The sequence below is a fragment of the Phascolarctos cinereus genome, unplaced genomic scaffold (genome assembly GCF_003287225.1).
Source record: "Phascolarctos cinereus isolate Bilbo 61053 unplaced genomic scaffold, phaCin_HiC Scaffold_726;HRSCAF=1367, whole genome shotgun sequence".
NCBI classification, from domain to species: Eukaryota; Metazoa; Chordata; class Mammalia; order Diprotodontia; family Phascolarctidae; genus Phascolarctos; species Phascolarctos cinereus.
This window is the reverse complement of record NW_027556098.1, coordinates 416,753,244-416,982,688: the sequence shown is the minus strand read 5'-3', so window position 1 is coordinate 416,982,688 and position 229,445 is coordinate 416,753,244. Positions and strand designations below refer to the sequence as shown.

At 41.1% G+C, this 229,445-nt stretch overlaps 5 protein-coding genes and 2 long non-coding RNA genes across 12 annotated transcripts; 3 read left to right on the top strand and 4 right to left on the bottom strand.

Moving 5' to 3' along the window:
- Window positions 1-13,757: 13,757 nt before the first annotated feature.
- LOC110219992 (uncharacterized) lies at window positions 13,758-70,105 on the bottom strand. 5 transcript variants are annotated; one of them, XM_078145932.1, is made up of 5 exons: window positions 69,388-69,465; window positions 38,108-38,184; window positions 32,539-32,665; window positions 32,148-32,243; window positions 13,758-18,309 (listed from the first exon to the last, which is right to left on the bottom strand). In XM_078145932.1, the coding sequence occupies exons 2-5, from the start codon at window positions 38,138-38,140 to the stop codon at window positions 16,439-16,441; spliced, it is 2,127 nt and encodes a 708-aa protein (XP_078002058.1). In that variant the 5' UTR covers window positions 38,141-38,184; window positions 69,388-69,465; the 3' UTR covers window positions 13,758-16,438. The 5 variants fall into 5 exon arrangements, 3 of the variants coding, with proteins under 3 accessions (XP_078002058.1, XP_078002059.1, XP_078002060.1); XM_078145933.1 differs by lacking the exon at window positions 69,388-69,465 and adding an exon at window positions 55,742-55,824; XM_078145934.1 differs by lacking the exons at window positions 13,758-18,309; window positions 32,148-32,243; window positions 32,539-32,665; window positions 38,108-38,184 and adding exons at window positions 40,400-46,150; window positions 55,742-55,837; window positions 56,137-56,263; window positions 69,859-70,105 and having other exon boundaries at window positions 69,388-69,462.
- Window positions 70,106-75,184: 5,079 nt separating this feature from the next.
- On the bottom strand, window positions 75,185-92,667 carry LOC110220005 (uncharacterized). Its single transcript, XM_078146260.1, is given in 7 exon segments — window positions 75,185-81,209; window positions 81,212-81,510; window positions 86,667-86,762; window positions 87,257-87,383; window positions 91,936-92,192; window positions 92,311-92,489; window positions 92,552-92,667. Coding segments are annotated over 7 exon segments (2,322 nt in total). The 3' UTR covers window positions 75,185-79,961.
- An 11,463-nt stretch (window positions 92,668-104,130) lies between these two features.
- Window positions 104,131-131,731, top strand: LOC110219989 (uncharacterized). The gene is given in 5 exon segments (XM_021003816.2): window positions 104,131-104,386; window positions 108,621-108,747; window positions 109,517-109,612; window positions 116,899-119,198; window positions 119,200-131,731. Coding segments are annotated over 5 exon segments (2,643 nt in total). The 5' UTR covers window positions 104,131-104,353; the 3' UTR covers window positions 119,287-131,731.
- Window positions 131,732-139,228: 7,497 nt separating this feature from the next.
- Window positions 139,229-160,337, top strand: LOC110219999 (uncharacterized). The gene is made up of 5 exons (XM_021003839.2): window positions 139,229-139,807; window positions 140,760-140,829; window positions 145,384-145,510; window positions 145,989-146,084; window positions 153,605-160,337. The coding sequence occupies exons 2-5, from the start codon at window positions 140,797-140,799 to the stop codon at window positions 154,813-154,815; spliced, it is 1,467 nt and encodes a 488-aa protein (XP_020859498.1). The 5' UTR covers window positions 139,229-139,807; window positions 140,760-140,796; the 3' UTR covers window positions 154,816-160,337.
- On the bottom strand, window positions 156,422-167,047 carry LOC110220006 (uncharacterized). The gene is made up of 3 exons (XR_002327763.2): window positions 164,501-167,047; window positions 162,635-162,788; window positions 156,422-158,928 (listed from the first exon to the last, which is right to left on the bottom strand). It is a non-coding gene; the product is annotated as an uncharacterized LOC110220006 (long non-coding RNA).
- Window positions 167,048-167,347: 300 nt separating this feature from the next.
- On the top strand, window positions 167,348-219,230 carry LOC110220020 (uncharacterized). Of its 2 annotated transcripts, XM_021003871.2 has the most exons (6): window positions 167,348-167,525; window positions 175,965-176,091; window positions 176,766-176,861; window positions 180,627-181,993; window positions 183,644-183,647; window positions 215,001-219,230. In XM_021003871.2, the coding sequence occupies exons 1-6, from the start codon at window positions 167,505-167,507 to the stop codon at window positions 216,872-216,874; spliced, it is 3,489 nt and encodes a 1,162-aa protein (XP_020859530.2). In that variant the 5' UTR covers window positions 167,348-167,504; the 3' UTR covers window positions 216,875-219,230. The 2 variants fall into 2 exon arrangements, with proteins under 2 accessions (XP_020859530.2, XP_078002056.1); XM_078145930.1 differs by lacking the exons at window positions 167,348-167,525; window positions 175,965-176,091; window positions 176,766-176,861; window positions 180,627-181,993; window positions 183,644-183,647 and adding exons at window positions 194,198-194,283; window positions 202,373-202,459; window positions 203,058-203,184; window positions 203,659-203,754 and having other exon boundaries at window positions 214,548-219,230.
- On the bottom strand, window positions 188,450-190,310 carry LOC110220008 (uncharacterized). Its single transcript, XR_002327767.2, has 3 exons — window positions 190,232-190,310; window positions 188,918-189,134; window positions 188,450-188,563 (listed from the first exon to the last, which is right to left on the bottom strand). It is a non-coding gene; the product is annotated as an uncharacterized LOC110220008 (long non-coding RNA).
- Window positions 219,231-229,445: the final 10,215 nt, after the last annotated feature.

The following is a 229,445-nucleotide window of genomic DNA, read 5'->3' as shown; positions in this document are numbered from 1 at the left end:
CCGGTGCCCAGGCTGAGCCCGCAGCTCGGTTCTCCGTCCCGCATCCGCCCTAAAGCCTGGCGCCCAGGCGTGCCCCGGAGGCCGCTGTGGTGGGGTGCGCTGGCCGTAGGGACGCCGAGCAGCCGGGTCCTGCAGTGTAGACGGGTTCGCCTTTTTGGGTGCCGTCGTATGGCGGGTTTCTAATGGCACCGACCTCACAGGGTGGTGGTGAGGACGGAATGAGATAATATTTGTGCAGCGCCGTGCAAACCTTAAAGCACTGTGTGAATGCGGACTGCTGCGACGCTGAGTTTGCAAGGCACTGAGACGCGCCCCAGTTCGTTCGTTCGTTTTATTTTTAAGAATTGCACATCACTCCCCTTCGTGCACTCCGCAGCCCAGCCAGACTGCCCGTCTGGCTGTTCCTCATCTGTGACCTTCCAACTCCAGCCACTTTGCATTTGCCCACTCTGGCCTTCAAAGTTCAGGTCAAGTGCTACCTCCTGCATGGAAGGAGTCTTTTCAGATCACCTCTCCTGCCCTCCTCCTTTCCTGACTCCCATTAATTTGAATTTACTTTGTACATCTTCATTATTTACTTGCACATATATGTTTTAGAGGGTGTGCTTAGGTGGGGGGGGTGCTGTTTTCGCCCATGTAGGTTATATATATCCGCGTGAGTCTGCCTAGATGTGGAAGACAGGGAAGCACCTGTATCTTCACCCCACTCCATTCTCCCAGGGAGGCTTTGGTTCCTATTGGGGGGGAAGCAGGAGATTGGGACCAGGCATTAGCCACTCTGCTCTCTTCAAAGAAAGGGGGACCTGGGCTAGAGTTATATCTATATTTTATGTGTGTGTGTGTTAACCTTGGGAAAGCAATATTTAGGTTCAAGCTAAGTTCCTGATCTCTATTTCTTAATGGGGAAATAGAGCCCCAAGTTTAATATGCAAGACTTTGCATGTTCCACCAAATAGCATTTCTGCAACGAAAAACAGCAGTTCGCAAAGAACCCCATTTATACAAGTTGATAGCAAAACAGACATCAGAGAAAGCATACATAAGAGAATACATAACCTGGCAATACACAATGAGGGAGCGTTCCCTTTCACCAAAAGAAAGTCTCAGATCTCACCCTGTGATATCCAGGGCCTTCTTCAGAAATGAAAGATGAACAATAACAGCTTAGGCTTTTGTGAGTTGTGTCCAGATCTTCATGAACCCGTTTGGGCAAAGATACTGGAGTGGTTTGCCATTTCCTTCTCCAGCTCATTTTATAGATGAGGAAACTGAGACAAACAGAGTTAAGTGACTTTCCCAGGGTCACACAGCTAGTAACTCTCTGAGACCAGATTTGAACTCAGGAAGATGACCAGGTCCACCACTGTATTCACTATGCCACCTAAAAATAGTCCTAACTGATCATAAACATTTAAGCAATGAAGGATAACCTGTACTTTTCTACTAATCTAATTCATTTTGACCTGATGTCAAACATTTAAACAATCACAGCTTCTGACTGAATGCAGTCCAGGTCAACTGCAGTGGCTGTGAGACAACCATTCTGGGGCTCTCTGATTACCAGCTCTCAACTGATTTCTGGTCTGATAAGAAAACTTCCTGTGAGGGGCAGCTAGGTGGCACAGTGGATAGAGCCCCGGCCTTGGAGTCAGGGGGACCTGAGTACAAATCTGGCCTCAGACAAATAACACTCACTAGCTGTGTGACCTTGGGCAAGTCACTTAACCCCGATTGCCTAAGCTAAAACAAAACAAAACCAAAAAAAAAGAAAGAAAATTTCCTTTGCCAGAGTCTGGCATTGATAAGTGATGGGGGAATTTCCGCACTGCATCTGAGTCTGATTATGAATGCCCCCTCCCACATCTGGCATGGATTAGATCTTTGCTGCCATACACATCTCTCTACACCCCCATCTCCCTCCCACCTGTGCTGGGTAAGTGACCTTCATTCTGTGGAGATGAATCTCCATCTGTCTGTATTGCCATATAATATGTGTGTATAATATGCATATATTATATATGTGTTTTTTTTTTTTTGCAGGGGAGGCTAAATATAGTAGGTACTCAAAGGTAAATTTGGTTGGTTGGTAATAAGGGGGATGGTTTCAGAAAAACATGGAAAGATCTGTATGAACTGATGCAAAGTGAAGTAAGCAGAACCAGGAGACTGTTCTGTACAATAACATCAATATTGTAATGATGATCAACTGTGAAGGACTTAGTTACTCTAATCAATAGAATGATCCAAGACAATTTCAAAGAATTCATGATGGGAAAAAAATGCTATACACCTCCAGAGAAAGCACTTACATGCTGTGAGTGCAAATTGAAGTGTCATTTTCTCTTTTTCGAGATATGTCTAATATGGAAGTGGTTTGCATGATTTCACATGTATAATTGATATCATATTGCTAGGCTTCTCAGTGGGGGAGGGTTGGGAAAGATGGAGAAAATTTGGAACTCAAAAGAATTTTTTAAAAAGAATGTTAGGCTGCACATGTACAACCTATATTGAGTTGCTTGCCTTTTCAATGAGGGTGGGTGGGGAGGGAGGAAGAGAGAAAATTTGAAACCTAAAGTTTTAAAAACGTGTTTAAAAAAAATGTTTTCACATGCTACTGGGAAATAAGAAATATAGGAAATGGGGTACAGAAGTCTGTCCTGCCCTACAGGAAAATAGAAGGGGAAGGGGATAAGAAAAGGGGAGAGAGAGAGAGAAGAGAGGACAGACTAGGGGAAGGGATATTCAGAATGCATGACATCTTGGGGTGGGGGAGGGGGGAGATGGGGTGAAAATTTGGAACTCAAAAACTTGTGGAAGTGAATGTTGAAAACTAAAAATAAACAAATTTATATTAAAAAAAATAAAAAGAATGTTAGGGGGCAGCTCGGTTGCACAGTGGATAGAGCTCTGGCCTTACAGTCAAGATGACCTGAGTTCAAATCCAGCTTCAGACACTTGACACTTGCTAGCTGTGTGACCCTGGGCAAGTCACTTAACCCTGACTGCCTCACCAGAAAGGGTGAAAAAAAAGAAGTTAAAATAAATAAATAATTAGAAAGTCTCAATTGAGCCTCACAACAACCATATGAGGTTAGGTTCTATTATTATCCCTATTTTACAGTTGAGAAAACTGAGGCTTGATTTATCACAGAGGCTTGATTTATAACAGAGGTTAAGCGATTTGCCCGAGACCACGCAGCTTGGAAATGTCTAAGGCTGGATTTGAACTTAGGTGTTCCTTATTCCAGCTGCCTCTGGGATGGGGGATGATGTGGGATGTTTTGCCATGAGTCTTTTGGAATTGTGGTTGGTAGTGTGTAGATCAGAATTCCTGAGTCTTTCAAAGGCATCTTTACAATGTTGTTCATTGTACAGATTATGCTCCGGGTTCTGCTCTCCTTATTTTGCAGCAGTTCATAAGTCTTCCTGGGCTTCTCTGTGATCCTCTCTATTTCTTTTAGTTATGAGCTCTTCCTCTGTTCGTATACCTGACAGGTGTTTTTTTCCTCATCTCTCTAATTTGTTTAGGGTGTCACCCTTTATGTCTGTCACATATCCCTTTGTAGTTTATCTTGGTATCTTGATATATTGCGTGAGACACTGGTCTGCATCTAGTTTCTGCCAGGCTACTTTCTAGTTTTGCCCAATTTTTTTTTTCTGGAATAGTGAGTTTTTGCCGAATAGTTGGGTATAGTTGGGCTTATCCAATGTTAAGCTACTGTTTGTTTCTGGATTTTTTTATAACTAATTTGTTCCATTAATCAATCTATTTCTTAATAAGCACCAAATTGTTTCAGTGATTGTTTTCTAGCGAAGTCTGAGATCTGGTACTGCTTAGGCTCTACTTCACACTTTTTTCGGTTCCCTTGGGATTCTTGAACTTCTGTGCCTTCAAATTAATTTTGCTATTACTTTTTTCAGTTCTCTAAGAATACTTTGGTAGTTCGACTGGCATGGCACTAAATAAATTAATTAGGTGGCATTGTCATTTTTATTATATTAGCTTAGTCTACCTATAGGCAGTGAATATTCTTTCATTAGTTAGACCTGTGTGTGTTTCTGTAGAGTGTTTTATAGCTGTGTTTCCATAATTCCTATGTGTATCCTGAGAGGCAGCCTCCCAAATATTTTATACTTTCTATAGTTATTTTACATGGAATTTTCCTTCCATCTCTTCCCGCTAGATTTTGTTGGTAATCTATAGAATTGTTGATGCTTTGTGTAGAGGTTTTTTATGTTCTGCAACTTTGCTGAAGTTAATTATTTCAATTAGATCTTAGCTGACTCTCTAGGTTTCTGTAAGTAAAGCATCATATCAGCTATAAAAGTGCTTTTTTTTTTTCCATCTTTGCTTACCCTTATATTCCCTCAATTTCTTTTTCTGGTCTTATTTGCTATTGCTAGCATTTCTAGAACTATGTGGAATAGCAATGATGATAGTGAGCATTCTTGCTTTACCTCGATTTTATTGGGAAGGCCTCTAGATTATCTCCATTGAAGTCAGTATTAGCTCTTGGTTTTAAGTAGAAAATACTTATATGAGGGAAATATCTTTTTATTACTATGTTTTCTAAGGTGTTTTTTTTAATAACAGAAATGGGTTTGGTATCTTGTCAAGAACTTTTAATGAATTTATTATTTTTATTATTTTTGTTTTTAAAATGGTCAGTTACGTTTATAGTTTCCCTAATATTGAACCAACCCTGCATTCCAGGCATAAATACAGTCTTACAGCACTGTATAATCTTTGATGTGTGTTGCTGATGTCTTTTTACTAGTATTATCTTTAAAGTTTTTGCATTGATATTCATTAGGGAGTTTATTGATGTATAATATTCTGACTCTCCCTACTTTAGGTATGAAGGCCATATTTAAATCATAGAAGCAATCTGGTAGGACCCCTACTTTTTCTGTTTTTTCACATAGTTTATATAATATTGGAAGTAATTGTTCTTTAAATATTTTATAGAATTTGCTTGTAGAACCATTTGATCTTGGGTTTTTTCCTTTGGGAATTCATTTATGGCCTGTTCAGTTTCCTTTTCTAGGATTGGGTTGTTTAAATCTTTTATTTCTTGTGCTGTTTATCTGGGAATTTTATATTTTTGTAAATATTCTTCCATTTCATTTAGACTGTCAGTTTTATTAGGATATAATTGAGTGAGATGGGTCCTATTAAGTTTTTTGTTTCTTTATTGATTGTGAATTCACCTTTTTCATTTTTGACACTGGCAATTTGGCTTTATTCTTTTTTTTTTAATCAAGTCAGCAAAAGGTTTATCTTTTTTTTTGTTGTTTAAAAAAACCATTCCTAGTTTGAGTAATTAAATGGTGTTTCTGCTTTCAATTTTGTTCATCTCTTTTTGATTTTTAGGATTTCCATTTTGGTGTTTAATTGAGGATTTTTAATGTGTTGGGTTTCTAATTTTTTTACTTGCATGCCCAATTTGTTGATCTTTGCTTTCTCTCTTTTATTGATGAAAATGTTCAAAGATATAAATTTTGCCTTAAGGATAGCTTTGGTTGCATCTTACAAATTTTGGTGTGTTGTCTCATCATTATACTTAATAAAAATTATTTTTATGATTGTTGTTTGACCTCATTCTTTAGGACTTTCTCTACTATGCCATAAAAATTTCATCAGTGTGGAAGTTTACTCTACTTCTGCACTACTTTTTGCATTGGAAGTATCCTCGACCACAAAGCTGCTCGCTCCAACCATGTCTTTATTCCTCTTCAGGTTGCACTTCTGACTCATCTCCAAAGGACTTTCTCTTTTTTTTTCTTTCCTTTTTTTTTGGGGGGGGTGAGGCAATCAGGGTTAAGTGACTTGGCCAGGGTCACACTGCTAGTAAGTGTCAAGTGTCTGAGGCCGGAGTTGAACTCAGGTCCTCCTGGCTCCAAGGCCAGAGCTCTGTTCACTGTGCCACGTAGCTGCTCCTCAAAGGACTTTCTCTACTGTGCCCTTGTGTGTACATACTCCATTTGACCAATTCTGCTTTTTAAGGAGTTCTCTTTAGTGGATTTTGTGCCTCTTTCACCATTTGGCCTATTCTGTTTTTTAAGGTGTTTTCTTCAGTATTTATTGTGCCTCCTTTAGCAAGCTGTTATTTCTCTCTTCATAATTTTCTTGTATCACTCTCATTTCTTTCCCCAGTTTACCCCCTACCTCTCTTCGTTGATTTTTAAAATTCCTTTTTAGCTCTTCCAGGAATTCTTTTTTGGGCCTGTGACCAATTCACACTTTTCTTTTGTATCTGCATGTATCTCTTTTGGATTCATTATCTTTTTCTGAGTTTGTGTCTTGATCTTCCCTGTCTCCGTAGTAACTTTCTAGGGTCAGGTTCTTTTTGTTTGTTCATTTGTTTTTTGCTCATTTTTGTAGCCTATTTCTTGACTTTGAATATTATGTTAAAGTTGGGCTCTGTTCCCAGAGTGGAGGGGGCACTGTCCCAAGCTCCAGGCCTTTCTTGCTGCTGTTTTCAGAACTAGCTCTGGGAGTCTTGAAGTTTCGGGTTCTCCCAAGGTGGTATAACCCAAGGAGAGTTGTGGTGATCAATGCTTTCCTGGTCTGTGCTTCATTTATGAATGACCACAAGCACTCTTCTCTGCCCTGAACTGTGACCTGGAACTGAGTAAGGGCAACGCAACAGAGTCCTGTACCCAGTGCCAGCAAAAGGTTCCCTGTATGAATCCAAACTTCACAGAACAATCCCCTTAAAAAAAAGAATTTGTTCTGTAAAACCTGGACTCAGTCAAAAAGCCACGCCCTAGGACCTGGCAGGTTCCCCACCCCTGCTCTAGATAATCGAAGGGTATGGACATTTTAGTCACTTTGTTTTCATAATTCCAAACTGCTTTCTAAAATGGTTGTACAACAGTGTATTAGTGTGCCTGTTCTTCCACAATTCGTATGTGTGTGTACACATATACATATCTATAATATACATACACATGTGTGGATTGTGTAGCTTTTTTTTTTTTTTTGGTGAGGCAGTTGCCCAGAGTCACACAGCTAGTGAGTGTTACGTGTTACTCTTGGATTATATAGTTTGGATGCCAAACCCTTATTAGAGAAATTTGACAGATTTTTTTTCCCATTTGACAGTTTTCCTTCTTCTCCTAGGTGCATTTTTGTTTTGTAATTGTTTTTGTAATTGCATCTCCTATTCATAGCTGTAAGAGGTATGTGATCTGTTCCTCTATTTTTTACAAAGTATGATCTTTAATATTAAGGTCCCATATGCATTTAGAATGTATTGTGGAAAGTGGTAGAAAGTGTTGTTCTATACCTGATTTCTGCCATACTGCTTTCCAGTTTTCCCAGCAGTTTTTTTTTCATCAAATAAGGAGTTTTTTCCTAGGTAGTTTGCTTTCTATTTTATCAAACATTTATTTGTTGAGTACCGTTGTTTCTGATTTTTGCTTGTCTAGTCTGTCTACTAGACCCTCTCATTTAAAAAAAAAAACAAATATAGACCCTTATTTTAAATATGTGTGCATCTTTCTGTTTTATGTTTCTTGTAACCATGTATAATTTAGATTCTTATTTCTAATCTGTCCTGCTACATTCTTCTGTTTTGTGCGTGAGGTCATTCCATTCATATTCAATTATGATTGTTAATTGTGTATTGCCTATCCATTCCCTTCTATTTCCTGCTCCCTCTTTGAGAGTTTGCTTGGTTTATGACTAATCCGTCCCTTAATCTATCCTCTTATTCCACTTCTTTCCCTTCTTTTCCCCTCTTGTTTCTTTGTTAAGCAAAATGTATCTCTGTACCCAGCTATGAATGTTTTCTTTTCTCCTTTGACTGGGTCAGAATGTGAGATTCAAGTGCAACCTACTTCCCTCTCCCACCACCTCCTTGTTTATTGTGACTTCTTTTTAAGTGCGATAATTTTCCCCGTCCTTGCTCTCCTTTCTAATTCTCTAGTGTAGTCCTCTTGCCCTGCTTTTCCATTCTTCTTTTAAGATCTTCAGAACATAACAGAACCCCTCCTAAGCCCTCCATGGATAGATTTCTGAGGGGATACATGTATCACCTCTTTATCTTTTAATGTAATCACCTTGTCTTTATTTAGTCTCATAATTACTCGCTCATGTTTACCTTTTTTTTTTTTTTTGCTTTTCTTGACTGGTGTTTGTGTTTCAAAGTTCTACTCAGCTCTTTCATCAGGAATAATTAAAAGTCTCCTATTTCATTAAAGGTTCATTCCCTCATCCCTTCCCCATAGGATTATACTAAGTTTTGCTGGATAATTATTTATTGTAAGCTTCTATCTTTTTCCTCTTTAGGAATACTGTATTCCTAAACATTGTTATATGTTACTTCTTTATGGTGTTGGCTGCTAAATCATGTGTGGGACTGTCTGTGGATCCTCAGTACTTGAATTCTTTCCGCTTATAGTATTTTTTTCTTCTTTGACCTAGGATCTCTGGATTGGGGATAATATTCTTTTTACTTCTACTTTTCCCTTTGGTTCTAAGATATCTGGACAGTTTTCTTTTATGATTTCTTGAAATATGTCTAGACTCTTTTTTTTTTTAACCATGGCTTTCAGGTAGACCAATTGATCTTAAATTATCTTTTCCTGATTTGTTTTCTAGGTCATATGTTTTTGTTATGAGTTACCCTTACATTTTCTTCTATTTTTTTCAGTCTTTTTATTTTAGTTTTAAAAAATATTTCTTGTTGTCTCATGAAGTCATTTCTAATTTTCAGGGAGATTTTTTTCCCCTTTGGGAAGTTTTGTGCCTCTTGTTCTAAGCTATTCTCTTTCTAAAGCTTTCTTCTTTAGTTCTCATTTCTTCCCCTTCCCCCTTTTTTTCTTTTAGTATATTAACCTGGATTTTTAGGTCTTTTGTAAATGCTTGCTTTCTCTTTTCTAGGAATTCTGATTGTGCCCAAGTGGTATTTTAATCTGAGGCTTTGCTTGAGCTATTTTAGAATCCTTTCTTCTTCTGTGTTTATATCTTGAGCTTCTCTGTCAATATTGTGAGATCTCTTTTGCTTTCTCATTCTTCTTGTTTACTTCCTGACTTTGGACTTTATGTTACAGCTGGACTCTGCGTGCTCATGATAAGAATGTTTTGACTTTTTTCTTCTTATGCTTTTTTGGAGTATTGCATGTTGTGTTGTTCTAGAATCTCGGGGCCATCTCAGGCTAGGGACCTGGAAGCTTTTAGTGCTCCCAAAATAATCTGATCCGGGGCAAATTCTGATCCTGGCCTCGGTCTGAGCTCCCTTTTAGAGGGCAGCTAGGTGGCACAATAGTTAGAGTGCCTGGTCTGGAGTCAGGAAGACCTGAGTTCACATTCTACCTTATAAGCTGTGTGACCCTGGGCAACCTCCATCTGCCTCAATTTTCTCATCTGTAAAATGGGGATAATAATATTACCTACCTCCCAGGGTTTTTATGAGAATCAAATAAGGCAAAATTTGTAATTTAAAAAAATCACTTAGCACAGTCCTGGGGAATTAATAGGTGCTATGTAAATATACAAATAATCTATTAACATTATTATTTTAATATTTAATAACTTCTTATTGTTATTATTATTATTCCTGCAAATTCTTGACCTGGGTTTGAGTCTGTGTAACATGCCTGTTGTTTTGCTCCTGGCTGGAGGTGCCAGTAAACTGTTGTTGGACTCTGCCATCATCAGCCAGCTGTAAATATCTGCAGTTAGAGTGAAAGACTGCAGACTCCTCTTTGGTCTGCAGTTCTCGTCCTGGTTATTCCGCTGTAGGTTTCAGACCGGCCTGGTGGCTTTAGCCGAGACCCTGCTTCATTCCTAGGGTTAGAGCCACACACCTGTCGTTTGCTTCTGAACTCATTCCCAGCTCAGTATTCAGCGTAGGGCCTGTAATTGCACCTCACCCTGGAATGTCACTCCTAGGCAGAGGTCCATTCTTGTCTGCCTTGGATTTGTGACCCGGAACTGGGTAGTGAGGGGCACAGCTGTCACTGGGCACATATTCCTGCCCTCCACACGAGGTCACAGTTACCCACTGTGAGTGTTCTTTGGGGACTCTTCTCGCCTCAGCTACAGCCCTAGTCCTCTTTCAGTCCTTATGCGTTGTCATAAGGAGTCAGCTAGGTAGCAGTGGGGAGGGAGTGCTTGGCCCACAGTCATGAAGACCCGAGTTCAAATCCAGCTTTAGACACCAGCTATGTGATGCTGGGCAAGTCAACCTGTCTGCCTCACTTTCCTTAGCTGTGAAATGGAAATAATAACAGTACCCACCTCATATGGCTGTTCTGAGAATCAAATGAGATATTATAAAGTGCTGTTTAGTCATTTCAGTTGTGTCTCACTTTTTGTGACCCCTTTTTGGGGTTTTCTTGACAGAGATATTGGGATGGTTTGCTATTTCCTTCTCCAGGTAATTTTAGAGATGATAAAACTGAGGCAAACAGGGTTAAGTGACTTGCCCAGGGTCATACAAGTATCTGAGGTTGGATTTGAATTCAGGTCTTTCTGACTCCAGGACCAGCGCTCTATCCAATTCACCACCCAGCTGCCCCTTAGCACATAGTAGGTGCTTACTAAATGCTTATTTCCTTACTTCCTAGTGCTTTATGGTTGACCTTCTGGCTAGATAGCATCTCCACTGTCCATAGACCTTCCTTATCTCTTTATACTGATTTGTGCTGGAAAAATGACTCACTCTGATATAGATATATATATATATATATCTATATATATATATATAGATATAGATATAGATATATATATATATATATATATTTTTAATTGGACTGCCCATTCAGGATTTAACCTGATGAATTTTCTAGATCTTTATGGAGGAGATGTGGGGAAGAGCCTGGCTGTTCTTCTTGCTTCCCCACAATACTGGATCCTATATTCATAAGAGTTCCTCTCTATTACAAACTATCTTGTTTCAGTAAGCTCTTTTCCCCACCTAAAGAATTTCTCACATCCCTTATATCAATCTATCAATCGATAAGCATTTATTAAGTGTGTACCTGGATGCCAGGAATTATTTTTAGCATTTAAGATGTCAAGACAAAAATTAAACAGTCCCTACCCTCTAGGAGATTACAATCTAGCTTTAAGGAGACAATCTGGATTCATGCAGGTATGTATGAAATAGAGATGATAAGACAGGAGACATTAGCAACTGCATGATCAGGAAATGCTAAATACAGAAGGTACTTCATCACTGCCCTCACTAGGAAGGTAACCAGCCTACGTGGAGCAACGAGGCCCCCTGAGGGAGAGTCAGAAGGCAGCATGTGTCGGATAAGTCAAACAGCCCTCTCTGCCATAACCATCATCTTCCCTCAGAGCCTGATGGAGATAGTCAAGGGCCTTGAACCCAAATGCATTGGGAAAAGCAGTGCTTTCTAAACCACCAGATCTGCTTCCAGGCCAGTCCTTGCAGGCATCACCGATGGTAGAAATCACTGTGGAGAAGAGCCTACCACCAACTGCTGACCAAACACCATTAATAAGCCTGTCAGCAGAAGAGCCCTGGAAGTGGCAGCACCTAGCTAACCACTGGTCCTGTTTCCAGACCAGTCCCTACAGCTGTCATCAGGAGAGACAACTCCTGTAGAGAAAGGGTCAGCCGTGCCCACCACCTACCGACAAACTACCACTCATAGGGCAGGCAAGCCAGCTTAGCTGAGGTGCCCTGAGAGACAGAGAGGAGGCAGCATGTGCCAGGCCGGTCAGATCAGCCAGCACCTTGACTTCATCTCCCATTAGATGCTACAGGAGCCAGCTCAGGACCCTGAACCAAAGGTCTTTGGGAATGGTAATGATTTCAGCTCACTGTCCTCAGCCATTATCCTGGGAAGCAATCCTCGTGGAGATGCAGCCTACAAATGCTCTAGCCACAACTATTAAAGATAGAGAAAAAGTTCTTGTCACCAAGGTCATAGTACTGTCAAATGGTTCAACATCAGAAACCAGTAAGATTTTATCAGTGGAAGTGACATTAAAGAAGAAGCATTTATCATCTGCTTTTCCTCTGAACCCTAAGAAACATGATTTGGCTTGCAGCTTAAACTTTCCATATGTGTTATCTGCCCCCATTAGAAACTGAGCTCCTTGAGAGCAGGGACTCTCTTACTTTTGCATTTGTATCTCCAGTGCTTTGCACATAGTAAGCGCTTAATAAATGCTTTATTCATTTGTTCATCTGAGCCTTGAAGAACACTAGGGATTCTGAAAGCACGTTGAGAAGAAAGTGTTCCAGGAATAAGAGAAAGTACAAAGAGGGAAAATGGGAATCCCACACACAATGTACAGTAAAATTAGTTTGGCTGGATCATTGTGTGTATGAAGAAGAGTAATGTTTAAAAAAGCTGTAAAAGTAGGATGGAGGCCAGAGTGCAAAGGGCTTTAAATGCTTACAGAGTTCACATCTGATCCTACAGGTAATAGGGAGATAACGGAGCTAATCAGATGAGGAGTGACACAGATCATCTTATTCACTTTCACAGTTATAATTACTAACTATATTTCCCTCCATCCTATTTCTCTCTCTCTCTCTCTCTCTCTCTCTCTCTCTCTCTCTCTCTCTCTCTCTCTCTCTCTCTCTCTCACTCCCTCTTCCTCTCATCCCTCCTCAAAAGTCTGTTTTGATTCTGACCACTGCCCCCCTTAATCTACCCTTCCTTTTAACACCCCTCTCTTATCTTATCGCCTTCCACTCCTATCTACCTGTTGGGTAAGATAGATTTCTATACTCAATTCTGTGTGTGTATATATGTATGTGAAAGATGAACTTACCCATAAAACAGAAGTGAACGGCAGAATGGATTAGAAACCAGAATCAAACAATATGCTGTTTAAAATAAGAAGTTGGAGCAGAATCTATTATGCTTCAGCTGAGGTGGAAAAAAAAAGCTGGGGTAGCAATCATGATCTCAGACAAAGCAAAAGCAAAAATAGACCTAATTAAAAGAGATAAGGAAGGAAACTACATTTTGCTAAAAAGGACCATAGCCAATGAAGTAATGTCAATACTAAACATATATGCACCAAATGGCTTAGCAACCAAATTCTAAAGTGATAATGAGTTACAGGATGAAACAGTAAAACTATACTAGTGGGGGACCTCAACTTCCTTCTCTCAGAATTAGATCAATCTAACCATAAAACAAATAAGAAAGAAGTTAAGGAGATGAACAGAATTATAGAAAAGTTAGATATGATAGACCTTTGGAGAATACTGAATGAGAATAGAAAGGAATATATCTTTTTCTCAACTTTTTCACATTCACAAAAACTGACCATGTATTTGGGCATAAAAAACTCACCACCAGATGCAGAAAAGCAGAAATATTAGATGCATCCTTTTCAGACCATAATGCAATAAAAATTACATTCAATAAATAGCCTTAGAAACATAATTAAAAATTAACTGGAAATAATCTAATCCAATAACCTAATCCTAAAGAATGAATGAGTCAAAGGACAAATCATAGAAATGATAATTTCACTAAAGATGACAACAAGAAGACAACATACTAAAATGTGTGCAATGCAGCCAAAGCAGTACTTGGGGGAAATTATATATTTCTAAATGTTTGCATCTATTGAAAAAGAGAAAGAGCAGATCAATGAGTTGGGCACATAATTAAAACCATTAGAAAAAAGGATAAATTAAAAATATTTAATTAAACACCAAAATGGAAATCCCAAAAATCAAAGAAGAGAAGAATAAAATTAAAAGTAAACATATTGAACCAATAAAACTATAAGTTGGTTTTATGGGGGAAAAAAAACATTGGTTAACTTGATTTTTAAAAAGGTAAGTGAAGTTTTAATATGAAGAGATGGGATATAGTAGAGAAGGTCCAGAGTACAGCTTGGAGATGAATATCTAAGAAAAGAATTGGTAAACAAGTGTCAAATGCTGTAGAGAGATAAAGAAGGTATTGAGAAAAAAATTCAGCAGTCAAGAGGTCATTGGTAACTTTAGAGAGAGCAATTTCACTTGAGTAATGAGGCTGGAATTCAGATAGAAAGAGTTGAGAACTGTGAATGACTTAGCTATTCTTAGCGATATAATAATCCAAGGCAATTCCAAAAGACTCATGATGAAAAATACTATGCACATCCAGAGGAAGGACTAATGCAGTCTGATTGCAGATGGAAGCATACTACTTTTTACTTTTTTATGTTTTTTTTTCTTTTGGTCCCCATTTCTTCTTTCACAACATGACTAATATGGAAATATTTTACATGATTGCACATATATAATCTACGTCAAATTGCTTGCCATCTTAAGGAGGGGGAAGGTAAAAGATAAAAATTGTAACAATTTTTTTAAATGTTAAAAATTGTCTTTACATGTAATTGGGGAAAATGCTCTTTAAAAAAGGTTGAGAAGTGAAAAGACAGGAAATGGAGGCACTGAGCATGAACAGTTTTGTTTACTAGTTTGGCTGAGAAAAAGAGGAGATATAGGATGATAGCCTGGAAGGACAGTAGGGTATGGAAAGGTTTGTTAAGGATGTAACGGACAAGAGCATTTGCAGCAGAGAAGGAAAGTTGGAAGATTAAGTTTTGATTGTGGGAATGGAGTGGGGTTTCTCTACAATATAATTCTCTTACACCTACCAAGTTTTCCAAGTCTAGAGAGGATATTTCACTCTCAATACATACAAAGGTTTTTCCACCAATATAAATTATCTGGCAGGACAAGAGGTAGTTTAGAATAGTAAATAAAGAGCTGGCCTTGAAGTCAAGAAGACATGAGCTCAAGTGCTGCCTCTGTTACACACCTGGCGGTGGCCCTAGTGGGCAAGTGATGTACCCTCTCTGCTCCAGGCTCTACTCTGGACATATCTTGTACACACATTTTCTGCAGGGAGGCCTTTCTCATCTCCTCCTGCTCTTTCCTTCCATCTGGGATTACTTTCCATTTACACTGTACATATTTTGCATGTACATTTTTTGCATATTATCTCCTCCATTAGAGTGTGAAGTCCATAAGGCAGGAATTAATTTTACCTTTCTTACTATCCCAGCAGTTACCACAGTGCCTGGCACATAATAAGGGCTTAATAAATGCTTACTGGCTAATACAGTTTTACACAGTCTCTCTTTTTTCCTTTCTTTACATTCCCGTTAGCACAGTACATGGCACATCGTAAGCACTTAATAAATGCTTGTTGACTGACTAGACATTCCCCAAGATTATATGGTGAAGAGAAGGTGCCAAACTGCATTAGCAGAAGTTCCTTTAACTAGCAGTTCACTGTACCAATGAAATCACAAATCTAGTCCCTGTCCCTATGTATTATCTTCTTGTAGTAACGGCTCTATCAAAAGGATACTCTCCCCTTTAAAAAAAAAGTGTTGATGCTTTTATTTCTCTCATCCTCCTTCCCAGTGACTTTCCCATTCTCCCCCAAAAAACCTCCCTTAGTATGAGCAAAACAAAACACTGGCTATATCTGAAAACATATGCCTCATTCTAGATCTTTCAGTCAAGAGGTGGGAGGGTATGCTTCCCCTTTGGTCTCCTGAAGTCATGACTGGTCGCTATGTCAATCAGAGCTCTGAAGTCTTTCAGTCATTTTTCCCTCCTTTAATTACTGTGGTCATTGTGCAGATTATTCTCCTGGTTTTGCTCCTTCACTATGCATCAGTTTATAGAAATCTTCCCATACTTCTGTGAATTCTTCACATCGGTGATTTCTTGTGGTACAGTAATATTTCAGCAATTCATGTGTCATAGTTATTCCTCAAACACTTTGTTTTTAATTCTTTGCTACTGGAAAAAAAAGTCCTAGTATAAGTATTTTCATATAAATGGCATCTTTCTGATTTTAAATTTTTTTTATTGATGTATTTTATTTTTACATCACCCATGTTTCCCGTTGTATTCTTTTCCTTCCCCTCCAAAAGATTGCTATATGATAAAGAATAACAAAAGGGGGGGAATAGTTCAGTAAAATTAACCAATATACCAAAAAAAGTCTGATATATGCACTGCTTTTTTTCTTTCTGATCTCCTACTAGTGGTATTACCAAATCAAAGGGTACTTACACTTACTGATTTTTAAAAATAGAATTCCAAATGTTTTTCCCAGAATGGTTGGACCAGTTCACAGCTCTGCTAACCACGTGTTAATGTACTTGTCTTCCTAAAGCCTTTCAAACATCTACTATTTTGTCTTTTGTCATCTCTGTCAATCTTAAAGGTATGAGATGAAATCATAATTGTTTTCTAGTGTTTCTCTTATTATTAGTGATCTGAAACATTCTTTCACATGTCTATTGTAGATTGCAAATCTTTTGCAAATTCTTTGTTCACATTTTTTAATCATTGTAAAAAGGGAATAGAATTTATTTTTACCTATAATTACCTATAAATCTTTTATATCAGATCTTTATCCAAGACATTCCTTTATAAGATTTCCTACAATCATCACATCCAAAAGGTTTCTATCCTGTATGAATTCTTTTATGTCTAGTAAGGGATACAATTCTTCTAAAGGTTTTCCCACATTCATTGCATTCATAAAGTTTTTCTCCAGTGTGTATTCTCTTATGTCCATCAAGGTCTTCACAATGGTGAAAAGACTTCTCGCATTCATTACATTTAAATGATTTCTCTTCAGTATGAAATCTCCTATGTTTAGTAAGGTCTCCACACTGACGAAAAGACTTTCCACATTCACTGCATTCAAAGGGCTTCTCTCCACTATGAATTCTCTTATGGCTGCTAAGGTTTCCATATTGTTTAAAGCACTTCCCACATTCATTACATTCAAAAGGTTTCTCTCCGGTATGAATTCTTTTATGTGTAGTAAGAGAGTCACTTCTTCTAAAGTATTTCCCACAGTCATCACATTTAAAAGGTTTCTCTCCAGTATGAATCCTCTTATGTTTAGTAAGGGATTCACTTCTTCTAAAGTATCTTCCACAATCTTTACATCTAAAGGGTTTCTCTCCAGTATGAATTCTATTATGTTTTGTAAGGTATTCATTCCTTCTAAAGGATTCTCCACATTGATTACATTTAAAGGGTTTTTCTCCAGTATGAATTCTCTTATGATTATTAAGGGATTCACTCCTTCTAAAGGATTCCCCACATTCATCACATTCAAAGGATTTCTCTCCAGTATGAATTACTTTATGTCTATTAAGGTGTCCACGCCCTCTAAAGGATTTCCCACATTCATTACATTTAAAGGGTTTCTCCCCAGTGTGAATTCTATAATGATGAGTAAGCAGAGTCCTATAGCTAAAGGATTTCTCACATTCACTACATTTAAAAGGTTTCTCTCCAGTATGAATTCTTTTATGTCTGTCAAGGTTTCTACAGTGACTAAAGTATTTTCCACACTCAATGCATTCAAAGGTTTTCTCTCTAGTATGAATTTTCTTGTGTCTGTGAAGGCTTCTGTAATAACTGAAGAATTTCCCACATTCACTACATTCAAAGGGTTTCTTTCCAGTATTAATTCTTTTATGTTTGTCAAGGCTTCTACAATGATTAAAGTATTTTCCACGCTCGGTACTTTCAAAGGTTTTCTCTCTAGTATGAATTCTCTTATGTTTGTCAAGGTTTCTGCAGTGACGGAAAGATTTTCCACATTCACTACATTCAAAGTGTTTCTCTTCAATAGGAAGTCTTTTAGGTTTAGTAAGGGATATATTCCTTCTACAGGATTTCACACATTCATTACATGCAAAGGATTCCTCTCCAGAATGAATTCGCTGATATAGAATATGACTAGATTTGCAGCTGAAGGCTTTTCCACATTCAGTACACTTAAAAAATTTCTCTGTAGCATGAATTGTCAGACAATTTGTAAAGGATGAAGTGTTGCTGAAGATTTTCCCATGCTCATATGCTTTTTCTTCAGTATGTTTTCTGTAATGCTGCATAAGATGTGAATGGTAATGGAATGACTTACTGAATTTATTATAGTTGCAGAGTTTCTTCTTAGAAAAGATTCTATCTTGTTTACTTTCATCTGAAAAATGTGTAAAGTTCTTTCCACGCTTATCATGTTTATGTCGACTTTTCTTTGTACGAATCCTTTGTTTTGGAATTGAGCTTGACCCCACATGGAATTCTTTCTCTAATATATTACATTCATTGGCAATAGACTTAGTAGATGTTTTCCTGTGGGTGACTGTCACTGGCTGGCGTTGTTTCTTACGGTTGCCCTTTTGCTGCTCTAATCTAACAGCACACTGCGAGGCTTCTACTAACTCGAATCTTTCATTGGATGACTCTTCCACAAAAATGGCCAGCTTTGGAATTGCCTCTGTTGTTTCACAGCTAATCTCCAGATTAAGGCATTCTAAAAGAAAGGGGAAAAAATATTACTGTGCATCATTCTCTGTGACTGAAGAAAGAAAACTGAGACTTATTCAATTCTGTCTCATCTGTCAAAGAGAATGATCAATAATCTAGAATACCTGAAAGGAAGAAGAGGAAGGAACTGATAGGAAAAAAGTAGAGGAAAAGAATTATACAGCAGATAAAATCAGGAGAGGAAAAAATGAACTAATCATCAAAACTCCAAAAGGGAAAGGGAATTCAGAATGGGAGGAGAGAATCAGAGATGAGGGTAAGAGAGCCAGTAAGAACAAGGCTACCTTAAAAAAAAAAAGATAAAGTAATTGAAGGAACATAATATTATGTTTGCAGCAAAAAAGAAAAAATCATAACTTGAAAGATTGTACAGGATTGGTTTAAAAAGGGGTAGAAGGAACACAGGACAGCATTGTATATTTAAAAGATAATCTTATGAGAGAAAACCCAGGAATGGAAGAAGGGAAAGTTGGCAGAAAAAATTTAGGTTAAGATCAATGGACAGAAAAACAGAAGGAATTAATAGACAAGGAATTGAATTCCTGCTCACATTTGCATTATTTTGTGCACATTAGCCCTTTTCATCTTTCTTTTTTTTTATTAATTTATTTTGACTTATCAACAATCACTTCATAAGCTTTTGAGTTTTAAATTTTTCTCCCCCTCCCTCCCCAACCCCCTCCCCAAGACAGTGCAAAATCTGAACATAGGCTTTACATATACATTCCTATTAAACATATTTTCACATTACTCATGTTGTAAGGAAGAATTAGAACCAATAGAAGGAACTACAAGAAAGAGGAAATGAAACAAAAGAGAAGAAAAAAAGAGAGCAAATAGCACGCTTCGATTTGCATTCAAACTCCATAGTTCTTTCTTTGGATGTGGATAGAATTTTCCATCATGAGACTTTTGGAGATGTCTTAGATCCTTGCATTGCTGAGAAGGGCTAAGTTCATCAAAGTTAGTCACTGCACAACATTGCTGTTACTGTGTACAATGTTCTCTTGGTTCTGCTTACTTCACTCAGCATCAGACCATACAAGTCTTTCCAGGTTTTTCCGAAGTCTGCCTGCTCATCATTTCTTATAGCACAGTAGCATTCTATTACATTCATATACCACAACCTGTTCAGCCATTCCCCAATGGATGGGCATGTCCTCAATTTCCAATTCTTTGCCACAACAAAAGGAGCTGCTATAAATATTTTTGTATATGTGGGTCCTTTTCCCATTTTTATGATCTCTTTGGGATACAACCCTAGAAGTGCTACTGCTGGGTTAAAGATATGCCCAATTTCCTTTCATCTTTCTTTGATCTCTCTGGGGTACAGGCTTACAAGTGATATCACTGTGTCAAAGGATAGGTACAGTTTAGTGACTTTTTGGATATAGTTCTTAATTATTTCCCAGAATGGTTAGACCAGTTTGCCCTACCAACAGAGCATCATTGTGCCTGTCTTCCTGTAATCCTTCCAACAACTGTCATTTTCCTTTTTTTTCCATCTTTTTTAATTTGACGGGTATGAAGTGGAACCATAGTTGTATCAATTTTCATTTCTCTATTAGTGATTTGGAGCATTTTTCTTCTGTTTGTTTATAGCATGAGTTTCTTCCTTTGAGAACTACCCATTCAAATGCTTTGACCATTTACTTATTTGGGCATGGCTGTCATTCTTATGTTTGAATCAGTTCTTTATATATCTTGGATATCAAACCTTTATCAGAGAAACTTGCTGCAAAGATTTTTTTCCCCCAGTTAACTACCTTCTCATTTTAATTGCATTTGTTTTTTGTGCAAAAACTTTTCAATTTTATATAACCAAAACTGTTCATTTTATTCTCTGTGATCATCTCTATCCCTTATTTGGTCATAAATTCTTCCCCTATCTATAGTTACAAAAAGTATTTTCTTCCTTTATTTCCTTGGGGCAGCTAGGTGATACAGTGAATGAAATGCCAGACCTGGAGTCTGGAAGACCTGAGTTAAAATCTAACCTCAGATACTAGCTGTAACTCTGGGCAAGCCTCTGTTTGCCCCATTATTCTCATCTGTAAAATGGGGACAATAGTAGCATGTGCCCCCCACGGTTGTTGTGAGAAGCAAATGAGATAAGGTAGTTTGTGAAGCACTTAGCACTGTACCTGGCACATAGTAAATACTGTGTAATAACAACAACAACTTAATGTGTTTTGGGGGTTGTTTGGGGTTTTTTTAATATTTAGGTCATTTACACATTTGTAGCTTTTTGTGATATATAGTATGAGAACTTAGTCTAAACTTAATATCTGCCAGACTGCTTTCCCATTTTGCCACCACTTTCTGACAAATAGTGAGTAATCATCCTATTATTTGGGGTCTCTGGGCTATTGAACACTGTTATCTTGTCTTTTGCTTCTGTATGTTGTTTACCTAATTTATTCTGCTGATAAGCTTTTCTACCTTTTAACCAGTACCAAGAGTTTGATGAAAACTGCTTTGCAGAATTCTCTGGGATCTGTCCTTGCTAAGCTTCCCACTCCCCCTGTCCCATTCTTTCCTTTGAGGATTTTGACCTTTTGTTCCTTCAGATGAGATTTGTTCCCTTTTTTTCTAGCTCTCTAAAAGAAATCCTTCAGGCTGTCCTGCTGAGGTGGCTGCCAAAACAAGACAGCTATAGTTCATCTAAATCCTTGTCACCCATCTAGCAAAACCCTGGTGTTTGCACCAGACAGAATATTGATCAGGAAATCCAAGTAGAAACTACAGTAAGTGACATCTACCACCTCAGAACAGCATGAAGACATCCAGAACAAGGGATAAAGTGCCCTCCTTGTGTGACCAGAGATGGCATGGGTATAGTCTGCAAGGCTCTGTGTCTAGAGTCAGCGAGAGCAGAGGATACCCCTGAGAAAGCCTATGGGTAGGGACCCTGGAAGCCTAGGGGAGCAGCACTGAGCAGCAACCGTCATGGCACTACAGCACGTAGAGAAGAGCAGCCAAGGTCCAAGGGTTCTGAGCTCCCTAACCCTGTGCCCCGAGATACCTGAAAAGGCCTTGAAGAACTGACACTCTCAACCTCTTAGCGGACAATCGTGTCTCAGATATTCCTGAAAAAAAATGAGGCCATTTGTTAAGATCTCCCTGTTCTCTCCTCCTCCTCGTCTCATATCACCTGGATGCCTTCAGCCACTCTCTTCTCCTTCGCCTCTGTCTCACAAACAGGCTGCCTTCCTCCTTACCAAGCAAACCTCTCTTCATGGATGAACGATCCCACTCTATCCCATCTCCTCCGGAAGACTGTCCCCTTCATCATCACCATCCTCTCACTTATCTCCAATCTCTCCATCTCTACTGCTTGTTTCCCAACTGCCTACAAACATGTCCATGTCTTCTCCCATCCTTTAAAAACCTCATTTGATCTGTTCATCCCCATTAGTTGTCATTCCATATTTCTTCTCCCTTTTGTGGCTAAACTCCTTAAGAAGGCCATCTGTAATCAATGTCTCCATGTCCTGTCCTCTCACTGTATTCTTTTTTTAAAAAATTATTTATTTTTAGTTTTCAACATTCACTTCCACAAGATTTGGAATTCCACATTTTCTCCCCATCTCGTCCCTCCCCCTACCCCAAGATGGCATGCATTCTGAACACCCCTTCCCCTAATCTGCCCTCCCTTCTATCTCTCCCCCTTCTCTTATCCCCTTCCCCTTCAATTTTCCTATAGGGCAGGATAGATTTCTATACCCCATTGCCTGTATTTCTTATTTCCCACTTGCATGTGAAAACAATTTTTTTAAACATTTGTTTTTAAAACTATGGGTTCCAAATTTTCTCCCTTCCTCCCTCCCCACCCACCCTCATTGAGAAGGCAAGCAACTCGATACAGGTTATACATGTGTAGTCATGCAAAACACTTCCATAGTAGTAATGCTATGGAAAATTAACTGTATTCCCCTTCATCCTATCCTGCCCCCCATTTATTCTATTCTTTTTTTTTTTTGACCCTGTCCCTCCTCAGAAGCGTTTGCTTCTGATTACCCCCTCCCCCAATCTGCCCTCCCCTCTATCATCCCCCTGCTCTCTTGTCCCCTTCCCCCCCATTTTTCTGTTGGGTAAGATAGATTTCCATACCCAATTGAGTGTGTATGTTATTCCCTCTTTAAGCCAAATCCGATGAGAATAAGATTCACTCATTTCCTCTCACCTTCCCCCATTTCCCCTCCACTATAAAAGCCTTTTCTTGTCTGTTTCATGCTCTCACTGTATTCTTAACTCTCTACAGTCTGGCTTTAGACATCATCATTTAACTAAAACTGCTCTCTCTTCGGAGTTACAAGTGATCTCTTATTTGCCAAATCTAATAGTCATTTTTAAAACCTCATACTTTTTGACTTTTCTGTAGCCTTTGACACCACTGATCACCCCATCCTCTTTGATACTCTCTTCTCTACACTATTCTCTCCTGGTTTTCCTCCTCGCTATCTGGCTATTCTTTCTCAGTCTCCTTTGCTGGATCTTCATCCAGTTCACACCCGCTAATGATGGGTGTCCCCCAGAACTCTGTCTTGGGCTCTCTTCTCTTTTCTCTTTATGCTATTTATTTTGTTTTTGTTTTTGGGGTTTTTTTTAGGCAATTGGGGTTAAGTGACTTGCCCAGGGTCACACAGCTAGTGTCAAGTGTTTGGTCTGAGGCCGGATTTGAACCCAGGTCCTCCTAACTTCAGGGCCGGTGCTCTGTCCCTGTGCCACCTACCTGCCCCCCTCTCCAGGCTATTTAAAGACACAACTCAGAAACTAAAGCTTAGTACAGTGTTAGGCACATAGTGGGCACTTAATGCTTGCTGAAAGCTAGAGAGATGATTAAATCAAAGAAATTACCAACAAGTAGAAAAAATTACTGCAAATCTGACTCCATAACAACTACAAAGGAAAGCACAAATTTCCCACAAGGATTAAATGAATACCTGGAAGAAATAAAACAAGAAATCAAAAAGGTAAACGAAAGCTGGAGAAAAGAATTAGAAAGTGTGTACTAGCTTTAAAAAGCAAATAGTAAATCTTACTGAAAAACAAAATCTCTGAAAATAGACCAAGTAGAAATCAATGACTCCATGAGGTAGCAAGAAATATCAGAACAAAATCAAAAGATTGAAAAAAACAGAAGAAAAAGTAAGATATCTGATATGAAAAAACAACAGGTTAAGGAGAGATCACTTGAGAATCATTAGACTTCTTGAAAAGCATGATTTAAAAAAACAACAGCTAAATATTATTTCAAGAAATAATAAATTAAATCTGTCTAGATCTGTTAGAACCAGAGGGCAAAGCAAAGACAGAATGTACCATCATCTCCTGAAAGGAACCCCAGAAATGTCACCAACAATATCCAGACCTCCCACATCAAAGAAAAAATACTGGAAGCATCCAGAAAGAGGCAATTCAGGTACCACAGAACTATAATCAGGTTCACATAAAACTTGGCAGCTTCTACTAAAAATGAGAGTAGATCTCAGAATACAATATTTCAAAAGGAGAGACAGGTTTACAAACAAGAATAACTTATCCCACAAAGCTGCATATGATCCTGCCATAGGCAAAATGAACCTTTAATGGAATAGTGGACTTTCAGGCATTTCTGATGAAAAAAAAATCAGAGCTAAGTAGGAACTGAGAAGTACAAATACTAGAGTCCAAAGAAAACTGGAAAAGTAAATTCATTTGAGTAACTGGAAAGAACTATATCATGATATAGTATAACATTTTAATAGGAGGAGAAGAAACAAAGTATCCCCTCCGAACTATAATGTCTTCAAAAAGTATTGAGAGGATTCAGTAAGAGAAAACAGAGATCTTGGAGGTGGATTGGTTCTGTCCTATGAGTTCTAAGAGGAGAAGAGAAGGGAGTGTAAAAGGAGTAATACACTAGTGTAGAAAGGAAGAAATGGATGGATCATGTTATAATTCAAACCTGGAAGTATATATAACTATGGAAGACAGGGTGAAGAGGAGAGTGGGCATCACATGAAGCTCACTCTTAGCTGAAATGGACAACGGAAGGTTGGTATCACAGGTATACAGTTTGGTGGAGAAACCCGTCAGATCCAACAGGGTAACCACTGGGAATAGGTAAGAGGAGAGTAAGAAAGAGGATAATACCAGGGAGGGAACAGTCTCAATGATCCTGAAGGGAAGGGTTAAAAAGGAACTAGAATTTATGGGGGTGCCTTAGATCGCCTCTTAGACAATTGAATAATTGCTGCTTGAAATGTTTTTAAAAGGCAGCTACACTTGGTGCCTGTTCTCCCTTTTCTCACCCTCTCTTCTAAACCTATTTTCCAACGGTGGTATATAATGTAATGAAATATCATTTTACCTTGAGCAATGATAAAAAGAGGATTTCAGAGAATCCTGGAGAGCAGGAATTGATGCAAAGGGAAATGAGCAAAACCAGGAGAACAGCTTCTACAAAGACAACATTGTAAAGAAAAACACCTTTGAAAGACATAAGAACTCAGATCAAAGCGATGACCAGCCATGTCTCCAGACCTATGATGAAGCATAACAACCAGTTCCTGACAGAGGAGATATAGGGTGCAGAGACGGTCACGCTGTGGATTCATTGGACTTGCTATGCTCATTTATTACAAAGGTTTTGTCTTTTCCTCCCCTTTTTTTCTCTGGGTTAATTGGGAGAGGGAGTTAGCAATAGTGCTGTCTCCTCCCACTCACCCCAAAAAGGTCACTGTCACAGCTTTTTAAATGTACACAAGAGTACAGAAGGAAGTTCGAAAGGAGGCAGAGTCAAGTGAGGCAGTTTGGAAAATAACATGCAGTGACTTACATGGAAATGTGTTTTGGATGACTACACATAACATGTCAAATTACCTTCTCAATGAAGGGAGGAGGGGAAGGAGGGAGAGAATTTGGAACTCAAAATTTGAAAAAAGAATTACATGTAATTGGGAAAATATTCAATTAAAAAAGAAAACAACATGTAGAATTATACACACACACACACACACATATATTAAAAAGCAGCGTAAAGTAGATATTCAGTCTCACAGAGTCCTCTTTTAATGTTCTGATGTGTTTGGAAATGCTCGTTATTGTTGTTTAAGTTGGTAATTTTTTTAAAAAAGTAATTCTTTGGTGGTTTCATTGGCATGGCACTGGATAAGTAAATTAATTTAGGGAGGATTATTTTATTATATTAGTGCCGCTCAACTACAAGCAATTTGTTCTGTAATTATATCCCTGTAGTCCAAAGATAGCTCAGTAGCTAAGACTCCCAAATATTTTATAAATTTTGTCGTTTATTTTGAAGAGAATTTTTCTACCTTGTCTTGCTGAGTGTCATTGGTGCTGCTGGTTGTTATAGCAAAGACCTAGAGCCCATGAGTTGGGAAATGGCTGAACATATGGTGGTTTATGATTATAATGGAATATTATTGTACCATAGGAAATGGAGAAAGGGAAAGTTTCAGAGAAATGGGAGTATTTGGATAAAATAATGCAAAGTGAAGAGAGCAGAGCCAGAATAACAATGTACTGCATACAGTAAAAATGTAAAGAAAAGAAAAAAGCGAGGGGGCCACTAGGCGGTGCAGTGGATAGAGCATTGGCCCTGGAGTCAGGAGGACCAGAGTTCAAATCCAGCCTCAGACACATAACACTCACCAGCTGTGTGACTTTGGGCAAGCAAGTCACTTAACCCCAATTGCCTCACAAAAAAAAAAAAAGCTTTGAAAACTTAATGACTAACCATGACTCCAAAGACCAAGAATGTAGCATACTACCCATCTCCTAACAGAGAAGTGATGGACCCAAGGTCCCAAATGAGACCTACATTGTTACAGATAGCAAATCTGTGGAACCCAACTATGTTTATTTGTTACAGGGACTGTTTTTCTTTTTTCTTTTTCCCCATGGTAGGGGTTTGGGGGCAGGGAGGGAGCTATCAACAGTGTTTCCAAAATAACAGAACAAAGAAGTTATTGAAGTCATTGGATCATTGAAACATTTTAAAATGCACAGAAGAGAGCAGGCAGTTCAGAAGAAAACAAAGACAAGCAAGACAGCCTGGAAAGTAGCATGTTGAATTTATTACGTATTTTTAAAAAGTAAACTATGTAATAAGGAATGTTTCACCTATAATCCTCTTTTTGTTCTACTTGGTAATTGGAAATATTCTTTTTTTTTAGAGAGTTTATGTTCAGAATTTAAAAAAAAATTTTAAAGAAAAAGGAATTTAGCCCTTGGAAGAAATAAAATGGAGGCACAGGGGTTTTCTCTGCTTTCTCTATGCTGTTGCTAGGTGACAGGGGATGTGTTTTATCTGAAGAATTTCACATTGCACTGTTTGAAGAAAGATGACTCAGAGAAATCCATTTTAATAAAGATGAAGGTTTGGAAACCCAGTGCACAAGTGAAGGGGAGAAAGAAGGCTGCTTGTCCCTGGTGCTACCTCTTCTTGCACTCTCTTCTAAACCCTGTTTTCTGACCTCCCTCACACGAAACCGGTGCCTTCAGAATCGCCACTGATCTGTCAGTGGACTTCTCTCAGTGCTCATCCTTCTTGGCACTGGCTGACCACTGACCCTGCTGGTCAGTGACTCCCTCCTCCTGGATACTCTCTAGTCTCCTGGTTCTCCTCTCATCTGTTCAAGTCTTCTGCCTCCTCTGCTGCATCTTCATCCCTCCTCTGCCCCCTTACTGTGTACACCCTAAGGCACCGTCCTAGGTCCTTTTTTCTCTCTTCTTAATGATCCTATCAGATTCCATGGGTTCAATTATTACCTTCATGCAGATAACTCCCAGATCTGTGGACACAGTTCTTAACTCTGGAGCTCTAGTCTCATCACAGACTTGTAGAATCATAGATCCAGAGTGGGAAGGGCCTTTGGAGGGTGGTTAGTTCAACCTTTCATTTTATAGAAAAGGAAACCAAGGTCCAGAATGCTTCAGTAGCTCTCAATTACAAAAGAAGGCTTGGCCTCCAAAGCTGCTCAGAATCTACTGCTAGTCTCTTTTTTTTCAGGCTGATTGCACATCATTTTCCCTCAGAGCCAGACACTCGGTCTTCCATCTCTGTGGCACCTGTTTTGTGTAGGCCACCTAGTCCTTGGAGGGGAGAGGAGGGCCATGTCGCTTCTTCCTGGCCTAAGATAAGAAATCACAGCCCGGGGGAGCTAGGGCCAGAGGCTTCACCTTGACTGTTGCTACTCTTTGAAGAACGCTCATCAGCCTCCTGATTCTGCAGGAGGAAGTGATTGTTATTTTATTTTAACCCTATGTCTTTTCTGATCATTTTTGATCCTATAGTAATCAAGTTGCTTTTAATTATGTTTTGTGCTCCCCAAGGATTTATTGTATCCTACACCTGGAACATGCTTTAGACTGGGCCTGTGATAATTCATGCCTGGTGTGCTCTCCCCCTTCATCTCTGCTTCTTGGAATACCTAGCTCCTTTCAAAGCTCAATTTTCTTTCAAGAAGTCTATATTATCAAAACAAAATGGTGCTGGCTAAGAAACAGAATGGTGGATCAGTGGAATAGATTAGGTATGCAATATATTGTACTAAATGACCATAGTAATCTAGTGTTTGATAACCCCAAGGATCCAAGCCTTTGGGACAAAAACTCATTATTTGACAAAAACTGCTGGGAAAACTGGAAAACAGTATGGCAGAAACTAGGTACAGACCAACATCTCACACTGTATACCAAGAAAAGCTCGAAATGGGTACATGAGCTAGACATAAAGGTGATACTATAAGCAAATTAGGAGAGCATGGAATAGTTTGCCAGTCAGATCTATGGATAAAGGAAGAATTTAGGACCAAACAAGATACAGAGAGCATTACAAAATGTAGAATGGATAATTTTGATTATATAAAATTAAAAAGATTTTGCACAATCAATGCAACCAAAATTAAAAGGAAAGCAGACAACTGAGGGTAAAGTTTTTACAGCAAGTGTCTCTGATAAAGGTCTCATTTCTCAAATATATAGAGAACTGAATCAAATTTATAAGAATACAAGTAATTCCCTAATTGATAAATGGTCACAGGATATGAACTGACAGTTTTCAAAGAAATCAAATACATCTACAGTCATATGAAAAAATGCTCTAAATCACTATTGATTAGAGAAAAGCAATTACCACCTCATACCTGTAAGATTGGCTAATTTGACAAAAAAGGAAAATTATAAATGTTGGAGGGGATGTGGAAAAACTAGGACACTGATGCACTGTTGGTGGAGTTCTGAACTGATCCAACCATTCTGGAGAGCAGTTTGGAACTATGCCCAAAGGGCTACAAAACTCGCATACTCTTTGACCCAGCCATAGCACTACTAGGTCAGTATCCCAAAGAGATTTAAAAAAAGGAAAGGAGCCTATTTCTACAAAAATATTTATAGCAGCTCCTTTAGTTGTGGCAAAGAATTGGAAATTGAGGGGATGCTATCCACTGGGGAATGGCTAAACAAGCCGTGGCATATGACTATCATGGAATATTATTGTGCTATAAGAAATGGCAAATAGGATGATTTCAGAAAAACCTGGAAAGACTTACATGAACTAATAAAAAGTGAGGTGAGCAGAATCAGAAGAACATTGTACACAGTTACAGCAACAGTGTAAGATGAAGAACTGTGAATGACTTGGCTATTCTCAGTGACATAATGATCCAAGACAATCCCAAAGGACATGTCGTGATGAAACATGCTACCTGCCTCCAGAGAAAGAACTGATATTGTCTGAATATAGACTGAAGCATACCATTTTGGACTTTAAAGATCAGAACAAAAATGTCTTATAAGTTTGTTTGTTTGAACTCTAAAGTGAATGCCAAATAAAATGAACATTTCAAATTATACTATAGAACAGAAGAAGGGGGTTGTATATGAAATGCTGATCGATTACGTACAGCTTGTTTTTCTTCTTAAGCACATAATAAACTTATGTAACTTTCAAAGCTGCCTTACTTGTTTATGAGGAGCTAATGGCCAAGGTAAGTAAGAAGACAGTTGAACAACAGGGCCAGATCAGCTAGACTTTTGATAACTGAGGAGAGTGGCAGGTGTCAATACTGAACCAACGTTGATAATGAATGAAAGATGGTCGTGCCTAGGTCAGACACTACCTCTCACACTTACTCTCTATCGCCACGCACAAGTCCCTTAGGTTCTCTGGGACTCAGTTTCCTCATGCCTAAAATGGAGACAATAATAATACCTGGAGTATCTTAATCCCAAAGTGCTGAAGCTCAAAGGGGATAACATATGTAATGTGCTCCACAGACTTTAAAACATGATATCAAAATTGGTTACTAATACTATCACCCCAGCACTGGAGAAAGGAAAATATCCTGATTCCCAAAAGAGGTAAGAATGGAATCTCAAACCCATATGCCCCTGATCTTGGTCTCCAGTCCTGGAAAATTCTAAAACCTATTATAAAGGTATGATTAGTGAAAATCACAGCAAGGAAGCAGTGATCACAAAAGGCTAGCCAGCATTGCTTCATCAAGAACAGGTGGGACTAAGATTTTTGTCTTTTTTTTAAAGAGTAACTAAACTGGTAAATCAGGCAAATGCTGTAGATAGCGTTTGCCTAGGTTTAGTGGAGTTTTTGACCAAGTTTCTCATTCTGTTCTTAGAGGAAATGTGAGGTGTGGATTAAGCGGTAACAAAACTAGGTAGATTTGGAACTAGTGGAATAACTAGAAAGAATGGTAGCTCCTTGAGAACAGGGACTTTTTCATTTTTGTCTCTATCCCCGACACCCACCACAGGGCTAGGCACACAGTAGGCATTTAATAAATGCTTGCCAGTTAACTGATAACCATTAAGGTTTATGTCACCTCTGGAATTTGTCACATAATTTTATCATATAATAATAGATTTTGAAGTGATACCTGAAGATTTCAGAGAAACATGGGAAACCTTTTATGAAATGCCACAGAGTGAAGAAAGTAGAACTAAAAGAACGATACATACAAAGAGTCAAAGGGAGAAGGGAGCACCTTCCTGCTACAGTGGCCAGACCCCACAAAAGCCAGTGACCGGGGATAGAACGTCCAGGTGAAGGAACAGCAAATGGCCAAGCCCACCAGAAGCCCGGACACAACCTGGCCCCTAAGGCCCATCTCTGACTGTGTCTAACACACTTCACTGCATTTTGTTTGCAGCCCTTCACATTCCAAGTTGACACAGCAAAAAATCTGAAGGGTTACTTTTGAAAACATTCCTTCAAACTTTAACTGTTTTACCTCCCTCCTCACCTCCAACACCTGAAATCCATGGCTTCAGGGCTCTGCTCAAACACCACCACAGTGTATCTACACAAAGCCTCTTCTTATCTCTCAACATTCTGCACCTCTGTATCAGGTGACAGGGATCTTTCCCTCCTGGAATCATCTCATTTTCACCTCTCTGCATAAATACTGCATCACACAGAAGAACTAAGGCTTCTTTGTATCCTCAGGGCTTAGCCCTGATCCCTAATAAATGTTTACCTAGGTGAGTTGAGAAAGAATAAAAAAAAATTAAGTACTTATTATTAGCTAAGAACCATGGGGATACAAACAGACAAATTAAGACAGCCTTTGCTCTCAGAGACCTTACACTATAAATACGGAAGAAAACGTGTAAAAGAAATGTCAGCTGCCAGGCATGGGCAAAGGCCCAGGATTCAGGAGACAGATGAGATCCATAAGTTACACAGGCAGGTTGGATGACAGTGCCCAGGGACTGCTAGGGATAGAGGCAGGGCAGAAGGGCAGGCCTGGAAGACCTCAGGAGTCGATGGCAGGCTACATGTCATCATAAGTAACAGTTGTTGACCCTCATCTCATCTAAGCCATGTGAGCAGTCAAGCAAGCAAGAGGGAGGGAAGCCTGGCCCAGGAAGGTCGCTCCTGAGATCCTGGACAGATTCTGGGATAACCATGGAAGAGGATGAAGGGGGAAGACAAGGTGGAAAGGGAAGCCTGACAATGACAGATACAGAAAGATAAACATCTTTCTCTGAAACTGCGTAGACCAACAAGCAGAAATGTCAAACTGAACACAGTGGAAAGAGTCAGAAGACCAAGCAAGTGTTATGCTGACGTGTAAAAGGCAAGGAAGGATACTGATAAGCCAGATAGTGCCAAGATGATGACAAGCAGGATGGCTCATGATGATTAACGGGAGAAGAGGAACCTCCCATAGGGAACATCAAAGCCATCTTCTAATAGTTAAAGGGCCGTCATGAAGAAGAGGGACTGGAGCTGCGATACTTGGCCCCACAGGGCAGAGCTTCAGGCAGAAGGTACAAAGAGCTGGTGAACACAGCCCCCACTGTGGGCTGTCTGGAAGGGGTGAATGGGCTGCCTTGAAGGTGGTGGGCTCCACCTCAGTGAAGATATGAAAGCAAAGGCTGGACCCTTGGCAGGTAGGACACAGAATGACCTCTGCTTCTCTAATTGTTCTATAAAAGCGTGGGTTAGATTAGACGGCCTCTGAAGGCCTTTCCAGGGCTGAGATCATGTGATTCTTTCTCATTTAAGGTCTCAGGGCTCCAGGGGCCCAATTTATAAAAGCAGATGGTGGAGATGACATCTAAGGGCCTTCCTAGATCTACTATTCAGTGATCCTGGGGAAACCAGCTGGTTGAAGTAAAGGTGAATGTATATGAGAACACTCCAGTTGGCTAAACGCAGGCTTTCTCCCTGAGCCCGGGAAACTTTGAGGCATGGACCTCAGCCAGTACTTCAAAGACACTGCCCCTGAACAACCAGAAGACTGCAGCTCTTCCTTGCAGTGACTCCCACCTGCCTGGTTTTCAATCACCCACCTGGAAAGGTGCCCCCTGAGACAGCTCTCTCTGGAATCCAAGGTGCTCTTCCTCTCTCCAAATGGGAGATAATACCTGGTTTGTTAACAGCCAGTCCTGCTCAGGGGGAAGAAATGAGAAAGGGTTTTGAATAGAGTTGCTCTGGGTCCCAGTTTTCTCATCCATAAAATAAGGGTCAGGAATTAGATAATTTCTAGGGTCATCCCTTCCAACTCTAAATTTGGGATCCTACAAGCCCCAATATCGCACATATTCTGGAATATCCCTGCCCACCACACCAGCTGAGCCCACGGAAGTGAGCTGAGCCCTGGAGACACCACACAGCCTCTAGCAAATGAGAATGTGAAGCCCAGTAAGCAAATATGGAGTCAAAAAGGAAATCTGCCTTTACCCAGGGAGACCAGGTTCCTGTAGTTCTCCAGCATCACATCCTTGAACAAGCTCCTCTGAGCAGGGTCCAGTTGCCTCCACTCCTCCTGGGTGAATTCCACAGCCACATCCTTGAACGTCACTGACTCCTGAAACATTCAACAAATTCCTGGTCATTCAGGGATCCTCTCTCATACGGACCTCTGGGGTGACTAGAAGTTAGCCAGCTGTACCAGAATTATCCATAACAGTTCAGGGTCTGAGTATTCCCCATTGCTGCCTTGTAGACTCTCTACCTTCCTTCAGGGTTCAGCCCAAGCAACACTTCCTGTATGAGACCAATCCTTATCCATTCCTGGCCCCTCATTTCTAAGGTCTATTTCCTGGAGAAGTTAGTTTTTCTTTACCATGTATATATCTGGTATTTACTTATCGGGGCTGACGACACCCTCCTACCTCCAACACATAAGCTAATAAAGGCCAGGGCCATAGTCAAACAATTAACAAGTGTTTATTAAGCACCTTCGTACCAGGCACTGTGCTAAACACCACAGATACAAAAAAGAGGCAAAAGATAGTCCCTGCCCTCAAGGAATTTACAGTCTAATAGTCACTGCTGTCTTTATGGCAAGGATTTAAGGAGCTATTCCTTAGTTTATGGAAGGTTTACATTCTTATCAGAGAGAATATACAAATATACCAAAATGTTTGGATGCAGCCAAAGCAGTCCTTAGGGGAAAATGTATATCTTTAAACACCTTTATCAACAAAACAGAGAAAGATAAATGAATTGGGCATATAAATTTTTAAAAAGAGGTGGTCAGCAAAGTCTTCATTCTGGAGGTGGTACTGGAGCTTAGATCCAAAGGAGGACAGGCATTCTAAGAGGGGCAGATGATGAGGAAGCGCCTTCTAGGCATGGAGGAGTCTGTGAAAAGGAATGGAATGGGAGATGGAATGTTGTATATGAGAAACATTAAGAAGGCCAGTTTGGCTGGACCAGAGAGTGGGTATAGGGGGACACCATCTACTAGGCCTTGGAGAAGTTGTCTGGAATAAGGAAGGGAAGGGTTTTTAATAAAAAGGAGCTGGTATTTGCTACTGGGGGCAATAGAGACACCAGACTCTACTGAACTGAGGAGGGACAGGTCACAGTGGTGGCTTTGGAGTATTAGCTTTGTGGAGAATGTATTGGGGAAGGGAGGCAGATCAATTATTAAGTTGTTGTTCAAAGCATTAACTGAGTATCATCTACGTATTTAATTTTGTATTCAACCCTGTCAAGTAAGAACCAGAACAATTTAAACAATAACAATATTACTAGGAAAAGTAACAACTTTGAATAATTTTAGAACTTTGATCAACCACAATTCCAGAGGACTGATGATGGAAGATGCTGTTCACCTCCTGACAGATGAATTCAAAGTATCATTTGAGACATAATTTTTTGGATATGGCCAATGAGGGAATTTGTTTTGCTTTGTTATAAGTGATTTTGTTTCTCTTTCTCAATGAAGGTGGAATGGTGGAGGTGGGAGGGAGACACAGCAGATTTTCATGAATAAAAAAAATTATAATGCTATTAAAAAAGTATCTTTAACTCTGCAGCACATTGAAAGAGCAGTGCTCTAGCATTTAATGTTCTTCACAACTGAGCATTTGAGTCACACACTTTCACTTAGTTTGAAACCTGTTATTCACATCTACACAAAAGTAGTTGGACTCTAGCTTGCTGTTTTGGAAAGATTAAATTGGGAAGTACTACATTTATAAAACCATAGGCACTAAGGAGGACCCCAAAAGCTTTCATAGCAACAGAAATCATAGACAGTGGGAATATCCAGAAGCTACCCAAGGTACAGGAAGAATTAAATCTGCATAGTTTAGGTGGCATACTTTATATAGTCTTTTAGAAGCTTCCTTGGAAAGATTCAGGACGATGAGCCAGTGACCTACATAATAAGTTACTGGGTCCTTCAGTGAGGCAATTAAAAGACCAAAGGGACCTCGTTTTACTTCTCCTTATCATCATTCTTTTAAAAAAAATTATTGAATTTGTTTTCATATCACTTTTATTTCCAAATAAATAGCTCCTCCTTCCCCAATTCAATGAGCCATTCCACGTAATTAAGAATAAACAAGAGAAAAAAACAGTTCAGCAAAACCAATTAACATATCAGCCAAGTCTGACAATGTTGAGGGCTGCTCTTAAGAGTCCGATATGGGTTTAAGATCCAGGACAGTTTGACCTTTGCCCAGGCTTTAACCCAAAGGGCTCTCCAAATCTCTCCCTGCTAGGAGGCTCCTGAGACATTCCTTCTCACTCTTTGAACCTTAGATTTACATATTCACTCCTCTGTACAGGCGCCAGGAAAAAGCCTTGGAATTTACAACCCTATCCAGGAACTCTGATAAGGAGGAAATATATGTTATCACATCCTTAGCAGATGTTTCAGGGAGTGTCTCACGGGAAGGACTCTTTGAAGTTAGGATGGATTTTCTCTACGTACCCTGTACCCTCAGAAGAATAAACTGAGTCAGTTCTACTGCTCCGCCTGGCCCATGTCTTCACGTTTTATTTTGCGCCTTTCCGTTCAGTGTACTATCTGGCTGCGGGCAACATGACAATATATGCAATATTGTACAAATAGTTCAAGGAAAAGGAGACTCAAGTCTGACCAGAGGTCAGAGGTCTTCTTTCAGATTCAGATCCTGAAGTTTCTTAGGTCAACAAAAAGTCTTCTTTGCCTCCCTGGAAAATAAAGTCCACTGTAATCCACCATGGTCCCTTTTCTTTTTCTTTTTTTCTTTTTTTTTGGTGAGGCAATCAGGGTTAAGTGACTTGCCCAGGGTCACACAGCTAGTAAGTGTCAAGTGTCTGAGGCTGGATTTGAACTCAGGTCCTCCTGACTCCAAGGCTGAAGCATGGTCCCTTTTCAATGCAAACACTTCTTAGGAAGGGCTAAAGACAAAACAGTGCTGAACTGTCTATGCACAACAGAATATTGAGAAATAAAAGCCCTCAGAAGAAATTCTCTATCAGAACAACTTGTCACTTAAAGAAATCCAGGGTAACAGGAGCCAATTATACCCTGCAAGGTGAGTGACAAGTTATAAACAGCATCATTCTCTTGATGGAATCAATATTCTGGAAAACTATCAGCCTTAACCCCATGTGTATAGGTTAGGACACTCTGTGTTAACACGAATTCTTGGGTATTCTGTAATCCCACACCATAAACAAAAATAGAGATAAAATAAAGAAGAAATGGAGGAGGGGTATAGGGAATCAGAAACAAGTCAGGGCCTGACATTCAGATAAACCCCGTCCAGGTCCCAGGCATTGGAGGAATATCCAAGCCTACTAGTTTAAGTGAAGCTAAATCAGAGTAATTAAAGAATTCTGTTGGTTGAAAGAAAGTTGTGCAAAATGTCTTCCCCTGAGTTTTTGCTAGGGAAGGAAGAGACAGCAGAACCTTTACAAACAGCATCACCTGATAAATAGGTGTCCAAATGGAGGTTATTGCTGGGGAAGAAACTGACACTAGAATATGGTGAGAATGACCCCCAGAAAATAAAAGGAGGCTGTTAGAGACATCTAGGCTCTTTGCACTTCTGGCACCAGCCACTCTGTGTCTCCTCATTCTAGGCTACTCTGGTCCCCTATTATACTGACCACCATGCTCCCTCTTCATCTTCCTCCATCATTGGCCACAAAGTGTTTCAAGCTATGCCTCATTCCCTACATCTCCCATCTACATCTTTCTTACTGGTTAGCCAACCCTGACCTTAAATGCAGTTGTGTCTTCAAGCTGTTTCCTAAACTCTCAGATACATCGAAAATGCATAAGATCATACAAAAGGGTAGCCTGATGTTCTATATTGCAGCTGGGGGATGGAACTTGTAGCACTGACTACAGAACTGATGCCAAGGCTTTGCTTCTTCCCTCTATCCACGCTACTGGGGGCTCCTAGAAATTACCAAGCTTCTGTGCTTTTATTTACCGGGTTGTCATTATTGTGATTTGTCTACAGCACTCCTCCCCACATCTTACAAATATATATTTAAACTACTGAGAAGACTCATAAATTCTCCATACCTGAAAGACTCACTTGAAGAATCTGGAACCCATTCTGGAGCAGAACCATTTAAAGAATAAGCTGTGAATGCTATCACCTTTACCTTCATATATCCATTCCCAAGTGCCACCCTTCACCCTGCTAGATAACTTCAGCACTTGGTTGTCATCTCCTGTGTCTGTCCTGCTCTTCTCTGTATCTTTGTTCACTTTGACATTCACAACGTGCCACTAAGAAGTCACATGGGTCACTGCCATTCCATTTACCCGCCCTCACTCCACAATGAGCTGCCAGAGAGCATGGTCATGGGCTGTGCATCACCGCTGCTGTTTCACGCCTAAACATCTCAAACTGGATGGTCCCATTTCTCACCCCAACTTCTTTTGTGACTAGCTCTCTCACTCTACAACATCCATTATATCTATCTTGCATCCTCACTGATACCTCAATTTCCCCATCAGCACCCACCATTCAGGAAAAATGCCTTCAGCTTCTCCCTAATTTTACCTCCTCTGTGATCTGGTGTCCTTGGTCAACTACTTTAAATATGCTTCAGGTATGTCCATCTTCTTCTTTTCAATACATTCCTTTAGCCCACTGGTACTTGGTTTCATCCATAATGTTGCAGAGATCTCTCTTTTATCAACAGACCACAGCTCCTACAACTTGCCCTCTCATACCTCCCCCTCTACAGAAGACATTCCTGCTTCCAATGCCCAAGTAATAATAATAAAGTGGAAAAGTTAATAAAAAATGTGGAAGTGCTATCATTGAGGAACTGAAGCAGACTTACTCAGGGTCACGCAGATATTAAGTGTCTGGGGCAGAATTCAAACTCTTATCTTCCTAACTCCAAGTCCAGCATCATATCCTTGGACCCATCTAGCTGCCTCTCATAAATCTGCTCTTTGAAGAGGTGGAAATTGAATACTGTGTTCTTTATGGTTGTCTATATTCTGAGCACAACTGAACTCATCTCCTACCACTGCCTAAAGTGAACTGCCTGCTACAAACAACCCAGACTTCATACTGATTCCAAAAGATGCTGTGCTATCACTCTTCCCCAGCTACCCAAAACCTAACTATGCCCAATGCCTAAGTCAGAGGAGTCTTCAACGATCTTTCCTTGCTCATCTGTATCTTTCTCCTAACTCATATAGTACTTAATCTCTTCATGAACTGATTTTAGCACTTCAACAGTAGACATTACTGGAAACAGCATGAGTAATGCATATTAAAGAGTTAGTCTTGATCTAGTCTCCATAATGAAACTCAAAGCTCTTTATTTGAAGGGGCAGCCACATATACTTATTTTTCACCCCTTACAGCATCTAGCTCAGTACCAAGTACTTAACAGGCATGATTGTCTTGACCAATGAATTGAGGACTGGAGGAAAAGAAAGCTAGAAAAGTATAAAGCAATAATTATCAGGTAGAGACTCTCTCTCTTGGTTTCCAATACATAAAATCAAGGTTTTAATTATTTTGGTCATGAAGAAACTCCAACTCACCTGAAAGCTGGTTGGGGGGCCAATAGGGACCATTTCCTTCTCCTTTTAGAAAACAACAGAGTTCTCAGAAGGCAGATCTGGGAAGGAGAGATCAAGCAGGAATAAGGCCAGCATTTTCTTATTACTCCCAGCACCAGGAAGAATTCATGGGACCATGGATTTTGGGCTAGAAGGCATTTGAGTGACCAGATCACCCTGTTCCACACCCCTCCCCACAATTTTCAAGTGACAAGACTGAGACTCAGAGGAGCTCCATTTGTCCAGGGTTAGACACGCAAGTAGTTCACAGAAAGCCCCTCTCCTGCTGCTTCCAGGACAAAGGAAGCTGAGACAGACCCACCCTGGCTCCGAGCAGCCAGCGCCCCATCCCCTCTTCTTTTTCCTCCCCCCTCCTCCCAGACTGAGGCTCAGGGGCAGGAAAAGGAGGAGGGCTTCTGGCCAGGTCAGGTCCTCCAAAGGCCGCCTGGGTGCCCCTGGTGCTAACCGGGTGACACTCACCAAGGAGGGGCAGATTGCTAAGTGCCTAAGGGAGAATAGATGAAAAGAACTGGAAGTCTCCGGAGATTCTTCCTTCCAGTTGCTCTCCAAGGTACCAGCTGTAGTTCCTACGTGTCCACAGCTGCAGACCTACGCAGAAAGACCCAGAGCTTTTCCTGGACTTGTGGGAAATGTGGTCCTAAGGCCAGGGAAAGCTTCTGCGCATGTTCCTAGACTGTGCCGCTTGGGAAGAGCAGTATTATCTCTCCCCGCTCCCTACTCCACCCCACCTATACCTGAGGTCCCAGCAAGGCCAGGGCTCCAAATATTTTCTGCGCTGTATTGTTATTTTACTTTATATTTTTCCCTTTTGTTTTGACCCAGCTTTTATTTCCCTTAATGCCCCTCCTCCTCATCTCCAACTCCCTCCTCTCCCCCCAGGATACAGAACAAAACAGGTAACTAACTCCATTTGACAGCATGGCCACAGCCAATATACACAAGTCTAGGACATCTGTGTTCCCCCACCTCCCAGTGTGAGGAGAACCATCTTTTATCTCCTTACAATTCCTTGGTAGCCAGTGGTATTTTAGCAGTATTCCTTACATTTTGGTGCTTATATATATGAATATACGTGCTTAATATACAATGATTGGATCTTTAGATCAAGACAAAAATATTTTTCAGAAAAGCCGGGGGACTATGTTCATCTCAAAACTTCTTCACCAAATATAAAACACCTTTGAAACCCCCCCTCCTCCCCCAAGAATAAGAATGGGAAAGGCAGGAAAAATAATACAGAGAAGCAAAATTAGATCCACCTGGGGAAGGGGAAGGACCACTGGACTGTAGCTTGAACTGCGAAGACCCAGGACTGGTGAGTTTTCTCCTCTCATCACCTTCACCCACACTCCCCTGTGGACACTATAGATGAAATGCCTTCGGGAGAATTAAACTGGATATCACACTTATTGAGGGAAACATTTCAATGAAAAACAATACAGCTAGCTAGTTAAAAACTAGGAAGTTGGTCCAAAATATCCCATGGGCAGGGGGGAAGGAGAATAAGCATTTCTGTAGCACCTGCTATGCGCCAGACACTGTAGCCGGCATTTTACAAATACTACTTCATTCGATCCTCACAACAAACCTGCTGGTAGGTGCTATTATCATCCCCATTTTACAGCTGAGCAAACTGAGTCAAACAGCAGTTCAGTGGTTGTCCAGGTTCATATAGCTTCTAAGTGTCTGGGGAAGAATTTGAATGCAGGTCTTTCCCCCCCAGGGCCCTACTCCAGGCCCAGAGCTCTGTCCCCCACACCACCTACTTACTGCCTCTACCATGCAACAGTAAGTGGGGAAAAAAGCAGGAGGAAGCTGATGGAAGGGGGAATAGCTAGTACTCTGGCCCAATTGTCTCCTGGATAAAGCCTCCTAGCTCTTCCTCTTAGTAGCCTTGAGAGGTTAAAGGTCCCCACACAATTCCCCTACTGCTAGCCACCAGTGACCACTGCCACAGTTCCACTTCACAAATTAACACCAACCGGCTTCTACAAAAGGGCAACTAGGTGGTTCCGTGGATAGAGCGTGGAGCCTGGGATCAGGAAGGTATGAGTTCAGACACCAGGTGTGTGACCTTGGGCCAGTCACTTAACCTCTTTTTGCCCCAGTTCTTCATTTGTAAAATAGGGACAGACTGGAGAAGGAAATTGCAAGTCATTTCAGTATCTTTGCCAAGAAAACCCCATGGACAAAGTCCATAGGGTCACGGAGTGTAGGACACAACCGAATGACTGAACAAAAACACGACAAAGCTTTTACAAAGGGATATTTACTTTAATGATATAGCAATAACTGAAACACAAACATTTCCCTGCACATACATCCTGAGAACATACTCTCTCCAACACCACCTTGGTTCCCACGGAGAGTGAATTCAGTTTTAACTGTTTCAACATATCACTGGTCCCACCCATCACAACCAAAAGGAAGCAGGGGTTGGGGTGGGGGGGATCACTACTGGCTAAGCCCTTGTCTCAGCTACTGCTGGGCTGGCTCTCAAAGGTTGCTCTTGAGGGCCTCAAAGCTGGACTGGCTGGCCACAAACCCTGACACAGACTACTGAATGGTTCATTCCCCTGGCCTTTCAACACTCAAAATCATAGCCTCCAATTGTACTTATTTCTAAGGAAATCACAAGCAAGGGCAGAGAACCAAGGCCATGTGTCTGTCTGTGTCAGATGAAGAAGGTCTGAGGTCTCTTTCCTCACAGTATCATCTCTCTCTTCCTACCCGAATGCCATCGGGTAGCAAGAAGTCACCAGAAGAGAAGGGGCAGACTGTAGATGACTAACGCCTTTTGGATTCCCCCCCAACCCCAAGGTCCAAGTATGAAACCAAAGTGGCTCCTGGTTACCTCATGGTCATCAGACTAGAACAAGTCACAGAACATTTACACATGCTCTAAAGCCCTTACCAATGACAGTGGGACAGAACTTGCAGAAGCTGTTGTTCCCTGGCCTTGGAGAACATGAAGAGGACAAAGAAAGGTGCCTTCCTGGTCTGCAGGGAGCAGGAAGGGATGTGGGGAAAGGAAGAAAAGGGGAATGGTCAGAACCAGAAATCCGACCGTCTAGCTCTTAGAACTGGGATGGCCATTCCGTTCATGAATGATGCTTCCTGTAGTGAAGGGTGTAATGGGGCAAGTCCTTTTAAAATGGCCAAATGGTATGAGAACAGGATGTCCCAGTAAGTATCCAGGTTCTTTTTATTTGTGTATTTTGTTGTTATACTGAATTTTATTCTTCCCTTTTGTTTTTCCACAGACTCATCTCTGCTTAATGCTCCACCCCCATGCAACACTGAAAAATACTTAAGGAAAGCCAATCAACCAAAGAGCGAAGACAGAAATCAAGTGGTTGTGTAGTGAAGAGACCTGAGCAGCTGTTCTTCTGCAATCAAGGGCCTGAACGAAGCTGTGGATATAGAAATGTGTGACATCTCTACAAATACAGAAATCTCCCGAAGTGCTGAACCTTATCACATCAGTGTTGAACATAATGGCTTATGGTTGTTCAGTCATTTCAGTTGTGTCTGACTCTTTGTGACCCTTTTGGGGCTTTTTTGGCAAAGATACTGGAGATATTTGCCATTTCGTTCTCCAACTTATTTTATAGATGAGGAAACTGAGGCAAATAATGTTAAATGACTTGCCCAGAGCCACACAGAGTCTGAGGCCAGATTTAAACTCGGACCTTCCTCTGATCCAAGCCTAGCACTCTATCCACTGTGCCACCTGAATATAATGGCAGATATGGTCCATTTTTTATAACCACGCTGTATGATTTACAACTCTTAAAGAATGCCCAAAAGGTCACCCACAATGAAGTTAGCCAGACTCCAAACCCAAGAAGAGGGTTAGTAAAGATGTACTTGTAAGACATTATGGGGATCTCCTGATCAACACAAAACTATAAACATATAAAAAAGCTGTCTGATGTTATACTATTAGATACTAATATTCACTCTCTCCATCTCAATAAATTTTATATGTCCTTATCATTCTGTTGGGGGCACTAGTATGGTCAGAGCATAGCCCTTACTTAAAGGGAGGCTATTATACTCCTGGTATGGGGACAGCTAAAGGTATCTCATCTTTTTTTTTTTCCCCTGGAAGCCCTAAAGAGTGGGTGAGTGGACCATGGGGTAAGTGACTGACTGAAGGTGGGGATGATACTTACATTCTCCACAAATCAAAGCAGGTTAGTTTTCCTAGGAACACATTCAGTTTCAGATGCCCATGGGAAAGATGACTCGTTGGACACAAGTCAATTTTCTGATTCTAACAGTGGTTTTAAGTTTATCTCAATTGCTATCAGTATTCTTTCAAAATATGCCTGGACAGAGGGTCTGAAGGTAGGACAGCTATGAAACTATTCCATACTCTCAATGTTTCACATGGATAGGATGCCACAGAAACTCCAGACAAACCATAGAAAATAATATTTGAATAAGCCCATGAAGAAACTTCTACTTCCAGGCTGGGGTGGACAATTCCTGGAGAAAAGCGAATGGGACAGAACCCAGGATGGTGGAAAGAAGCCACTTCTTATTCCCTGGGTTGAGAGAGAGGGGGAAGTAGCCAGAAGGAGCCCTAGAACAGGATGTCCCAGTAAGTATCCAGGTTCTTTTTATTTGTGTATTTTGTTGTTATACTGAATTTTATTCTTCCCTTTTGTTTTTCCACAGACTCATCTCTGCTTAATGCTCCACCCCCATGCAACACTGAAAAATACTTAAGGAAAGCCAATCAATCAAAGAGCGAAGACAGAAATCAAGTTTAGCCTAACAGTGGACACCACACCCCAAAATAAATTTCAAATACATACAATGAGTATACATAAAAGCTCATATTATAAACAAATTGCAACAGGGAAGGAAATACTTTTCACTACAAGAGACAAGGAGATTAGATAAGAGATCAATCAATGACTTGAAAAAAGACATAGTTGTTAATAAACTCTTCAAATCTGCAGACAAGAAAAATCTGAGATAGCTAACGTAGTGGATGAAAGTCAGAGTCCAAAAAAGGCTGAAAGGCTCAAGCAATGGGCTGAATATAATAAGATAAAATTCAATGAGGAAACTTTTAAAATGCTATGTTTGGATTAAAAAACCCAATCAACTTCACTAGTATAAGATAGGAGAGGAATAGATAGAAAGCAGCTGTGAAAAATAATTCAAGGGTCTTATTGGACTGCAAGCTTAGTGTGATGTGACACTCCAAAAAAGGTACCATGACTTTGGGCTACAGTAAGAGGGGAATAATTTCTGGGAGATAATAAGTCTAGTGTATTCTGCCCTTGAAAGACCTCATCTGGAGTACCAAATTCAGCTCTTGGCACCAAGATTTAAGAACACCGATAAGGTGGAGGGTAGCCAGAGGCAGGCAACTAGGGAACTGGGAAGTAAATACACAATTATTAAGCACTATGTGTCAGGCACTGTGCTAAATGCTTCACAAGCATTCACTCCTTTGATCCTCACAACAATCCTGGGAGGTAGGCGCTACTATTATTGCCACTTTACAATTGAGCAAACAGGCAGATAGCCATCACGTGACTTTCCCAGGGTCACAGAGCTAGCAGTGTCTGAGGCTGGATTTTAACTCAAGTCTTTCTGACTCCAGGCCCAGTGCTCTCTACTACCCCATCAGGTTGCATCAACTAGAAGAGTTATGAGCCACGTTAAGTTCATGACAAGAATCAAGGGACAGAGATGGGCATGGAAAAGACGCGGGAAGCATATGATCGTTGTTTTCAAGCATTTGAAGGCGTCTTCATGTGGAAGAGGAATTAGCCTCATTCTGGTTGGTCTCAGGGGGAAGAAATAGAGGAGACAAACTGAGGCCCAATGTAAGGAAAAGACTTTTGACAACTGGAGCTGCACAAAAGTGGTGATGGGTTCCCTCTACTTGGAGGGTGTATGTTAAAGTGGGGGTTTATCTCATTTATGGATTTGGTCTAGATGGCTGCTGAAGTCTCTTCTGACTCTCAAATTTTATGACTCTGTATAAAGGTGATCAATTGTAAAAAAGAGGCAATTTTGATTACATAAAATGGAAAAGGTTTTGCATAAGCAAAATCAATCCAGGTAGACTTAGAATAAAAACAGTCAATAGTGCAGGGAGGGGAACTGAAGCAAACTTCTCTGATAAAGGACAAGTATGCAAGATCTAGTCCAACCCCCTCATTTTGGAGGTGAGAGAACTAAGGCCCAGTGAGATCAGGTGACTTATCCAAGGTCATACAGGTTATAAGTTACATAGATGAACTTTGAACCTAGGTTCTCTGACTACAAAGGCCATTTCTCTCCAGTGTAAATGCTTTCGTGTTTAGTAACATCTCCAGACAACCTGAAAGATTTCCCTATATTCATCACAAATGGATTCTCTCTGGTATGAATTCCCTTTTGTGCAGAAAGACGACCATGCTGAGGAAATGCTCTCCCATACTAGTTACGTTCCAATGTTATCTCCAGTAGAAAATCTCATCTTTAATGAGTTTTCCATACACTCGTAAGATTGCCCACATTCATTACTTTCAAAAGGTTTCTCTCCAATATGAGCACTCTCATGGTCAGTAAGAGTTCTGAGCTGTTCCAAGGCTTTACTACAGTAATTAGATCCAAAGAATTTCTCTTTAGCATAAAATCTCTTATGCTCAGTAAGGTATCCACATCACCTAAAGGATTTCCCATGTACATTACATTACACAGGTTTTTCTACAGTATGACTTCTCTTATGGGTAGCAAGGTCTCCACTCCACCTAAAAGCTTTCCCACATTCACTACATTCAAAGGGTTTCTCTCCAGTATGAATTCTCTTATGTGCAGTAAGCTTTATACTCCTTCTAAAGCATTTCCCACATTCATTACATTCAAAAGGTTTCTCTCCGGTATGAATTCTCTTATGCACAGTAAGATTACCACTCTGTTGAAAGGATTTCCCACATTCATTACATTCAAAAGGTTTCTCACCTGTATGAATTCTCTTATGTTTAGTAAGGTATCCAGAACACCTAAAGGATTTCCCACATTCATTACATTCAAAAGGTTTTTCACTGGTATGAATAATCTTATGTTTAGTAAGGTATACAGAACACCTAAAGGATTTCCCACATTCATTACATTCAAAAGGTTTCTCTTCGGTATGAAGTCTCTTATGTCCAGTAAGGTGTCCAGGCTGTTTAAATGATTTCCCACATTCATTACATTCAAAGGGTTTCTCTCCAGTGTGAATTCTCGTATGTTTAGTAAGGTCTCCACGCCACCCAAAAGACTTCCCACATTCATTACATTCAAAGGGTTTCTCACTTGCTGGACCTCTCTTATGTTTAGTCAGGGCTCCACAGCACCCAACAGATTTCTCACATCCACTATATTCAAAGGGTTTTTTCCCAGTGTGATTTCTCTTATGTTCACTTAGGTCTCCAGACAAGCTAAAGGATTTTCCACATTCATTATACTGAAAGGGTTTCTGTGCAGTATGAATTACTGGATCATTCGTAAAGGATGAGCCGCTGCCAAACACTTTTCCACATCCATACAATTTTTCTTTAGTATTTTTCTTTTGATGTTGAATAAGGTCTGAATGGCAACTCCATGGCTTTCTACATTTATGATATTCATAACTCTTTTTCTCAGCTGAGATCCCATTCAGTTTATTTTTATTTAAGCACTGTTTGAAGCTTTTTCCATGTGTATCACATTTATGCAGACCTTTCCCCATAAGAACTTTGTGCTGTGGAACCAGGACTGACTCCAGACTAAAGCCTTTTCCAAAGGCATTATTTATCTTAGCATTAAACTTGGAAGCTTTCCTGCGGATGACTTTCACTTGCTGGGACTGTTTTTCATGCTTGCCATTCTGTTGCTCTAAGTTAATATCACACTCCCACACTTCTGCAAACTTGGAATCCCAGGGATTCTGGAGTGTCTCTCCCACAGAAATGGGGAGCTCTGGAGCTGCCTCTGTTGTTGCACACCTAATCTCTGAACTAAGGTGCTCTGAAAGAAAAAGTAAAAGTGTGAATATATGAAATATTTTCTGGGAGGAAAATGCTTTAAAATCGGCTCTAAATTGTTTTTTCTACCAAAAAATTACCAACAATCTAAAAATAGTAAACTATTTAATAAAGAGCATATGGTAGGCTAAGACATGTGGTCTCCATGTTTTAGGCTTCGTTCTGCTCTTTACTAAATCATTTCAACTATCCTAGACTAAATGAATTATTTTGGAGAACAGAAAAACTAATTGTATATTTCATAACAGAACCACTGATGATAATCTATAGAAAAATGTCTAAATTGTTTCATGTGCAATCATTTTTTATATATTATGATATGGAATCTTGTTTTATCCCATAAATTAAAAATAAAATAAAATTTCGAAAAAGAAAAATGTCTAAATTAGATAGGCTAACATCTGCTGAGCTGAATCTTGATCAAAAATGTATAATCTAAAAAATGATGTTTTCCAGGTTGTTAAGAAAGAAAATGTTGACCACTAATACCCATTATGAGTATATTAAGAACACTTTCAAAAAAAAACAACCTTGTACTTTTTATCTATCACATATTTCTCTAAATTGTCTAAATAATTACCTTGAGAGATTTTGTCAAATGCCTTGCTGAAATTTAGATTCCATCATTCAAAAATCAACCAGTCAAGGGACAGCTAGATGGTACAGTGGATAGAGCTCCAGCTTTGGAGTCAGGAGAACCCGAGTTCAAATCTGGCCTCAGACACATGACACTTACTAGCTATGTGACCCTGGGCAAATCAGACAAAAGGTTGTTCATTTGAGACTTCCCCTAACCAATAAAATCACAGGTCCTGACTCATGGAAGGCAGGCTGATCAACTCTACAGATGACACAAAGCTGTGTAGGATTGCTAATACTAATAGCTGACACCAGGCACTGTACTAACTGCTTTACAAACATTATCTCATTTGATGCTCACCAAATCCTAGGAGGTAGAAGTTATTATCCCCATTTACAGATGAGGAAACTGAAGCTAACAGATTTAAATGACTTGCTCACAGAATTAGTAAGTATCTGAGGTCAGATTTGAAGTCAGGTCTTCTTGCCTCCAGGCCCAGCGCTGGACTCACTGAGCCACTTAATTGCTAACACATTAGAAGACACTGAATTAAGATTTCAAAAATTCTCCACTACTCAAAAAACAGGCTATTTGAAAAAACTCATAAAATTCAACCAGAATCAATCCTGCAGTTAGGTTCAAAACATTATCTAAATTAGTACAAGATTGGAGAGCTGTGGTTGGATAGCAGGTTCTGTTCATAAGTTTAATCTGAATGAAACTAACATCATGTTCTGTGGACACATTAAAGATACCACACATATACGGAGAGAGACAGAGATAAAAAGACGGAGAAAGAGGAGACAGACACAAAGAGAAAGACACAGAAAGACACGGAGAGAGGATAGAGAGACAGAGAGAAAAAGAAAGACATCTTTCTATGTCTGTGTGCACATGCCAGAAATTAAAAAGATTACTGTACTCTGTCCTGGTTAGACTACATTTGGAGTTTAATGTTCAGCTCTGAGGACCACATTTTAAGAGGGATGGAAACTGATTGTTATGTGTCCAGGAGGACAGTAGCAAAATAGTGATTTAGTGTCTGGAGACCAAAGTAAACATATTTAGCTTGTAGAAGGTTTGGCAAGGGATAGGAAAGCTATATTGTCACATAGAAGAGAATGCGTTAACTCCCTGGAGTAGTAGAGGGCAATACCATGCTTTGGTTCTCATAGGTGTATTGACAGGTCTCTGTGTAAAGGAAAGAACACGTCCAAGAACAGGCAACAGAACCAGGATGGGCAGCATAGAGATGAAGCTACCAGAAAAGTGCAGAGACATTCCAGAAAGTGGCATCAAGTGACAAATGATGTTGTTGACCTCTACCACATGCCTCTGTGGTACGTCTATTACCCTGTCCCTTTGATGTGACAGACAATCACAGAACTTCAGAGCTGGAAAGGACATTGGCAGTCTTCTAGTCCAACGAAGACACAAAGACAATCCCCAGTACGGCTCACTGACAAGTGGTCACCTGGTCTTTGCTTAAAGTCATTCAGTGAGGGGACACCGCTCTCTCCTGAAGCAGCCCATCCTGTACTTGGGGAGCTCTAAATGATACAAGTCTTTGGGGTTTTGTTGCTTTTTCTCCCCCTGACACAAAGCCTCAATTTGTCCTCGACAACCTCCACTCTTGCTGCTCGTTCTACCTTGAGGCCCAATAGAACCAGTCTAGCTTTCCTGTGAGTACCACTCTGTACACCCTGACTGTTCTTTTTTCTAGGCTACACATCCCCGTTTGCTTCAGCTAATCCTCCGATGGCACGGACTCAAGATTCCTCAGTACTCTGACTGCTCTCTCCAGCTTTCCACCACCTCTGTCGTGTCCAGAAGTAGGCACAAGAATACAGGGGTCTGAAGAGGGAAGTGTGGCAAAGACCGTCAGCTTCTCACCAGCTCCTGAAGCCAGGCCCTCCCTGCTGCCTGAAACCACAGGAGGAAGACAAGGCAGCACAGTGGACAGAGCACCTGACCTGCAATCATTAAGACCCAAGGTCACCCCAGGCCAAGTAGCTTCAGCTCTGCTTGCCTCAGTTTTCTAACTCTAAAATGGGAATAATAATAGTACTTACCTCCTATGGTTGTTGTGAAGATCAAATGTGTAGACTTGATCGTGTGACTTCCTAATGCCTCCAGGATAAAACAGTAACTCTTCCATTAGCTTTGAAAGCCCTACACAACCTCACTCCAACCTATCTCTCCAGCCTCACTGGGCATTATTCCCCGTCTCACACCATTACTCATCCAGACTGGTTTTCTCTCTGTCACACATGAAACTTCACCTCTTGACTCTGTCTTTGCAATGGCCATTCCCTCATGCCCGTAATGCCCTCCCTATTTACCTCTGCCCCACAGAGTCCCTATTTATAATTCTATCTATCTATCTATCCCTCCAGATAGATATAGATATACATAAAGATGGATATCTATATGTATGCGCGCGTGTGTGTGTATGTATATATATATGTGTGTGTGTATATATATACACACACACACACATATACACATACGTACACTATATATACATATATGTAATGGAAACGTGTACATACACATATGTGTGCATGTGCACATGCAGATTTGTATCTAACTTCACGTCTGTGAGGTACATAATTTCATATATACTTGTCCTCATCTCCTTAGAACATAGACAGACTCACTGTAAGTAGGGATTTTCACCCTTCATGTTTGGATCTCCAGTGCCTGGCATATGGCAAGCATTAGTGAATACCTGTTGATTAACTGGCCATGCCAGAGGAAAAAACTAGGAAAAAAAATGAGAGCTATGGGAGAAAGAACTGGAAAGGGAACTAACAGCACGGCACAAGAGTGCAGAACCTTACCCAAGCAAAAGACTCCGTGAAAATCAGAAATGACCAAACAGAAGTTACTGATGCCATTAGACAAGAATTATTAAAAACAAAATAAAAAAAAAAGAAAGTGTAAGGCACGCTGCCTCAAAAATAACTAATCCAGAAAACAGATAGAGGAGAGATAAGTTAAGAATCACTGGACTACCTGGAAGCCATAAACAAAAAAAAGGGGAGGGGGCGCCTAGGTATCATATTTCAAGAAAACTGCCCAGTTATTTTAAATCAGAGGAAAAAGTAGAAATACAAAGAATCCACTAGTCACCTGCTGAAAGAAAAACAAAAACAAAAACTCCCAGGCACTGTGATAAGTCACAAGGACACAAAAAAGAAGCAAAAGACAGTCTCTGCCTTAAAGGAGCTCACAATCTAATGAGAGAGACAAAAAGCAAACAAATATGTACAAACAGGCTATATATGGGATAAAGAGAAAACAGTTAAGAAAGAGAAGGCATTAGATGTAGAAGCAGATGGGAAAGGCGTCCTGTAAAGATGGGATGTCAGTTGGAACTTAAAATAAAACCAGGGAAGCCAGAAGGTGTCAAAGAAAAAATACACAAACAGGCACAATGAAAGAATTCAAATACTGAGGAGCCACAGTTAGAATCACACAGCATCTAGCAACCTTCACTACACAGCTGAATACAATATTCTAGAAGGCAAAGGATACAGACTTACAAGCAAATATAACTTACCCCAAAAAACTGAGTGGGAATCCTTCAGGGGAAAAAAATGGGCCTTTAATGAAACAGAGAATTTCCAGCTATTACTGATGAAAAGACCAGAGATATATAAAAACCATGAAATACAAACAGGGAGGTCAAGAAAAAGAGGGGACAAAAAACTGATCAACACAACAACCATCCAGGATTCCAGAGGGTTCATGATGAAACATGCTACCCACCTTGGGACAGATGAATTTAGGCTATAGACTGACACATCTGGACATAGCTAATGTGGGAATTTTTAATGCCTGACTATATACATCTATTATAAGGATTTTGTTCTTCTTTCTTTTTCAATAGGGAAAGGAGAAGGAAAAGTTAAAGGAGGAAAGGAGAACTGAAAAGTTAAAATTAAGTTTATTAAAATAAAGGTAATTTGAATTAAGCTAAGACTAAGAGGGAAATAACCAGGAAAAAAAAAATCTTTGCAGCAAGTTTCTCTAATAAAGGTCTCATTTCCCAGACATATAGGGAAGTGATTCAAATATATAAGAATCAGAACCATCCCCAACTGATAAATGGTCAAAAGATATGAACAGTTTTCAAAGGAAGAAATTTGAGCTATCAATAGCTATATGACAAAAAGCTCCAAAACACTAATGATTTGAGAAGTGCAAATTAAAGCAACTCTGTGTTTCAAACTCATACCTCTTGGCTTGACAAAGTTTACAAGAAAAGGAAAGACAAACATTGGAGGAAAAAAGCACACTGATGCACTGTTGGTAGAGTTGTGAACTGGTCCAGTCATTTTGGAAAGCAATTTAGCACTATGAGATGGCTTTTGACCCAGCCATACAACTACTAGGTTTATACCCCAAAGAGACCAAGGCAGAGGGAAAGGACCCATATGTACAAAAATATTTATAGCAACTCTTCTTATAGTTGGCTAAGAACTGGAAACAAAGGAGGATTCGCCAGGGGAATGGCTAAACAAATTATATTATAAGCATGTAATGGAGTATCATTGAGCCATATGAAATGACAAAATGGATGGTTTCAGAGACACGTGGGAAGACGTAGTGAAGTAAGCAGAACCAGAACAATTTATATAATTATTACTATAAAGATAAACTTTGAAAGAATTCTGACCAATTATAATTCCAGAAGACTGATGATGAAGAGTGCTACCCATCTCCCAACAAAGTGGTGAGAAACTTGAGATGCAGAATAAAACATATATTTTTAAATAGCCAAAGTAGGAATTTGTTTTTGCTTAACTGTGCATATTTCTTATAAGAGTTTTCTCTTTTTTCTTTTCCAGTGAAGGAGAGGGTGAGGTAGGGAGAAAAAATAAATGACTTGAAAAAGAAAAATTGAAAAGAGACATTAAATAAAGAAAAAAAATTATGATAGAAAAAGGAGAAAAAAGCTGGCAACAGTTTGACACATATCCTGATTTGGGAAGAGCAAAATATAAAGAAGTCAAACAAAAAAACAGCTAAGAGCCTAGAGACTTCCTTTTGATAAGGAAGTAGGTCCAGTTGGGATGAGAAAATTTCAAAAGAATTAAGATTATAGAGATTTAAAGAAGAGTAATTGCAATGTATAAGACAAAGGGAGCTGTCTAAAAAGACTGATCATGATGCACGATGATAACCAAATTAGATTTTGAAGGAAAACTGAAACAGAATAAGTTAACGCAGGATGAATACAAAAACCTGGTACAATCTCATCCAGAGTATCAAGTATGCTGAAGCTCAGAAGGAACTAAGATTGGCAAAGAAAGCTATGGACAATAAAAATAGTTTTTTAAAAGCAATATACTGGAAAAAAGTAGAAGACCAAAAACAGAAAGGATGGTTGCTCAAGATGGAAAAATAATAAATGAAAAGGAGAGTGAAGGCAGAATTACTTTCTTTGGTAAAGATCTTTGTTTGAAAAGACCAGAACAAAAACCTTAAAATCTGATGACCAAGATAAGGAGACAGTAGAAGAGGAACTTAAAGAGTTAAATTCATCAAAAAAAAACCCTAAACCCTCAGTTACTGAAAAAGGTAGCAGATGTAATTGGTGGGTCACTATTGATGATGTCAGGAAAATGGTGGAACATTTCAGCCCACAACGATTCATCAAGATTGGATTTTTTTTCTTTTTTGCAAGCATCATTACATTGGTAAATCAAGTGAATATTATACATACTATTTGCTGATGTTTTGACAAAGTTTCTCAAGTTATTCTTATGGAAAAAATAAGATGTGGATTAGGTGGTAACATAAGTAGGGATACTTGGAATTAGTTGAATAGTTGGACTCAAACATGGGTCCATGGAGAGTGGAAAGTTTCACAGTGAAGTACTTGGGGATCTGTTCATGGTAACATGCTATCTACCACTTTTATCAATGATTTGAATAGGGACAAATGGAAGACAGACAAACTTGCCAATGAGAGAAAGCTAGCTTGAACAATGAGTGCCCTGGATACTCATCCAGACTGAAAAACAACTTGGAATGGTTAGAATTACACATTATTTTAATGAGATTAAATTTTGGGGAATATACTTGTGATTTCATTTCTTGGCAAGAAAATTCCCCCAAACAACACAGTTAGGTACCTGCTTTTACACTCTAAGAGAGCTGCTTGAAGCCCTGAGTAATTAAATGACTTGTCCAGGATGGGTTAAGGAATACATACAAGAAAGGAACTTGAGCCCAGCTCTTCCGGTCTACCAAGGCCAGCTTTATTTAGTGGACCATAAAGCCTACATAAGATGGGTTCCGCTTCCAGGAGCCAAGATGGCGGAGTAAGAAATAAGTCATTCTTATCATCCCTTTTTAACCTCTGAAAGCCCAGAAAATATTGCCCCAGGAAAAACCCTGGAACAGCTGAATCAGCAGAAAGATGGGGTGCAGAAATCCTGTAGTCCAAGAAGCTTGAAGGATTAATAGGAAAGGTCCCTCTTGCCCTGAGGAAGGGGGAGCAGTACAGAATGGGAGATGTCCCAGCAAGCTAGCAGAAAGCCCCACCTCAGCACACCAGGGGAGATCTTGAACCCCAGGTGGTGGAGCAGGCAAACAACCAACACCAGGGCCACTGAGTGACTCAGTGCAGGCAGGGGAACCAGTGGAAACTGGCTCAAAAAACCACCACGCGTCAAGGTATTCTCTGGCAGCCAAGTCTCCTGGTGCCTCAGCAAAACTCTGGGAAGCACAACTCCAAGAGGGAAAGCCCCAGGTGGAGAAGCATCCTGCAGCAGCGAAACAATCATCTGCAAGGAGCTGAAGAAAGTGCAAGGCCCGGGTGAGCAGGCAACCTCCAGAGGCCAGACTACCCACTCCTACCCCTAGAGCTCCAGCGTTGCTGATTCCAGCTCAATACCAGGGAAGTTGCCAGAACCCTACAGCCTCCAACTGCCAGCATCTGAGGCCCCAGTGCACAAAGCCAGTGACCAGGCCCCAGGCTCCTAGCACAAGAACCTTGGGTCACTGCCTTCTGCTCTCCAAGGAGAGCTCAATTTTTTTAAAGGCCAGAAAATAAACCAACACCATGAGGAAAAAGAAATGTACCACAGATTCTTATTATGGGGACAGTGAAGACCAAGGCAGAAATTCTGAAGAGGACAACATTGTCAACTAACCCACTTCTGAAACCTCAAAAGGGAATATAAACTGGTCTGAAGCCCAAAAAGCCTTCTTGGAAGACCTCAAGAAGGATTTTAAAATTCAACTAAGAGAGGTAGAAGAAAAATTGGGAAAAGAAATGAGAGGTATGCAAGAGAGAGTCAATAGCTTAGAAAAGGAAGGAAAAAAATTAACTGTAGAAAACAAGTCCTTAAAAAATACCATTGGTCAAATGGGAAAAAAAGTACACTGAAGAAAACAAGTCCCTAAAAAATACAATCGACCAACCGGAAAAAAAGTACACTGAAGAAAACAACTTCTTAAAAAGCAGAATCAGCCAAACGGAAAAGGAGGCACAAAAACTCACTGAGGAGAAGAACTCCTTAAAAAGTAAAATGAGCCAAATGGAGAAGGAGGTACAAAATCTTAACAGAAGAAAACAATTTGTTAAAAATTAGAATTGGGCAAATTAAGCCTACATAAGATGAAATTTCCTGGAGATAAATATAATCTTAGTCTTGGTTTTAAAAAGTGAACTTTATATTCCTAAGATGATTAAACAGCAGTTCATCCAAAAAAGATATGGGGATTTTCAATGAGATCAAATAAAGGAAAAGATTCATATGTACAAAAATATTTTAGTAGTCCTTTTTGTTGCAACCAATTACTGGAAACAAAGTGGTGGCCATCAATTATGGAATGACTGAACAAATTATGACATATAAATGTTCTAAATGGACACTTCTAATAAAAATTTGAAGGGTTGTTTCAGAAAAGGGCTCTTTTGAACTTCCATTATCTCCTTTATCACCTTCAACTCTTGGAATCCTGACCTCCTTCAAGATTCAGCTTAAGCCCCATCTTGGTATAGATGCAAAATCTTACCTCATCACTCAACTTTCTGTATCCACGGACCAGTTAATACAGTGCTCTCATATTCGGCTATCTACATAAATTATATATGCCACTAAAGAATATAATAAGCTCCTTTGTATGCCCAGAGCCTACATATAATATGTACTTAATAAAGACTTCTTGATATAAATTGAGTAGAAAATAAATGACTGTCTGAGCATGGATAGAAGGATGAGCAAAAATGTCAGGAACCATGATGTAGTGGAAAGAGCACAGGGCTTGTTGTAATCAAAAGGACAAACAAGAGCTGTGCTGGCTTCCAGGCTGTCAGGAAGGACAATGATAAATTAGACGGTTTCCTGAGGAGGACATTAAAGACAGGGAGAAAACCATCAACTCCTGCTGAATGAAGAATGGCTCAAGGAAAGGGAGAAATCAGACCCTCACATGAGGTCGTGCCAGAAGTCTAGCATTAGAAAGGCTGTCAGAGAGAAAAGGGCTATACCTATCATGCTCAGCCCCAAAGCTACAGGTGGGAGGTGCAAAGAAACAAATTTACACTTGATGTCAGGAAGAACATGACCAATAACTATGAGAACTGTCCAAAAGGAGGACGAATGGGCTGTCTTGGGAAGCGGTGGATTCTACCTCGCTGAAGGCATTTATGCAAAGACCTAACAACTGGCACTTATGATGCAGACTGGATTTTCCTTTAAATATTTCCTTCCAATTCTGAGATCACATTTTTAATTTCAGCTCCCAGGATCTGCTTTCCTATATATAAAAGATGTCGGAAATCATATCTAAGGTCCTGTCCAGAGCTAACATTCTATGATCCAGTGGAAACTAGTTTGTTGGTATAAAAATGAGCGTCCACCTCATCAGAGGTGAGCTTTCTCCTTGGGCCTGGAAAAACCTTAGGAGTGCACAGAAGACTGCAGCTATTCTTTGTAGTGACTCCCACCTGTCTGGTTTTCAATCACCCACCTGGAAAGGTGCCTCCTAGGACAGCTCTCTCTGGCATCCATGGTGTTCCTCCTCTTTCCAAAAGGAAGATAATACCTGGTTTGTTAACAGCAAGCCCTGCTCAGGGGAAAGAAATGGGAAAGTGCTTTGAATAGAGTCTCTCTGGGTCCCAGTTTCCTCATCTCTAAAGTAAGGACTTGGGATTAGATAATCTCTAGGGTCATTCCTTCCAATTCTAGATTTAGGATCCTGTGAGCCCCAATAACACACATATCTGGAACATTCCTGCTCATCAAGCCAGCTGAGCCAACAAAAATGAGCTAAGCACTGGAGAGCACCACAAAGGCTCTACTAAACAAGAATGTGAAGATCTCCCAATAAGCAAACTTGGAATTAAAAAGGAAAGCTGTCTTTACCCAGAGAGACAAGGTTCCTATAGTTCTCCAGCATCACATCCCTGAACAAGTTCCTCTGGGCAGAGTCCAGTTGCTTCCACTCCTCTGGAGTGAATTCCACAGCCACATCCTTGAAGGTCACTGATTCCTGAAACATCAATACATTCCTCTTCACCCAGAGATCCTCAAACATATGGGCACTGGGGGAAGCCAGAAACTGATAACCCCTTGCATATTCAGGGAGTATCTTTCACAACAGTTCAGGGTCTACAGTATATCTCACCTCTACTTTGTAACCTGCCTAGCTTCCTTCAAGGCTCAACCTAAGCAACACCTCTGGCAAAAAAATTATTCTGAACCAGCATCCCATCCCACCCCCAAGGAAAGTAGCTTTTCTTCACCTTGTACACATTTGGTGTTTACTGTGCTCATAAGCATAAACTAACAGAGAGCACAGCCACAATGGATCAGTCACCAGGCATTTACAAGTACCTATTACCCAGACAGCAGGAATAAAAGGAAAGCATCACTGCTCTCACTAACACAGGCATTTTAGGTGCTATCCTTGGATGTGAAGATGGAGTCCATCAGGGAGGACTACTTAGCTACAAAATTAATACAAGGAGGCACTAGCAGCTACAGATGACTGGAAAAGGCTACATGTTGGAGGTGGTGTTCGAGCTTAGTTCCAAAGGAGGAGAGGAATTCTATGAGGTGGAGGTGAGGAGGAAGTGCACTCCAGGTACAGGGAGGTGCCTGAAAAGAAACAGAAATGGGAGATGGAGGCCTGTACATGAGGAACATGAAGAAGGCTGGTTTGGACCAGACAGTACACACAGAGGAATAACATATAAATGTCCAAGAAACATAGTTTGGAGCACGTGGTAAAGGGATTTCAATGCACCACAGAGGAATCTGTATTTGATCCTAGGGGTAACAGAAGGCCAGAGTTCATAGGGCAGGGGCATAACACAGTCATAACTGTTCTTGAGGAAAACCACATTGGCAGCTGTGTGGAAGCTGGACTAGGGAGGGAGAGAGACAGCGCTTAACTTTGTATTATAATCCATAGCGTGAACATAGAGCAGGGCTCCACAAATCACAAATGTCATTTAATTTGGAACCTGAAAAATGCTCACACTTCTACAAAAGCAGCTGAACAATATGACTGGTTATGCCTTACCCTTTTAGAGAGAGTAAACTGTTAATTTAACTGTTGCTATATTTCCAAAACCATAGGCATCAATGGAAAACTCCAGATGCTGTCATGATGACAGAAATTTATAGAGACAAAAGTACCCAGAAGCTATTACTTAAAGTCAGAGTATAGAAAGAATCAAAGATGCACAGTGAAAGTTGGTAAACTTCAAAGAGGGCTTTGGAAGCCTACCTGGAAAGATCTCAGTGTAACAGTCCGGTGACATACTTTTGAAGTCATTGTGTCCATCAGTAACGGATTTGTATGGCCAAAGGAACCTCTATCTTAATTCTTAAGAAATCTAATTTCCAAATATATTACGACCCACTCCCCAACTCAGTGACTAATCCATGAACAATGAATAAACAAAAGAAAAAAAGCAACTCAGCAAAATCAATTGACAAAAAAAAAAACCAAACAAATCTAACAATATATTCAATATTCAATACCCATCGCTCAAGAAAAAGGAGACTTAAATCTGACCAGTGGTCAGACGTCATTTTCCAGATTCAGACGGCAATGCTTCCTGGGCCAATAAAAAGTCTTCCTTGTCTCTGTTGCAATAAAAATCTGCAATAAAGAGAAACTGAGGCAATAAAGTTCTGAGCATATTCAATTTATTAGCAAAACCAACAACTGCCAATAAATAGGATCCAAGACTCCTCAGTAGCCAAGGATGCATCTGACAGTCAAGGCAGCTCTTTTAGAGTCAGTATCAAGAAACTGATCAGCCTGTATAATCTTGGGCAACACAGGGTATCTTATTTCTGACTGCCTGGTGCTAAGGTCACTAGCCACAAATTACATCAGACCAGGCGGCCTAACATCTGGACCAGCACCCTCTGGAAAGTTCCACGGCTGCCACTTTCTAAGGGAGAACAGGAATCTTGTGGTCTGGTTGATGCTTTCTGAGGGGACATGCTATTTATTCCTGACTGAATTGAAATTTTGTGGGTGGAAAGTACCCAGGAAAAGAGAACTAACACTGAGGGTTGTTTTCTTGGTTACTAGGCAGACTGTAGGACGGGGTCAAGCTGCTTGTCCTTGTGGTTATTAAAATGCACATGAGGATACAGTAACAGGATGGCTTAGCCAGCAATGCATGATTACTTTGTAGGTAAGGGGTGACTTGTGTTAAAAATATGAAGCTTGCACCTTCAGGCTTAAGTTCAGAGAAAGCTCAAGTTCACATACTAATGGAGAGTAACTACTGCATAGCAACCTGATTATTAATCCAAAGTCAATTAATTAAGTCTTAATAAATAATATAAAATAAAGTGGAATATCAATTTCCAATTCCACAATTCCCTGCTTTGATTTCTGGGAGAAATGTCTCCCATGAATTACCATCTAAAAACTAGATCAATATAATTAGACACGACCAGCATCCCTTAGCAATAGGGAGACTGTATAGATATGCGAAATCAGGCTGAGAGAGAAGCTTCACATAAATATCATGACATACAGAAAGCAATAATTACAGGGAAAAAAACCCCCCAAAACCCTGGGTTACCTTTGTCTCTGCAAAGCCGCTCTGTGAGAACACTCTAGTAGTACATACAACATTTTAGAGAAGGCCAGGGATTAGTACACCCCCTTCTCCCAGTCAAAAAAATACCCAAGAAACCCAAGAATAAAGAATAGGGACCATCTCACAAGGAGTTAACAGCAAGTGAGAACAAGGGGACTTGGGGCAGAACAGGCACTCATGATTCCAAAGTGCTTTCATGGAGCTGCTGACAGATTCAATACCCATGGGCCCAATGAGCACTTGACAATGAGGTCCAATGACAGCATTATTCATTACCCATTTGTCATGAGACAGGGCTGTGGACAATAGTGCTGGACTGATGGTAGTGCTAGTTTTAGCACAAATCCTTTAAGACCAAAACGTGAAGTGGGCTGATCTAGAGCTTAAAGTCTTACTAAATTATGACCGGCGCGTTGACAAAACTCTTTGGGGGCAGTCCCCTTTGGTACAGAGGCAGTGGCGCATGAGAAAAGAGAAGTGAGGGTGTTGACAAAGTAGCTCTGCTGGATCACTGGAAATTCTTGATGCAGACAGAAAAGTCCAAAGGTCAAGTTGTATTGCAGTCCACACTTGTGGAGGGCTTTCAGCTTGGATGTAGGAGGCCACAGATGTTGCTCCTTCTTCCAGATCTGCTTCGCAGGTTCCAACAGCATGTAGGAAGGCTTAATACAAACTCAATACAATTTAGTACAACAGTAACTAGTTCACATGGTGAAAAACCTGCTCAAGTCTTACGGTTCTGATTTTATTAACAATAGAGCAATAAGAAGAACATCAAATTAAGAACTCTTAATTTCCCAAAACTTCAGAGAATTTCAGTTGTTGTTGTCCATCTTTACTGAAACCCTATACTCGATCCTACAAAGAATTCATGAAGGTCTGAATTGGAAAATGAGACTTTCTTTCTCTTAAAATTGTAAGATAAATATTTTAAATAGGAAAATAATTACACTCTTTTCACAATTATTGATACAATTTATCAATGCAATTTTATATGTTGGAAGTCCTTAATTTCGAAAACTATCTTTGTCATATATATTTGTCACAATTCCCTCTCACTCCCCTTATGACGATATTATTACTATAGCATATACATGAATATAATTACAAACCAGAAGAAAATCATGGGAAATCTCTCATATTTACATAACTCAGATATCTCCGTACTACTAACTGGTTACCTGCCATAAGCCTCTAGAAGGTGGTTCTATTTTACAAGCTGAAGTGTTTCATTCCAAGAGCTTATCATAGAACTTTGCTATGAAAGGAAAAGGAGGGACATGGTTATGATGATACTGAGTAGCTACAAGGGGAAAACACACTTGGCCAGAGCAAGAGTTGACAGTCAATCACTCGAAGCTCCACATTATTCATAGGGCACCAAAAAGTAGGTTCCAAATTATCCAGGTGGGAAAATTTCCTGTTTGGAAAGGAAGCAGCTCAACTGGAAACCAAGTCAAGAGGATCCTACCTTCACCTTCGCAAGGTTGTCCTCTCAACTTTCTCCCAAAGGCAAACATCCACCTGTAGCAGTCCTCAGACTGCAGAACAAGGCAGCCCTTTGAATGGTGGATTACTGGGTTTGTGATCTTAACAGAATACCTGAAACCAAAACTCAGAATCATACCAAATTAAAGTCCCAGTAGACTTCACCTTAAATAGCAAAACTTCATGAAGCATATGTTTGGGCAGGATATAAGTACTGTGTTTATGTGCCAATGGCATTGGTTACAAATCATACAGTATCCACTGATAAAGTTTCCTAAATTCAATACAGTTTCAGTAGGAAAAAAATTCATAATAATAAGTGACAGGTTTTAATATTTAGTATGTAACTTCCCAGTTAAATATGGAATTCCCATTTAAGTAAGGCTGACAAAATCTTAGGCTCTCACCATTCAAACACTAAGTTAGTATGATTATCTAGTTTAAAGGAAAATATAATCCATTTAATATTTAGCCATTTTAATAAATTTTACTACCTTTTAGTAGTCCAATTTATAAGATACAAAATCAATTTAATCAGATTACATCAATTCAGTCAATAAAAAGTTAACTAGTCACTATTTTACAAATGTACAACATTAAGTTCTTTCACAGGGTCTGCGTGATAGCATAACTTTACCTAAGCACAATTACAAATTCAATCCCAATTCTGGCCAATGGGCAGGCCATGGTGGTCTTCAAACTTCTCATTAAATTATAATAAGTCTACATTTTAGGGGAAAAGGTACCACATTATCACAATTTTCAAACACTGTTAATGCATTCATTTTAACAGTTCAATAAGGAAGTGGCTTCTCTAACAGCACTTCACAATATTTTAGAAAAATTTCACATAACAGTATATATTTAAAAGTAGAATCACTTAATTAAAAGAGAATTCACCTTTTAATTACATTTCTGATACCATACAAGAAATAATACATGATACAAGAAAAACCAGAAGCCTCAACAATATGAGTTCTTTTATCCCAAGTCAAATGACACCATGTTATGACCTCTGATGTTATTTAATCTAAAACCCAAGAGCAATAGACAACATATAGACAGCGCTTACTATGCCAAGCACTTTACCATTATTTTACTTTTCCAACAACCATGGGGATAGATGCTATTTATTCATAAAAAGAAAACTGAGGTGAAGTAATTCACCTAAAGTCACATAACTAATAAATTCCTGACACTTAATTTTAACTCATTTACTTGATGCAGTCATTTTTCTGGAGTACTGCCTTTAGCAAATTTATCTAGTATTAAGTTCTCTGATGTACCACAATTATAGTTTAGTTTCAGGACAAAATTTAGACCAGATCAAATCTAGATTTATAATACCTACTGACAATATTTATTTCTCAATTTTCCCCAAGAGCCCACTGTTTTCAGGCTTTAATTTTACAAAGTTAAATATAACCACACAAATCTAAAAATGATGGTGAGACTATAATTGCTAAGAATTAAAACAATTAAATGTAAATTAAACAGTACCTTTGATTGACATATACATTGATTGATGTTTAAAAAACTTATAACAATTTTACTAGCTCTTTGATAGTGAAGCAGATTGTTATGTCTGCTGAACCAATTTGCCTCATCATCAAATTTTCAACAATGATTTGCATTAGAAAAATTCTTTCATTATGAACTATCTGCCTTTACAATTTTGCCTTCAAGAATTAATCTGGGTCTGTTGAAGAACATAATTTTCCCAAAGGTAAAGATATAACCTTTTCCCTATTTCCTTTCAAATCACTCAAAAAGTCAAATCTATTCCTTTTCTTTTTTTTCAATCTAACCTACCCTATCAGAATACTAGGATTTGTCTCATAAATCTGTACTTCATAAAATATGTGAATACACTTCCAACTGATAACAATTTGTTTTAAATTGTAAGCTTCCTAATTTCATCTCATAAATGTCTATTTGTTTCAATATTGAAGACAAATGAGACAAGGAATATCCAAAATAATTCACAAATTTTGTTTTGTTTTCTCAAGATTTCAGTATTTTATACTACTATCTGTAAGCTATACACTCCTTTTAATTTGGTCTTTTGTAATCTGAGCACTCTGTTAACTCCTTTGTTTAATTCTACCCTCAGTAACTCTAGTTCAGAATAGTATTTCAGTATTATTATAGTTCTATCAATATAAGTTTCATGACATTTCTAATTAACCTAATATGTTTCTGTTGTGTTATTCACAGAAGAACATTAAATTTTACTTGTTCTTCACTTGCTTCCTGATTTTAAAACCAGCTTTCCTCTCTCCATGGTCCAATTGCAAGCTGTAAGCACTTTGGAATTCACTAGTTGTGGTTCTCTTTTCTCTAATCAGTAAACTGGTTACTCTCCAGGGAAAGAGTGATAAAAGCAAATTTTACACAAACACTCTAACTACAGTTTGAAGAATTATAATACAGGAAACAACTTTTGGTTTCTGCTTCGTTTATAATACTATAAATTCCTGCAGAGTGGGGACAAAGATTCCCACCTTCTTATTTGTGTCTCTTGTATGTTCTCCCCTTTCCCTGCCCCACCGCTCCCTTCCCCCCATTTCTCCAACCCCACCCACTCCCAGACTGGTCAGAGGCAGAAAGGAGGAGGAGGAGGAGGGAGAAAGAGAGAGGGGAGTGGAGGAGAGGGAGAAAGAGACAGACTGACTTTTCTTTTGAAGGCTTTTCAGAGTTCTGCAGGAAGTTTTTACCCTCTATAGTGTTTTCGTTTTGGTTGATCAGACTGTAGGAAAAGGGTTTGTTTAAATATCAAGACAGAAACACACATAAAGAAACAAATGTATTTGCCAGAAATGTTTTTCCCTCCTTTAGTTTAATCAAAGAGTCAGTATGCACAGTTATTGATTGTAATCTTAAAGCCTTTAATAAGTGAACATTTCCTTTCTAGAGCAGATCAGGGACCTATATGGATTTTAATGTATTTTAGACCAGTCTTTACACAATTTAAGAGCTCTATTTTTGGCCATTTTGAATTTACCGAACTGTAGAACCAATAATTACTTTGATAAGGATGAAGTTCTCCCATTCACAAGTTTAACTTATCTAGAAACAAAAACACAGATGACAAGACAGATGAGGTGTTTAATGACAGTCCTCTTGATTCCCCTAATGACCCTTGCTCTCTCTATACAACTGAGCTTACAGTGCCACACTTCCCCAGTATGGGTGCAGCTGAGCAAATTCCATTACTGAGAAACACCCAGTAAGACCAATAATTAAACCAGAAATTCATTTGATACCGGTGAGATCATTCAATGGCAAATGCTAATTTTCTGTAATATACAATAATCAAATGTGCCAGTTTTAGGCCAAACAGTGCCTCAGCTAAATGTCTAGCCATCTTGGACCAGAATTCACCCAGTTAACCGTGTGCACCTTAGTCATTTCTGGCTGTACCAATAACTTGTCTCGACCCCAGAATTTAAGTAGCTTCTGTAAGGAGATTCCCTTGGGAACACTACTACCTGCCCCCACTGTCACCCATCAAGGGATACTAAATGGGAATTTTGGCTGCAGCATTCACAAGGGAGCCCATAGTGGGGTGCCCATCACCTGAGGAGGACTGGTGGACTTCCATGGGGTGTCTCCCACCCATCCTAGTAAAGACAAGTCATGTGAGGATCCTTTGAACAGAAATTTGTCTCAAGCTGCTTCACTTTTTCCCCTTTGGGCAAGTGTTTGGAGATGTTTTAATAGTTCCTAATTAATTTTTGGAGCCCAATTTCTAATGAAAACATTTGTCTAATTGTATAGAGTTGCAGTTCCTGGGATCACCCTTCAGAACAGAGGAAAACCTCCGGCTAAGGACTTATCCCAAGGAGTCCCTGTCCAAGTGTCATGTGCTTCTGAGTCCCTGGGCCCTTGCTCTTTACAATGGCTCAGGCCCTCTGACCAAGCAGGTGCAGCTGCCCTTGGTCACAGACCTGGGCCTCAGCGCATGATTCTTTGGTGAGCCCAGAAATTCCTGACACGGAGTGCCTCCTGGACCTTCTAATTGGTAGCCCCTGCTATCAAGACAGCCAACACAGTGCCATGCTGAAGACAGTCTTGGGGCAGCTGCTACCAATCATAGCGCCAAGATGGGTAGCCAGTTTACACCTAGGGTCTACAGTATAAGGGGGACTTGAGAACTGTCTTTATTTGCAGCAATTAAATACAGACAGTTCTTGCTTTCCATAATTTGCATTACACAAATTTGACTTCACGTAAAGAATTCTGAAAAAAATGTCAGCCAACCACCAGTGATAAAGGCTAGGTGCAGTGGGTGGAGAAGAGGCAACATACTGCAAACCTATGTTTGCTTTATTGCACAGTACTGTGCATACTTCATCATTAACTTTACCTTTTATTTCATAATTGTTTATTATCATGGTACAGTATTTAATGTCTACATTTCAGTACATTTTATGACTTGCGTAAGTTATTATTTTGTGTATGCCTTGTTTATATAGGCTAAGTGAAGTGGGTGGATAAGAGTAAACTCTAACCCTAAAATCACCTTATTTGTATTACGTAAAAATCATTTTATGTTGAGGTCTGCAGAATGGTCCACTTGGATAAGTCCAAATCTGTCTGTGTGATGAATTTAAGCACAAAGAATTTTATCAGCTGAAAAGCTATTTCACTTTGACCAACTGGAACCAAAAAAGGAAGTCACTGATGTTACAAATTTTGCTTCTAACTTTCACTTCTTTTGCTTCTAACTTTCACTTCTGTTAGTTTCAAATAATGAAATCTTTATTCAAAGTTGGTATGCACAATTTTCTGGAAAGAAATCATTTCAATGCCAGACGTGCTACCAATTTAACTCTACTTGTATAATAATTGTCTAGGTGTCCCAGAGACCTTCCTAGGTGCAGAAGAAACTGCTCTATCTGTAAAAGAGATTCCTTTGCTTTTTGGAGAAGTAAATCTTCTTCCTCTTCACACAGGAGAGATTTTTCTATCCGTAACAGGGATTGTTCTACTTGCACCAAAGAATGCTCTACATAAGACAAAAAACTTCCATTCTTTTGATAAGGATCTCCCATTTAGGAGCTTACCTTGGCTCAGAAAAATTTGGTTAGGCCCGAGGGGGAGTCCGTCCTCCGGGGCAGTCTTTTGAGAAGAATTCTTCTGAGAAGCAGTCCCGGGGGCTGGAGGCCCTCACTCGGGTCCCATCTGGGTGGCCAACTGTGGTGATAACAATCTGCAATAAAGAGAAACTGAGGCAATAAAGTTCTGAGCATATTCAATTTATTAGCAAAACCAACAACTGCCAATAAATAGGATCCAAGACTCCTCAGTAGCCAAGGATGCATCTGACAGTCAAGGCAGCTCTTTTAGAGTCAGTATCAAGAAACTGATCAGCCTGTACAATCTCGGGCAACACAGGGTATCTTATTTCTGACTGCCTGGTGCTAAACTACATCAGACCAGGCGGCCTAACATCTGGACCAACACCCTCTGGAAAGTTCCACGGCTGTCACTTTCTAAGGGAGAACGGGAATCTTGTGGTCTGGTTGATGCTTTCTGAGGGGACACGCTATTTATTCCTGACTGAATTGAAATTTTGTGGGTGGAAAGTACCTAGGAAAAGAGAACTAACACTGAGAGTTGTTTTCTTGGTTACCAGGGAGATTGTAGGACAGGGTCAAGCTGCTTGTCCTTGTGGTTATTAAAGTGTACATGAGGAAACACTAACAGGATGGCTTAACTAGTGATACAAAATATGATTACTTTGTAGATGGAGGATGACTTGTGTTAAAAATAGGGAGCCTGCAGCTTCAGGCTTCAGTTCAGAGAGAGAGTTCAAGTTCGCATGCTAAGGGAGGGTAACTAATACATAACTTAATCATTAATACACAGTAAATTGATTAAATCTTAGTAAAATAATACAAAATAAAGTGGTGCATTAATTTTCAATTCCACACCTCCCTAGGATGCAAATGTCCATTGTAATCCACCAAGGTCCCTTGACAATACAAACACTTCCTGTAAAGGGACAGAGACAATTCCTGAACTACCTGCACACAACAGAATATTTGGGGACAGGAGTCTTCTGAAGAAATTCTCTATTAGAACAACTTGCTGCTTAAATCCAGGGTAGCAGGAGCCAGTGACACCCTGCAAGGTTTATGACAACTCACAAAGCACCATTTCATTGATGGAGTCAATATTTTAGAAAACTATCAGCCTGAACCTGAGTTGTCTGACACGGGGAAGTCATGTGACAGTTCAGAATGCTCTTAGTATTAATGAGTGCTCTTGGGTATTCTGTGATCCCACACTGTAAACATAAAATAATGATCAATAAAGAAGGGGGGAGCCCTAAGCAGCCAGAACAAGTTAGAGTCTGACACTCAGGTACATGCTAACCAGGGCCCAGACAGTGAGGGAATATCTGGGCCTACTGGTTTAGGTGGACCTAATAAGAGTAATTAGAGAATTCTGTTGGCTAAAGGAGGATCGAGCAACACGTCTTCCCCTGAGTTTCTGCTAGGGAAAGAAGTAACAGCAGAACTTTCACAAACAGCTAAATAATGACAATGACAATAAATATAATAAATAATGATAGATAGGTGTCCAAATGGAGGTTACTGCTGGGGAAGAAACTAACACTAAAATGGGGTGAGAATGGCCCCCCAGAAAATAAAGGGAGGCTGTTACAGAAATCTAGGCTCTTTGCTCTTCTGGCACCAGCCACTCTGTGGCTACTCCGGTTCCACTATTACATCGACCGCCACGCTCTCTCTTCATCTTCCTACACGCCTGGCCACAATGGGTTTAAGGCTGTGCTCTCTCCTTGCTTCCCCAGCCTCTAGCTTTCTTACTCCCAGTTAACCTGACTGAAGTTGTACCTTGAGGTTGCATTGCTAGAACTCTCATTCAGATACATATCAAATGCGCAAGATCACACAGAAAAGCGGACCTGATGTTCCACATTGCAGCTGGTGGATGACACTTGTAGCACTAGGCTTTGCTTCTTCCTCTACCCACGCTCCTGGAAATTATCAATTTCTCATAGATTTATTGATGGGATTATCCTATCTTACCACTTAAGCTCCAACTTACAAACACATACTTCAGTTTGCTGCAGAGGCAAAGGAGACAATCCTAAATTCTTCCCTGTACCCCAAAGGTATAGTTACTGGAGAATCATGAAATCTATATTTTGGACAGAATTCCTCAGCAGTCACACTGCAAATGGCATCACTTTTGCCATCCCCTACCCATTCCTAACAGTCACTCTTGCCCTCCTAGGTAGTTTTGGTACCTGAGTCTCATGTTATCTTGCCATTCTTGCTGGTTTCAACATTTACAATGCAGCAACACACACAAAAATAAATAAAATGGGTCCTTAACACCGCTGTCATTCAGTTCCCAATCCATAACCAACCATCAGACCGCCAGAGTCTGGCCCTCATCACATGCCACCTCTTCGCATCTACAGATCTCAAATTGTATAGCCCTACTTCCCACCCCAGCTTCTTTACTGATTGGATATTTCACTCTCAAACACCCAGTCTTTCTGTTCTGCATCCTTACTGATACCTTGATTCCCTTGACAGCACTCGCAATTCACAAGAAATATCATCATCTTCCTCCTAGCTGTACTTTATTTCCTCTCAGGCTCGATCTCCATTGTTAGTACTTTAGAGATACTACAGAAAACCTTAGTACACCTGTATTTCCACAATGCCTCTCTCATCTTCCCGCAACTTTGGATCTTTCTCTCTGTTTTAATAATAATGATGATGATGATAGCAGCTGGCATTTACATAGTACTTACTATATGCCAGGCACTGTGCTAAGTGCTTTACACTTATTATTTCATCTGATCCTCACAACAACCCTGGAAGATAGGTACTATTATAATGTCCATTTTATAGTGGAGGAAACAGCCAGGCAGTTGTCCAGAGTCACAGAACTGGGAAGTATCCAGGGCCAGATCTGAACTAAGGTGCTCTATCTGTTACCCATTCTGCTGTTGTATTCATTCCTGGTTCTTGAGAGAAAAAAAAAGTAAAAGAGGAAGACAGACCAAAAATACCTTGTCCCACTAAGAATTCAAGCTACTAACTTCCTTTTTTTATTGCCTATGCTACAGTAACTTTCATTTAAATCCTAGCATATGCCATACCTTAGCTACAGTAACTTTCATCTAAATCCTAGCATATGCCATACCTTAGCCGCTCCCTAATCCTCAAAGGCACAACCCAAACATTCTCCTGATGACCAGCATGTGCCATGTCCATATTTTTCTTCTCTATAATTCTTTTCTTAGTTTACTGAAGTTTGCTTTCTATCCACAGTATTTCAGAAAACTTTGTCTTTTTTCACCATAATACAGACTCTAAAATTTGCTCTCTATACTTTTTTCCAGATTAGGAATTTCTGCTTCCAGTGCCAAAGCAAACAGTCTGCTCTTTGCAGAGGTGCAAACTCAGTGTCTTCAGTGTCCTTTACGGTTGTCCACAACTTGAGATCATTTGAACTTACACTCTCCCACTCCCTAACAGGAAGTGTCTGCCATCACCTATCCACACAAGGTCCAAAAGACGACTCTAATACCCACCTTTCCAATCAGCCTAAACCTACCTCTCCCTAAGACCAACTCAATGAAACCTTCATGAATCTTCTTGTTCACGTGAGCCTCCACCCACGTCCTCCTCTAAACCGACACAGCATTAATGCCTCTGTCTGCTCATTTTAGCACTTCAAGAACAACACCGGGAAATGCACAAGTAACACCTGCTCTTGATCTAGTTTGCAAAACGCAATTTCAAATTTATAGGAAAGTACCGTCATCTATATTTCTTCTGCATCCCTCAGAGCAGCTAATTCTGTACTGAGCACTTGGAGGACGTGAACATCTTGGTTAATGAGTTAGTTGGGGATCAGAGAAAAAGGAAGCTTGATAACTGAAATGATTCCTTACGGAATGAACCACTTATCCCATGATCCAGTTTCCAAAATTCGGGAAAGAAGTCGGTCTATGCTCTTACAATCTAGGTTTTAATCATTTTGGCGATAAAGTCCAACTCACCTGAAAACCGGAGGGCTGGATGACGGGGACCATTCCCTTTCCCTTTCGGAAAACACGAGTTCTCGGAAGGCAGATCTGCGGAGGAGAGACGGGGCACCATGAGCAAAGCAGCATCTTCGGTGACTCCGGACACGAGCCACGGACTCTGGGCTGGCAGGCACCGGGGAGAGGCTGAGGCTCAGATGCGTTACGTGATGCACCAGAGGGCGGGGCGGCCAGGGCACGGAAAGGCCGTCGCCCTCTGCCCCCACGCCCTCCTCCTCCTCCTCCTCCTCCTCCTCCCGGCCGGGGCAGCGGCAGGGATGAAGGCGGGCCAAGGGTCAGCCCTCCCTGCCCCGACCCCGGAGGAGGAAGAGGGGGCAAGCCGGGGGCGGGGCCGAGCCGGAGGAACAAGGGCAAGACCTCCGACCCGAGTGGGGGCGGGGGCGGGGGCGGGGGCACGGCGCCGGAGACCCTTCAGGAAATACTCACCTCTCACAGACAGGGCCGGGTGACTGCGCGCCTCCGCCAGGGGGAAGTAAGGCGACGGAAGTCTCAGCAGGGCGCTTCCTGTTCCGGCGTTCTCCGGCTGCCTCGTCTGTCAGGTCTAGGGGACAAGACCTACGGCTTCGCCTAGACTCCTGGGAAACGTAGTTTTGAAATCAGCGGAGGCGTCTTCGGTGAATGCGCAGGCGCTGGGAAAGTACCTGCGAAAGGGCTCCCTCTGCTGGAGCTAGTAAGTACCCCTAGCCAACGGGATGGAGAGCGCGTGGATTGTCTGTTACATACATGACACCTTAGATGTCATGTATATGACGATAATGGCAATAACAACAAATTACTTTCATCATCAACTTTTGTTTTTCCCTTTCCCTGTTCGTTTTGCCCAGCTGTCATTTCTTTTTAACAACCCTCACCCCGAAATGAACACCCCTATGTTACAAGAACAACAAAAGAGCCAAGCGTCAGCTCTATCAAGAGGCGAATAAAAGACTTTTGTGTCAAAGGCTCCTTCCCCCGGACTCAGTTCCACTACACAGTGGTCACATCCTCGGCACTCACAGGGTTCATGGGAGATGAGACTTCCGGAGAAACCATGCCTGGCGATGCCACCTCCAAAACAAGAAACGATTCAGGATTTGATCACGTGGTAAATATCATCTGGTGACAAACCCAGTGAAGACTCTGAACGAAAGCATCAGTTTGGGCCAGGAGAATATTCTTTTAAAGTACAGTGACCACTTTCTACTGTGGCTTATCAAGCCTTTGGGAGAGCCCTACCACGTCATCAAGACAGAGGCAGCTTAGTTGGAGTAGGTGGAGTACCACAAGAAGCAGAGGGAGGGGAAGGGAACAAGGCATTTTAATTCCAGGCCCAGTGTTCTCTTCACAGCACCACTGAGCTACCAGTGAAGACCACCCCTGCTAATTTCATGGGCAGTTGAATTATCTTTATATTTACACAGATATAATACATCACCATTTGATCAGAGACCATTGTGTTTCTTTATTGAGATCTGTCCCCACCCGTGGAAAATGCCATCAGCTGCTGAATCTCACTTAAAATAAACTTCCTGTGATTCTTCAATCCTCAGGTACCATCAACATTGAAACAAAGATGGACCAGGACAAACATGAGCACTCCGCTTTAGGAATTTTCATTGTGAAAGCCAACCCGTATTCCCCAAACCTAGAAATTTCTAGGAGAAAAGTGGTCTTGGGACCCCATATATGTACCATGATCGAAACAGGATATAGGTGAGAGGCACAGTCAAGATGGTGGAAGCAGCCAACATCTGAGGTGGACAGCTGTTCCCAAGGCCCCACGATGAGAAGAAGACGACAGCTGATGTAGACCACCAACCAAGAAACTGGATATGGGCTGAAGGTTTACAGTTACTCCCTCTATGAACTAAGCCTTTTCTTTTTCCTTGCTACTGTCCCCACAATTTTTCATGAGATTCTGTGAACATTTCATGGAAGTAGCAGGGATTTTTTTCCCTTTCATTTTTATATTTGTCTTCCTAAGTTGTGATGAATGAAAATTTTGTTCTTTAAGGTAAAAATTCCTGTGACTGTAATTTGTTTTAAGCTTTGGTTACAGGGATAGTTGTCTGAATTATCATAAAGCCAATAACAGAAAATGGCATGTGTGGCAGTCTGAGGACTACTAAGGTAGATGTCTATCCCTGGGAAAGGTTGTGGGGATGACCTAGGACACAGCCTAGGTAGGATCCTTCTGACTTTATTTCCCTACCATGTTATTTCCTTTCTGGAAAAGGAAAATTCCCACCTGGTCAATCCTGAACCTTGCCTTTAACACTCTATAACTACATGATTGGCTGGCAGATATGACATGCCTGGAATCAAACAGAGCTAAGGGAGTTTTCCCCTTATATAACTATATCCCTCTTTTTCCTTTTATAGCAAATTTCTATAATCAAGAAATTTTTCCATTTCATGTTTCAAATGAATGTTCCTCGTCAGCCTTCAAGGGTCATTCCAACCTCTTAGCTGAAAGGAGGAAATGTGAAAGGAATTGTGATTTTTCATATTAATCAATATGTGTAATGAATATACTAATAGATTAGATTTTCAGAATTGCCTCTTCTTGTGAGTCAGAATTAACAATGCAGCTTGAAATGATGAATCAAGCCTTGACAACAATCACAATCACTGCATTCTTGTGCCTGTGCACCATAAGTGAAGTGAATCAAAGACTGTTACCATCACAAAACTCTGGTCCTGTGACTCACCAAGTAATGTCCCCTAAAGACTTGAGCGATATTAGTACCACAGAGACTCCAGAAGTGTTGCAGTGTCTTCCACTTATGGGCTTGTCAGGGGAAACCACTCTGGCCCTGGGAAACAATTGTTTGTAACCCACTTTCCCTCTTCCCTTCCCATTGTGATTTATGTATATAGTCTCTATCTTCACTTCAGGAAGGTGGAATTCCAATCAGGAGAATTCCTGATTTGCAAATCTGTTCCTCATAATGAAACTCATTAATTGAGCAGCTACCTGACTACAGCACTTTGTCTCTGGCCTGCTGTTTCATCACTCTTAGGTTAGAGACTGGCTCAGTTAAAATCCAGTTAACAATGTAATTCTCAACTGTTCATGGCATTTTCACAAAAATTGGTCATGTATTAGGGCATTAAAAAAAACTAACAAAGAATTGAAAAAAAGCAGAAATATTAAATCTATCTTTTTTCAAAACACTGAAACATTTAAAATTACATTAAAGGGTCATTGAAGCATAGATTAAAAATGAATTGGAAACTAAATAACTTAATGCTAAAAATTGATGGGTCAAAGAATAAATGATAGAAATAATTAATAATTTCATTCAAGACAATAACAACAGTGAGACAACATACCAAAATTGAAGGACGTAGCCAAAGCAGTACTTAAGAGAAAATTTATAACTCTGAATGCTTACATCAGTAAAAGAAAGAACAATCAATGAATTGGGTGTGCAACTAAAAAACCTAGAAAACTAATAGATTAGAAACCACTATTTAAATATCAAGGTAGAAATCCTGAAAATCAAAAGAGAGATTACAAAATTGAAAGTTTTTTTTTTAAATTCCTAATGAATAAAACTAGGAGTTGGTTTTTTGATTTTACTTTATTTTTTGAGGGAAAAAATAGATAAGACATTAGTTAATTTGATTAAGAAATAGAAAAAAGGGGCAGCTGGGGTGGCTTAGTGGATAAAGCACTGGCCCTGGAGTCAGGAGGACCTGAGTTCAAATCTGGCCTCAGACATTTGACACTTACTAGCTGTGTGACCCTGGGCAAGTTACTTAACCCCACTGCCTAGCAAAAATAATAATAATAATAATTTAAAAAAGAAATAGAAAAAAGAAAACCCAAATTATCAACATCAAAAAAAGGGAGAATCCATAATTAATGAAGAAGAAATAAAAACAATTACTAGGAGTTATTTTCCTCAGATAAATTTCATCAAAGTCCAGTGGCAAGACAAAAGTCAAGATGACTGGTGATGGCCTAGGATGCCATGAAGTCAGTGATGTAAGACTGGAAGTCAGGAAAGAAGTTGGGATTGGATAAATAGATCTCAGAATCATCTGTATAAAGATGATAATGGGAACTGATGAAATCACCCAATAAGATAATATAGAGGGTCCAAATGAGAAGACAAGAGCATCTAGAACAGACACTTGGGGGGTTACAGACATACCAGTTATTCATCACCACTCCATAATCAGCCATCAGAAAACGGATGAAGTTTGGACCTCATCTCACGCCACTGCTTCACAACCTATACATTTCAAATATGGAAGGCCCCATTTCCCAATCCAGCTTCTTTCTGCACCAGATCTCTTACTCTCAAACATCTGGTTTTACATCTACCTTGATATTTAAATTCCCTAACCAATACCCACAATTAAAAAAAAATTAGCCTTTGCCTCACTGCACCTGACTTTCTCTATGGTTTCGTATCCATGGTCAACTACCTTATATATACTTCACAACAATCCCAGTCTACCTCAATTTCCACAATGCCTGTCTCACCAATCTGCAACTCTGGGTCCCTCCCACTGTCTGTTCCATGTATCAGGCCAGTTCCTGGCAGAAAAAAAAGTGGGAAAGAAACACAGATCAAAAAGCCCTGACCCATTTCAAATTTGTGCAACTGACTTCCTATTTTTACTTACCTATACTATAAGAACTTGCTACTGGTCTCTGACCTAAACCCTAGCACATTTCATACCTTGACTGTTCTCCCCTCCACCATGTGAAAGTTCCTTACAGGAAAAGTGTCACCATTCCTCACGGCATCTAGTTTAATACTGAAAGCATGCAGGTCTTGGCCAATAAATTAGCTAGAGCTCTGAGGAATGGGATGAGGAATGGCAAATGTAAAGTTTTCCCTATGGAAGGCATTGACTTTCAGGATGGCAAGTCTCTTGTCTTCCAGGATAGAGGGGAAATGTCTGTGCTCTAAAAATGTACTTATCAATCCAATTGAATAAAAACTCCAATGAGTTCCATTTCCCCTTTTGGAAAACAACAGAGTAGATCTAGGAGGTAGACATCAAGCATGCCCGATGCCCAAGACCAGCATCTTCTGGCAACTCTAGGTAGGAACCAACAGTCATGGGATCATGGATTTTGAACTAGAAGGCACTTGAGAGAACAGATCATCCCACTCACCATTCTCATTTTTACAAATGAAGAGATTGAGGCTCAGAAGTGACAAGATTTGCTCAGGATCCAACAGGTGGGCTCTCATCAATGCATGGGGCAGGACACAAGAAGCCCTTGCCTTCTGCTCCCATGATGATCCCACTTAGGCCCTAACTAGTCAGTGCCCTTATCCCCTCCTTTCCCTGGGCAAGAGGCTCACGCAGCAGCAGCAGGAATGGAGGCAGGGCAGGGGCCTAGGCTCACAGCCCCTCTCATGCCTGCCTGGAGCCCAAAAGATGGAAGCAGAGGGAGGGAGGAAGACCAATAAATTAATCAATAAACATTTATTAAGTGCCAAGCACCCTGCTAAGTAATGGAGATACGAAAGGGGGCAAAACACATTCCCTGCCCTCGACCTCAAGGAGTTCACCACCTTTTTTTTTTTAAGTGAAAATGTTTATATTTTATTTTTTCATTTACATGTAACAGCAATTTTTTATATTTAAAAAAATTTGAGTTCTAAACTCTCTCCCTCCCTTCCCCACCCCCTTGCAGAGAAGGCAAATGATTTGATATATATTATGCATATATATGCAGTTATGCAAAACATATTTCCATATTAGCCATGTTGCAAAAGAAAACAAAGAACCCCAAGAAAAATAAAGTTAAAAAAAGTATGCTTTAATCTGCATTCAGACTCCATCAGTTCTTTCTTTGGAGGAAGATAGCATTTTTCATCACATGTCTTTCAGAATTGTCTTGGATCATTGTATTGCTGAGAATAGCTAAGTCATTCACAGTTGATCATCATACAATATTGCTATTACTGTGTACAATGTTCTCCTGGTTCTGCTCACTTCACTTTGCATCAGTTCTTTTAAGTCTTCCTAGGTTTTTGTGAAAGTATCTTGCTCATTATTTCTTTTTTTCCCCCACTTTTTGTTAATTTATTTTGCTTCATCAACAATCACTTCCATAAGCTTTTGAGTTTTAAATTTTTCTCCCCCTCCCTCCCACCTCCCTCCCCAACACGGCACACATTCTGCACATATATATATCACACATACGTATACATTCCTATTAAACATATTTTCACATTAGTGATGTTGTAAGACTTAGAACCAATAGAAGGAACCACCAGAAAGAGGGAACAAAACACAGCAGAAGAAAAAAAAACTGCTCATTATTTCTTATAGCACAATAGCATTCCATCACATTCATATACCACAACTTGTTCAGCCATTCCCCCATTGATGGGCATCCCCTCAATTTCCAATTCTTGGACACACTAAAAGAGCTGCTATGACTATTTTCGTATATAGAGGTCCTTTTCTTTCTTCTTTTTTTTTTTAACTTCTTTGGGATAAAGACCTAGTAGTGGTATTGCTGGGTCAAAGGGTAAACAGTTTTATAACCCTTTGGGCATAGTTCCAAATTGCTAAGGAGCTCACACTCTAATGGGTGAGACAATAAGCAATCAAATACATACAAAGTAAGCTATATACAGGATAGATAGGAAATAATTAATAGAGGGAAGGGCAATAGAACTAAGAGAGATTGGGAAAGCCTTCCTGTAAGGAGGAGAAAGAGGGAGAAGAGTGAGAGAGAGGTGGAGGACGAAGAGGGAGAGGAGAGGGGGAGTAGGAGAGAGGAGGGGAGGCGAGAGAGGTGGGAGGGGAGAGGAGGAGGAATAGGAGGGTGGGGCCCAGGGGAGGAGAGGCGATGCTTGGGGAGGGGAGAGGGGAGGGGCGCTGGAAGAGGGAGCTGGAGACCATCACCAGGCAGCAGCAGAGAACACATGGAAGGAAGAGGAAGGCCCCCGAGGTCAGAGCTGCCTGTTCTGGTCGCTCTCCAAGATGCCTGAAAGAGGTCCTAAAGTCGCTTAGCTTGGACTTCTGGGAAATGGAGTTCTGCGCCGAGGGGAGCCTTGTGCGCATGCTCCGAGGGCGCCGGCTCTGGGCTGTCACGTACCCCAGGAAAAGCCAGGCGGAGGGGGCCAACGTCCCCGGCTGTCACTGCCCCCGTACCATGGCCCCCGCTCCACACACACCCACTCCCCACCCCCGCCACACACACGTTCCATTCTTTCATTACAATTCCTGTCTCCCACTGCCTTTTAGTTGCAGTGTATGTCCGCAATAGAGTACACAGTAGTCGTTCCTCTGAGTGCGTTCCCTTAATCAGGGCGGCTGGGTGGCACGAGGTTAGTGCCCAGGCCTGGAGGGGGAAAGACCTGTCTTCCTGAGTTCAGATCTGGCCTCAGACTTCCTAGCTGTGACCGTAGGCCAGTCACTTCACGCTATCTGTAAAATGAGCTGGAAAAGGAAATAGCTGACCACTCCAATATCTTTGCCAAGAAAACCCCCAATGGGGTCACAAAGAGTCGGACACAACAGAAAAAAAGACCCAACAACAAATCCTCTTAATAAACAATCGGTAAGGGTTTCAATCAAGATGGCAAAGAAAAGCCAGAGAAGGCAGTGCCTCCCGAAACTTCGTCAAGCATGAAACACCACTGAATCCCCGTGACTTCTCAGCAAGTGTAGTGAGGGAGAAAGCAGTAAGAGAAATAAAAAGAGGCCAGGTTAGAAAGTCAGCCGGCTAAGGGCCCTGCCAAGAAGAAGCACCTCCATGCTTCTCTCTCTTCTTGCTGTATTTATCAAGTTGTGGGGCAGGAAGTGCTGAGGGTCTGTCCTCCTGTCCCTTGCTTCCTAAGCACTTCACATTCAGAGGCATGACTGTTCAACAGACAAGCCCAGCCAGAGAAGCCCCTTTTGTATGGGCTTCCATACCCAGCAAAGGGCTTTAGCAGAGGCCCAAAGAAGTGCCAGCATCCCCCACCTCCATCCCGCTTCAGCTATGGTTATTAGTGATTCTAACCCCTTATCTCCCACCACCCAAGCTGGCTTAGACTCCAACCTCCCCCTTTCCCCTCCATGTTCGCAGGCACAGAACACAGAGCTTCCGTGCAGACCAAGGGGGAAAGAGCTGAGGCTGAGACAGAACCAGACTCCAGAAGACTGCAAGGGAGCTGAGACACCCTTCTGGAAGTCCTGCCTGCTTCCTCTCCTCCACTCTCGAAATGAAGCCACTTTCTGCTTCACCTCCAAGCTAGTGGGACCCTCTACTTCCTTTATCTCCCTACCAAACACAGGGAGTGGGTAACTTTTCTCCCATCTCTGAGTGAAACCAGGCACAGAATATCAGGAAAAATGGGACATTTACTACTATTACCCCAGAACATCAAAACAAATGGCAAGTCAAATGAAATGTTTAACTCCACAAAGAATGTCAACAAAAGGGGCCTTAAGAGATACACATCTTCCAGAAACCAAAATCAATGTACTGCTGGATGGGATAGAAAGAATGCCAATAAACGGGATAATAACTTTACTGAAGCAAACACTTCAAACGCAAAATAGTAAAATCTAAAATGAAGATGTTAGTCTAAAATATATCTTACAACTTCAAGGGGGAAAAAAGGAGCATGGGTGCCAATAATGGTATTTTGATAGTGGAATAAAGTTAGAAAATACTGAGAGATAAACTAGAGCAAAAATAACAGTGAAAACCAAAGAAAAGTAACAAATGTCTAATAATTCCCAATTTGTATTTATCAACCATTCATCAGTTAAGTTCAGAAAAGAGAAAGAGAAATATAATCAAGATAGTTAGGAGGCCTCAATACACTACTACCAAAATATAACTAATGAAAAAATTCAGGCAAAACTACAGATTTATAGTAATTAGTAAATAAATTGAAATTAATAGAGGAAGAAAATAAATGGGAGAAGCAGGAAATAAAATTTCATTCCATGTACTTATGTAATATTCAAACTATACTACGAAACAGTAAACATTAAAACCTATTTGGTGCTGGTTACCAAAAAGAAAAGTAAATCAGTGGAATAAATTAGGTAATTAAATTTCAGGAACAATCAAACAGCAACAAAGTGTTCAGTAAACCCAAGGACACCATTATTGGAATAAACAGAATCTTTTTCAACTAAAAGTACTGGATAAAGTAAAAACTGTCTGGTAGATGTTAGATCTTGACCATTGCTTCATATCACACGCCAAAAGAAGCTTCAGACACCCACCAGGTCTGCATATAAAAGGTGTTATATTATAAATTAACTGGAACAAGAAAGGCGATCCCTTTAACAACTTGAGACAAGAAGTCTGTACTAAAATTGTGATCAACCAACGTCTTGGATAAAGGTATAACTGGTAAGCTCATCAGGGTCCAAAAGGAACTTGCCAGGCTAGAGCTAAGTGAGATTAAATCCAGCTGGGAGAAATATGAAGCCTTGAAATTTAGTACAAAAAAAAAATCAACTTAAGATGTATAAGATAGAGGAACCGTGGGTATACAGCAGCTGTTTTGAAAAAGATCTAGGGGTTTTAGTGTAATGCAAGCTTAATAAGAGTTAGCAGGAAGACGTGGCAGCCAAAAAAGTTAATGAAATATTGGACTAGAGAGCTTCCAGGAACGGTACACTGATAGCCCCTTTGCACTCTGACCTGGTCAGACCACATTTAGAATCTCTTGTTCATTTCTGGGAAGCAGGATTTAAGGATACTAAAAAACTGGAGCGTCCAGGGACAGGCAACCAGAATGGTGAAGGGCCTCGAGTCCACAGTACGAGGATTGCTTGAAAGAACTGGCATGTTTAGCCTGGCTGAAGGCTCGGGGAGAACATAATACCTGCCTGAGTATCTCAAGGCTCTCATGGAGTTCTTTAAGGCCCCATGGAGGAGGGATATTTTATTTAGCCCTAGAGAGCAGATTCAGTTGCAGAGGCCAATCTGGGTTTGGCGTCAAGAAAAACATCCCAATAATTATATCTAACCAAAAGTGGAATATCCTGTCTAAAGAAGTACACCCTCCTTAGAGGTACTCGAGAGCAGCTGGAAAACAACTTGCTAGAAATGTCGTAATAGGGATTTCTTTGATGGATGATTGGGACCAGATGGCTACTGAGGTCTCAGATCTCAGATTTCCTGATTCTGGATAGGGACGATCACAAAAGACAGAATGGATGATTTTGATTGTGCAATGTTGTTCACACAAAGTCAAAAAAGTTAGAATTAGGAGGGAAGCAATTCACTGCAGGGGGAATCTGTGCAGCAAATGTCTCTGATACAGATTAGACATTCAAGATCTAACCCAACTCCTTCATTTTTTTCACATTCAATACATTCAAAAGGTTTCTCTTTAGTATGAATTTTTCTTATGGTCAGTTAAGATTTCCATTCTGATTCAAGGATTTATCAAGTCACTTCACACAAAGGATTTCCCTTCCTCACGAAATTTCTTGTTTGATCTAAAGGATTCCCCATAACCATCACACCCAAAGGGTTTCTCTCTCAGCTGAATTGTCTTATGCCTAAGTAAGGCTTCTGTTTGATGAAAGGATTCCTAACATTGTTTATATTACAAGGGCTTCTTCCCAGTATGAATTCTCTTGTGTAGAGTGAGATGACCATTCTGTTGAAAGTATTTCCCACAATCCTTACATTTAAAAGGTTTCTCACCATTATGAGTTCTCACGTGTTTAGTAAGACCTCCACGCCACCAAAAGGATTTTCCACATTCAGTACATTCAAAGGGTTTTACTCCAGTATGAAGTCTTTTATGTACAGTAAGACAACTATTCTGTTGAAAGGATTTCCCACATTCACTACATTCAAAAGGTTTTACTCCAGTATGAAATCTTTTATGGGTAGTAAGAATTCCACACTTACTAAAGAACTTCCCACATTCATTACATTCCAAGGGTTTCTCTCCAGTATGAATTCTTTTGTGAGCAGTAAGGTCTCCACTCCATCTAAAGGATTTCCCACATACACTACATTCAAAGGGTTTCTCTCCAGTATGAATTCTCCTATGGGTATGGGCAGTAAGCTTTATATACCTTCTAAAGGATTTCCCATACTCACTACATTCAAAGGGTTTTCCTCCAGTATGAATTTTCTTATGTACAATAAGACAACTATTCTGTTGAAAGGATTTCCCACATTCACTACATTCAAAAGGTTTCTCACTATTACGAATTCTCTTATGTTTACTAAGGCATCCAGAGCACCTAAAGGATTTCCCACATTCATTACATTCAAAGGGTTTCTTTTCAGTGTGAAGTCTCTTATGTCCAGAAAGGTGTCCAGGCTGTTTAAAGGATTTCCCACATTCATTACATTCAAAGGGTTTCTCCCCAGTATGAATCCTCCTATGTTTATTAAGGTCTCCACGCCACTTAAAAGATTTCCCACATTCATTACATTCAAAGGGGTTCTCTCCAGTTTGAATTCTCTTATGCTTAATAAAGTCTCCATCTCCACACCAACTAAAGGTCTTCCTATACTCACTATATTCACAGGACTTCTCTCCAGTGTGAATTCTCTTAGGTTCACTTAGATCTCCAGGCCAGCTAAAGGATTTTCCATATTCATTACACTGAAAGGGTTTCTGTGCAGCATGAATTATGGGTTGATTTTTAAGAGATGACCTACTGCTAAACACTTCTTCACATAGATGTAATTTTTCTTTGGCATTTTTCTTTCGATGTTGAATAAGATCTGAATAGCAACCAAATGACTTTCTGTAATTATGATAATTACAAAGTATTTTCTTAGTAAAAATTCCATGCTTGTCTGAACACCGTCTGAAGTTCTTTAGATAGGTGTGTCACATTGGTGCAAACTTTTCCCCATGTGGACTTTGTTTTTTGGAACCTGGATTGACTCCAGATCAAGGCCTTTTCCAAGTGCATTTTTCCTGTGGGCGATTTTTACCTGCTGGGATTGTTTTTCACGCTTGCCATTCTGTTAATGCTCTAAGCTCACATCATATCCTCAGGCTTCTGCAAACCTAAAATCCCAGGGACCTTCCCTTTCGAGTCTTTTCTTGGTTGTCTCTCCTAAAGAAGGGTCATGATTTGGAGCTGACTTTGTTGTTTTACACCCCGTATCTGGACTAAGCCACCCTGAAAGAAAGAATAAAGTGAACATATGTGGGATTCTCTGTATTAGGAAAAAAGAAGCTGCTTTACAATGGCCTAGATTCTATTTCTACCATCAAAAAGGATGATCAACAGTGGGAAAACAGAAGCCTAGGCCAGGGTCTAGCCAGGGGTTTGTGAGCCTATAGAATGTTCACCAGAAAAACAGTCAAGGGGCCCCCTGGACGATGTGATGTCAACACAGCATACTGGCCTGAGCCACCCCCGAGGTCCTTGAAAAACATAGCACTCATTACACAGTTTCCACACAACACTAATCAGGGCAAAAGCCCAAGCATTCTTCCTAGAGTACAAAGAGTCAACCCCAGACATAAAGTCCCAATTCAGTAAGGCTGGAAAAATTAGTAAGCAAAAGAAAACAAGAACGCGAAAGAAATATTATGGAGCCGGGGACACCTAAGACACGAACCCAAATTACTCACAGCAAAGTCTCAAAAAACACAGATTTGCCTTAAGCTTTATTGGAATTCCTAGAAGAAAGAAACAGTTAAAAAATACAATGTAAATTAAATGGAGCTTTAGAGGAAAGAACAGGAAAGGAAATAAGTGCTCTAGAAGAAAGAACTGGAAGGAGAATAAATAGTTCAGTACAGTGGGTGTGAAACCTTATTTAAGTATAAAAATCAGATTGGACCAAACAGAAAACAAGAAATATTATAACAAAGACAAAAGACTGAAAAAAAATAAGAAAATGTAAAGTATCTCTTACCAAGAGCAAATGACCTGGGAAAACAAGTCAAGAAGATAACTTAAGAATCATTAGACTACTTGAAAATCTCAACCATAGAGCCTAGATACTATATTTTCAAGAAATCATGAATGAAAACTGCCCAGACTTATAAGAACAGGAGGGCAAAGTGGAAACAGAAAGGACTCACCAGTAATCTGAAAGAAATCCCAAAAGGAAAAGTCCCAGTCATATCTCAGCCCAAATCTAGAGACTTCTCATCAAAGAAAAAACATCACAAACAGCCAGAAAGCAGGAAAGAATTTAAGTACTAAGGAATCAGTCTATCTAGATCACTTAAAATCTGGCAGTAGCCACTATAAAAGAGAGGACCACTTGGAATATATGACTACAAAAGGCAAAAGAATCCCAGCAAGAACTTACCCAGCAAAACTGAGTGTAATCTTGGGGTGCGGATAAGGGGGCATAAACAGAACTTCTGAATATTCCCAGTGAAGACCAGAGTTTAGTAGATACTTCGAAAAACAAAGAAGCCAAGAGAAACAAAGCGAGGTAAATATATTTGAGCAATTGGAAAAGATCATGCAATGGTAAGAGAAGAAACAAATGTCCCCTCATTATCTTAACATCTTTAGAGGTCACAGGAAATTAGACAGAGGGCCCAGGAACAGTTTTCTTATATGTTCATGAACTTAAAAGAAAAAAGGGAAATAAAAAAGGAATACACAAAGAGAGAAAGAGAGAGAGAGAGAGAGAGAGAGAGAGAGAGAGAGAGAGAGAGAGAGAGAGAGAGAGAGGAAGGAAGGAAGGAAGGAAGGAAGGAAGGAAGGAAGGAAGAAAGAACGAACTATCTCACATGGGTGCTTAAGAAGAACTATACAAATGTGGAGAGAGGAGTGGGGCAAAGGGCTATACATAAATCTTACTTTTACATGAATCTGACAAAGAAGGGTTGAAAACGTACACACAAACACACAGTTTGGTGTAGAAATACATTAAATTCAAGAGGATCAGAAAAGAATAGGAAGAGGGATGGAAGGATTAAAAGGGAGGGAATATTTAAAGGGGGCAGTTAGGAATAAGCAAAACAGATTCCAATTTCAGAGAGTAGATACTGAATGCAGGAATAAAAGGAAAGAATGAAAGGTTAAGAACCTGTGATCAGGAACTGGTCAAGAGATGGTAAGATCAGAAGCATATTACATTAACTACACACATCTCTACTATTGAGCACACTCCTCTCCCACCACTCTCTATTTCCCTGTAAAAAGTAAGACAGCTGGCAAAGAGAGGAAAAAGTATAAAATAATAAAATGGAGGGAAATACATAACAATAATCACTGGGAATGGGATATACTCATCCATAAAACAGAGAAGAAGTAGCAGAAAGGATTACAAAGCAGAATCCAACACTATTATTGTTTACACCATACACAAAGAAGTTCAAATAAGGGGCTGGAGCAAAACTTATGTTTCAAGTGAACTAAGAAAAGCAAATGTAGTAATCAGTAAGAAATAGTAAAAATAAGTTTAATTAAAAGAGACAAACAAGGAAAGCACATTATGCTCAAAAGTACCATTAACAATGTCAATATTAAATATATATGCATCAAATGGTTATTTAAATTCTTAAAGGAAAAGTTAATTGATTCACAGGAAAATATAGGCAATAAAATTATAATAGCTGGGGAATCTCAATGTAGCCCTCTCAGATAAGATAAATTTAACCAAAAGTTAACAAGAAAAGAGTAAACTAACAAAAAAGTAAAGAACCTAAACAGAATTTTGGAAACTTGGATATGATATCTCTTGCAATTACTGAATGAGGAGAGACATGATTATACATATTTCTTAGCTGTACATGGCATCTTTATGAAAACTGACCACATATCAGGGCATAAAAATTTTACAAACAAATAGAGGAAGTCAAAAACATTTTATATCAAAATATCCTTTACCAACCACAACTGAATAAAGATATATTCATTAATGAGGCCTTTGAAGAAAGGATTAAAAATTAATTGGAGGCTAAATCCTAAAGAATAAATCATAAAATAATTGGATAAAGCCAAAGCAGTCATGAGGGAGAAATTTATCTATAAAAACATTCATCAACAAAAGAGAAATAATGAGTAAATTAATTGGGTGTGAATATTTTTAAAAAACCTAACAAAAGCAACAAATCAAAAAAACACTAATGGAAATTCTAAAACTCAAAGATGAGATAAACAAAACTGAAAGTGAAAAAACAATCAAATAGATAAAGCACTAGCTTATTTGATTTTTAAAGAAGAAAATCAAATTACTAGTATCTAAGTGACACCCGAAGAAGGTTCATTTCAACTCTAAAATTCTGTTATTCTACAATTTAAAATAAGAAAAATTCAGGAAAACATGGAAATACTTGTATGAACTGGTAAGAGTGAAAAAAGAAGAAATAAAAGAACAATACACAATGATTACAACAATGTAAACAAAGACACCTTCAAAAGACAACTGAACTTTAGTCAAATATAGCAGCTAATGTTGTTCCAGGAGATGGAAATTAAAACACACCTCCTAGAACTCAAGGAGTTTTTGTAAGCGCCTACTGTCTGCAAGGCCCTGGGCTAAGGTGTGTTAACACAGTGACAAACCTGAAGCCCTTGCATCCTGCTGAGGGGATAGAGCATTTTCAGAAACAAAAATACATGATATAATTTGAGAGCTAAGAACACGGACGACCAGAGTTATTAGAGAAACTAACCTAACAAAGAAGCCAGGGATTATTTTAAGAGGCAAAAGGTAAAACAGAATGCATTCCAACCACAGAATGTTCGAATCGGGGAACAAGCAGAACAAGTGGGAATTTCAATGTACCCCTCTCAGATAAGACAAGTTTAATCAAAAGTTAAAAAGATAGATAGCAAAAGCTGTCTCCATAGGCCAACCTTCAATGACCAACAGACTTGAACATGTTTTGTCTGTGGTTCTAACTATTCCAAGAGGACACTTCCAATAAGAAAAAAGGATGAAGGGTTGTTTCACCTCCTTCTTCATCTCCAACTCTTGGAATCTAGAACTTCCTTCAAGATTCAGCTCAAGTGACACTATATTTGTAAAGCCTTTCATCTTTCGACATTCATCATATTCGGAAAATGGAGATCTCACCCTCCTTAAATAACAAATTTGCCTATCAGCATAAATATTGCATGCCACACAAAAACATAACTTCCTTTATATCCCCAGGGCCTACACAAAGTATGTTTAACAAATGTTTCCTGATATGAGTGGAGTAGGAAAAAAAGATACCTTTTACAAAGACTAGATGGAAAAGTGAGCAGAAATATCAGGAACTATGATACATACAGGGGAAAGCACACAGGGCATGCTGAGAAGATGAAGCAAGAGTGGTGCTGAATTCTGAGCTGTTAGGAAGGGCACTAATCAACTAGGCAGATGTTTAATTAAAGCAAGGGAGCCAAGACATGGAAGGATCTTGAGTTTATGATATATGACAGCAGGCAGAAAGAAAGGGAGATTTTTCAACTGGAGAAGAGAAGCCTCATGTGAGGACATGTCAGATGTTTTCTAGTATTAAAAGGGCTGTCATGTAGAAGGCAGCTAGGTGGCGCAGTGAATAGAGTATCGGGCCCAGACTCAGGAACACTCACCTTCATTAGCTCAAATAAGGCCTCAGACACTTACTGGCTCTGTAACCCTTGGTAACTCACTTCACCCTGTTTGCCCCAGTTTCCTCATCTGTAAAACAAGCTGGAGAAGGAAATAGCAAACCACTCTGGTATCTTTGCCAAGAAAACCCCAAATGGGCTCATGAAGAGCTGGACATGCCTGAAATGACTGAACAACAATAACCTGGAGAAGAGCTACTGTGCTTGGCCCCACAGGGCAGGGCTCCAGGCAGAAGGTACAAAGAGCTGGTGAACACAGCCCCCACTGTGGGCTGTCTGGAAGGGGTGAATGGGCTGCCTTGAAGGTGGTGGGCTCCACCTCAGTGAAGGTATGAAAGCAAAGGCTGGACCCTTGGCAGGTAGGACACAGAATGACCTCTGCTTCTCTAATTGTTCTATAAAAGCGTGGGTTGGATTAGACGGCCTCTGAAGGCCTTTCCAGGGCTGAGATCATGTGATTCTTTCTCATTTCCGGTTTCAGGGCTCCAGGGGCCCAATTTATAAAAGCAGATGGTGGAGATGACATCTAAGGGCCATCCTAGATCTACTATTCAGTGATCCTGGGGAAACCGGCTGGTTGAAGTAAAGGTGAATGTATATGAGAACACTCCAGTTGGCTAAATGCAGGCTTTCTCCCTGAGCCCGGGAAACTTTGAGGCATGGACCTCAGCCAGTACTTCAAAGACACTGCCCCTGAACAACCAGAAGACTGCAGCTCTTCCTTGCAGTGACTCCCACCTGCCTGGTTTTCAATCACCCACCTGGAAAGGTGCCCCCTGAGACAGCTTTCTCTGGAATCCATGGTGCTCTTCCTCTCTCCAAATGGGAGATAATACCTGGTTTGTTAACAGCCAGTCCTGCTCAGGGGGAAGAAATGGGAAAGTGCTTTGAACAGAGTCTCTCTGGGTCCCAGTCTTCTCATCCACAAAATAAGAGTCAGGAATTAGATAATTTCTAGGATCATCCCTTCCAACTCTAAATTTGGGGTCCTGTGAGCCCCAATATCACACATATTCTAGAATATCCCTGCCCACCACGCCAGCTGAGCCCATGGAAATGAGCTGAGCCCTGGAGACACCACACAGCCTCTAGCAAATGAGAATGTGAAGCCCAGTAAGCAAATTTGGAGTCAAATTAATGTGAAAATGTGTTTAACATGATTGTACATGTATAACCTATACCAGATTGCTTGCTGTCTTGGGTAAGGAGGAGGGAAGAAAGGGAGGGAGAAAAACTTGGAATTCAAAATCTTATAAAAATTAATGATGAAAACTATCTTAACATGTAATTGGGAAAAATAAAATACTATTAAGGAAAAATATTTGGAGTCAAAAAGGAAATCTGCCTTTACCCAGGGAGACCAGGTTCCTGTAGTTCTCCAGCATCACATCCTTGAACAAGCTCCTCTGAGCAGGATCCAGTTGCCTCCACTCCTCCTGGGTGAATTCCACAGCCACATCCTTGAACATCACTGACTCCTGAAACATGCAACAAATTCCTGCTCACCCAAGAAACCTCTTTCACATGGGCCTTGGGGAAGACCACAAGTTGTCTATGTAGGGAATATTTTTTACAATTCAGGGTTTTAAGTATTCCTTACGTCTGCCTTTTCTACCTCTCCCTTTCTCCCCTGCACCTGCTCACCCCAAGTGGCTGGTGCCCTGGGCCCTCCGGAGCAATTAACTTGCTTTTACTTTTTATATATTTTGAATTTGCCTACCTGTGTTCATTTTGTTCTCCCACCCTATCAGAAAGTAAGGTCATACAAAGCAGGGCCATATTCAATCAATCACCAAACGTTTATTAAGCACCTTTATGCCCGGCATTGTGGGGTACAAGCGTGGAAATTAAACAGTCTGCTCTCTTCATGGAAGAAGTTTTAGGAGATGTTCTTGCAAATGGGGATAGTTCACATTCAATGGTGAAGGACTAGCTATAGGTACTTAAGGAGATAAAAAAATCAATACAAAATAGGGAGGTATCAGCTCTGACACATGGGGGAGGAAAAGATGAAGGTCAAGAAAGTCTTCCTCAAGATGCCAAAATGGCTTGGTGTGTTAATGATAATTCATACACAGTATCATTTGCACTCTGTCCCAGAGAGGTCCAAAAGTGGAAAGCTATCAGCCTTAATCCCAATCTTGACAGAGGAAAGTCAAGTATATAGGATAGGTATATAGTATATAGTACATAAGATATAGATAGATAGATAGATAGATAGATAGATAGATAGATAGATAGACAGATAGATAGATATAGATATATATTTCAAGTATATAAGACAATCTTTGTCTTAATAAGCATTCTTGGGTAGTCTGTGACCCAATATCCAAAACATATTTTCTTTAAACTAAAGGACAAAATAGGGTAGTAGAATTCTTCTCCAGGACTCATCTTCCCAGGACTTCCTCTCCCATGTCACAGAAACCTTTTCATGCTGGAAGCTCATTCTGTCCCCATACTTCTCATCCTGGTAGACTCGTCCAGCCCTCCAGCTCCTCCTAATTGGCCGGTTCCTCTCAGAACCTCCATTTCAAGGAGGAAGCCCAGACCAACCAGGTCTTCGTTTGTCTCCAGGCTGCACTCCTGACTCATCTCTGCAGAACATTCCCTTCCATGCCCTTCCTCCCACAGGTAGCTTCCCCTGCTTCCTCCCCTTTTCATCTTCCTTTTATGTGTCGTCTTCCTCCATTAGAAAGTAAGCTATCTTGAGGCCAGAGACTGTGAATCTGCTTGTGTTTGTATGTCTTGTGCTTGGCATAGCGCCTGGCACACAGTAAGCACTTAATAAATGCTTCTTGGCTTAATCAATTAACTGATAAACATTTTTAAGTACCTCATTTATGCCAGGCACTGTGCTAAGTATTGGGGATACAAAAAGAAGAAAAAGGCAGTCCCTGCTCTCAAGGAGTTTACAATCTAATGGGGGACAACATGCAAACAAATATATATGAAGCAAGCTCTACTACAGGATAAGTAGGCAATAATTAACAGAAGAAAGGCATTAGGATTAAGAGGGGTTGGGGAAGGCTTCCAGTAAAAGATGGGATTTTAGTTGGGACTTAAAGGAAGCCAGGGAAGTTGGTGGGTGGAGTTGAAGAGGGGGGAACAGCCAGATAATATATCTGGAGCCTACAAATGGAGCGTCTTGCTTGTGGAACAGCCAGGGGGCCAGTGGTCACTGTGACAGGAAGTAAGGTGTAACTGAAAAAGTAGGAGGGGGCTGAGTTACGAAAGGCTTTGAATGCAAAGCAGAAGATTTTATATTTGATCCCAGAGGTGACAGGGAGCCAATGGAGTTTATTGAGTAGGGAAGGGACATGGTTGGACCTATGCTCTAGGAAAATCACTTCAGTGGCTGAATGGAGGATAGACTGGAGTGGGGAGAGACTCCAGGCAGGAAGATCCTCCTATAGCTACTATAGCCCAGGCTTTAGGTGATGAGGATCTGCACCAGGGCGGAGGCAGTGTCAGAGCAGACAAGTGGATGGGAGATGTTGCAAAGGTAAAATTGACAGCCTTTGGTACCATATTGAATATGGGTGGTGAGAGAGAGTGAAGAGTCCAGGATGACTCCCAGGCTGTGAGCCTGAGGGACTAGAAGGATGCTGTTGCCCTCTATATTGATATGCAAAATGGGAGGAGGGGAGTGTTTAAGGGGAAGGGTAATGAATTCAGTTTTGGACATACTGAGTTGAAGATGTCCACTGGACCCAGTCTGAGATGTCTGAAAGGCAGTTGGAGATGCAAGACTGGAGGTCAGCAGGGAGGTTGGGGCAGATTAGATAGATATAGGAATCATGAGCACAGAGATGGTATTTAAATCCGTGGAAGCTGGTAAACTAGCATAGAGGGAGAAGAAATTTGACCTGAATCATCATTCTTCACACCCTGAAGGTGTGGTCACTTGAATAACCTGGAGTCCATGTTTTGGGCAGAATTACTCAGAAAGTAAGTTGCAAATGGCATCACCTTTGCCATCACCTACCCATTCCTAAGAGTCACTCCTATCTTCCTAGATAACTTCAGCACCTGGTTGTCATTTTATCTGTACATCCTCGTTAATTTCAATAATTACAGTATGGCGCTAAAAAAATCAAACAGTTCATCGACATCCCTATGATTCACCTCCATTCCACAATCAGCCATCACACAGAGCCTGGTCACAGCCAGGACCTCATCTCATGTCTTTACTTCACACTAACACATTTCAAACTGGACAGCTGCATTTTCCAGCCCAACTTCTTTCTTGATCTATTCTGTTATTCTCCAACATTCACTCTACATGCTCTGCCTCCTCACAGATACGTTGACACCCTCTCTGACACCCACAATTCACACTATAAAAAAACAGTGTACTCTTGATTGTACTATATTTCTTCAATGGCAAGATTTTTTTTAATTTTGAGGAATCTACAAGCAGATCTCCTGAGGTCTATGAATTTGGATAGGAAAAAATATGTCTTTATTTTCATTTCCCTGTAATTGACATTTGGTATTCCCTTGAATCACAAATTAAAACAAATAAACAAACAAAACAGTGTTTTGAGAAGGGCTCTTTTGGTCGCAGCCAAGGGGGTCTATGACCCCAAAAAGGTTAATAACTCCTACTCTATAACTTGGTGTCCATGGTTGCTACTTTATATATGTTTAACATTTACACTTTATATATGCTTTTACTTTAATTTCAACAATAACTATTTCATTAAGTTACAACTCTGGGTTCCTCCTACTGTTGCCTAAACCATCTGGTTCCTGGGCAGAAAAAAAAGCATAGAATAAGAACACAAACCAAAAAGGCCTGTCCCATTACAAATTCATGTTACTGTTTTTTTTACTAACCTATACTACATGAACTTAGTCTCTCATTTAAACCCTAGTCCACTTCATAGATAAGTTGTTCTCTTTCCCCAAAGGTCCAATTCCACTATCAACCCAGATATAGTCTCCTAACGATCAGCATCCATATCTATTTTTTTTTCCATATATTACCTTCGTAAGCCACAGAAATTTGTTTTCTGCACATGGTATTGCATAGGATACTGTCTTTTCTCAACACACCACAGACTTTACAACTTGCCTTCTCATACTTCCCTCCAGATGGGTATTCTTGCTTCCATTACCCAAGTAAACGATATGCTCTTTGCAGAAGTGGAAATGTTCCACAAATCTGAATTTGCCTCTTGATATCCCTTAGCAGGAATGGCCTTCACCAATCAGTCCAGACTCCACACTGGCTCCAAAAGATGAAATGATAACTCCCTTCTTCCCAGATAATCAAAACCTACCAACCCCAGCTAGTTCAAAGAAACCTTTGAGAAACCTTTGCTGCTCGTTTGAACCCAACTAACATCCATCTCTGGACTCATATAATACTTAGTTCCTTTGGTATTCCAAAAAATACTGGAAAATGCCTGAGTAAAGTATATTAAACGGTTAGTTTTAGCCTGATCTAAACAATGTGACCGACAAAATTTTATAGTGTGGTGTTTTAAAAAGTTCAAGACACATAATTCCTGGATAATTTAATCATTTTATTAATAAGGTCAGCATGTTTATTAATAAAAGGATGGTCATTTGGCCGTCGTTCTTGGACCAAAGAAAGACCCGTCGTGACGATGGCTCACAGTTTACGTGCTCTTGGAGGAGTAGGTGCTCCTCAGGGCGGCAATCAACTCTGACTAGTTCACAATATTACAATGAGAGGCTGGGCTATATTACAGCGAGGGTCATGGAATACATAGCTTGGGCCACCCAAATCTTGGCAAAGGAGACTTACCAACTTTCGCGCCGCCTGTCCGACAAAGGGAGGCTGCCCACTTCCCAGATCTGTCCGAGCAAACACAGGGAGCAGGAACGCACGTCTTCTTTCTTTCACTGCCTTAGGTCTTGGCCTAAGATGCCCACACTGTTGGATTTCCGGATGAGGAAGGGGAAAGGGGGAAAACCCGGTCCTAACACAACCATCAATACCAGAGAGAAATAACTGCTCCTCACGCTAGGACCGCGTCGTCATCCACCCTTACTCACCCTCTGCACGGCGCCCGGCTGGCACCGAGCACTCGGCCGCGGAAGGAGAAGTGTGCAGACCAAAGCTTCCCCTGGAAGGCCTCGCCGCTCGGAGCCGCCTCGGCTCGGGGACTCGGGGACGCGGGGGCGGGGCGCTCTCCAACGCTCTCCTCCCTTTCCCCCACTCACCTGGGAGGCAGCTCCAGGGACGACGGGGACCCTCCCCCTTCCCTTTTGGAAAACAGAAAGATCGCTGCGGGTGACTGGGAAGGAGGGAGCTCAAGCTGGAGCAGGGGGCTCCGGGCAGGAGGCCGAGGTCGCGGGGGCTCGGGATGGGGCTGGAAGGCCCGGCCCCATCATTCTACAAAGGAAGGGGGTCGGGCTCAGAGGAGGTACCCGACCCGCTCAGGGTCAGAGGCGAGCGGGACGTGCGGGGCCCCGCGCCGGGGACGCGGAAGGCTGGGAGCGGACACCCAGGCCCGGAGCGGCGGCGCCCCTCCCCTCCTCCCCGGGCGGCACAGATGGAGGCGGAGAAGGGGCCGGGCTCCCGCCCCGGAGGGGGAGGAGAGGCGACGCTGGGGGAAAGGGAACCAGGAATCCTTTACAGGAAGGAAGCGGAAGTCCCCGTGCTCAGCACCGCCTGTTCCGGTCGCTCTCCGAGGTGCCTGACGGAGCTCCTACGGCTGCCTGGCGGTGCCCGGGCTGGGACTTCTGGGAAATGGAGTTCTGCGCCTCGGGCAGCCTTTTGCGCATGCTCCGAGGGCCCCTGCTCGAGGCTCTTGAGGAGCTCTCCAACTTCCTCGGTCCAGCGTCGTGGTTTTCCTGTATTTCTGTATTATTGTCATTTTTTTAAGTTTTTTTTGTTTAATTTTTGTTTTTGCTCTGTTCTTATTTTTCCATTACCATCACCCTCCCCCCCCTACCAATATGGCCATAGTCTGTACGCACAAGTCCACACCTGTACTCCCCCACCTCTCCACGGGTTGTGGTGTTTCATTATCTCATTAAAATTCCTGTCTTCAACTGTCTTTCAGTATTAATTTTTGACACTTTCGGGGTCACTGTGTATATACACTTTCTTTTTTTTTTTTTTTTTGCTTTTTGGTGAGGTAATCGGGGTTAAGTGACTTGCCCAGGGTCACACAGCTAGTAAGTGTCATGTGTCTGAGGTCAGTTTTGAACTCAGGTCCTCCTGACTCCAAGGCTGAAGCTCTCTCCACGGCACCACCTAGCTACCCTGTGTGCATTCTTAATGTATAATAATTGGGTTTTCAATCAAGAAGGCTAAGCAGCTAAAAAATATCAAGGGAGGGGACCCCTCCCAAAATTCCTTGCCATCATAGAGCACCATCAAATCTCCTCCTCAACTCACCAACAATACTGAGGGAAAGTTCAGGAAAAGAAATACAAAGAAGCAAGGTTAAACCACTTGGAGAAAAGGAAAGAGCTACATGGTTGGATGGAGCCTTGAAACCCACATGGCCCTGCATTTGGTGCATTTTTCCCCTCAGCCCCTCCACCCACACTTCCCTGTCTACCGCTTTAGCAGGTTGGGGGACAAGGGCTGCGGGGGTGTTTTCTCTCTTTATCCCACCGTATTGTCCTGAGCTCTTCAGGTTCAGAGGTACCACTGCCCAGTAGACAGGCCCAGACAAAGGAGCTCCATGAATATGGGTTTCCAGATGGCAACAATATTGAACTAGGGCCACTAGAACCCCAAACCTGCAAGAGCTGCCTGCCCTCCTAGAGCAGCAAATTCTGAGCAAACAGAAGAGTGGAACTTGGCTTCATCTTCTAACCAGCTGAGACTTAGGACAATCCCAGTACCCCTTGAACCACCTCAGCTAAGGGTTAAGAAATAGAAAATGAGGGGCAGCTAGGTGGCACAGTGGATAAAGCACCACCTCTGAAGTCAGGAGGACCTGAGTTCAAATCCAGCCTCAGACCAAACACTGGACACTAACTGTGTGACCCTGGGCAAGTCACTTAACCCCAATTGCCAAAAAAAAAAAGAAATAGAAAATAAGCAGTGAAACAAATCGGATAAATGAAACCCAGGATCAATCAAGCACAGTAACACAGGGTTCAATAAAATCAAGATGCCAAACTGCTGGGAGAGCTAGGAAAGCTGTCTGGCAGAAGTTAAATTTTAATTTTAATTTAAGTTAAACTAAGTGAGAGGTGATCAAAATTCAATTTGGGGGAGCAAAATGGACATCAAGATATAGGGAGCAAAAACTGATGTGGCTTTGCAGTGTTTTAATGGTTAGTCAAATAAACACTGATTAAGCACCTACTATGTGTCAGGCTAAGAGCTGGGGATGTGAAGAAAGGTAAAAGGCAAACCCTGCTCTCAGGAGTTCACAGTTTAATAGGAGAGAGAACATGCAAACAATTATGTACAAACAGGACAAATGGGAGACAATCAACAGAGGGAAAGCACTATAATTAAGGGGGGGGGGTTTGATTAAGGGACCATAATAAAGGTTTCATGAAGAAGGGACTTGAAAGAAGCCAGGGAAGCCAGAAAGGAGAGATGAGGAAGGGGTGAAGTATAAGAATGGAAAGGTAAGAGGGGGCCAGGTTATGAAGGGCCTGTGTATCTGGGAGAATAGTGATATTCTCAATAGTAACAGGGAAGTTAGGAAGAGGAGAGTTTGAGGGGAAAGATAATGAGCTCAGTTTTAGATAATGAGTATAAGATGTTTATGGGACACAGAGTTAAAGATATCCAAGAGGCACCTGGAGATGCAATACTGGGGATCAGCAGAGAGCTTAGGGATTAAAAAAAAAAAGAGTCAATTTGAGAATCATCAGCATAAAAATAACTAAATCCATAGGAGCTAATGAGAGCATCAAGGAAAATGGTAGAGGGAGAAGAAAAGAGAGCTCAGGACAGGGCATTGGAAGACAGTTTCAGTTAATTGGCCTGGCCTGGATGAAGATCTAGCAAAGAAGACAGAAGGAACGTTTGGACAGGTAGGAGAATGAGGAGAGAGTAGTGCTCCAAAAACTTAGAGAGAAGAAAGTATCAAGGAGGAAGAAGCTGATGGTACCACGGGTTTTAGAGAGATGAAGAAGGATGAGGATTGGGAAGAGGCCATTAGAGATGGCAATGAAGAGGTCATTTGTAACTTTGGAGTTTAAGTTGAGTGATAAAGTCAGAAGCCAGACCATTGAGTTAAGAAGAGCATTTCAGCCTTCTCAAGGAGTGTAGCCACAAAAGGGACAACAGATATTAAACTAGTGGAAATGTATGGAAATGTATAGAGTGAGGGCAGCTAGGTGGTGCTGTGAATAGAGCACTGGGCCTAGAGTCAAGAAGGCCTGACTTCACTTACTAGCTGTGTGACCCTGGGCAAGTCACTTAACCCTGTTTGCCTCAGTTTCCTTATCTGTAAAATGAGCTGGAGAAGGAAATGGTAAACCACTCCAGTAACTTTGCCAAGAAAACCCCACAGACATGACTGAAATGACTGAACAATAAGAATGGATAAAGTGACGGTCTTATCAGGATGAGGGAAGCATAAGCATGTTTGCAGGCAGTAGGGAAGCAGCCAATTGACAGGGATTGATTGATGGTAAGTAAGAGAGTGGGGATGACAGAAGAGGCAGTCTGCTGGAGAAGAAAGAATGGAACCGGATCACTTGTGCATGTGGAGGGATTTGCTTCAGCTAGAAAAAGGGCCATCCTATCATGTGAAATGGGCAAAGGAAGAAAAGACCAGGCATCTGAACAATGTGAAATGAGGAGGAGGGGAGAAGAGGGAGCTCACAGTGGACAGCCTCAATTCTTTCAGTAAAACAGGAGGCAAGGTTCTCAGTTGAGAGGGTGGGGAGCAGGAGAACCAGAAGGGGTTGGAGCGATGAAAAGATTTGGAAGAGCCACTGTGGTGAGAGAGAGAGAGAGTGAGTTAATTAGTGAAGTTAGAAAGATTGTCATTGTCTTGCATCAGGGAGAGCCCAGTTGAGGTTATGTAACATAAATTTTTAATGGACCCAGTCAGCATGGTTTTGTGATTTTCTTCGGCTTTGTTTAATAACATATGTGTAAGATGGAAAACAATAGAAGGTGAGAGGGATCCAAGGCTAAAGCCTGACAAGACAAGACTGGCAATAGAACCAATGGACAAGGTACTTAAGAGAAGTGGAAAGTATAGAGTTGAATTTGCTCACCAAGTGATCAAGATGGAGACATGAGGAGAGCATAGCTAGTGCACCAATGATGACCTGAGAAAGAACTGAGGGGCTGAGGATTTAGAGGTCATGTGAGGGGAAGAACAGGCTTTGTGGGTGCAAGGCAGAAGGATAGGTAGAATCAGAGTTCATGAACATGGAAGTAGTACATTTGTGGATAATGCCCAGATCACATACCCTTTGGTCCAGCTATACCACTACTAGGTCTACATCCCAGAGATCACAAAAAGGGGGAAAGGACCTACTTGTACACAAATGTTTACAGCAGCACTTTTTGTGGTGGAAAAGAATTGGAAATTGAGGGAATGCCCATCAATTGGGGAATGGCTGAACAAGTAGCATATGCATGTAATGGAATACTATTGTGCTATAGGAAATGATGAGCAGGCAGATTTCAGAAAAACCTAGAAAGACTTACAGGAACTGATGCAAAGTGAAGTGAGCAGAACCAGCAGAACGTAGTACACAATAAAGCAACACTGTCCATGATCAACTATGAATGACTTAGTTATTCTTAGCAATACAATGATGGAAGACAATTCCAAAGGACTCATTTTGAAAAACGCTAACCACCTCCAGAGAAAGAACTGCTAGAGTCTGAATGCGATGTAAGCATACTTCTTCCACTTTATTTTTTCGTGTTTTTTTTTCTTTTGGTCTGTTTCTTCTTTTACAATATGACTAATACGGAAACATGTAAGTTGTGAAACCATGAGGCTAAGGTGTTTGAGGGAGTTGCAATGTATTTTTTGAAATCCCCTAGTATGAGTTGAGGAAAGAAAGACTGAGCCAGGTACTGAACTGAGTAAAGAAGGATGGTAATAACTGGCTGATGGGTCACTGAGCAATGCACCCTCCCTTAGGTGTCTTCTAGAGTGGGAAATGAGACTAGAACTTTCAGAAACAGGATCTCACAGTAGATAGATGCCTGAAGAGAGATTATTTCTGTAGAGAGATTGTGGCTGAAATGTTAACAGTCCCTCAGAAAAGTAATAAGATGGGGTTATAGAAGTCCAGACTGTGCCCACTGGTACTAGACACTCTGCTTCCAAGCTTTTTCTCCCCTGTCAATGTGTGCCACTCATCCTCTCCATCTTAATCTGGCATCAGTCCCATTGTGCTTCGGAATCTGAAGTCCTTCCACACTCCTCTTGCCTACCCTCTCTAGTTAGCCTTATCACATTTGTGTGTCCTCAAGTGTCTAGAGTTCTTGCAACATTCACTCAGATGCCTGTGAGAGGTTAAAGGCCGTATTTAAAATGCACATCTGAAAAGCTCCTCAGCTGATCTGATTGTCTTAATTGTGGTCTGTTAGCTGCATCACTGACTCCAGAATTTTGACCCTGCTTTGCATCTTGCCTATGCTGCTGAGGACTCCTGAAAAATCATCAGCATCCCATGTCTTTATTATGCCCACCTTGGATCTTACTTGGGACATATGTCCACGTCTGAGTGCTCTGAAGTGGGGGGGAGTCACTAAATGTATAAACGGCTGCTGCACACTAGCAGTCAGATTATTTCCATTCTAGTGGACTGCCAGTGGACCCATCCAAGGACTCAGAGGGCAGACCACCAAGAAAATGAACATCCTTTTTTTAGGTAGAGGTGGGTGTATGATGCCATCTGGGCTACAATTTTGGTGGTCATTTGGGTTGAGTGCATTGTGGGAATGTATATCATGAATCCATGGGTATTACTATCTCTTTGAGCACTTAAGGTAATCTCTGTGCTGGTAAATATGGGTACGGCCAGATGGAAAACGTTAAAGTGGCCTGATCCATTGAGTATAGTTACCAATACCAAGTCCTGAGAAGAGTGAAGTCCTCCCTAGTGGTGGGACTGAAGGCCAAGGTATTTTGATACACAAACTCCCCTACCAATAACACTGATTGGCTGGTGAAGAAGGTGGCTAGTAACTGGTGGCTTACAGTGGACTATAGGTAACTTAACATTTTTATCAAGCTGATTACTGTGACCATCCTGTAGCAGACCAGGTAGCCAACCTGAGTAAGTGGTCTAGAGTTTTTGTCTCCGCTTTGCTTTTGCCTTTTTATAATTCCTATGGATGAAACTAGTTGGGCACAGTTTGCCTTCACCTGTGGAACCCAGAATACCTTCACCACTCTTCTCCAAGGCTGCCTGAACCCTACCTCCTACTACCACAGTCTGTAAGGCAGATTTGAATGCATGCTGTAGGTTCAAAGGAAAAAAATTTTTTGAGGGCATTGAGGTCTACCACCACATTAATGACATAATGTTGACCAGGCCGGGCGAAGCCACAGTGGAAGAAGCCCTATATTACATAGTGGTCCACTTGAGAAAAAAAAAAGATTTGAGGGGAACAACTCTAAGGAAATCTAGAATCCAACCTGCTTAGTCAAGTTTTGGGGAATACAGTGAATGGTAAGAACCCAAGCAAGCTTGGATATAGGCCAGAGCAAGTTAGTGACACTTCCTTGCCTACAGTCTAAAAAGGAAGCTCAGAGGATTATTGGACTCTGGGTTTTAGACTCCTCACTTGGTAGTCTGATGGCCCCTATTTTCTGAGTCTCCCACCGGTGGGCTTCTTTCAAGTGAAGTCTGGAACAGGCTTCAGCCCTGGAGGGCCCAAAGTGGCCATCCAGAAGTCTCTCCTCTGGGCCCATAATCGTGGAGATCTCTGTAAGTTCTAGATCACGTTATATCTCCGGAGCAGCTATTCCCATGTCACTTTTGAAAAACAGCAGCTCGCCTGTTACCAGGTGTTAGTTGCTACTAAATGGGTGATGAAGACTCACACTATCACCCTTCATCTAAAGTTGGGGATGCAGGATGGTCCCACTAATAAGATGGGCAGGATGCAGGAGGGCCTTATTATTAAATGGAAATGCTATGTCCAAGATCATGCTTGCCTTGGTCTCCCAGCTGTATTCCTTCACAAACTGGTTGTGACTTTGCCAGAGGCTTGGAGTTCCAGTCCCAGCCCTGACATCCTGCCTCCTTTGTTAGACCAATGGGCCCCCTCCTGTGAAGACCTATCTCCTGAGAGTCACTTACATGCCTTGTTTACCAATATCCCTGCATACTATGAGCAATGCCTATTCAACTGGACCTCAGTGGCTATCCATCCAGTAAGAGGGAATACCCTAAGGGATGGGGGTCCTGAAAGTGCTTCTACTCGCTGAAGTATGAGCCATCTGGCTGGTATGTCAGAAAGTCTGGTAGGATGGCAGACAAGATCTTCATCTACACTTATCCCTAATAGATTTGAATCTGTCCAAGTGTTAGGGAACAATCAAAGGCTGTCTCCTTTGGGGTCAGAACAAACGCATGACTTTTGCCAGTGTTTCCTCCCACATGTTGTTTGTAGGGCATGTCAGTGCCTGTCAGAGATATCATAAGTCCTTTGCTGAACAGAATAACCAGGTTGATGACAGCATAAAGACAGAAGAGGTTGAGGAGCTTCAGAAAAGGGGAACACAATAGCACATTGCAGTGGGTATGTGATCATACAATCCCCTTAACTAGGAGTAAGACGCTTTTCTGCCTAATGGTGCTCTCCGTGACAATTGGATCACTCACCTCTGAAAGATGCATGGTCCTCGACCCTCTGGCTAGCACAAGGCTGATGATAGCATTCCTCTTTCATTATCTAAGGGTAAAGTTAATATCTACTTAACATGGCACTGCAGTACATTAGCTCCACCACAATAGCAGTCATTATCAACACTCCCAGAACATATCTTTCTTCCTTATTGATTCCTCTGTTCCACTGCCTCTACATCACCTAGTAAACCATGAAGAAGGGCCGAGATTGAGCCTACTGCCACATCCTCTGGGCTTTCTCCTCGTACCATCCTCAGGCTCCTGTAACTATTCCATGCTAGAATGGACTCTTGAAATAACATCTCTTTATCGTTCCTCTGACTACGAGGGCTGGGTATCCCTTCTCCCAGAAACCATGACTTTGCCATCTCAGAGCGCGGAGGAGCCTGCAGGCCTGGGGTTTTTAGTTTCAGTTTCCAGTGAGGCTTACCCAAAAAGGGTAGACTGCTTTTTCAGACATAATTTTGGTGGCTCTTTCCTCCCTTCCTTATTCTGCCTCTTGTGCAGAGTCACCCAGATCTCTTAGAGGGCTCCGTACGCCCAGAGAAATGGTTCAGGTACTCTTCATTCAGCAGGTCTCCATTTCCCACAGGCCGCCCTCCTTTGCACTTCTCCATCATGTCTCCAGGAACCTCATCACGAGGAGCTTCACTTTCCCAAGATCCATCTTCTCTCCCTCCCACTCTCACCCCTAATTTAAAAGGAAAGAACAAGGTCCTTGTAACAAATGCACACACTCAAATACAACCAGTGCCTGCATTTGTCCAGCAGCCCCATCTCAGCTCTCACTCTCCGTGGTCTCTCGAGAGCACCTGATACTGTGGGTTACCTCTTTCAGCTCTTCTCTTCCTCTTAGGTTACTCTCCTCTGAGGAGAGTACATACAAAAACTGTTCATAGGCTCTCTGTCTTATTTTAATCCCTCTGTGACCTTTGATGACATTAAAGTTCTGAAAGTATACATATTTTTCCCAATTACTTTTTTCTTTGAATTATTTTGTTTCATTAAATATTTCCTAATTACATGTAAAAAATTTTTAACACTTTTTTAAAATTTTGAGTTCCAAATTCTCTCCTACTCCTTCCTTGAAAAGGCAACCAATTTGATATCAATTATACATGTGAAGTCATGCAAAACATATTTCTATATTAGCTGTTACAAAAGAAAACACAAAATAAAATAATGAAAATAAAGTTTTTTTAAAAATTTGCTTCAATCTGCATTCAGAATTCATCAGTTCTGTCTCTGGAGGTGGATAGCATTTTTCATCATGGGTCTCACTGACTCATCAAGAGTTATTGTTTTGATCAATGATCTTGATCAGAGGAGCTAAGTCTTTCATGGTTGATCATCCTCAAGATATTGAGGTTACTATGTACAATGTTCTCCCGGTTCTCTTTACTTCACTTTGCACTAATTCATACAAGTCTTCTCCAGTTTTTCTGCCATCCTACTTGTCATTTCCTATAGCACAATAGCATTCCATTACATTCATACACCACAACTTGCTCAGTCATTCCACAATTGATGGGCATCCCCTCAATCTCCAGTTCTTTTCCACCACAAAAAGAACTGCTACAAATATTTTCATACATGTAGGTCCTTCTCCCTTTTCTTTGATCTCTTTGGGATACAGACCTAGTAGTGGTATTGCTGGGTCAAAGGGTATGCCCTGTTTTATAGCCCATGGGGCATAGTTCCAAATTGTTCTCCAGAATGGTTGGACTAGTTCACAACTTCACTAACTGCCATATCTTATAGTCTGTGCCTGTTCTGGCATGAAAGTCACCTGGCATTACAAGCTTCTCCTTTTTCAGCTCATTGATGATGAGGGTCTCCAGGTCCTTGTGAAAGGTTCTTTGACCTCATCAGGTTCATCATGGTGGGAGCATGCACACTGATGATGGTGGCGTGGCACTTTCCTACAGGCGGCAATTGCATTGTCATGAGCCTGTTCACTCCTTTTAGGAGGCATGCAAGTTTCTTCACTTAATTAGATTTTATTTCAAAATCTACCCTGGCTTTGCGGCGCTCCTCATCATGGTGACCACTCCAGAAACACACATATCCAGCTCCAGTTTGCCTCGTTTCACTGAGGGCTGCTATTTGGATGCAATACCTGCTGAGATCTCTTGCAACAAAAGCTATTCATCTTTCAGGTCTACTGGGTTTCATGCTGTTCATGAGCTTGCACACATTCCACGTACCAAAGGTGAGTGGAATCATCTTCACAATAGTTTTCGCACATTTCCTTTATGTTTCTACTCCAGGGTAGGATCTCTGCCCACCACAGTAAGCAGGCCAGGGTTAGGTTAGCTGATGTCAGATCAGCTAAAATCATAAAAGGGGAAAACAACAGATATTGGAGGAGAGGTGAAAAAATTGGGACACTAATGCACTGTTGGTGGAACTGTGATCCAAACATTTTGGAGAGCTATCTGGAATTATACCCAAAGAACTGTAAAACTGTGTATACCCTTTGCCCCAGCAATACCACTAGTAGATCTGTTTCCCAAGGTGATCAGGGAAAAATGAAAAGAATCTATATATTCTAAAATATTTATAGCAGCTCTCTTTGTGGTGGCAAAGAACTGGAAATTGAGGAGATGCCCATCAGTTGGAGAATGGCTAAACAAGCTATGGTATATGATTGTGATGGAATACAACTGTGATATAAGAAAGGATGAGCAGGTTGAGGAGATGCCCATCAGTTGGAGAATGGCTAAACAAGCTATGGTATATGATTGTGATGGAATAGAACTGTGATATAAGAAAGGATGAGCAGGTTGATTTTAGGAAAACATGGAAAGACTTGCATGAAATAACAAAGAGTGAAATGAGCAGAACCAAGGGAATGCTGTACAAACTTGAATCACTGGCACAGGTTCTCTTCCTCAGTCTGTCCTGGAGCTGTGACCTGGAACTGGGTACTGAGTGACAGAGCTAGCTGCTGGTTGGCACCTAGCCCACACCACTTCTCGCCTTTACAAAACAAATACAACGTGATTTTGGGGGGTGAGGAAGGAAGCACTAATAGCTAGGGGGAGCAGGAAAGTGTTGGTATAAAAGGAGGTCTTTGGACTTTGAAGCTAAAAAGTGTTGCCCCGGACTAAGTATTGCATCAAATGGAGGAGTGTGAAATGAAGAGATGTGGGCCAGGTGAGTCAACTTAAAGACTGAGCTATTTATTATTCTGAGGGTCCAGTTTAAATAGTGAAAGCTAACAATCACCCGGAGGCCTTGGTGGCTAATCCCAGCCCTCAGGTATTACTTTAATTATACACACCCGTTTGCTATCAAGGTTCAAGGGTGGGTCAGAGTATTCTAATACCTTCAGGTAAGAGAAATTGGTGAGCCAAAAGATCCTGAATAATTAAGCCCTTAGGGTAAGAAAAGGAAAAGAGTCAAGCTCTAACCTAAATTCCTAATCCCATATTCAGACTTCTTCAGTTCTGGCCCTCAACAAAGATAACTGAGGCAGCAGTGAAGAGAGAGTGAAATCCAGACAAGGAGGACCGACAGCTTTATGCAAAGGGATGGAGTTAGCAGACGGAGTCCTCTGAGAGCATTCCGTGTGAGGACAGTAGGCAGGCCAGTTTAGCCGGATTGTACGGTGTGTGAAAGAGGACAATGAGTAAATCACTTTTGAAAGGTTGGCTGAAGTCAGATTGTGAAGAGCATTAGCAGCTAAAGGATTTTGTATTTTGTCTGAGAGATCAGAAAGCTTCTGTAGTTTTTGTAACAGGGGAGTGACTGGGTTTAGACAGGCTTTGAACCCAGTTTAGCAGTCTGTGTAGAAGTTAGATGGAGAGGGTAGAGACTTGAGAAAGGGGGACCGGAGGTGATAAAGCCGTGGGTTGGGGGGTTTGTAGTGTAAATGGAAAGGAGGATGAGAAAGATGGGGCCAAACTGTACAGGGGTGTGGAGGGAGAGGGTAAAGGTGGAGGCGAGGACCTCAGGTGGGATACAGCATGGGGCAGCCCCGGACCAGGGACCTCGGGGACATAGCCAGGAGACTTAAAACCCACTGACACCACGAAGTGGGAACCTTGCGGGGCCCACGAGTTTGCTGGGGTCAGCTCGCTCCTGTCTTCGCCCCTTCTTCCCATCCTCACCCCGTAGGGGCTCTCTAGGCTCTCACTGATGGCTGTGCCCCACGCTCTCGTCCAGGAAGCCTGGGGTTTGGCCGGGTGGGGATGGAGGGGTACGGAACGGTGCCAGTTCTTCCCGCCAGACGCCAGCATTGGTTAAGAACAGCAAAGCCCCGCTCCGCAACGCAAGGCATGCCCCGGCGCTGTCCATTCGAAACGCGGCTCCCTCGGAGCATGCGCACAAATCTCTGGCCTCTGAACTACGTTTCCCAGAACCCCTGCTCTCCTCTCCTGGGTGTGACGCGAGCGGTTACCATGGAAACGGCCGCGGTCTGTCAGGAAACACCTGAAGGGGTGCTTCCGCTTCCTGGTGGTCTTTGTTCGCGTCTGAGGGTCTCCTGGAGCAGCCGGAACCCAGAGCGGAGCCGTGGGGCTGCGAGGCCGCCCTTCGGGCCTCGGGCAGCCTGGGCCGCGGGGGGCCGCGAGGCCGGGCCCCTCCTCTCCCCGGCGCTGCGCCCGCCCCCCGCGCATCTCTCGGGCCTCGCTCCTCCCTCCCCGGGAAGGCCATGGGCCCCGGGATCCCCGCGGCCGGCTTCCAGGTGAGATGAAGTGTCACCCGCGTCCGCGGGCCGAGAAGCCCCCGTGGCCCGCGTGCTGGGCCACCCGCGCCTGCCGCTGCCCCCCCCCCCCCCCCCCCGCCAAAGACTGCCCTACTGTGCACCGGGCAGGTCGCGAGCCTTGCTTAAGCGCCTACTGTGTGTCGGGTCCTGCGCTCCCGGAGCTCACAGCCTGATGGGGAGACGACGTGCAAACAACCAGAAAAAAGCTAAACGATAACAAGCAATAGCTAGCTACCAGCCCATTTTACCCTTGCGACAACCCTGCATCCCCGTTTTACAGATAAGTAAACTGAGGCAAGTGGAAGTTAAGAGACACGCGCAAGGTCACACAGTAAGCGGCCGAAGGAGGATTTGATCTCACTTCCATGCTCCAGGTCCAGGATGCTATCCCCTGCCTCTCGTAGCTGCCTCTGACAACGATATACAAACAAGACGTAAACAGCATACATTGGAGATAACCTGAAAGGAAAAGTACCCAGGCTTCATTGATGTGAACTCATGGGTTTTCTGGCATTGTCTTTCCAGTGTTGTAGTCTAAAGGAGGGAGACATTGATGGGGGCTCAAAGGAGCAGGGCTGGATTCTTGAAAGGTTCTTTGAGATTCTCTTGGGGATGTGCAGGATTTTGTTAGTTGAGGGGAAGAGAATTAACATGTCATCTTTGGGAACCAGCAGGCGGTTCACATTAAGGCGGAGATTACTCAGACCCAGAGCGTAGGAGCTGATAAAGAACACTGGCGGTATTCGGTCACAGCAAGCATCCTTCACTCTGTCATGGGAAGCAGGAGTGCTTTACTGAAGGAGAAGTGTGCTAAGTCAAATTGTAGGGACAATAATGTACCGAGTCAAGACGAGGACGGGTGTCATAGCTCCCAGGGGATTACTTCAATGTTCTCTACAATACTGTTCAAAGAAGTCGAATTTCCATAGCTTAAGAAGGGAATGTGTTCAAGAAAAAGGTGGATGTGGCTGGGATGGGTTTGGGCACTTGAAAGGAAAGAACAGTTAAGGTCTGGGATGTTCTGAGGTTTAACTGAGGAATGGGAGCAAGTGTCATAGGGAAATGAAAATAAGAATCCAGCATTAATTTATAGTGTGCGTAGTGTTTCTTCTACAGATTTTCCCCACTTGCTTTGGGCCGGGATGAGTAAAGCAGGCATTTCGAGGGAGAGCCAGCAGGATATGACATTCTAAGTGTGAGGCCTCTTTAAAACAACAAAACCTTTAAAAATATTTTTGATGGCCTTTGATATTTTAATCAGAGACATTTTCAAGCGTTCCATCCCCTGTGTGGCAATAACACACAACACAGAAATCTTGTCTGACAGTATGTAAAACAGTCTGACCTTTTAGTCCTCCACTTCCCTGCCACGAGGGGAGAAGGCTTATTTTATTATCTGATCTCCAGGGCGGTCTTTAGTTTTCCAATTTATTCCGAGTTCAGTTTCCTTCTAGTGCTCCTCTTTGGCATCACTGCCATTACTGTATCTCTTGGGTCTACTTATGTCACTTTGTACGACTTTATGCAGATCTTCCACATTTCTCTGAATTCCTCACGTTTATAATTTATTTACACGATACACTTGTGTACTGTGGTGTTTAAAACAGTGCTTTGCTACTTTGTGAGTGATTTTTGAAGTCTCTGACCATGGAAGCCAAAGCATGCAGATAGTTAAATGTGGTTAGGAATGCTGAGGTTTTCAGCAAATTGGGCTGTGGAATGCACTTATCGGTGAGCATGCAGAACAGGTGCAGTAGATGTTGGGAGTAGAGACGATCAGTAAGGAAACTCGGGTAGGAAATAGAGACTTTCCATTTGAGATCTCTTGGGGTGAAACACTGGCATGTAGTAGTGAAGTTCAGTTTGTGGACATCCAATCTGATGATGGCTGACCACAGAGGATATATGAAGATCAGGGACATGGATGACATTTCTGCATTGTGAATGTTGAAGTCGACAAGGATGATAGAAAGGGCTGGATAGAAAAGTAAAATGTGAGGTGCTGAAGTTATCAAGGGAAGCCTGAGTGGCTCAGGCCGTTTGAGGACCCGGGAGGCCACATGTGGCCTCAGGCCAAAGGTTCCCCACCCTAGTAGATGATGGCAAACATTATGCCACTTGTGGCTTTCCCTCTGAGGAATTCTCAAAACATGGGTTTCGGTTTCTGGCTCCTCAAATGATTTTATTAGAGGTTTGAAGGAAATTGTATGATTCTGTACCACTAACTTAGAGAAATGCTTGCAAGTTGGAGAGTGGGAACTACATATGTTTTAATGGGGTAGGAAGTTGCTCATTTGCAGAAGCTCTTACTTAGCATGGGCACAGATAAGAGTTAGGGCAGTGTCTTCAGTTCAGTGTTTCAACCTCTACACCAAGCTGGAATATCGAGCACCATCAAAGCAATTGGGTCAGTTGAGGGTCATTTTGGGTCGCCATTTTTTATATGCTCTTGTACATCTCATAGAGATCTGGGTGGAGGTGCCAACAACATTGAACCAAAGAGAGAAACCACAGATCAAGAGAGGGCCTAAAACAAAGCAACTAATGCTGGACAAAGACAGAGGGAGAGGATGAATGACAAATGTGGACAGGGATGAAAAAAACAGTGACCCATGCAAGAGGGGCCAAGAGCCTAGATTTCTTTAGCCCCCATTTTTTAAAGATGGTTGTCATAGCTTGCCAAAACTTCCCTCCCAGAAATAGTTTTGATTTGAGCAACTATCTACCATGTGATGCCAAAGGTTTTACTCTGCCTTCTACCCTAGCAGATTTTCAAGGAAGAAGATTTTGCTCAGTTCCCGTTTATCTAACTAAATCCTGATTATCCTTACTTAGCTTCACTTAAACCAATAGACTCAAACATTTAAAGGGCCTTGTATTAGGGTTTCCTCCCCTGTTTATCAGGACTCGACTTGGCACAATTTCCCTGTGTGTCCTTGTTTTCTCTTTATTTTGGCAAAATATGTATGGGTTATGTAGTTAATGCAAGGTGTACCCCCCTACGCCTTATTTTCCCAAGTCGGACAGCTCAAGGTCATTGTTAAGGCTGATAATTTCCTATGACCAAATCATGCTATTTGAAGCTTGTCATTAATTCTTCAGGCTGTTATTGGCACCCAGAGCCCTGCTTATTTCAAGTAACCAGTTCTGACAGAGCCTGTATTCTGGGGGGTTTATCCTCAGTGTATCCACAAGCAGTGGATCTCAATCTGTTTTTCTCCATCCCTTCAGTAAAGTATTTGGATCTTAAAGGGACACGTTAGATGATAGTGTGCTTTGTTTCCCAGGGAGTCAGGAAGACTTCTGTTGCCTCAGGAACCTTCAATGTCTGTATCTGAAAGGAGAGCCCTGACCTCTGGTCAGATTAGGGGTTCCCTTTCTCCCTAGGTGGAGGCAGAGGCCCTTACATGCCCCGGGAGAGAAGCCAATGCCCGACTAAGAAAGTCGATACTAGCCCTACAGTGTTATAGGTGGGAAATAAAAATGCTTAATCCTTTCGTGGGATAGTGAAATCGAGAGATTCTTGCCTTGTCCATGATTCTCTTCAAGGGAGATATTGTCTCGGGAAAGGTTCTGTCACTGGGATTCCCCCCAGCTTCTGACCATTTGAATAAAGAAACTTGTGTTTTATTTTGTATCTCTGGGGATTTGGCATTTTGAGCTAGGCCTGCTATTCCTTTTAGATCTTTAATTAAAAAGAGGTAAGGAGGAGGTGCACAGTTTAAGAAGCACTGAACAGGTCATGGGTGGAAAAAGTTTAAGAAACCCTGATGTGCAGTCTTAAAGCTTCCCTTAAAGCTTCAACAGCTTCTGGGTGCCCATATTGGCTCTGTGTTACCATGAAAGCACTTGGGGCTCCTTCTGGGGCTTATGGCTTTTGGAATGAAGCACTGCCCAATTTAGTACTCAGCAGAACTAAGTGAAGCTTAGCTACTTCTGTACAGGCATGACTGTTTATTAGGTTCTAAACTACGGGTAAAGCAGGACTCTTTGGGTTTCACTTGAAGAAGCATTACACTGAGGGGCTGAGCAGGGCGGTCACCATGCTGTAGAGTCTAGTAGAAAGTTAGGCACACAACAGGTAAGCGATAAACGTTTGACTCGGAATACATCATTAAAGACACTTGCCGTACCATCAGCTAACCTCAAGTCTCCCCCAAGGTCCTTGTGAGAGAGGATCCCTGGGTGAGAAGGAACCTGTTCAATGTTTCAGGAATCGCTGACCTTCAAGGATGTGGCTGTGGAATTCACCTGGGAGGAGTGGAGACACCTGGACCCTGCTCAGAGAACCTTATTCAGGGAGGTGATGCTGGAGAACTATGGGAACCTGGTCTCCTTGGGTAAAGACAGCCTTCCTTTTCAACTTACAAGCTTCTCATTGGGATGGCTCGGTATTTTCATTTACCGGTGGCTGTGGGGTGCCTGAAGGGCACGGCAGAAATAGAGGAATTGAGCTAGAAATAGAGAAATAGAGCTAGGGGGTGCGGTGGATAGAGCACTGGCCTTGAAGTCAGGAGGACCTGAGTGATGGGCTCTTTTGTTAGTTTTTAGTACTGAGGAGATCTGGAAAAGAGCCAATGGAGAAGCATAGATTTAAGACGCAAGAGATGATTCTTAGAATAAGAAGCATGTCATGGGACCAAGGTTCAGGAAAAGGAATCAGCCTAAGCAAGGAGTGGTGATAATTCTTTGCTCTGTGACTGAAAAGGACAGGAAGTCCTTAACTTGGATAGGACAGACAGGGCTTCAGTATAAGGTCTTTTCTTTGTATAATGAGAAATCTGTAGCTTCATGTTTCTGTGCCAAGCCTGCCCCTTCCCCCATCTTTGTTCCACTAGGTCAGAGATTCTGTTTCAAAACACCAGGGCAGGTACCAGAAAATGTGCAGGATTCTTATTGAATTAGATATACGGGAACGTTTTCTTTTTTTTGAGTCTAAAGTCACTTTGTGAACCACCTTTCTCTACTTACTAATATGAGTTACAAACATCCTTCAGAAGTCCTTAGTTATACCCTCCCTGTGCACTTTGTTCCTAAGTGCTGAGAGCTAGAAATGGATTCTGAGGTGGCCCTGTCCAAAGTATTTTCCCATTTCCTTTCTCTGAGCAGGGCTTACAGTTACCAAACCAGATGTTATCTTCCAGCTGGAAAGAGGAGAAGCGCCATGGATGCTTGAGATAAAAGTGCCAAGCAGCACTCCTGCAGGTGAGTGAGTAAGATGGGAGGCACTCTAAGGAAGAGCTGAGCCATTCGTTTTGAGAGGGGGTGGTGAATGCTTTTGAAACATTTGACTGAAAATCTGTCCTCACAGAGGAGGTCCAAGTCTGTCCAGGTTGAACATTTTCATGTCAATAACTTAGTTTCTATATGGTCACAGAATGATATCTTCTTTTGAATTCTTTCTCAATTCAGATCGGCAGACATTTATTGAACAGCTACTGTGTGCTGACGCTGGGGTTGCAAAGTCAAAAATGGAAGATCTTCTCTTGCCTGAAGGGACTTGTCTACCACTGTGGGGCTCGGTGCGCATACAGGTCTCTTGAGGAGGAAGTGAGCGATGTCAGCTGGGAGGTAGGGGGTAGACAGGAAGAGCAGAAGCTTCATGCAGGAGCTGAGCTGAACCTTAAGGGAAGCCAAAGGATTCTGAGAGGCAGAGGTGAGGAGGTATGCTTGCCAGGCCTCTGGTAGAAAGTTGTGGCACTGGTTTGAGGAAAATCCAGAAACGGTGTAGCCGAAGTATAAGAGTAGATGAGAGGGAATAAGGTGAGGTAAGTCTAGAGAGGCAGATGGGAGCCCAGTCATCAAAGACTTGAAATTTCAGCCTGAGGGTTGTCTGCTTTATATTGGAAGCAATCCAACGGCAGTGGTGTGTACCTTTAGATCACACCTGTGCATCAGGAAGATCATTTTGGCAACTATGTGGATGAGAATGGAAGCAGGGAGTCAGGTTAGAGTCTGTGGTAACAGTCCAGGTGAGATGTGAGGAGGACCTGAGCTAGCGCTGGGGCTGTGCAAGTGTAGAAAAGGCGATAGATCCAAGAGATATGGTGGGGAGAGTTCACATGACCTGGCATGGGGTGTGGGTGCAGAGAAGGAGCTAGAGGATCATCAGTCTAGAGTTGAGGGCCCAGAGTTAGGAAAGGTCATGGAGGTGATGAGTGGGAGGTCCGGGTTTTGACCTCAGATCCTCTAAGTCCAAATGCAGCTCTCTTTCCATTGCTGTTATTCAGTCGTTCAGTCATGTCTGACTCTGTGACCCCCTTTTTCTTGACAAAGATACTGGAGTGGTTTGCCATTTCCTTCTCCAATGTGCCCCCATTTTATAATTGAGGAACTGAGGCAAATAGGAGTTAAGTGACTTGCTCAGGGTTACACAGACAATGAGTGTCTGAGGCTAGATTTGAACTCAAGTCTTCCTGATTTGAAGCCCAGGGCTGATTCCATTGCACCACCTAGCTGCCCCCTTTTTCCACTGTGCCGCAATGAAAGTCCAAACTACCTCCTAATTTGCTAACCTGGGTGAGAGGGCCCTTAATAGAAATGTGAAGTTTAACCCAGGGGGATGGCTTTCTAAGAGAGATTACACATTTTTCTTCCTGGCATTTAAAGCCTGCCACTCTCTGGCTCCCCACCTGCAGGGACAGCATCGTGCAGTGGAAAGGGCACTTGTTTAGAGGTCAGTGAGACCTGCAGTAGTGTGTGACTCTGGGTAAATCACTTCACCTCTCTGCCCCTCAGTCTCCTCATTTGTGAAATGAGGACTTGGACTTGATGACTTTTGAGGTCCTCGCTCCACCCTTTTTCAGGATCATTTCGTGTTACTTCCCTTTGTACCCTTTATGTTCCAGCCAGGATAGTCTGCTAGCTGTTACCCGAATTTGGCGTTCCGCCTTTTGCCTCTGCTTTTGTTGGAATCCATACCTGGAATGTACTAACTTCTCACCTAAAACTCTTAGACCCATCCCTAGTTTCCTTCAAGGCTTATTTCAGGTAACATCTCCCCCACCAAACCTTTCCTGATTTCCTGTATTGTTAGTTCTTTCTCTCAACTCTTTGCCATCAGCAAATAAGAAAAGTATGCCCTCTGTGCTTTTATCTGAATCACTGATAAAAATGTAAATAGCAAAGGGCCAAGCGTGTCTATGAGGAATTCCACTGGATAATTCCTTCCAAGTTGACTTTGAACTTTTAATGTAATTATTTTTTGGGTCTGACTTTTAAACCAGTTCAGAGTATTAATAATGGTGATGATGATGATGTTAACTAACATTTATATAATGCTTTAAGATTTTCAAAGTGCTTTACAGATATTATCTCTTTATCCTCATAAGGACACCTCACAAGGAGGTAAGAGGTATTATCTCAATGTACAGATGAGGAAACTGAGGCAGAAAGATGCAGAATCATCTAGGCTAAGTAACTTGAATTCATCAGGTACAGCCAGATTTTCTCTCAGACATTAATACTCCTCTTCCCTCCCTCAGCAATTTTTGTTCTGTCATCTCCAATTCAAAGGACATTTCTTTTCTTTTTTTTTTTTTTGGTGAGGCAATTGGGTTTAAGTGACTTGCCCAGAGTCACGCAGCTAGTGAGTGTAATATGTCTGAGGCCAGATTTGCTTGGTTCCTCCTGAATCCAGGGCCGGTGCTTTATCCACTGCACCACCAAGCTGCCCCTCAAAGAACATTTCTACTTGGCAAAAAAACCAGAGGCAGGATAAGAGTTGAGGACCTCTGTCTTCTTTCTCTTGTCAGTTATCATTGTCTAACTCATCCCAAGCTGTGCTCCTATCCTTTCTTTCCTCCCAATGTTCCTTTGACAAATTATTTTGTTACCCTTAGCTTGCGTTCTGAGCTTTAGCACTCCTGGCCCTGTTTTTACAGGACCATGTCACTGTCTTAAGTATCCTGTTACTGCCTTTGCTTTCATCTTTTGTACATATCTTTTGCGAATATTAGTTAGTTTATAAGTTCTCTGCATATCCACATCACTCATTTTATATAAATCCTGTTTTTCTTCCTTGTTGGACTGTTTTCCTTTATGTATTGAAGCTCCCATCACAGAAGCTGCTGGTGGTGGTGGTGGCGGGGGTCCTTTATTTTCAAAGAGGACCAGTGACGTCACGGGGTGATGTCTTGACTTGCGAGTGAATTGGATTTAAGTGAGGCAGAGTTTCACAAATTCCTCAGCCTCATTCTCTCTTCCCGAGTCATCAACATCCAATGACAGGGCAAAAGTCAATATGACGGTGATGGCCCAGGATGCAGTGAAAGACCTTTGAGTCCTTGATGCCTGACCAAGCTCTAAGCTCTCCATAGAACCTACTTCAGTCAACTTTATGGCCATTGGAAAAAATTTTTCTCATCTGCTCATTCTACCTGAGAAAGTCTTCATGTGCTTGGAGTAGATGTCCCCCTAACTCACTGATTTGTGGTTTATCGGTTACCCTCAACCTGATTTAGCCCATCTGCTGAGATGGCTTACCGGAGTGTGGCTGCTGTGCATGCCACAGATTCTTGGAGCCACAGGTGAGAGTTGGGTGAAAGTGGACTCCAAAGGTGGATGAGCAGCTCTGAAGAGAGCTTGGTAAGCCATCACACCAGAGGTGTTAGTCCTTCCAGAACCCTGCACATACCCCAACTGAAGTTAACATTGAAGGAGTTGAATGGAGCCATAATGTGTTTTGTCATCTTTATGTGACATATTTCAAGAATTCCTTCTTACCACAAACAGATTTGTGACATCATCATTATTTGAAAGTTCACTTCAGCAATATTAGTCATACCCCATTTTGGGTGACTCTCATATTCTCCCAGAAGTTCAAACAGGAGGCCCACTCCACATGCTAGAGACCTTCGTCACTCCATCTGACATTGCAGATGTAGTCGTGAAGTACCTGGTCCACCTGTCATCCCTTGCTCCTGCCATGTTACTAGGCCATCTTTTCTTCCTAGTATTAGGATTCCTTAATGACGTCCTTTCCTCCTATTCTTTATAGGAGGTCCTCGGTTGTCTGCAGCCTGCTCACACCATCGTGTGCCTCAGCATGATATTCCTTTATTTCTTTGGATGAAGTAGTATTCCATATTTTCCTACCATCTGGAAACACTGGTAAAATGTTAATATTCAAAAAATAGAGTCTTTGCTTTCATGGGAAGATTGGGATTAGTAAAAAAACCTTTGCAGTTATCCAAAGGCAATATGGCCTTCTTTCCCTCTCCTGTTCAATTCTGGGCCCAACTGGTTATCCATTTCTGCTGTCTCACACGTGTGTATATGTATGTGCGCATGTATATGTATGTGCATATGTACATAATACTGAACAAACTCCAAAATGCATGTTAGAATCTGGTCAGCAGACGTTCTTCGATGCTTGTTTTTCCCATGTGGCTGGACAGGCCAAACTCCTCTGAGTGATCGTAGTTTCCTTCTAGGATGCTCTGGAATGTTCTGGAGCCTGATGTACTGAGCACAATGTCGACCACCAAAGGAGCATTTGGAATTCACCTTCCACAGAGAATCTCTCCTGGATATGGACCCTGTGCTAGTTTCCTCCATCATAGTGATCCAGACATCTCTGATTTGTGCCTCACTTGATGTTGGTTATCAGAGGATCATAAAACAGGGGCTATTTTTAAATTTTTTAAGGATGTTTTTCTTAATAGCCTTTGGTTTTAATATCACCTACATGCCCTGCTGTATCCTTTCCCCATCATGCCATATAATTAATAATTTAAAGGAGAAAGAAAGAATAGACAAAAGGTACCACAAAACTAGCACATAAACCAGAAAGCCTGATGTACATGCTACTCACACTCCTCTACTTTTTGCAAAGAAGCAGAAGGTGGAGCTCTTGGTCAGGCTTGGTCTTTATAATTTTGTAGCATTCCGTTGTGATCATTTTCGTTCTTTTCATCCACATTGTTGTAGTCATTGAACATATTGTTGTCTTAGTCCCTCTCACTTCATTTTTAATCAGTCTATAAAAGTCTTTCCCTGCTCCTCCGTATTTGTCATTTCTTATAGAATAGTCTTATTCCGTTATGTTCTTGTATCACAATTTGTTGTTCGTAGTTCTTTGCTACCACAAATTTGCATTGCTTTGACTATTTTGTTATATGTGAGGCCTTTTTTTTTAATGCCCTTGACCCCTCATTGGTTTATGTTTAGCAGTGGAATCTCTAGGTCAGAGATTATGAACATTATAATCACTTTCTTGCGTAATTTCAAATTACTTTCCAGAATGGTTTAAGTTGCAGCTCTACCAACAGTGTGCCCATTTTCCCACAATCCCTGCAACATGGTCTTTTCCTTAGATGTAGGGATGCATGTTTATCCATGTCAAATTTCTCCTTGTTTATGATGGGAGTAATCAGGGACTTCTCCTTGACTGCCTGGACTGGTACTTCCATTGGAGCCGATCACGTGCCCAGGCCCTTTCCAATGGTCCTGTGATTGTACCACTTAGGATAACACAGATGTCCCGGATTCTTGCCAAGGGGCATGTGTGATCTCAGAGACACCTGGCTAGCCCCTTGGTCCCTGTGATGGTAGTAGTGAGTGATAAAGGATTTGCCACTGGACAGGAAGAGCTGCTCACTCTGTGGCTTTAAAAGAGAAACAGCCTTCCTTATTCACTGCCCAGGGTTACATCAGGTAAAGTAGTGCAGTGATGAACTCTGGTCTTCACTGTCTTTATTTTCCTTCATTTAGGAAGGGAGTAAGATTGCATGTTGTTTGATGTGAACTATACCGGATGGCTTGTGCAACTCCTGGGGTTTCCATTTGGCCTTAAACACAATTACTGGCATGGAGGTGACTTTCATTACCTCTTCAGGATCTGGGCTGGGCATGGCTGAAGGGCTTTGACTGCCAGTGCTGGATGTTCTGGTTCAGTTTTACTAGCATCCTGATGTTGAATTATTTCCTTACCAGTCCTGTTTCAAGAGCCATACCAAAAGTTCATTCTGAGAGGTGTCATCAGCCTTCACCTACAGAGTTTCAGGCAGACACTGTTCCTCTACCCACCATCCCTAGAGTGCATGTTTGTATCCACCACTGTAACTCTCTCCATCTCACTAGTAATCATGCTCATGATTGTACTGTGGGGTGATAGGAGAGGCCCATAGCTAAAGCTTATGCCACTGAGGTTGGGATCCAACCTTTCAGAAGGCAGAATCTAATTGCTCCTGGCTGGTCATAGGGAGTAGAGAGTAGGTCAGGGGTAGGGAGACAGGCCAATGGTACTGCAATCCTTGCTCTTCCTCAAACAAGACACTCCGTCTTTTGGCTCCAAACATTTTCAGTGGCTGTTCCCCCATGCCCGGGAAGCTCTCTTTCATTTCTTCCTCTTAGCTTACCTTCAAGTCTCAGCTAAAATCCCACCTTCGACAGGAAGCTTTTCCCAGTCCCCTTTAATTGTAGTGTTTTCCCTCTGTTGATTATTTCTAATTTATCCTCTGCTCATATCTGCAGGGGTTTTTTTCTAGTACCCTTAATTGAGTGTAATTAAGTGTAATTCACTTAGACTTAGATATTTAAATTCATTCATATAAACTAGATGCTCCCTTATTGTGTTTTTGCATAGCTTCACTTCAAATTGCTATTAATAATGTTTGTTCTAAGTGGAAGCAGACCTCCGTAAAGGGTGAACACATGACCTGAGGCACTCTGATTTTGCTTTTGGACAGATCTAATGGTTGGGAAATTTTTGCTTGCCTTAACTAAAATCGACCACCTGGAACTTCTATCCATCTTACTTAAGTTGAAAGTGTAACATGTAGAAAGCTAAGTGTGCATGTGTGATCTGTTAACCTGAATTCAACAAATGCAGTGAAAAATAAATAAACAAAAATTTTTAAATATAAAAAAAAATTACGTTCTAAACATATTTCAGAAGACCAATATATAAAGCATGCTGTCCACCTCTTGGTGGAGAGTTGATGGATTCAGTGTGCAGAATGAAACACAAATTTTTTTACATAGCCAGTATGGGCATTTGTGTGACTTGACTATGCATATTTTAACGAGGGTTTTATTTTTGTTTTTTCCACTGAAATAGGAGGGAGAGGAAAACTAAAAATTGAGTTGTTTAAAGAAATAAAAAAGACAAAAAGGGTCATTGAAGCATTTTTTTCTAAATAGATAAAAGAACAGAAGGAAGGCCAGAAGGAAAAACAGAGAAACAGAACAACTTCAACAGTTAGATCTTGAATTTATTTTATACTTAAAAAAGAAAAAACAAATGGTTTATAATAGAGATTCACAGTTTCAAATATAATCCTCTTTCTGTTCTACTTTTTATGTGAAAATACTGATTTTATTTGGTGTTTGCTAGAAGGTCAGAATAAAAAAATTAATCTAGTGTTTGTTCTACAATTTTAAAATGGCAAATTCTATATAGTAGATGAGGCAGAATCTAGGATTTACTATAAAAAGCAGTTTCCTTTCTCCTAGCACAGAAAGTATTGACTTCTCTTTCTTTCTTTCAGAGTGCCTTAATCTGGAGTCTAGGTGGGAAACAACAGAGACTATTGCAATCCAAGGCATTTCTCTAGGGAAGTTATCTAAGGAAAGAATCCAGGATGATCCATGGGATTCTGTGTTAGGAGAAGCTTGGGAGTGTGCTTTTAGATTGGAACAATGGAAAGCCAGCTATGAAAAGCAATCCCAGCAAGTGACAGTCCCTCATAGAAAAACTTCTGGTTTTTATACCAATGAATGTAATATGTTGGGGACGGGCTTTGGTCTGAGGTCAGTCCTGATTCCACAGCACCAAGATCATAGGGGGAAAAATATCCATAAATGTGATCCACATGGAGTAAACTTCAAACAGTGCTCAGGAAAACGCAAGCATATCATTTTTTCTGAGACGCTTGGCAAATATAAATACAAAAAGTCAGACAGTTGTGACTCACGTCTTACTCAACATGACAGAAAATATACTGAAAAACTAGCATGTGAAGGTGGGAAAGTGTTGAGTAGCAATGCATCCCTTACAAATCATCAGATAATTCCAGCCGCACAGAAATCTTTTCAGTATAATACATGTGGGAAAGACTCTAGCTGCAAATCTCTCCTGTATCAAGAACTTCCTACCGAAGAGGACCCCTCTGTATGTAAGGAATGGGAGAAGTCCTTTAGCTGGCATGAACAACTTACTGAACATAAAAGAGTTCATACCGCAGAAAAACCCTCTGAATGTAATAAATGTGGGAAATCCTTTAGTTGGAGGGGACATCTTGCTTTACATAGGAGAATTCATGCTGGAGAGAAACTTTTTGCGTGCACTGAATGTGGGAAATCCTTTAATCAGCATGGAAAACTTAATGAACATAAGAGAATTCATACTGGAGAGAAACCCTTCCCATGCAATGAATGTGGGAAATCCTTTAATCGGCGGAAAGCACTCATTATCCATAGGAGAATTCATACTGGAGAGAAACCCTTTGGTTGTAGTGAGTGTGGGAAATTCTTCAATCAGAGGGGACACCTTACTGGGCATAAGAAAATTCATACTGGAGAAAAGCCCTTTGAATGTAATGAATGTGGGAAATTCTTTAGGCGAAGACGACACCTTACTAGACATATGGTTATTCATACGGGAGAGAAACCCTTTGAATGTAATGAATGTGGGAAAGCCTTTAATGAATGTGGAAAGCTTACTGAACACAAGAGAATCCACACAGGAGAGAAGCCCTTTGAGTGTACCGAATGTGGAAAATCCTTTAATTCAAACGGACAACTTACTACACACAGGAGAATTCATACTGGAGAGAAACCTTTTGTGTGTAATGAATGTGGGAAATCTTTTAGGTGGTGTCGAGATCTTAATGAACATAAGAGAATTCATACTGGAGAGAAACCCTTTCAGTGTAATGAATGTGGAAAGTCCTTTAATCGTCGAAAAGCACTTATTGTACATAGGAGGATTCATACTGGAGAAAAACCTTTTGAATGTAATGAATGTGGAAAATTCTTCAATCAGCGTGGAAACCTTACTGAACATAAGAGAATTCATACTGGAGAAAAACCTTTTGAATGTAATGAATGTGGGAAATCATTTAACTGGAGAGGGCAGCTTACTATACATAAAAGAATTCATACTGGAGAGAAACCCTTTGTATGCAGTGAATGTGGGAAATCCTTTAATCAATGTGGAAAGCTTACTGAACACAAGAGAATTCATACTGGAGAGAAACCGTTTGAATGTAACGAATGTGGAAAATCCTTTAACTGGAGTGGACAACTTACTACACATAAGAGAGTTCATACGGGAGAGAAACCCTTTGAATGTAATGAATGTGGGAAATCTTTTAGCAGGAGTGCCTCCCTTACTAAACATAAGAGAATCCATACTGGAGAGAAACCCTTTGAATGTACTGAGTGTGGGAAATTCTTTAATTGTCATGCACACCTTACTGAACATAAGAGAATTCATACTGGAGAAAAACCCTTTGAATGTAATGATTGTGGGGTCTCCTTTAGGTGGAGAGGACAACTTACTAGACATAAGAGAATTCATACTGGAGAAAAACCCTTTGAATGCAATGAATGTGGAAAATTCTTCAATCAGCGTGGAAACCTTACTGAACACGAGAGAATTCACACTGGAGAGAAACCCTTTGAATGTAGTGAATGTGGGAAATCCTTTAAACAGCGTGGAAACCTTACGGACCATAAAAGAATTCATACTGGAGAGAAGCCCTTTGAATGTAATCAATGTGGCAAATCCTTTAATCGTCGTGGAAAGCTTACTGACCACAAGAGAATTCATACTGGAGAGAAACCTCTTTGACTGTAGTGAGTGTGGGAATTCCTTTCCCTGTAGAGCAGTGCTTAGTGACATAAGAGAATTCATGTTGCAGAGAAATCCTTGAGTGTAATGAATGTGGATAATCTTTTCACTGGAGAGGATAGCTTACTAGCATAAGACAATTCATTTATGAATGAAATGCTTTGATCGTAGTGGATGTAGGAAATCTTTTAACCAAAGTACAGTTATTATACATGAAATTCATACTGAACTAAAGCTACTTGGAATGTTCAGAATGCAAACTATCTTTTAGCTGGTACCAAGATCTTACTAAGCATGAGAATTCATGCTAGGGAGAAAGCTTTTGTGGAGTACAGTAGTTTCATTGGCTTGTGAATCACCTTGAAATGAACACGTCTCACTGTATTATTAATTTCTGTGTAAAGACACACACTGCATGTCACCAATTTTTCTTTTCTGCTTTCATTTGTTTCCAAGGCATCAGCTTCCCTCCACATCTAGCTTTTCCTCCCTAGATATAAAAGACACATACTTCTTGCTCTGAGCTCCAAAATATCCCTTAACTGCAATTTTTGCAGGGCAAATTAGTAATATTTCATCTTAAATCCATAGTAAAGGCCCAGCATGAGGTCGTTTATCCAGCTATATTTCTCTTCCCTTGTGAACTATTCTCAGTGGAAAAAAAAGGAAGAAAAACTCTTCCATCAGCCCATTTTCATTGAGCCCCAGAGTGGGTCCATTTGGGATACTGGACTGAGCCAACTGGGCACAGTATTGGTAGATTTTAATGGTGGGGCCCTCTGTCTTCTAAATGATTGGGAACCACAGGTGTGGGGTGTGCACAGCTGCGAGGGCTACAGTCCAGGTCTTGCAGTGAACTGCACTCACTACGTTTTAAGCTTCTGGGTATCACTTGTGCTTGTGTATGCCTGCAATAAACCTTGCTATGTTCTAGAACTGCCACGGTATAGTCACTTATAGTGAACCTCCAGTTTGATTAGTATAGCCAATCAGCCAGCACACCCTAGAAACATTAATCAATATAGGAAAATGTTCACTAATGACCTGCTTTATTTGACGGTGTAAAGTTCATGTCCAAGAGAAATCCTTCGTAATTGTTATGGGAAAGTTTTCAGCCACAGCCACTGCCTTGTGTAGCATTAAGGCATTCACAAACAAAGGATGTCAGAAGCCAGAACCCATTCCGACCAGTATTCTCCTCCATTTGCCAGTGATGTCATAGTCATTCAGCCTCTGATTGAAAATCTCCACTGAATGGGAACCACTACCTGAGGAACTTCATATTACTTTTAGATAGTTCTAATTGTTGGAAAGAGGGCAGCTGGGTGGGGCAGTGGACAGAATATTGGGGCTGAAGTCAAGAAGACTCATCATCCTGAGTTTAAATCTGGCCTCAGATACTTAGTAGCTGTGTGATCCTTAGGCAAGTCACTTAACACTGTTTGCCTCAGTTCCTCATCTTTAAAATAAGCTGGAGAAGGAAATGGCAAACCACTCCAGTATCTTGACCAAGAAAACCCCATATGGGGTCATGAAGAGCTGGACACAACTGAAAAGGACTCAACAGCAAGAGTTGTCATAAAGCACTACTTTAGAGCAGAGGTTCTTTTTTTTTAATTTTTTTTTTTTTTTTGCTAAGCAGTGGGGTTAAGTGACTTGCCCAGGATCACACAGCTAGTAAGTGTTTGGTCTGAGGCCAGATTTGAACTCAGGTCCTCCTGACTCCAGTGCTGGTGCTGTATCCACTGTACCACCTAGCTGCCCTAATTATATTTTTTAATGAACAAAAATCCATCTTGATGCCTACCTGAGAAAGAAAACAAAACTGTTACAAACATGTAATCAAACAAAACAAATTCATTCATTGTCTATGTCCAAAAAGAGGCCTTGATTTTACACTTGATTCCAACTTCTTCCGAGGAGGCAGATAGCATGTTTTGTCATAAGTCCTCTGGAATCGTGGTTTATCGTGTTGATCAGAGTTACTAAGTCTTTTAAAGTTGTTTGTCTTTACACTATTGTTTCTATGATATAAATTGTTCTGTTTCTACTCACTTAATTCTGCAATCAGTTCATACAAATCTTTCTATGTTTTTTCTGAAACTATTTCCTTCATCGTTTTTTGTGTGTGTGTGAGGCAATCGGGGTTAAGTGACTTGCCCAGAGTCACACAGCTAGTGAGTGTTGTGTGTCTGAGGCTGGATTTGAACGCAGGTTCTCCTGACTCCAGAGCCAGTACTCTATCCACTATGCCATCTAGCTGCCCCCCTTCATAATTTCTTATAGCACTGCAGTATTCTATCATATTCATATACCATAACTTATTCAGCCATTCCCTGGCTGATGGATACCCCTAAGTTTCTAGTTTTTTACCACTTCCTAAAAAGCTTACATAAATATTTTTTAACATATGGGCTCTTTTCCTCTTTCTTTGATCTCTGAGGTACAGGCCTAGGAGTGATATTGCTGGGTCAAAGGTTATACGCAGTTTAATAACTTTTTGGTCATAGTTCTAAGTTACTTTCCAAAATGGTGGGACCAGGTCACAGCTGCACAAATCAATGTGTTAATATACCTGTTTCCCTTCTCTAGTGTTTGTTGTTTCTGGTTTTTTGTTTGTTTGTTTGTTTGTTTTTGGTCGACTTTGCTAAAATGGTTGTGAGGTGGAACTTCAGAGTTGTTTTACTTTGCATTTTTCTAGTCATTAGGATTTAGAGCATCGGTGCCAAACTCAAATGAAATTGGATCCCTGGGGGTCACATATGGACCTATAAAACCACAAGTTAACATTATATTGTATTTTTATTTTTAAAGACATTTTTCGATTACATTTTAACCTGGTTGAGGCTGTACTTGGGAGTTTTTCAATTGAGTTTGACGCTTGATTTAGAGCATTTTTTCAGATGGCCATTGGCAGCTTGGATTTCTTCCTTTGAAAACTATCTGTTCGTATCCTTTGATCATTTATCAGTTGGGAAACAGCTTCTTATAAATGTGAATCAATTCCACATAGGTATCTTAGAAATGAGAACTTTATCAGAGCAGCTTGCTGCAATAATTTTCCCCCATTTCTATGCTTCTCTTCTGATTTTAGCTGCATTTGGTTTTGTTTGTGTAGTCACTGTTATGATTGGTAATTGTGTGTTTCCCTCCATCTTATACCCCCTCCTTTTCCTTCTCTTCATAAGGAAGGCGTGTTGAAAGGAAGGGAACTGCATCTGCTGTGCGTCAGGCACTACGCTAAGTGCTTTTACAAATATCTCATTTGTATCTCATAACAATGCTGAAAAGGTGTTAACATTTTACATTAACAACATTTTACAGATAAGGAAACTGAGAAAGACAGGCGTGCTGGGCCTAGAGTCTGGAGGATCTGAGTTCAAATTCAGCCGCAGATGTTTACTAGCTATGTAAACCTGGGCAAGTCACTTAACCCTATTTGTCTAGGTTTCCTCATTTGTAGAATGACATGGAGAGCTAAATGGCAAACCACTTTAGTCTCCTTGTCAAGAAAACCCCAAGTGGGTTCACAAAGAGTCGGACATGACTGAAAATTACTGACCAACAAGAAAGTCACAAAGCTAGTAAGTATCTGAAGCTAGATTTGAACTCAGGTCTTCCTGATTCCAGGCCCAGCGCTCTATCCGCTCTGCCGCCTAGCTGTGGTGAAAAGGGAGTGTGCTCATCATCAGTGCTGTAGGTTGGGTGCGGTCTGTTTCTGGTCTTCTGCCTCTCTTCTCTTGCCCTCACCCAGACCCCCATCACAGGTTCTCTTCCTTTCTTTTTCTTTTCAACCTCTCAGAGAGGCACCCTCCTTAGAGTTTGTTTTGTTTAGGACTAATCCATCCTGTAATCTACCATCTCTTATTCCTATTTCTACCTTCTCCCATTTCTCTCCTCTTTTCCCTGTTGAGTAAAATCTATTTCTGTACCCAGTTGTGTGTGTATTCTCCCATCCTTTGACCAGTTCAAAGAAGAGTGAGGTTCAAGTGTCAGCCATTGCTCCCGCCCCTTCTTTGTTTTGTAGTTGTCTTACATACCCAGATTATATGAGTTCATTTTTTTCCCATCCTTCCACTCCCTTTTTCCCCCTAATGTATTCCTTTCCCCATCCTTTTCCATTCTTTTAAAAAGATAACCAAAACCAGAACAAAACCACTCCAGGTCCTTCTGTCTTGTTAGACTCCCTCTGTGACCCCTGATGATGATCGGGTTCTGAAGGGAGACATGTGTTCGAATGTACCCTCCAGACTTTCCCTACCACGGCATAGAAACCTTCACTCTTCGCTTTGGAAGCTCATTCCAACCCTGAACTTCACACACTGGACATACCCTCCTGTCCCTAAGGCCTCTGCCCTGATCAGCTGATTCCTCCCATGGCCTCCATTTTAAGTAAGGTGCCCAGACCAGCCCTATTGTTTTTCCTGTACAGGTTTGACTTATTTGGCCTACCGGCCCTTTAAAAAAAATTTACTCCGCTCCCCTGGGGTTAGGTTAACCCTTATTTTTATTCAATGCCTCCCCCATTGCACCCAAGGCTACTACTGCCTCCTGGATCGTTGTAATGCCCCACTTTGGGAACTTTGCCACACTCCTGATTGTCTGGACTCTCACTACCCAGGTAGCTTCATCTCTCCCATCCCAAGCCCCCACTACTTTTTCAGTTTCCTTTTACGTGTTGTCTTTCCCCTATTAGAATGTAATCTTCTTGAGGGTAGGGATTGTCACTCTGCTGTTATTTGTATTCCCAACACTTAGCATAATTCCTGGCAATAGTAAGTGCTTAATAAATGCTTTATTTGACTTGTTTAAACCTTTATGATTGTTCGCTAATGTTTACTTCTTTATGTTTCTATTAACTCCTGTGTTTGAACTACAAAGTTTCTATGCAACTCTGGTCTTTTCATCAGGAATGATTGGAAGTCCTCTGTTCCATTAAAGATCCTTTTTCTCCTTGTAGTTTTACCTCATATATTCTTTAATTTTTCAGTCTTTTGACTTTGTTTTATGTTGTTTCAAATGTATTTGTCCTGTCAAAATGGAAACTGAAGTTAATCTATCAAGTCAGTTCATGATGAAGCCATCCTTCCTTTTAATAATCACTGCTTCCTTTTTAAATGCTCACAAACCATCCTTTAATCATGAGTTTTAGAATTTTGCCACAGATTAACATCAATCTCACTGACTGATAGTCTTGGAGACTCCATCTTCTTCCCTTTGTTGAAAATAGAACATGTGTCTATCTCTGGTCATGTAGGTCCTCTCCCATTTCCTATGGTCATTCAAATACAATTCACTAACAAGTTTAGCTGTCACCTTTGCCCTTTTTTTCAGCCTTCTGGATGCACTTCATCCGGAATCACACCATATCCTTCCTTATTTTGGGTTTTAATTTCATGAACCCTTTTGAAAGGGGATTTTTGGAAGGAAAAATAGAGCCGCATAATAAAGTCTTCCTCTCTCTTATGCTCCCATACATGCAGAGCTGCAATCTCTTCTTCAGTGCTTCTCACACGGTGTGTGTGTCTTGTTGACTGACCAATGCTCCTGCTGTACCCAAAGCAGCTAGAACTTGCCCTTCTGTTGCCTTTTGTGTTCACAGCCAACCTCAGCTGAAATTGTGCTTTAGCACTCGCAGGACATTCTTAGAAGACCATGGGACTCATTTGTATTCACCTCTAGTTGCCTGCTCTTCATAAAATCTAGAGAATCATGGACTTAGAGATAGAAGTGGCCTTTTAAAGGACATGTAATCCAACCAACCTCCCCCCTCAGCTTTTGTAAACAAATAAGACAGACTCATTTAACTGAGTTTATATGACTTGACCAAGGTCAAACAGGTAGCTCAGGTTTGAACCCAAATTGCCTGATTCCAATTCCACTTCTGTTTGTTCTATGTTAACCTGCCTTCTGCCATCTGTAGTAGTGCTGGAGAGACTTCAGTAATCTGGCTATTTGCCAATGGAGTTTCTGCCCAAAACAGAGCAGCTAATAATTTTTAGCTTGCTCTAATGATAATTTGGTCTTTCAATGAACAGAGACTCTGACAAAGGAAATTTCTAGATTATGCCTGATATCCATTTGAAAAAATCTTAATGTTCTTTTTTATTGTGAGCTTAACAATCACCTATAAACTATTTCAGTATATAAAGAACAAAAAAGAATTATATAAATGTATTATATTATGAAACTGTGGACTTCTGTTAGGTATTAAATTTAATATAGTAGTAACAAAATTTTCAATAGTGTTCCATTTTTCCCTTTGTTTTCTTCTGTGTGTTTTTAAATGTTTTAGCTGTTTTATTGACACTCCACCCCACCCCGATCATTCTCTTGATATGTACTCACTAACTTCCCTTTCCAACAGAGAACCTTTTGAAACAATAAAAATGATAACACATATGATCACAGAAAACAACTCAACGCGTTGACCATGTCTGAAAATGTAAATCCCATTCTGCACCCGTAGTCCATTGCCTCTGCTGAGGAATGGGCTATGTGTTTCATTATTGGTCTTCTAAAAGTCACTGCTGGTTTCTGTTTTGATCAGAGTTCTGTAGCTTTATTTTTTTCTAGTTTTCTTTTCTTATTGTGAATTTAGTCATTAACAGACACAAAGTAGTAACAGTTGTATTTGCTTGTCTCCCCCTGTATTTTGTTTTGTTCTATGTCTTTATGAATTCTCAGGCATAGCCAATGTGGTGTTTGTTTGTTTGTTTGGCTGTATGTTTTAGAAGGAAAGGCTCTTATTTTGGGAGAGGAAGCAGTGAGTGAATGACTAGTGATAGATAAGGGAAACAAATTCAGATTTGTTTGCCTTTACGTCGTTGTGGTCATGGTGTAAGTTGTCCTTCTGGCTCGTTTATCTGTATCAGTTGACATGAGTTTTCCCAGGCGTTTATGACTCCATTGTAGTCGCCATTTCTTACAGTGCAATAACATGCTACTTTCATACACCACAGTTTTTCCAGCCATTCCCCAAATGGTGGGCGCCCACTTGCGTTTGTCCTTCTTTGCTACGACGAAAGGTGTATCATTCATATCCTTTCCTGGCTGGCCTCTCTGAGGTGTATGCCTCATATGCACAGGTTAGTGATTTTCTTCAGATAAGTTCCAAATTGCTATCTAAGTGGCTGTACCGACTCATGGGTCGTAACGATACTGAGTTAGTGTGCCTGTCTTCCCACAGCTCCTCTAGTGATAGTTGTTTTTCCTTTTTATCATCTTGGTCAATCTAATGGGAGTGAGGTGGAACCTCAAAGGGGTTTTTTTTAATTGTCCATTTATCTTCTTATTAGCGATTTGGAACATTTTTAATTGGTTGACAGCTTGAATTTCCTCCTTGCAAAGCTGCCTTTTCAAATCCATTGACAACTTATCTGTTGGGAAATGGCTTTTATTCTAACATATTTACATCATTGACTATTGGATATCAGACCTTCATCAGAAATTTACTACAAAAAAATTTGACTGTTTCCCTTCTAACTCTAATCATTGAATTTGCCTGTTCAAAAACTTTAAATTTTACATAATCACAGTTGCCCATGCCTACTGTGTTCCCTTATGTCCCTTGTTTAATTATGAATTCTATCCTTGGCCGTAGTTGTGAAAAGTGCTTCCTTCCTTTCTCTGATTTTTTGGTATGAAATTTTATATTTTTCAAATTATAAACCATGTATCCATTTGCAGCTTATTCTGGTACAGTCAGACCTACTGTAACACTTGTTTTGAAGACAGATTTGTTGCAACATGATTGCTATATTAAGAAATGATTTAAACATGACTCAGAATTTTGTCTTTTCTGTATGTGATTTTGTCCATGAGAAACAGTGAAAGGAGGGTGTGCGTGGTAAGAGAACACAGAATACTGCGCCACTCAACAATGACTCACAAGTTACCGTTCTTCTGACTCCGACTTCCATGAGCAAACTTCAGTGCTTTTCCAGCACCATACTTATGGCGCATCTTCTGGTGGAATAGGAGCTGTGAGCTAAGAAGGGCTGGCCTCTCCCTAGGCCACCCTCCATCTTCCACCATGGCCTAGGCCCCTGGGTCCAGGAGCTGAAGTCCATGGAGGCGACTCTCACCTGTAGCAGTTTGACTTTGTCAGCCTGGGCCCTTTGGGAACCAGAGTGCACACTCAGCAGAAGCCCAAGGCCAATGTCAGCACTATTTATTATAGTACTGACATATTTCTTTTTTTTTGTTTTGTCTTGTTATTTTGCTGTTTGGTGAGGTGATCGGGGTTAAGTGACTTGCCCGGGGTCACACAGATAGCAAGTGTTAAGCGTCTGAGGCTGGATTTGAACTCAGGTCCTCCTGACTCCAAGGCCAGAGCTCTATTCACTGCGCCACCTAGCTGCCCCAATATTTCTTAACCATTTAATGTAAACTGTTCCAATTTTTATTAAGTTTCTAGTATTTTATGTATTAATAATGAAATTTTTGAGTGTTGTGCCCTAACCCCATTCCTCCCATAAACTCTGTGGGTTTTCTTGCATAATTTGACATAGCATGGTGATTTTTAGGAAAGCCTATACTGCATTATAGCAGAACTGATGAGATATCAGTCTAAATCTAATTTCTGCCTAATTTCTCTTTTTTTTTTTTTTGGGCAGTTGGGGTTAAGTAACTTGCCCAAGGTCACACAGCTAGTAAGCGTCAAGTGTTTGGTCTGAGGTCAGATTTGAACTCAGGTCCTCCTGACTTCAGGGCTGGTGCTCTATCCACTGCACCACCTAGCTGCCCCCAACAGTTTCTGTGAAATAGAGTCCTTACACTAGCGTTTGGGATCTTTAGGTTTATTAAACTATTGTAGAAGTTATACTATCATCTCCTGCTCTCTGTAAATATACACACAGCTTTCCCATCTTGCATCCAGCCATCCTTGCCAGCTGTCGTTGTACGTCACTCATCTTTTCGGCCTAAGTCCTTGAGAAAGCCATTGATATTTGGTGTCTTCATCATCGCACCTCTCACTTCTAAACCTTCTACAGTGTGGCTTCTGGCTCATAATTCACTCAGACACCATCTCCAAAGTTACCAGTGCCAAGTCCAGCGGCCTTTTCTCAGTCCTCCGTCGTCTTGACCTCTCCTCAGCCTTTGATACCATTGATCACCCTCTCCTCCTAGATCTTTTTTCTCTTTGGGTTTTTGTGACCTTGCTCTGATTTGCAGAGTGGAGCAGAGAGCTCTTCCCAAAACATCCCTTTAAGGAAGGTGCCCGAGCCAGCCATCTCTTCGTTTCCTATATAGCTGCCCTCCTTTAGACTTGTACATAATCCCCCTCCCTACTTGCTACCTTTACTTCTAACCCCGGTACTCTTTTCACAACCTCTTCCCCTGAGTTTTTTAGCTTCCTTCTGTGTTTGGCTTCCCCCATTGGGTTTTAAGCTGAGAGCAAGGACTGTCTTTTTTGCGTTGCTGTCCCCAGTGTTTAGCTTGGTGCGTAGCACACAGTTGCAGTTCAGTCATTTTCAGTCATATCTGACTCTTTGTGATCCCATTTGGGGTTTTCTTGGCAAAGATGCTGGAGTGGTTTTCCATTTCCCTTCTCCAGCTCATTTTACAGATGAGTGAACTGAGGCATACAGGGTGAAGTGACCTGCCTGGAGGCACACGGCTAGCAAGTGTCTGAGGCCCGATTTGAACTCATAAAGGTGAGTCTTCCTGATTCCAAGCCCAGTGCTGTATCCACTGCGCCACCTAACTGCCCATAAGCCATAGTAGGCACTTCGTGAATGTTTATTGATTGACTGTTCTCTTGATTCTCCTCCTACCTGTCTGACTGCTTCTTCTCAGTCCCATTTGCTGAGTTTTTTCCAAGTAATACCCATATGAGTGTCCCCAGATGTTTTGTCCTGGGCCTCTTCTCTTTCCCTTTTATACTACATGGCTTGGTGATCCCATCAGCCCTATAGATTCGATTATGATCTCTAATGCAGATGATCCCCAGACAGGCATTTTTAGCCCTAATCTTTCCCTGAGTTCTAGTCCCAAATCACAAACTGCCTTTTGGACATCTCAAATGGATGCTCCATAGGCACCCCAAATTCACCATGTCCAAAAGAAAATTCATTATATTTCCCCCCAAACCCTCCCCTTTTCCCAACTTTCCCATTAATATGGAAGGTATTGCCATCCACCCATTTGTCCAGGCTCTCAACTTCATTGTCATCCTCCATTCCTCACCCGTAACAATCTGTTGTCAAATCCTGTGTTTCTACCTTCACAGCATCTCGTATGTGTCCCCACCTCTCCATTCACTCAGCCACCGTTCTAGTGTCATTTCATGCCTGAACATTGCAGTAGCCTTGTCTCCCTGCCTCAAGTCTTTCCTCTTTCCAATCCATTTTCCATTCAGCTGCCAGAGTGACTTTCTGAAAGCATAGGTCGGCCCATGTCAGTAAACTCCAGTGATGCTGTCTTATCTCCATGATCAGATCTTCTGTTTGGCATTTGAAGCCCTTCATTATAGGGCCCCTTCCCACGTTTTCAGCCCTCCGTGTATGCTGTAGTCCAGCTACTACAATGACCCACTTGGTTTTCTTCATACATAACACCCCACCTCCTGTGTCCATGCCTTTGCACTGGCTGTCCCTAGTGCAGGCACGCTTTCCCTCCTCACCTCCACCTCCTTACTTACCTTGCTTCCGTCAGGACGCATCAGTGCCCACCTTCTACAGAAGGCCTTTTCCAGTCCCCTCAGCATCTAGTACCTTCCCTCTGAGATTACTTCCATTTACACTCCATAGTGTTTGTGCAGTTATATGCATGTTGTCTCCTCCAGTAGGACGTGAGGGCCTTCATGTCCTTAGCACTTAGCGTTGTGCCCAGCACAGAAATGTCTAACAGTGCTTATTGACTATGTGGGTTGGATAGATGGCCACGGAGGTCCCTTCCAACTCTCAGGTTCTGTGATTCTCTTTCTGGTTGATCAAATCTCTTCCGTTGGTCATCTTTTCTGTTTTTTCACCAGTACCAAAGAATTTTAGCGATGGCTGCTTTGTGCTATAGCTTGGAATTTGGTACCGCTAGGCCCTTTCCTTGTACGATTTTTGCTCTTTCTCTTAGGATTCTTGACCTTTTTTCCCTCTCAGTGAATTTTGTTATTATTTTGTCTAGTTCTATAAAATAACCGTTTGGTAATTTGATTAGTACGGCACCAAATCTACAAGTTATGTAGACTTGTCATTTTCATTATATTGGTATAGCCCAACCTTGAATAATTTATCTCTTTGATTAATTTTAGTCAATTATTGGATACTTTCATTTCTGTAAAGAGCGTTTTGCAGTTGGATTCACATGAGGCCCCAGTGTCTCTTGGTAGGTGAATGCCCAGGCGCTTTACATACTTTGAAGCAATTTTGAGAAGAGTTGCTCTTTCTCTCTCCTCTTTTGGGGTTTGTTGGCACTATGCAGAAAGCGGTGGTTTTGTGGATTTGCTTCATGTGGTGCTGCTTTACTGAAGAGGTTTTTAGTTAAATCTCTAGAGGTCTTTAGGTAAACCATCATATCATCTATAAATAATACATTGTTTTCTTTGCCTGTGCTTTTTCTTCCCCTTTTTTGTGTCTGATAATAGCTACCATTTCTAGAATTATCAAATAATCGCTGTGCTGTGAACAACTTGGTTTTACCTTGAGCTTATTAAACAGGCCTCTGTCACTTCCTTACTACATTATAATGCTAACTCTTGGCTTTAGATACTGTTTTCCAAATTAAGGCAATATCTATTATATTTCTTTTTGTTGTTTTTCATAAAAGCAAGTCCTGCATTTTGTCGAGTTTTTTTTTCTGTATCTGTTGCTGTGATAGTGTTTTTATTAATATGGTCTGTTTTGTTTATAGTTTTTTTCCCTAATGGTGAATTATCCCTATATTTGTGGTACAATTCAAACCTGGTCATGGTGAGTAATCTTTCAGTTATGTTGTTATAGCCTTTTTATTTTTATTTTAGTCAATATTTTTACATGACTATTCGTTAGAGATACTTTGTGTGTAATTTTGTTTCTCTGCTTTATTTCTCCCAGGTATAGACATTAGCTTATTTTATCTGATAGGAGATTGATAGGACATTTCCCCCTTTATTTTCTGTTAACAGTTGATTTAATAGTAGAGTTCATTCTTCTTTGACTATGTTATAGAATTTCTAAATCTCTCTGGAAATTTGTAATTTTTTTTCACTTTCATTTTTGAAATTGGTTGTTTGAAATCAGGTTGTTTAAATTCTCTATTTCTTGTTCTGTTAATCCTAGCATTTTATATTTTTAAGTACACATTCCATTTAATTTATTGGTTTTACTGTCTCACAATAGTCTCACAGCTTCCTTTGTTTTCTCATCACACCTTGGGAACCTGCCTGGCATCGAGGGTGGGTGGTTGGGAGAGGAGCTTCAGAACCCATGTGTGCTATTCCAGAGATGCCAAGCCTTAAGTGCCTGCAAAACTCTCAAGTATGGTTCAAATCAGATTAAACTGTAATTGGGAAATAGTTAACAAAGTAAATACAAAATACCACTTCACCACAGATGATGTGAATTTGTGTTTTTCTAAGTCAATAGACAGCCCACAGGAATCTGCTTCTATTGCAGTTTGACACCATCGTGCTCCCCAACATATATGTGTTGAATGGAATGCTTCTAAGCATTTAGAGGAAAAACCAAATGAACTATAGAGAGAAACCTCTTATTCATTTATCGAATTAGCTTTGTTCATGCCTCTGATTGATAGTTCTCACCTGGCAAAGGTATTAGGGTATAGGATTTTGTCACTTCAAGTGGTGTGGGTTAACCCTTTCCATTCCCTCTTATATTTAGTATTGATATTACTTCATTATCTCTTTAAATATAAATGTGCCATTAAGCATTATGTGGTTTCCCTGCTTTTTTCTTTTCACCATGTCTTTTCTACTATTAATGTCATTGAGATTATGATCACCTTTGCTTAAGGGATTTACTTGAGGTAAAATAGATTCAACTCCACACCCTCATTTTAACTCTGTGTGAATGACTATATTTCAAGTGCACATTCTTGTAAACAACATGTTGAATTCTGTTTGTTTAGGTTTTTTTACTGTGCTTCATTTTATGAGAGAGTTCATTGATTTCATATTCACATTGGTAATTTCTTGATGTGTTCTTCCCTCCATCACATCCTATTATGAAAAAGGAAAAGGAATGAATACTAGTATTTGATAATTGTAGTGGTACTTCTCTGTCCTTCCTCTCTTCATCCATCCCAGACTTAGATTACTCCTTTTAGCCCAGCCTTTTATAATCAGCCTTCTGTAACTGATTTTTTTTTGCTAATGACTATTCCCTTGCCAACTCTATCATCTTATAGCTACCTCTTCCCTTTTAGTATTCTGCCTTTTTCCTTGAGGCAGTGAGATGGTGCAGTGGATAGAGTGGTGGGCTTGGAGTTATGAAGACTGAGTTCAAATCCAGCTTCAGACACTGACCAGCTGTGTGACCCTGGGCAAGTCTCTTAACCTTTGTCTGCCTCAGGTTCCTCATCTGTGAAGTGGGGTTAATAATAACACCTATTTCCCAAGGTGGTTGTGGGGACAAAATGAGATAATATTTGTAAAGCACTTAGCATGGTGCTGGGCACATAGTAGGCACCATATACATTCTAGCTATTGTTGACTTTAATATAGTTCTACACTAAATTCTCTCTCTCCCTCTCTCCCTCTCCCTCTCCCTCTCCCTCTCTCCCTCCTCTCTCCCTCTCCCTCTCCCTCTCCCTCCCCTCCCTCTCTCCCTCTCCCTCTCCCTCTCCCTCTCCCTCTCCCTCTCTCCCTCTCCCTCTCCCTCTCCCTTCCCTCTCTCCCCTCCCTCCCTCTCTCCCTCTCCCTCTTCCTCCCTCTCTCCCTCTCTCCCTCTCCCTCTCCCTCTCCCTCTCTCCCTCTCTCTCCTCCTCTCTCTCCCTCTCTCTTCTCTCTCTCTCTCTCTGTCTCTCTCCCTCTCTCTCTCTTCTCTCCCTCCCTCTCCCTCTCTCCTCTCTCTCTCTCTCTCTCTCCTCTCTCTCTCTCTCTCTCCTCTCTCTCTCTCTCTCTCCCTCTCTCTCCCTCTCCCTCTCCCTCTCCCCTCCCTCCCTCTCTCCCCCTCTCTCTGTCTCTCTGTCTGTCTGCCTGTCTCTCTCTCTCTCCCTCTCTCTCTTTCTCTCTCCCTCTCTCTCTTTCTCTCTCTCTCTCCATTTCAATCTTGTTTTGCTGAGTTCAGATAGGAGTCATGAGATGCCTGTTCTACCCCACCTACGTCTTTGTATAGTCTTCTGGGACACCTTCATTATAAGGAGTAGTAAGTCACTTCCTCATCTTCCTCATTTCTTCCTTTGTATATTTATTCTCTCTCTCTCTCTCTCTCTCTCTCTCTCACACACACACACACACACACACACACACACACACCTTATTTGTTCTCTTATACCACACAAAACATCACAAAACCACAGCCAAGCTCTTAGTTTGTCTCTCTTTGTCTCTTCTTTGACCCTTGAAGAGAGGGGGATTCACCAAGGTCTCCATTGGAATATAAGAACTGGATCTCCATTTAATGCCTTCACATGCTCAAATAGATTTACCTTTCTAGGCTTCTTTTATCTCCTGTGCTTGTATCTCAAAGATCCTGTTTCTTCAACTCAATTAGAAAACAGGACAAAAACAGTGATAATTTAAAAGAATCAGTGGGCTCTCAGAAACCCATAGCCAGACATAAAACCCAGATATGCACCAAGAGAGGTGGCTGGTCTTATCAAAGAAGGGCCACCTCTCTGTCAAAGACTAGGACAAAATTTAAGAGAATGGGAAATGACAGAGAAGTGTTGAGGTATAAGAGAAGAGAGAAGAGGAAACCCCTTAACTGGATCCCATTTTTTCCACAAACAAATCTAACATAGCTAAGAGAAGAATGGAAACTATTAAGTAGGAAAAGAAATCTTAGCGGGAAGTTTTTCTGATAAAGGTCTCATTTACAACATATATAAGGAACTAGTTAGGGTTTATAAGAATAAGAGCCATTCCACAGTTAATAAGGTGGTCAAAGCCTATGGACAGGGAGTTCTCGAGGGAAGAAATCCAAACTATAGCCCAATGAAAGTAATGTGCCAAATCCTTAATAATTAGAGAAATGCAAATTAAAGCAACTGAGGTTCCACCTCACACCCGTCAGATTTACAAAGTTGACAACAAAGGAAAATTATAAATCCTGGAGGGGCTGAGAGAAAACAGGCACATTAGTGCACTGTTAGTGGGGCTGGGAATCGGGATAGCTCAGGGGTAGGGAATCTGCAGCTTCTAGGCCGCACGTGGCCTCAAGGTGCAGGTTCCACACCCCTGGTCCAGCTGTTGTGGCCTACGACCTCCGACTCAGTTCCGATGATTGTCCTGAGAAGCGGGCACACCTCCTTAGAAGGGGAGAGTGCGCCAGTACAGAAGCCAGAGCAAGCTTTATAGTTAGTAATTGCCTAACTCCTCCCTTCTGGATCAGGATTGGTCCTAATCCTTCTGGGTTACAATCTTCCTTACGTGCCCCACCCCTAACATACATTATGTGCCTAGAACTGTGTTGTCACTCCCCTGGACAGAGAAGTTAGCCTCTGCTAACTCTGCTGATTTCTTATGTACTTATGTGGAAACTTAAGTCTCATTTCTCACAGGGTGTTAGGAATCCCAAAATGCAAGGATACAGGGCACCTCGAAAGAATTCGGTGGTCCAAGAGACCTGGCCCACCAGACATTTATAGATAATCTATAACTCTTCCTTGTTACCCACTATCTTAAGTAATGGCACCCATCTTCCCTGGGGTGTGTGTGTGTGTGTGTTTAACACTGTTATGTTATGTTATGTCATGTTAATGATAGACAGACATCCTGGAACTATAATTCCAGTTGACACTTTGACACTTTTCTTATTGTATTTACGAACCTATCCTATTAAGAAATTCCTTTTTGAGGAGCAGCTAGGTGGCTCAGTGGACAGAGCTCTGGCCTTGGAGTCAGGAGGACCTGAGTTCAAATCCGGCCTCAGATGCTTTCTAGTTCTGTGACCCTGGGTAAGTCACTTTACCCCGATTGCCTCACCAAAAAAAAAAATTCTTTTCTGGTTAATGTATGGAGACTATAACTTTGGTTGACACAGGCATCCTGAGTTGGGAAGTTCTAAACCTGTAAAGGTCTCCTTCAGTATGTCACTGTGCTAAGTGCTGGGGGATGCAAAGAAAGGCAAAAACACTCCCTGCCCTCAAGGAACTCACAGTCTAATGGCAGAGACAACTGCAGGAGCTTACAATCAAGTGAGGGAAACAACAGGCTAACACCTATGTACAAAGAAGATATGTACAGGCTACATTCAAGATAATCTCCGAGGAAAGGCACTAACATAAAGGGGTCCAGGAGAAACTTCACAGAAAAAGTGGAACTTGGGGCAGTTGGTGGCACAATGTTCAGGCCCTGGGCAAGTCACTTAATCCCAACTGCCAAAAAGAAAAAGAAAAAGGTGGGACTTTAGCTGAGACTAGAAAAAGCCAGGAAGTAGAGGTGAGGAAGGGAATTCAAGGCATCGGGGGACAGCCAGTGAAAATCTCAGGGGTTGAAGCGAGATGGAAGAATGACAGAGGGTGAGTTAAATACATATATTAAAGGACTGCTCTCTTAGTTAAAAACAAAAAGTGAAAAAGAAAGAATGGATCAGGAGGGAAATGGCAGCATGACATCCAAGAATTAAAACCATGTATGAAATCGGCAAAAATGAAAGTGAATCAAGATCAATCATTAAGAATAAAATTGAAGAATGAGTTAATATAACAAAACTCCAAAAGCAGCTGGTGGATTTGTGAAACAGAGTAATACATCCAAAGAGAAAGCAAGACACTGAATTTCTTTTTTAAGCGAGACTTTATGTTTAATGATAAAAGGACCTTCCCAGAGTAGACCAGATCTGGAAGCAGACAGAATACCAAAAACTACCAGAGTAGATAAATTCTAATTACTATTTGCTAAGACACATTCTCAGAATACAGAATTACAGAAACAAATAAAATAAAATGCCAACCATTAACAAAGCAAAAATAAATTGCATGTAAAAAATACCAATTAGACTAACCATAATCTTTTCAAAAACAACAAATCAGAAACATTCAAATGGGACAAAAATGTAGGAAAAATGTAGAAATGAACAAGTAACATTGGACCACAAAATAACATACCTGTGAACATTGTTTGGAAATGGAAGTTTATTTCAAAAATTAAACCTGAATGGATTTACCAGCAAAATCCATAACCAAAGTGATTTCTACAAGTACTGCAAGGTATATTCTTAACATAGTGCCTAGAACACAGTAAGAGCTCTATGCTTCTTCACTAGACTTGATTTATCAAAGAGGAGTACTTCCTAGCTTGAAAAAAGATAGAAATTATACATGGCATATTTTAAGACTGAAATGCAGTAAAATTAGATGTTCATAATAATACCATATCCATAATAATAAAAATTTATAAAATTATTTGGAAACTCATTATCTTTCTCCCCAAATCTTCCTCTCTTCCCAACTTTCGTGTTAATAATGTTGGGGGTACCACCATCCTCACCATCAACAAGGCTCACAATCTTATTATGTCCTTGAGTCCACAATCTACCTCACTCCACATAACCAATCCATTGCTAAACCTCATTTCTGCCATTTCTCTCACATATATCCCATTCTTTCCACTTATCCAGCTGCAACCTTCATTCAGGCCTACCTTACCATTTTCTTGGACCATTAAAATACTGTTCTAACTGGTCTCCCTGCCTCAAGTCTCTCCAATTTTTGGCCGAGGTTAATTTTCAAAAGCATCAATCTTACCAATGTTACCCTCCTACTCAGTCATTACCAGTGGGTTCCTATTACCTCTAGGATCAGATATCAAATCCTGTGCCTTTTAAAGCACTTTATAACCTTTCTCTGTCCTACCTTTCCAGTCTGACACATTCTCTGGCTCACTCTAACTTCTAGTTGTATTGGCAGATTGCTGCCTGTCTCTTCTTTATTATAGAGTTAATCCTGAGGAGTTAGAGGGTGTCTTTCTAGTATTCTAGCTCATGAGCCCCCATCAGTGTGCTTCCCCATGATTTTCAGTTGATATCAGCCAGAGAATTTGTTTTTTAGAGAAAGTTTTTTACTAAGGAGGCAGTTAGGTGGTACAGTGAATAAAGTGTTAGTCCCAAAGTCAGGAAGATTCATCTTCCTGAGTTCAAATTTGGCCTCAGACAGTTACTAGCTGTGTGATCCTGGGCAAGTCACTTACCCTGTTTACCTCAGTTCTTCATCTGTAAAATAAGCTGAAGAAGGAAAGGCAAACCACTCCAGTATTTTTACCCTCCCCCCCAAATAAAATAAACCCAAATGGGTTCATAAAGAGCTGGACATAGAAAAACTATTAACTATAATGCAACAAATAAACAAAATAATCTGAAAGAACTACAAGTGATTATATCAACAGATGCATAAAAATCCTTTGATAAAATCCAACATTCACTTCGGATTTTAAAAGTCAACACAGATACTTATTTTCCTGTAGGTCACAACTTTTGAAAACACCAATTTTAATTATTATTCATGAAAACCAGATTAGGATGCCTTTTAAAGTTTACAATCAACTTTACATTATCCTAAGGTAGAAGATTCTCTTTTTAGATTATTTGCAGGGGGTGCCATGAAGACAATGGTTTCTACTTCATGTGCTCACACACCAAGAATCAGAAGACTAACCAGAGAGCTATAGAATTCCCTTTCTATCTCTCTAACTGTGGCTTAGTATCTGAGGAAGACCTTTTCCAAACAAGCAAGTCATGTGTTCCCCCTTGCATCCTCCCTGACCCCACCCTCTCTCACCCCCCCCCAGCACAACCTGTTCGAGCCATCGAGTCATGGAACTTAAGGATGTGGAAAGATAGTTCTGGTGATGGCCTGCCCAGTGATAAGAGTAAGGCGGTCATTCCCAGCAAAGAGCTGATCAGTGGCCAGGTGGTAAGGAGGTGAAAGCGGAGCCTCCAGTTTGTCTGAAGTCAGATCTTCATATAACTTATTTCAATTCAATTTAGCAAATATTTATTGAAAGTATTACAAATTCTCAGAGTACCTGACATTGTATTGAAAATTCTGGCACCTGCAGTTAGATGGGAAAATTATTTACGAGGGATTATCCCTGGAAATGAACGCAGAATATCATTTGCAGATTGCATGTAAGTGTGCCATCAACATACCACTGTCACGATCAAAAACTTGACAGAGACAAATGAATCAAGCAAATATAAAGGAGACCGCGTTAACCCATTGAAGCTACTCTTGTTCTTAATTTAATAGCAATAATGCTTGAGAAAACATAATAAAATGAGAAACCCTCAGTAATTAAGCTTGTTGCTCAGTTGTGTCCAACTCTTTGTGACCCGACGGGCTTTATGTCCATGGGGTTTTCTTGGCAAAGGTGCTGGAGTGGTGTGCCATTTCCTTCTCCACTATGTCCCTATGTAACAAATGAGCAACTGAGGAAAATAGGGCTTAAGTGACCTGCCCTGAGTCACATGGCTAATAAGTGTCTGAGGCTGCATTTGAACTCAGATCTTCCTGATTCCAGGCCCAGTGCTCTTTTAGCTGTCCTCAGTAATTAACCTACATAGAAATAAATGTACTTTGCATAACTATAAACCTACTATGAGTGAAATAAAGAAAGCCCCAAATAATTGGAGGGGCATTAAACACTTAGACTGAAAATAATTGCAAAGTTAATTTCCATATTTAATGGAACTCCAGTCAAAATACTGAAGTTTCTTTATAAAATTTTACAAAATCAGATTTTTAAAAAAACAAATTCTTGCTTTTTTCCTTTAAGCCTGAGCCCCTGGAGCAGCGCACAAGTCCCCTTTGGCCTCAGAACTACATTTCCCAGAAGTCCCCGCAGAAGACGGGTTTTTCCTGGAGTCCTTGAGGGACGGTTGCCATGGGAATGGTTGGCTGGGGTGGGAGGAGACGCTCCCACACTTGACTGCTATGCGGTACGCACTTCCGCTTCCGCTAGCTTTGGTTTGCGTCCTGGTGGGCCTGTCTCCTCCGATAGTGTCCTCTCAGCCTGTGACCTGCGCCGGAGGATCCTCCCGCCTCCGCCCACCCCCCAACCCGCGTGCGGGGGAGCCCTGGGGTCGGGGTAGTGCCGCTCGGGCCGGGGCAGGTCCTGGCTCCGAGGAGAGCACGGCTGCCGGGTCAGGAAGCATTTATGTAGTGCCTGCTGTGTACCGGGCCTTGTGCTGAGCGGTGAAGATTCCAGGAAGGGGGAGGCCGGTGCCTGCCCTCGGGGAGTTTCCAGTCTAATGGGGGAGACGAGCGGCCAACTCCCACGCCCAGCGAGCTACACCCGGGGAGGAGGGGAGGCGGCACACGGGAGGACTGAGGGAAGCCGGGAGGGGGGCTGTTCCAGGAGGGGCGGCCAGTGAGATGCCCGGAGCCGTCGGGACGTGGGGCGGCGAGAAGGGCGATGGCAGCAGCGGACAGAGACCGTGGTGCCAGGAGACTGACCGGAAGGGGAGGGAGCGGCCGGGCGCGAGGGCCCTGAATGCCGGGCCGAGGTGAGGGAGCCGCGGGGGGGTCCCGGAGCAGGGGCGGGAAGTGGCCGGAGCGGGGCTCTGACGGCCGAGGGGAGGGTGGGCTGGGGTGGGGAGGGGCTTGTGGCCCGCAGACCCCCGGCAGCTGTTGCAGTGGGGGGCTGCTCGTGGGGCCCGGACCAGAGGGAGCGGGCGGAGGTCAGAGTAGTGCAGAGGTGAAACTGACTAGTCTTGGCAGCATTGGATTTTGGGGGTGAGCCTGGGGACTGGGAGGGTGAGGGGTACCATCAACGGGAAGCTGGGACAGTTTCATACGTGTTGGGTGTTTAAGATACTTAAGGGACACCCAGACACCCATTTGAGATGTCCAAGGCAGATGATGATTCGAAAACAGGTCAAGAGAGAATTTAGGTCAGAATCATCTGCGTAAAGATAATTATGAGATCACGAAGTGAAAGAGTATAAACAGAGAAGTGGACTCCGGTCAGAAGCTCAGGGGATCCCCACGGTTACCAGGCATGGCCTGGGTGAAGTTCCTGCAAAGGAGACAGAGAATAAGTCAGATAACTAGGAGGAGAGCCAAGAGAACCCTAGGGAGAAGAGGATTATAAACAGGGTGAAGGGCTGTAGAGAGGTCCAGAAGGATGAAAATAAGGAAAAGGCTATTAGATTTGGCAGTTAAGAGATCATTGGTAATTTTGGAGAGAGCAGTTTCAGTTGAATGAGGAGGTTGGAAACCAGACTACAAAGAGTTAAGAGATTGAGAAAGGAGATGGAGGCACCTATTCTGGAAGGCCTTCGCAAGGAGTTTAGCCACAAAAGGAAGAGAGATAAAGGATAATAGCTAGCAAGGATGGATAAATTAAGTAAAGGGGTTTTTTTTTGATAATGGGGGAGGCAAGGGCATTTTGGCCCCCTGGATGGGTCTAAGCTGCTGGGAAAGGCCATTCTGCTCACAGGTCCTTCCTCATCCTAGGCACAGTGGTGGAGGGTTCTGCTGATTCTTGAAGGGCATGGTCCCAGCCATCCTCACAACTCGAGCCCAGGTAAGTTGGAGCTTCACTTTTTCTGGTCTGGCCCTGGCAGTCTCCAAGCAGGGGCTAGATGCTTTCTCTGCTGCAGGGACCCAGGAGACTTGACATCACCTGAGGAGCCATGTTCTTTCCTACCCAAGTACTATTATTAAGCCTTTTGTGTCATGGAGACCTATTCTAGGGAAGCCTATAGACCCCATCTCAGGATAATGTTTTAAATGCAGAAAACAAAATACATAGAATTACAAAAGAAACCAAATGTATTAAAATGCAATTATTGAAATATTGAAAAACTAAGTTTATAGATGTTAGATTAAAAGATCCCTGTTATATGTTCCCTCTTGATAAGTGGCAGCCAGATGATGTAGGAAATACAATGCTAGACTTGGAGTCAGAAGACATGAGTTCAAATGCAGCCTCACTGACTTCTTGTTTGTGTAACCCTGGGCAAGTCAACCAGAGGACCTGACCTTTCAGCCTCAGTTTCCACATCTATAAAATGGGGGCAATAATAGGGCTGAGGTGAAGATCAAATGAGATGACATGTATCTCATATATAACCCTTTGCAGACCATAGAGTGCTTATGCAGCACTCTATGGCTAGCTGTTATTATTATCTAATGGGCTCCAGGTATTTTCTCTGTCCCCAGCACTCGTGTCTTTACTGAGCTCAAGTTGGGTATTACCAACTGCCTTTTTGACATCTTGAACTGGAAGCCCCATAGGCTTTGCAAATTTCACGTGTCCGTACCAGAACTAGTCTTTCTCCCCAAACCTCTCTGTCCTAACTTCCCTCCTGCTGACAAGGGCACGACTGTCCTTCTACTCACCTCAGTGTTGTCCCTAAGTCTTCACTCGCTGCTGCCCCACACATCCAAATCTTATCATTTCTACCTTGACAGCGTCTCTTGTATACATTCCCTTCTCTCCACTCACACAACTACAGCCCTGGTTCCAGTCCTCATCACTGCATGTCAAGACTGTTGCCTTCTAACTGATCTCCATATCTCGAATCTCTCTCCCCACCTCCAATCTATCCTCCACTTAGCTGCTAAAGTGATTTTTTTTAAAGCATAGGTCTGACCATGTCACCGTCCTGCTCAATGAACTCTGGTTGTTTTTTGTGGTTTGTCCTTCATTCTCCAAGAGGGCCATGAGGTCAGGAAGGTGATGCCGTGACTTGCGGGTGAATTGGACTTAAGTGGGGGAGGGCTGTGCAAGGTCACCAGCTTCACTTTTTCTTCCGGAGCATATAGATGTAGATCAGGATGACTGGAGATGGCCCCCATGAACTCTAGTGGCTCAGGATCAAAGATAAAAGTCTCTGGTCCTTAAAGTTCTCTTTATCACCTGGCCCCTTCCTACCTCCCAGAATTTTTAGACTTTGTTCCCCTTTAAGCACTGGATCATAAGCCAGGTATGCTGACTTTCTGTTCTCAGACAGAACACTCCATATCCCAACTCTGTACGTGTATGCTGGCTTCCCTGCGTGCCTGAAATTCCCTCCCTTCTCACTTGTAGCTTCCCCACTTCCTTCAAAACTCAGCTGAAAGCCCACCTTCTGCAGGAAGCCTTTCCCAGTCCCTTTGTCTGCCGCTACCTTCTATTTATTCTGCATTGATCTTGTGTGTATGTAGTTGTTTGCCTATTGTCTCCTCCATTGGTTTATGAGTTCCTTTGGGGTACGGCCCATGTTTTTGCCTTTCTTTGTATCCCCAGTGCTTAGCACAGTGCCAAACACATAGTAATTGCTTATTATTTGTTAATTGCTTGACCAACCCAAGACACGCAAGTAGTATGTGCCCAATACTAGGAGTTACCATGGATCAGGGTGGTAGAGAATTATAAAGAACTCTCTGAAAATATTCATTTCCAGGTTGAGAGTAGACTGGATACCTGCGCATTGGCAGCAAGAATATCTTCTCTGGAGGGAAGTGTGAGAGGGCACATTTTAGGGGCAGAAGTAGATTAGGAAAATACAAATACACATAGCACCCCACAGGGAATAATTTCAAGGTACCCTGCAAGATTGTAGATAGAAGCAAAATACAAGTGAAAGGGAATTTGTCAGCAAAGAAAACATGGACTTGATGTACACTTTTCTTTGTATGGCTGGGGTTCAAATGGAGTCGGATATTTGAGAGAATATCTAAATTGAGTGATATGCTAGGGGTTAAATGAGAGATTAGCACCAAGTTTCCTTAGCTTTGGTAAGTAAAGATATAGTCAGTATTGTGAACTTGTAATGAGACAAATGGTTGTGTGCCTTTCTCTAGTTGGTGTATTTTTTCTTCCTAGAGCCAGGCAAGAACAAAGTGGATAGTAGAAAGTTATCCTGAGTTGCAGATTGTCGAGATGGTCTAGTTGGTGACAGAAGGGAATTCAGGTTGTCATGATGTGTCTTTAAAGACTCCCACGAGGAAAAGCCAAGAACACGAACGGACTGATGTTTCGGAGTGAGGATGCAGAGTGGGTTCCCCTGATGCTTAAGAGCGGGAGCAGAAGAAAAAGTTGGAGTGAGGACAGAGGAGATCCAGGGTGAGAGGTATAGAGATGAAGCAGTGATATTCATGACGAGCATCTAGGCTCTGCCTTTGGCTCTGAAGGCTGAACGTGGAGGGGAGGCGAAAGGAAGGGACACTGCCGACTCTTTTGGCTTCGAAGTTTTCAGTTGTGAATGTTGCCCTCAGCAAAGATGAGGGGCAGCATGGAAAGGTGGAGTGTGGGCCAGATGCTGTCATCATTTGGGAAAGGGTGAGCAGCCCTTAGGAATAAATAGATAATGGCAAACATTAGACCATTTGCAGCTTCCCTTCTCAGTAATTCTGGCCAAACGTAAACTCCACTTTCCTCAAGTGACTTAACTGTAGGTTCTGATGATTCTGTCCCCACAAACACAGGTATAAGTTGGAGAGTGGTTGCTACAGACGGGACAGGATAACCATGACCTCATCAGTAGAGATATGTTAGGTTTGTAACGTCCAGGAGCTATCAGTAGCGTGATTATAGGCAAGAAGCCAGGCACTTAATATGTGCTTCAAGGGTCCCCACCTGCTGCAGGGACCAACCATTAAGATATTTGGGTCACCAGAAGAACATTTTAGGTCATCATTTGCTATATAAATTTGTAACTTTGACAAGCATTTGGGTGGAAATTCCAGCAATACTTGACAACATAAAGACACAGAAATGCAATAATATTGACCAGAGAGTGCAGTGACAAATAAGAGAGTGGTGGGAGGGTAGTCTGATAGAGGTGATGACTGGTGCTGAAGAAAAGGGGAGAGAGGGAGTGAGCTGTTTGTGACAGAAGGGTAAGGAGCTGGCCTCCTTCTGCAAGGCCCTTTCATTTTTGGTATTTACATATGTAAGCCTGAATTTCTCAGAATTTCAGAAATAATGTCCAAGTGGCTACCTATCCGTCATGTGGTGTCCCTGAACGTTCCTTCCATAGCAGAAATTCATGGGAGGCTATTTTGCTCAATGTCCTTTTAACCAAATGAATTCTAATTATTCCGTTGGCTTTACAATCCAAGAGGCCCAAATACACCACTGATGTATGGACTTTAGATAGGGTTTGTCTTTGCATTGAGCCTGAAATGAAACCTGTTTCCCTTTACACCTCTACCTGTTTTTCTCGTTATTTGGGGACAACTTGCCCAGGGTTACACAGCTAGGGGGTATCTTCGTCCAGATTTGAACTAAGGGGTTTCTAAATCCAGGTCTGGTGTTCTATCCACTGGGCCGCTTAGCTGCCTGACATTCAGCGGCAGTGCAGATCTTTCAGCCTGCCACAGATTCTGATCCCCAGTGAGATGCATCCTGGTATTCCATAAATGTTTGACTTGGAGTGCTCTGGGACTTGCGTATCATGAAAGCTACTCCACATATGTAGATGTGGCTAACTTCAGGACTCCCCCAAAGTAGTCATTAACCACTTATTAAGTGCCTGCTGTGTGGCAGATGGGGCAGCGAGGTGGTGCAGTGGATAAAGCACCGGGCCCAGAGGTAAGAAGACCTGAGCTCAAATTTGGCCTCAGACAATTACAAGCTACGTGATCCTGGCCAAGTTACTTCACCCTGTTTGCCTCTCTTTCCTCATCTGTAAAATGAGCTGGAGGAGGAGATGTTAAACCATTCCAGTATCTTTGCCAAGGAAAACCCCAAATGGGGTCATGAAGAGTAGAACACGACTGAAAAATAACAACAACAACAAAATATGCCAGGCATTGTGCCAAATGCTAGGGAGACAAATAAGAAAAAGAGAGTCCTTGTCATTCTAATGGGGGAAAGCAGTACACAGAAGGAAACTGGAAGAGGAGGGAGGACTGATGCCAGAAGGTACCCAGGATGGGGCATGTTTTTCATGGAGTCATAACCAAGCAGAGCAGCTGGTGGGAAATGACGAGGTGGCTGGGCATCCTGAGGCTTTGGGAGCAGGTTTTTATACCATCCTCCAACAGAAAGGTGAGGAGGTCTTTAATACTAAAGTTGAATCAATCTCTGGGATGAAAAGTACATACAAAAGGGTTCCCTGGGTGAGCAGGAACATGTTCGATGTTTCAGGAGTCAGTGACCTTTGAGGATGTGGCTGTGGAATTCACTGGGGAGGAGTGGAGGCAACTGGACCCTGCTCAGAGGAACTTGTTCAGGGAAGTGACGCTGGAGAACTACAGGAACCTGGTCTCCCTGGGTAAAGGCAGCTTTTCGCTGTGCCTGAAAAGCCTTTCTCTGCACCTTCATTCGCTAGAGGCAGTGGGGTATTTATAGAACTTGGCTGAATTTTGTCTTGGTGGGCAGGAATATTTTAGAATACATGCATTATGGAAAGATTCTTGAGCCTTTTGGGATCAAGTGAGAGGTGGTTTCTGCTCCTTTTCCCAGGTGCGATGTCTTTTAGGTAAACTTCCCTGTGGAGCTTCAGTGTCCTGTGTCTGAGGCTGCCCCTTCTCCATTCTTTGTTTTACCAAGGAAAAGGTCAGCACCTAGTACTGTGCCTGTCATAAAGTGAATGCTTAATTAATCCTTGGTAATTAATGAAATCCCTTTGTACTGCCCTCTGTCCCTCCTGCTACACACACTTCTTTTTGCCAGAAGAGGAAGGAGGGGAGATTGGATTCTAAAATGGCTTTCATCAAATATCTTTCTTCCCCATTATTTCCCTTGAGCAGGGCTTACAGTTGCCAAACCAAATCTCATCTTTCTATTGGAGAGAGGAGAAGCACCATGGACTCTGCAGAGACAAGTCCCAGGAGGCCCCTCTTCAGGTAAGGGAGGGCAAATCAATCAGACATGGGGGTCACTCCATAAAAAATCAGAGATGTTCCCTTGAAACCTTCTAACAGAGGTCAAAATTTCCTCTGCTTTTTAAAATAGTTTATCTTTATTTCCTTCCTTTTTAAAAGAAATTATTTTTACAAGTGCTCATTACATGTCCTACTCTTACTCTAATATTTAAGACAAAAAACAAAACCAAAAGAAATATCAGACCCTCCAAACAAATATGCACAGTCATACAAAATAAATTCCAATACTGAACATGTGCAAAAATATATATCTTATTCTACATTTTAAAGCCCATCACTTCCCTAGTAGGAGATGGGTAGAATGTTTCATCTTGAGTCCCCTGGACTCATGGTTTTTCATTGCATTGATCTGAGTTTTAAAAGTCTTTCCAAGTTGTTTTTCTTTATAATATTGTTGTCATTACATAAATTGTTCTCCTTGGTTCAGCTCATTTTATTCTGGTACCTCTGATACTGACCCTTTCATCATTTAAAAAATATATATATATATATTTGTGTGTGAGTTCCCCCAGTCAGCAAAAAATCTATCCTCTCCCTCTCCCACTCCAGTTTTGTTATTGTTGAGTCATTTTTCGGTCATGTTCAACTCTTCATGACCCCATTTGGGGTTTTCTTAGCAGAGATACTGGAATGGTTTGCCATTTCCTTCTCCAGCTCACTTTACAGATGAGGAAATTGAGGCAAACAGGGTAAAGTGACTTGCCCAGGGTCACACAGCTAGTAAGTGTCTGAGAATAGAGTTGAACTCAGGTAGATGAATCTTCCTGACTCCAGGCCTAGCACTCTATCCACTGAGCCACCCAGATGCCCCATAGAGACCCTCTGTAAACCATGAAGGGATTTGAACCCTCAATTTTCTCCTTGAAATTGAAAAGAAAATAAAAACAAAACCCCATTATGAACATGTATAGTCAAGGAAAACGGATTTCTCTGTTGGCTGTGTTCAAAACAACATATGTCTGATTGTGCGCTCTTGAGTCCTTCCCCTCTATCAAGAGGCGTCCTTTGGGATTGTGGTTGTTCATTATGCTGATCAGAGTCACCAGGTCTTTCAGAGCTGCTTATCTTTATCGTATTGTTATCATTATGTAATTATTCTCCTGATTCTGTTCACTTTACTGCATCAGTTCACACAAGCCTTCCCACGTTTCTGTAAAACCATCCCTTTCATCATTTCTTAGAGCACAGTATTATTCCATCATATTTATATACCATAACTTGTTCAGCTGTTCCCAAATTTGTAGGCACCCCCTTAGATTCCAGTTCTTTGCCACCTCAGAAAAGAGCTGAAAATATTTTTTGTACATCCTTAGTTAAGGTTTGTTTTGCTTAGGAGTAATCCTTCTAATTCCCCCTTCTCTCTTTTCTCATTTCCCTCCTGTCTCACTGCTGAGTGGAATGTTTTTCTGTTCAGTTGGGTACTGAACTTTGTGTGTGTGTGTGTATATATATTCTTTTCCTCTACTGACCAAGTTCGATGGAGGTGAGTTTGAAGTGTCAGCCATTGCCCCTGTCCTCTCCATCTCGTTTGTCAAGATGTCTGCTTCCACACACTGACTAGGTGAGATAATTTCTGCTAACCTTGCTTTCCTGTTGCTGCTATTGTATTTCTCTTCCCTTCTTTTTCCATTCTTCTCTTAAGATCAAGACATAACAGGACCACTGTCAGGCCTTGCTTAATTAGACTCCTTCTGTGACCCCAGATGATGGTAGGGTTCAGAGGGGACACATGCCTCACTTCCTCATGTTAGAATGTAAGCAGTTATCCCTGATCATTTTTGTGTTCCTCTTAACTGCTGTTTGAACTTTCAGGTTTCTGCACAGCTCTTGTCTTTTCATCAGGTCTACTTGAAAGTCCTCTGTTTCATTAATGGTACATTTTTTCCCCTATAGGATTATACTATTTTTGGCTATTAGCCTATATCTTTTGCCTTCTATAACAGCATATTTCAACTTTTCTGCTGCATTATAATGGTGGCTGCTAAATCCTGTGTGATTCTAACTGTGGCTCTTGGTACTTGAATTCTTTCTGGCTGCTTAACAGCATTTTTAATTTGTCCTGGAAGCTCTGGATTTTAGTTATGATATTCCTGGGAGGTTTTGCTTTTGAGATTTTCTTAAAGGTAGTAGTTGGTGGATTCAGTTTCCACTTTGCTCCCTGGTTCTAAGAGACCTAAGAGTTTTCTTTTAAGGTTTCTTGAAATATGATGTCTGGGTGGTTTTTTGGTTGTTGTGGTGGTGTTCATGTAGTCCAGAGATTCTTAAATTTTTTTCTGTCAATCTTTTTTCCAGGTCATTTGTTTTTGCTGTGAGATATCTTATATTTTCTCCTATTTTTCCAGTCTTTTTGAATTTGTTTTAATATTTCTTGTTGTCTCACAAGGCCATTGGCTTCTATTTGGTCCATTCTGATTTTCATTGAGTTTGTTGCTTGGGCAAGGTTTTATTCTTCCTGTGCCACGCTTATGTAGTTCAGTTGTAATTCTTTATAGCTCTCATTTCATTTATAAAAAACATTCTTAACTCTTTTTTAAAAGCTCTTGCTTCATCTCTTCTAGTTGAATTTGTGTCCAAGCAGTGGTTTTCCCTGAGATTTTGCCTGTGGGTGTTTTAGAGTCATTTTCTTCTTCTGGTTTTGTGTCTTGAGCATCCCTGCCATCGCAATAACTCTTTTGTTTGCTCATCTTTCCAGCCTGCTTCCTTACTTTGGAATTTAAGTTAGGGCTGGACTCTACACACTTCTGGAAGGAAGGTTTGGATGGCTCCTCTTGCTGCTTTCTTGAAGCATTGAGTGACATGTTACTATGGGACCTTGGGGGCCTGCTGGAGACCTGCAAGCTTGCAGTGCTCTCAGAATGCTCTGATCCAGGGCATAGTCTCCTTGCTGACCCCTGGTCTGAGCTCTGCAATTTCCTGACAAGGGTTTGGATCTGAGTAAGAGTAGATGCTGCTGGACGCATCCACTGTCAGCCAGCTGGAAAATTCTGCCAGTTCGTAGTGATGGAATTGTAGGCTCCTTTTCTTTCTGGGATTTCTACCCCAGTTATTCCTCTGCAGGCTTCAGACTAATCTTTATGGGGAGCTCAGACCCAACTCTGCTCCTGAGGTCTGAGACACACCGCTGCTGCTTCTAAGCTCCTGTGTATGCTGCTCAGGGCTTCCCTACCTGCTAATACCACCCTGGGCAGAGGTCCCCTTCTCAGGCCACCCTAGATCTGTGACCTGCAACTGAATAGCAGGTGTCAAAGCGGCCATTTGGCACCCATTCCTGCACTCTAAAGGTGATGTATATAGACCTGGAATCCTCTCTCCATGAATGCTGGAGTGTGTCAGCCAGGCCCCAGCCTCCTTACTAGACTAGTCCTCAGTCTTCTCTCATCTCCTGATGCCAGCCTGGGCAGGACAAATGATTCTCTGTGAGTTTTTGGGTTTCCCCATCAAGATTCTGTCTGGTGCATTTTCTAGATCTGTTTGGGGAAATTTAGGTGGGAGTGGTGGGAGCTCCCTGTACTATTCTCTGCCACTCCACTATTTGGCTTCTCTTCATCCTTTTCCTTTTTTTAAAATTTTCATTTTTAACAGAACATTTCTTGATAATCTAGGATATAAAAAGAGCCTTCCTGATTCCCCTTCCCCCTCCCTTCTCTTCCAGGAGAGAGACCAACCATCACTTTGAGCATAGACAGTAGTCGCTTGGCTTGGGCAGAAAGCAGACATCCCACGCTCAGTGTAAGTGACTGCAAATTTCCCCATGTTCTCCCAACTGATGGGAAGTGACATCCTCAGTCTTCATCTTTTAAACTGTAAATTGTGTGATATCAACACATTAGTACTTTGACAGCTTCTTAGCATCTCTTTGTGACAATCGGATAACCACATCCAACTTCCCTTCTCTTCGTCTTGTCTGACCACTTTGTTTTAGTTTGGCTTGTAAGGTATAGTATAGGACCTTGAAGGACACTGAGAGGCCCAACATTTTATAGATGAGGAAACTGAGGTACAAAGAGATGTGATAACTACACAGCCAGTAAGTGTCTGAGGTGGGATTTGAATCCAGGTTTTCCTGACTTCTCTCTGGTGCGCCATCCACATAGTCATTCTGACACTGTAGATTTGGAGCTTGAAGGCACTTGAGAAGTCATCTAGTCCAACATCTTCCTCTCCCCTCATTGTACAGATGAGGAAACTAAGCCTTTGGGAGATTAAAAGTGACTTCCCAGAGGTCACATAGGTAATAAATACTATTCCTTACCAGACCAACTATCTTCTCTTTGAATTCCCTTTCTTCTGCTTTTGCTCCTCCTCCATTCCTCATTCTTCATCTTTGTGTGCTCTTCTTTTTGTCTGTTGTTTTCCTCCATTAGATTGTAAGCTCCTTGAGGGCAGGGATTGTCTTTTACCTCTTTTTGTATCATCAGCACTTAGCACAGTGCCTGGTATATAGTAGGCACTTAATGTTTTTTGATTGATTGAATTTCTTTGTCTTTTGCAAATCATTGGCCAAATATTGGGGTTGAAGTGTTTAAAGAATTTAGTATTATCAGTCACATGGCTGAAAATTGGTTGTCAAAACAGACGAACCAATTCACAGGTCCACCGAGAGTATCTTGGTATGCTCGACTTAACTGTGCCCTCCAAAGGTGCGTGTGATGAAATGTCATATTTATTTTTATTTTTTCTTATATATAGTAAGTTGGAACATTCTAATGCATGTGTTGATAGTTTTCCTTTGAAGACTGCTCATTTCTTTTTTTCCCATTTTTGGTCTGTGTCTTTGGTTCAGATTTTTAAAAAATCAATTTCCCACATATATCAGATATCAGACTTTTATTAGCAGTCCTTATCTTAAAAAAATTTCCCCCCAAGTTGCTTACTTCTCCTGTTCCATCTGTTTGATTTTGTTCATAAACAAGCTATTTTATTATATGTATACATAAGTTGCCATTTCAGTGTGGGGATGGGGTGGAGTGTGAGTGTGTGAAATCATCTCTGGGTCATGGGTTTTATTACTGGTTCCTTAGATTTTTTCTTTTGTGAAATTCTAGTTGTCTGTATTCCTTTTCTTCCTATATTGTAGCTATTCTTTGTGGCATTTAACTTGATAGATAGAAATATGCATATTTTATACCCTTCATTTTCCTTTTCATCTTAAAGTCTCTTGATTAGATTTAAAGAATCAAGACAAATACATTCTTTTCACTCAATTTTACTAACTGAAACTTTAATCTCGTTAATATCCCAGCCAACAGAGGTGAATAGGACTTTTGTGTTTTAATGTTTCATTGATATACTTTATTTTTTAAACAATAATTACTTCCTAACCCCTGACCCCATATTACCCTTCATTACAAAAAAAAAGGTTGAAACAGTTCCGTGTTTGTAATTGACAGAGTATTTGATATTGCACCTATTTTGGCAACTAAATATTAGTAGAGAGGAAGGAAGTATTTCCCACCATCAGACACCTGGAAACTCATTGGTCATTACATTCTGTAACCATTGCCAGTGACCTTAGTCATTACATTTATCCAAATCTTTTAGTGTTACCATTTTTGTCTTTTGATGTATTTGTTTATAGAGTTGTTGTCAGGTCTTTTTTTTTTCCTCTGGTTTTTCTTTCTTTGCACCACTGTGTAAGTCTTTCCCATGTTTTTCCGAATTCTTCATATTTCTCATTGATTGTAGGACAGTTATATTCTAATATGTTCTTATGCTTCAATTTGTTCCACCCATTTGATTGGCAGAACACTTTGGAACTGTACTTTATTTGTAGAGTTTTATTATGTAAAAAGTCATGAATGTTTTGGCATTCATGGGACCTTTCTGTCATTGACCTTCACAATAGCTGACATTTATGTGACACTTTTAAGACTTGCAGAGCACTGTGTGTGTGTATACATACATGGATCCTCATTTGATGGGTCATTGTAGCCCTTTAAGGTGGGTGCTGTTATCCCCATTTCACAGATCGGGCTGACAAGGTTGAGTTAGATGCTCAGGAGTCTGAAGCACGAGTACAGTGCTCGATCGACTACACCACCTTGATGTGGGAGGTTTAGTCTAGTACCTTTTCTCCCATAATTCTGAAGTGATTTTCAGAACAGATGAACCAGTAAACAGATCCAGCAACAGCATTTGGGGGGGGCCTGTCCTCCCACCATTTCTCCAACATTGACTTTTTTCCCTTTTGTTATCTTTGCCAATTTCATAGAATAAGATGATAGTTCAGATTTGTTATTTTAAATATTCTTATTATTGGTGAATCTGAACATAGACTGCCAGTCATCCTGGACTCCATACTAGTCCTGTACTTGTGCACTTGCTCTTTTGACTCTAAATGCAGAATCTTAATTTTCCTAGTTAAATGTAAACATTGTTATTTTAGCCTATTTTTTCCCATCTGTGAACACTTTAATCTTGATTAAGAATAGATAAGTCCTGTGCCAGCTGTAATATTAATAATGGGGCCTTACATAGTTTCTTACATGAAAATTGTTGATGTTTTTAATAAAAACATTGACTAATACAGAATTTTGGATGTAGTGTGTTTAGCTACCTACCTGTATGTATCATCACATAAAATACATTTCTCTATATTGTGAGCAATTTAATCTTTAGAATCTTTTTTCAGATAAGTTGATGAAATCTAGATTCATGATACCTTTAACATGCTTTGATAACTAGCCAAGAAATTATTCAATTAAAGACATGAGAGTTTTTTTCCCTGTTCCAGGTTTCCTAATGTTCCATATTATGTCTTAATCCTTTTTAAAGAATTCATAAAGCATCTGTTTGCTTATAGGTAACCAGAATTTTGATAGGAATTGGCATCATGTTTATCAGTCTGTAGCTTCTCAAGAAAATATTTATCTTTTTGAAAGCATATTTATCTAAAGTTTATCAAAATCATTCTCTAATGATCTCTATTACATAGATGTGTGTGTGTGTTTTTAAAAGTAGCCTGAAATATAATTCATTTAGTCTTCTGTACTTGAACCCATTTAAAGCAGCAAGCAAGGTGCTCTGTTCTATGTCCTCACATATTTTTGGTGTCAGTTAAATGGTAGCTAGGTGGCATAAAAGATAGAATGCTGGGCCTGGTGTCAGGAAAACCCAAGTTTAGATCCTACTTCGGACGTTCATTAGCTAATGACTTGGAGTGAATTGCTTAGCCTTTGTCTTTATCAGTTTCCTCATTAAATGGGGGTAATGATAGAACCTAGCTGCCAAGTTGCAAGGATAAAGTACAATAATATTGGTAAAGTGCTTTGCAAACCTTAAAGCACTATAGAAATACTATCTATTATAATTATTGATGACGATGATGATGATTTACTATTAGCAATGTTGGTCTTGCCATCTTTAGACTGCTGATCATTTTCTTTGATAGAGAAGATAAAAACTAGAACTTCTTATAAAAGCAGTTTCTTTTGTCTTAGTGTAGAAGAGTGTATGTTGACATTTTTTCCCCTTACTTTCAGACTGCCATTGTTGGGAGCCTAGGTGTGAAGCAACTGAAATTCCAGTAGGGGGTGTTTCTTTGGGAGAGTCATCCAAGGAAAGACTCAAAAAGGATTATTCCTTGAATTCAGAATCTGATAGTGGATTAGAGCAACGGGATAGCCAAAACGTCTCCAAACAGATAACAATCATAGAGAGGAACACTCCTACTTTAAAAGCCAGTGAATGTGATATATTTGGAAAAGGTTTTGGTGTAGGGACGCTTCTGATTACACAGAAGAGAATTCGAACCCGAAAATATTTAAGCAAATGTGATACACGTGAAACAAACCTCAGACAGGGGTCAGATGAAAGGCAGCATAATGGACTCTTTTCTGAGAAGCTTAGCAGCAAATCTAGATACAATAAGTCATTCAGTTGCTGTTCAGAACTTACTGAACATCACAGAAAATATACTGGAGAAAACCCATGTGAGTGTAATGAATGTGGGCAGTCCTTTGACAGGAGTGGATCTCCTGCTGACCATAAGAGAGTTCATACTGGAGAGAAATCCTTTGAATGTATGGGATGTATGAAGTCCTTTAAGGGGCACGGACATTTGACTGAGTATAAGAGAATTCATACTGGAGAGAAGCCCTTTGAATGTAATGACTGTGGAAAATCCTTTCGATGGAATGGAGAGCTAATTGCACATAAGAGAATTCATACTGGGGAGAAACCCTTTGAATGTAATGACTGTGGGAAATCATTTACATGGAGTGGACAGCTTACTGAACACAAAAGGATTCATACTGGAGAGAAACCATTTAAATGTAGAGAATGTGGGAGATCCTTTAACCGTGGTGGACACCTAACCAGACATAAGCGAATCCATACTGGAGAGAAACCCTTCAAATGTAGCGAGTGTGGGAAATGCTTTATCCGGAGTTGGCAGCTTACCACACATAAGAGGATTCATACTGGAGAAAAACCCTTTAAATGTGGTGAGTGTGGGAAGTGCTTTATTCAGTGCGGAGACCTCACTAGGCATAAGAGAATTCATACTGGAGTGAAACCTTTTGAATGTAACGAATGTGGAAAATCCTTTAGCTGGAAGCAAGAGCTTACTGCACATATGAGAATTCATACTGGAGAGAGACCTTTTGAATGTCATGAATGTGGGAAATCCTTCAGGTGGAGACAGCAACTTACTGCACATAAGAGAATTCATACTGAAGAGAAACTCCTTTGAATGGAATGAAGCTGCTGTAGTCTTTAGCTGACATTAAGACCTTACCAAACATAAGAAAATTCCTATCAGAGAAACATCTTTGGAGTGTGTTAAGTGTGAGAAACATTTTGGCTGGAGTGGGCACCTTAGTAATCCTTTTGGCCAGACTGGATTGAAACTTCACTTACGCTACTGAATATAAACAATCCTTTAGCTCACATCAGGACCTTTCTGAGCATAAGAGGATTCATATGAGGGAGAAAGCTCTCCTGGAGAACATGTGTTTTATTGGATTATACATTGCCTTGAAATGACCATATCCAATACCACTTTTTATGCCATCTGTAAGATGTTAATAACAATTTTTTGTTTTTTGTTGAACATTTGCTGTGATTTCATTTGCTTAGGAAACTCCTTCAGCCAGTGCAACTCAGTACCTGCTCTGCAACTTAAGAGTCTTAAAGAGTTTCTGGGGGGGGACACAGAAATGTCATAACTTAACTAGGGTGACAGTACATCAGAGGTGGGACTTGAACCCAATCCTTGCTGGCTTTTTAAGTCAAGTCTGTGTCCACTACATAGGGCTCCCACTCCAACTTTAAATATATTTATTTTAAAAAGCTCTGAAAATTTTAGAGTCATAAATCATGTTCCTTTTAGTTACCAGGAAGAAGCCTAATGATTACTTCTAATAGAGTCAGTTTTATTTGATAGGAAAAAAAAGGTTTCAAAAACCAGGAATGTCCTTTAATTTAAATATACACACACACACATACACACACACACACACACACGTATGTGTATATATATATATATATATATATGTGGATTTTTAAATATTACCTGCATTTCCCACTTTGTCCTGACTCTACTCCATCCTAGAGAATTATCTCTTATAACAGAACAAAACCAAAACAAAACATTGAAAAAGTCTGATACTATATTTGACATTCCACACCTACTTAGCTTACTGCACAATCTGCAAAGAAGCACTGCTAGGTGTCTTCTCATCTCATCTTTATGGTCAAGTTTTGTCGTTAAATTTTCATAGCTTTCAATTTTGATTATTTAGTTATTCTTTGCACTTACATTGTTAGAAACGTGTATGCCACTTTCCTGGGTCTGCCTATTTCACTGTGTAAGTTATGACTTTTCATGTTTCTTTGCAGTCATTCATCATTCTCTCTCTAGCACATTATTCTTCATGTATAATAATTTCTTTATTCATTCTACCGTCAGTGGGTATCCACTTTGTTTCTAGTTCTCCATAGCCACAAAAAGTGGCTATGTAAATATTTTAATGTGGAAAGGCACATGAAGTACTTCTAGAACAAAATTTACCATGCATTAGGTGAATCTTTTAAAAATGCAGCAATTGCAATGATATTAGACGAAACAAAAATAAAACTTCATCAGCAGAAACAAGGAAATTGTGTTTAAAAGAACCATAGATTAAGAACCAATGTAAATATTAAACACATGCCAAATGTCAAATAAATGTAAAAAATCAAATATTAAATATCTTCCAAACACCATAACAATATAACATAACACTTGGGGCACAAAGTAATAAAGATTTAAATGGAAATAATGAAATTCAAAACAATGAGTGGGTCAAAACAAACCATTGAAATGATAAGTGAAACAATAAAATTTATTCTTTGAAAATTAACAAGCCATTAACCAGCCTGATTAAAAAGGAAAATAATTTTTTAGAAAATTATCAAGATAAGTAACTTCCGGTCAAGAAGGCCTCAGTAAGAGGCTACCACCCATCTCCGACATAACACTACTCTTGAGGCAAGAATGGCAGCAGAAGAAGTAGTTTGGGGGAAGAAAAGTGGTAAATATTACCCAAGAAATGGAATCCCTGAAATCTACAATAAACAAATGGGTGACTTCATGAGACAGCAAAAAATAATAGGACAAAATTGAAAGACTGAAAAAGAGAACAATATTTAAGATACCTGATATAAAAAAGTGGACCTAGGAAACTGATCAGGAAGAGATCATTTAAAAATCATTGGACTCCTTGAAAACCATGATTTTTTTTTTAATGTACTCTATATCTCAAGGAATCATAAATGAAAACTGACTGGCTCCCTTAGAATCAGAAGACAAAGATAAAATCCTAAAAGGCAACAGATATAGATTTATAGCCAAGAATACCTTGTACTGCAAAGCCGATTATAGTCCTACTAGGAGGAAAATGGATTTTTGATAGAATAGAGGACTTTGAGTGTCTGACCAAAAAAAGAAGCAGCAGCAGCAGCTGTGTGTTGCTCAGTCTTGTCTGACTCTGTGACCTCATGGACCATAACACCTCAGGTCCTTCTGTCTCCCAAAGTCTATCCAAACTCATGTTTGTTGGTTCCTATCTGCCTCACTGATCTATCCATCTCATCCTCTGCTGTCCCCCAGATCAGGGTCTTTCACAATGGGTAATGTAACTTTCAAAGCTGTCCTGCTTTTCTGTGTTTCTTGGTCTTCCCTCTGTTCTCTCCTATGCACTTCTGTAAAAATGACTTCAATGATCTTTTCTTTCTTGTATTTTCTTTTTTTATGGCAACAGTAACACTAGACTACCATTTTCTTCTCCAACTGAAAAATAAACAAAACCCTTATAACAAATAAGGATTGTCAGAACATTCACCCCCTGGGTGCATCCAAAATGTATTTCTTATTCTGTACCTGGCATCCATCACCTGCGTTAGGAGGTCAGTAGCATGTGCCATCATTAGTCCTCTGGAGTCATGCTTGTCCCTTGTATTGAACACAGTTCTTGAATCTTTCAAAGTTATTTTCCTTTACAGTGCTCCTACTGTATAAATTGTTGGAGGCTTTCTATGATACACATATGGTCTGGGTACCTAAAAAGAAGGAAAGAGAAAGCAAAGAAAGAAAATTATATACCAGTGTCCTTAACAAAAATCCATGCAAAAAATATTACTATAACAATTAAAAGATTGTACACTAATGAGCAAGTTGTATTTATACCAATAATGCAGGGGTTAGTTCAAGGTGAGGAAAATAAAAGCATAATATTATGGTATTAACAAAAATAATAAAAATCACAATTGTATCAATAGATGCAGAAAAATTTTTGGCAAAAATCAACACCTGTTTCTTTTACAAACCCTAAAAGCACTGAAATAAGTGAACTTTCCTTAATATGATGAGGAGTATCCTTTTATGAGATATAGTCTTAAAAGCTGAACCAGGGAAGGGTAAGATAAATAGAATTTAAAACATATTCAAAATTTAAAAGTAAAAACCTGCCAAAAGACAAAAATTTACCCAAAACACTCACTTTGATCAAGTTGGATTTACTCCAGGCATGCAAAGATGGCTCAACATTTAAAAAACAACATACTTTAAAACCACAAGATGCAGAAACATACTTTGACAAAATATAGCACTTGTTTATATTATCTGCTGTACAAAGTATAGATATAGAAGGAACGTATATACATACGTACATACACACATATATACACATACGTGTAATTTTTATCTTTAAAAGTCATCTAAAACAAAGCTAACATTACAGCAATGTTGAAACACTAAAAGTTTAACCAATAAATGCAGAAGTAAGGCAAGGATGCCCCCTTCCAACATTCCTGTTTTTCATAGTTCTGGAAACAAGAGCAAGAAGAATAAAACAAGAAAATAAAAGTTTAAAGCATAATAACAGGCAAAGGGGAAACATAATTATTTTCTAATGACTTGATAGTTTACTTAGAAAATCTTAGGGAATCACCAAAGACAATAATTGAGATAATAGCTTCAGTAAAGATTATGAAAGAAATCCACAACAATCAACAGGGTTTCTATACAGCTATATAAAAACCCAGGGCACCATGATCAGGAAGTGGGGTCCTATAAAAATACAACTACAAAATGCAATAAATTTCTGGGTGTTGCTTTACCAAAGCACACTCACAGGTATATATAGAATTGTGAATAAGGAAATAACTGGAAGGATATTCAGTTCTCATGGCTAGGTAATGCCAATATTAAAATGATGGTACTATTTAAATTTACTTACATATTTATTGCTACCAATCGAATTACCAACAACATTCTTTTTGGAGAAAGGAAGCATAATAAAATTCATGTGAAGCAACAAAAGACCTAGAATATCAAGAGAAATGGTGGAGAAAAGAATGAATGAATTGTGAATATCATTTCCAGACTTCAAACTACATTATAAATCAATAATCATCAAAGACATTTGGTACTAGTTACAAAAGAGAGTAAGATCAATGGAACAAAACTAGACAAGGAAAATTCAGAAATAACTGAATTCAATAACCCCTCAAATATAAACTCCCTAGGAAAGAACTCAATATTTAACAAGAGTTTCTGGACAAACTAGAAAGCACTCTGGTAGAAATTAGATTAGATGAACAACTTATAGCTCAACAACATATGGCTTGATGGGAAACAATTTTTATAGTATGTCTGATAAAGGCCTCATTTCTCAAATATATCGAGAACTGAGTAAGATTTATAAGAATACAAGCCATTCCCCAATTGATAAATGGTCAAAGGATATGAACAGGCAGTTTTCAGCTGAAGAAATCAAAGCTAGCTATAGTCATATGAAAAAATGCTCTAAATCACTATTGATTAGAGAAGCGCAAATTAAAATAACTCTGCGGTACCACCTCACACTTATCAGATTGGCTAATATGACAGATTGTTGGAGGGGATGTGGGAAAACTGGGACACTAATATACTGAAGTTCTTAATTGCTCTGGAGAGCAATTTGGAACTATGCCTATAGGCTTATGGTATGGCTATATAAAACTGTGCATACCCTTTGATCCAGTAATACCACTACTAGTTCTGTATGTGATTGTGATGGAATATTATTGTGCTATAATAAGCAGGATGATTTCAGAAAAATCTGGAAAGACATGAACTGATGCCAAATGAAGTTGAGCAGAAGCAGAACATTGTACACAGTTAACAGCAATATAGTCCCATGGTCAACTGCAAATGACTTAGCTATTCCCAGCAATGCACTGATCAAAGACAATTCCGAAGGACTCCAGAGAAAGAACCGATGGAGTCTGAATGCAGATGGAAACATATTATTTTTCACTTAATTTTTTTAGTATTTTTTTTCCTTTGGGTCTGTGTCTTCTTTCACAATATGAATAATATGGAAATATGTTTTGCATGATTGCACATGTATAACCTATATCAAATTGTTTACTGTCTCAAGAAGGGGGGAGGTAAGGGAAGGATAAAATTTGGAACTCAAAATTAAAAAAAATGAATGTTAAAAATTGTCTTTATATATAATTGGAGAAAAATAAAGTATGAAAAAAACAACACGTAGCTTGATATGTTAAAAATGGATATGTGACCCGAATATTAAAAATAATGCCATGAAAATTAGTAGAGGGATCTCCTTGATTTCTTTGATTAGTACCAAAATTTTCCAGACAGCTTAACCTGTGTTCAACTTTCTAATATTTCAGAAAGATACAGCAACAACAAAAAATGTATTAAAGCCTTAATCTGAACTTAAATGAATTCCTTTGGTCATTCTGAGGGAGTAACATGCACCTTAGCAGGGCTTTTTCTCAGTCACCTCTTTAGCGGATTTCACTCACCAGGCCTCCCCTCAGACTGCTTCACTGTTTTGGACATCCTCTCTATCGCCTATTTAGAGAAATATGCTAGCACCTCACAGTTACATAGTTCTTAAAGGTTTGTAAAGCACCTTACATAGATTCTCTTTTAATCCTCTGAACAACCTTGTGAGATAGATACTATTATTATACCCGTGTTACAGATTAGGAAAATGTGTTGCATATCTTCAGTTTTGATTTTTGCTCAGATGTCTTTTCCAGGAGGTAGCATCTCCAAGTTCCTGGCTTTCCTGTCAGCAGTAGGCTAAAAATGACCATTTTCCCCAAGCTCCTGAGTCCTCAAGTGTACTGTTTGTGGAACAAGTTAAAGAAGATTTTACCTTGAAACACTGATAAAGACCCAAACTCCAGGTTATTCTGTAGTAGTATTCAGTGTTTTGCACACAGTGACCACTTAAATTCTTCATTTAGGACCACAGAAGAGAGAAGGTTGTCCCCAATATCACTCAAGGGGAAATTCCCAGAAGCCTCTAGTGTAATAACCTGGGAATAGGGACATAACTGAAAGGCTTGTGCCTTTTGGCTCCTTCCAGGAGTCTTTTTATCTCCCTGCAGGGAGGTTGTCTCTAATAGGAACCTGGAACTGCGGGAAGTCTAAAGGATAATGATCAATGCATTAAGTACTAATTCTCTACCAGTCAGGAGAATCTTTTAAAAAGTGGGCTTGAGGCTAGAGTCACAGAAGAAAACTGTCCTTTGCAATGAGATCACCAAGGACTTCATCCGAGAGTTGCCTTGGTTAGTGGAAGGCTGCGCCTCCTTAGAGAGATGGGAGAGAGATTAGGAAAACCTTCTCAGCCCCTCCTGGGCACACGGCTTACACTGCTAAGCTGGGGAGGGAATATGCTGTACTACTCCATCCTCTTATTTTCCTCTTCCCGGAGGTTGAACAGTTTCCTTTAGAAAGGAAGAGAGTCCCAACTCCCTAATTCTGAGAGTTGTATTCATAAGAGGACTTTCTGCATAAGATGCAGACACCACGTATGATGGGGGCAAAGAGAGAAAATCCCCTTTTCAATCCCCATGAGGTCAAGAGCTCAGTTATCCCTCACACTGTTGTGACTATTGGGAAAGTCTTTGGGTTCTAGAAGAGTATCTGTGGCCTAAATTCTTTGAATTCCATGTGAGAACGGTATTCATAATTCACGATAGGTAGGCTCAGTATTAACACATGAACACCTTTCCCATTATGATTACCTCTGTGACTATATTAACAGAGCTCAGAGTGAGTCTGTTAATGTGGGTCCACTCCTCCATATGCTTACATGGAGATGAAATCTTTTCTCCTTTTGATAACCAGAGTGCTTTCCTGAAAACCACGACTTCCATTTCTGTGGATGAGAAACTGAGGAGAGAGAGAGGGAGGATGGGACTCTACAGGAAGAGTTCATTACTCCCCCTCCCCCTCCCCCACTTCAGGGAGTGTCTCTCCCTCCTCTCCCTGGGCTCAGTTCTTAAGCATGTGTTAACCAGACCTGGGGCAACTGGAGTTCATACTCCCAGGAGTTACCCTGGAATTTCCTGCCAATATAGCTACCAAGATGGGAGGCAGATTGCAGTCAGAGAGAAAAGGGGTAAGGGCAGGCAGAGTCTTTTACCCTTACCTCCATCTTTGAAGCTGGCCACTGTTCAGGAATGTAGAGGAAGAGAGAAAATTTTTACCAACGACTTTTTCTTTCCAACAGTTTCCAAACCATTTACTGTCAAACCCTCTGTTCACACTTTCAGCTATGACCTCAAAATAACAAGAAAGCTCATTAATCTTTCCAGTGTTCTCTCTAGCTACAGCCCTTAGAGGTTTTTTTCTGGCTGGCTGCATTTTAAATCTTACAAGGTAGCAGACTCAAAACATTTACATCATGAAGAGACATAAACACAGAGCAGATTAACATGACAAATACAAACTGAGAGTGGATAATGACTGGGAGAAGGGAAAGTCCAAAAGCTCCCTGAAGCTTGTTAGAAATCTTCACAAATCTGTGCCTGTCTTGGGGGGGGGGAAGGGGGAGAAAAATTTTCAACTCAAAAGCATATGGAAGTGATTGTTGATAAATCAAAATAAATTAATAAAATTTACAAAAAAAAGAAAAAAGAAATCTTCACAAATCATTTTTCTTGGTCCTCAATATCATATGGAGGCCAGGCTCTATTACAGAAAAATATGAGGCGCCTACTTTTTAAGTCTTGCAAGCTGAATTTGTTCCAATTTTGCAGGAGGCAGACTGGTAGTATGTCCCATGGGATGGGGGGAGATGATGATGACTGTCCCATAATGCTGTAAGCCTAGAGAAATCCTGTATATAGTCACTTGCCTTGTCACGTGGCATCCTGCAGAGAGGAAGGAAACAAGTTCAGGGAGCTCACCTCAAAGTCCCAAAATAGAGCATCCTCTGTCTAGAGGGAATTTGCCCATGACCGGTGCCATCCAGTCTTCCTAGGTACTTGAGGGAACCAAGCTAAGGGAGGGGAAAGGGAAAGGCTTCTGTTGGGTTGGAGAAGGTCAGAATCAGAGACTGCCCGACGGTGGGTGCCAAAAATATTGGGGTGTCAAGATGTGTTTCAGGGTTGTCTTGAAAGAATTCATAGACTCAAACCATCTCCAAACCAAGCAAAGACTTTTATTGAGGATTAGGCTCTCTCAGCAGGCTAAGTTCCTTGAAGGAACTAGCAGCTTAGCAAAGCATGAGAGGGATGTTTACAGAGCAAATATGTCATTAGCGTAACAGAATACATGAATTTTAAAACATAGGAGGGCTTTACTAATATGAGGAGAAGTCCTCCCTAGCCTTAATGGAACTGTACATGTGGCCACCCATAATGCACACAGAAAAGCCCACTGGAGGGGTATTAATGTACGATAATGATATTATAACAAGCCTCTCTATGTCATAAGTTCACCCAGAGGACAGTCTTTGTTATTACTGCACTGGCGCCTACCTGGGGAAGTCCCTTCTGTGATTTAGTGGCCAACATCCAGCTTAGCATCCTGTTGGTACCGTGGTCTTGCCTAAAACTAGATGGATGGGGTTGAGTTCATGGACACCTGCTGTTGTAGTGAGGCATATGAGGAAGTTGGGATATTGGGGCTGGGAGCAGTGGCTAGCCGCCATCATAGACAGCTATGTACGTACAAGATCTATAAAGTATAAACGAGAAGTGATTTCAGAGGGAAATCACTAGCAGTGATGGCCACAAGGAAAGGCCTCTTGCAGAAGGTGGGATCTGAGCTGAGTCTTGAAGGAAGCCAGGGAAGCGAAGGGGCAGAGGTGAGGAGGGAAATCATTGCAGGGATAGGGAACAGCCAGTGCAAAGACATGGAGTTGGATTGTGGATTGTTCTGTTCATGGAACAGCAAGAAGACCTGTGATATCATCACAACTACTAACAGCTGTCCTGTACACATTCTATGTCTCTTCTGCTCCACAAAGAGCTAGATATGATGAAAAAGTTACAAACTGAAGCAGGAAGCCAATTCAGACAGGGATTACATGTAAAAAGGGGACAATAATTACAATGTGAGGTTGTTGTGTGTTTTGTATCTTTGAAATTGTTATATGAATACGAGCCATTTTTATATACTGTATGATCCTGGGCAAGGCACTTAACTACTCTAAACCTCTTCCATCCCCTCTCTCTCTCCCCTCATTAATAAAAACTGACATAGTAAGACAAAAAGAACCTTCATCTAGATGATGGAGAATTAAATCGATACGGCATATATAAATCCATCCTGAAGCCCCATATACATGTCAGATATTATTACTAATTAGAAGCAATACTTAAATGTTGCAGAGAAGCAGAATAAAAGATCTTCTTGTCTCATCCTCCCATTTTGCAGATGAGGACACGTACCAAGAGAGGAAAAGTGGTTTGTCCAAAGTTATAGAGAGAGGAATTAACGACTTTAGGTTTCCCTTGATCTCTGCTATCCTCTTCTAAAACTATCCCTGTCCTTTCTTTCCCCTTGAAGTTATTTTAATAGCTCCAATGGATCAAGATCCAGAATGGCAATTTTCCTAACATTTTTCTTGTGAACTCACCTTCTAGTCCTAAATGTGTTTTCTTCTCCTTCGGTGCTCACCTTTCATACTTCTCATTCCCCTTCCACCTCTTTGTTTGCTTCCATACTTCCTCTTTTGTCCCTTCCAGTTCTGCCCTTTGTTTCTGAGCGTGAGGATGTGTAAGGATAGATTAGAGAGTGCCCAATACCATGTGCTCCCTGTATGTGTACGCCATTTTCAGTTGCATTACATGCTCTTCAGTTTCTCTTTTCCCAGTTCAGGGAACCGGAGGCATTAACACTCTCTGTTTATCCCTTTTTAGACCTGGAAGCCAAGCCTGAGACTGCAGAGACACTTCCAAATGGGAACATTCTAGGGGAAGAATTGTTGAAAGAAAAATTCGTTGTTCTGGCTTTCACTCTGATTAATGAGGCAAAACTGAGGATAAAGAAAATTAAAAGGCGATGATTAAAAAGTGCATCAAGGTAGCAACATGTTGACAGGCTAGTCCCCGGAGATCAGCAATCACAAGATAAAGCCAGCTTTTACTGACAACCTTCATAATGAGATAGACAATTGGGACAGGTCCATGTCAGTCAAAAGAGATGGGCCACTGCATCTCAGTTCCTTCCCAAGTTAGCAGGCACATGACAACTGCCAGGTGCAAACATGTAGGGAGTGACTTGGTATGTGATGAGTAGCAGATAATACAAAGCTGCAGACTGGGTGATGACTCCCTCAACACTGACTGACAAGCAGATCTGGGAACAATGGGTCACTGAAAGAGCATAACTTTCAACAGAATCATCCAAAGAGATGATAGTAGGAAGCCACAGAGGGATGATCTCTGCTACTCCATTTTTGATGAATGTGAGAGCAGAAAAAGTGGCAGCATTGAACCAGAAGAGTGATTCGAGAAAAAAATATCTAAATATCAGAAATGTTATAAATGCAAATAACATGGAGACACCTGCAACTCAAACATTATTGTATATCAGAGAAGTCATACTGGGGAGAGAAGCCTTATAAATATAATGAATGTGTAAATGCCTTTAGTCAAGGATCAGAGCTTGTTAAGCACCGGAAGATTCATACCAGGGAAAGCCCTTTAATTATGATAAATCTAGGAAAATATTCTGTGACAGCTAAAGCCTCATTAAACAGCCCAGGAGTCATAATGGAGAAAAGAACTGTAATTGCCGTGGATGTGGGAAACCCTAGACTGAAGTTTCAGAGCTTATTCAACACCGGAAGATTCATACAGGAAAAGGAATGTCCAATAACCTCCATCTTGGCTCACAACGAATTCACCATCAGTTGATTCATACTGGAGTTTTTGTTCAGTTGTTTCAATTATGTCCAACTCTTTGTCTATCCCAAATTGCTTGCCATCTCAGGGAAAGGTGAAGGAAGGGAGGAAAGGGAAGAATTAGGGATTCGAAATTTTTTAAAATGAATATTAAAATTGTTTTTACATGTAATTAGAAAAAAGCCAAACTATTATTTAAAAAAATAAAGTATCAGCTCTTCCAGCAGCTATTAGTGTGATCTTCAGCAAGTGACTTACTCTGCTTCAGTTTCTCTGCCTATACAATGAATGGTGAATAAAGGAAAAGAAAGGTTTGAAAAAGCAGCTGACATTTGAATCTCTCATCTGAACTGTGAAAGGAGGGAAGAATACAAATCCACAGTTGGGGACAGGGAAATAAAAAAAGAAAAGGAAAAGAGGAAATTAGAGGGAGAGTAAATGGAGGGATTACTCCTAAGCAAAGCAAACTTTGATGAAGTATGCACAAAACCACTCAGATCTTTTTGAGGTGGCAAAGAATGGGAATCTGACAGGGTGCCTATAAACTGGAGAATGAACAAGTTGTTGTATATAAATGTTAAGGAATACTAAAATGATGAAGGGGACGGTTTCAGGGAAAACTTGGGAAGACTCGTATGAACCAGGAGAACAATCTATACGATGATAACAATATGGTAAAGACACACATCTTTGATAGACTTAGGTAGTGACCAACTATGTTTCCAGAGGACTAATGACGAAAGACATTACCCACTTTTTCTGCACATGGGCAAAGCATAAACTTGTCTCGCTCAACTCCACATGTCTGTCACAGGTTTTTTGTTTTTTCTCATTCTGTGTGCGTGTGTGTTGTGCACAGGCTACAAGGCTCAGGGCCGGCAAGAGAGAAGGCAGATTTTCGCTGATTAAAACAAATGAACCCGTCTTAATTCCAGGGCCATTGTTCTATAGAGTGCAGCCCATCAAGGGCTGAGTCCTGAGCTCAAGTTCGGCCTCACACACTAAAACTAGTCGCGTGACCCTGGCGAATCTGTGCCTCAGTTTCTCCATCCGTAAAATGGGGATAACAGCACCATCGTGAGGGCCAAATGAAATCATACGTGCAAAGTGTCGCTAGCTACAATTATTATTAGTGCTAGAAGTATGTGATTGTTTACCCTGTGGCTCAGGCCCTTTCTTGCCCTCCTACCTCTGGGCCCCACTCGAGTGGAGGCCCAGGCACATCTTCCCGCGCAGGAGACTCCACAGCCTCCCTTTCCCCTCCCTGATCTTACTCACAAGCCCAATACCTGAAAGGAGAGAAGCAAAAAGGTCCTAGGGTGGAGACCTGGTGGATGCCCACCCCACGTTCCGCCCCCGAGTCCTCCCACACGACGCCAAACCCAGGGTTCGCGGCCTCCTCGGGGAGCCATCCCGGCAGTGGGCCTGCGCGCTCAGCTCCCGGAGCATGCGCACAAGTCTTTCCAGGACTCAGAACTGCATTTCCCAGAAGGCCTATAGACGATGGGCGGTTCCCTGGCGTCCTTGGAGCCGGTTGCCATAGAAACATTCAGGTCCAGGAGGAAACCCTCCCGAAACGCCTGCGCCCAGAGCAGCTCCCCGCTTCCGCTTCCGGGTGCTCATCTCTCGGCTGTCTCCCTCGGGCCTCTCCGGGGAATCTCGGGTTTAGGGCTGGAGGTTCTGTTGGGCAGGGCCGGGGCCGGCCGCGGAGGACCCCGCGCATCCTGCGAGGGCATGGGCACTGCCCGCGCCCAGGTGAGTGGGAGCCGTGCTTGTGTGCGGTCTCCAGGCGTCAGGGACCCAGAAGACCTCCGTGCCCAGTGTGGGGGGCTGCCCTCTGAGGACTGCGGGCCCGGGGGGTCAGGGCTAGGACGGTGAGGGACACGCCGGTAGAGGGGCTAGGACTTTACAGCACGGAGCGTTGAGTTTCATTGAGCAGACTAGACTGCGGCTAACTGATAGTCAGCATTAATTAAGCGCCTACTGTATGCCAGTCACTGCCAAGTGTTGGGCTCGGCCCTAAAGGAGCTCACAGATTTAATGGGGGAGACAGCTTGCAAACAACAATGTACAAACAAGGATAAATTGGGGGGTCTTAGTTTGAAAGGGAGGTCACCAAGATTAAAGAGGCTTGGGAAAGGCTTCTTGCAGAAAGTAGAACTTTGGCTGAAACTCCCGTGCGTGGGGGACAGTCAATAAGAGTGCCCGGAGTGGTGAGAATATGGGTCTTGTGTGTGGAACAGCAAGGGCACCATTGTGACCGTAGAGTGGACATCGAGGTCATTCACCCCGAGCTGCCTCTGCTCTCTTCTTCCTCGCGCTTCATTCAGATATTTTCCCTCATAATCTCTGCCCTCATTCCTATTTCTCAGGAAGGAGAGACCAACCTTGCAAAGTCCCCTTCATCCAGTCCTTTCCCATGTTCTCCAGTAGATCACCTGCACCATCATACCACTGTAGTCAATCTCTACTCATTTTCTGGCTTCTTCCTGAGCCCTACAAATATGTCCACATCTCATGCATTCTTTAAAAAAAAAAACAACATATCATCATATCTCTCTTTCCCTTTGAGATTGAACCATTCGAGAAAACCATCTATACTATGTGCTTTCACTTCTGATCCTTAATGCTTTGATCCTTTCTCCAGCCTCATTGTTGAACTGAAACTGTTATTCTTTTTTTTTTTTTTTTTGCGATTGGGGTTAAGTGACTTGCCCAGGGTCACACAGCTAGCTAGTAAGTGTCAAGTCTCTGGTCAAAGACCAAAGGACTTGAACTCAGGTCCTCTTGGCTTCAGGGCCTGTGCTCTATCCATGGCGCCACGTAGCTAGCTGCCCCTGAAACTGTTATTCTTAAGGTTGCCAACAAATCTCTTAGTTATTCAGTCTGATGGATTTTTCTTTTTCCTCATACTTCTTGACTTCTCTGCAGCATTTGACATGATTGGTCATTTTGTCTTCTCGAATAGTCTTTCCTCTCTGGGTTTTCATGACACTGCTCTCCCTTGGTTCTCCTAGCTTTCTGATTATCCTTTTTCAGTCTTCTTCACTGGTTCTTCATCCTTGTCAGGACCACTAACTATGGATGTTCCCAAAGTCCTGGTCTAGGATCTCTTCTTCTTTTTTGCTTTATACTACTATATTATCAGGGTTTGATATCTGTATGCAGATGATTCCCAGATTTTAATATCCAGCTACCCTGTCTCCTGTCTCCTGAGCAATAATCACAGATGACCAATTGCCTTTCCAACATCTTTAAATTGGATGTCCTGAAGACACCTCAAATATAATATGTCCAAAACAGAACTCGTTAACTTTCCCTCCAAACTCTCCCTGTTCTGAACCTCCCTGTCACTGTGGAGCCTACCTCCACGCACTTACCATGCTTCTTCCAGGCTCACAATCTCAGCATCATTTTGAGCTCCTTATTCTCACTCATACCACCTAACTCACCTCAAATATCTCTTGTGTACTTCTTACTACTCACATTGTCACCAGCCTTGTTCCAGGTCTTATTGCCATAGACTTTTAATTGGTCTCATGTTCCTTCCTGTTACAGTGCATCTTCCATTCAGCTGCCAAAGTGATTTTTTCCTAAAACATAGGTCCAACCATGTCATCCTTCCAATCTCCCCCATCCAGTGAGCTTTTGTGGCTCCCTTATTACCTCCCAGATCAAAGGTAAAAGCCTCTGTTTGGCAATTTAAAGATCTGCATAGCCTAGCCCCTTTCTGTCATTTCATTCTTTTTACATTTTTATGCCTCTACACACGCTCTACAGGCCATCAGTATTGGCCTACTTACACATGATACTTCGTCTTCCATTTCCTTGCTTTTCAACTGGGTGTACCTCATGTCATACTCTCCCTCCCTTTAGTGTTCTTGACTTCCCTGAAGACTCATATCAAATTTCACTTTCTTCAGGGGGCCTTTCCTGGTCCACTCAGCTGCTAGTGCCTTCTCTCAGATTACTTGCCATCTCCTCTATATATACCTTGTCTGCTAGTAGTTATTTACAATTGTCTCCCCTATTAGAATGTAAGCTCCTTGAGGTCAAGGACCATCATTACCTTTCTATGTATCTTCAGTCCATATTGAGTGATTAATGAGGGAATTTGTCAAGGAAAAAAGATAAACTTGGTGTACACTTTTTTTTAGGAGAGTATGATTAGGACAGGAATGGCTATAGTTGGACAGGTGAGGAGAAAATAGCCAAACTTGGCAGGAGGCGATTATTTAAATGAGCCATTTGTGTTGTTTCTGTAGCATTGGTAAGTAAAACTAGGAAGTCAGCAGCATGAATCTGTAGTGCGGCAGATTTTCTTGGTTCTGTCTTTCTCCTTCATGTTTTTCTTCTTAGAACCAAGTATGAACAAAGCAGAAAATGAGACAAATCCAGAGGTACAGATTTTTATGTTAGTCATATTGGAAAGTCAAGTGGACTAGGGTTTTTTTTGAGAGATCTCAAAAGTAGCATACCATGGAAGCTCTCTCTTGAAAGTAAAGTACAGTTAAAGGTAGATTGCTGTTTTAGAGTGGATTGGTGGGTAGCATGTGAATGAGTTCACGCATTATTGAGGATTTAGAATAGGTCCCATTGATACTTGGCTGTGGAAAGAATGATCAGGAAAGAAGTTGGGGTGAGAAATAGGGAAGTCAGTTTGAGATATATAGAAATGAAGCAGTGGTATATGGCGATGAGGTCCAAGTTGTGTCTGTTTGTTCTGATGGCTAAATGCAAAATGGAATGTGATGGTAGGAGATGTTGGTTACCCCATTTGACTTTAAAGTTTCACATTACAAGTGTTGAAATCATTAAGAATAATAGGAGTGGGACAGAAAGCACAAAGTATGGGTCAGGTGCTATAGACATCTCATAAGGCAGAAATGACTCCTGAGCTGAGTAGCTACAGGCAAATTTTATGCCATTTGTGACTTGCTCTCTAAGTAATTATACCCCAAACATGGATTCTGAGTTCCTTAAGTGACTTTATCTTGGGACTTGGTTCTTCAAGTGACTGTCTTATCGGAAGACCCAGTAGGTTCTCTCCCCACAAATATAGATGGAGGTGGTTGCTACGCACAGGATAGGATAGCCATGACCCCATCAATAAAGGCATGGAAAATTGGTAACTTCCAGAAGCTCTCAGTAGTTTGGTTACTGGCAAATAACCCTTTTGGTGTGGGTTTTTTTGTTTTGTTTTGTTTTCTGGTGATTCTGTCTACTGCCAATGCTGAGTCATTCTTGCAAATAAAATAAATATTAATAAACTTATACACGTGGTATGTCTTATACAAATTGTACAGGTGGTAGTCCAAGAAAAACAGGTTTTGAAAGCAAAATAAGGCCTTAAATTGGCAGTTTCAACATGTTTCTCTGTAGTACTATTAACCTTGATAGGTGTTTTGAATGTTACTTTATTGATATACTCCCCAGTAATGTTTCCTGATATTTTTCAGTGTTTAAATATTTGCTGTCAGATAGATACATTTCTTTTGTAAATATTTTTAAACTTGATATTTTTACTTATTAAGCAAAATTTCTAGATATCCATAATAATAAGTAAAGAGTTTGAAGAATGTTTAAAGTATTTTGAGAAAAATAAAGAGAACCAGTCATTTCATTGATAGATGTGTTTTAAATCACTGTCACATAAGAGTTCATAATAATAGACCATGCATTTATTGTTATGTCTTTTTTTTTTTACAGAAAATATCTCAAATTTTTAGCATGACCCTATCAGAAAAATGATTCAGTGTTTATTGTCATGGTCATTCATTATCTAAAAACATGTAAATAAAATGTTCTGAAACTACAGAATAACTTGTGATTTGGGGAATTCTTGAGCACTCTGATTTCTCATGAATCCCAAAATTTAATATAGTTTGGTTATTTAGAAACAGGTGGGAAGGCAGTCTAAAATTAATGATTCCATGAAACAACAAGAAATATTAAAATAAAATCAAAATTCTGAAAAAGAAAATAGGGAAAATATAGACTCATTTCAAAAAAGCTTATCTGGAAAATAATTTGAGAGATAAATTTAAGAATCACTTGACTGTCTGAAAACCATGACCAAAAAAAGAAAAAGCATGGCTATCATATTTCAAGAAATTATTAATAAAAACTATATTAGAACAAGGAAAATAGAATCTCTCAGCCATCTCTTAAAAGAAAGCCCAAAATAAAAACTCTCAGGGAAACCATAGCCAAAATCAAACTTCTGAGTCAGATTAAAAATATTACAAGCAGCAGAAAGAAAGAGGTCAAGTCGCCAAGACCCATAGTCAGGATCACACAAGATTTGGCAGCTACTACATTAAAGAAGCACAGAGCTTGTAATGTAACATGCCAAAAGGCAAAAGATAAAAACTTATAACCGAGAGTAACTTGCCCAACAAAGCAGATTCTGGGGGGGAAGAAAATGGATCTTTAATATATCAAAGAAAAAATTAATGCAAATAATGGACTCTGCATTTTAATGTTCACATCTGCCTGAAACAGTTTTGTTTTTAATTTATGTCCTACTGTATCCAATTTTGTGTTATAATCTTATTTATTTGTTTTTTGGTTTTGGGGTTTGTTTTTTTTGGCTAGGCAATGGGGTTAAGTGACTTGCCCAGAGTCACACAGCTAGTAAGTGTTATGGATCTGAGGCCAAATTTGAACTTAGGTCCTCCTGACTCCAGGGCCGACACTCTATCCACTGCGCCACCTAGCTGCCCCCATATAATCTTATTTATTAATTTATAATTCTATTTATAAATAATAAATAAAAGGTTTTATTATTTTTATTATAAATAAAATTAGAAAATAAATAAAAGGTTTTATTTATAATTTTATTTATAATAAAAATAATTTATATCCAATTAATTTATGTCCAGCCTATTTCTGGCATGGAAAGATATCCAAACTAGCATAATCCCACATGCCTTCCATCATGACTTTGCCCCCTCAGGTAACATTTATTGGGATATTGATCAGGGGAAAGATCATACTATGTAAAATACAGTTTGAGTTAACATTTCAGAATGTTTGAATAATAGTCTCTTTCCGTGTCTGGAATTCTCTTACTTTTTACCTATACCTCCTTGCTTTCCTGTCTTCTCTTTGGTCTTAGCTGTAGCCCCATCTTCTACGAAATGCCTTTCTCAGTTCTGCTTAATCTTAGTATCTTTCCTTTAAGATTATCTCCAATTTACCCTTCATATATCTTTTTTGTGCACGGTTGCTCATATGTCGTTTCCCCCATTAAACTGTAAGCTCCTTGAAAGCAGGGATGCTTTTTTGCCTTTCTTTGTATCCTCAGCACTTAGCATGGTGCCTTGCACATAATAGGCTTAATAGATGCTTCTTCATTTGACTTTCCTCCTTAAACATTCCTCTTACTTCTGAAAAAACCAATGTGGCCTTTCTGAGGAGAAAGATTGGCTCTGAGGTCCAGTTGTTTCAGGTAGGTAGAAAAAAAGAAGACTTCCCTTAGATAAGTTAACTCAGTCACTTCAGGAGTGGGTAAGGCAGTGATGGAAACCAGACTAGAGTTATTCTCTGTTAAAAGGTTGGTTACACCACTAATCCATTTCCCTCATGAAAGGCCTTTCTAGCCCCACCTTATCACCCACCTTTCCAAAAGGCTTTTTCTGGAGTCTGGAAAGGGCTTTACAGAAAAATATTATTTCTTTATGTTTTCAGTTTTACTAAGAAAATTAATAATATGCTTCCACATGTGAGAGAACTTTTAGTCCATATGAAAAGACTAAAGCTGAGTAGAAACTTTGAAATGCAAACACAAGAGTCCAAAGAAAAATATAAAGGTAAATATGCTTGTGCAAAGGGGTAGTACAAGGATGAAGTGTTTACAATCTGAAGTGTTTACAGTGATTCAAGTGTCCCTCCAAAACCTTAATGTTGTCAGAACTTATAGCCAGAGTTAAATAAGACAAGGGCTTGGAGTGATTTTGTTATGTTCAGGTGATCGTAAGAGAAAGGAAAGGGAGAAGAAAGGGAATGTAGAAGAAAAGGATGGGAAGAATAGGGGGAAGTTAGGTTGTTAGGGTACAAATAAATACTATACAAACAAGGAAGAAGGGATAGGAAAGTGAGAAAAAACAAAGAATTTATACACCAGCAACATCATAAAGACACACAGCTTTGAAAGACATGAACTCTGATCGATACAGTGACAGACCATAATTCCAGAGGACTGATGACAAACCATGCTGAGAGGTAACGAACTTAAGATGCAGAATGAAACATATCTACTGCACATGGAATTTGTTTTGCTTAATTATGCATCCTTGTTATGAGAGTTTTGTTTTTCTTTTTTCCCAGTGGAGAGGAGTAGAAAAGAAAGAAAATGCTTGTTAATTTAAAAAATTTCAATTTAAAAGGGTATCTGGTTTAGTCGACATTATTTTCTTTCATGCATCAACTCAAAAGAAGTTGAAAAGTCCTTCCATCAGCCAGATAATTGCAGTTCTGATTTGCTGTCATCTTTTCAGATTGTTGTTGGCACCCAAAAGCTTGGATCTTTTTAAGTAACTAATTGTTTTACCAGAGGATGGCTTTTAAAAGTCTTTTATTGTCAGATATTATACTTCTGGAGGCAGTATTAGACTAGGTGTTTATTTCTATTTCTGTAAGAGAAGTGTTTGAATTTTAAAGGGGCCTAATGGATTACAATGCACTTGTTTTCCAGGGAGGCAGGCAGACTCCTTTGTTGGCCCAAGAACATTCAATGTTCATGTCTGAAAGGAGAGCCTTGACCTCCAGTCGGGTTAGGGTGCTCTTTTTCCCTGTAGGTAGGGGCAAAGGGCAAGAGATGTATCACGATAAAAGCCATCATAGGGCTAAAGAATGTAGCATGGTCCAAGACCAGAGTTGGGGATAGGCATTCTTTTTTTTTAATTTTTTTTATTTCTAGGCAGTTGGAGTTAAGTGACTTGCCCATGGTCACACTAGTGTCAAGTGTTTGGTCTGAGGCTGGATTTGAACTCAGGTCCACTGTGCCACCTAGCTGCCCCGGGGATAGGTATTCTTAATCCTTTGGGATGGGGAAGTTGTGTTCCCATCCACCTTTGCCTTAAAAGGAATACCCATAGTAGGAAGGTTTATGTGGCTGGAACTGCCTCTAACCTTCTACCTTTCTGTATCATCTTAGGGACCCTTGTTATACTGAAGGGCCCTACGGTGTAGGTGTGAGTCAGTCAGTCAATAAACATTAGTGCTTATTATACCAGACATCATGCTGACCACCACGGATAAAGAAAGGTCACTGTTATTGAAGAGCTCATGTTCTGAAGAGGGAGACAACATACAAATAACTATGTACAGATATGCTGTATATAGGATAAATGGGAAATGATCAGCAGAAGCAAATCACTAGAAATCGAGAAGAGTCAGGAAAGGCTTTCTGTAGAAGGTGGGATTTTAGCTTGAACTTCAAGAAATCCAGGAAGTGGAGACGAGGAGGGGAAGCGTTTCGTTCATGGGAGACAACCAGTGAAAATGCTCAGGGACGAAGCTGGTATTCTTTTAAGATTATTAGCTAGAAGGAGTTAAGAAGTAAAGTGGTATCATCTTGGTCATGCAGGAGCTGCAGGGGTGGTCACAGTGACTTGGAAGGTAGATCATTGAACTCACATCCGCCTTCTAGGTGGGTTTTAAAAGACCTTTATGAACTATGCTACCTTCTCCATGCACGGTTGATTCTTCTTACTTCCTGGCTGACATAGCTTCTGTATACCTTTAATGGCTATAATTTTTGTTACCTTGACAGCATTTGGAGGTTACTCTTTCTTGCAGGCCATCGATTTGGGAATTACTTCCCAGTGTAATCTGTCTAAAGTAGTAAGTTTAATACTCAGCAGATTCAATTAGAGCCCAGCTACTTTTGTCCAACTGTGAGTATTTGTTAGTTTCCAAACTGAGAGTGTAGCATAGAATGTCCTTGGGCCTCGCTTGAGGAGACAGTGTATAAATCTGAAATTCAGCAGCAGTGCAGAAACTCTGAGGACGCTCAAGTCTAATCCTCGGGGAGGTGCATCCTGGTCCTCGATAAATGTTTTACTTGGAGTGCTCTGGATGCCATGTATTGTGAAAGCTCCCTGTGTGTAGATCTGGCTAACTTTAGGACTTCCCCAAAATACATTAGAGAGGATTTCTGGGTGAGAAGGAATATGTTGCATGTTTCAGGAGTCAGTGACCTTCAAGGATGTGGCTGTGGAATTCACCGAAGAAGAGTGGAGACACCTGGACCCTGCTCAGAGGAACTTGTTCAGGGCAGTGACGCTGGAGAACTACAGGAACCTGGTCTCCCTGGGTAAAGGCAGCTTTTCTCTGTGCCTGGAAACCTGCTCGTTGGCCTTTCTCTGCACCTTCATTCTCTAGAGGCAGTAGGGTATATGTAGAACTTGGCTGAATTTTGTCTTGGTGGGCAGGAATATTTTAAACTATATGTAATACAAGGAGAAGGAGATCTTTCAGTCCTTTGGGACTGAGAGGGAAGTTGTTTCTGTGCCTTGTTCCCAGTGCTAGTGTCCTTTTGGTAACTCCCACATAGAGCTTTGTCATCCCTGAATCAACGGGTCAGGCCTCAGCACAGTGCCTTTCATAGTAATCCTTGTGAGTTAAATTTTAATGTAATTTGATAAATATTTAATATGAAATATGATACACAATATAATAGTTGTTGAAAGAATGAAGATTCTATACTGAAACACCAAGCAAAGCAGGTATTTGAGAAAATGAAAGATTCCTTTTCCCCTATGTGGGGTAAGATTATATGAATTTTCTGTTTGAGCCTAAATTTACAATGTGAGCCACCTCTCTGTACCTCCTGGGAATACAGTGTGTATCAAGCATTCTTCAGAGTCCCTTTGTGTGAGGCAGAGTCTCTGTCCTTCCTAGCCACACACGAAAGAAAAAGAGCTAGGATTGGGTCATGTAATGGTTCCCTTCAAAGACCTTTCTTGCCCATTTCTTTCCCCTGAGCAGGACAAAGAATTACCAAATCGGATCTCATCTTCCTTTTGGAGAGAGGAGAAGCCCCATGGACAGAATGGAGCCAGGCCCCAGGAGGCAGCAATTCAAGTGAGTAAAGATCTGGTAAATGGGAGTCTTTCTGTCCAAGAGCAGAGTTTCACTCTGAAACTTCCGACACAGGTCAGATTTCTTCTCTGCCATTTGAGAAACTTTTTCTTCTCTTTTCCATTGATCTCTTCCTTGCTAACCTGGAGTTTGAGGAGGGGGACCAAATGTCACCTTGTGCATAGGTAGTAATCCCTTGGCTGTGGGAGTGATGCAAACCATGCATACTGAATGCAAGTGACTGTAAAATTCCCCATTCTCCTTACTAATGGGAATTGATATCCTAAATCCTTGTCCTTCACATTGTTTATAGATAATTATAACCCATGTGATAGCCCACATTCAGTCTTTGACCTTTACCAGTCCAAAGCCTTCTAAATCAGAGGTATCCTCAGACACTCTGCCTGTGGACTGTGAACTGCAGCCCACAGCACTCCCCAACGGGGTCCGAACCAGATTGCAATGCAATTAGGAACTGTTTAGCAAAATAAATAAAGATACAATAAAAACATAGATAATACTACCTTTTAAAACTGAGTCACTGTGTGGCCTGTAGGGATTTTTATGTACAGGTGAATGCCCTCCATTTCTGTTTGAGTTTGACACCATTGGTCTAAATCACCTTTACAGTTCCTTTGATTTCTTTGAGTTCTATGCCAAATAATGGGATTGAAGGATATAAAGAATTTACTAATGTTATTTACATAATTAAAAAAAATTAACAGAACAATTAGACCAGTTCATAGCAAAGCTATATTGCGAGCTTTGCAAGTTAATGGGACTATATTATAACACTTCAGGCTTGCTTTTGTTGGCAATTTCTTTTATTTTTTAGTGATATGGAACATTTATTTTCATTGACGGTTTGGAAAATTTCACATCTTTTTTTTCACTTTGGGAAGAGTTTTTTCTTTGTCTCAAATTCTATCAATTCTCCATATATACTATGTTATTTTAAATGTCATACTTTTATCAAAGGTTCTTGATGATGAAATTTCCCCCAAGTTGCTAACTTCTTTTACTTTATCAGTAGGGATTTTGGTCACATAAAAGCTATTTAATTATATGTAACATAATTTACCTATTTTGCTCTGTCTCTACTTTGGTTAATAATTCTCTGCTAGCCTTAGTTTTAAAAGATGTCACTCTTTAATCTCCTTTGCTTGATCTTCATCCACGTCACAACCATAATAATGATGATGATAATAATGATAATAATAATGACAATAGCCACATTTATCTAGCACTTACTGTGTACTATGCTAACGGCTTACAAGTATTATCTCAATTGATCCTCACCTAGGAGGTAGGTATCATCCTCATTTTTAGATTAGAAAACTGAGGCAAGCTGAAACTAAGGCAAAGATCCTGAATTGCACAGATCACACTAGTGTCTGAGGCTGATTTGAACTCAAATCTTCCTGGCACTTTATCCGTTGTGAGGATACACTGAGTGCCACCAGGCACTCCCTCCCACTTCTGTTCTTGGCTCTCTTCTGTACTGTCTCACTTGGTGATTTCATCAGCTTCTACAGGTTCAGTTATCATCTCTATGCAGATGATTCCCAGATTTTTGTATCCAGCCCTAGACTATTTACTGAACTACAGTCACACATCACCACATGACTTTTGGACATCTTGAAATGTCTGTCCTCTAGGCATCTTGAACTCGACATCTCCAAAAGAGAACTCCCTATATTTTCCCCCAAACCCTCCCCAGTTCTGAACTTTACAATTACTGCTGAGGGCACCACCATCCTCCCCATCACCCAGACTTACAACTTGGATATCAACCTCAACTCCTCATTCTTACATACTCCATGTAACCAATTTGTTACCAAATAGTATTGTTTCTGTCTTCATAGCATCTCTTTTATACCTTCTGTTGCTTCATTTACAAAGCCACAAGCCTAGTGCAGGCCCTCATCACTTCTCCTCTAGGCTATTACGATAGCCTTCTTGCTTGGTCTACCTGCCTCAAATCTCTCCCCCACTTCAATTCATCCTCCACCTGACTGCCCAGGTGATTTTTCTGAAGAATACGCCTGACCAAGTCATTCCACCTTGTTCAGTGAGCTCCACTGACTTCTCATTACCTCCAGGATAAAATATACAATGTTATTTGGGGCATTTAAAGCTCGTTGTAAACTAGTCCGTTTCTGCCTTCCAGTCTTCATTGCTATGCATCCATTCGGTGATTCATCAGATATGTCCTACCTGTCTCCCTCTAGAATGTGTAGCTTTTGAATACAAGCATTGTTTTTACCTTTCTTTGTTGTTGTTGTTTTTAGGCAATTGGGGTTAAGTGACTTGCCCAGGGTCACACAGCTAGTAAGTGTCAAGTGTTTGGTCTGAGGCCGGATTTGAACTCAGGTCCTCCTGACTTCAGTGCCAGTGCTTTATCCACTGCACCACCTAGCTGCCCCATGAGAACTTTTTTTTTTTTGGTGAGACAATTGAGGTTAAGTGACTTGCCCAGGGTCACACAGCTAGTAAGTGTTATGTGTCTGAGGCCAGATTTGAACTCAGGTCCTTCTGACTCCAAGGCCAGAGTTCTATCCACTGTGCTACTAGCTGCCCCCTTTACCTTTCTTTGTAATCGTGGCCCTCAGCACAGTGCTTGTCACGTAGTAAGGGCTTAATAAATGATTGTTGACTTGCTGACAAAATTTTTTTTAAACCTTTTATTGATGTACTTTGATTTTTAAACAATTCCTAACCGACCCCAACCCCTTAATATTCTTCTTTTACAAAAAGAAATACTGACAGATTATGTAATATTACACATCTATGAGCCACTCCTTCCAATAGAGAAGAAGGAAATATGTTCCAATGTTAGACATCGGTAATCACTGTTGTCCATTGCAATAATCTGAGTATTTCAGTATTTTCTTCATTTTTGACATCTTCGTTGTGTATGATTTTTGCCTGGTTTTTCTTTCTTTGCATCAATTCACACAGGTTTTTCTCCTTCTGTTCAAATCTTTTACCTTCCCTTCAAATCCTTCTCCAGATGTATTCATGCTATATCTCTGTGATAAATATGTTATCTGTGTATCTAATGCCTTTATTAATTTATAGATGCTGGAATTTTGATAGACATTACCACCAGGCTTGCCCATCTATAATTTCCAGAAATGTCATCTTCCAGAAAATATAAATACTTTGTTAAAGATGATTAAAAATGGTTCTCTTTTCACATCTATTTTGATTTTATCTGAATAGCCTGAATGTAATTAATTTGGTTTTGTATACTTGACCTTATTAAAAGCAGCTCTATTCTTTCCCCTTACGTATCTTGGGTGTTAATACGTTGTTAATGATTGTCCTGCTTTTTTTAAAATATTTTATCATTCTCTTTGATAGAGAGACAATCTAAAACTTAGTCAAACATTTATTAAGTATCTACTGTATGCCAGGCATGTACTGACTGCTAAGTGCTGAGGATATAAAGAAAGACAAAAGATAATTGCTGCCCTCAAGGAGCTAACATTCTGATGGGAGAAGGCCACATAAAAAGAAGCTGAAAGAGTAGGGGTGGAAGGGCCAGAAGCAGGGGAGGAGAGTACTTGGGTGGCAGGTATATTGAAATCCTGCAGCCAGGTGGGAAATGATGAGGTGTCTGCCTGGACCTCCTCCTTAAACAGAGAATTTAGGAGAAGTTTGACACTGTCTACCAAGAGGCAAGGAATACTGAAGAGGTGTATGAAGTATAAAGCAATTTACTTTTTCCCAACATAGACAGTATGTTGACTTTTTTTTTTCCAGACAGCCTTATTCTGGAGAGTAAGTGTGAAACAACCAAGGAAATACAAATATGGGGCATTTCTGTGGAAGAGTCATCCAAGGAAAGGCTCAAGGAGGATGGTCCCTGGGATTTCAAATTGAGGAAAACCTGGGAATCTGATATTAGTTTAGAGCAACAGAAGGGCAACCACAAAAGCTTCTCAAAGGAGATTATAGTCACAGACAGAAAAACTACATTGAATACAAACGAATGTGGTTTATTTAGAAAAGGCTTCAATGAAGAGTCACTTGCAATTAAAAAAATGAGAGATCGTGCAGAAAAAAGTCCAAGTAAATGTGATACACACAAAAAAACCTTCAAACAGTGGTCAAATGAAAGGAAATTTAATGGAATCTTTTCTAAGATGAGGCTTTGTAGAGATAACTACGGGAAGACATTCAGTTACCATCCAGAATGTGTTGAACTTCACAGGGAATGTACTGAAGGAAAAACTTATGAATGTGGGAGAGTCGTCAGTTACAGCTCATCCTTTACAAATCATCACGTACGTCCTACTGCAGAGAAGACATTTGAGTGTAATGAATGTGGGAAATTGTTTAGCTGGAGTAGACAGCTTATTAAACATAAGAGAATTCATACAGGAGAAAAACCCTTTAAATGTAACGAATGTGGGAAATCCTTTAATCAGCATGGACACCTTACCACACATAAGAGAATTCATACTGGAGAGAAACCTTTTGAATGTAGGGAATGTGGAAAATCTTTCAACCGACATGGACATCTTACTCAACACAAGAGAGTTCATACTGGAGAGAAACCTTTTAAATGTAGTGAATGTGGGAAATCCTTTAGCCAAAGTGGACAGCTTTCTACACATAAGATGGTTCATACTGGGGCGAAACCCTTTGAATGTAAAGAATGTGGGAAATCCTTCAGGTGGCAGCCAGATCTTTCTAAACATAAGATAATTCATACTGGAGAGAAGCCCTTTAAATGTAGTGAATGTGGAAAATCCTTTAGCTGGCATCAAGACCTTACTAAACATAAGAGGATTCATACCGGAGAGAAGCCTTTTGAATGTAATGAATGTGGGAAGTCTTTTACTTGGAGTGGGCAGCTTACTACACATAAGAGAATTCATACTGGAGAGAAGCCCTTTAAGTGTACTGAATGTGGTAAATCTTTTATGCGGAGTGGGCAGCTTACTGCTCATAAGAGAATTCATACTGGAGAGAGGCCCTTTAAGTGTGGTGAATGCGGGAAATCCTTTAACAGGAGTGGTTACCTTACTGCACATAAACGAATTCATACAGGGGAGAAACTCTTTGAATGCGGGAAAACCTTTAGTTCTAGTGGTCATCTCACTGAGCATAAGAGAATCCACGCTGCGGAGGAACCACCTTAAATTCAGTGAAGGTGGGAAAGTATTTGACATAAAGGTTCTACTGCGCATAAAAGAATTCCTATCAGAGGGAAATCTTTGAATGTGTCCAGTATAGGAAATCATTTAGCTGCAGTGGACAGCCTGCGTAACTGATGGGAAATCTTTTTAGCCAGACAGGAGAGAAAATCCTTTCAGTGTTGTGAATTTAGGCAGTCTTTTAGTCGAACGTAAGTGAATTCATATGAGGGCCAAAGCTTTTTGTAGAAGTCAGCAGTTTTATTGACTTGTGACTTGCCTTGAAATAACAATATCCTGTGTTGTTTGTGTGGTAACAGTTATTTTATAGTAGTTTCACAAGTCCTGCAATTTTCATTTGTATAGGAAGCCCCTCTACCGATGCAACGCAGTACAGACTCTTCAACTTGGAGGCAAAGAAGTTGCCCCAGGAGTGATACGAGGCTCTGACGTGCCCTGGGTCACACAGCCAGGGTGTCAGGGCTGTTTCTTGCACATGGATTTCCTTAACTCTATAGCCAGCTCTCTAGTCACTAAGCAATGCTGCCACTCAGAATGTCAGTGTTTTAGTGAGATGGCGTGATACATCTATAACAATGCAAAATAATGTCCCTACACCCTCATCTCCACCTCCTCACTACAAATGTTTTAAAGCTATGAGCTCAAGTACTCTGGTTCACTAAGCAGTTCAGAATTGCTGTATCCAGGTGTGTTTGCTCTTTACATCAAAGCTAATAAGTTAGAGGAGGAATAAATGTGAAGGGTTCTGATGTTTGGAGAGGAATGAATCATGCTCTATTTCAGGAAATGAAAAGCAGTCAGGTTTCACATATGTTCTCTTCCAAAATGATCAGTTTTATTTGGTCTCAAATAATAGCGTGGATAGTAAGAGACGAAATCCAAGATTGCCCTTTTTGCATCTCTTTTTTTTTTAAATAATTTTATGACATTTTGTTTTTACATTGCCTTTATTTCTTACTTTTAACTCTCCCCAACTTTCTTTCAGAGAACTATTCCTTAAAATAAAAATAAAAGTTCAGCAAACCCAACTAGCATGTTGAAAAAGTCTGACATTATATGTGACTTTCCAAATTTAACCTCCACAAAAAATTCACAATGATCCAGTTGAATCTGTAATGGGAACCTAGGGGTTGTTAACATCAGGAAAACATTTTATAACCAGTAGTTACATGATTATCTCAATAGAGGCAGAAAATAACTTTTTATGAGGAACAGTACTAATTTATACTTTAAAATGCTACAAAGTTTTATAAAATGCAAAGAAGGATCTTTTCTTTAAAAATATGATCCAAAGTGTCTTAAGCCAAGTTAACGTTATATGCAGTGGAGAAACACGAAGTTTTCCCAGCAAAATGTAAGTAAAGCAGACTTTCCTCACTGTTTAACAGTTCTAGAAATTCCAGAAGTAGCTATAAAATAAACTAATTAAAAACATTAAGGTAGACAAAAGACAAAACTATCCCTATTTGCTGATAACATTATGACTTACTTAGAAGATCCTAAGCAGTCAGCAAAGAAACTGAGACCACAGCTTCAGTAAAGATGCAGGCCGCAAAATAAGCCCACAGAAACCAACAGCAGTTTTGTATGGCAGCCTTAAAATCCAAGAAGAAATAGCGAGGTCCTAATCACAATAAAGGGCAGCTAAGTGGCACAGTAGATAGAGTGCCAGGGCCAGGAGTCTACTTCATCATCCTGGGTTAAAATCTGGCCTCGGGAACTTACTAGCTGTGTGACCCAGAGCAAGTCACTTAACCCTGCTTTCCTTAGTTTTCTCATCTGTAAAATGAGCTGGAGAAGGAAATTACAAACCACTCCAGTAACTTTGCCAAGAAAACCCCAAATGGGGTCACAAAGAGTTGGATGCAACTGAAATGACTGAACGGCATTTACAACTAAAAGTACATGAAATTTCTGGAACTCAGTCCCCCAAACACACTCAGTGTTTATATAGACATAATTACAAAATAAAACAACAAACTGGTAGAATTTTCAGTGCTTATGGCTTGATCTTGTCAATGTAATAAAAAATGACAATACTGTGAAAGTTAACTTAATGATTTAGGCTATAGCAGTAAATCTACCGAAAGGATTATTTCTGAAGTTGGAATGATTAAATTCATTTGAAGGAGCAAAACGAATGGATGAGCATTTAACAAGATCTTACTATGTGCAAAACACTGTGCTAAGATATAAATGTGTATGTACATGGATTCTTTCTATCACGTGATCTCAAGATGCTCATGTTCAAGTAGAGGAAAACACCACGTGGGAGGTTTCACCTGCAAGTCAGACGGAAAGGGCCTGTGGTCCCTATTATGCAGCATATGACAATGCATTTCTTTAATCTTATTTCCATTAATAAAGCCGTGTCTTGTTTTGATGTTGAACCATTTAACAGCACCAAGGACCTTGATGGTGAGAGCTTCATTTTCTGGGTCATTATTAGCTGTGGCTGCTAAGGAAGCAGGGATTGCAAAACCTGCAGAGGTAGTTGCCAGGTTGCAATTCCACCAGTTACTCCCCTGAATGATTTATTAGGGGAAATAATGAAGAAAGAAAAGAATGAGGAGGGGAGAGCACCTTCAGTCCTCAAAATACAAAGGGATAGTTATCAAAAAACTATTTGGCACTGGTTTAAAAAAATAGAAAATATTGGTGGATCAGATTAGACAAGAAATAAACAATTGAACTCAATAACTAGCATTTGAGAAACTCAAAAACATAAAATTACTCAGGAAGGAACTTATGTGAGAAGTGCTGGGCAAACCAGAAAGCAGTCTGGCAGAAATTAGATTTAGACCAGCAGCGTAGACCATATTCCACAATAAATTCATTATAGATAGGTGTCCTCAAAATTAAAATACTATAAAAAATTCTGAGGTGCCCTCTTGATCTTCAAAACCTATGGGATATGTTGTCCAGAGAAAGTTTGAGCTTAAACTCTACTGATATTCTTGATCTGTCAGGAGGAAACATTAGGGAAAAAAACATCTGGAGCTTTAATTTCAAGTGAATTCTTAGTCATTTTGGAGTAACATCCTCCTTAATAGAGCTTTCTTTAGCCACCTCCTTAGCCTTTCACTTTTTTGGAGAGCCCTTCAGTAATAGTAATACTAGCACGGCACTGTTGTATAGTTCTTTTAAGTTTGTAAAGTCGTCTACATAGGATTTTCTTTTGATCTTTGTAACAGCCATATGAAGTAGAAGGTGCTATTGTCTCCATTTTACAGAGGAGGAAGAGGTACTACACATCTTCTGTTTTGCTTTTCTGCTTAAATATAATAATGAACGTTTCTCATTTCTTGGCTTTCCCTCTAGCAATGGAGTAGGAATGTACTTGTCCCTGAACTTCTGAATTCCCCTTAATTGTACTTTTGTGAGGCCAGTTAAGGAAGATTTCCTCTTGGAACAAAAATAAAGGCCCAAGCTTCAGGTCACTCACTCAGCAGGATTCCTCCATCCTGTGTTCCCTGGGAAGATATCGTGGTATGCCACTTCTTTTCCACTGACCCCTTGGGGTGCATGAAAGCCTCTTTCCCTGATGGAGTATTTAGAATGGTATGGCCATCTCGGGCACATTACTGGCCAATTCTATCAGTCGAACCTGCTTTTTCCTAAGTAACGTGGAGCGTCGAGTGACACGTGGCTGTTTGTGCTATGAGACTGGGATTTGCGGTGAGCTGTACTCAATGCCTTTTGTGCCGCTGATTAACAGCTATTCCTGTGTGTACCTGTAATAAATCTCCATACACTCCATGACTGTCCTGTCTGTTCACTGCACCATTTAATTACAACCTGCGATTTGTTTGGCTTGTCAGCACAGTAGAACTGACTCTTTTTTGTCCCTAGGATTCTTTAAGTGCACCAAAGGATAGTATTTGTTTTTTTTAAGGCTGCTGTGTAATGGTTTGCTCATTGAACTAGCAGTTTACTAAAATTCCCAGATCTTTTTCACATAAGCTGTTGACTGCTTGATTTTTTTAAATCCAAGTATAGGATTTCAAATGTTTCTCTCAAGTATCTTATCATTTCAGTCCAGACTCTTGTTCTAGACAATCAAGACTTTTCTGGATCTTGACTCTGCCGCTTCCCAGGGTTAGCTGTTTCCTCCCAGTTTCATGTCATTTATGAGTTTGTCAAGGATATTCTATTCCTTCATGCAAGTCCCTGATAGACTTTTTGAATAGCACTTGGACAAGGACAAATCCCTGGACCATCCTACTAGAGGCTTCCTTTCAATGGATGTTAAAATATCGGTTCTTTTTTATTCTAGTCATTTTACCATTTCTGAATCTGCTGAGCTCTACTATCATTTCACCAACAAATTGCCATCATATCTACAAGAATAGCATGAAATTATTCAGTGCTTTGCTGAAACTGAAATATTCTGTGCCTGCTTACCAAATTGTAGGCTTTTATTCTTAAATAAGCTTTTAGTTTTTAGTTTGTTTTTGGAGGTTAGGCACTCAGCTTCACTGGGTTGCTATGATGACGTAGCTAAACCACCTCCACATATTTTGTTGGGGTATTCTCAGCTGAAACACTGTAAATACACTGACTCTTCAGTCTCCCTGGCCCCAGGCTCTTAGAAACTTTCTACTTCTGAAATACAGTAGTAAAGGCCTGAGTTGATCTCACTGAAGCTGCAACTTTTACTTCCCTCATCAACTGTTTTTGGCTCATTACCTCTTTTACTAAAAAAGGGAGGAAGGTATCTGGGGAGTTTTTAGGCTTGTGTATTTTTATAGGTGTGTAAAAGTCTAAAACTAGTCCCTCTACTTTGAAATCCCTTTTGGTTCCCAGGTCTCACAATCAATTCCAAAATTCTTCAGAGACCTTGCGAGTGTTCTTGTATCACTCCTGACATTGCCTTTTGTTAGTTCTCAATAAAATAGTCTTTTAGGCAAGCATACATATGGCATTTGAACAACATGGCCAGCCCATCAGAGTTTTGCTGTCTGCAGTAGAATTTGAATGCTTGGCAGTTCCGCTTAAGAAAGGACCTTGGTGTCCAGTGCCTTATCTTGCCAGGTGATCAGAATCTTCCTAAGACAATTCAAGTGGAAGCCATTTAGTTTTCTGGCATGGCACTGGTATATTGTCCAGGTTTCACAGTCATACAATGAAGTCAGCACAATGGCTCTGTGGACTTTCAAGTTGGTAAGCAGCTTACTACCTCTTCTCACCCACTTTCCTTTGGAGGCTCACAAATACTGCACTAGCTCTGGCAATGTATTTGTCAACCTTATCTATGCGTACATCCCTGGAAAGTCTGCTGCTAAGGTAAGTGAACTTATCTACGGCATTCAGAATTTCCCCATTTACTGTAACCAATGGTTCTGTGTATGAATGGTGGAGAACCTGTTCTCTTGGTGTTAATTGTGAGGCCAAAATGAGCACAAGTGACAGAGAATCGACCTATACTCTGTTGCATCCCAGCCTCAGAGGCTGCATTGAATGCATTGACTGAAAGTCAAAGGAAGTGAGCCTATACCATAGTACATCTTCTGCCTAAGTGAACATAGTCCGTTATGGGAAAAGAAAAGTTAAGTCATAAACATTAATTCTTTCTTGATGAAAGATCTAATAATGGGCAGGGACTTTGATAACACATATTGACCAAATAGATGAAACAGGGTAATACAAAATTAAATGCAAATAAGGAATGAAGAATGATACTGTTGCATTCAATGCATTTCCCCATAAATATTCCAAAAGACATCTACTTCTCCCTCTGCATTGCAATTGCAACTGTTAATTCAAAGACATTGAGGTGATTCTGCTTAGAATGGGATTTTTCTGGCAAAGAAAACTACATATGTAGAAACTGAAGGAAAGAGATTAAAGGAAAAGCCTTTTCCAAGTTCTAGGAGGCTATTCAGTGTGTAATCTCAGTATTAGACACCAGGTGGCACTCCACACTTGAGCAGTTCCAACTTCAGCTTTCTTTCAGTCCCTCTGCTCATGCAGGATCGACTTTCCCAGATCTCTGGCTTCCTGTCTCCTTTTATTACCTATAGTCAGCCAGAGCTCCCATTCTCACCAGAGTATTTTCTTCTCCCCAATTTTTGACCCAGAAAGACTACACACTCGCCTTATACAGAAAAGTAAGTTTAGTGAGTGTAATTAAAAGAAATTAACACTTAAGCCACTGCTAGAAAAAAGTCTGAAATCTCAACTTCTAACCCATGTTTTCTCCTCCCCACACCACATCTTTGATGCATGTGGGCATGACCAAATGCTTTTGCTAGGGGAGTTTTCCTTTTCCCTTCACAAGGCCCAGAATCTCAAGGGGAAAGGGGAAGAATACTCTTACCAACACCCAGTCTTGGCAGACTGTCTAGGCAAAAGCTTTCTGTTCCTGGCTGTTGAGTACACAGATCACTGGAAGTTCCAAGATCAAGTGCCATCTTGGTCTGCTATAAGGTGTGGTTACTGTTCGCTGTTTCCCTTAGATTCACTGCCATACTGTCTCTAGCTGGTCTCCAACATGTCTCTCTGCTGTTTGTAACATAACCTGGTTTTGCCGCCAGTCTGGGAGAGGGGAGGAAGAAGGTTTGTGAGGGGAGGGAGAAGGTCATCTGTTTGACCAGTGTACAGGTTCTAGGATCACTCTCCCAATCCCTAGTATCATTTCATCAATTAATATAAATTATTGTGTTCTCCAGCTTCAATTCACCAATTAACATCAATTAGCTTTTACTAAGGGATATTTTCTGGAAATATTTAGCAAGGACCTAAGTACAACATCTCCCAAACTGGAAGATGCACTCCCTCCTCTACATGCCCATGCATCCTCTGGGCATAGTGGACTCAAAGTGGTTGCTGCAAAGCCTCCCCTTCCCAGCTGGCCCTGGGAATCCTTTTCTCCCTTAACATAGTCCTCACCAAATTCCCTTGCAGATGTGTATAACTGGTAGATGAATCATTCCCATGCTCAGCTGGGCTGGATCAAGCAGGTTACTCACATCCTTCGTGGTCTCTTCTCTGGACTTGGGTGTTGACTTGCCTGGCAGACTCTGTTACTGACACTGGTTGGTGGATTCTGATGACTCAGTGTTTCAAAGCTCATACAAACAACCTGTTCAGTTCTGTCTCTGAATATCTGTCATGTGCGATCAGGAAAGAATAAGCACAAGAGATAATAGAAACAGATGGCATGTGTTCATGGCCACAAGGCAACCTGGTGGAAGGTAGGGCCTGATGCCTGTTTCCTCACCCAGGGAGCCACAGCATTTCTGCCCTCTAGAAAACTGAAAGCTGTTCATTTGCAGGCAGTAAAAGCCTCTTTGTCATCGCTGTGTGGTAAACCTGCAGGAAACAGAATATGTTCATGTGCTGTGAAGTTTGGGGAAGTGCCGGCACCCATTAACATATGTCCAGAACAGGCTTAGCAAGCCGCCATTGGGTTGATACCGGGCAGGGCACGTTATCCATGATCTAAGGACTGGGCTGTCGTTGGTTAATTTCTCCATTACACAGGCAGAATGATTACCACCCTATACCACACTGCAAGTTCATGTTTCCCGTAAAATATGGAAGCTCTCTTTTCTTTCTGAAACATCTCACCATAGCACATTAAACAATACTAATGAACTTTCCTCATGTTAAAAGTCCCTAGTAATTCATTCCCAGGGCCCTGGACTTCCTATCCTTGTCAGACACCTAAAATATCCAGGGAATTATAGGAGAGAAACCTCAGACTTCTTATGTATTTGTTTCTTTGTTTGGCTATATATGTATATATGTATTTTGGAGGCTGGATCTCAATACTGATCAGCCCTGAATAAGATGAAAAGGGAATAAGCATTTATATAGCTCCTACTATGTGCCAGGCACTGTGCCAATCCTCACAACAGCCCTGTGAAGTAGGTGTCTAAGTCTGGAATTTGAACTCCGGCCTCCCTGACTCCAGGCTCAGTGCATAAATCTATCTACCGTGCCACCAGCTCCCCTGAATCTTTTTTTGTTTTTTTGTTTTTTTCTTTTGGTTTGGTTTTGGTAAGGCAATCAGGGTTAAGTGACTTGCCCAGGGTGACACTCAGCTAGTAAGTGTTATGTGTCTGAGGCTGGATTTGAACTCTGACTCCAAGGCCAGAGCTTTTAGCCACTGTGCCATCTAGCTGCCCCTCCCCTAAATCTTTAGCCTATTTTTTTGACCTGGGTTGTTTCACCCCTCCTTAGGTAGCTTATTGGCCCTACCTGCTGGAGGCTCATACTGATGCCAGACTTAGTGTGGATGTTTAACTGACTTCAGTCCCATGCTAGCTCAGAACTCCGCAAGTCAAGCAATCCACCAAGCTCAGTGCCCCCCACCCCCGCTCCACTAACAGGATTCTATGCCTGGGCCACAGCAGCTGGTCCCAGGCTCTTTTAAACATTAGCTACATTATTGTATTATAAATATACATGTAGACATATATGGTATTGTAAAGAGACCACAAATTTATGGTAGCTTTTAAGTCAGAAAAGCGAATAAAAATTGTAATGAGTACTTGACTGCATGTGCAGCAGCCTGACAGTTGACTTGAAGTCAGGAAGACGAGTTCAGATCCTACATAAGATGCTTACTAGCTGTGGTTGAATTTTTGCAGTGGCTTCCTAATCGGTCTTGAAATGATCAGATTGATTCCATGTCTTTTTAACTGATCCTGTTTACAGTTAATTGATTTTGTCCTGTAACTACTTAAGTCATAGTTCTTCGCTTCTGAACTTCACTCAGAAATTCAGCTGTAATGAGCTAAGCTTAGAAATCCAGTTCTCCTGCCAATCAGCATTCTATTCTTGCCAGAGGGAAGTCTGTTATCTTTGGGGGATGTAGGTGGACACCAGGGAGTCTGGTCTGGTATCTTTACAACGCCAAGCTATCCTTCAAGGACGTCTGGCTTGCTGTCCAAAGAAGTCTGGTCCGCTACCTCTGACTTTGCAGGTGGACTCAAGCAGTGAACATTTCTTTGTCACAGGAGGGAAGGAGGGAGTCGTTGCTAGCCCTTTATTCCCAGTTTCCCTCCAATCATATTGTCCTTCGTGCCTCAGCTCTGAAATCAGTCATATCGATCGTGCCATTCGTGATGTTGAGCTCTTGTAACCAGTCACAACTTGTCACCTGCCTGCAAAGTCACGTTCTTTGTTCTGTACTCCCCAAAATCTATAAAAGCGAGCTGGCCCCCTCATTAGGGGTCTTCACTTCGTTGAGGAAGCTGACACACTATTTATTGGTAAGTTCATGCTTTACTAATATATGGATCATGCTCAGGACTTTGTGCTTCGGTTTACATTATTTTGACTGTAACAGTCTTCTAGCCACAAATCTCTCCCCCTCCAATCTGTCTTCCACCTAGCTCCCAAAGCAATTTTCCTGAAGCGCAGACCCATTCATGCCACTCCCCTACTTGCCAAGTTCCAGTGGGACCCCGTTGCCTTTATGATAAAATATAAATTCTTCTGTTTAGCTCTTCAAGTTCTTTATAACCTAATCTCAATATCCTCCCAGCCTCATAACACATTACTTCTCCTCCCACACTGCCATCCAACGTAATTGGCCTTCTGTCTGTTCTCCTGCCTCGCACTCCGTCTCACATCTTTGTGTCCACGCTGGCTCTCCTCTCTGCCTCGAAGGTCCTACATCCTCACTTTTGCCTCTTTTCCTTTTAGATGCAGCATAAACACCACTTTCTCCTTGGAATCTTTCCTGATCCTCCCAATCACTACTGCCCTCACTAACTACCTTGTATTTATTTGTATTGATTATGTATATACTTACATATGTGCTTGATGCCTTCCCAGATATAATAGAAGCTCCTTGGGAGTAAAGATTGTTTAATTATCAATGGTTGTATCACCAAAACCTGGGACAGTACTGACATATAGCAATGACTCAATAAATGTTGATTGATGGGTTGATTAATCCTAGGCAAGTCACTTAACCTCTCTGAACCTGTTCTTTTTCTGTAAAAAAGAGAAGATAACGTCTATCTCATAGGGTCATTGTATCAGATGAGATGTTATATGTAAAGTGCTTCATGAAACTTAAAACATTGTATAAATGTTAGCTATTGTTATTATGATTATTAATGGAAACAAAAAAAAATCCTCCTAAATAATCAATGATCCAAGACTACACCTTAGAAATAATAAAAGTTATATTAAGGAGAAATATAATGAGACTACATGACTATGGGATCCTTAGAGGAAAACTTATAACTGAACATTTATGCAACCCCAGCGTCAAAGTGCATTGGTATGGAACTCTCCTCATTAGAAATAATGGCCTTTGTGTGCCTGAGGGATCTTGTGGAGTTGGTGAGAGCAGGAGAGAGTTCTTGAATCCCTTAAGACTCTTTGGATATTGCCATTGCTTCTGGCTTCCGTCTTCCAGAGAGATGATGGAAAATGTCATCCCTTTTTCAGGTTGCTGAAGGGAAAAGGCTCTGGTAAGAAACCAATGGGAGAGGAACCGTGTCCTATGGACATGACTTGAAAGTTAAGTAAATGTGGGAATAAGAGAGGGAAATTAATGATGACTTTGGAGTTTTTAGTAAAAGTAAAGGGTAAATTGGTGGTTTCATCAGCAGATAGAATGAAGTTAGAAACAGGAGTAAAGGAAAAAAGATGGGGTGAAGCCAAGATGGCAGAGTAGACCAGCAACCCAGCTGAGCTAAACAACTACCAAATAAAGTGAGCAGTTCTACGTACAGAGAACAGAAAGAGGCTCATAACATGAAGCAGAATTTCTGGCATGTAAAAGTTAGCTTTTCTTTTTAAGTATGCAGTAATATTGAACATGTAACGTTCAGCCAATCACACAAGCATTTAAATGTTCCTGGTTTGCAAGTACAGAGAATCAAACAATCTCTACCCCAGAATTTTCATGGGGGAGATAACAAGTACATATAAAATATATCTAGCATAAAATAAATAAATACACATATGTACCGGTAGTTAGGTACTTGGTTTGGGAGGAAGGGCAGAAGTAGCTGGGGCCAAGAGGAAAGTCTTCATGCGGAAGTGGGTGCCTGATATAACACAGTTGGTATTGATAGGACTCTCTGAGAGCCAGGCCTGTTACATTTACACTACCAGAGGGGCCTGGGAACATCTGTTTGCTTCGTTTTCCTCATTTGTAAAGTGAGGATAATAATAGCACCTACCTCCTGGGGTTGTTAGGATCAAGTGAGATGATAATTGTAGAGCACTTAGCACAGTGCCTGGCATACAGTAAGTGCTGTATAAATGTTAGTCATTATTATTTCAAAGCTGTCCTACTTGCCAGCATTTCTGGCCTTCTTTCTGTTCTCTTCTGGGCATTAAAAAAACTGCTTCAGTGACCAGATAGATGGTATAAAACGGGTAGAGTACTGGACTTGAAATCAGGAAGACTTGAGTTCAGTTCTAGCCCCAGACATTTACTAGTGGTGTGACTCTGGACGTGTCAGTTTTTTTCTCCCTCTGTTTCTTCCTCTGTATAATATGAATAATAATAGCAACCATGGGGTTGTTGTGAAGATATGACGACATAACACACTTTGCAAACCTTTAAGCACTATATAAATGCTATTAATATTTTTCTTTGGGAGGAAGGGGCACAATCCTATCCCCATTCTATTTTTTAAAAGCAAAACGAAGCCCTCCTAACAAGTATCCACGGTCCCACAGAACAGATTCCCATATGGGCTGTGCCATCTGTACCCTGAGCCCAGCTCCTCTGCCAGGACGTGGGCAGCATGCCCCACCAGGGGTCCTCTGGGATCCTGGCTGGTCACTGCCTTGATCCCTTAGTATCCTTTTAAAGTTTCTTGACCTGCGATGTCACACCCCCCCATTGTACAGATAGGGAAACTGAGGCCTAGAGAGGTTCAGTGACCAGACCAAGGTAATACAGCACGTCAGTTTGAGGCAGGGCCTGAAGCCCGATCCAGGGGCTCCCCGCCCCACCCCATAGCCTCCCCGAGGTCAAGGCCCCAGGCCTCGGTTTCCCCCTCTGTAAATGGAAGAGGGTGGCCTTGATTTTGAAGGGTAAGGCCCGCCCCCCACCTCCCGTCAGTTTCCCCGCCCCAGCCCCGCCTCTTCCCTCCCCATCCCCCACCGCTCTCTTCAGGCCCCTCCCCTTTCCTCTGGCATTCTGGTACTTGTAGTCTCGAAGTTGTATCTGCGCAGGCGCAGTCCGCGCGCAGGCAGGCCTTCCGGGGTTTTGTCGTGGGGCGGCTCCGAGGGGACGGTGAATGTGACCACAGCTCCCCTCCCCAGTGAGACGTGTGAGTGTGTGTAAGGGGCGTGGGGGAGGGGCTCCGCGGGACCTCAGAGGGGGAAGGAGCAGAGGGAGGGGCTCTGCTAGGCTGGAGGTGGGGGAAGGGAATTGGGGGAGGGGCTCCGCAGGACCGAGGATGAGGGAGAGAGTGGGGGGAGGGCCTCTGCTGAACCAGAAATGGGGGTGGGTGGAACCATCATCGGTGGGGGAGGGGCCTCTGGCCAGGCGATGGAAACTGAGGCTGAACCGGGGGTCCTGTAAAAGTAGCATGGAGAGTGGAGGGTGGGGAAGGAGCCGGGAGACCCGAAAGGGTTAACGTTGGGGGGGAGGAGGATCGGAGCAGGCGCCGCTGAGAGCGGAGGCCCCGCTCTGTTTGTGCGGGGCTGGGGCGAGGACGGCGTGGAGCTGGGCCCGCAGGCGGGGAGGCCGGACCTTTACGAGCCACCTGATCTCACTGCATCTCTGCCGGCCTCGGTTTCCTAAGCTGTAAACGGGATGCTGAGGCGCCTGCTTCGCAGAACTGACTGCGGATTAATTAAAATAGCGTCTGTAAAGTGCTTTGCAAACCTTAAAGCAGTATGTGAATGCTAGCTATCATTATCACAAAATTTGTTCTGGTTCTCCCCTCTCCCCCGTGGAATGTGAGCTCACTGAGGGCAGGGGCCCGTGCTTTTACCTTTCTTTGTGTCACCAGCACTCAGCACAGTGCCTGGCAATGTAGTAAGTGTTTAATAAATGTTTGTTGATTAAGACCTAGCACAATCCATAAAAAAGTTCAAATCATCAGCCCTACATACTGAAAGAACTGGCAAACATTGTAAAGTCGCTGTCACAAATCTTTGGACGTTTGCAAAGAACAAAGAATGATATGGGTGTTTTTCACCTAGATTTTTTTTGGGGGAGGGGCTAGGCAACGGGATTAAGTGACTTTCCCAGGGCCACACAGTTAGTGAGTGTCAGGTGTCTGAGGCCGGGTTCCCCTGACTCCAGGGCAGGTGCTGTATCCACCGAACCACCTAGCTGCCCCCTTAACCTAGAGTTTTGCAAAGCATTTGGCATATTTCCACCTTATTCTTGCAGGACAGATGGAGAGATATGAGCTAAATGATTATACAGTTGTGTCACTTCCAAACTGGTTAAATTTAAGAGTCTGGTCTGATTAATAGTTTGAATATCATTTTGAAAGGTTTCTCTTCTAGAGTACCCCAGGGATCCCTGCATGCCTCTGACTTTGTGCTGTTGACATTTTTATTAATGTCTTCAGTTAAAACATAGATGGCATCCTCATCAGACTTGCAAATGAGAAATGAGGGAGAGAGAGGGCATAAGCATTTATATAGAATCTACTGGGTGCTGAGCACTGTGCTGAGGGCTTTTACAAATACCTCATTTGATCTTCACAACAGCCTTGCGAGGTAGATGCTGATGCTATCCCCATTTCATAGTTGAGGAAGCACAGGCAGGCAGAAGCTGAGTGACTTGTCTCAGGTCACACAGCTAGTAAATGGCTGAGGCAGAATTTGAGGTCAGATCGTACTGACGCCAGGCCCAGCACTCCATCCACTCCACCACCTGTGGCGCATAGCTGAGACAGATGGCTAAAGTGTTGGGTGGCAGAATCAGTGTCCAAAGTGACCCGGAGAAGCTGTACTAGACACAATACGATGAATCTCCAGTGATGAATGTAAAAGCTTACACTTGGCTTCAAAAAATTCACTTTACAAATCCATGCGAAGACGTGATCAGACAGCAGCATATGTGAAAAGATCTGAGTGTTTAGGTGGGTTTTGTCACAAGTCAACAGTGCAATATGGCGGCCAAGAAACCCAAAGCAGGCTTGACCTGTACTAAGGTAAGCCTGGTGTACAGACAGCCTTTGGGAGGTGACATCCCTTCCGTGCTCCTCCCCGGTATACTGTACCCTGGCCAAACTGCATCTGACACGTGTTCAGGAATTACAGAGTTGGAAGCAACCTCTGATGTTATGTATTCCTACCTTCACACGAACAAGAACATTTCAAAGTTGGAAGGAACCTCGGGGGCCCATAGTACAAACCTCTCCTGCCCCCAAAGGAAAAAACACAACTCTTTAAGACATATTCAACAACTGGTCATCAGGCCTTTGTTTGAAGATAGTGAGTGAGTAAGAGGGGATCTACCACCTCCCAGGCAGCCCATCTCACTTCTCGACAATTCTAGTTATTGGTTTTTCCTTCCTTCAAACTTAGATCAGTCTCTCTCTCTCTCTCTCTCTCTCTCTCTCTCTCTCTCTCTCTCTCTCTCTCTCTCTCTCTCTCTCTCTCTCTCTCTCTCTCTCTCTTTCTCCAGCTTTTACCCATTATTCCTGGTCTTCTTGGGGCCAGAGGAACAAATTTAATCCCCAGTGCATATGACAACACAATATTTGATGAGAACTGCATGCATTCCCTGTTTCCTTCCCTTCCCCATTTGTCATATGGTAGGAATTCAATATTCTTCCCTATGCTGTTTGCCTTTTTCTGGAAACTCTTCAGCTCTATCAGTATTCTCTGTAAAAATGTGGCACTGAGAAATTGATACAGTGCTTCTGGTGTGATTTGACCAGAGCAGAGTATAGTGAGAATATAACTTCCTTAATCCTGCTCACTGGGCTTCTCCTAATGACCCCCATTTTTTATTTAAAAAAAAAAGTTCAGTAAAAACTGGCCAACCTGTTTGACCATGTTTGACAGTATAGGCAATGTTCCACACACACCCCCACCCCAGTTCCCCAAATGAAGGAAGTACATTTTCTCAACTCTTCTCTGGGACCAAGCTTGCCCATTATAATTACCTAGCATTCAGTTTCTTTCCTCCCTCCCTCCCTCTCCTTTCTTTCTATCTTTCTTTCTTTCTTTCTTTCTTTCTTTCTTTCTTTCTTTCTTTCTTTCTTTCCTTCTTTTCTTCCTTCCATCCTTTCTTCCTTCCTCCCTCCCTCCCTCTCTCTCTCTTTCTCTTTCTTTTCTTCCATCCATACTTCCTTCCTTTCTCTCTCTCTCTCTCTCTCTCTCTCTCTCTCTCTCTCTCTCTCTCTCTCTTTCATTCCTTCCTTCTTTCCTTGAAGGAGGTTCTTTCCTTTACATTGTTTTTGGGCATAGCCCATAGTTGATGAAGCCATGCTGGTCCTTTCATAGAACCAGAAGTTCCCTTCGTGTTTGTCTAATCCAATCTCCTCATTTTATGAAAAAGATAACTAAACCCCAGATAGGTTAAGGGACTTGCTTAATGTTACACGGTTATTAAGGGGAGGAACAGCATTTGATCTGGGCCTTTTGACTTCCAATCCAAAGCACAGGGAGACGTCTGGGGTTGTTAGAAGAACTTTGCATTTCCCCAAAGGCGATCCAGCCAGTGCTCTTCCTCCTGTCCAATGTGGGGGCTAATTCATCGTGCATTTATAGAATGGCCCAAGACACATATATGCTATATGGGCTCTCCACATGGTCGATTTGAACATATCAAAGCCTGTGGTGGCAAAGGATTGGAAATGGAAGGGATGCCCATCGACTGAACAAGTTGTGGGAGATGAATTGTGATGAAATACTATTGTGCTAGAAGAAGTGATGAGCAGGATCATTTCAGAAAAACCTGGGAAGACTTACATGAACTGATGCAAAGTGAAGTGAGCAGAACCAGGAGAACATTGTATGCAGTAACAGCAGTATTATAATAGTGATCATCTGTGAAAGACTTGGCTACTCTGATCAATCTGTGAGCCGAGACAGTTTTAAAGAACACATGATGAAAAATGTTATCCATTTCCAGACAGAGAACTGATGAACTCTGAGTGGAGATTGAAACAGATTTTTTCACTTTCTGTATTTTTCTTGCCTTTAAATTTTTTTTTTATAATATGGCTAATATGAAAATATATTTTGTGTGATTTCACATGCATCATGGGTATCATATTGCTTGACTTCTCAGTGGGTTGGGGCAGGGTGGGAGAGAGAAATAAATTGCAACTCAATTTTTTTTTAAATCAAAGAGTGTTTAATTTTAGATTTTATATCCCTAATACTTAGTACAGTGCCTAGAAAAACATTAGGTGTTTGAATGAATAAATGAATGAATGAAAAAGCATTTATTAAGCACTCATTATATAGGGATTCAAATACAAAAGCAAAGATAGTCTCGGCTCTCCAGGAGCTTATGTTCTGAGGGGAGAAAATAGGAAAGTGGTGCCTGGAAGTGCTGTTTCTTTCTTTTTTCTGGGAAGTCACAGCAATGGTAAGTAGGACATAGGGCATTAGATTGACACAACCCTTCCAGAAACAGCAGCAGAGTTAATTTGATCACAGTTCATCTTTCTAGAGCTGGGAGGAGGGGAAGAAAGAAGGGAAGGCGGGGGTAATGAAATAGTAGTCTGAAAGAGGCAGGGGAGTGGGGGTCTTGGGCAAAAGTCACATGGTCTCTGGCGTGGATAGCAAAGAAATTATGTGTCCAGAGGAGAAAGTAAAGTGAAGCCTGGTGGCCGTGGCTATCTTGAAGTAGTGGTCCAGAGCAGGCAGTCACTAATCAGAAGAGTGGGATCTCAGTCCAATCCAATAAACCTTTATTGAGTGCCTGTCGTGTTCTAGGCACAGTGTTAAATGCTGGGATGCAGTAGTTGTTGTTTGGTCTTCATTCTAGCAGAGGGCCATCAGGAAGATGATGCCAGGACTTGCAGGTGAATTGGATTTCAGTGAGAGAGGACCAAGTCACCAGCCTCACTTTCTTCTCTGGAGCCATCTGGATCCAGTGCCAACATAGAAATTGGGATGCGTAGAGATGGCCCCACAAAGATCGTACATTCCAATGGGAAGGGCATCTTCTCAACTCACATTTTTTTAAAAATGAATGTTAAGGGGGCAGCCAGGTGGTGCAGTGGATGCAGTCAGGAGGACCTGAGTTCAAATCTGATTTCGGGCACTTGACATTTACTAGCTGTATGACCCTAGGCAAGTCACTTAACCCTGATTGCCTCACCAAAAAGCAAAAAAAAAAATGTTAAAAAGAAATTAAAGCATTAAAAGAAGAAAGCTGTATTTGAGAGAAGGAGGGGAGTTTGCAAAGCTGGAGTAGAAGGGAGAAGTGCTGTGTGTGAGGAATGGATCTTAGACTCTAGAGCTGGGGGGATGGCCTTGAAGACCTTTTCGTCCAGGCCTCATTTTTCAGATAAGAAATTGGAGGTGAGAGGGGACCTGGACTTCGAGGAGGATAAAAGAGAAAGGGACAAGAATGGAGGAAGGGATGGGACAGGGAGAAGGGGTGGCGCTTTGGAGGAGGGGAAGGAAGCTGGGGAGAGGAGATTCTGCCTGACTCAGTGCGAGAAATGTATGTTTGGGTAGGGAGATACTAGAGGCTCAGGCTGGAGGTCTCTGCAAGACTAGGGATGGTGGCAGGGTGTGTGTGTGTGTGTGTGTGTGTGTGTGTGTGTGTGTGTGTGTGTGTGTGTGTATGTAGCTGGAAGAGAACAGTGTGAGACTGGGGATGGTGGAAACGTGTTAGGGTAGGGCCTTTGGAGGACCACAGGTTTGTGAAGAGTGTGTGAGACAGGGTGAAGAGAAAGGGCCTTTATAGAACTGGGAATTAGAAAAGGATGTGTCCCTGGAGGTGGGAGGTGGTTCTGCAGGGCATTGGGGTTGCGTTCTAGAGGGAGGAATTGCCTAAATGGGGTCAGTGAAAGAACATAAGGATGTGGATGGGTGAATGGGAGAGAGCTTCATGGCGAGAGGCACTTTGTGTACAAGAGAGGATGCTGTGAGACCAGGTATGGGAGAAGGGGATTCCTTTTTTGTTTGTTTGTTTTTGATGATGAATGGATGAATAAAGCATTTATTAAGTGCTTAATATGTACAAAGCACTATGCCAAGAACCAGGAATACAGATTGAAAAGCAAGAGTCACTCAAGAAGCTCACATTTTAATGGGGAGATAACACATCAGGAAGGTTTCATCTGCAAGTCAAATGGAAAAATTCCATGGTCTTTAGAGTGCAATAGCGAAGTAGATGATAATGCCTCTTCTCGAATGCCATTTTACTGGTAACATATCAGTTTCTGTTGCTAAACCATTTGACAGTGCCAAGGACCTTGGTAGTAAAAATTTTCTTTGGTAGTTGTGGTTGTAGCATCAGTGTTATCAGGCTGCAAATCTACAAGGGCTGATTCCCAGGATGATGGTTGAGTTCACTGGGCTAGGAGTATTGCTAGTCTTAAGGCTCCTGGCTTCAAGGTCCTGGGCTATTTCCATCACGATCTAAGAGTAAGTGGTGGTCAAGCTGGTGGTGTTGGTTTGACTTATCTGACATATGCTTCTCCCTCAGGGTACTATGTTGCTTCAGCTAGGCTGGCTTGCTTGTCCTTTGTGTGGTAGTTGATTGGCAGGTGGTGGGGATGACTGACCCCCTTCTCCTTGGGAATCACTTACTTGAACTGACCTTGAGGTTTGGGCTGGAAGTAGGACTAATATTCTAGGGCTGCCACTCTTAGGGATCCTTCAACCCTCTGACTGTTGGTGGTAGTTGATAACTTGTTACTGGTGGTGATGAGGAGAGTAGATTGCTTCTCCACAATGATTTCTCCCCTTAATGATGGCCGTGGGCACTGGGCTGTAAACTTGTATTCCCCAGTAGGATATAAGCTTCTTGAGGGCAAGGACTACCTTATTTTTGCCATAGTACTGCCTAACATAGAGCCTGGAATATAATAGATACTGATGAGGTCTAGAGGTTAGGGGTGTTGGAATCCCAAAATCACAACACGCAGCTCCTGCCCAAAAGAATTCGACCCAAGCCTTCTTTCAGCCAAAACCAAGGTGTATTAAAGATCTGCCATATTAGCCAGAATCTTAAGGAATCTGAGCATCTGTGAGCTATTGGCTAGATTATGAGAATCCGAGCCGAGAAGGGGATTCTTCAGGGCTAGGAGTTTGGGGAAGGGGCTTCTGTGTGAGAGGGAGGAGGATGCTCTGTAGGTTTTCCTGTACTGAGCCTGGCCAGAAGTGGGGAGAGAGGTGGAGAGGTAGTGGAGAGGTAGGGCTTTGTATGGATAGGGCACTGGACTTGGAGTCAGGAAGACCCGGGGTCAGATCTGCTCTCAGATGCTAGCTCTCTGACCATGGGAAAATGACTAACTGCTGTGTGCCTCAGTTTCCTCATCTGTAAAACTAAGAGTTGGATTTGATGGCTCCCAAGGTCCCTTTCACTTTGAAATCAATGATCCCTACGTGCGTATACGAGAGAAGATGTAGGATTCACAGTCTTCATACCTTATAGCCCGGCATGTTCACTACCATAAAGCAATCCTGGCTTCCTTGCAGCTCCTCACACAAGACATTCCGTCTCCCTATGCCTGGATACCTTCCCTTGTCTCTGTCTCCTGGCCTCCCTGGCTCCCTTAAAGTCCCAGCTGAAATCCCACCTTCTATAAGAAGCCTGTCCTGATCCTCCTTAGTGCTAGTGCATCCCCAAGATGGTGTCCACTTTCTCCTGTCTAGACCTTGTTTGAACAGAGTTCTTTGGATGTTGTCTCCGCTGTTAGACTGGGCGCTCCTGGAGAGCAGAGGCTTTAGTTTTTGCCCTTCCTAGTATTCTCGGAGCCTGGCACAGAGCTGGTACTTAATAAATGCATCTTGGCACGTGATGAAGCAGGTGTGTGAGAGGGGCAGGAGGCGTCATCGCTGTAGGTAGCACCTCCCTGTCCAACAGTAGTCTTCAGAGAACTCAGAAATTCGATCTCTCCCATCCTGTGAGGCAGGAAGGAGAAGGGAGATGTTTTACGTCATGGAACAAGAAGGTGACTGAGCTGTAGGGGGATTGGGTCACAAACCAATTACCGCAGAGCACCCAGGACCAAATTCAGCCCGAGCGTCCTGACTCCCAAGTCTTGCCTAATTTCTTTGGAACCTGCGTCAGGAACCGATGTAGAGTCCGCCCTTAGGCTTTCATGTGCGTAGCAGGAACGTGTGGGGTGTTTCTGGACCCCCTTTGCCCTCTCAGCCTCTTGGGCTCTACAGGGATCACACCCAGCTGGACTTCGGTGACTTTGGGAGCTGTGAGGCAGCACTGATCTCTCGTATAACTCCTTTCTTTTTCTCCAGGGCTCCCTTCTTAAGACTGCCCTTCCTTAAGAAAGGAGCATCAAAAGGGAGGAAGTGACTTCTGGGTTCCTGACAGCCATGTCCCAGGTGAGTTAGTGTTTTACCTCTTTCCTAAAACTGCCTCTCTTTTCTCAGCGTGGACACATTTCTACCCCTTGTCCTAGACATTCTGTGACCAAGTAAAGCTCCTTGTAGGCCCCATGGCACCATTTGTTCTCCCTCCAAAGAGTCAGCCCATTCTGATGAATGAGTTGACATGGTAGAGTTCGCTGATCATTACAGCTGGAACCAGATTTAACCCTCCTCTCATTTGACACAAGAAATCAAGAGCCAGAGGGATCCAGTGATTCACCCACATGGCCAGTAGCAGGACCAGGGCTCCTCACGCTTTGACTGACCCACCCTTTTGCATTATTCTACCATCCTTGACCAGGAGGGCTTTCCCTCTGCTCAATCCCTTCCCATAGTGTTCCCTCCACTACTCTACACAGGCCTCACCGTTATTCCACGTAATCCTCACATTTGTTATATTTGATGGTAACTGATTGCCCTTTCTATCTGGCTGGGAAACCTCAGGGCCTGAATACCACGAGCACCAGCCATTATATATGCTTCCATTTTAACCTCTTCCTAATTCCCGTGGGAGAATGATCCCTACATAAGAGACATATGCTTGACATTTCAGGAGTCAGTGACCTTCAAGGATGTCTCTGTGGATTTCACCCAAGGGGAGTGGGGACAGCTGGACCTTGCTCAGAAGAACTTGTACAGAGATGTGATGCTGGAGAACTACAGGAACCTGGTCTCCCTAGGTAAGGAAGGCTTTCTCCAGGGACAAAGATGCTCTTGTCTGTGCTTCCCAGAGGGTTTGGGGGCTTCTGATGTATGGCAGGGCCTTGGAAATTCTTGATCCCTGTCTACTCCCTCCTTGCTTTTTACAGCTAGAAATTGGCAGCCCCTATGTGTGCAGAGCTCTACCTTCCCTCCCCTCTCCTCCTTCCAGGTCAGGTTTTCTTTTTCAAATCTCAGTTCAGATGGCTGAATGGTCCTCAGCTTCCTTAAAAGGAAGAAAGAGACAAGTAAATTAATTTTATGATCCCAGATCTTCTCTATGACCCATTTACTCAGATGTCCTAGAAATGCGATACAGCACATCCTTCAGAGGTCCTTTGTTACTACCCTTGACTGCTAGGATCATCCCCTCTTTTCCCAGAAGAGGCATTGGGATTGAATTATAAGATGGCTTTCTGTCCCTGCCACTTCCTCATTTCTTTCCTCATGAACAGGGCTTCAGGTTTTCAAACCAGAAGTCATCTACAGGTTGGAACGAGGGGAAGCACCATGGATACTGGAGAGAGAAATCTCAAGAGGCCTCTGTCCAGGTGAGTGAGTGAAACAAGATAGGACAGAGTCATTGCAAGCAAGGAGGAAATGCCTTTAAAATGGTGGGCAGTACAAATAAAGTAAAATAAAATGGTGGGCAGGGGGCACTGCTCAAAGCCCCCAAGCCTACAGAGGCAGGCAGAGCCTTTTCATCATGAATTCTTAGATGATTCTTTGTCCCAGGTCTCTTTTGTGTTCCCATAAGCATGATTTCTCCCAAGCCCTTTTCCTCATCCTGTCAGTTCCCTCCTGTCTGTCCCTACATCCTTTCCTCTAGTCCTCGACGAAGAAGTGTCCCATTTAGTTTCTTTTTTAAATATTTATTTTTAACATTCATTTTTTAAAAAGTGAATTCCAAATTCTTTCCTTCCCTTCTGCCCTTCTCCTGCCCATTGAAAAGGCAAGCAGTATGATATCTATTATACAGGTGAAGTCAAGCAAAGCATTTCTATATTAGCCATGTTGCAAAAAATAGTAATAGTAATAATAAAAAGGAAGAAACATAAAGACAGTGAAAAAAGTTTGCTTCAATCTGTATTCAGTTCTGTGTCTGGAGGCAGATAGCATTTTCATCACGGGTCCTCTGGAATTTTCTTGGATCGTTGTATTGGTCAGAGGAGCCCAGTATTTCCCAGTTGATCATCATTATGGTATTACTGTTATTGTGCACAGTGTTCTCTTAGTTCTGCTCACTTCACTTTGTATCAGCTCATATGAGGCTTCCCAGGTTTTTTCTGAAAAAAAGCAGCCTGTTCATCATTTCTTATGGTACGATAGCTTTCCGTCACAATCAAAAACCACAGCTTGTTCAGCTGTTCCCCAATTGATGGGCTGTGATGACTGTCAGGAACAGTTTTCTCATAACGCTGGGGCAGTCCTGCTGATGGTGGCATTTTAAGAAGGATGTGGAGCCAGCGGGAAGAGCTTCTGAGCTTGAGGAGTCTGGTGGTGGTGAGAAGGACAGCAGAGTGTTGCCGGGTCTGAGAAGTGGGCCATTCACCTGCAGAGAGCAGTTGATAACCTGGGGCAGCCAATGTGCTCAGCTGGTATGGAGACAATATGAAGAGATGGAGGGGGAAGCTCCCAGCATTTTGGATGAACCTCCCGCGGAGACTTACTCGAGAATCAGGAAAGGAATGAGCACAGCCTGAGAAGATGGGGGGGATTATATAATCTGTACCCAATGGCAAGAGTGGCCAGATCTATGATCTCCTCAGGAGACAGAACACTGGCTCCTGAATCGAGGACCCGGGTTCCAATCTTGCCTCTGGCACTTAATACCTGTTCGTCTTTGGTCAGGTTCTTTCCGCACTCTGGGCCTCAGTTTCCTCATCTATAAAATGAGGAGGTTGGACTGGAGGGCCTCTGGGGTCCCTTCCTGCTCTGGGATGGAAGATCTTATGATCTGTCAAAGTATCAAAAAATTCTTGTTTTAAATATGGTGCAGCAGGAAAGGGAATTGTGAAGTAGCAAAGACTAGGGTTACTGGTGGAAGAAGCCATGACCGAGGCCTGGACTGAGAGCAGAATGACTCCAGTCACTCATTGTACAGATAAGACCAAGAGAGGAGATAGGACTTGGCCCAGCATCACAGGGGTGCTCTGCCTCCCAAGCCAGTGCTGTTCCCTAGCACCATCATGCCACATCAAGGCAATGATATTCTCAGAGGGCCAGAAGGGAGCAGGATCCCAAATGCTGGGGAAAGGGTAGCTTTAGAAATTAATTGAGAAAAAGGAAAAGGACATGTATGTACAAACATATTTTTAAGTGTTGGCCTCTCTTCCCTTTCCTCTGTGCAGTCCCCTTCCCCAACTCCCATCTTTTCCTTGTTCGTATATATAAAACATCCACAGTCAAAGAATTCCTCCTAAATGTTATTTATTTGTTCATGTATTGGTCTCTTTCTTATTCTTTCCCATTACTCTTGTGTCCTTAAGTTGTCAATTAAAATGATCTTCTGGGCATTTGCTAAGTGAGGCAAAGCCTTTTTTTTTTTTTAATCAAAGCCCAGCTGGAGAACCACACTAACACTTTGGTATTCTGATGCTCCTTTTAGAATCTGATCTTTCACTCCTTGAAGATAATCACAGGTCTTGCCAACCTACTGCCATTTTGTTAGCCCTGTTCTACCCTTAAATTGACTCCCTTTACTGAGCCCATTCCCTCGTAATATAAGACCACTCCAGATGATAACCCCTCCGATTTTTGCTTCAACTGAATAATGTGATAAATTTCCTACTCAGATGTTTCTGCCCTGCTTCTCTATATACCTTCAGATCTTAACAACATTGTTTTTGGCCAGTTGTGGGTAACATTTGAATAAGTACTTTTATTGATTTAATTATTCAGTTTTATCTCATTGATTGAATACTAAATTTTTCCTAGTATCTTGCTCTCTTTAAGAGTTATTCCTCGGAATAGGTGGCTATCAGAGGTCTCAGTCAAGTTTTGTTTTGCCTGAATTAACCTTTGAAAATGTGCGGAATTTAAAAACTTTTATCTTAATTGAATATTCCTACTTTAGCTAGAAGATTCTGGGCTGAAGTTCAGTTGCCTTTGACTTGTGAAGTGGGCTACCACTTTTCAAATTGGAGTTCATTGATAAGTGGTGATGTTATTCTCGGCTACTTGTAAAATCTCTTTTGAACCTCTGGAGGTTGACAGCACTAGGTATGGTCAGTTGAATCTGATGTTTCTGTCAGAGAGTCTGGCAAGTTCTGTATGGTCTTACTATTTACTACTTACTCTTCTTACTCTTGCTATTTCTAGGAAATATTCTTGATCAGTTTCCTGGAAAATGGAGGCTAGATTCTTTCTTGCATCTTTCAGGTAGTCTTAGGGTCTTAGATTATATCTCTGAACTCTTTCTTTCAGTTATTTTGTAATTTTTTGATTTATATCTTTTGTTTTTACATTGATTTTATTTTTTAACTATATTCCTTTCTCCTTTCTTCTTGGCTTTATAAGCCATCCCTTGTAATGAAGAATAAAAAAGAAAGAGGAATGAAATGTAGTTTGGCAAAACTAACAAACGTGATTTGATATGGCGGTATGTACAGTGTTCCACATCCATAGTCCCCCACCGAAAACAAGGATGTGCATTTTCTCATCTCTTCATTGGGATCCTGTCATTTATTTCTCTCTAGAGTTATAAAGGCTTCTTCTAGTTTAATTATCTTGCCTCTTTTTCTACATTTTCTGCTACTTAGGAAGACTGGCCTTCTGGCTTTAGATTTTATTTACCATTGATTCCATTCTTTTATTCAGATTTTTGGCTTTTCTCCATGTTACTGGCTCTTATTATCAAATTGTTTTGTTCTGGCTTAGCCACCAGATCTTTCTTTATTGACTACATCAAATCTTTTGTTGACCCCAGATTTATTCACTTACTGAAACTCTTCTCTCTGAGGTTACCAACAATCTCTTAATTCCTCAGTCAGATTTCATCCTTCTTGACTTCTTTGCAGCACCTGACACTTTGACCACCTCTTCCTTCTGTGTGCTTTCTTCTCTGTCAGTTTTTGTTCTTTTCTGGTTTTTTTCCTACCCATCTCATGCCTATTTCTCTTTCTTCTTTCCTGGATTGTCATCATATCATCCCCTAACCGTAAGTGTATGCCAGGTCTCTGCTAGACTGTCTTGTGCTCTCCCTTTGTAGGGGACCTTGTGACCACACTACCACCAATACATTCCCCCACCCCACCTCCAGTGTATCACGTCCTCTATGCAGATCACTGCCAGGTTTGTCTAGCCCTCATCTCTCCAAATCTCTCCACTCTTTCGTCAGCACCTGCTTACTAGATATCTCAAATGCAGCATGTCCAAAAAGGAACTCATTTTCTTCCCCAATAAGTCCACTTCTTTTTCAGACTTTCCCATTTTGTAAGGGCACCAAGCATCCTTCCAATCAGGTTCCCAGTCCAAGGGTTATCTCATTTCACTTTACTCTCACTTGTGTCCCACAGCCTGTGAATTTCCAGATCTTTTCCATTTTGTTACCACAATATACCTAGTACCCATCCCCCTCTGCCTTAGCTCCAGCCCTTGTTAACCCTTCCTCTCCCAGATCATTGCAACAGCTTACTCACAGGATGTTTGGCTTCCTATCTCTCCGTTCTGCCCACAGTTGCTACGGTAATCTTCATAAAACACAAGTCTCACCATGTCACTTCCCTGCTCAAAAGCCTCCAGTAATTTCCATTTAACCTCCATGATACAATACCCAGGTCCCACAGTTCTTAGCCTCCAAGGAAGGATTGACACGTACCGTCCCCTGTGCATGGAGTGCTTTGCCCCTTAGGATCCGTGACCGCCTTCAGGATTCAGCTTGAACATCACTTTCCACAGGAGGGCCTTCCCAGTCCCTCCAGCTGATAGCACATTCCCCTTTCAGGTTTCCTTCTGTCTATTCTGTCTGTATGTTGTATGTACCTCCACATTGTCTACTTTTCCATTAGAACGTAAGCTGCTTGAGGGCGACGGCTATTTTTACCTTTTCTTTGGATCCCCAGAGTTTAGCACAGTGCTTCGCAGATAGCCTCAGCTCTGACATTAAGTAGCTTTATGACTCTGGCAAACTCCATCTCCACTCATTCAGATCCTTCTGTTTATGTCATATCTCATGTGTTTAGGACAAATAAGTTCACTAAAGCAGAGAGGTTGCCCTTTTGATTTCAGATGAAGCCCCAGATTTGTGAATTTTTGAAGCATATTACTGTAACATGCTTTTTAAAATCATGTGATTGTCTTTTCTCCCCAGCTATTTTGAAGTTCCGTTTTTAAAGCTCCTCTCCTTCCTGGATGGTCACAGCTGCTCTCTCTCAGTTATCCTAATGCCTCTATGATCACTCCTCAGTTGCCTTTGCTGAATTGTCATCCGTGATATGCCCACTAACTTTGGGTGTACCCCAAGATTTGGCAAGAGATTATTGCTAATTTGGGGAAAGCCTTTTAGTTGAAGGATGAGGTTGCAAGCCAGATTGCAAAGAGTTGAGAAAGGAGTGAAGGTGAGGGTGGCAGCTTCTTCTGGGAGTTTGCTTGAAAAATGGAAGAAAGAGGAGGATAATGGCTGGAGGGGACATAAGACTCCCTAGAAGAGTTTTTGTTTTGTTTTTAAGGGTGGGAGAGACTGGGGCATGTTTGCAGGCCATAGGTGAAGAAACTAGCAGATAGTGAGAAGGAGGATGATTGAGGGGGCCAGTCTTCTAGAGATGACAGGAGGGAAGGAGATCAAGGGCTTGTAGATGAATTAGCCTAGAGAAAAGGAAAAGATAGTAGAGGGTGGTGTTCGAGGGATTTTGAGATGAAAAGAGAAAAGGGAAGAAGGAGCTCCCAGTGAATAGCCTTAGTTTTCCCAGTGAAGAGAAAGGCAAGGTCCTTGTAAAATAAAATGCACAGTGTTGTGGGATGTAGTATCAGGATGTGCGATTCAGTGCTTCTTAAATTGAGTCTCGGCCCCATGTGGGGTCGCAGCCCATAGTTTAAGAAGTGCTGAAGGGGTCGTGAGTGGGAAAAGTTTAAGAAGCCCTGAATTATAGATAACCAGCATTCTCAGAGTTTAGAGAAAGGACTCAGTTAATGAGAGCTAGAGAGATTGAGAGAGGCTTGGAGGAAAAAATAGTGAATTAGGCCCTAAAAAATCTCTGAGATTTGAGTAAATAGCAGCTAGGGAGGAGTCAGTACAGGTGTGAGAAGCAATATAAGCATGGTATATAGGCTGTAGCTGTGAGAAGCCTGCTCTGACTAAAGTAAAAGCTGCTTGTTGGAGAGTGATTAGATTAGAAGTAGAAAGATTATCCAACAGAAGTAAGAACACAGGGGCCTTTAAATACTTGGCTAAGGACTTTTGACTTCAAAGCAAGGTTAGAAAGAGATAGGAAAAAAGAGTTGGACAATGTTAAGCAGTAAATTGATCTGATAGGATGAAATAGTTCTTAACTCGGTGCTAAAAGGATATGTGGTTTCATTTCATTCCTTCCACTCACACAGGCTTCAGCCCTTCATAAATCAGTTCAATTTAGCAAGCATTTACTAAGCAACCTACTAGGTATCACTATTCTAGGTGTTAGTGATTCGAAGTCAAAAACCAAAGAAGCCCAGTGCCTACTTTTAAGGAGTTTAAATTCTGCTTATATCCCATAATGCAGCAGATGACCTTTCAGAGCTGCTGTGGACAAAAATATTCATCAACCCCCAGCAATATGGTATGGAGCCTTCTATATTTAGCTGCTCTGGTCCTTAGACAGAAAGCAGTCTGTGACAGGGCCCACACTCAGCTTGTTAACATCTGCCAGAGCCTGTGCTCTGTTCAGCACAGCTGTCAAGAACCCAGGTGTCCACACCATGATGGCGTATTGGAGTACTGAAATGGTAAGTTTCAATCCTTCCTATCACTGAAAGCCTTTAGGGGAGGCTTTATAGGGAGAACGATATATGTATAGAAAGGTTGTAAGGAGAGAATATTCTAATAATACAGTTGTGAAATGATAGAGATTCTAAGCCTAGACTGCCTCAGTTTTTGATTCTTGCCTGTCATTTCTGCCAATCCATGTGCCTTCTACTCTACTTATTCTATTCCCCCAGCAACCTTTCACGCCCTCTTACCCTGCTGATAACACTGTCCTTAATCGCTGTCCTTTTGTGACTTCATCATTGGAACTGAATAAATCTTTGGTGTGTGTCCTTCTATTTGTCTGTCACTATTCCATTGTGCACGTGTGAGGCACTCTGAATTACCTAACATGTACATAATACTACCATTCTCCATAAGGCAGCAGAGTATGGTTCAGAAATGTAAGCAAAGACAGAGTCCTTGGATAGTAGGACTCCACATTCTAGGATGACTCTCCCAACTTTGCTTCCAAATAAGGGGCAATTGCTGCTTTTCCTTCTGCTAGCAGCCACGGATCCCTCCCCGTTCCATTCATGACCATGGTGTGCTGGAAGAGAGAAACATTGAGAAACCAGGAAAGTGGGGAATAGTAAGATACTTTTTTCATTTTTCTTAAGTGGTCCTTGGAAACATTTTCATGATAAATGATGCAGACTTACTGTACAATAGTTTTCCTTTTTTTTTTCCAGTAGAGAAAACATTTATTGAAACTGTTCACTCTATAAGATTATCAATGATTTTTTACATTTCAAATCTGGTGACTTCTCAGTCCTCGTTTTTCTTGATCCCTTTTCAGTGTTGGCATTACCCCTCCTCCCAATCTCAACTCTGACATTTAAATTCCTTACATATGTGACTCCAGCCTTCCTTTCCAGGCTTATTACACATACTATTTTAAAGCACTTAGCACGTAACAGGCACTTACTTGCTTCTTTCCTTCACATCCCGTGTGTTCCTGCCAAATGTGCGGTTCCTCACAAATCATTTTGCATTTCCTAGCTCCGTGTCTGGAATATATTCCTTTTAGAATCACTAGCTCCCTTAAAAGTTTAGCTCATGGTTTGTTTGTTTGGGTTTTTTTTGCTTTTTAGTGAGGCAATTGGGCTTAAATGACTTGCCCGGGGTCACACAGCTAGTAAATGTCAAGTGTCTGAGGCTGGATTTGAGCTCAGATCCTCCTGATTCCAAGGCCAGAGCTCTATCTCCTGCATCACCTCGGTGCCTCACTCATGTTATTTCTTACTTGAAGCCTTTCCTGACCAGCCTCATCCCCCTAGCTATTGGAGCCATTTAAATTATATTTATTTATATATTCTTTCTCCAAGACTGTAACTGTCTTGACAGTAAGGTCTTTTTTCTGTTTTTCTTAGCATCCCCAGTGCCTCATAGGGTGCCCTATTCATAGCAGGCATTTCATAAAAGCATTCTGATTGTTTCCTGCCTTCTGACTTCTTGCCTGGCCAGCCTACTTACTGTTCCTCATACGTGGTGTTCCATTGTCGATCTCTGTCCCTTTTCACTGGCCATCTCCTGTGTGCTCTCCTTTTCATTCTTCTTCATCCTCCTGTGGCTCTTTCTCCTCCCATCCTCTCATTTGAGAACCTTGCCTTATTTTATTTCACTGAAAAGATTGAGGCCATTCACCAAGACTGCCCTCTTTTCTCCTCTCCCTCATTTCACATTACGCAGGTGCCTCTCACTGCTATCCCCTCCTTCACTCCTGTGCTACACAAAGACATGATGCTTTTCCTTGTTGATAATATCCCTTTACATGCACAGGTAATCCCATTCCATCCCATCTTTCCAGCCGATTGTCCCCTTTTATCATTCCTTGTTGTTCAGTCATTTTTCAGTTGTGTCCAACTCTTTGTGATCCCATTCAAGGTTTTCTTGGCAGAGATACTGGAGTGGTTTGTCATTTCCTTTTTCAGTTCATTTTACAGTTGAGGAAATTGAGGCAAACAGGGCTAAGTGACTTGCCCAGGGGCATATAGTTAGTAAGTGTCTGAGGCCGGATTTGAACTCAGAAAGATGAGTGCCACTCCTGGCACTCTATCCACTGCTCCACCTAGCCTCTGCTACTCTCTTATTAACCTTTAATCTTTCCCTACCACCTGTAAGCATAACCATGTCTCCCCTATGTTCAAAAAGCCTTCACTTGATCCATCCATGCTAGCTATTATCCTGTATCTTTCCTTTTCATGGCTAAACTCCTTGAGAAGTTCATCTGTTCCACTTCTTTTCCTCTTACTCTGTTTTGAGCTCTCTGCACTGTGGCTTTTGAACTCATTCAACTGAAACTGCTACCTTCAAAATCTCTTCATCAACAAATCTAATGGCCTTCACTCAGACCTTATTTTTCTTGCTGTCTCTGAAGCTTTTGTTGTCATAAATCATACTCTTTTCCTGGATATTAATTTTTCTCTAGGTTTCATGACCCTCTTCTCAGTTTTCCTCCTACCTATCTGACCATTTCTTATCTTCCTTTGCCAGGTCGTACTCGCTTACCTTGAGTATCCCCCAAGGCTCTATCCTTGGCCTTCTTCTTTTTTCCTTTATTATTTTGTTTAGTGAGCTCATCAGTTTCCATGGATTCAGTTATTATCTTTATGATTCTCAGATCTTCTTGTCTAACCCTAACCTTTCTCCTAACGCAGTTCTTGCGTTTCTAACTACCTATTAAACGTCTTGAACTGCTTAATAGATATTTATTGATGATTGCCTCCTAAGCCCTCCTTTCTTTCTAACTTTTCATATTACTATTGAGGATGCCAGTATCCTTCTAGTCACCCAGGCTCATCCACCTACACGTCATCCTCAACTCATCGTTCTCTGTCACCCCTGTGGACAAACTCTTGCAAAATCTTACTGATTCTGCCTTCTTAATACCTCCCACACATGCCCCCTTTGATCTTTTGACATTTCTATGGCATTAGTTCAGGACCTCATACCTGAACTATTGCAAGAAAGTTCTGGTGGATGTACTTGCTTCAAGTATCTCTCCATCTTCAACTCAGCTGTCAAATTGATCTTCCTAAAGTGCAGGTCTGACCATGTCACCACCACACTCATTCAGTCAACTCTAGTGACTCCCTTTTACCTCTAGGATCAATTATAAAACCCTGTTTTGCTTTAATGCCCTTCATGATCTTATCCCCTTCTTACCTTTCTGATCTTCTTATACCTTATTCCCTTTTACCTACTCTGTGATCCAGTTATACTGGCCTCTTTGCTGTTCCCTGCACACAATGTCCCGACTCCCCACTCCAGGCATTTTCATTAGATAACTTCTGTGCCTATGATTCTTCCCCATCCCACCTCTCGCCTTTGCCTTCTAATTTCCCTGGCTTCTTTCAGGTCCCCAGCTAAAATCTAATATTATATAAGACTTTCTTGATTCTCTCTTAATTCTAGTGCCTTCCCTCTGTTGATTAGCTCCAATTTATTCTGTATATAACTTGGTATATATAATTGTTTGCATGTTGTCTCCCTATTAGGCTGTGAGCTTTTTGAGAGTAAGAGCTGTTTTTTACTTTTCTTTGTGTCTCCCATACTTAGCATAGTATCCATCACATCGAGGTGACTAATGAATACTTGTTGACAATTTACTTTTGCCTCATATAGCTTGTGTAGAGCACAACTCCAATGGGCTATCCATGTTCTTTGAATGCCAAGTGTATGCTTGCTTAAAAGACTGTTCTATGGAGAACTCACACAAGACCAGCACTCACACAGTGGTCAGAAAAAGCAAAAAGGATGACCTCAAGATTTCTCTTAAGAACTTTGGAATTGATTGTGTAACATCAGAGACCCTGGCACAGGACACTCAGCATGGCCTGCCTCACCAGAGAAGGTGCTGTGCCCTATGAGGAAAGCAGAATTGAAGGAGCTCAAAAGAAATGCAAGATGTGCAGATCTAGAGAATCTACCCCAAATGTTCACATGGACTACTTGTGCCCAACCTGTGGTAGAGCATCCTGAGCTTGTATTGTGTCAGCCACAGTAGGATGCACTGTAATTGGAGCCTGACATAGTGACGTCATTTTGGTTCTCTTCGAGAACAAAAGACAGCAACCAATCAACCACCTTCAGCACCATGTTTGTGTCATAAAACAACCACCAGCTACCCAGCTCCCTTCCAAGATCAGTTTGAGATTGCCTTTGGTAGTCAGCATCCACTTCTCCAAAAAATTATTTCTTATTTACTTTATATATATAAAATGTATGCATGTACATATATGTGTGCATATTGTCCTCCCCAAATAGAATAGAAACACCTTAAGGGACCATTTTGTTTTTTAACTTGTGTGCCCAGTGCCTAGTGCGGTTCCTGACACATAGCAGGCATTTAATAAATGCTCCTTGAATGAACTAGTTCATTTATATTCTTTTTTCTTTCAGATTGGCCAGAAACCAGGCAGACAGTTCCAATGGAGAGCATTTATATGGAAGAATTATCCCAGGAAAGACTCATGAGGGATGATTCTTGGGACTTTAAACTTGAAGAGAACTCCAGAGGTGATGCCAGGTTCAAGAGGCCACAAATCAACCAGGGAAGAGAGCTAAAGCAAATAATCACTCACAAGAACAATTCCAATAAGATAAGAAATCATGAATATGACAAATTTAGGAGAAATTCTAGTCACAGGTCAATTTCTGTTGTACAGTGGAGTAGTTCTACAGAAAAGATGATCCATAAATATGATACATATGGAAATACCTTCAAACAGTATTCAGATCTAGTTAAACATAATAGAATCTCCTCAGGGAGGAAACTTTGGAAGAATAATGAATATAGTAAAACCTTCTGTTACCACTCAGACCTTATTCGCTATCATAGAATCCCTACTGGAGAGAAATCCTATACATATAATGAATTTGGGAAAACTTTCCACCAAAAGCGACACCTTACTCAATATAAGAGAATTCCTGCTGGAGAGAAACCATATAAATGCACTGAATGTGAAAAATCCTTCAGTAATAGCACATCCCTTATTTTGCATCAGAGAATTCATACTGGAGAGAAACCTTATGAATGTCTTGAATGTGGGAAAACTTTTAGCCGAAGTATGTACCTTACTAGACATCAGAGAATCCATACTAGGGAGAGACCCTATAAATGTAGTGAATGTGGAAAAGCCTTCAGTCAGATTATGTACCTTGCTCGGCATCAGAAAATTCATACTGGAGACAGGCCCTATCAATGTAGTGAATGTGGAAAAGCCTTCAGCCAGATACTGTACCTTACTCGACATCAGAGAACTCACACTGGAGAGAGACCCTATCAATGTAATGAATGTGGAAAAGCCTTTAGCCAGATTATGTACCTTACTCGGCATCAGAGAATTCATACTGGAGAGAGACCCTATAAATGTAGTGAATGTGGAAAAGCCTTCAGCAATAGTTCATCTCTTATTGTACATCAGAGAATTCATACTGGAGAGAGACCCTATAAGTGTGATATATGTGAAAAGGCCTTCAGTCAGAGAGGACACCTTACTGAACATCAGAAAATTCATAATAGAGAGAAACCGTACAAATGTAGTGAATGTGGAAAAGCCTTTAGCCAAATTATGTACTTTAATCAGCATCAGAGAATTCATACTGGAGAGAAACCATACAAATGTAATGAATGTGGAAAGGCCTTTAGCAACAGCTCAACTTTTATCGTACATCATAGAATTCATACTGGAGAAAAACCTTATGAATGTCTTGAATGTGGGAAAGCCTTCAGCAAGTGCACAGGCCTTGTTCTCCATAAGAGAATTCATACTGGAGAGAAACCCTATAAATGTAGTGTCTGTGAGAAAACTTTCAGTCGGAGGGGCCACCTTACAGAACACCAGAAAATTCATAATGGAGAGAAACCCTATAAATGTAATGAATGTGGGAAAAGCTTTCGACAGAGGGGGCACCTTACTGAACATCGGAGGACTCATACTGGGGAGAAACTCTATAAATGTAATGAATGTGGCAAAGCCTTCAGTAATAGTTCACAGCTTACTTTACATCACAGAATTCATACTGGAGAGAAGCCTTTTAAATGCAGCGAATGTGGCAAAGCCTTCATTAATAGCTCATTCCTTACTCTGCATCAACGAATTCATACTGGAGAAAAACCATATAAATGTAGTGAATGTGGGCAAGCCTTCCGTCATCCAGGAAACCTCACTGAACATCGGAAAATTCATACTGGAGAGAAACCGTATACATGTAGTGAATGTGGAAAATCCTTTAGTCGTAGTATGTACCTTACTCGACATCAGAGAGTCCATACTGGAGAGAAATGCTATAAATGTAATATGTGTAATAGAGCCTTCCAAAATAGCTCTTCCCTTGCTCTCCATCAGAGAATTCATAGTGGAGATAAACCCTATAAATGTTTTGAATGTGGAAAAGCTTTCAGCCAGGGACTGTACCTTACTCGACACCAGAGAATTCATACTGGGGAAAAACCTTATAAATGTAATGACTGTGGTAAGGCCTTCAACCAGTCTGCAGGTCTTATTCAACATCAGATAGTTCATACTGTAGACAAACCCTATAAGTGTGATGAATGTGGAAAAACCTTCAGTCGGCAAGGGAGTGTCATCCAACATCAAAGAATTCATACTGGAGAAAAACCCTATATATGTAGTGAATGTGGAAAAGCCTTCACCCACAGCTCATCCCTTGCTGTGCATCAGAGAATTCATACTGGGGAGAAATCCTATGAATGTAACGAATAATTCATCACCATTTTTGTTGCTTTGTTTCCCCCTCGCCCCCAAAAGAACTGAAAACAACTGAAATACCCAGTAATTGGGTAATGACTGAATGTTGACATGTCAATATAATGGGATAATGACTTACAGAATTTCAGAATTGAAAGGAGCATCAGTAGTCATCTATTTCAACAACCCTGAAAAGGTCATCCATCATTTCCTTAGATACTTCCAAAGAGGGAAAACCCACTTACTTCCTGAGGCAGCCCATTCCACCATGTCATAGCTCTAGTAGTTAGGAATTTTTAAATTTTTATTAAGCCTAAATTTGCATTTTTGCAACTGCCACTGCTCCTAGTTCTGCCTTCTGGGGTCAAGCAACAGAACATGTGTAATACCTCTTCCGTAGTCCTTGAAATACTTGAAGATATCTGTCGTGTGCTCCTTAAGTCTACTCTACTCTGGGTCAGATATCCACCCTTGCTTCAATCAGTCCTTATGTGGCATGAACTTAAAGCCCTTTGACATCTTGGATGACCTCTTTTTGCTCACGAGATTATCAGTGTCTTTCTTAAACTGTGGTACCTAGAATTGAATACAGTACTCTAGATGTGGTCTGACTGTGGCAGAGCATAACAAGACTATTGCCTCCTTATTCTTGAAAGCTAGGCCTTTCTTTTCATTAGCTTTTTGGCTGCTATCTCACACTGTTGACTCACATTGAGTCAACTAAAATCCCCAGATATTTTTCAGAGAAACTGCTGTCTAAATATTCCTCCCTCATTTTGTACTCATGAAGTCCATTTCTTTTAACTCAAGGCTTGGTACTTGTCTTTTTTTTGGAGGGGGGGTAGGCAATGGGGTTAAGTGACTTGCCCAGGGTCACGCAGCTAGTGTTATGTGTCTGAGGCTGGATTTGAACTCAGGTCCTCCTGAATCCAGGGCCGGTACTCTGTCCACTGCATTGGTACTTGTCTTTTAAATATCATCTTATTAAATTCAGTCCAATATTTTAAGATCCTATCATGTGTTGTGTTAGCTATCCCTCCTGGATTTATATCATCTGTACATTTGATAAGCACACTAACTATGCCTTTTTGCCTAAGCCATCTACAAAAATGTTAAACAGTATAAGGCCATGCACAACACCCAGGGGGCAGGGACCTCCACTGTAGACTTAAGTTGATATCAAACCACTAATGGCTGACATCCTATAGCACTGCTCCCATTTTCCAGAATCTTTCAAAGGTGACTGACAGGTGACTCAATAGACACATGTCAGTTCTTCCAGTACTTAATAATGTGAGCCAGTTGCCTTGAACTGATCATGGACTGCTAGATGCTCTTCTTATCTCTCTTCCTTGGTTTGTCAACTTCTTAGTATCTATTTTCATATGCCATCTCCAGTCCAAAGGTTATTAGGCAGAAAAAAATAGAAGCAGAGTAAGAATTGACTAGCTTTGCCTTATTTATCATCAGTTATCCCATCTAGCCCAGGCATCAGCCTTATGCCTTCTTTGTTCCTCTTCTTTCCCCCAATATAGCTAAATAAAAGATGTTTTCTTGCCCTTAGTTTAACTTGCCAGCCTCAGGTCATTTTGAACTTTGGCTTTTCTGACACAATTCTTATGATTCTGTACCATGCTTTTTATTCATCCTATTACCTTCCCTTCCTTTTACCTTCCGTACGTGTCTTTTTAGGAGCAAAATTGTGTGGTGAGTTTCCTGTGCATCCACACCAGTCTCTTCAGACAACATCCCATTTTCTTCCTGAACAGCAGTTTCTTTTTGTGTCTTCAGAATTTCATTTTTGAGGTCTTCTTACCTCCCTCCTGTAATGACTTCCTTCATACATTTTTAGTTAATGGGATCTTATCCTTTGAAAGTATATACAACAACGTGTTTGGATTAATGAGAAACATTGCAATATACATTAATATTCACACAATGTCAAGAGATCTAGAGGAAGTCCTCTTCAGAATGTTGTGTCGCCCCTCCCCTTATTTATGGAATGACATGAATAGGAGCACCAAGTGAAACAGTATGAGTGAATTGCAGTCTGCACCTTTTCCTCCTCCCCCAGTGAGATCAGAGATCCATGGAAATATGAAAAAAAAATTTTTTTAAATTTATGAAATAACATGAAGCAAACCAGAAGCACAAAATTCATGCTGACTACAACATAAGAGGAAAGAAGGGGAATATACATAAATATGTAGAGATGACTTGACAATTTAATGCAGATGTGGAATAACAAACTATTACGGATGTTTTAAATGTTGAAATTAATGTATTGAATTGTAAATACTCAAAGTCTTTAATTGGTTTTGTTAATGTTTCAAGTTAGAATTATTTAAAAATAAACAATGAAATAAGAGAAGGAAGAATGAAAGATTTATTATTTGAATTTAGAAAAGCACCTTAGAAGTGGAGGGAATGGGGATGGCTCTCTTAGTTTGGTGATAAAGTAGGATGGGAAGTTGTTCTAAGGCCTGGCTTACCACTAAACTGTGGTTATTATTACCCCTTTTTCCCTCCCTCTCCCCCTCCCTCTAACTGCCAGTCACAGGGATGGGCCCATAAGAATTCTCAGATGCAGTGGTGATTTGTCATGGTAGTTATTTAATTGAACTTCAGTCTTGGTATGTCTGGATTCTAACTTCCAGAAATTCTGTGTCCCCAAGTTGCCTGAAGACCTGCCATGGAATCCTGCTTTCCCCAGTGTTGCCCCACACTGCAAAACTAGCATTCTTTCAATGTATTGTAGAGGGTTCAAATATCACGTCATTTACTAGCTGTGTGACCATGAGTAAGTCACTTAATTTCATCTGTAAAATAAGTATGATAAGAGTACCCCATTAGGCAATAATGTTAAAATGAGGAAATATGTAAAAGCATCATGTCAATTTCATCTATTAGTATTATTGGCCAGTGTGATGAACTTTCCTTTCAGAAGGACTGATGAACCACCCTGAAGAGTTTATCCCTCCTGGCAGTCCAAATGAGCCTTATTGATAAAATTTTAGGGGAAGGGAATTTGGGATTTCGAAAGGCCATGTATGGGAAACTGGGGCTGGAATAGTTATATCCTTTAATACCTTTCTGGGAAATTGTTACATGATTTGAAATCCCATTCAGACGATGTTAATTATGCTTAATTAAGGATAGTGAGAGTTAAACACGAGGTGGTTTGGGGACATGGCCACTTTGTAGAGAGGCAGCGTTGAATGGTATACTATCTGGGAATGGGGCATTTTGATCGTTCTGTCCAGCTCAATGCCCAACTAAAGTGAGGACTTCATTAGTACTCTCTTCTGCCACTTTAATCCTAAATTTCTGAATAAAGACTTAGGCCTGGACTTTCTATGTGCATGAAGCCAGAGCCTGGCACTAAACACCCTGAATCATGGGAGAATAGGAGCATATCTGCCATCTGGGGTTTCCAGAGATAGTGGAGCTATGGATAACCCCAATAGGAGACCCATCCACTGATGTGCCCTCAGGTTTATGATTTTTGAAAGCTAGAGGTTTGAAGAGAACCTTCATATTTAACAAACCTTACCCTTCCCCTCCCATTTCCATCAAAAATGTTAGGATCTCATTCCTAGAGGCCCCTCTGCTCCTTTCCCCAAAACCCACCCATGTCTTTGTTCTTCTGTGAGTTCAGCTGTGACTTGATGGAAGAGGTTGTAACACTCAAACACACCCATACACACACACACAAAACATCTGCTCCCCAAAATGAAGCCCAAGTCACAGAATCATAGAACTTGAGAACTGGAAGAAACCTCAGCAGCCATCCAGGACAAAATTAGTCCCCAGTACAACATATCCTGAAAGTGGTCACCCAGATCTGTTTGAAGACCTCCAAAGTAGGGGAAACACCTTTTGAGACAGTTTACTCCATTTATGGACAGCTCTAATTGTTAGGATTTTTTTTCCCCCTGGACATTAAGCCTAAATTTGTGCCTTTTGCAATGCCTGTCCATTGCTCCTGGTTCTGCCCTCCAGATCCAAACAGAACGAATCTAATCCCTCTTTGATATGAAAGCCTTTCACTTGAATGTAGCTATTATGTCCTCCCTCAGTCTTCTCCAGAATAAACATACCCAGGGCCTTCAACCATTCTACATTTGATATACATTGAAAGTCCTTCACCATCTTGGTTGCCATCTTCTGGATACTCTATCCTATCAGTGGCTTTCTTATACCTAGAACCTCATACCTATGCCTAGAACCAAACAAAGATTCTAGAAGAGGTCTGACCAGGACAGTATTCAGAGGAATTACCAACCTTATTCCTGTGGCCTGACTCCACTCACAGGAAGGACTTGGGAGACATTCAAGTATCTGGATCTGCCAGGCTTGCCAAGCTCCCAAATTCCCCCTTGATGTTGGGGACATGGGAGGAAGAAATGAGAAACTAATACACCAAGAAGATGTGAGACTTTTCATGAGAAAGTGGCTGTTAAATGGAATTGTCAGTCAAACCAGCATGAATGGTGATTCCTGAACAAGAATGATGGGACTATCAGAGCATGAGCTAAGAACTACACTTATTCAAATGTGAGCTGGGAATCAGGATGCCAAATGCATTGGGAGTTCTTGACTTATTTTAAACTTCTTGATTTTGTCTGTGTTCTAAATGCTCACTTTTATGTTTAAGCCATTAAATATGATTTAAAAAAAACTTCTGGCCAGAAAAAACCTTAAATTGTTGTATTTCACTCAATGCTCATCCATATAGATAATAGATGAGAGAAGAAAGGGAAGTTCTTTTCCATTTTTCTGAGATGAGCTATTTGGCTTCTCTGGAGCTTAACCAGGTTTGAACCTGAGAGGAAGAATAAAATGAAGGAACTGGAAGATTTTTCACAAATCCAGCAAAAATTCCCAATATAACCGTAAATTCCTTCTGGGTGAGGTAGGGGAAGGGAAGAGGATAGGTAAGAATCTAGAAGAATGGACATAGTAGGGAAATAAAAGTTGCTGCCTTAGTGAGAGTGAATAGCACTTAAATGCTCATTGAATAACTGATGGAGGCTTTTCCATATTCATTACACCCAGAGTAACCCAGAATTTCATTGTTGGAAGGGACCTGAGAGGCCCCTGAAAAAGAATCCCTCCTTGGCTAAGTGTACAAATGGTCATCTAGCCTCTACTCGAAGATTTCTAGTGAGGGGGAACCATTACTACCAGAGGCAACTCATTCCACTTATGGGTAGTCCTAATTGTTATTAAGTTTTCCTTTATATCAAGCCTAGATTGAACTCTTTGTAACTTCTACTCATTGTTTCTGCTCTGGGGCCAAGTATGAATAAGGGAATACACATTTATTAAGCACTGTGCCAAGAATGATACAAAGTCAAGATGATCCCTGCCCTTAAGGAGTTTATATTTTTTAAAAAATGATGAACTTAACAGTCATCAACAAACATGAATGTTTCCATATACAAAGGCCAGAAAAAGAGTTGAATATGTAACAGAGACTAATCAACGATAACTCAGCTCTTATAAATATGTGCAATGTGTATGGCTTAAGGAAATCCCCCATATGAATTTTAGTATTTCTACTTCCAGCTCAATAACCCAATGGGTTATTGGATTTTTGATTGACTAATGCGTTAGAACAGGGAGTGCATGTAAAAGATTCCTAGGGAGCAACCCTTCTCTTTTCCAGTCTCTAGGGATGAACAAGGAAGATCAGCTGGGCAAAAGGGAGTTTGCTTTAAGCCACACATTGCAAATTTTCATATGAGCTGGGCTCTCATTAGCCAACTTGTTAAACTTAATCTACCATTGAAAATGTCAAAATTAATATTACCTCTGGTTTCTACTGTATTGATTTTACAATGTAATTGGTTTTAATAATTGAGTTAGTATCTGCCTACAGCCACCTTTCTGTGTCCTTGAGTTAAGTGCAGGAATTTAGCTTTCCCTCTGAGTTAGTTAAAGAAACAATTTTTTAGAAAGTTGTTATCTCTCATACTGTTAGCCCTTGGGACGGAAGTTAAGTTGGTGCCATTTCCCGAAAGATACCTTTTCTGTTTTTGCCTGTCTTTGTGCAAGTAGGTGAGATTTATCTCCTCTAAGGAGATGAATGTGAGTCTGGTAGTTTTGATCCCTTAGCAAAGTGAGGCAGATGGGTCCCATAAAACAATGAACATTCCTTCATTATTAGAAAGGGGCATAATTAGCCTCTCCTAAAGGCCAGCCCAGTTTTCTTAGTATAGTCAATTGTAATGGTCCACAGCTACCAAGACCCCCTTCCTTCTTGTGTCAATAAAAAGGGTCCCTGCTTCTCAATGGGATCACTGGCCTTACTAAGGTGGCCAATTTGACCCACTTTGTTAACTATTTATTATACATGTCACTGTTAACAAACTGGTTTTACTCAGAGCATGTGCCTCCGTTTATCTTTATTGAATTTACTCAAGACACCATGTACAGCAATTTTTAAAATATACATTAAATTTAATATGGTAGTACCAGCACTGTCCTTGTCCATGTCCCTTTCTGAATTTCCTTCTGCCGTTCTATTTTTTTTCAAGTGTCCCTTTTTTTTGCATCACTATTACTCTTGTCATCTCCTAACAACTCTCCCTTCCACAAATAAAAGCCCTCCTTTCTAATCAAAAATACAATCAAACGAAACAAATTTGCTTTGTATTTAGTGGTGTCTGAAAATGTATGCCTAATTCTATGCCTACAATTCATCTTTCTGTGCCTTCCGTGCTTCATTGTCAGTCTAGAGTCATGATTGGTCTTTGCATTGATCGGAGTTCTTTCAAGGGTGTCCTTTACAATACTGTAAATCAGTGTAGGTGGCACAACAGAGAGAATTGGACTTGGAATTGAAAAGACCCGAGTTCAAATCCTGCTTCATACATTTAGTAGTTGTGTGACCTCAGGCATGTTACTTCACCTCTCTGCTTGTTTCCTCATCTGTAAAATGAGAATAATATCACCTACCTCTACGAGACGTTGTGAGGATCAAGAGACAACATGTATACATACATACATATATATATATATATATATATATATATATATATATATACATATATATATATATATATATATATTATATATGAAATTTGCAAACTTTAAAAGTTTATGTAAACACTACCTATTATTACTATGCATAAATTGTTCTGGTTCTTCTCACTTCACTCTGGTTTTTCCCTCTTTTTTATTTTTTCTCTCCTGACCTTAGCAAACACCGACTAAAATGAGCACTGTCACATAATAATGACAATGATAGCATTTCTATAGCAACTTGAGGTTTGTAAAGGAATTTACATACATTATTCCATTTTGTCATATACATAGTAGCACATATTATTGTACATACATTTTAATTTTAATCACTATTATACATATATCATTTTCTCTCATACATAGCAGAACATAGTATTATACACTCATTATCTTATCTATTATATTATGATTAAACATAACATCATATTATCATATAGACAGTAGAAGAGAAAAATTGTACATGAAAGGTAAATCTATTATATACAGCTCGATTTCCTTTTAAATATATTTCTATAATAAATTGAATATAGACCTCTTAAAGCTGCTTTTGTCTGTAAGTCCTTCTTGCTTTCTTTTTGTTCTCTGTCATTTAAAGAGATGTTTGATTTTGCTCTTCATCCCTCCACTTTACCTCCTAGAGACAGCCATACCATTTAACTAAGAATGTTTTTAAAACAAAAAAAGGATGAAAAGAAAAAATCAGCAAAACCAATCTATACACTGAAAAAATCTGAAAACATATGCAGTGTCCCATACCTAGGGATCTCCTATTCTTGTGAAGTCTCTTCTTTGGAGCCATAATTATAGTTTGTCATGTTGCAATTTTCAATTGTTTTGGGTGGTTGTTCTGTTTACATTGTTGTATCCACCTCTGATTGTTAGGAAGTTTTTTTTTCCCCCCTGACATTAAGCCTAAACTGGCCTCTTTTGAACTTTTACCCATTAGCCCTAGTACTGCCCTCTGGGGCCAAATGGTACAGATCCAATTCTTCCTCCATATGGCAGCCTTGGAAGATCACTATGACATCTTCCCAAGTCCCTAGTCTTCTCTTCCCCAGGCTAAATATACCAAGTTCTTTCAGCTGAGCTTCATATGACATAAATTCAAGGCCCCTTCCTATCCTATTGCCTCCACTTATCAATGTCTTTCTTGAATGGTGGTACCTAGTTCTAAATACAGTACTCCAGATAAGGTCTGACCAGGGTGGAGTACAGTGAGATTATTTACAACTCTTTGAAGAGTCCAATGCTACTGTAAGTGATATTTAAAAACTTTTTTTTCTTTCTTGTGGAGATGGGGCCTTCCATCCTTGCAACCACCAACACCAACCACTGTCTTACCAGCTGGTACTTAATAGCACTGGGGACAGAACCCCTCCCCACCCCAACCACCAGGTCCATAGGCGAGCAAAGGAGGGAGAGAAGTCCATCAACTCCACCAACTACCAACCCAGTATCACCAAAGGGGCAGGCTAGCTAGCCCACATGAATCAACTAAGAACCATGAAAGTGAGTTGGCAACCACAAGGTGGATCAAACCACCATTGTGACTGCTACCTTTCTGCAGGTCCCTGTGGAAACAACTTTGAAGCCAGAGCCGAAGTCCCAGGATTGCTGTGCCCCTCCCTCAACTACCATGGCTTCCAGCCTGGCCTCCACACTGTCACTGAAGGGAGCAATTCCCAACACCGACCACTTGCCACTGATGAGCATCAGTAAGCCCAAGAGGCCTCAGAATGCCAATGGCACCCAGACCAGAAACCCTGCCCTCACTGCCAACATCCAAGAGTGACTCGTATGAATATGCATCTGCCTCTGCAGATGCTGCAGCCCTCATCTCCTCAGAAGTCATACCTACTTAAGAGTGAGAAAAGAAAGTTCTTGAAAGTTCTAATGTCAAATGGTTCAACATCAGAAATAAGGTTTCATTTGAAATGACATTAAAGATGAATTACCATCTGCTTTGCCACTATAGCCTACAGACCACCCTGCCTTTCCATTTAACTTGTATCTGAAATCTCCTAAATGGGTTAGTTCCACCATTAGACTATAAGCAGCCTGAGCAAGGGCTGTCTTGCCTTTTGGTTTGCATACTCGGGGCTTTGCACCAAGGGTTTAATAAATGTGTTTTTTTTCATTGATTCATTGATGCTTTCAGGTTTTTGTCTGTAATTTGTTAGTTTTAACACTTGTACCTTGGTGAATCATAGTTTGGCTTTCTCCATGCTGGAGTGTTTTCTTTTGCTATAGGCCTTGCCTAATATTCATCACTCTGGAAAATTTTCCATAATAATTGCCTCAAAGTATTGAGTTTTTAAAAAATTTTTTCTGTAACCTCATTTAATCTGTTTATACTTATGTTATTTTCTAAATGTTATTTTGTCCTTAATATACTTTTTCAGTTTTATGACATCTTAATGTTATTCAATGTTATTTTTGTCTATTGAATGTCATTCTATTTCATTTATTCTATTTGATATTTTGACTGGTTTTTACTCCTTGAATGTCACTTTGAAATCCCCATTTGTTCCTTCCCGCCTGTATTATTATTACTGAATTATAATTCTGTCCGTAATCAAGCATTTATTATGTGCTTACTACATGGCAGATGCTAGGCTATTCACTGGGGATACAAAGAAAGGCAAAAATAGTCCTGCTCTCAATGAGCTCACATACTTACAGTATGTGGCCTCCTTTTAACTACCCTATTCTTTTAGAAGGTATACTATTCCAGAGCATATTCCCATCATATGTCCTATACCCTACCAAGACTGTGATAACTATAGTTTTGCTTTCTTAAATTAAGATCTTATTTGCTCTGCTTGTAATTCATGTCTGATTCATGCCATGTGTTATTCATGTCAAGTTTATCTTCTTTATTCTCAGAATCACAGAGTTGTAATGGGCCTTAATGGCCATCTAGTTCAACCCACATTTAATGATGTGACCTTTCAGACTTTGAAAATATTTTACATAAAGTGACAAAGGTTCAACCTGCCTGATCATAGGTTAAAAAACAGACTGGCCAATGGAACAGGCTAGAAAGATTTCAGAAATCAATAGAAGCACCAAAATAAAGACAAATTAGTTGAAACAGAAAAAAGGAATCACTACTGAAAAAAATGTTAAGAATGAAGAACCTAGAAATATGACCACAACAATATAAAAGGAAAAATAACATATACTTATATTGACCAGGCTTGGGTCCAGAGTGAAGAAAATGCACCTTCCTCCCTTTTTAGCAGACATGGGGAGACTTTGAGTATGGAATATTATGTAAATTGTCAGAAATAGTTGATAAATTGGTTGGTTTTGTTGAACTACTTCCCTCTTCCTCTTTTTATTCATGGTTAAAAAGGCTGACTCATTAGGAAGTAGGTTATATTTAGAACAAAGGTGATGTAAAAATCAATAAAAATATTATTAAAAAAGAAAAATTCTGGAAATATTGCACAATATGGAGACAAATTCAATTTCATATTTATACCATATACAAAAATAAATTCCAAATGAACCCATGAATTCTATATTTGTGTTTTCATGTAATTAGATATAGAAGAGTCATGAACACATACCTGTGCATATATGTATAAATACATTATAGATGCATACAAAGAAAAATATTAAGGAAAAAGTAGATTATCATTAGTGTACAGATGTAGTCATTTGTTCTATTGCTTTAATACTCAAGAATTTCAAAGACAAGGCTAATTGATTCAATTGTAGAAAAAAATGATGTGTGGTGAATAGAAAGCTTGACTTGTAGGATTTTCTGGGAACTGATACATCTATAAGAAAAATTACATCTTAAATGAATGAATGAATGGCTTAAAATATGGATTTTTCATGAAAAATCCAAACAGGCATAAATCACTTTTAAATAAATATAAGGAATCACCAATATATAGGATATAAACAGACACACTGATGAGGCACTATCTCACCACTATTAAAAGGGGCAAAAAATAAAAGAGATGACATGTAATATCAGTAGGACTGAGGATATTCATAAATATTCGTAAAATATCTTAAAGCATGCAATATATTTGCATGCCAGTCCGGCAATATGCTTTAAGAGGCATAAAGCTGGTTATATTCTTGGACCCAGTAATCCCACTAGGTATATATTCAAAAGAAAAAGGACATCTGTGCAAAGATTCAGATACATAGATGGAAAGACAAACTCACATATACAGAATGTTAGAGCTGGAAACAAGTTCACTTTTCTTTTACAAACCTTCAAACAAGAGCTTATCAAATAAGCCCTGACATCTCAGCTATCCAGTGTTTACCAAATGACCAATCTGAATAAAGCACTATGGCATACCCACAAATAACCTCCAGCATGAATGTAAGGATAATGAGAGTTAGCATTTACATCATGCTTTAAAACTTAAGTAAGTACTTCCTATCCACAATCTTATTTGATTTGTGATATCCTGTAAGGTGTGTCTTACAAATATTATAATCTTTACTTTAGAGATGACAAAACTGAAATTCAGAAAAGTTAATTGTCTTGCCCATGGTTAATAATTGTCTATTTTATATATATATATATATATAATATATATATATATATATATATATATATACACATATATATATATATATATATACATATATATATATATATATATAAATATAATACATATACATATTATATAAAAGTTAGTAAATGTCTGAGTCAGGTCTTCTCAACTCAGGGTCCAGCATTCTGTCCCCCATGCCACTAGATGCTATACAATTCCAAGATAATATCTATAGGATTTCTAATATAAACTTTCTGACATGTAAGGAGTGAGTCACAGTTGAGGGATTTATGATATTTGGGACACCGAAAGAATTTCTCTCCAGTATTTTTCTCTTAAGAGGCAGGGTGGTACAGTGATAGAAGACAAGCCCTGGAGTTAGTCCGGGTGACCATGATGGATCAGCTGCTAAAATTCTTAGTGCCCCAGACAACTCTCTTACACTGTAAGTTACACGAGTTGACAATTTGCTTTGATGGAGAGACTTCCCCACATTTGATGAAATTACAAATTTAGATAAAGTTTCTCTCATGTTCTTTAAGCATCTGCTCTTTGGCTGAAGACTTCTTGGTCCTTACATTAAAAGGACTTTCTTATGATCTTTAAGGTACAACTTAGTGGCACAGTGGCTAGAGTGCTGGGTCTGAAGTCAGGAAGACCAGAGTTCGAATCCAACTTCTGACGCTATGTAACTAACCCAGGGCATATCACTTAAACCAGTCTGCTTCACTTTCCTCAACTGCAAAGTGGAGATAATTATAGAATCTAGGGTTGTTATGAGAATCAGATGCGGTAATTGTAAAGCACTTAGCATGATGCCTGACACACAGTAAATGCCATATAAATGTTAATCATTATTGCCCAGTAGCTGAAGGTATTTCCCCATTCATTACAGTCAGAATCCCTCCCACATCAATAAAGAATGGCTCACAGAATCACAGAATTTCAGAAGTTGGGAGGGACCTCATCAGGCATCCACGCCAACTTGTAGCTCCAAAAGAAATACCCCTATAATCTATATAGTG

What these genes read in the sequence shown, in the direction of transcription:
- LOC110219992 (XM_078145932.1), bottom strand. Translation starts at nt 38,140, where the DNA reads ATGGTCCCTATTGGCCCCCCAACCAGCTTTCAG. An exon ending in CAGGAACCTGGTCTCCCTGG is followed by an intron (nt 32,244 to 32,538) that starts GTAAAGGCAGAT and finishes CCCCCTGAGCAG; the next exon opens with GACTGGCTGTTAACAAACCA. An exon ending in CTCAGGGGGCACCTTTCCAG is followed by an intron (nt 18,310 to 32,147) that starts GTGGGTGATTGA and finishes CCTTTCTTTTAG; the next exon opens with AATGCCTTAATCTGGAGATT.
- LOC110219999 (XM_021003839.2), top strand. Translation starts at nt 140,797, where the DNA reads ATGGTCCCAGCCATCCTCACAACTCGAGCCCAG. An exon ending in CAGGAACCTGGTCTCCCTGG is followed by an intron (nt 145,511 to 145,988) that starts GTAAAGGCAGCT and finishes TCCCTTGAGCAG; the next exon opens with GGCTTACAGTTGCCAAACCA. An exon ending in CCCAGGAGGCCCCTCTTCAG is followed by an intron (nt 146,085 to 153,604) that starts GTAAGGGAGGGC and finishes CCTTACTTTCAG; the next exon opens with ACTGCCATTGTTGGGAGCCT.
- LOC110220020 (XM_021003871.2), top strand. Translation starts at nt 167,505, where the DNA reads ATGGGCACTGCCCGCGCCCAG. An exon ending in TGGGCACTGCCCGCGCCCAG is followed by an intron (nt 167,526 to 175,964) that starts GTGAGTGGGAGC and finishes TGCATGTTTCAG; the next exon opens with GAGTCAGTGACCTTCAAGGA. An exon ending in CAGGAACCTGGTCTCCCTGG is followed by an intron (nt 176,092 to 176,765) that starts GTAAAGGCAGCT and finishes TCCCCTGAGCAG; the next exon opens with GACAAAGAATTACCAAATCG.